At 32.6% G+C, this 237,188-nt stretch overlaps 1 protein-coding gene across 9 annotated transcripts; it reads left to right on the top strand.

Annotated features, from left to right (window-relative positions):
* The first annotated feature begins 6,095 nt into the window (after positions 1 to 6,095).
* LOC127721559 (atrial natriuretic peptide receptor 1-like) lies at positions 6,096 to 233,334 on the top strand. Of its 9 annotated transcripts, none has more exons than XM_052228327.1 (22): positions 6,096 to 6,414; positions 159,450 to 159,561; positions 169,833 to 170,028; positions 174,256 to 174,391; positions 175,343 to 175,434; positions 177,254 to 177,392; positions 180,654 to 180,738; positions 189,131 to 189,257; positions 191,063 to 191,089; positions 204,539 to 204,637; positions 206,118 to 206,195; positions 207,041 to 207,145; positions 210,396 to 210,467; positions 211,329 to 211,494; positions 212,266 to 212,421; positions 216,070 to 216,241; positions 223,083 to 223,232; positions 223,700 to 223,823; positions 225,393 to 225,461; positions 226,578 to 226,851; positions 228,069 to 228,160; positions 229,856 to 233,334. In XM_052228327.1, exons 1-22 carry the CDS (start codon positions 6,168 to 6,170, stop codon positions 229,931 to 229,933), a joined length of 2,796 nt encoding a protein of 931 aa, XP_052084287.1. In that variant the 5' UTR covers positions 6,096 to 6,167; the 3' UTR covers positions 229,934 to 233,334. The 9 variants fall into 9 exon arrangements, with proteins under 9 accessions (XP_052084287.1, XP_052084282.1, XP_052084289.1 ...); XM_052228322.1 differs by lacking the exon at positions 6,096 to 6,414 and adding an exon at positions 14,211 to 14,291; XM_052228321.1 differs by lacking the exon at positions 6,096 to 6,414 and adding an exon at positions 37,646 to 41,141.
* Positions 233,335 to 237,188: the final 3,854 nt, after the last annotated feature.

Genomic DNA, 237,188 nt, shown 5'->3' with positions numbered 1-237,188 from the left:
TGTAATAATAAGGTTCTATTATGTATATACATGTATAACGAATCAAACATACAAAGAAATGCAAAAACCAAAATTTGAAACAGGATGTTATTAATGAAACGAAATTATCGACAGTTACCGGTAACGAAAATGAACAAAATCCGGAAATCGTAAATTTTTCAAAATAAAAAAAATTGGGGCGGAACGATTTCAGAGGGGTGGGCGGGGATGAAAATCTAACAATTAATTTTAATTGGCCTAAATGTGATATAACTGTTTTGATTTTGATAGTTTGCAATTCTTTGTAAATTGGATTTTTATGGGCAGTTTTGATTATATCACCACTGATTACATTAAGGATGTTCGCTCCTCTTGTTTTTGAATTTTTGCCAGATATTCGGAATCCTTTGGTTTTATCCATGTGGTGCCATTACAAAATTTTCCCCGCTAACCCGTACTTTTCTTTTCACAATTTTATTACATATAGTTTAAAAAGCTAGAGAAAATTATTTCCCGCCAAATTTTAAATGGCTTATATCTCGAAAATAAGCACACGGATCCTTCTTTTTTATCTGCCTTTTTAGTTCCTTTATTTATATACTATCAATTTATAAGAGTCTTTTAAAAAGCTTGTTATTTTAAAACAGAGTAGCGAACATCATTAATGCCACGTGCGTACCAAGTTAAAAGTTTGGTATCTTTGATGATGTTTTACAGTTTGTGTTTGATGTTGCCACTATCTGGCCAATTAAAATTAATTGATAGATTTTCATCCCCGCCCGCCCCTCTGAAATCGTTCCGCCCCAATTTTTTTTATTTTGAAAAATTTACGATTTCCGGATTTTGTTCATTTTCGTTACCGGTAACTGTCGATAATTTCGTTTCATTAATAACATCCTGTTTCAAATTTTGGTTTTTGCATTTCTTTGTATGTTTGATTCGTTATACATGTATATACATGATAGAACCTTATTATTACACTTGCATATATGAAGAACACGTCACAAGAGCGTTTCATATCTAATAAAAAATAAAAAATAAAAAATAAAATAATCCCACCCACCCCATTTTTTTCAAAAATTTGGATGACAATCTACTAATTAAATTTACTTGGCCTCTTATAGAATTTTAATTAAAAAAAATCTAAACGAGGTATTTTTGTTTCAAATCTTGCTATTGATTCATATTTGAAAATAAACCTCACTAGTATTTCTGTTGGTTTGCAATGAGATTAAATAGGATGATGAAAGCTAATGAAGATTTAAAGTTATTCTTATTTCTTTTCGATCGATTGAATATATATATATATATATATATATATAAACGCATTTAGTCTTAAACACATCTGAGAAACCTACACTTGACTAATAAAGATATTGCAATTTGACATTACAATCGTAATTTGGAAAGAGTTTGCTGAAATGGTATGGAACCAACATTCAGTTTGTCTGCAACGATGATCTTTCTTTCCCTTTGTAGACTTATCTACAAAATATCTTAAGATATTTAACCGTATTGAAACGATATCTAAACGACATAGAATATCTTTGATGTCGTATTGTTCAGAGACATAACACTGGTGGCAGCTTTTGATTGGGTTTTTATATCTTTATAGGAGAACTTAATGAACTTCATTACTGCCTAATCAATAAAGGCAACCGTAGTATATCAATACTCGTCTTCTGACAGAAAGTTTAGATCTGTATCGTTCTTTATTAGGACCTTTGCATAGTGTGTGTTGTTATAAATGTCATTAAGTGCTAAAATCAGTCACATTTGTCTTGTTTTTCAATCTTAACTTAGGGTCCCTTCTTTATTTGCCACAAGAAGTTCAAGGATATTCCATGATTAGACATTGATCTATTTTTATGATGATATCAGAAGACTTAAGTGAAGAAACCATAAATTATTTTGATTGTATGACATTAAAGATCACATTTGAAAAAATTAAATGCTCCAAAAGGTTCAGTCTTCATCAGTATCTAATGAACTGGCCATTCATCTTATGAGCGTACTGGTTTTATACATAAGTTTTGTCGGCATTTAAACCTTTTATGTGAACTTCAAGGTCATTTACTGGCTTCGTATATGACTGAAATTAAGTTTAATTTTTTAAGTTTTCCAGGTATGGTGAGGATCCTGGCCTGCTTAAGAGATTATATGTTTTTGATATTTCACCTGCGCAGTGATATGTGTTATATTCTTCTATGATGAAGAGAAGTAAACACAAATATTAAAGTCTTCCGTTTGATAGGGAAAGATTTTTTTAAAATCCAGCATCCAACAACAGTGCTATATAGCTACACAGTCAATTTGTTTCTCATGCGCGTTTTAGTTAAACTGAAAATTACCTAGAGATACTAAAATGAAAGCTCACAAAATGATACCCCATCCATTGCAAAGTCCATGCTTTGGGTAAGGGAAACCCCTAAAAATGGAGATATACGCACAATATTTTCTAGAATCTGAGACAATTTCTGCAAATTATGACCAGAGATTAAGGAGGAGAAAATCCCGAAACTGATGATAATGATACAAAGAAATTAGAGGTGTACATTGGCATTATATGGTTTAGATTGTAAGGACGTGTAAATACATTGTAACTAGGGGTTAAGAGAAGTTGTGGATATAAAATTAACATCACCTAAAACAAAACAATGTCAGTGTCCATGCTGTAGTAAGGAAAACCCCTAAAATGGCAGTGATAAAAAAAATGGAGGTGCACAATAACATTATATGGTTAATAAAAGACAGGAATAGTTTCAATAATATAAAGATCAGGAGGACTGAGAGAAACGTCAAAAATGATTCGGACAAAAAAAGCATTATATTGTAAAAACTCTGAGATGCTTTCATAAATTATGATTAAGGGTTGAGAAGCTCATACACATGTGTACTAAAATCAACGCCATCCCAAAATAAACCCAAAGATTACAAAGTAAATAACGCGAGTAAGATTCTGTGAAAATGTCACAATAGTCTGCCTAGCTGTTCGGGAATAGTTGCGGATACAAAAATTGATAGACCACTCACTGTATTCCGCTCGCTTTAGAAAGCGGTGGTATAAAGAGTGAAACGATATTGTGGTCAATGAATAAATGTATATTCGTTCAAGCGGAATATTATTAAAGTTTCAGGTTGTATTATATGAAAGCTTGGATATTGTAGACTTTTCCAATAATCAACAAGACTGTATGAAGCCATCCATCCAATTTTCTAGTTTGTAGTTTAGTTTTCGTAAGAAAAAGCACACAGAAGTCGTATAATTATGAGTCTTTTATTAATACGGTGTATTGTCTAGACACGTGTCATTCAAATTTTAAATCTCGCGAGATTTCGTATAAAGAAGATCATATAAAAAGTTTCATACTTTGACATAATCTTAATTAATTTCATTACCATTCTTGAAGGCTCCTGACTGTTCAAATTCAACCAGTATTTTCCGATTGTCACTTGGGAATCACATCAGAATTCAACTGTGGATTATAACTGAAATTGAAACTATGCTGGAGAAATGAAAACGTTTGGATATTTCTATAACCATGTCAAGCAATTTAAAACCTCCAGACCAAAATATACATGTCCTAGTGTTTTCGGTGCTGTATTATTTTGGCTTTTTGAAATTTGTTTAATTTTTTTAATGAATTTTTATTCTATTAAAGGGCCGAATATTGACAAAAACATGATTTCCGTACTCTAATTTAGGAAAAAAAGTACGAAAGGCAATTAAAAAAAACGTTTAAAAACATAAAATTTTAAAAAAGGGTCTAAAACTCATCAAAGATCTAAATAAAACAACCAAAATCAAACTAACCAAAGATAAACTTTACACGAGGGAGCAGCAACCTTATTTTTAGAACTATTACACAATTTAACAAATTGGAAATTTACACATAAAATGTTTTTTTTTCAATTCTGTCAATACATTTTCATTGACGTATACATATACAATTTGAGTCGGAGTTATCTTCCTTAACCGTCATATTGAAGGACAAACCGGTTTGAATTTTTGGTTTGACTGACTAAATTTTTACATATGTTATAAGGGAGCTACCATTTGATTTTTATGGGAAGGGGGGGGGGGGGGGGGGGGGGGGGGCTAGGATGAGATTTGAAAAAAAAGGCAGGACAGGAGTTTTGAGTAAAAAAAAAGGCAGGATGAGCAACTTGGCAAAAAAAAAGGCAGGATGACAATTTATGTAAAAAAAGTCAGGATAAACTAATAAAAAAAAGGCAGGACCGAATAGAGTGAAAAATAAAAAGGCAGGACAGAGATTACAACTTAAAAAAAATGCAGGACACAATTTTTCATCCTAGCCTCCCCACCCATAAAAATCAAATGGTAGCTCCCTAAGCAAGTCTGATAAAAGGTGCATACATGATGGAAGTGATGAATTAATACAATGCTTAATAAGATGAATGCTGCTTAGAAAAAAAACCTTTGAAAGTCTACCGGTCAATATTACAACTAGACCTTTTTTGATTTATGAAATTATTTGTGCAAGTCACCCTTAAACATAAAGTAAAATGATCTCAATCATAAATTATATATTCAACGTAAAACAATTTGACTCAATGAAACTCGTACAAGCATGTCTCTAAAAGGAATGGGGAGAGTTATGACCGATCTTTAATCAAATATTTGTTTTCATAATAACATGACGGCAAAGGGAAACAACAGTTATAGTAAAATCACTTCAGTAAAAAACTAGAAATACCGACGCACTGTGTACAGGTACCCTCGGGTACGAGGGTACTGAAAGTCATCTTGCAGCGGTACCCACCCAATTTAGGATTTCTAATAAAATCCCGTCAATACACAATTTAGCTATTTTCTTTCCTTGAAATTGAAACTTATAGATATTTCATAAAAAAAATATTCATTACAGCCCAATGCAAATGAATAAAAGTGTAATTGTATTGGTTATAGGCCGGTATTTCCAATTCAAAACGGATATTTCACATGTGAAATATATCCTGTATTTTCTCTCCTCTGACGTCATACAATCATATGTGTTAAGAAGACGTTCTCAACCACGAAGTTGCAGCAAAAGAAATAACTCATTGAAAAAGATACAGTTTCTTGCATTTTTTATTTTATGTACATAAAAGGCCAACGTTAGAAAAAAAATTAAAACCTAGAAAAAAAATGAACGAGTTACTGAACAAGACATTAATTTACGAAAAATTTCCGGTATATACCCTATTAACCAGCACCGATTTCTATTTCATTAGTGGAAAGGGGGCAAAAAAAAACGACTGAACATTACCAGAACTGAATTATATATTTTTATTTATATTCATTGTGTGTCAAGTTTTTTCTAATTAATTATAAGTATTTTGTTTTTATCTAATCATCAGCCCAAATTTACAACGGGGACTTGTGTACTATAAAAGTGTTTTCGGTATAAACAAAGAACATGAAACATCGTGAACGTCCGTAACATCCGGAAAATAGCACTTACGAACACCGGAATATACTAGGTCGTTATACACATCATGTACATTTTGTTACATGTAGTAAGTAAATTTATTTACAAATGGGTGTTTCTGACATGTTGAAGTTACTGGTTTTTAAGTTTCCCTCCCCTGGAAATGAAGATCACGTGATGAAGATGGATTATTTCGGAAGTGGTTGTACGTATATTCGTAGATTGTTGTTTATATAATTGAACCCGTATTTGTTCTATCGAACATAATGACGTTTGGATAAATTTTAATACTGAAAATTGCTGACATACTAAGTAATTCATATCAACATTAACAATCAGCATGTTGCTCGTATTTGTTCCCTTCATTCTGCATATTGTCTGCGTTTTATCTGCCAACGTCAGTATTACTGTGTTTGCTCCTAAGATTCCAACCAAACGTCTCTTTGCACTTGAAAGAGTTCAACCAGCTGTCGAAATAGCTATTGATCACGTGATGACGGATAAACTCAGAGGTCATGCGATAAATGTTGAATACGTCAATTCAAACGCCAGTGACGTTGATTCGCCTGTTGCGGCATTCAAATTTATGAGCAAAGGTGTACATTTATTTATTGGCCCTGTGTACGATTTTGGAGTAGCACCGGTGGCCCGTTACGCACCAAAATGGAACATCCCGGTCCTGGTGCTTTTGCTCATAGTTTGAATCAGAAAAGAAGTTTTCAGACTTTGACGCGAGTTCATACGACGTTTAACAGTATGGCAGAATTCTTCTATAGAATATTAAAACATTTTGGATGGACTAAAATTAAAGCAGTAAGCGACCGTTTCGGTCGGAATGATATATTCATTGACTTCTGTGATTTAGCTATATCATCCATACATCAGATGGTTATTAATAATAAAGATAAAAGATATGTTGATTACGAAAAATACGAAATATTACGTGAACCAAAGGATCGAATGACACGCCATGTGTTGGATAAGATAAACATAAAATTTGCTGGTAAGTTAAACGTATTTTAACCTTTAATGAAATTACAGCATATATTTTAGAGTGTATAGATTCAAGATTCAAGATTCAAAATTTTTATTGACCTACTCTTGACCATCAAGGGCCATATACTCACAATTTGACAGTTTCACAATGATAGCATAACAAATTATAAAAGTTACACTGGTACAAAGAGATCAACAATATATGACATGATATTTATCATGGAATATTACATAGTTAATAGTAGCATTTAAACAAATTCGATTATTTTTAGAGAATTTTTGTATATATTCCATAGTCATTAACCATTTTCGCTCTTTGATATCTTTCGCTACGACAGGACAAGTTAAAAAAGGGATGGACAATGTTTGTTTGTGTAATCAATAAAACAATTATTTGCTGATTATAAAAAAAAATTATAAAAGAAAATGAATTTCATCCTCACTATTATCAGAGAAACATCCGTCACATATTCTTTCTTCATAAGGCACACATGGTTTAGTATATCGCACAGTTTCAACCGTTAACTTATGGTTACTTCAACTCTTTGTAAATATAGCTACTTAACTGCTTCTTTTCTTATTCATCCATGGCTTTCAAATATCTGACTTTGAGCGTTATTGATGAATAATTTAATTTTGGATGTAACGCGTCTTCTGATTGGCTGACGTTGTTTTGTTTATCAGCTCATAGACATAATTTTGTCATATGACCGTGACGTCATCAACATTTTTTCATGGTTTACTCCGGTTTAAAATGGAATTTAGAATTACATTATAAAAAATGACTGTAATATTTTTTCTGTCTATTCGAAATAACATAAAAAATGTGGTGCACACTTTAAAATAAACCGCTACGCGGGTTATTCAGTGTGCACCACATTTTTTATGTTATTTCTTCATAGACAGAAAAAATATTACAGTCATTCCTTAAAGGTAAACCAAGAAACGCTCTTCGTACGCATGACATTTATGAAGTGTTGTTTTTATTTTTTTATTATTTTGTATAGTTTGTTTTCTTTTTTTGAAGTCTTGAAAAAAATAGAAACCAGACATTTCATCCCTTCCAATGAATTTCTAAATTTTGGATATATGTATCATTTTCCATGATTAACTTCCGTCTTGTTTCAGTCCACACGTTTTTCTTAAAATTTTACCAGTATGTTTCTTTGATGAGTTTTGTTTATGTTTACTGTACAATGTGTGGGGCTTCGTTTGATGAGTTTACTGTACAATGTGTGGGGCTTGGTTTGATGAGTTTACTCTACAATGTGTGGGGATAGGTTTGATAAGTTTACTGTACAATGTGTGGGGCTTGGTTGGATGAGTTTACTGTACAATGTGTGGGGCTTGGTTTGATGAGTTTTGTTTATGTTTACTGTACAATGTGTGGGGCTTGGTTTGATGAGTTTTGTTTATATATACTGTACAATGTGTGGGGCTTGGTTTGATGAGTTTTGTTTATGTTTACTGTACAAGGTGTGGGGTTTGGTTGGATGAGTTTACTGAACAATGTGTGGGGCTTGGTTGGATGAGCTTACTGTACAATGTGTGGGGCTTGGTTTGATGAGTTTTGTTTATGTTTACTGTACAATGTGTGGGGTTTGGTTGGATGAGTTTACTGTACAATGTGTGGTATTTGGTTGGATGAGTTTACTGTACAATGTTTGGGGCTTGGTTGGATGGGTTTAGTGTACAATGTGTGGGCTTGGTTTGATGAGTTTCGTTTATGTTTACTGTACAATGTGTGGAGCTGAGTTTGATGAGTTTTGTTTATGTTTACTGTACAATGTGTCGGGCTTAGTTTGATGAGTTTACTGTACAATGTGTGGGGCTTGGTTTGATGAGTTTGGTTTATGTTTACTGTACAATGTGTGGAGCTGGATTTGATGAGTTTTGTTTATGTTTACTGTACAATGTGTGGGGCTTGATCTGATGAGTTTACTGTACAATGTGGGGCTTGGTTTGATGAGTTTACTGTACAATGTGTGGGGTTAGGTTTGATACGTTTACTGTAATATGTGTGGGACTTAGTTGGATGAGTTTACTGTACAATGTGTGGGGCTTGGTTTGATGAGTTTACTGTACAATGTGGGGCTTGGTTTGATGAGTTTACTGTACAATGTGTGGGGTTAGGTTTGATACGTTTACTGTAAAATGTGTGGGGCTTAGTTGGATGAGTTTACTGTACAATGTGTGGGGCTTGGTTTGATGAGTTTACTGTACAATGTGTGGGGCTTGTTTGGATGAGTTTATTGTACAATGTGTGGGGCTTGGTTGGATGAGTTTACTGTACAATATGTGGGGCTAGGTTTGATGAGTTTACTGTACAATGTGTGGTGCTTGGTTGGATGAGTTTACTGTACAATGTGTGGGGCTTGGTTTGATGAGTTTACTGTACAATGTGTGGGGCTTGGTTGGATGAGTTTACTGTACAATGTGTGGGGCTTGGTTGGATGAGTTTACTGTACAATGTGTGGGGCTTGGTTGGATGAGTTTACTGTACAATGTGTGGGGCTTGGTTGGATGAGTTTACTGTACAATGTGTGGGGCTTTGTTGGATGAGTTTACTGTACAATGTGTGGGGCTTGGTTGGATGAGTTTACTGTACAATGTGTGTGGCTAGGTTTGATGAGTTTACTGTACAATGTGTGGGGCTTGGTTTGATGAGTCTAGTGTACAATGTGTTGGGCTAGGTTTGATGAGTTTACTGTACAATGTGTGAGGCTTGGTTTGATGAGTGTACTGTACAATGTGTGGGGCTAGGTTTGATGAGTTTACTGTACAATGTGTGGGGCTTGGTTCGATGAGTTTACTGTACAATGTGTGGGGCTTGGTTTGATGAGTTTACTGTACAATGTGTGGGGCTTGGTTGGATGAGTTTACTGTACAATGTATGGGGCTTGGTTTGATGAGTTTGGTTTATTTTTACTGTACAATGTGTGGAGCTGGGGTTGATGAGTTTTGCTCATGTTTACTGTGTGGGGCTTGCATCTATAAAAATCAAATTTTGAAATACTTTTACAAACTTAAATAAAACAATAAAGTAAGTTTGCGTGTTTGCTAGGTGTATCATGAACTCACTTTTACCTTTTATATTTACCTACTGGTCATTGACTACCAATCGAATAATGGGACACGTAATTAAAGGGTGACTTAAAAACCTGTTTGATCATTTGAAAAAAAACAAATTTTACAACAGCTAAAATATAATTAATGGCCCACATAGCAAACACAAAGATTTCACATTATTGTTTTTTTTATGTAAGTACACGCTTATATATATATTATTTGTTAAATAATGAAAGAAGTTGTAACTTGAATAAAAGTATAATCGAAGAAAAGGTTTTTTTCGCTAGTTCCTGTCACAGTACTCACCACAGTAAGACATGTCGTAAATCTAGTTGAACCAGCCACTATGTTGATTCTAGGAACTCTCTTATTAATGTTTTATGAAAAAGTCGAAATTAAAATGGATGCTTCAATTCTCATTTTAAATAATTCTTCTCTAATCATTTACCAGGCACATGCCTTAAAAATACTTGTTGTGCCTATATCACTTGGATCCCGGGGATATTCAGTGCAGTGTACTTGCCTTTGAATTTTCAATGTTATCATCTTAAATTCAGGCTGAAAATAAATCAGATGTAGGTAGGATGCAAATAACACATAGCTAAGAGAAAGAAGATTGTTACCCTCTCATGAATAACACATAGATTAGAGGATGAGAAAGAAGATTGGTACCCTCTCACAAATAACACATAGCTAAGAGGATGAGAAAGAAGATCGTTACCCTCTCACAAATAACACAGAGCTAAAAGGATGGAGATTGTTACCCTCTCACAAATAACATATAGCTAAGAGGATGAGAAAGAAGATTGTTACCCTCTCACAAATTACACATAGCTAAGAGGATGAGAAAGAAGTTTGTTAACCTCTCACAAATAACACATAGCTAAGAGGATGAGAAAGAAGATTGTACCCTCTCACAAATAATACATAGCTAAGAGGATGAGAGGATGAAGATTGTTACACTCTCATAAATAACACATAGCTAGGAGGATGAGAAAAAAGATTGTTACTCTCTCACATATAACACATAGCTAAGAGGATGAGAAAGAAGATTGTTACCCTCTCACAAATAACACAGAGCTAAGAGGATGAAAAAGAAGATTGTTACCCTCTCACAAATAACACATAGCTTAGAGGGTGGGAAAGAAGATTGTTACCCTCTCATAAATAACACATAGCTAAGAGGATGAGATAGAAGACGATTGTTACCGTCTAATTAATAACACATAGCTAAGAGGATGAGATAGAAGACGATTGTTACCGTCTCATTAATAACACATAGCTAAGAGGATTAGAAAGAAGATTGTTACCCTCTCACAAATAACACATAGCTAAGAGGATGAGAAAGAAAATCGTTACCCTTTCACAAATAACACATAGCTACATTGTAAGAGGATGAGTAAGAAGATTGTTACCCTCTCACAAATAACACATAGCTAAGAGGATGAGAAAGAAGACGATTGTTACCCTCCAATAAATAACGCATAGCTAAGAGAATGAGAAAGAAGATTGTTACCCTCTCACAAATAACACATGGCTAAGAGGATGAGAAAAAAAGATTGTTACCCTCTCACAAATAGCACATAGCTACACTGTAAGAGGATGAGAAAGAAGATTGTAACCCTCTCACAAATAACACATAGCTAAGAGGATGAGAAAGAAGAAGATTGTTACCCTCTCACAAGTAACACATAGCTAAGAGGATGAGAAAGAAGATTGTTACCCTCTCACAAATAACACATAGCTACATTGTAAGAGGATGAGTAAGAGGATTGTTACCCTCTCACAAATAACACATAGCTAAGAGGATGAGAAAGAAGACGATTGTAACCTTCCCATAAATAACACATAGCTAAGAGAATGAAAAAAAGATTGTTACCCTCTCACAAATAGCACATAGCTACACTGTAAGAGGATGAGAAAGAAGATTGTAACCCTCTCACAAATAACACATAGCTAAGAGGATGAGAAAGAAGAAGATTGTTACCCTCTCACAAATAACACATAGCTAAGAGGATGAGAAAGAAGATTGTTACCCTCTCACAAATAACACATAGCTACATTGTAAGAGGATGAGTAAGAGGATTGTTACCCTCTCACAAATAACACATAGCTAAGAGGATGAGAAAGAAGACGATTGTTACCTTCCCATAAATAACACATAGCTAAGAGAATGAAAAGAAGATTGTTACCCTCTCACAAATAACACATAGCTAAGAGGATGAGAAAGAAGATTGTTATCTTTCACAAATAGCACATAGCTACACTGTAAGAGGATAAGAAAGAAGATTGTTACCCTCTCACAAATAACACATAGCTAAGAGGATGAGAAAGAAGAAGATTGTTACCCTCTCACAAATAACACATAGCTGAGAGAATGAGAAAGAAGATTGTTACCCTCTCACAAGTAACACATAGCTAAGAGGATGATAAAGAAGATTGTTACCCTCTCACAAATAGCACATATCTACACTGTAAGAGGATGAGAAAGAAGATTGTTACCCTCTCACAAAGAACATATACTAAGAGAATGAGAAAGAAGATTGTTACCCTCTCACAAATAACACATAGCTAAGAGGATGAGAAAGAAAAAGATTGTTACCCTCTCACAAATAACACATAGCTGAGAGGATGAGAAAGAAGAAGATCGTTACCCTCTCATCCATTTTTTATCTTATTTATTTAAAAAAATGATTTTTGTTCTGCCGTTTTCATTAGTTCATACGAAACATTGATAATAACATTAACAGTACTATTGTTTCTGCACAAGATTCGCATTTCGACAATAGATGTCGCTTCAGTCGTGCCCGATGCCAAAGTATTTGAAATTCCAATGCTTATAAAAAAAAAATGAAGACAACAAATGTCTCTTCAATGATGCTCGAGGTCTTTTTTTTTTTAAATAACTCAAAACTTATTAAAAAATGATATAAGAGAGGATTGTAACCCTCATTATTTATCAATAAAAACTGGCTTTTTGAAATACTGTTATTTATGAATAAAATGTATATTTTTAACATTCAGTATAATATAATTATCTATCTTTTAAAATTGAAACACAGTATTTTTTACAAACATTTACAGTCTCATTTCCAACTCTCTGTCCCCCTCAGCGTCGATACGATAAACCGATTTGTTCTAGAATAGTGATGTATAAAGCGATAATAAATATTCGTTAATACTGAAAAAATCAGTGTAAATATCAGCATGTAATGCCGCATATTATTATTATTATTAATATTTTTCTTTGTTAAAGTGTGTATAACTAGGTCTTTTGTGATTAGGAATTAAAGTTATTTTATTCATTAAGCTTTTATTGAATACACTAGATATAAATGTTTGCCGTAAAATTGCGACATTTACCGACGTCAGGGAGTTAGTAAACTGAGTCCTTTTTAGTGACCACATTGTCAGCTTTTGGGTGCTTTTAATTAACCCGCAATACATTCTACTGTGTAACAGTACTTTGACAAATGATCTTGTACCGGCAAGCCAAAGCTAGTCATGTGTATTTTACTTTTAATGCATATTACCACATTTGTACATTCATAGGATTATTTAGTAACTCTTTCCCAGTTAATGTAGTATTTAAAGGAGGAAGCACTCATTCATTTGATGAGGAAATCTTTAAGATGATATAAGAATATCCATTTCCCTATTTTTTTTAATTTCATATAAGATTTACCACAATTGGTGTGAATAGGTTATATGCTTTTGACACATAAAACTAGAATAAATACAGTTATTCTAAATATAGCTATTATTGAAATAGGAGCTGTCAAAAGCCAGCACATGAGTCGAATCAATTAAATTTTTAAATTCCTACTGATAATCTTAAGTATGCAACTTCCGTAACAATTAAAGATATTACAGATTTGATAAAATAATTCAAGTACTTTTAGTAACATATATAACAGTTGAACAAAGTAATGCCCAATAATGGTTACTCGCCCGTCGTAATGAAAATGGTCTGGGAAATGTTTTAAATTCTGATTTTCATCAATAACATCTGCTTTGAAAATTAGTGACATGGAAGTTATACTTTTTAAAGCAAATTTGATTTGTGAACTTGACATTAAAGCTTGTGTTTTTGTCACCATGTTTTAATTGTGCATCACTTTCCAATGGATATGATATCGAGGAATATTTTCGTGGTTCTAGCAGTTTTTATTTGTGTTCTAAACAACACTGTGTATGCAGATGCAAGAAGTGTAAACATAACTGTGTTTGCCCCTAAGTTTCCAGTTACAAGACTTTTCGCTCTGGAAAAAATCCAAATAGGCATTGAGATTGCACATGAAAAAGTTCAGATGCGCTTTTCGCGCAATCTTGTGCTAAATGTTTCGTTTGTTAATTCTAATGCAAGTGATACCGATGCCCTTGTAGCGGCTATTCGAAGAATGGACAAAGGTTGTCATTTCTTTATAGGACCTGTTTATGACTACGCTGTCAATAATGTCGTCAGATATGCACCTAGATGGAATGTTCCAATTGTCTCCCCTGGTGGATTTAACCATGGCTTAGCTGACAAAAAAAGATATGCACCGACACTTATACGAATTCATGCTACATTCAATTCAATGTCAAAGGTCATTGCGAAATTGTTTGAAAAATATAAATGGAAGAGATTAAAATCTATCAGTGAAAACTTCGGTAAAACTGAAATCTTTTATGGATTTTGTAACCTCGTAATTGATGCAGTTCAAAATGAAGTCGAGTCAAAAGATTTCTGTTTCGATAAGTACGAGATTCGACGAGAAAGGAAAGATAAAATGGTAAAGCACGTGTTAGAAGAAATTAACATCCAGTATGGAGGTATGTTATAGTCTTATTGCAACTACAGTGTAGATATCGTGTGCTTCGATTTTTCTCCCTATAAGAACAAGTATATCTTAATGTTTCAAAACGAAACCCTTGGCTATAAGACAGAAAAGTCTGTTTAAAAAATCTTTGTTGTAAATTCATCAATTTATAAGATGTTACCTACAATAGGATAATTAATAGACGTATATGTATACCACTGAATGTTTAATTATCCATAGGAACGTCAATATGTTGTACTCTTATTCGTGTTCTCTCTCGGTAATATCTATATCTGAAAACATAAATATATGTTTGCTACTCTCCCGTCAGGGAAAATATTCCGGCCATCACTATATAGCTACTGTCAGGGTACCTATTCCAGCCATCACTACTGTCAGGGAACCTATTCCACCAATCACTACTGTCGGGGTAACTATTCCGGCCATCACTACTGTCAGTTAACTATTCCGGCCATCACTACTGTCAGGGTAACTATTCCGGCCATCACTACTGTCAGTTAACTATTCCGGCCATCACTACTGTCAGTTAACTATTCCAGCCATCGCTACTGTCAGGGTAACTATTCCGGCCATCACTACTGTCAGTTAACTATTCCGGCCATTACTACTGTCAGTTAACTATTCCGGCCATCACTACTGTCAGGGTAACTATTCTGCCAATCACTACTGTCAGGGTAACTATTCCGCCCATCATTACTGTCAGGGTAACTATTCCGGCCATCAATACTGTCAGTTAACTATTTCGGCCATCACTACTGTCAGGGTAACTATTCCGGCCATCACTACTGTCAGTTAACTATTCCGGCCATCAATACTGTCAGGGTAACTATTCCGGCCATCACAACTGTCAGTTAACTATTCCGCCCATCACTACTGTCAGTGATACTATTCCGGCCATCACTACTGTCAGTTAACTATTCCGGCCATCACTACTGTCAGTTAACTATTCCGGCCATCACTACTGTCAGGGTAACTATTCCGGCCATCAATACTGTCAGTTAACTATTTCGGCCATCACTACTGTCAGGGTAACTATTCCGGCCATCACTACTGTCAGTTAACTATTCCGGCCATCAATACTGTCAGGGTAACTATTCCGGCCATCACAACTGTCAGTTAACTATTCCGCCCATCACTACTGTCAGTGATACTATTCCGGCCATCACTACTGTCAGTTAACTATTCCGGCCATCACTACTGTCAGTTAACTATTCCGGCCATCACTACTGTCAGGGTAACTATTCCGGCCATCACTACTGTCAGGGTAACTATTCCGCTAATCACTACTGTCGGGGTAAATATTCCGGCCATCACTACTGTCAGGGTAACTATACCGGCCATCAGTACTGTCAGGGTAACTATTACGCCCATCACTACTGTCAGGGTAACTATTCCGGCCATTACTACTGTCAGGGTAACTATTCCGGCCATCACTACTGTCAGGGTAACTATTCCGGCCATCACTACTGTCAGGGTAACTAGTCCGGCATTCACTACTGTCAGGGTAACTATTCCGCCCATCACTACTGTCAGGGTAACTATTCCGGCCATAACTACTGTCATGGTAACTATTCCGCCCATCACTACTGTCAGACTACCTCGTATATTCGTGAAAACGAACAGTTTCAGTTCGTAGTATAACCGTGAGTTCTTTAATCTATTAATGCATATATTAATGGGGCAGCATAATCTTTAACTCAAACTTTTTTTATAAAGAAAATCAATAATATATTTGTATGGAGTCCAAGATTAACTATTCCGCCCATCACTACTGTCAGGGTAACTATTCCGGCCATCACTACTGTCAGGGTAACTATTCCGCCAATCACTACTATCAGGGTAACTATTCCGCCAATCGTTACTGTCACGGTAACTATTCCGGCCATCACTACTGTCAGGGTAACTATTCCGGCCATCACTACTGTCAGGGTAACTATTCCGCCCATCACTACTGTCAGGGTAACTATTCCGCCCATAACTACTGTCAGGGTAACTATTCCGGCCATCACTACTATCAGGGTTACTATTCCGCCAATCACTACTGTCAGGGTAACTATTCCGGCCATCACTACTGTCAGGGTAACTATTCCGCCCATCACTACTGTCATGGTAACTATTCCGGCCATCACTACTGTCAGGGTAACTATTCCGCCCATCACTACTGTCAGGGTAACTATTCCGCCCATCACTACTGTCAGGGTAACTATTCCGGCCATCACTACTGTTATGGTAACTATTCCGCCCATCACTACTGTCAGACTACCTCGTATATTCGTGAAAACGAACAGTTTCAGTTCGTAGTATAACCGTGAGCTCTTTAATCGTTTAATTCATATATTAATGGGGCAGCATAATCTTTAACTCAGACTTTTTTTATAAAGACAATCAATAATATATTTGTATGGAGTCCAAGATTGTCACACAAAAGTATCAAGTTGAAATTCTTTGACGAAAAAATATGAATGCATGCGTTGAAGTGAAAATTTATTAATATGCATCCACCAATTTTCGTATGCGTTAAAATAAGACATATAGAGAACAATGATAAACTTGAAAACATTTGATTAAACAAATTATATCAAACATAAAAATGGAATTGAAGTGGAATTCCAACAATGGTTGTGTGGTATTTCCGGAAATATAGCTTAAACTCATGCAAATACTAATTTCCCAAAAGCAAAGGAATATTACACCTTCTTAAATTGAATTGTCGTTCTGATAATTCTTTACTGAATTTTATCTATGTTAAAAATGCAAGCCAGTTTGCAAAGACATGAATCTGAAGACTACTTATGAGACCGCAAATTTCAACAGCACAACCTTTTACTTAACTTAATTTGCTAACAAAATTACTCCTTGACGTTTAGTATTAGTATATTACTAATGTAACGTCATTCTTATTCTTTAATATGCTCTCGTGAGACTCTTACGTTCATTTGTGTAATCCCGTGAGATTTGATAGACATACCAAGGTGTTTATGAAAACCGTTCTTGTTATGTTACTTATATCTTTGTTAATTTAATGTATTATGTCGTTGCTTTCAGTACTTTAAGGATGATATGTCCGTATCATACGGTCTTAATATTCCGATGTCTTCGATAGCAACATTGAAAATAGGAGAGATCGATTACGGAGAGGGCCTGAATTATTCGGGTAACATTGTATTGTGGTATGCGGAAATTTTATGATGATTATGAGACGTTTTCGTAAATAGAGTTTTCTTTACTACAAAATGTTTTTAAAAAATCAAATTATAGAAAAACAAAGATGGTTAAATGTTGTGCTTTTATGCAATAAGAGAATTAGGAAATTTGAAATTGAGTGCCCAAATGAATACAAAAGTCTCGTGAGAACTCTCGTGAGACTATCTTGAACATCGGTATACTGTCTTTCTTTTTATTTTTCTAAAATTTAGAGAAATATTTCTCAAATCAAAAATTTCAGTATCAAATTTATGACACAAATATGTTTGTTGCTGTAGGCATTTTAATAACAAAATAACTGAAATAGCTAGATATATATTGCAAAGGTGAAAAAGATGTCTCTAATATTTATAGAAGCCGAAAAGGTCAAAATTCTAAATTTATATGCAAGTACATACATGTAATTCTTTTCCGTTAAGCAAACAGTCTCTTTGTCAAATTTACAAGTTATTAAATCAATATTGAACTTTCTGTTTTAATTTCCTTCCCTATCAATCAGCAATCTTGCACGAAAATAACACACTGTTAACATGGATTTATAACCGAGCTCTGATTCATTTCGATAGATCGCGTCCAACTTTCGAGTCTGCTTCTGAAATTGTATATAAAACTATAATAGCAAACGGCTTTGATCATAATAATTAAATAAAAATCAGAGTATTCGTACAGACAAATGAAATAAATGTAGTTTTTAGTAGTAAACAGATATCTTTAGTGCTTTTGAAAATTCGAATTCCATTAAGAGCAGTCGTTTTGGAGTTTACATTATTGACGTTATATTAGATCATTACAAACATTAATACTGGTCAATTTAGCTTTATTAACTCAACAATTATATTAATATTACTAATGTTAAGTAAAAGTACACACTCAATCATTCATGCACGTATTTGATGCTGCAGTCTGTTTTAAAAGAGAGGCAGAATATACAAAAACGGATATTCAAACTCATAAGTCGAGGAAAAGCTGACAAGGCCATGGCAAAAACTGAAAAAAAACGATAAAAAGACGCCAAAAACCGGGGCTGACCTAATGTGCACTAGAAGTATGATTAAACCTGGGGAAGGGGTAAAAAAAATTCTCCTCCCATTCTTAAAAAAAGAAATTGCGAGGGAAATGCTAGATTATATTTATATGTAATCAATTATCCCATCAGATTCACCACTTCGTCAATTGAGTGCGTTGTATGAATTTTTAACTAGACCATGTGCAAAGAGCAGAAGTAACATCCTAAAAACAAATATGGGTAATAATTCTTTAGTGAGTCTTTTGTAGACGAAACTCGCAGCTCGAGTACCAACGTATAAGCGTGGGATCTTTGAAGAGTTTTTTTATAACAGATTAGATTTAAAGACGTCGACCCGCAGCTGGAGTACCTATTAATAAACGTGGGATCTTTGAAGATTTTTTTTTAACAGATTAGCTTTTTAAAAAGACGTCGATCTATGTCATGACGTCATTCAAATTAATGACACTATCATAAATACAAAGCGTTTTCAAGGAAATTTAAAAGAACTGATTGTGTATACGGTATCAGTTTACTTAGGGAGCTACCATTTAATTTTTAAGGGGGGGGGGGGGGGGGCTAGGATCAAATTTGAAAAAAAGGCAGGACAGGAGTTTTGAGTAAAAAAAAAGCAGGATGAGACACTTGCAAAAAAAAGTCAGGATGACAATTTATGTAAAAAATGTCAGGATAAACTTTAAAAAAAAGGCAGGACCGAATAGAGTGAAAAATAAAAAGACAGGACAGAGATTACAATTTAAAAAAAAGGCAGGAGACAAAATTTTTCATCCTAGCCCCTATATGACATACAGCAACAAACGACAGCTACTGAATTACAGGCTCCTGACTTTTGACAGTGGTACAACAGAACAAAACAAGAACAAACTGTACAAAGCAATACACTAAAAACAAATATGATAGACAGTAACCATTGACTACCACTCAATCACATGCTTCTGACTTGAGTCAGGTACATACAGATTAAGGCGGGGTTTAACATGTTTGCGTGCGACTTACCCTTCTATAACCTTGGACAGTGGTGTAACAGCACAACATAAGAACAAACTGTAAAAATCAGTTGAAAAGGCCTTATCTCATCAATGAAAAGCACAAAAACAACTAACAAAAAACTAAAGACACAAAGTATAGATTTGAGAGTAGTCTTAGATACTGAAAGTCAGTTTAAAGCCTATAACAAGTAATACAAAAATCATTAATCTAAGACTATCTCCTTATTTTATATTGACCATCTTACGAACGAAATGGACAATTATTTGGACTTACGATTGCAAGGTTTTCTGTTTCTATTCCTTTAACTTGGATTTATGAATTTTGCGTGTGTAGGAGGTACTTAGAAGAGCAACATATATCCAGGAAGTTAAAACTACCATTCCACCAACAGTGTTCATGCATTGGAGAGTAAATATAATATACACCTTATCGCTATTCCCGGCTGACCCGAGAATCTGTCCCGCTTGAACTTTTGACGTCATACAACAATCACTTTTCCATTGTGGCGTCAGATATTTTGTATTGTGACGTCAAAATTTTACGGGAACCTTTGTGATGTCCAGTAATGGCGGACAAATAGCGATAAGGTGTATTGAGAGAAGTGATTCCAAAAAGTTAAGGCAGACGGATAAACATTATGAAAAGGAATCCTCAATCAGACTCAATGCTTTAATCAAATATCAAATACAGTTCCGGAACATTTGTTTTCGTCCATACATTTTGTGTACTTGCAAAAAATATTTAGGTCGCTCTAGAATATCTGCTCTTTTTTTTTTCTTTTGTTATAATTGCAAGATATATTTTAATGGGGTCGCAATAATCAAATACTACGTAATAATTTAACTGTACTATTACGCATTTTCATTTCTTTTAGTATAACTAGTGGTCCGTTTTTATTCGATTACGTGGCTAAAAAGGACTATTATTTGAATAGATTATGTAACGTGATTGCATTGCATTCTCAAAATAAAACTTATCGATATGTATCTTGTTTTTATGACTGCGATAAAAATTCGAGAATCTCGTGACATGGGACAATTGCTTTCTTTTCATATAGAGTTAACATGTCAGCAACTGCTACAGGTCTTGCTGATAATTAAATTGATTTCTAGACACATGCTTCGATGGTGTATGTCAACAAAACTGAATTACATTCAGTCTGATATGCGGTCATAAAATGAAGTAATATGATCATTTATGTTCACATATCAAAATGCACTTGTAATAAAACTCATTGCAAAATGATGTCGGTTTTTATTTTTTATTGAGGGGCAATTTTTTTTAAAAGTATACTAACCAAGAAAAAGTCCGAGGGAATCGCATCGAATCCTAATTAAGCGAGATCGAATGTGTCGATAGGGTAGACCATTAAAAGTTCATTGCCCGATTAAAGACTAATATAAGCAGACTGCACTCCCTTTATGTGACATTTTGTTGTACCATTAACGTATGCACCACAACTATTTTTATACGTACATGTATCCAGTAGAACCTTGTTTAATCGTTAAGTGCAAATACATGAGCGGACCAAGAAGAGGGGTCTGGGGTGAGAATCTACGTTAAAGCCCCCTAAATATCTACAAGTTAAGCCTGGAGGTCCCCTTTTTCCATCACTTCAATTTTACAATTGATAGTTACTCGTCTGAACAGATTGCTGAGGGTTGAAAATACATGAGCGGACCAAGAAGAGGGGTCTGGGGTGAGAATCTACGTTAAAGCACCCTAAATATCTACCAGTTAAGCCTAGAGGTCCCCTTTTTCCATCACTTCAATTTTACAATTGATAGATACTCGTCTGAACAGATTGCTGAGGGTTGAAAATACATGAGCGGACCAAGAAGAGGGATCTGGGGTGAGAATCTACGTTAAAGCACCCTAAATATCTACCAGTTAAGCCTAGAGGTCCCCTTTTTCCATCACTTCAATTTTACAATTGATACATGCTCGTCTGAAACAGATTGTTGAGGGTTGAAAATACTGATGTTGATCTCTAGTTATGTGATAAACTTTCTTCGTTTGCTTTTTTAAACACGGTGTATCTTCGAATATTTATTTATAGTTTCTTAAACATAGACTATCATTTTCATACGAGATTATTTTTGGTGGTATTTCATATCTTTACAGATGACAGATTCATGTTATAGAAATAAAATAGCTACATGTATTAATCAAAAAATAGAGAAAAGTTGTTTGTTTAATACACTTTGTGATCTGGATCTGGTATTGCAAATTGAGTCCCTGTTTAAAGAGAGCATAAGGGGAAATGGAAATTATCTGAGTAAATATGACGATGATACATAACAAAATTCATTTCTTGGTCGGTTCTTTCTAACGTGTTTATAAAAAAAAATGTCCATATACGGTTAACACACTTGAAACTTGTTTACAAGATATCTCTATGTAAACGATTCCTTAATGACAGGTTTTTAGTTTAGCAGGGGCCAGTCAAAACACAGGAGAAGGTCAACAAAATATATCAAAAGTGACATTTTGAGACGGTCCCTTAGCAAACTTTTGATTGCAATCACAGCTGACGGCAGCTATTAGTGGGGTCATTTATATGTATTGTACATCCGTCAATCTGACAGGTTCTAATTAATAGAAAGATTGTGTTTAACAATACTCTGACCTTAATTATTTCTCGAGGAATATTGTCACAACTATTGAATCAACGACTTTCAAGTTCTGATTAAAAGAAACATTCCGAATGAAGGCTTGACGATTTACTGTCGCTGTGGTTTGGAATGTATAGGGCAAATATATCTGTATGAAAATGTCTACGATCGATTCAATGATCACGATGAATAGGTTATAGTTAAACTTGAATATTGACAATTACACCAGCAATAGCATTTAAATGGAATAGTAAAATTTAACGTCCAAATCAAACACTTGCAAACGATGCCTCAAATCTGCTAGTTGCATTTTATATTATTTGAGCATCACTAATTACGATTGATTGAAATTTGCTCTTATAATTTTGAAAATCATTTCGAAATAAGGAAATTCAATATATCTCCCTCTTGCAAAGCTCTGATTACTTGTCCGGACTTGGTTATACTTTCGGGTACTTTTTGGTTTTTTTGGTTTTATCACCTCTTCAAATGAGAGGCAGAAGATACTTTTTATATAAAGGTTTTTGATTTTCAATATTTTGGCCTCGAGCATCACTGAAAATACATTAATTATCGAAATGTCTATCTAGTGCCAAACAGATTGGTACCGTCAACATTGGTTACTATGCATATTGAAATGCTAACAGATCCAAAGCATATATATGTGCTTATTGTAACGACAGAATATTTTAAATCTCTACGTTTATTCTTGGTGTTTGTTTGCTGTCTCCTCTTTATAAGTTATCATTGGTTGCCAGCGTAACCAATTCGAATATGTAATATTCAAGATGAGGTACAAGTCTATGTAATTAATCAATTCAAACAGAAATTTATACGTCAATGTGCAGTGTATGACAGATAAAATCAAACTTGCTTCAAGTTTAATTTCCACATCAATTCGGATCAATTTAAAACCTTCTTTCAAATACATTGTAAAAGTCAAAATGTATCCCTTTAAAACTGATATCTTTGACCTTAAACGACATTTAGGGTATTAAATGGGCGGCAAGTCTTATCAACTACTTTGCAATATCAATTATCATTTAACACAAATATGAACAAATTAAATGATGGTTTGAGTTTTTAAATTGACAGTTTCAATAGCAACATAAAAGAAGCGATGGTTTATTTGTATTTAATGGTCGGAATTTAATCTTTTTAAAGATATAGACTGAACGGTTAAATATTTTACAACCTGCTATTTAAATCACTTCTTAATATTGTCGTGAATTCAATACATGATTTATTGATTGATGTTTGTTTGCTTAACGTAGCAATTATATTATGGCACTCTCAGGACGAAAAACATAACTATTATATAAAACAATACTGTGGATTCATGATTACTCGTAGAGTACAGGGTGGGTACAGGTGAACCACGAAGTAAGATGTTCGACGAAATACACAATTTCTGTATGCGTGTATGCAGACTTTTATTAAATAACGACATCGAATATTCACGAAAATACAATGTTTCGTTAATCTAAGAAAATCGGTACCCACGCAAAATAAAAAAATCCACAGTATGTAGTTTCTGCAAAGTGGGTCGACTGAGAAAAAGACCAAACAAAGTTGACTGCCGTTGAAAAAAGGGCTATGTTTGACAAGCAGAAATGTTGCATTGCAGCAGATCTCTTACGTACCCTTTAAACAGTTTTTTTACGAATGTTCCTTAGCGTGGGAAGAGCGTTGGACTCTCCCTATACAAGGCGCTGAATTTTAAATGACAATTCTGACTGGACGTGGCTGCGTATTAATACATCCCGAATTCTGACTGAACTTGGTTGTGTAATTATACATCCCGAATTCTGACCGTGCATTGCTGCGTATTTAGACATCCCGAATTCTGACCGGACGTTGCTGCGTATTTAGACATCCCGAACAGTGAAACGAACGCACCTTTTTAGCATTTTGTTCAACTGCTGAATCGCAAAAACCCTAGGTAGAAATATTTTTTTACCAATGTCAACCCTTCGGGGGTTATATAGTTATAGTTTGGAAGAATGAAAACAGGAAAAGTGAGTTTTTTTAAGGGTTATTTTTTTATCACAGGGCATATATTATTGCAAAAAGGTGCGGTGATTACGTAAGTTAAACACCAATCCACCAACAAAAAAAAGACATATAAAGGACAACACAGAGTTGTCAGCAATGGACAGATGTCAAGCTCTTAATGAAGTTTAGGGTGGGGTCCTTCAGTTCTGTATTCCTTAATTTTTTAAGCAAATTTTCCCTATAATTTTTGCACCTTAGTATTCTCTATTCTTTATTTTTGGGCCTATTTTTCTCTAATCTATATTTTCTGGACCACTTTTCTCTATTCTGTAAACCCCATCCAGACCATCCTCAATTGTTCCGAATCTACACAAATTGGGAATACATTTAACAAACATAATCAAAGACAAGTCATCACAGTAGGTTGTCCCCTTAATAGATCGAGTGACTGATAGAACAACATTATATTCCTGGTCAATATTTAGTTTGATTGTTTAGTTTCAATGGTATAATTATGCTGTTTGTACCAATCAAACAAATTCAAAATATAAATCAGTATGGTTAATATTTTCAAAAGTGTATCCCTCCAATACGTTAGACTGACTAACACATTGTGTACTCCTCCAATACGTTAGACTGACTAACACATTGTGTACTCCTCCAATACGTTAGACTGACTAACACATTGTGTACCCCTCCAATACGTTAGACTGACTAACACATTGTGTACCCCTCCAATACGTTAGACTGACTAACACATTGTGTACTCCTCCAATACGTTAGATTGACTTACACATTGTGTACTCCTCCAATACGTTAGGCTGACTAACACATTGTGTACCCCTCCAATACGTTAGACTGACTTACACATTGTGTACTCCTCCAATACGTTAGACTGACTAACACATTGTGTATCCCTCCAATACGTTAGACTGACTAACACATTGTGTCCTCCTCCAATACGTTAGATTGACTAACAAATTGTGTACCCCTCCAATACGTTAGATTGACTAACACATCGTGTACCCCTCCAATACGTTAGATTGACTAACACATTGTGTACTCCTCCAATGCGTTAGATTGACTAACACATTGTGTACTCCTCCAATACGTTAGATTGATTAACACATTGTGTACCCCTCCAATACGTTAGATTGACTAACACATTGTGTACTCCTCCAATACGTTAGATTGACTAACACATTGTGTACCCCTCCAATACGTTAGATTGACTAACACATTGTGTACCCCTCCAATACGTTAGATTAACACATTGTGTACTCCTCCAATACGTTAGATTGACTAACACATTGTGTACTCCTCCAATACGTTAGACTGACTAACACATTGTGTACTCCTCCAATACGTTAGACTGACTAACACATTGTGTACCCCTCCAATACGTTAGACTGACTAACACATTGTGTCCTCCTCCAATACGTTAGATTGACTAACACATTGTGTCCTCCTCCAATACGTTAGATTGACTAACACATTGTGTACCCCTCCAATACGTTAGATTGACTAACACATTGTGTACTCCTCCAATACGTTAGATTGACTAACACATTGTGTACTCCTCCAATACGTTAGATTGACTAACACATTGTGTACCCCTCCAATACGTTAGATTAACACATTGTGTACTCCTCCAATACGTTAGATTGACTAACACATTGTGTACTCCTCCAATACGTTAGACTGACTAACGCATTGTGTACTCCTCCAATACGTTAGACTGACTAACACATTGTGTACCCCTCCAATACGTTAGATTGACTAACACATTGTGTACTCCTCCAATAGTTAGATTGACTAACACATTGTGTACCCCTCCAATACGTTAGATTGACTAACACATTGTGTACTCATCCAATACGTTAGACTGACGAACACATTTTGTACTCCTCCAATACGTTAGATTGACGAACACATTGTGAACTCCTCGAATACGTTATATTGACGAACACATTAACTGCAAATATGTCGATCTTAAATCTAATTGTGAAGTTTCAATCGTATGATTATGCTGCTTGTATTTATGGACACGGGACTTTTTTTTTATATTATTGTACCAAAGTACATTTGTAGTTCTTTATTTTGTAACTTTTTAAGGATGTTATTACTACTCTTGTTTTTTTACTTTTTTACAGATACTCGAAATCCTCTAGTTTTATCCACGTAGTGCCAATTAAAAATACCCACTACTTTTCCTTTTATAATTTTATTACATATAGTTTAAAAGGCCACTTTTGAAAATCTTATAAAATCCTTGTTATTTTTTCATAGTTTTTGAGAGAAAAAAAGATCCAACGTTAAATTAATGAAAAGTCTAGAGAGAATCATTCCCCGCCAAATTTTTAAATGATTATATCTCAAAAACAAGGACACGAACCTATCGTTTTTTTTCAGCTTTTTAAGTACCGGTATTTCTTAACTATCAATTTATAATAGTCTTTTAAAAAGCGTGTTATTTTAAAACAGAGGAGCGAACATCCTTGATATAAATATTGTTATTTTCAAATCGGATAATCTTCAATCGGATTATTAATTTTAATAGTATCATGCTGTTTTTGTTTTTGAAGACTGTGGTTTTTTTTTATTTTAGACTTTATAGTACTTGCGACATATTTTTAATAACTTTATGATAAAAAGGTTGATGACGTTTACCCAGCATGCTCAAGCTGTTTGTAGAAGTCATAACATTACACAACGACAACTGGTACTTCGAGATAAAAAATAAAATTAAATCTTCTTTTGTTCAATTTAAGCCTTCATTAAACAAGCAACAACTGACAATATCTTCCAGTACGTGAAAGACATAAGAGAAGAAAAATCAATCTTTAACATCTGTTTTCATGCATAATCATGCTGTTTGAATGACAATTACTACATAATTACTATTTCTGCGGAGGGTCGCTCGATTATACGTTCCTTAATTCCGCACGTTATCTGTCAACAATAGCTATGATATCATTCTAAGTATTTTGTTCTGAATTACGATGTGATGTTTGTAATTGTGTAATAGCAAATGGGTCAACATCTGGTCTTTCTCGTTGGGTTAAAAGAAATAAATTCAATAACAATAAAACGGATTTTTGCGACCGTCAAATTCAAAGTAATAGTGGCAGTCCTAGAATAAAGTATCGTTATTCATATTGGAATACAATTCTCTTTAAATGTTGAAAACCAAATTGTGACATCTCAAATATCCCGGAAGCATCGACTGCAATTGCGCATTTTTGTTGCCAATGACTCCGACCGTCAGTCTTAGAATTGACGGCAGACGTCATCAAATCAAGAATGCCGTTACATGTCGAATTGTGTCATAATAATAAATAGCTGGAATAAACAAATATTTTTTTGTTTTAAAAAAAAGTAGTTGCCAATAGTTTTCAATCTCATTGCTATATCTTACGTAAATCCTACGCTTTAAAATGTATCAAAAATACACCATTGACACTGTATCTTTTACTGTACAGTCCGGCACTATGCTTAAAAATCAATTCATTGGTCTACATAAAATGGATGAATTTCGTTGGATGATTCAGCCTTAATTTTGATTAATTTGTAAATGATTAAATCATATTCGAAGAAAAGGGGATCAGACCCTTAGAATCCCACACACACTTGGATCCGCAATTAGATGTTGCTACTTCAATCATCAGTGAAACTTCCAATCTATTTTAAATCATCATTCAAATGAGTCAAGCAACATTTTCATTTAAAATCGAAAGTAATAAAGTCACTAGAACATGATAGTTTATCAATGATGTTTCCAATGGGAAAACAAAAACAGTAATGGCATTCACTATAAACTGAAAAAAAGACAACTTTTTATTAAGACCTGGGCCCCGGAAGGGTTTTTATATGGAAGCTATTCACATACAATTACAAAAAAAAAAACACAAGTTTTTACACATTACGTAAAATGATGACTTTAAATGTTGATATGAATTCAAACACGTATAAAATCGACGAGAAACTTTTGGGAATTAATTCATCAACAATACCCCTACTCGTGCCTCACTGCAGATACAGATATTTAATCAACCAATACCTAGACACTTTGATGATGAAATAAATCGCAAGATTCAAATTTTTTTCTAATAATGTTTGACATGTAAATTAAATGGACGATCATTCACTCCTGAACATTCTGCAATATATCATTAAAACCAAGTTTTATCAAAACAAATCTAAATGAGCGATTTACAAAAAAAGCATATTGAATATAAACTATTTTTACGGTCGAATCAGAAAAGATTGTAGCTGTTGTAATTCGTGCACAATTGCATGTAATTAAGGGAGCTACCATTTGATTTTTTATGGGGGGGGGGGGGGGGGGGGGGGGCTAGGATGAAAAATTTGGTCCTGCATTTATTTTAAGTTTAAATCTCTGTCCTGCCTTTTTATTTTTCACTCTATTCGGTCCTGCATTTTATTTTATTAGTTTATCCTGACTTTTTTTACATAAATTGTTATCCTGCCTTTTTTTTTTTTTGCCTTCTTGCTCATCCTGCCTTTTTCTACTCAAAACTCCTGTCCTGCCTATTTTTTTCAAATTTCATCCTTAAATTTTACCGTGATTCGTAAAAATATCCTTACCGTGATTCGTCAAAATATCCTTATTGTGATTCGTCAGAGGTCTAAAATAATTATCGTTACCGTTATTTTTGGAAAAAATTTAACGTGATTCGTCAAAATCAGTGGATTTTTTATCGTCTAAAAAAAGTGTAAATTTTATCGTCATGCACCAAAAATTACCGTTATCGTCATTTGGCATGATTTTTTACCGTTATTCGTCAAGAAGGTACCCCCATTACGACCCTCTTGTACTTGTGGGTATCAACTGCTTTGTTGACTGCTTTTATTTTGTCTTGTTGTTAGGCAAATGAAAAAGAGAAAAAAGGGGTAGTGTCTATTGTTCTCCAGATATCATTTACACATATCGCGTATCTTCTTTTATTCATTACGACCAATGAAGCAATAATTTGGCCCAAGTGTTAAGATTATCTCCCTTGGTGTCTTTTAAATTGTTTTGTACTATCGCTTTCAAATTTATCATCGGAATTCTCTCGGTTTTTGGCGAGGTTGCTGATGCTTAATGTTTCGGGTTTTGTTTCTGTGGACTGTTCTTTTGTTCTTCTGTCTTTTTGTTGTTTTTTTTTTTTTTTCTTTTGGCAAAGGTCATATTTGTCTTTCATTGAATAATGATTGTTTACTGCTGTTCTTGTGTTCTGTCTAGTTGCGTACATTCGAGTTAATTCAAATTTATCATCTAACACAATATTTAAAAAAAAATTAAGCGAACCTTTTTATATAGCTTACCATATTGTCACGACATTTTTTTCTTTCGTGTTTGCCGTTAAGTTGAAGTATACCTTAAATTTCTTTTGTTCCTATTTCACACCTAGCGATGTAGTGCTTAGTGGACACAGATCTTTAAACCGTTGATTTCATTTGTACTGAAAAAAAAATCTGCTCGCTAAATAATTGTTCTGTCAAAAGACCATAAGTGAAAGACGAGACTATTTCACTTATTTGTATGTTATATTGGTCAATATTCATAGATGGGTTTATTAATGACCTCCTCTATCAGAAATTAATATCTTGATTCTCATGGGTCTAATTTTATAATGTTGGTGAATTTATCTAATAGAATCAAAACAGTTTATGGGGCTCCATAATTGATTTGAATGGAAATAAACAATTTTTCTTTCTTCAGAGAATATGTAACGTAGCTTTGTTGAACGCATGCATGACTCAGGGGTCTTTTTCTTGCATTTGTATATTTACGTGTTTGACCAATGTAGATATGCAAATCATGTACATGTATTCCCACATTTCTTTCTTTTATTCAATTTGATTTTTTTGTTCGAATACATAGTTTGAACACTTGTCTATTTCTGAAGACTGATATAAACTATCAGGTGTTTTGTGTTGTTAGGTCGCAGTCCTGGTATCTCGTTATATTTCTGTTTTCGTAGTTTGAAATTTTGCAATCTACACCAAACCTTGGCTGTAAAAACGACGTTTGCGATTTTCAAATTAATAAAGATTCTCTTCTAACTTTTATAATAACAATTGATATATTTCCCATCATTTAATTTAGCACAATCTTTTATTATCGCATTTTTTTATTTGTATACCTTTCCAGGGGACTGAAGTTCATCTGCAGTTGTTTAGGTGGGGCTCATATTCCTGAGTCTTTAGTTTTCCGTGTAGCTTTTGTTGTCATTTTGTTTTGTTTTGATTTGTTTTTTCTTTTTTTTTACATGGTGTCTTCCTCCTACATGTGTTTTTGCTTGTTCATATGATATTTATTTTACTTTTTCACATGTAATTTACTTTCGTTTTACCAGAATATCAGCCATGTAGTATTGTGATACCCCCATCTTGATCCCCTCGAATATGATACTATTTTCTATGCTACAATAGGACCTAATAAGTTGTCACCAGTGATAAGGTTACTCATTGCTGGACCTGTCAGCTCATTTATTGCAATTAAACCCGCCATAAAGATTAATCAATAGATTTTATTACATTGTTTTTAGAGTAATTTAATCAAGCTGTCGATGTTAATTGAATCGACGTGGAAAGGGCGATAGCGAAAAATATTGCAATAGTTGAATCCATGCACTAATCTTCTTCTTCAAACAACCAGCCCTATAGGCATTGGTCATTAATCTATTTACGGAGACAAGTTTTCTTTTTTTTTTAATAAATTGTTTGTTTCAAGATTCTTAAGTGTAATTCAAATGATATTTCTAATCGGAAAATTTAGAGCTTCAAATATTGTATTACAGACTTCTGCATGTTTCTTGTTGGAGACTGAATGTTGCACGGCCTCTAGAATTCTTTGGTTTATAGATAATTGTTGGGTTGTTGTCGCATTAACACAAACTCCACGTGTTCTTTGCATCATATTGCAATTATAACTTTCAACCCAACATGTCCAGGTTTTTAAGTATAAATGTAGTAGTTTTATATCGTCTGCATTATTTCTGAATCATATTATTCAAAAAATTAGTATTTACATTTATTTTAATTCCAAAATAGCAAAATAGCAAAAATTTGATATGATATTTAGAACGTTCCTTTTCGTATTACATGTTCGTTGATCTATATAATTGTAGATTTTAAAAAATAGAATTTATTCTTGGAGTAAATCCCATTGAAGCCTATAAACTGTCTTTGATTGAGTTAACAATTTGTTAAAACCTAGACTGTCTGTGTTCCAGTAACTATTGTTGTATAAATATTTCATCGGTTTTACTGAATTGTGACTCCGACTTTAGTATGCCTCTGATTTGTCTTGAAGGTTCAAGGCACATTCCTAGGGATCACCATTGAGCGAACTTGATGAAGTTATTAACAGTCAAATATCGCCTGCAAGAAACAAAACATTTTTTTTTCTTTTTTTATATTTGTGATTATGCATTTAAGATGAAAAACGGATGCGGGATTTTATCGCTGCATTTAAGACCCATTGACTGTTTTCTGCTCTTTGGTTGGGTTGTTGTCTCATTGACACATTCCCCCGTTTCCATTCTCTATTCTGTTATACGTATCAAGTTCGTTGCGCATGTCACCGGAAGTAATGGCCACCCATGCTTCGAAATTCTGCATGTTTGTTTCAGCTGTAAAAAATCTTATTAATTAATCAATTAATCAGTTAATTGCACTTTCTAAATATGTATGCATGAATTTCGCTTTTGAAAGTTTGTCATCTGTCTTTAAAACCCTTTTTGGTGTTATTGCAGGTCTTGTACGGTTTTCGGATATGATAAGTTATGTGCGTTTTGATATTTTGCTTATTATTGCTCCGCATCATGGTGCGAAGCTATTAGTTTCATACGATATTCACGCCATTTTGGAATTTTTACGTAACAAATATCGGTTCTCATTGGTTGCCTTATGATATTTGAAAGATTCTATTGGCTAGAATGGGATATAGAATTGGGAACAGGTCCCGGACAGGAGAATACGGAAAATTTTCAGTATGAGTATTCAAGCTCCGATCCGATACCGATTTATGAATAATTTTGCCTTTGATGGTTTACCTTGCTATATAATGTCGCGTCAAATTCATATTAATAAATAAGCCTAGGCAGTTAATTTTGATTAATTGGTAATAATTTGATTTTGGATGTAACACGTCTTCTGATTGGCTATAAACGTTTTATCTTTCAGCTCATAGACATGATTTTGTCATGTTACCGTGACGTCATCAACGTTTTATCATGATTTTCTCCTTAAAAATGAAATTTGGAATTAAATTATAAGGAATGACTGTAATTTTTTTTCTCTGTCTATTCGAAATATTCGAAATAACCTCAAGAATGTGGTGCACACTTTTAAAGAACCCGCTACGCGTGTTATTCACTTAGCGCCACATTTATGATGTTATCTCTTCATAGACAAAAACAATATTACAGTCATTCCTTAAATGTTGAAGTGATACGGATAAATGAATGCTCAATTTGTATTTGCTTTGCATCACTGTGTGAAGCTGTAAGTTTTATTCGATATTCACGCCATCTTCAAATTATTACTTAACAAATATAGCCTGCATCATGATTTGGCTAAGGTTCTATTGGCTACATTGAAATATAGAATTGGGAACATTTACCAGACAGGAGGAAATATCAAATACGGCAGATAAAGAATATAATTACAGTATGTTTATTCAAGACCCTGTCAACAATTACTGCTACAGGTTGACGTAATTTAATGATAGTGCGAAGCACTCCATACCTTTTTAGAAAGGTTAAACCTGTTCGATAGCTTAAGGTAGATTCTCGAATGCCATGGAATAAATGAATAAGTTTGCACATTGTAACTCAAGACCGAAAGACTAATCATAAATAAGAAAGAACTAAATTAAATCCAGAACAACAGTTAAAAACACATATAATTGTTACAAATATTAATCTTTCTTTGAAATCTTTAACTAATTAAACTTTTTATATGTTTATTTTTCTAACAAGTAAAATGCCAAAGGAGGAAATGCTAGTTTTAACCGAGTTTGAAAACATATATAATGTCATTTGTTAGCAGTAATTGGCGTTATAGACTCCAACTAAGTAAAGCTTAAAAACAAATTGTCCTTTTATATCTGTAGGCAAATGTTCAAAATCGAATTAATGTTGCTTAAATCTTTGAATGAGACAAGCAAAACAAGATTGTTTTTTTTACTATCATGACCCCATTAGAGAAAATAAAACAAATATAAAACTGTATGATTGGTTACTGTTACTGAAAATAATGAAGTTGTCACTACTTACATTTGTACATCGAGTCTAAATATACCGCTGCAGTCTTTAATATGTCCTTAATGACAATCATGGCTACACGTGCATACAACAAAGGAGTCTATAATATGTCCTGATTGACAATCATGGCTACACGTGCATACAACATAGGATCAAGCATCATGCAGTAGTTGGTTAATTGTTTATTTGGAAAAAATTGAACAATGTTACTTTATCATTACCATACATCATCATGTATCACCATTGCAATGAAGTAATATACATGTATCACCATTGCAATGAAGTAATATACATGTATCACCATTGCTATGAAGTAATATACATGTATCACCATTGCAATGAAGTAATATACACAAAAAACAAACCGTTGAATGACCCCCTGTTCACACGCATGCTAGGTTTAAATCGGATATTATGAAATCCGATGTATATCTGGATTTCTCATATCTGAATCTGAATCCAGTTTGCGATCACGTGATTCTATAATGTATAGTTGTGATTTGAATATTCATGCACGTGAATTTCTAGCGCCAAAAAAAAGTAAACAAGTTAGTATGAGCACTGATATATTCTGTATTATAATATTCATTTGCGTTATCAATATTTATTCTAGACTTAAATAATATGCTATTTGAAATCGGATGTCAAACTACCTACCTCTGGAGGTTTGACTGCGGATTCATAAATACGCATTTAATCTGGAATTTGTGTGAATGCAAACTGGTATGGTTGTCAAATCGATTTTGTTGTGTCGTGTGAATGGAGTATAATTGGTTGCGGGTAGTGCAAGTGGCAATATGATTGTAACTTCATCTTGTATTGAATTTCATATTTACCACTGAAAACTTGTTAATAAATTTAAGTCAATTAAAAGAAATAAAAACGATTGAAAAATGCATCATTGACAGTAACATTACTTTTACTGTGTTGTTCTGGGATACGTTTAATATCTGAAAACGGAACTTTATTTAATTACATTTGTAAACAAGATGAGCTGCGAAACTGTATCAGAAATAAAATCAAATTTGAATACATTTGCTGAATGTAAGGAAATAGTCTATTGCTTTAGTTATACGTTAATTAATTTATTTTGTATATGGAAAAAATACTCATAAAACATGGTCAATAAATTTACAAGCCGTAGCTCAATAAACACTAAACCGCGTTAAAAATATAGAAATTGATATGCTGACTCTACTATTAATTTTTGTCAGTAACGACATGTCATTGTTACTTGAAATGCTACACTAAGTGTCATCTGGTTATGCTGTGTTATACGTGTTTAGTTCCTTCATTGTTCTACTTCCTGTTGTCCGAAGATTTCAAGAACATATATAAATGTTCGACACATTTTCTCAGGAACTACAAGTCATAGCTTCTTGGGACATGTCACGAAACGTCATCTGGTTATGCCTGGTAATAACATTTTCAATTCTTTCGATGTCTTACTTTCTGTTTTATGAAAACTAGCATGGGTATACTAAGTACTTCTGGGGGGGGGGGGGGAGTTAACGACCTTGACTACCCATGAGGGTCTCGCACTGTCGGTACTATAAAAACGGTAAGCAATTAGCAATAATGCATAATACAGCTTCAGGACGGGACAAGAAATTTTAAAAATATTTGCTTAGGTACTAAGTCTTTCTTGAATTATTCCATTGTACTAAAACTAAGATTACAGGCACTGCTTACTGTTCCGGAGCACCTAAGTACACCCAATGTTTTGTTGGAGCCGTACTGCTCAATCTTTAGTGGTCTGTGGACGGTTCACGGTTATGTTTAGATAGTTTTAGGTTGTCCTTGTTCTCAAACGTTTTTTTTTATTGGCTTTCAGTTTTCAGTTCGAGCATGCCTATTCTAGAAACAAATGTCTAGCCAACGAAAATCAGTATATACTTCTAGGTTATTCAATTTTGGTATGAAACATTTAAAATAATTGAAAGATATGAAATCATTCATCTAAAAAAAAAATCTGTTAAAAATATCACGTGACGTAAAAAACCCAGACACTCATAATGAAACCAATACATTTCACAACATATTCTGCCTTCATTGTTTGACATATGAAATGGTTTTTACTCTTCATAAGGAAATTGAAACTATTTCTAAATATGAACAACAGGAAAGTCTCATTTCCCTAGGTAATTGTTCTAATTGAAAATAATAAAAATTAAATGGATATTAGGGCTACATTGATTGAAAAATTGATTCAACTGTTTAAATAAAACCCTAACCGTTTGAACGTAAATAATATTTCTGTTTTCTTAGTCTGTTGAATTGTGGGATCATTTGATTATCATTTATAATAACTATTTGTTTGTTTTTTGGATGATGGGTTTGACATAGAAGTAGAGTAACGATGTAATTTGCGATTAAAATGGAAGGATTTGTTGTAATCCCGCTGAAATATTATCTTTGATGAGACTCAGTGAGATTTAGTCTTCAAAACGAAAGTCCTGTGGTCAGCTTCAACATCACATTTAATAGCATTCGAGAACTTTTGATCTCGACAGTATACATGCTGACATATTCAGATTCGCCAAAAAATTCATTTGTTCATTTAACTGGATGCCTAGTTATCATTTGAGACAAAGTAGGAAACTTAGCAGGTTTGATTTGAATGTCAGCAGAGCTTTTTATTTTGAAGGTGACCTTATATGTCGTAGGATGAATACATAGGGGTCTACCAAAATTTACGTCTTGTATGGTTCCGAGGTTTGCCGAGGAAACCCGATTTTTACAGAAATAGAAAAAATGTTTAATTCTTTAACGACCACGTGATCAATCATGGTGCAGAATCCTTAAAAAACACTGAACGTTTACATTGGCTGTATACAATTTAATTATACTTGTGAGGCAGCACAGGGAATACATCATAAATTGCTATATTCATACATTGTGTAGTTGACAAAAATTAAAACAAATCTTTTAAAAAGAAAAAAAACTTCAATTAGGATAAAAATTGCAAGTTGAATAATTTATCGAGAAATGTTTGAAACTGGATACTTATTGATTAAAAAAAATTATACTTGAGATGACACGTTAAAAAAGTCGGATAAATATGGTGATCCATCCGGCGTTTTCAAAATAGCTTGGAATCTCGGGCAAAGACTGAAAATATATTTGTGAGTAAGACACAGAAATGTAAATTTGATACAACGCAGTTATAGTTATAGTTAATTAATTCAGACGCCGTTTAACCCTAAAAAATTAAGCACTTAAAATTAAAACGATATATGAATTTTTTTACGGAATAATATTGACAACGTTTGTATTTGTGCTACATAGCATCTACTTTCTACAAGAAAAATCTTTATGCCAAATTGAACTACAATATTACTCAAAAGAAATATACTGGAGTTTCATTGTCTCGGAGCCAAGTACTTTATTGCATTATGCTTCAGTGAATTTCCTTTCAATGTACAATGTTTCTTTTACGTGATTGAAACCAGGATGAAGATTGCATTTTAAATTCTAAGACTTTGAAAGTTCTAGACGTCTATATTTACTTTACACAGGAAAATCAAATTTGGAATAATTGAAATTGCAATCGTTGAAAAGGGACGAGTCTTTTTTGTCAATAGGAAGGCGTACTCGATTGCACACATTGGTGATCCAAATACTGGTGCATTCATACATGCTGATAGTTGTCACACCTCTGGAAATTGCAATCATTGCAAAAAAGCTTTTTATCAGTAAAAGTGGGAAACAGTTGACTATGTGCTTATAACAGCGGTGCCAGAATGCAGATAGTTTATGTTTTTGCCTCGCAGCTGTCTCTGAGGAAGATGCTGAACTAAAAAAAGATTCTGACATTTCTTGATCTGTTTTCGTTTCATTTGAGTCAATAGTTGAAGTGTTGTATAACATTCACTTGCATAATTAAGTGTACTCGAATGATTGTTTTGGGAGTACGAATATAAACATTGTTCAATACGAATGAACTATTTTGAATCATTTGCGTCTTTTTTTTCTCCCCCATTTCGTCAGATAATAATACTAGCCAAGAATTTTGTCAACAGTATTAAAATTCACATAGAAACACCTTGCTCGACAATTACCAAACAGAAGTGTTTAAATAAAAAGTAGCCAAGCTCTTTGAAAATCTTAATTTGTTTTTTTTTCATCTGCAGCAATAGTGAAACAAAGAAAAAAATACACGACACAAATATTTATATAAGGTTTGGATAAAAAGTGAAACGTTATTGTTATTTGTCTTTATGGATAAAAAGAAATTGTAATTAATTTTGCAAAGCAACAGTTGGTGATTAACATTTACTGGCAAATTACTGAAATATCTTTTTCAACATCAGTTATAGTGAAATATAGAAAAAGCCTATTTCCGCAATTATCTATAAAATGTGTTTATTTAAAAAACCGAAGTGTTCATATTTATGCCGATGTGGGTAGACAGAAATTATAACCCATCTTGCAAGGCAACAGTTGGACATGGCATATTGAACCAATGTTATATGATAAAAAGTTTTAGTTATTGATAAAAGTATAAACCTAGGATTCAAGTATTTATTAAAGTGACAGGAGTAGATCGTCTTTGACATAAAATCGTGTAAGATAAATAATATCTATTATAGTTATTGCATGTGTCGGGATAAAAGCGTATCGTGTACATTGTATGAAAGAAGATATTTATTGCAACAGTCGGGATTTAATAGTATATTGCATATCAAACCATTTACTTGGCTCGAATTTTGAGGTTTGCATCTTAATTGCTGAATGAATTTCACAAACTACTTTGCATTTACAACCCGAAACCTGTGACAATTTCATACAGGAATAAACGCATCAAAATTGAAGTGGCACGAATTTACAATAAGGAAGAAATTGTGGTCTACAAATGAATTTGATTTTGAAACGTTATAGATAAAGATAGCATCTCACCTTTAAAGTGTTAAAACAAAAAAAATCAATGACATAAAAGAGAGTGGTACCATGTGACGTGATATGAACATTCAGATGTAAAATTTCAAACATGAGCGTGAATATAAGTAAAAAATGCGAACTGTTTATTAGACAGGAAGTAGCTAAGAGTATTTGATATAGGTAATATATAGCTATTAAATACCATCTTAATGTTGATCTTTAGTGGTATATGTTGAATACAAGTACAAGTATTTTCCCCACAATCAATACTTTATAATACTGTATAATGGTAGTTTTCTTACACAAAAAACAAATGTATGCTTACATAACTTAAGCAAACTTAATTTGACACCGAGGGGGTGACGAATTTGTGGTTAATTAAATACTTCGACCGATGATTATTCTATACACGTTTTATTTGTGAAAAACCTATTCATGTATCCTCTGCACTTTTCGTCAACTTAGAAAACAATAGAGATTGATTACCAGTAGTCAATAAAACAAAGTGTACAACAAACGAAACAAGTTAAACGATACATCGATTAATCTTTATAGAGTCAAATGATAGTAACAAATACTCAAACGTGATCCAAGTTTCACCTTTGCAGAAAAATAACACTGTGTAAATATTTTCACCTTTACACAAAAATAGCACCGTGTAAATATTTGACTTTTGCAATCTACTCATTAAAAAATCGTCGTCATTCTTGTGTTTTAATGAATATGATCTTTGCTTGATAAGATAAACACTTACGTTATCCACCAACGTGTAAGTCAGTATAGAAAAGCACCGTTAATCATACGACACAGAAATTGGATTTGCTAAACTCTTAGTTAACTTTGGATCAGTGACTTTCTATTTACTCAGAAAACCATGTGTATACTTTTTATTAACCGACGTACAATATGAACTGTTTGAATATACATTGACAGTAAAACATGGCGAGATTTACAGTGATAATTGTTGACATTTTGTTTAACACCTATCTATAACCGCTACTTGAATTAAAGAAGAATTCTTCATACATAACGACAGGAAAATTTCTGTGATTTTTATATTATAGTGAATGGAATTATTATCAATTTATTAAATTGTACTGATAGGAATGTACTTTCATAGTTTCGTTCAATTCATTTTTTAAGATTCAGTTATTTTATAGTGTATAAATAACAAAATGTGCGATTTTTTTCTGGTAAACTTAATCATTAAAAAAAACATATTCTAAATGCATTCCATAATATGGTTCAATACTATCGCATTCTTGGAATATTCAGTGGCAGGACAAAAACACTATTCCGTTATAGATGCCATTATGTTGTGATATAGTAAACTACAACCAAATTACGATAATTTTGGATTATTATTTCATGAAATGGATAAATATAGTCGCAGTGATGAAATACTCAATGACTGATCAAGTGAATATATTTATCATATTACCGTAACACTGCAGTCCGATTCACATCTGGCAAAACCCAGTCTGTGCATTTATAAATGAATGTAATATTTGTATTTTTCTCAGTTACTTAGATGAACAAAGAGGTGGAGTTTAACGTCTGCACATTAGTAAGCGGACACAACAAACCTAGATATGTAAACAGCAAAATGCTTGAATGTTTCTTTCTAAAATAATTTTCCAGGACTTTGAGTTTCTTTTTGTGTTTGTAAAAGGCTATATTCATTTAAGATTATTGGAATAGAAGAGCGATTAGTTCTTTCTCAGTAAGCATTTAATTGCGAATAATCCATCATTCTTTTACCGAAATTGAGCTGAGTTTAGTTTTCCATTAAGACAACGGTCATTCATAAGCGTTTACTTGTAATAGTTTATGCGCTGATATAAACGTTTTAAGGACGTTGTTTTTGATGGTTTCGTCAAGCATGTAAAATAAGTGGAATGAATAAACGGAGTATAGTCTCGGTGAAGTAAGTTTTAGATATTTAATTGATTGACACGGATACGTCTTCAATATAAAAAATAAAGTTTATGCATTATATTTACAAATTGTCAAGTGCATTTTAAACTATAACAATTGTTCAGTTGTGAAAAGGGGAAAAATACGAGTAGCTATAAAATTGTTTGAAGAGGAAGAAGATAAAATTTCACCGTAACATAAAAAGATCAAGGATCAAATTATTATCATGTGGAGTGCTGTAATAGTGTTGGATTTAATTTGTGTTTGTATTCTTTTTGACGGAGTAATGTCAATAACAACTATAAATTTAACTATAATGGTACCGACTTATCCGGAATCTCGATTATTTTCTAATATAAAAATTAGACCAGCTATTGAAATTGGAATAGAAAAAGTTCAAAGTAAAAATTATTTACCATTTATTGAAATAAACGAAACTTATGTTGATACGGAATGTAACGCGGTGATTGCCCCATTAGAAGCATTTCGAGCGATGAGTACCGGAACTAACGTATTTTTCGGACCCGTTTGCGACTACAGTTTATCGCCGGTTGCACGTTATGCTCCATTTTGGAAAATTCCTATCATAAGTACCGGAGGGTTTGCAGATGATTTCAAGATAAATCGCAGGAATGAATACCCGACTCTTACACGAATTATGCCGGCAAGCTTTGATTCTGTTGCAATTGCAACATTACGATACATAGACAAATTAAAGTGGAGAAAAGTCTTTCTCATCACAGAACGTACTGATGTCGGAATAATGTTAGGGTATTGGTTTTTACTTGGATCTACTATTGTTAGCCGGTTAAGGTTAAAACCCATAAGTAATAACTCAAAGGAGACGTTTACGTATGACAAACATCTATATGATAAGACGGAGTCTAACAGTATAGAACGAGTTCTTCCGGAAAAGATTGGAAATAAATATGCAAGTAAGTGTAACATGTAGAAAAGAACAAGCAAGTGTAACATGTAGAAAAGCACCATCATATTAAAGTCCTAGTCTGTATTAAAACAACCCAAACCCCAAATATCTGGCAAAAAGGGGGAAAGCACTTATGAACCTGGAAGTACTTATACCGACGGTCTTTCAAGATACCATCAGTTAAAACAAAAACATGGACATTCAGCACAAATTATCTATTCGTCATTTTTATTATATTTTTAACATTTTAATACATTTTTTAATTGAAAAAAGTAACCCTCGATGCATTTTCATTAGATACCAATACCCTACAAATTGAATTGAAATATATCTGTCCAATTTTGTTTCATATGAATTATTCTACCACTTGATGGATGTGTTATAGTCCAGAGTAGAATTTCTACTTTTCTCCTACAAAGCTTTCTTTTGACACCTCTGCGATGCCGAGTTTTTAATTAACAGTAGGTTCGTGCTTCATACTAGAATTTAGAAAACTTATTGTTTCCATTTTAAAGGCCAGTTGTCCCCATAAATTTTTTTTACCAAAAACTTTGACCAGGTAAATTTGTCCAAGTCATCACTTGCAACTATTAAGTTTTTTCATCAAAAACTTTGTCAAAGAAAAAAACTGCACTGTGATTGGATAATTCCCGTCAAAGTCCATTCAAGTTTCAAGAAAAGTAGGATGAGATTCTATTCCACCCAAGTACGTCAAAGTTTTTGATCAAAGTTTTCTTTGACGTTTGTCACTATAAAAAATCCACCAAAAACTTTGACCAAGAAAACTTGTACCAGAAAACTTTGATAGTGACAACTGGTCCTAAGAAGCAAATCAAAAGATCATGCAACTCGTTTACAACCGCCTAATGGATTAATATGTAAGAGATGTCTCCCTCTAAATTATTCAATTATTAACAAGGAATGTTTATTTCGTGTCAGAATGGAGATCTTTGTTGTATAGTTTTAAAGTAGTACATTGAATGACAATTTTGTTGTTTTCAAGTAAAATCATGATAAAGCAGGTTCTCTGATCGTATTCTAAACAATTGAATTGAACAAACTGTTTGATTTATATAGAATTAACAACCGTATACCATTAAACATTCGGTTAATGCTGCACTACATACAAGTTTAAATGCAGTGAAAAGTATCGTATTAAGATATAGTCATAAAACATATATAAAAATGAAGATATATTCATCTAATCTCATTCATATAAAGTATTTAAATGCCTGAACTCTTATCTCATGTTCTCCAAGGTCGTAAATATCTCCAGACAAATTAAATATCATTTTATCCCTTAACTCTATTTGTAGTAAAATCTACAAGTATGGTTTCTGACAAAAAATAAATACTAACGATATAAATTACAATTATTTTCGTGACAAAAATTAAAATCAATATAATGGAAACATTCTTGCATAACAAACGTGTTAAAGAATCTGAAATCATATAATAATAATGAAAGGAGTAGGTCCGGTAAGGGCCGATTTTGGCCCCAAATTTCAGGTTCATCTGATGAAAGATTTTGGACACTTTTTAAACAATTAAGTGTCTGCTTTAGTAGATTCAATTAATTTATGTGAAAGATTTGAACTGATTTAGTCATTAAAAACGCTCATATTCAAGCTTAAATATTAAAAATCCATCAAATATGCCAAAATATGTCACTTTTTAGATGTTTTTTGTCAAAAATGAAAGTGGCCGCATCCGTGTTCATCCTCAACCTTTATATATATTATGTATTATCATCAAATACAACTTACATTTAAATATTAAGAATGAACACAAATGCGGCCACATCCATTTAAGACGAAAACCGTCTAAAAATTAACTCAAATGCTAAAATTGTGAAGATTTCAGTAATTTCGCATGACTTAATGATGCTAGTACATGATACATGTGTATTGTATTGTCAAAAACAGCCCATATTTATGTAATAGAAGTATTCTTCTTTCCAATAAATAGCTAAAAGTTTACATTTGAACAATTTTGTAAAACTGCTTTATTTTGGGGCCAAAAAGGGGTCTTACTGAACCTACTCCTTTGCAAAGTACACCCATATGGGTCAAGCAAAACACAAAATGTAACACTCGTTATTGTGTATTTTCGTCATATTTACGACAATTGAAAGTCAAACAAAAGACCCCTCACGTAGATCAATATCGATATAATCACTGATTAAGACAAAATTATTATTCACATATATATGAACGAAAACCATAGTAAATACACGAGGGTTTTGATATGGGTCTTCAATTCAACTTTTGTACAAATAATAGGTATACACAAATTGTCCCCTTTTTTGGGGTGATAGATACTATCATAATTATATTGTTTACATAATTATATTGTATACGTTCCGTTCGGTATCTTCTTCGCGGTTCGCATCTAAGCAAAGCCAATTTCTTTTATCAATTCTCAAAACATTGACTTGTAAATTGTCGGAAAATAGATTGATTGATTGATAGTTGCTTGCTTAACGTCCGGTGGCAAATATTTCATGCATATTCAGGACGATCGGAAAATAGAAAATTTAGTGGAACTCGTTAGTAAAGAAAGAGAAGCTTGACCATTGCAGTATTGCGGTCTCTTCCTATTTTCTAAAGATACAATGTAATATACAAATAAATAACAAAATTTCCTACAATACACGTACGTTGGTTATATATTTATTGATAATGTTGTTATTTTCAAACATAATTATGACAAAAGAAATTGATTTATGTCAGCAAACTAAGAAATAATGAATTTACTCGACAGTCTTTATACCAATTCTGTAATTGAGCCTGTAATTATAGATCCATTTGTACGGGTTGTTTCCCTTAGGAGGCACATATATTTTTAATGACGATTAAGAGCTAGCGGAGGGAGCAAAATTATCTGTGCATAGTAATCTTTAAATAAGATTTCTAATTTTTTAATTACATTTTATCTTTTAATCGTTAAGCTTAAAACATTTGATATGTATCAATAGTTATTTTTCATTAAATATTGTTTAAAACGATTATATATCTCTTTTAAGTTATCATGCTTTCCATGGGCAGCGTCCGTTTTGTCCGGTTAGGAGCGAGTCTACAAGTGACAAAGGGAACTTGACAAATTGTGTTAAAAGTGTGTTATAATAGAATTAAATGGGTAATTGGCAAATAGACTTTTACTTGACTTATTTTTAAAGCTGTCTCTATAGTCGTCGAAAATCATAATTGATTGACTTGACGACATTGCATCAGTTTATATTTTGTATCAGTAGAAATAAAGTACATTTAGTCTTTTATGTAGAAAGATGTTAAAATATTAAAGTTAAAAACATCAATAACTACGGAAGCCGGTTAGTGTCAGGATGGAGTTTTATCTTTAAGTCGTTATAACGACTTTAAAATAAAACTCCACCCTGACACTTATCGGCTTCCGTAAATAACAGAGGTTAAAAATAATAAATGTCGAATTTTGAAAACAGACTGTATTCCAAGATGTCATTAAGTATAATAGTATAGCCTGCATTTAACATGCTTTAACATAAAATAAAATTAATTACTGAATGACCGCTTCCTAAATTAATGATTCAGAAATAACTTATTTTGCATTAATTAATCATAATATCTTAGTGTTGAATATGTTGTTTATTAAGCTTAGAAATGATTATCTAACAGTTCTCAATTATAACCACATAGTTAATACAAGTCTTTTATGACTTAATACAAATAATATATATATCTTAATTTGCTTCTGTAGTTGGCGATGATACCAGATGGTCTCCCCCAATTGTACTATCTTATGGAGCTACCATCCTGACAAGGATGAAAAATTTTGTCCTGCCTTTTTTTTTAGTTGTAATCTCTGTCCTGCCTTTTTATTTTTCACACTATTCGGTCCTGCCTTTTTTTATTAGTTTATCCTGACTTTTTTTAACATAAATTGTCATCCTACCTTTTTTTTTGCAAAGTGTCTCATCCTGCCTTTTGTTTTTACTCAAAACTCCTGTCCTGCCTTTTTTTCAAAATTCATCCTAGCCCCCCATAAAAATCAAATGGTAGCTCCCTTAATATACTTAGCTTTTTAATTTTTTCCACAAACTGCTTTCATAAAAAAAAAAAATTAAACACAATTTTTTACATCTTGTTTATTATAACAATATTATAGGTTATAAGTATTTTGATATGATAACCTCACAGTAGGTTCACATGTTATTATTTTATTTGATTGGATTAGATTGTTGTTTTGCCCTGTAGAAATCTTACATAGATATCTAATATAACATATACTGTACATATATACACAGTTACTTCATGTGGTATTGTTTGAAATGATCTTATACTGAGATTTTATTCTTGGAAGGAACATAACCTTGGTGATGCCAAAATGATAAATTACTGTTGAAAAAGTTGGTAACGGTTCATTAAATGGGTATATATAGATTCTACCACTGCATCGAGTGTGATACGATATTTATCCACTCGAGACAGTTAAATATTTAAAATTCAACTGTCGAGAGTGGATAAATATCGTATTACACGAGCTTTGGTGGTGGAATCTGTTTCTCTAATGATTTTCAAACAATACGCAGGCAAATTTATTCCTTCTTTTCGAATGTGTTCTTTCTTTGTAATGTCATCAGGCATGGTCGCCTTTTTTCATGCCGTCACAATAGGAAATTCAGAGGAAAGCCAGAAAATTTGACGTCATAAACGGATTTTAACCAAATGACTGAAGAACTGAGATCAAACGAACCACATGTTGATTAAATTTGTTTTATACAATGGGTGTAGAAAGGGATAAATTGACGAAGAATTAGAGAAACATGCATATTATCGTATTTTCTAAAATCTACCATCTATCATTTTATTCAGATAGGTAAATGCTGTATCATCAACGTTCTCTTCACGTTGTTAGGTAAGAAGTTGGTTTATCTGAAAAGCCAATCATATTTGTAAGCTTGATTTTTCTAAGATCACTGAAAAATATTGCTTCTTTTCATGTTAATTTTATTTCTAATTTTAATTAAAATTTAAAATGTAATTCCAACTTCATTTTTGAATTATAAACTTTTCCTTCGATGTCCTGAGAATACTAAATGTTCAACAATAAAAAAAAAAACAAACCAAAACCGCGACTGTTTTATGCTATTCGCCCTTTTACTCAAACTGTATACTTTGATGTACGTTGTATTGCAACCTTTTTGCACTATTGTGTCTCTCATGGAAAATAACTATCTCCGGTTAAGTGTTCTGTTGTCCGCTATCGCCCCTACATTTTAATTGACCGAGATATTCCGAGTAGGTCTGATTTGAAATAATTATGATGTAGTGCTATGGTCAATTTTTCTGATGTGGTAATTACTAATCATTTCCTCCAATACTTGTTGTAATTTATCCTGAAGATAAGATAGCTCTAAGACACCGTTTTAATTTACACCTCGTGGAAATATATCATTGAAAGTTCATTATCTGCTTACAGATTCATTTCGACAGACGTACTCTCTTGTGATTGTACTCGAATCTCTGGAAACAGTTGTTTATAACTTTACTTAACGGTGTTGGGGGCATTTCTATTGATCGTAAAACAGAATGTAAAATATCACATCATTGGTCGAACATCTATTGTTTAGGACATATTTAACCAATCATAACATGTTAAATATCACATCATTTGTCGAATATCTATTGTTTATGACATATTTAACAATCATAACACTTTGGTGTACGCTTTTGAAGAAAAGTCCAGATTGCATTAGATTCTGATACAGTGAATTGCTGTACTGAATAGGGGGCGGGGATTAACTGTTTTATGTTTTCTATACATGACAAAATTACCGGAAACCGATACTTTTTTCCTCAAGTTGAACCGATTTTAGGCTTGATTTTACTTCTTTTAGTTGCTATTACATGTACGTGACCGAGTACCTGCATGTCCTACCGCAAAAAAGATATAACGTATCGAAAAAATATCGGTAGTATAAAAATAGTTTATCATGAAAACTGGAAACTCGTTCAATGATTCTGTGAGTTCAAACTGGTTTTATTGGTATTAAGTATGGTGTTGGTGGTGATCTGTTTTTTAAACGCGATGTACTAGACATAGTCTAAGTATTAGTAATTTATCCTTAACGTAAATATACACTTACGACACCGGTACAATTTAATTCAATAGTATTATAAAGCAATTTGCTATAATCAAGCAAAGAGAAAGTACAAACTCACAGAGCAATGAAATTCTACTTCCGTCCATGTAAATTAGTTGCGTAGTCACACCATCCTCTTAAAGTACGTTTGGACCAATCAGAACTTCCAAAAACAGTAACGTGTCCATTATGACTTGATCCTTTATTTTGAATGCAGCATATAATGCAGACATTAAAACCATAAAATTATTTAAGTTTCATCATTCATATGTGCACTTTAAGCTTGTGACAACATAATGTCATAATTCTAATTATTTGATAAAACCTAAAATTTAGCAGATAGTTTTAAACTGGTATTATTTCATTAAAGTAAATTAATATTTCAAACTGAAACCATTGTCTCTCTGAAATGAATACACTAATTCACAAAGCATTCCGTCAAATATGAAAGGTGCATGTTATTAAAGATTTTCCTAACTTAGAGTAGTGCTACCCACGTGGAAGGTGTTATTTATGTTAGAGTAGTGTTTCGTTCTAGTGCTACCCACGTGGAAGGTCACAGTAATGTTTTATTTCCTTTGTGCTTTTGTGATTGTAATGTCGATTTCAACTATAAATATAACAATAATGGTACCAAGTTATCCGGAATCTCGATAATTTTCTAATGTAAAAATTAGACCAGCTATTGAAATTGGGATAGAAAAAGTTTAGAGTAAAAATTATTTACCATTTATGGAAATAAACAAAACTTATGACGATACAAAAAATAGTCATGTGCTTACACCAGTTGAGACATTCCGAGCAATGAATACCGGAAGTCAGGTATTTTTCTGACCCGTTTGCGACTACAGTTTATCGCCGGTTACACGTTATGCTCCATTTTGGAATATTTACTCGGATCTACTATTATTAGTCGGTTAAGGTTAAAACCTAAAAGTAATAACTTAAAGGGGACGTTTACGTATGACACTTACATATATGATAGGAAGGATGCTAACAGCATAGACATGCTTCTTTTTGATAAGATTGGAAATATATATGCAAATAAGGAATTTTTGACCCAGCTATCTCAATGATGATCCACGTTTCATTAGCAGTGCGTTATTATCACTTAGTGATAAAAATTAAATTTCAAGTGAATATAACAACCCCAAAACCCGAATCCTTAGGAAAAAGGGAAAGACGTGTGCTTTATTGATCACCTATTTTATCAATGGAAAATATTTCTTATTTGCATTGATCAAATTCCCATCACTTCCCTTCAGAAAAATTCGGCGATATGTCATACATCCTTTTTGTTTTGTGTCTCATCACCAACCTTTTCGGCGATCCTTTCAGGACTTAAACAATGATAATCATCCAGAAATCATTGATTTGTAACTTATTCAATATTTTTAACAAAAAAAAAAAAACACTTTGTTATAGTTAGAAATATAATTGGTTTCCCTTTTTTTGGCAAATACCGAATTTATACCACCCAAACTTAACTACAGGAGCTCTTAAGTTGTGGCTTATAAGTTTAATTCTACCTTTACAATGTCCCTTCGGTATCGTTCGTTCCCCTTCTACAGTAATGCAATGCAGTTTTTGAAGAAGAAATTATTACCACCGTCAATTTGAGATTTGACATGCAATATTCGTCAATCATTCAAAATGTATCATTTGAAAATACTGCAGACTGCTTTGGCGAAACTTAATGTTATTGGCCGCCAGGAGTGGAATTGACGACATGCTTTATCCAATCAAAACTCGCGTTACGTGTCGTATTGTCTGCATACATCGGAATACATGTTGTAAGATTTTAGTATACTACATGTTGGTGAGATATTTCTGAAAAGAAGACTACAATGACTCAAAATACACAATATTTGTAAAATCATCAAGCACTTGGGTATAATTGATTAAAACTTATATGCAGTCATAGCTATTTTACTGGGAAGCTCGTAAGGCGCCAGTCATGTTAGGAACAGAACTAGTCGTCGGAGATAAATCTAAACTTCAGACGTATATTTGAAAACAAATGCAAACGTGGAATATTTAACCTATAACTGGATATGTTTTTATCCATTACTTGTCAAAAGACATTAAGGAAAATTCTCATTATTAACCAAAAACACTCTTCATACAAAATGCATGTCAATAACCGTTATGCTTTGCCACTATATGAAATAAGTAGGAACAAAGAACAGAGACAGAGAATTGGGTTAACTGCTTTTCCTGACAAAACATTTATTCGCTTTGTCATAAGTTTGCTAAAAAATAACAGCATTGTAAAAAAATCTTAAACTCTATGATGGTTATTTCAATACAACGGCATTTGTTTCTTAGATAACCTTATGACAACATTGAGATAAATTTCATTTATTCGTATGTGTAATACAGTCAATGTTAATCGTGCTGTATCAGCTATCCGTGATGATATCGATATAAGTTTTCTGTGTGACGTCACGTCATCGATATTAATCACGGTTGCAATCGCAGTACGTCACGTGAAAACATCTACTTGAGGTATATAACAAAGTGTATATGATATGGCGTTTTCAGTATCACACACCATATTAACCCACAACCAATAAAATCCCTCGAGTAGAGCTCTTCGGATTTTATTGGTGTCTCTGGTTGATACGGGGTGATATCGATGACGATACAAAATATTTGATTTAGATACCACGTGATGGGTAAAAATGTGTATCACCTTTTTGGATTAGTAATATATAAATCGGAGTCGTGCCTACAGTCAAATAAGAAAAATTACAGGCTACAAATTTACACATATAATAGATGTTCAAAGCTGAATTTGATGTGCATTTTGAAAATACGGAAGTACAAGGATAGTCCGGTTTCGCCGATTTCGATCACATTTTACACAAACCAGTGATTACGCCAGAACGTCGGTTGGAATCAACAACATTTCGTCTGAATGAAATATTTACTTATTGGTAAAATCATCGGATAATAGTTTTTCGGCAGGGTCAGGGGTCAAAATAGTAAATGGTCGAATGTTTAAGAGAAGATATTTTAAAAACATTTCATTATAGCAAGATGCCTAGAAAAATATCACGTGTCATAACCCTCTACGTTCAAACAGCCACTACCGGTATCTCGCAATACCGTACTAACTTCAGTTAAAATTTTAATATAATTCTCATAATAGAAATATGATAAGTTGTAACTGAATCAAACTGTGTGTAAAAAATTCGTACTAACACCAAAATTGGACGCAAAAAAGCAAAACTAAAACATCTTTGAATTTGGAAGATTTTTCCTGATAACTTTAAAGTTAATTTGCCAAATGATAATTTCTTAAATTTCAAACTAGTACAAACATGCCAAAATCCAATAGCTCCTTGGTACATTACGCACGAGCTCGCCTCGATATTAACAGAGACCTTCAGGATCAGGAGAAACAGGACTCTGATAGAAATTTTATGCACTATACGTGCATTTCAAAAAAATGCATTTATATGTCTTGTATGTGATGCTGGAAAATAGAGATACAAAAAATCCTCAAAATTAAAAAAAAAACCCTCATTTTGAAACGTTGCTTTGTTCAATAAGAGAGAACACGATGGCGTCATTAATGTGAACAAGATTTAACACTTATTTTATCCGAATGAACTGACATTTTGTATGTACTAGAGAAACCTTGTGTACAGTGCCATACAGTGGTATTTAATTCTATTTTATTTGTTAAAGGCTATCTGCTGGCTTCTGTTTCTGGATAATTCTTGTAGTAGAAGCCATTTAGATTGATAGAGTAGATTTTTACAAGGTTTATTATTCGGACGCTGAAATAAACAAGATTTGTCATTATTAAGTTAGGTACATCTGTGACTAGGTTATTACTTATTAAGTTTAATACATCTGTGACTAGATTATTACTTGTAAAGTTTGTTTAAACAATATTTATTCAGATAAATCAACATTAAACGATATTATACAAATGAAATAATATTAAGGATTCAGAAACAAGCAATTTGCTTTTACAAATCTGTCTCCTTTTACAAAAATAATACACTTATTGGACAATACATAAATTGTAAAGTTGTATGATAAAGAAAGAATAGACAAAGCAGAAAGAAGAGAAATTTTCTTTAAAAAATACCGAAAATAAACCCTATTATAGAACTTTGAATGCATAAGGTCATCAGACAAATAAAGTGGTTAATGACCCCGCCCCCCCCCCCCCTTATCCACTCCTTGATATCGTCTTATTTTTCCTTCATATATCAAAGGCGGTTTTACGAGGGTCACAGTAAGCGTACATCCCGATGCACCCCTCCTAAACTCGGTAATCTATATTTTTTGGTATGAAAACATAAAAATAACGTTCGCCTCGTTCCGCTTAGCGGCATATTCGGATTGGGCACCTCTAACCTCAAATACTGGATCCGCTATTTTGTTACAAAGCCGTTTCGTGTATTTCAGAAAATATGCGTTGACACAATGAGACTGTTTTGAGACTTTCGGAACTTTAATTTTGTTTTAATATCATGGTTAAAACACAACATAATTAAACAGTTTATTTTTACAGTTGCACTTTAAACAAACAGTGTTTAAAGTAGCTTCAAAGGCGTCATCACATTTAAGAAATTCATTGATAACACTTTGTACCACAAGATAACTATTACGTAACACCTGTTATTGTCTATCTGTATTCTATTTATCAATTAATTTATTTCCTCTTTTATTAAAACTTATTTTATTTCGAACAATTTGCAGCACCTATATATCTCATTATTTTACAATTTAACAGAAGCGTCTTGTCCTAACAACTGAAATCTCTTTTAACTTTTATCTTTTGAATAATTAACACTTTTGATATTGTTGGCGTCAAAATATAAGAAGGCCCAAAAATGTTGATAACATATAAATGATTTGTACAACCCGCTACACTTTGTACCGTCCCGTTTTTTTTTCCATCCTTCCCTTGAAACGGAACTAAAAGCAAAGATGACAAAAGAGGGTAACACTTACCCACTTGTAGAAGAAATTAATTTGTTGGTGGAAACTTTAGATTATTTAAGATTCGTTGTAAATATAATTTAAGCCTTTTACGTCTTACTAAACATTATGTGTTATGTTCATTGTTGTAGATCATACGGTGACCCTGTTCTTGTTCACATTCTTTTCCTGTATTCCTTGGTGGATTGTTGTCATTGACAATCATACCAATTTATCTTTGTTTTATACACTTAAGGGAATATAATTGCTTTTTGTTCTGTTTTATTTAGATGTAACAAAATGGCAAAATAAATCCCTCCTTGAAAATAAATTAATGAAATATAGATTCTACCACGCTACCCTGTTGGTAACGATGCGTAACTGCTCGAGATATTTAAATCTGAACACTAAACCTCGCTTTTAAATTCTAAAATTTAACTGTTGAGAGACCTCGATGATAGCTATTGTAGTCAATAGGATTACTTGTAAGTGGAAGAATCTGCTTCTCTTATGTTTAATCGAAAATGCTGCGTGCAATATTCCAAATGACGTATGGCGGGAAATAATAGTCAACAAATTTAACTGACTAACGTGTGGTGTATCAGTATTTATCAAACTAGTCAGAAACGGTTTGAATGCATCTAGCATAAGAGAAAGGCATTCTAGAATTTATTTGGTAATATATCAAACGCATTAGCCTTTACGAGCAGAATTATCAGTTTTCGACGGTCATTCACAGGTCAAATGTCATTTCTTAATCAAAATGTATCGATGAAAGTCTAGTTCACTGTTGGGAAAAGAAAATATAAGAACGGACATTTGAACATTCTGAATGGTAAAAACATATTTGCTTGATTCACGACAGATGTCATGTCTCGCAGTAATAACTAGACCCCCAAATACAAGATGTATTATAAAATTACAGAAAAGTAATTTGTCCTCTGATTGTTGTTCTACGTTTACACAGAACTATTTGGTTAGCGCTTTAAATAATTGATTTCATAGAATCAAGTGTAAATGCAAATATCGCGTGGCCGATGACATGTCTCAATCCCCGCTCTAATTTGTTTCTTCTGCCATAACGAGGCTCAATTTTGTCAGGTCTAAATTGTTTTGCATCGTTGTTTTATTGCATTATAGATCTAAAACCGTACGGCTGATGATTGAATATAATATTTATTGATAATATTAGATGTATGGTAAATATTAATGACAAAGCAGACTATTAATACAAAAAATAACCTCTAAACCACATAAAGAGACATTTTTTCCAGTGGCGCAGGAGAAGACTGAAATATGTGTGATTAGGGGGGGGGGGGGGGGGGGACTTCCTTCTGAAAGTGACAAGAGAAAAATGCCCTTTTCACCTCCCACCTAGCTTCTACATCCACGATTTTTTCTTCTCATTATTGAAAGCCTCACTGTAACTTTGAGCAGGACAGCACCAAAATCGATGTTCCTTTGCTTTGGTTGTTTCTTGAGCATGCGCACAAGGATTTTATTTCATAAATTGATACACCATTTCATTCTTTTCAATCATGTGCCGCATTAAAAAACATTAACAGTTTCTCATCCGATTTTAGATCTATACATATATATGTTCGGTGTGAGCCAAGGCTCCGTGTTGAAGACCGTACTTTGACCTATAATGGTCTACTTTTATATATTTTGACTTGGATGGAGAGTTGTCTCATTGACACTCATACCACATCTTCTTATATCTATATATAAGTATATATATACTGAACTAATTATTATGCGGTCTCGGAGTAACATAGAACATGTTTTCTGGTCCATATTTGTTCAGCAAGTTTCTATAAGCACTTGAGCTAGATTGAACAGCTGTGATTCAATTGCGTACAATCAATAGAAGCCGTCAGAACTATACATTTGTATATTTAGTGGAAAAATTGTCACTACGTCGGAATTCTGATCTGTTGTAAGATAATGGATTTCAGGTATTTTCAAACGCCCTGTAGTTCTTTAGTTAATACACGCGTGTCTTTCCCGACTTACTTGTGTCGATCGAGTTCAGAAAAGTTTTGAATGATTGAATTAGAACCAAATACTGGTGCTTAAAATCACAAAAACATTGTGGTCATCTCTCTCCATCTCTTTGGACTTGCAACCCGTTTTAGAATGATTCACGCCCACTATAGCCCGGGCCCCCGTCTAAATCCAACCATGATGAAAACCAAAAACGAGACGCCGGGGACAGGCACAATACTACCTGTTTAAAGATACCTTTGAAAGATAATGATCTAAATTCAAGATTAAATCATATAATTTTTAACAAGAAGCAGTAAGAATATAACAGTTGTTTTGAATACTTTGTCTATACATATAGATTTTACCACTGCATCGAGTGTGATACGATATTTATCCACTCGAGACAGTTAAATTTTTAAATTTAAATCGCGAGGCTCGCCGAGCGTTTTAAATATTTAAAATTAAACGGCAAGAGTGGATAAATATCGTATTATACGAGATTTGGTGGTGGAATCTGTTTCTCTAATGATTTTCTAACAATATGCAGGCAAAGTTATTCCTTCTTTTCGAATGATCTGCAAAAAGATGTGTTCTTTCTATGTGACGTCATCAGACATGGTCGCCTTTTTTCATGCCGTCACAATAGGAAATTCAGAGGAAAGCAAGAAAATTCGACGTCATAATCGGATTTCAACCAATGAAGAACTGAGATCAAACGAACGTTGATTAAATTTTTTTTATACAATGGGTGCAGAAAGGGATAAATTGACGAAGAATTAGAGAAAATTGTATCTCTTATAGAGATGAAGAAATATAACACGTAGTTATTTTTTTGATTAATTTGAGTTCTTTGGTTACTGCTTAAATTGACTCCCACATCTTCGTTCAATGTTATTTGCAAACTGTGTGTATTACATGCACGTTCCATCTCGTTTGCTTTCGTGACGAAACAAATCTTTACATTTAGTTTGAAAGATTGCAATTGCCTAATGTGAATTTTTTACCTCTCAAACGTCATTCAAACACTTTCATAACCTTGTCTAAAAGAACATGTCGTGCAAAAATTAATCCCCGTTTCTATTGTTGCCGCGTTTGGAGATTATATAATATAAGTAGGTTTCGGAAAGGCCATGATATCAGATGCGTTTATTTACAAATCGTCAAAGTGGAATTAATTTATCAACTTTTAAGTAAATATCATCTTCACTGTCATATCATACGACAACTCTGTTGAAGGTGTTATCATTGTTTTAACACTTAAATAGATTAAATTCTCTCAAGATGTATGGATCAATCTTAAGATGCACGGTTCAATCTGAAGTTGCACGGATCAATTGTAAGATGCACGGATCAAGTTAAATGTAAATATCAAACAACAAAAATAGGTAAAATCATCAAATTCTAAGGGTTACAGAAGGTAACATACTAATTTCTGGCTTTCTAGCGGGGAAAGCGTTTGGTGAAGGGTAATCTTGAGTGTCGGTGACCTTTTTCCTTTTACTATTTTTTGGTTTTTATTGATAATATTCGTATTATATGACATATTTGCGAACATGAAGCAAAATCTTGTTTAAATGTCAGAAAACGAATCACAAGCCCATTTAATATCTATCGAGAAAATCAAATCGATCACAAATCAGTGAACGAGATTTCATGTGTTTCGCCATTTCGCTTTCTAGTCTTTTTGCTGAATCGTGTGAGAATAATGGTTAACGCGCGATTATCTCTTAAAACCTCTGTATTTCTATATATTTGATTTGTTGTGATGTTTGGTTACTGTCTTACTGAAATTGACCACAGATCGCCTTTTATACATTTGATTATTCTGTACTATAACACATGTTAACAGGTGATGGGTTGGCTGCTTATGAACCTAATTAAACCTCGCCACATGCTCTTGTGCTTATCCTTGATAATATACATAATATATATTTTACATGGACACGTATAAAAATTGCGGTTTTTATCCAACGCAATCATAGGTTTGAACGTTGTTTTCAATTTAGACTTGTATATATATATATAATTATATATATTTATATTAAATTCTCTCAAAAGATTTGTTTTGTCACGAAAGCAGAACGAGATGGAACGTGCATGTAATACACACAGTTTGCAAATAACATTGATTAAGATCCATTTATTACATCTTGTGATCCGTTTATTTGGCAATCGCCAATGGCAGTCAGCAGGGTTTAAGAACATCTGTTGTTCGACCTATTAGTCAAATGCGTTTTGTTAAAATATACTTTTTCACTTTTTTGGTCTTTTGGAAAATGTTGTTTGTGCTGTATTTAGACCCCTCTAACAAGAAATTTGTTTTGCATGCACACGTATAAAAATTGCGGTTTTTATCCAACGCAATCATAGGTTTGAACGTTGTTTTCAATTTAGACTTGTATATATATATATATATACATATATAGTATTAATTATACAGAAGTGATATGTTGTACATGTATGTCAAGGTCTAAAACGTTGAAGACCGAATATTGACTAAATAAATATTTATTTATTTTTTGTTCTGTTGCTGTCTCATTGAGGAGTGCATTTGTACCTCACAACTCCTTTTATTGATGTTAAACTAGTAAACCAGGATATTATATATTTATTTTAGCAGATTAACAACAATATGAAAACAATGATTAGATTCATGCCTCATTACGCAATATTAAAATGATCAAAAATAATGCACTATTATACCCCAATGGGGTTGATGGCATACACGAATTAGTGAATGACACAGTGTAATAATCCATGCAACTATATAGTTCCTACCGAGAAAAATCTAATTACGGAATCAAATAATAGAAAGTTCAAATTTCTACATGAAAATCAATCAGTTTCATAAAAAAAGTATTGGAAAAGAATAAAGATATATTAATTATCCGATCCTGTTGCAATTATCCGGTAGGATCAATTTTAATGTTAACAATATGAGAGATTTAAAGTACTATTTATCAATTTTTCATTGAAAAAGAATAAGTAATTGTTACTCTTCGTGTGATTACTATCCGTTTTCTCTATCGATGATTTCTTTGTATGATCACTTAATCCATTCCTCATTTGCTATTTGTATGACCCGTATTTTATCGTTTCTATTTCCGTAACTCAAAATGTTCATGAATTTGAAAGAACAAGTTATATGTATTTGTACAAAATTCTTGTTAAATCAGTCTAATTTTAAATCCCTTATATTGATTTCAGATACAAGAAGTATAAAAACACCTTTGTAAGTCTCTGTATGAAATATTAAAACAATGGTCGTATGTGATTGTTGTAAGATTTTTTTTTTTTCAGAAATATATGCATTCATTCAACGTCGTTGGGGGACTAAAAAGAACGAAATCGTTACTAAAATTTGATTTTACTGCTCTAAATATATTTATGTGTAACTACCTTCAAAGACGGATTTAAGGGGGAGGGGTTTGAAGAATGTAAGAGGGTCTTAATGGGTTTAATAGAATAAAGAATAATAGAGAAAAACGGGTGCTGAGCAACATTTATGTTTACTCCAGATTTTTTACCTATATCACCCCTAATTTTATCTAGTTTGGGGGCCGCGGCCCCCTTTTTCAGAATCCTGGATCCGCACCTGACCTAAACATTCGATGGGAGGGTAAGAGAGAGAGAAGGCATGCTAGCGAAATATGATATAGTGGCTATAGATAATGATTATATTATTTACAAATATCATTCCGGAGCACGTTTCCAACAACCATGATACAAATCAAGTATGCCCGGGTCTTCCACCATTCAACGTACTTTTGTGACTTAAAACGACGAAATTGTTTCTAAAATTCAATTCTCCTGCTCTAAATATATTTATGTGTGACTACCATGACATGCGATTGGAAAGTGAGAGAGAGAAGGCATGCTAATGACATATGCTACAGAGGATATAGATAAAAATTATACAATTTACAAACATCATCCCGGAGAACCCCTGTGATTCCGGTATGATATGCCGTACTTAACTACGTTTCCAACAACCATGATACAAATCAAGCATATAACATTCCTCTTTGGCTTTTAGACATTTAGCTTGAACCACTTTTGGTTCAGTACTTTCACATTCCATAGGCATAAAAAACAATAATTTCTCCAACATACATGTAGGCTATCTGGGATCATGCTCCTGTCTCGGATCCGGGTCTACTGTCGAGGAGTAAGGAAGGATCAGGCAACACATGGTGTGTCGTATAGTTTAATATCTGAAATTATACTTCAACGGCCATACAGATATTTTAGACACATTACAAATATATCATGTTTTATTGTCAATTGTCGTGATTTCAATTACATCGTCAATACAACAATTTTGCGTGAGACTACAAAACTGTCCAACTTGTAATATAAACATAAGGAAATAATGATATACTGTAAACCAACTAATTTTCGCGAGCGATTTATCTTCGCGAATTTCGCGAGTACAAAAATATCGCGAATATAAATCGTCGCGAAAATTTAAAACTTGGATCTTTTCTAATCCAACCACATCAAGTAAATTTGAAAATCGCGAAATTAAATCGCCGCGAAGTGTGATACAAAGGGCTAAACGCGAAATAAAGTATCCGCGAAAATAAATTGGTTTACAGTATACGTTACGTTAATGACCAAGAGCTAACGGACGGCCTTGACCTCCTTCATGAAGTTAATTTTTTCAGGATTTTAAGATTTCCGTTTTATTTTAATTTTTTTTATTAGTAATCGTTTGTCGTATATATATATATATATATACTAGTATACAATTCGCTCAGCCGGAAACCAGCAGGAACAATGTTCTATAAAACAATCTATGACAGAAATTCCATACAATAAAAACCACGGCGTATCAGCAATTAATATAAAACCACTACACAATCACGGAAGTTCTCAGTAGTATGCAAAAACTATAACAATTAACCTGTGAATGAAAATAGATTTTATATTAAATCAATATTCTGAGTCAAGATATACCATTGATACGACAACGCTAGAGTTACATCCTTGATAATTAAACTGAACAGGTTTTATTAACCGAGAAGGACTAAACTCATTAGTATCCACTGCAAGTTATAACGAGGGCTTTTATCATCTCAAAGTTAATAGAATTGGACAATAGTTTCCTGCATAGACTTGTGCAGCTCTGCAGCAATCTATGTGCCATCAATCACCGAAATAAAACTTTAACACCAAGGGTCAAAACCTGTTTATCTGTTTATTTTCCTGTCGGGTTTTGTTCGCGGTTTGCCTTTAAATTGGACAGTTAAATCTTCGCTGTGTTTATTTTTCAGGTGTCATGGCATTATATACAGTGCATTTAAATGTGCACTCAAATGTTTATTTAAGGTAAATTTCGCTAGGAGAAAATTAGATATAAGAGAAGTTTCCAGGTAACGGTATATTTTGCCATTTGTTTTTATAGATCTGGCAATCATCTATCATCAACGTATATATCCTCTTTTTCATAAACAGTGTAAACGAAATCGCAAGATGGTTTTTGGTTTTTGAATCGTTGGGTTGCTGTCTCATCTACTTTTGAATAAAATTTACTTCGCAATAATAGCAAAGTGAGCATTTAATTTTTATTGGGAAAGAAACCATCTTACTAATCCCCTATTTTTACGAAGAAAAAAAAAACAATTGCAAAAGGGACATAAAGATAACTGTTGCCAAGATTTTCAAATAGCTTCAAATGATACGAAAACTTAATGTACTGTAAAACAATTGTTAAAGTACAGCATCTTATGATCTAAGGAGTTCTTCACATAAATAAACATAATGCGAAATGTCAAAAAGTTTAATTATGGCAAATATTATTACCAATAGAATATCAAAGATTACCAGTCTCTGTTGACAAATTGCCTCGTTTAACGAAGCCGTAATGCCTTTTCTCGCCTTATGGTACACAATGAAGATCAACATATATATATGTTGTTGCACTTTCTAAGTATAGCTGAATCTAAAACCAAGCCTGTTTTGCGGGTTACCATAATTGATATATGGCTGCAAAAATGTCCTGTTGCAAATATATTCATTGCTTCATATTTCACACAGAATCCGCGCAAATGAGGCTATTCTGAGACCATGTAAATATTATGAAAATGGTGCGGGATAACACTCCAAAAGGATCGAGAACTGACTGTTACAGGAAAAATATAAAGACTCCGAAATTTATTCTCATGATCAACCCCGTATGAACGTACTCTGAATGTATGATTATGGAAAGATCTTGTTTGTTCTCGCAGCGTGGGGCTCCATCATCAGTGAATGTCTATTTTATATATCGCCAAATTCCGTGGACGTTACTAGCGGATTACTCCTCATTCGAACAAAAAAATGTATTCAAATGGTTCATATTGTTATATAAATGTTGTTTCAAATCAACAACATCTTACAATATAGTTTATACTAATGTATCAGTTATTTTATGAACAAATCATTACCCCAAAAAAAAAATAATTATACTGACAAAATGTTGCCAAAAACAAAATCTTTTTTTTTTCAAATTGTGCAATTGATTTTGCTACAGATGATAAATTTAAGTACAATTATTTTAGAAACGCAGCGGCATCGACACATTCACGAAACGTTACACGCTGAGCTTGTAATTCCGTAATTTGTTAAAAGCAATGTTTTTGTCTGATAGAATGTCTTTTTTTATTACGTTATCTCGAAATAAACTCTCAAAACAAAATAGAGTTTTCAACTGAATGAAAAAACTTAAAACATAATTCATTTCGCAATTTTGATTTAATTTAGGTCTTTCTTCTGCGGTGCCGATATAATGCAGTGTTACTGGTTTTGTTAATTAAATTCATGTTAAACATAAATAAGAGCCTCTCATTTTAGAAGCTGCCGAGAATGCATTTACAACAACTGAAAAGTGTGAAAGAAGGATAGTTCTTTACAAATAGTAAAATGAAACACCATTGAAATTACAGAAACACATCGTTTTTGAACATTTTTTATATGCCGAGAATGGATTTATAACAACTGAAAGTGCAGAAGTATAAAAGTCCTTTACAAGTAGTACAAAAACGCTAATGAAACACTTTTGATAAGCTGAGAATGCTCTTAAAACAACGGAGAAGTGCAAAAGTAGGAAAGTCCTTTACGAATATTATAAAAACAAAAGAGATTACAGATAAACATATTATGCAAACACATTAAGCGTATGGTTTAATTAAAGATGGGATGAACGTCAATTAGACTCTCGTTTGCTTTAAAAACTTTAAACCATGTAAGTTGCATGTTTGATTTATTTTACAACATTCTTTTCTTTTAATTTTTAATTGTTATCTTTAATTACTTTTTTATTTTTAATTACGTTTAAATAGTCATTGGAAAATTTAGAAACTTAAGTTCCAACTTCCGCAAGAAAATTTGACCCAAGATGGATTCTTTTAAAGTAAAAAAAATCGAGAAAAATGTGGTGTTAAAATATAAATATGAACAAATAGTATATAAAAGGCAAAAATCTAAAGAACAGAGAAAAAATGCCCTAAAAATTAAAGAATCAAAATCTTCTCTGAATACCAATTGTTCATTGAACTGTATCACATTTCTCCTATTACCAGATGTTCATTGAACTGTATCGTACCTCTCTAACTACCAGATGTTCATTGAACTGTATCGAATTATAAATTTTCAATGGTATTTTTAAATTCAGAATACTTTTTTTTTTAAAATTGGCAATTGGAAACGTGCCAATTTACTTTTTAATGTGTAATGCACATCATATGTGTCTGAAGAAACGCGAAAATAACATTTAATTGCAAAATAATAGATGCTAAAATGTTACATAACTTGAAAGTTGGATAAACATAACTTGAAAGTTGAATAAACATAATTTGAAATAATTAGAAAGTTGAATAAACATAATTTGAAAATTAAAAAAACAAAACAAAAACACAAAAACAAAAACACTTCAGGTCAAACAGTAATATTGAAGTTAAAAACCACAGAAGAAAGAGGGATACTTATAAGTGAAACAAGTAAAAATTCGTTTGAATCATCAGTTTCATCATAACTTGACAACAAGCTACATGTATCTGAACGATCAATTTTCGGTATTATCGTTTTATAACGGATTCTTGCTATGTGTTGACCATATGGTCACACAAGAGAATGAAAAGGAAAAATTCGCATTTAACAAATGTATATAATTATCCCAATTTCCAATTCTATTATACTTGTACGTTTAAAAATACCAATAACTCATACATGTACCCAAAATAACCTAATAACTATTTTGAAATAAATGCAAAATTGTCACTCTAGTCTGCATTAACAAAGGAGAATCATATTGATATCATGCTGTGGCTCTTGCGAAAAATAACCCTGTAATTACATATGGTGTAAACGCGTAACATCATCAGCTCAGTAGTCTATTAGTGCTTTTGGTACTGACATGATTTACTTCATAAGAATCTAAAATTCTCCATTGGCAAATTAAGAAAATTGATAAGAAACTATAAGGTTTCAACTTCCGCAGATAAAGTTGACTTTAGATGAATTTGGTAAAAAAAAAAACATGTATGTCCCTGTTAGTCAAGTAGCTCCTAACAATTTCACGTTTTTTTAAACATCCCTGACTTCCAAATATTTTGGTTCGAGCGTTCCTGATGTAGATAAACCCAGAAAAAAAACGATTCGCTCAAGAAACATATGAAACGTTGTTTTCATATAAAAAGCCCGTCTTGTGAAGGAATTCTAAAAAGTGCAGCAAATAAAAATAGAAATAGATGTGTTTATCTAAAAACAACACCAAACCAGCGATTTAAAAACAACGACAAACCAACGATTTAAAAACAACACTAAGCCAACGATTTAAAAACAACACCATGCAAACCAACGATTTAAAAACAACACCAAACCAACGATTTGAAAGCTCAAGATTATTCTACACATATATTATTATGTCAAAGAAATTTTATAAATGCTGCGAATGGGATAAAAGCAGGTTAGGTGCCTAAATACATGCAATTTGATCGAGTTGCGGTATACGCTTCTGCATTTTAACATCTCGTTGAAGTTATGATTACTTAATTTGTTAAAAGCAGTGTTATCACAGGTTTATCTGTTAGTTTTGTTTTGCTCTTCTGTCTTTCAACGTGGGATAACATCTTTTGCAAAAAACAAAAACTAAAAACAAGTGAGAATACTATAGCGTGAATGATAATTATTGTTTGTTTAAAAAGTTCCCCATCTAAAATGTATGTTTTCAAGAGGCTTACAAGAAAAACAAATACATTTGATAGAACTGTTGATGTTTTGCTACGTTAGATGTAAATTAACGCTTTGTATTTCTCTCATCGCCTGTCTACAACAATTTGAAGAGATTCGGAAAATCCTGCAACTTTGAAGTCATTAGAAAATTGGCATCTCTTAGTCTTTAAAGTATTTAACACTCTCCGAATGCATGCAGATTTCAGAATCTTCACGAAAAGGTTTATCTAAATCATTTATATGTTTTATTAATTCATTTTGATTTGTGTACAAGGAACATTGTCGATAATATGATAGTTACACTATACGTGTAGTTTACAAATATGTCTTGAAAATGTAACATGATCTGTATACGGGTATATCGTTTTTTATATAGATTAGACCGTTGGTTTTCCCGTTTGAATGGTTTTACACTAGTATTTTTTGGGGCCCTTCATAGCTTACTGTTCGGTGTGAGCCAAGGCTCCGTGTTGAAGACCGTACTTTGACCTATAATGGTTTACTTTTATAAATTTTGACTTGGATGGAGAGTTGTCTCATTGGCACTCATACCACATCTTCTTATATCTATAATACCCCGTTTTCCAAATGATGATTGGTTCACATGTTGTTAACCTTCGTTCGTCCGTCCGTACAAATGATCTGTACTAATTTCTTTTTAAATTCTATTGCATCTTTAAGCAACTACAAGTCATAGTTTCTTGATTTAGGCGCCAAGCTTCATCTGATTATCTCAAGATCTGTTCCTTCAATGTATACCGGTTTAATGTTTGTCGAAAATTTTTAAATGGTGATGGAGATGTATGAAAGTTTTGTCACATTTTTCTCATCAACTACAAGTCAAACCCTCTGCTATAACTAGCTAGCAATAGTTAACATTACAGATTTTTTATATCAGATTCATTAGCAAGCTCAAAACAGGTTAAAAGGCAGGTTTTGTATGGTTCTAAAAGTGCTTAAATTGACGATGTAGCTATTTCAAAAGCATTTATTGTAATGATAATGATCTTGATTGTATTGTTATATATTTCTATGGGCAAACACACTTATCATTAAACAAGAAATTAATTGCTAATGATTTTGTTAAGTTGGGGTCTTTATTTGAAAATCACATCGTACTTTATTACGACATCCTAATTATTATAAAATTTGATAAACAAAGCCATCAAAACCATCATCATCACAATAAAACAGATCGCTCCGATGGCCCAGATCCAATGTGTAACTTACAGTAGACTTGAGAGTTTTTTTAATACATAATGTTATTTTAAATCAGCATCATTATCTACAAAAGTTCAATATAATGGAAAACATTGCTATCATTAGGAATAATAGTTTATTTATGCTAATGAACAATTTATAAAGAAGCTGAACGCGCTTGAATCTGATTTAAAGCCATATTAAGCTTATGAAACGAGGGAAAAAAAGAATGAAAATTGTAAAAACAGAGAAAGGAAAGAGTATATATTGTAAACACGAGGAAAGGAAAGAGTATAAATTGTAAAAACGAGGAAAAGAAAGAGCATACATTGTAAAATGGTGAAAGAAAAGTCTTTGCGTTGCAAACCACGTTAATGATATTACATGAATCCATCTGATATATACTCTCAGTAATAGTCAGATCATAACAATATAATTTGCCAGTCGAATATAGTTTTATTTGATTACCCATTACGATCTCTCCCTCTCTCTGGGTCGTAGCTGTCTGTTTAGTCTCATTATCATCGTAATATAATATATCCAACAACCAACAAAATCAGGGCAAAAGAGGAAGATACAATAATGAAAATTAGTGAAATAAATATAACTATTATTTGACCAGCAAGCAAATGTAGTAATCAGTAAAACGAACAAAATACAATTAGAAGAAGTAAATAAATAAATATTACAATAATTTAACCAAATAGGTATTGTTTATTTCATAAATGAAAGTTATTAAATCTCCTTTAATGGACGGCCATATTTATGTATTTAATCAATTTTCTCTTGGACAGAAAGAATACTCTGATTAAAACACAGATCATGTGTACAGTTGAAACATATTCTTAGAGAAATCAGTCTCATTCAAAGGGTTGAAATAAGGACAGGTTATTGACATAGTGTTGTTACAATCCGAGGTCACGACATACAAACAGGACGTCGAGATAAAGATTTCATTATGAGTGGCTGATGCTATAATTATCTATATTGCAGAAACACACACAGCTATCACCAAGCAATGTTTTGGTCAATGATTCCATTAGGGTTATCAAGGAGAAGACTTAATGTAGAATAGAATATAAGGAATACAAACCATTGAGTGGTCGCAATGTAATTATTGCGTTCCATCATATTCTTATTTTATTAGCACCACTATCACAAAAAGAACCTCGGATAATTAGGCAAGGACAATATTTGATTTAAATAATAATAAGAAAATAAAATAAAAATAATTAAAGACAAAGATAGGGCCTTCTCTCAGTTAAACGGTCGGTTCCTACTATAGGGTAAATCATATAAGGAAATGTTGCGACCCGGATGAAGAACAGACTTGACTATTGGTTCATGTCAAACAACTGTACGATCGCAAAAATAAAATATTAAATACGCTACTTATCCTGTTCCAGTTGTTTCTATTAGAGTTAAAACTTCAAATCTTTAGTGCAGATCTTGCAAGAGGCATACAAATTGGACTAAAAGGGGAGAATGAAAAGATCATATTGACAGCTTGGTTGTGGAGCTTAATTCCTTATTAAGCAACGAGATATTTAACAAAGACAACATTTCCACTATTCTCAAGAAAAGTCCAATTCCTCTCTCGCCCAGCCGAACTTCGCTGAACTTTTTACAGACCGAGCGTTTAACTTATGATTATACTGCTTTATATTGGACGCAATACCAGTCAATTTTTATATTACAGTTTTTAGATTAACACATCCTACTTGTGTAGAAAAGAAATCTGAAAAATTGAATAGACTTGTCATATTTAGGTAAAACGTGTATTCCATTAAGTTAGGTAAAACGTGTATTCCATTAAGTTAACTTAAAGACATATTATATACTTCCTGAAACAAAACCGTAGCTACATTCCCATCCCTTTGCCTAATAAATAACTTCCTAGACAAAATATAATAGCAGTTTTCCATGAATTCCGCGTTATGTCCACTTAGAATAAGGAACATTTTGCAAATTGCTGTCGATGATATCTGGGCTATAATTGGTTATTTAGTCGTATTGAGAGACAAGCTAATGCAAGGATAATAAATAGTTTGAATGATTGTTGAAATATTTTGTTATAGACAGAAGAGCCATTAACCATTAGAGAACCAATATTGAACACTAGCATTAATACATCTTATTAAGTTTCAACGCTCTTGTAGTAGTCTATAAGGACCGTTGATTTCAAAACGAGGTTTGGAATGGACCTATATAGTGCTTCCTCGTGTACGTTTTGAGAGAGTTGTAATAAAATATGAAGCTATAACCTTCATAAATTTGTCGGGTGCAAAATGAACTTGGTCTGTGAATGTAAAATATTTATTACAATTATTATTAAGTCCAATTGTTGATAACTGTTCATATTAATCAGTTAATCATAGCAATTTGTTGTTGGTTTTCAGACTCATTTAATTTATCCCATTATCTGTTTTAAATTCACACTAAAACATAAAGTTAAAACAAGATTTTCCTTCATTGCTTACTTGCGACTATAAATTCACAGAATCAAAACACACCGCCAAATCATGACAGTTTCCCTCTGATTCTGACCAAAACTAAAACAGAATGATAAAGTTGCATTACTTTGTCTTAAAGAGGCTCATTTGCACAAAGTTTGGTTTTCATCCAAAACTTAAAGCTATAAGTAATCATCTAACTGTCGGTCAAGGTTTGTTATATTCGTTGTCAACGAAATTCTTCTTTTTTCGCATCAGGCATTGAAAGATAAATACAAATGTCCATCACTTATGTAATCTTAAACTTTTCTATTTTTAGGATGAAAGGAAGAGGTTGTAAGGGCGCCGATCTTCTTTCTAAATAATGCATGTAGCTTTAAACATTAAAATCTAATTTTGAGAGAAAAAAGACAAAAAGTGTTCATTGATAACATCTAAAATCCATTACACTTAGCCGTTGTCTGATTCAGACGATCACAACAGCCTTTGCTTAAATTGATCATTATTTTTTATATATTTACCACTTGACAAACCTATAAAAACATTATTAGTATCATTTCTTTATTAATATACAGCTTTACTGCAGTAATATTAATGCGCAGTCGTTAAATCTTAATTTTTATCAAATCAGACGTTTGATAATGAAGTTAAAAAAACATCTTTTGAATTTCGCCATTGATTATAAAAGTATTTGTATATACCGATTTTCTTTGAAGTATGAAAGTAACGTGTTTTTTATACCTATTGTAAACACAGATGGTTACGAAATTATTTCACATCAGCAAGAACAAACAAGAGTCTTCTCTTTTATAGCCATAATCATTTTACAATTAATCTTGTTTTTCGTTTTCCAAAATTTCCGACTCCAGTGCACATGACACGTTATTCCCGAGACCAGATCTGCATTAGGTAAACATGACACGTTATTCCCGAGACAAGATCTGCATTATGTACACATGACACGTTTTCCCCGACACCAGATCTGCATTAGGTACACATGACACGTTATCCCCGAGACCAGATCTGCATTATGTACACATGACACGTTATTCCCGAGACCAGATCTGCATTAGGTACACATGACACGTTTTCCCCGACACCAGATCTGCATTAGGTACACATAACACGTTATTCCCGAGACCAGATCTGCATTAGGTATACACATGGCACGTTATTCCCGACACCAGATCTGCATTAGGTACGCATGACACCAAAATATTGTAAGCAAGACGTACTTCATAAAAGCCCATCTCCTCACTAGCCTACCTATATATATATATATATATAACTCTATAGCAAGCTTGACATTGTAGAGCGATGTTGACTTTTCATCCCTTTTTTTTCTCTTTAGAAAAACACGATCCCTAGACCGTTGGTGGCTATTTTTCTGTCAACTGGGCAGCTATCTATCAAAAACTGACACTGCTCGTGAAAATTACTTGTTAAAATTTACCGTGTAACTACCAATTTAAGACCATTACTGGGAATTGTAAAAATGCATCTGTCGATAGAAAATTATTTAAGTTACATACACTGAAATGCCAAATTAACCTTTGACTATTGATGCATTTCTTTAAAAATAAATTGGATCTGGATTTTGATCACCTCTGAATAAATTGTATTGTTAACTGAACATGAATTAATTTCCTTCGAATGCTGGTTAGCATATTTTGAAGTATAAATCTTTTATCACGTATTGAATGCATACCACTTGCACAACACATTAAGTTGTTATGTTTATTTACCTACAGATCCGTGATTTTATGTAACTGCAAATGCCAATGTTTTTTTCTTCTTCTGTGAATTGTTTTTCTTACACATTATTTAAGTTTTTTTAATCATTTATTCTATCCCAGTTGTCTGAAAATCTTGCGTGTGTACATCTGCAGTATTCGTCACATGGAGTAAACACAAATTTCAATGAGCGGGGTGTTAAGGGGGAAATAGCAGGATTCCTGACGATTTTTTGTCGATGATGGTGATTTTATTCATGGAAGAAAGGGGAGATATGTAAAGAAAACCACGGACCTCCTGTCCCTCTAGAACATTTATTCATAACTTACTATAGGAAATATACTTACTTTCATTTCGACACTTTTGATATGGCGAGTTTATCTTCTGATTGAGATTTTTATATGACGTGTTTATCTTCTGAATGAGATTTTTATATGACGTGTTTATCTTCTGAATGAGATTTTGATATGGCGTGTTTATCTTCTGATTGAGATTTTTATATGGCGTGTTTATCTTCTGATTGAGATTTTGGTGATTAGATTTATCTTTTCATCTGTTTTCGTTTGATTATAGTGTCGTTTTTTTCTCTTTTTGATTGCATCCTTGATATTTTCTTATTTCTGTATTTAAAAGTAAGGCCTCCAAACGTGGAACAAACGTTCAAAACTAACCGCAATTTCAAGACGGCTCCTAACATTGATGATTGATTGTTGGTGTAAAACGTCACTTTCAGCACTATTAGCCAGTTTTTATTCTCGGAGGAAGCCGGAGAGAAAAAATTGTCCTTTAGCAGAAAAGTTGGCAATCATAGTCACTTAAGACTTAAATGAAATTCACTGTGCTGCCACGTGCGGGATTAGAACTGACAACCTCTGTGTTGAATAGACCAGTTGGCCTCGAGGCACCATGGCACCTAACAACGTTTTGAGCTATTCGTCAGTCGACATGTTCGAGGCCTTGGTGTTCTGTATTCTGTCGTATACAATATCTCTTTTCTGTGGCGTGATCATAAAAAAGATGACACGACAATATAATATCTCTTTTCTGTGGCGTGATCATAAACAAAGATGACACGACAATATAATATATCTTTTCTGTGGCGTGATCATAAACAAAGATGACACGACAATGTAATATCTCTTTTTCTGTGGCGTGATCATAAACAAAGATGACACGACAATATAATATCTCTTTTCTGTGGCGTGATCATAAACAAAGATGACATGACAATATAATATCTCTTTTCTGTGGCGTGATCATAAACAAAGATGACATGACAAACCTTGTCAATATTTATATGACCACTAATTGACGATCTCCCGGCACCATCTTAACATGGGAAGTATTATAGCTTTTTCTAACTTTTAATGTCTATATCTGTCCCTTCAAATAGTCAAATGCTATCAATCATGTTGTTGATATTGATTTGAAAAACGTATGCGTATTATTGTTAAATGCAGTTCAAGTTGTAGAGATTTTTTGATTGATGGCCACTTATAACATTTTTAAAATGTCTTAAGCGACTTATTCGATAACCTCAGTCGGGTTATTAACTTGTATTGATGGTAATCTTTTTGATACTTTTACTTCGATGGAAATTTATCCGCCGCGGTGGTCTCGTGGTAACGTGCCCGACTCAGTGCGGGAGGTCGTGGTTCTGATCCGGGTCACACCACAGACTTGAAAGTTGACATTTGCTGCTTATCCGCTAAGCATGCGGTATTAAGGGGGAAAAGCAAATACTTGTCGACTCGAAGTCAGAAATATGTGTCCGAGTAGGATGATATGTCTTCCTTCATCATCTTACCGAACGTTTAAAATCCGGCCCACGATTTATACGCAGATCATATTAACATATTCTCGCACTGAATAGACTATAAATTTGCCACTGGACGTAAATCAGCCATCCATCATCAGCACCGATGTAAATTTATATGTAAGGCTAATTATAGCTCAAATATGACAATTTCTTTCTTACGCTGTTCTATTTCTTATGTTTTCTTGTGCCATTATCATGTCATTTTTGTATTGTTTGCTTTCGTTTGTTTCATTATTATTCGTGTACATATGTCTGTAGGCTACTGGTGTCTCTTTCATTTTGCTTTCGTTCGTTCTTTCTTTCTTTTTGTTTGTACATCAAAGTGACACTGTTCATAGTGACTAGATTATTTTCTGTAAAAACCAACGAATCGGGATACGAATCAGTGTGGGCTGATTGACATAAATAAATAAATTGTCCCCTTTAAATAAAAAAACATCGCTTACACCTATTAGTCATTCTAAGAATTAATAACGGATATATTATGATCGCTTATTTGTTCTCCTCAATTTTGCATATTATCTGTGTTCACAACTAAATGGATTTTTTGTAATGACTTAAATAAATAAATTGTCCCCTTTAAATAAAAAAAACATCGCTTCCACCTACATGTATTAGTCATCCTAAGAATTAATAACGGATAAATTACGATCGCTTATTTGTTCTCCTCAATTTTGCATATTATCTGTGTTCACAACTAAATGGATTTTTTGTAATGACTTAAATTTTTAAATTGTCCCCTTTAAATAAAAAAACATCGCTTCCACCTACATGTATTAGTCATCCTAAGAATTAATAACGGATAAATTACGATCGCTTATTTGTTCTCCTCAATTTTGCATATTATCTGTGTTCACAACTAAATCGATTTTTTGTAATGTCGCAGCTTATTTTCCAAATGGCGAATATTCCCCCATATGAGTGACTATCCCTCAAATGAGGGATACTTTTCTAGAGTTAAAAAAACTGTTTTATTTAATTCACATTTTATGCTTGAAATGGCATATATTAGTCATCCTAAGAATTAATAACGGATATATTACGATCGCTTATTTGTTCTTCTTAATTTTGCATATTATCTGTGTTCACAACTAAATGGTTTTTTTGTAATGACTTAAATACATAAATTGTCCCCTTTAAATAAAAAAACATCGCTTCCACCTACATGTATTAGTCATCCTAAGAATTAATAACGGATATATTACGATCGCTTATTTGTTCTCCTCAATTTTGCATATTATCTGTGTTCACAACTAAATCGATTTTTGTAATGTCGCAGCTTATTTTTCCAAATGGCGAATATTCCCCCATATGAGTGACTATCCCTCAAATGAGGGATACTTTTCTAGAGTTTAAAAAACTGTTTTATTTAATTCACATTTTATGCTTGAAATGGCACATATTAGTCATCCTAAGAATTAATAACGGATATATTACGATCGCTTATTTGTTCTCCTCAATTTTGCATATTATCTGTGTTCACAACTAAATGGATTTTTTGTAATGTCGCAGCTTATTTCCTATTTATCTAAATGCTATTGGGTCTACATTCTTACATTGTATTATGACCTTCAATAGGTTGGAGACAACCCGCCAAATGGCGAATATTCCCCCATATGAGTGACTATCCCTCAAATGAGGGATACTTTTCTAGAGTTAAAAAAACTGTTTTATTTTAATTCACATTTTATACTTGAAATGGCATATATTTAAAAAAAACATAGGAATTTTGTCCAAAATATGAACAGTCCTTAAATGAATTACTAAGAAGCTATAAGCCTATTAAAGCCTTGAAAAACAGACAATTTGCAAGGCTGCTGACTAGTTAAAAACCAAATACAAACATAATTATGGTTCTTTGAGGAAATATTGTTCCATTTTAAGTAAAAAATAGTCAGCTAAGAAAATTATCTTTTAGGACAATCAAGTAATTACTCAATTGAGGGATTTTTAGAGAATAGTCCCTCGTTTGGCGGGTTGTCCACAACCGATTCAAGATTTCAAAATTTGATTTACCTGATGGTATTTCATGACCTTGAAGATTTCAAAATTTACTTTACTCTAGGGTATTTCATGAACGCAGAAATGATTAACAATTAGTATCTACTTCTTTATATGATGTGGACGTTTTATTATTTTTCAACAGTCTTTGAAAAAGAACTAAAAGTTCTATTAATTGGACTTCCATTTACTGTCTTTTATAGCTTTAAAATTTATTACATATCCGTTTTACTTTACGCTTCAGTGTTTTACCGTTTATATTTGGTAGTTGAACTTTTGACCATTTCTACATTTTTGTATCATGATATTATTGTGATTGAAACAGCTATAAAAAGAATATATACTGGTCACTTAACTCTCTAGAGCATTCAAGTTCATCAATTATAGTGTTCTATGGACTGTTTGTTTGGCCGTTTATTTAGTCTCATCGTCTTTTCCCCTAATTTTATATCTTTTCGCTCTCATCATGAGAATGAAGTCAGTAGTCAATTCTCCGGTACAGACATGATACATAAATACTTTTCTAAAATTCCCCTTTTGTTAATTAAGAAATAAGAAACTGAGGCTCCAACTCCCTCAGACAAAGTTGACCTTATAGATGAATTTGTTTATTTGATTTTCAATTCCCTGTATGTAAGATAAGAAGAATTTTATTAATCTAATCAAGAACCCATAAAGGGCATCATTTACAACAATATTAAGCACAATATGATTGGAAAAAAGAAAAACTAGATCCTAATATAATACTATCATATTATGGACAGGATCAGAGCCTAACACATCATGTGTCTTACATAACTATAACAATAATTTCATAATAATTAAATATTATTTTATATATTTTGTATCCACCTTGATCTTATTTCTAAACACTTAATTATATAATTGCCTAGGCACATAAGAGTTGGTAAATGCTCATTTGTGAACAGCCAGAAATATTTTTTATCCTTGGGTAATTCTTTAAAATTATTACAAAAACTGTTTACTTTATCCCATAATAATTTTCTCTGTTCGTTATATAAAGGACAACTTACTGTGAAATGGGTCTCATCTTCAATAGAATTTGATCCATGTGATAGGCAGTGATGACATAGACGCTGAATTCTCTCTATGTATTTTTTACTATATCTATCTTTCTCAATTTTAAGATCATGTGCACTTATTCTCAATTTACATATAGCTCTTCTTATATTAAAATCTTTAATTGATAAATAAGCCTCCTTTACGAAGTCATTATTAACTATATAATTAACTATATTACATATTATTATGTAATATAGCTCCTCGTATATGTACAGTTTTTATGGCCACGAGGTTGAAATAAAGGAAGACAATGTTGACTTTTTCCAGAGTCGTGTCTATTTGTAAATGTCTTAATTTTCAACAAGTAAAGTGAACAAAATTTTAAAAGCATGGGTGTATAACGCACACTCTTAAAGTAGAACAACATCATTTTCACTGAAACTAAATATTTATTGCTGTTTACAATTATCTGTTATTGCTTCGCATTGCAAGCTTTATTACACAAAAAAATCTTCATTCTAACGCATTATCTTTCTCAAAAGTTAATTGGACAGGGCTCTGAATCGGTCAAATTAAAGTCAGCACTCAAGAAATTTTATGGTCGCCATTATGAGCTGATTGGCCATTATGAAGCAGTCCACAGCTTTTTAGAAAGCTCAAACTTGTTTATAATTATTTTCAGATTTGAAGGTAAACTATGAGATCTCACCTACTGAGGATATTAAGTAATAATTTAAAAATGTGTATTTCTAATATCTAATCTTATGTATTAAAAGTTAATTTACTCTTATTTATTTTTTCAGGTAAGTGCTTTTACATAAAAGGGCAAGTTCAGGTAGGAAAGTTCATTTTATTGATTTTGTCATATTTTCAGATGATTTTTTAGGCCGGTTGATTATATTAGTTCTACACTTTCGACAGTTAAATGTCGATCGACATCATCGACGTTGGAGTGGAGAAATGTCGTATCATACAACATGTAGATAAACTCATCATAGATAAAATGTATTATTCCACTGTTTAAACATATTGATAGTGTAATCAATATTTGATTGGTTGAGACTATCCCACGTGTCATTGAACAAATCTTCATATTCCATTCTGAGGATCATATTCCACTCTGAAATGTCGGGATTACTTCGTGCAACGTTACGCGCGGTTAATGTACATAACGTTTTGAACTTCTTATTCTTCTTAAAATAGCGATAGCAAAAATCATTATCATGTTCAAATTTATTTCAGACGATAAAACAAAAAGACTTATAATTAAATTTTGATCCTTACTGTTTATCAATGGGTATGTCGTGTTTAGTTTGACTTACAAAAACAAGCGGATAAGAAAAAAAATGTATGCAAAATAATATTTAATGTATTGATAGTAAACAAAGCATAGGTAGTGGAATAAAACATTCATTTCCCTTTGCCTCGGGAGATATGAAGATTTGCTCACCCTCGAAAAATCACATTTCCCTCGGGCAGAGCCCTCGTGAAATATGAATATTCTTGGGTGAACAAATCTTCATATCTCCCTCCGGCACGGGAAATAAATGTATATTATTCTAAATGTCATTAATGGACAATTACCCCCTTTACCATAAAAAGCAGTTAAAGGAGAAGCCCGACATGACAAGATGCTACGATCCTATTAGTATTCTTAAATAATTTAATTCTGGATGTAACACGTCTTCTGATTGGCTGAAAGTGTTTTGTCTATCAGCTCATAGACACAATTTTGTCATGTGACCGTGACGTCACCAACGTTTTTTTTCAAAATATTCTCCTTAAAAATGGAATTTAGAATTAAATTATAAGTAATGACTGTAATATTTTTCTATCTATTCGAAATAACCTAAAGAATGTGGTGCATACTTTTAAATAACACGCTACGCGGGTTATTCAGTGTGCACCACATTTTTTAGGTTATTTCTTTATAGACAGAAAAAATATTACAGTCATTCCTTAAATAAATATGATGTTATCCAACAAAATGATGTGATAAAACAAACAGATGTGCTCTATGGGTCTCTATGTTTTACAGGACACAAAATATGAAGGCTCTGTGTAAGACTTTGCATTCTTGCAAAGTTTGTTTTGCCCTATCTTGTTTTTGCTTTTATCAATGTTAGTATATCTGAACAATGAATAACAAATTTGAAAAAAAGACTTATTTATCAGTCGGTCATCATGATCCTTACGAAATAGTATTTTTTATCATAACAAATTATTGAAAATTGATTTTTTAAGCAAATCAAACCCATTTTTCTCATTCTGAAAATAAAATCCGTAGCGATGATAAACTGTACATTTGGACAGGATGACAAATGTTTTTTTTAACTAAATAAAAGCAGACAAAAGCACATGGTACCTTTATATTTATTCACTAATCTAATGTAATTTTGCAGACTGCAATGCCTTCTATTCAGTGTCAATAGGTTGATTCTAATCACTGACCAATTTCAAACTTGCATAAAACGTTTTACTGACACAAGACTGTAACAAATGCTTTGGCGCGAGACAAGAATAGATTCATCATATAACACGAGACACTTCTATACATATATAATGAATATAGATGAAAACGAACATGCGATGTGTCAGATACAAGACTTAGAAGTCAAACATTTAATAAATTGGTCATGAATTGTTCGTACAAAATGTTATTTTCTCTAGCGATAGTTTTGACTAGAGTAATGCCATTATTGCTGAAGTCAATCGCAGATATGATCTTGATTCTTAAAATGTTTATCAACGAATTGCTTCAACATTCTGTCAATGTTAAAATAAGAGTGACGTCATGGAAAATATTTGTATCTGATAATAAGTGTGAACAAATGGTCAAGGCATAGCCATAGTGCATGCACGAGATTAAAAAAAAATCAGTTCTGTTATACTAGAGGTTATTGGCAGTTATATTTAAAAGGTTCGTTACGTTTTGCTCCATAAGGGCGGCCCTAGCCCCCTGCCCCCTAAATCCGCCTCTGTTATTTCGGTTAGTGTGGATTGTTTTTTTTTCGCCTTATCTGTTCATTCTTTATTTTTTTGCTTGTTTTGTTTTGTTTTGTTTTGTTGTGTTTTTTTGTTTTTTGAGATTTGTTTTTATTTTGTTCAATTGAATTATTTTTATCATTATTTTTCATGTTTTAGTCTTTTTAGTAATTTTTTTCTGATTTTCTTCTGACCTGTGAGATTTGAAAACTCTCCTTCAAGTTATTAACATGACACCATTGTACAGGTACATGCAGTTGATCGAAATCTTACTTGTACAGTTCACGACAGTACATACTGCACCCTCGAACAATATGCTATACAAGAAGTATAATGGCGTACCGTATAGTTTATCTATGTGATATAATCTATACGCATTGTTTTGAAAAATCACCTGTTAAAACGGCAAATTAGCGTTTTCAATGACCGAATTTTGATAAAAGTTTTTTGTTTGCTTTCCTATTCTGTTCGTCTTGTTTTTTGCATTTGCACTTCCGGTTAGTTAACACATGTTTGATAGTTTAAAGGTTTGTAAATGTTTAGACTTAATCCTTAAGCGTTAAGTAAATACAGCTCTAAAATGTGGACGAAAAGGATTGAAGAGAGAAAGAGGGCATACGTATTTCTTTTTTTAAATACATGTATCTAACAAAAATACATTTCATAAATTAAGATACGTGTGATCCAAAATCAATCGAAAGGTTTGTTAAAATCCCTTGACGATGTAAATTGCATGTGTTGTTTTAGAGCCCGGGATCTATATCATATTAATCGTGACAATGTGATAAATCAATATAATGGTAGCTAAAAATGATTTTTTAAAATCTCTGAGATCACAAATGTAATTTGTCTAGCAGTTAAATATATCTTTTGTCAACTGAAAAAATGAACAAGTAGTATTAATATTTATTTTATAAGATATTTCAAGTTTTAGTGAACGTTACAGAATATGAAACAAATATGATGAAGAAATGTAAAAAATGAAGAAAAAAATCTTTGCATAATTTCAAATTAAATTCGGAACTGAATTCATGCAATTAAAATACTTCAAATCTTCCCTACAAGTAGATGAAATGTTATCTTTCTCCATTTATCGTGGTATCTGAAAAGGAAACGAGCTAGACTAGCGATGATCCGAAACATGTTTGTACTCGTCTCCGTCTCGATATATCTCGTAAAACTTCTGTTTCACCTGTGTGGTACATGTACTGAAATCATTTTCTCTCAAATAGGGTTTTACTCGTCTCCGTTTCACGCGTGTGATACCTAAATTTTCGTCTCCGTCTCGCTACATTTTGTCAAACTTTCATTCAGCCTGTGTGGTACCTAAACAATTCAATTTCGATTCTATCTGGCAACGAAGGAAAGAGCTTCATTCTCCAGATTTGGACATAGCTTAAAAATATTTGTAGGTCTCGCCCAATTTATATTTTTAAGCTTTCGATACATCAATGTGGTATCTAACATTTGTTCTATATTGTGGAGCTTAATCTAGATCTTATAGTTGAAAGAACCTTTTAACTTTTCCTGAAGGCGTGGTTGAACATTTATGAAGAGTTTAAATTTACCATAGCAAGATGTTGCAGTTTGAAAATTTTACAATATCTTTAATAAATAGCTGTAATTTATCGTCATGAGATATTTATCTAGAACGCCCTCATAGGAGATTTATACGCTATGAAAATATTCCTGAAATGTACATGATAATAGTTGCAATCAAGCGCTATGGTTTAGATAAATTGTATGTTTCAACATCACTCGTCGGAAGTGTTATCAAGGTCTCAATGCCAACAATATCTATGAAAGACGTGAAACATTTGTACATATTGTTGTGAAGAAAGGAAAAAACAACAAATTATTTCTGAAAAAAAGATCAAAATCATATTTCATATTGACGCAAGTTTACACATAGTAGATAAAAGAATACATTTGAACAGCTGGGAATGTTGTTTAGTTTATTTATGAAGAAACATTGATTTCTTATCAAGCAATATTGTAATAATCAACTTTCATACAGGGTAAATAAATTGTCCTGTGAGATGTATGTGGCTAGATATCTATATTGATGGAATGTGTGAGGATGACATTGATCTGTTTATAATTTATGTAGAAAGATTATGGGGTATAAAATGTTAAATAAAACATATTTGGAGAAGGGGAGTGGGGGTACGTGGATAGGATGAGAGCGTATCCAACCGAACTGAAGCTGTGATAAAAAAACTGTTGTTATATTGAAACAATCTTTGATTTTAATTTTATCTCTATCTCTACGAATATGTCACATTTCTTTTAAAACAGTAAAAGGCTACTGTTATTTTAGGAGATATATTTATTTCAGTGATTTTGGTTTGCCGTATTAATTTATTGATTATTTTATGTACGTAACTATGATCTACATAATTCGGAAAACTGTCCTGTGGTAAAAATTGGGATAATAGTTATAAGCCAAACATATTAGTTTGTATCGATAAATCATAAATCCGCACGAAACTTATCAAATATCTGACCCATGTGAAGTGAAAAAAAATAATGTGTGAATATTATTACAAATATTCGCCAAGCAATCTTAATTTTAATGTTTACAGCTACATTTTTGGGGATTTTCTACAAATACATTTTGTAGTAACCGTTGAAGGATTTTTCTTGACTATTCTATGGCAAATCTAACGAGCAATTTTTATAAGCAAAATAAGCTAACGTGGTTTCAAACTTGAATTTAAACGAGCAATAAAATGGAAGTAATCAGCTTTGAAATGTTATCTGAAGTTTTTTTTTTTTAAACTACGTTTTGAAGCCTATAAATTTGCCATCAGATGAAATAATTATTTTTTTATCTGGATGGTTTTAGTCTATTGTCTTTGATGTTTTATTTATAATTTATTTCTTTTTAATCGGCCATTTCTCTCATCTTTTTTTCTATTTATAGCTTTTCAATCTAATAATCGTTTCATCTGTTCAATTTAATTTCTTTTGATCAGAACAAATATTTAAACATTATTTCAAGTGTGAAACACATGTTTTCTATTTGTAATGAAGTGCAATGTAAATATATGGTTCTGTTTTTATTAACTCCCTGTCTGAGTGTATATACATGTGTATATACATGTGTATACACGTCTATGGTTCGGGTTTTGTTAACTCCCTGTCTGGCAGTATATACATGTGTATACATGTCCACCCATTGTTGGTTCAGGTTTTATTAAATCTCTTTCTGAGTGTATATACATGTACCCATGAATCGTCTCCTTAATCCGTAGAACCTGAGATTGGGGAGGTCTGATTTTCTCAGTTATTGCCTTGTAGACTCTTGTCTGTATGTTCGTCGTTTGTCATGATACAGTCGTTCTCTCGTCTTATGGGTTGTGATTCTGCCTTTGGTATCGACCATCTCTTTGTTAACCTCATGGGGTCGAAAAGAAACAGTATGAGTATATTTCTAGAATTGAATTGATATCAACACGATCAGATTGTCTTAGGGAGCTACCATTTGATTTTTATGGGGGGCTAGGATGAAAAATTTTGTCCTGCCTTTTTATTTTCCCCTCTTTTCGGTCCTGCCTTTTTATTTTTCACTCTATTCGGTCCTGCCTTTTTTTTTAGCTTATCCTGACTTTTTTTTTACATAAATTGTCATCCTGCCTTTTTTTTGCAAATAATCTCATCCTGCCTTTTTTTTTTACTCAAAACTCCTGTCCTGCCTATTTTTTTCAAATTCCCCCCCCCCCCCCCCCCCCCCCCCGCATAAAGATCAAATGGTAGCTCCCTTACTTTTCTTCTGTGATTTGCTCTTTTTTAGCTCACCTGGCCCGAAGGGCCAAGTGAGCTTTTCTCATCACTTGGCGTCCGTCGTCCGTCGTCCGTCGTCGTCCGGCGTCGTCCGGCGTCGTCCGTCGTCGTCCGTCGTCGGCGTTAACTTTTTACATTTTGAACTTCTTCTAGAGAACCACTGAATGGAATGAAACCAAACATGGCATGAATGTTCCTTATGAGGTGCTGACCAAGTGTTGTTACTTTGTAGCCGATCCATCATCCAAGATGGCCGCCAGCGGGGGACTTAGTTTAACATAGGACCCTATGGGAAATGCATACAAATGACTTCTTTTAGAGAACCACTGAATGGAATGAAACCAAACATGGCATGAATGTTCCTTATGAGGTGCTCACCAAGTGTTGTTACTTTGTAGCCGATCCATCATCCAAGATGGCCGCCAGCGGGGGACTTAGTTTAACATAGGACCCTATGGGAAATACATACAAATGTCTTCTTTTAGAGAACCACTGAATGGAATGGAACCAAACATGGCATGAATGTTCCTTATGAGATGCTGACCAAGTGTTGTTACTTTGCAGTCGGTCCATCATCCAAGATGGCCGCCAGCGGGGGACTTAGTTTAACATAGGACCCTATGGGAAATACATACAAATGTCTTCTTTTAGAGAACCACTGAATGGAATGAAACCAAACATGGCAAGAATGTTCCTTATGAGGTGCTCACCAAGTGTTGTTACTTTGTAGCCGATCCATCATCCAAGATGGCCGCCAGCGGGGGACTTAGTTTAACATAGGACCCTATGGGAAATACATACAAATGTCTTCTTTTAGAGAACCACTGAATGGAATGGAACCAAACATGGCATGAATGTTTCTTATGAGATGCTGACCAAGTGTTGTTACTTTGCAGTCGGTCCATTATCCAAGATGGCTGCCAGCGGGGGACTTAGTCTAACATAGGACCCTATGGGAAATACATACAAATGTCTTCTTTTAGAGAACCACTGAATGGAATGAAACCAAACATGGCATGAATGTTCCTTATGAGGTGCTAACCAAGTGTTGTCACTTTGTAGCCGATCCATCATCCAAGATGGCCACCAGCCGGGGACTTAGTTTAACATAGGACCCTATGGGAAATGCATACAAATGACTTCTTTTAGAGAACCACTGAATGGAATGAAACCAAACATGGCATGAATGTTCCTTATGAGGTGCTGACCAAGTGTTGTCACTTTGTAGCCGATCCATCATCCAAGATGGCCGCCAGCGGGGGACTTAGTTTAACATAGGACCCTATGGGAAATACATAAAAATGTCTTCTTTTAGAGAACCACTGAATGGAATGGAACCAAACTTGGCATGAATGTTCCTTATGAGATGCTGACCAAGTGTTGTTACTTTGCAGTCGGTCCATCATCCAAGATGGCCGCCAGCGGGGGACTTAGTTTAACATAGGACCCTATGGGAAATACATACAAATGTCTTCTTTTAGAGAACCACTGAATGGAATGAAACCAAACATGGCATGAATGTTCCTTATGAGGTGCTGACCAAGTGTTGTTACTTTGTAGCCGATCCATCATCCAAGATGGCCGCCAGCCGGAGACTTAGTTTAACATAGGACCCTATGGGAAATGCATACAAATGACTTCTTTTAGAGAACCACTGAATGGAATGAAACCAAACATGGCATGAATGTTCCTTATGAGGTGCTGACCAAGTGTTGTTACTTTGTAGCCGATCCATCATCCAAGATGGCCGCCAGCGGGGGACTTAGTTTAACATAGGACCCTATGGGAAATACATACAAATGTCTTCTTTTAGAGAACCACTGAATGGAATGAAACCAAACATGGCATGAATGTTCCTTATGAGGTTCTGACCAAGTGTTGTTACTTTGTAGCCGATCCATCATCCAAGATGGCCGCCAGCGGGGGACTTAGTTTAACATAGGACCCTATGGGAAATACATACAAATGTCTTCTTTTAGAGAACCACTGAATGGAATGAAACCAAACATGGCATGAATGTTCCTTATGAGGTGCTGACCAAGTGTTGTTACTTTGCAGTCGGTCCATCATCCAAGATGGCCGACAGCAGGGGACTTAGTTTAACAAAGGACCTATGGGAAATACATACAAATGTCTTCTTTTAGAGAACCACTGAATGGAATGAAACCAAACATGGCATGAATCTTCCTTATGAGATGCTGACCAAGTGTTGTTACTTTGTAGCCGATCCATCATCCAAGATGGCCGCCAACGGGGGGCTTAGTTTAACATAGGACCCTATGGGAAATACATACAAATGTCTTCTTTTAGAGTACCACTGAATGGAATGAAACCAAACATGGCATGAATGTTCCTTATGAAGTGCTGACCAAGTGTTGCTACTTTGTTGCCGATTTACTGTTCAAGATGGCCACCAGGATATTTTATTAAATAACGGGACCAATATTAATCAAAATTTGGCCTCAATCATTATTTGGGTATCTGTTATGATTTTTATCTATCTTTACATGATTTCTAAAACCAAAGTAGAGTCAGGTGAGCGACACAGGCTCTCGAGAGCCTCTAGTTTACAATTTTCAACTCTCAGTTGACTTCGCCGCTACAATTTGATTGTTTGTAGGGATTTTGTAGCATGAATTAAAGAACTATATCCTTTCGTTTCCGTTCGGTTTTTATCTAATCCCCATTCATATACTCATGGATATTCTCCCATCCCCCGGGATAGACGAATACAAGGTGTTGATTGAAACTAAGTTCTCCCTAACCTTTTGTTCTGGAGAGGCTTCCTTAATCTCAATTGTGTGAGGGGTTTGCATTCTTTAAAGCATAATTTATTCTTCTCTATATATATGTTTTAATTTTTTGTGCCCATTATTCTCTATTCTTTATACTTTTTGCCAAGGATTTGTATAGTGTACTATACACTATACAAATCCTTGTTTTTGCCCATTATTCTCTATTCTTTATATTTTAGCACATCATTATTCTATATTCTTTTTATGCACACTATTCTACATTCTGTTAACTCCATCTAAACCCTTACTCTTGTAGCCTGTGTTTAAAGTGTTTAAAAAAAAAGTTGAGATGTGATTCTTCGCAACTACTTGAATGCACCACTTCTTTTTTGTTCTGTCTTCAATGTCATATATGTTTTACCATCACTGGTCTTGAGACTTACAAATATAAGTCGAGTAGTTTTGAGAGCAAATAGATGGATATTAATGTTCATTATGCTGTCATAACAAAACATATTGCAAATGCAGAGAAAATGCTCAAACCTCAAATAATAGCTTCGAAATAGAAATAGAATAATCTCGACTAGCTGCATACATGTACAATAACATGGAAATATTAAGTAAAAACAGTATAAGTGTAGCAGTAAAAGTTAATCATGTCATTCTGTTGTAAGACCAAAAAGATGGAGGTTGAATTTTCTGTGACTTATACTTTCTGTAAAAACGTGTCATGGGCGCTGAAACTGGTATCCTATGGTTGATCATGGTTGTTTTTCCTTCTCATTTTGAGAATGTTTGCCCGCAATTGCTCTTTCAGAATATATAGAACTATTGAAAATTTCATTTTGCGAACCCCAAAATGACTATCACGTTACGTCATTGGTTGAATATCTATTTTTCGTAGAACGTTGTTAGCCAATCAAAACGCTAATGTGTTTTCGTTTGACAATATTACCCAGCATGCATTAGTTTAATTTTCAAATTTTCAAATGGTGAAATGATTGACAGATATTTTACCTACTGCCACAAAAAATAAATCACGTGACTCGATGAAACATAGTCAATGACTAACCCGAATAATTCAGTCCCTCCCCGTAATCGATCTCTCCTACTTGCGAGGAAGTAATCGTAGATCAGCGAAATATAACGACTGAATTATTCGGGTTAATCAATGACAGGTACGTCAGTTAATCTGACAATGTATTTTCAGTGGTATATTCATACAGATAGTAAGAGCAACTAACACTATGTGTGCTTGCGCGTGTTCTTTCATAATATCTTTTAAGATAAATTAGACAAAATCATCTAATAAATATTTAAATTTTTAACGTCTGACCATCGTCCTGAACATACATGAAATATATGCCACTGGATATTAAGCAAGCCACAACCAATCAATCAATTAAACGACTTATCAGATAAAGTGCCATAATTCTATTTATATAGGTCGTTGTATTTGAAAAAAAATAGAAATGAATGAACTCCCAAGTTTTATAGGCAATTAGAAAAGTAAATAACTTATATAAGAACGAGATTAAGCTAAATATTGACAAGACGATTAATGATTACTACCACACTTCTAATTTCTTTTACATACAGTATTGAAAATTACGTTTATAGCTTTCTTAAGTGTAATGTTAATTTTTGTATAATAATTTCCCTGTCAGCTTTTAATAGAGTTTTTGAACGTTTTATACTTTCATGTCAGTGAGTGGGTGTCTCAGTTATTAATGTGTATCATTGAAGTATATATAATACCTCCATGGTTGCACACAGATTTTGACATTTGACCTGAAAACGGAACGTTTCTGAAACGTGACGAATTGGACAATTTCATTATTAGTACATCATGACGTCATTGATTGAACATCATTTTGGGACGTTTTCTTGTCATTTACAGCGTTTTTCTGTATACGCGTGTGTATATATGCTTCACAGTACAATATAAGTCGATCAAATTTTACTCGACTAGCAGGGATGCCTCGGGAGGACAGAACGGCGCATAATATCTTTATCATTTTCTTGTTTTTATTTAATGGTGTCGAACTTCCTTTGAGAAAACATAAATAATCTTCATTTCCGTGCCTTTTGTCAGCTTTTCTTGTGAAACATCTTCAGTGATATTCTGTTTAGCCAGGTATCATTGATTTCTTTTCTAACGGTCCCGTTTTGTAGTAAAATGATTACCTACAAACAAATGTAATGGGCCACATCGTACCCTTCGCGGTTCTCATTTTTTCACTCTATATGTCCTGTTTTGAACTCTTGTAAATTATCTGGATTTACTTTCAATGTATCTTTAAATAGTTTTTGTATTGGTATTTATCTTTAATGGTTCCCAATATGCCAAAAAATATGTACGCTGTGAAAGTAACAATTTTAATCTAAATTGAGTTCATTTGTGGTGATGAATTATCATCTTTTATTCAATTCTAAAATTTAAATGCCTTGTCAAAATAACGATATTAAATTTTGATTCAAATCTGTCAGAAGGTTAAATACTTCATTCATCAAATATTTGTGAATACATCAATGTTTAACAACAAAGACTATTTGTACATTGTATGAAAGTCCTGGGTAACATTTTAAGTGAAATTTAACACTTCAGTAAGGGGCATGTCGGGTGGGATGGAAAAACCACAATTTTTTTGTTGACGAAATAAATACCTATACTTATCAAATAAATGAACAAGATTTGAATAATTTCTTAAATGCTAGTGTTAAATACAAATTTAACTATAGAATAGAATAGAATAGAATATTTTATTTCCCAAATTACAGGGCCCATAAAGGGCATAAAATCAGATACAATTGATTTACATAATTGGTAACAACAACAATAATAGTCACTTGAAAATATATATTTAGTATATTAGCATTGGTCAGAATCAGATATGAGACATAGACAGTTTAAACGGGTGTAGACAAATCAATGTTTGGGTAAAACGGGTGTAGACAAATACATGTTTGTGTACATTTGTAAAACAAATTGTACACTTGTACATTATATAGATTTTTTTTTCTTATTTCAAATCTTTATATATACGTACCCTAGCTTTTTGTACTTTCGCAGAAAATTTCATTATCTAAAGAGCAAAATCTGTTCTAGGGGTATTGTTTCGCGTTTTTTCTAATCCTTGATTCCGTATGAAAGAAAGTGAAATTGAGTGGTTTTCTGTATATTCAAGTAGACCCTCATATTAGAAAAATGAATCATTGCACTCTTTTGTGTTTTTACTAAATTCTTAAATGTATATATTCACAATATCTAAATTTTTAATGAAAGGAAATGGATGTTATTTAACAAATATGCAGCATCGCCATGTAAGTAAACTTTACCAGTCAAATGTACAATTCAAATAGATGAACGTTGATTAAGAAGTTTTTAATATACTTTTTTATAAGGAAGAATACATTTTTATTTTGATGATGAAATATCAACTGTAAATTGGTTCAATGATCTCAATTAAATTTTATATTGTGAGATAACTGTATTAAAGTGTTAGTTAAGGAAAATGGATTCTGGTATCAAAATGTCTGTATTTTAAGTTGAATTGATTTAATAGGAAAATTAAAGTCTTTTACATTTCAATTGTGAATTAAGATACAAAATGTTAAGGGCATTTCTATAAAGAATCGAGAACGAAAAACAAACGTTAAATTAAAACTTTTGAATCCATGTGTGGGAAGCAAGTGGATCATTTTTATGAGTAGCTAGACAAACCATAAGTGATTTTTTCATACAAATAAAATTCTTGGTTAATTTCAAAGTTTATGATGTCATTTAATTATACTTTCCTGCATTGCGTCCGCAGCATATGTTTATATATATATATGTGTAAATTAGCAAACGCATGTACAATGAAAAAAGAGAAACCGGCAACTACAGGGAAATGGATTTATATGAAACCCCTGCTCATGTTTCCTTATTCTAATTTTTTAAATTAATTGTGTACTTCGGGGTTGTTTATACTAGTGATTGCCACTTTTCCTGTCGAAGGTCGGTGTCTAGCTTTATCCTGCCACGATGTAACTATTAGTCATTAAAATGGCGTGAAACTCCAACAATCAATCCTGTTTATACACAATTTATACATGACGAATTATTTGATAAAATATGTCTAATTTTCACCCAGATAGTATGGTTAAACCAAAATAATAGTTTTCAATAATTTAGGAGGGGATCTTTCAGCAATTTGATGAACTATATTTCACGATAAAGCATGATAAATGCAGGATATCCAATTACACTTAATGACATCAGCATGATCAGGGTGTAAGATTACACACAATTATCTCACGTAGTTTTGTTGTCAATTTATAGAAATCAATACGTTCAATGGGATCTATTTCAAGTGTAAATGAAAGTATTTTTATCCTGTGAGGGCGTGACATCTTATTAACAAGGAAAGACAAATAGCTAATCTTATCCGTTGTAATTTCCTGTGGCTTATCACTTACTGAAGGTCATTAGCCGAGAGATTGATGTTCACGATTCTATATAAAGAGAGATAACTCTAATTTGAATCTCTGAATGTTCTTTTGCAGACCGTCGAATTCACCATAAAGCATACGCGTTTGAGACTTACGTTGAGGTGATGTCTTGATTTTTTGAAGACAACTTTTATAGAAATATAATATATACCGTATGAACTAATAATTTTAAGCTTCTTACGTGGTATTAAAAAAAACACAATTATTATGAGTATTCTAGGTTAAAAATATGAAAATGTAAGCTTAATTACTACATGTATGAGCAAAAAGTAAAATCACAAAAATACTGAACTCCGAGGAAAATTCAAAAAGGAAAGTCCTCAATCAAATGGCAAAATCAGAAGTTCAAACACATCAAACGAATGGATAACAACTGTCATATTCCTGACTTGGTACAGGCATTTTCTTATGTAGAAAATGGTGGATTGAACCTGGTTTTATAGCTAGCTAAACCTCTCACTTGTATTCCAGATGTGAGACAGGAACATACTTACCCATTCAAATCAACTTATTTCACCCCTGGTATTTATTGGGGTTCATGTTGATCATTCTATAGTTTTGTTTGTAGTGTTCTGTGGGCAGTTGTTTTCATAATTTTTCTTTAAAGCCATGTCTAACGTGTATTTTTCCGATTTTTTTTAGCTTACCTGGCCCTAAGGGCCAAGTGAGCTTTTCTCATCACTTAGCGTCCGTCGTCGTCCATCGTCCGTCGTCGTCCGTCGTCGTCGTTAACTTTTTACATTTTGGACTTCTTCTAGAGAACCACTGAATGGAATGAAACCAAACATGGCATGAATGTTCCCTATGAGGTGCTGACCAAGTGTTGTTACTTTGTAGCCGATCCATCATCCAAGATGGCCGCCAGCAGGGGACTTAGTTTAACATAGGACCCTATGGGAAATACATACAAATGTCTTCTTTTAGAGAACCAGTGAATGGAATGAAACCAAACATAGCATGAATGTTACTTATGAGGTGCTGACCAAGTGTTGTTACTTTGCAGTCAATCCATCATCCAAGATGTCTGCCAGCGGGGGGGGGGGGGGACTTAGTTTAACATAGGACCCTATGGGAAATACATACAAATGTCTTCTTTTAGAGTACCACTGAATGGAATGTAACCAAACATGGCATGAATGTTCCTTATGAGGTGCTGACCAAGTGTTGTTACTTTGTTGCCGATTTACTGTTCAAGATGACCACCAGGATATTTTATTAAATAACGGGACCAATATTAAACCAAATTTGGCCTCAATCATTATGTGGGTATCTGTTATGATTTTTATGTATCTTTCCATGATTTCTAAAACCAAAGTAGAGTCAGGTGAGCGACACAGGCTCTTGAGAGCCTCTAGTTTAAAAATGTCCCCGGCTTCTTTTAACCCGGTTTTGATTTCCTAGTTAAACAATGGCGTGTTTAATAAAGCGATACCCAAAATTGATTTTTAAACATTGATTTAAATTACGTTTTTAATACTGCATCTGATTGAAACCTTTTGGTAGAAAACCTGTACTTTCTACAGACATAATTGTATTCGTGCCATTATGGCGTGCTTACTAATAAAAATAATTTTCTTTTTTTGCCGCCTCTTTGAGGTCAACAAAGTGGTGCGTGCAATCTCAAATCATGTTCCGCAATATTTTATCTTTACTCAAAGGGAGGATCTAAATCAAATTGTGTTTCAATAGAAAAACATAACGGCTTAATTTATAACAAAACAATTGACGAAAAACAAATATGACAGACATGATCGAAGCCATTTTGGTTTTATATAGTATCATCAATACATTAGTCGGACAAAACGAACCGCCACCTGTGTTTTAGGGGATGGGGATATTTGATTTGATTTTATTATTATCTTGGCAGGAAGAAATTTGGAGTTAGTCTAATAGATGAACTTGCTTTTAAATAAATTTGTAGTGTAAAATGTCCTTTTTTAAAGACCAATGTTACTTCTCATGGAACGTGACTGTAATAATAGATATATTTGGAAATCTTAGCAAACACTCGTTCGATCAATGTTTCTCTAGGGTCCTGTTAAAGTTAAACATTCACATCTATGAACAAATCCTGTCCTGGGAGTTATTTAAATTAATCCCGATCTACCATTTACCAGTACAGGAATCACGACAATAACTTCGGCCAAAAGTTAGGTTTTATTATAATGTCGATGAAATCCTCAAAAGATATCACACTCCTATTAAACAGCAGCAATATTTTTCTTTCATAAATGATTTGTTTAAAGTACCATTTAAGAAAATATTTTCGAAAACTGTGGCAAACATTTAGTTCTTTGCATTTCTGATCAACATGTAATGAACATCTTCGATTTACAAATGGGAGATAATCAATCACTTCCTATAGTTATAAGATAAAGGGAAACAATCCATCCGTTCCTATAATTGCAATCTCAAGGGAAACAATTCATGTATCCTTACGATTAGGCTAACTGTTTGATCGATCGTCCTATTGATTGTATAATGAAATACACCATATGTTACCGATCATTATATCCATTCTACAGTCTTTGTCAACTAATATGCTTGATGTTAGATTCAAACTCGATTTATTATGGTAATAAAAGTTGTGAATGAAATTTATCGATAAGAGAAACTCATATGAATAAAAATTTGATGACTTACTATCAGTTCAAATAAATCGTGCAAAATAAAGTGACAATTCTTTAAGTGGTACCGGTTCCATGAGCAATCTATTGTAGAAGCATTTGCAGTCACTCGTACTTGCAATGCTCGAATAATTAAGAAAATGAATATCGTTTTATTCAACAATGATAACATCTTTTAAGCCGAGTGCCTTCATCTTTCAAAGCATATGTCCATAATAAGATTGCACGATCTATCTTGTCGAATCGTAGAATACGTTGTTACATGGTTTAATCTGAATTCACTTTATTCTAATATTATGAGCCTCAAGCTCTGTTTAGAATAATGAGCCTCAAGCTCTGTTTATGTTTTTTCTTGTTATCAAGGAAATATCAATAGATGAAAAAGATGTTGTGTTACAATTCTTCATCTTTATCGCTGTATGCATATCAGTTTCACAAATTATATGGCTAAAGGGTTGAAATCTTTTACGACCAAAATTTGTATATATGTACATACAGAAATATTTCAACATTTTCAATTATTTAAAATGATAATATATTCATTTGTGTAATATTTTTATATTCAACTTTTCGCCATGATGATGGGAGTTTTTAACGACCTTGACTGGCTATACAGCCCTCGCACGGTCGGCCTTTCGCCATTAAAATCTTACAACCATTTTATAAGGACAAAGGGGGGAGGGGGAGGGAGGTTGACGTAAAACATGTATTTGCCTGTTTCTGCTCTGGATCCCTGTCAGCTGTTGTCTTTTATAATATTGTAATATTTTAATGAGTTTTTTTATTTTCTATATTTAATGAAAATATTTCTAGATTCCAAAAGATTTAAATTTTGTCATTTTGTAGATACACCTGTTTGTACTCGATGACCTTATGATGATATAAAAATATGTTTAAAGTTGTTTGGTTGCTGTCTCATTGATGTATCCATCATCTCTTTACTTGTTAGTTGTAAAATAATCTCATTAAGCTTTTCTCTCAAAAGCCTCGTAGAAAAAATATGCAAGTAGGTAAAACGATTTTTTTTTTTATATATTTTACATATATGTATTGGGAAGAGTTACGGAATTTAACAGTGCTAAAAAAGTTTGGACTTTGACGATGCATAACCAATTAAAAAATGTCCATAAAATGTGTAAGGGTAGGCTGAAAATTAAGGGTAGGTATGGAGGCAGGAAACGCCACCCTTACGAATAATACAATATGTGGTTTAATAAAAACCTAACTCCTTTAAATTGATTTGATTTCTTTAATCTTATATCATACGTTGTGTTTTTAGAAGGCAGATTAGACAAATAACTTACATTCGGTTATTGTTGCATATAAGTATTCCTTATTTTGTCCATCGACGAATGTTGGTAGTGGCGATGTGGGGCAGCCATTAGACGAAGGAAATGGTAACTTGTACGGATTTGACTTTACTTTTGGTCATGTCTGTATTTAACATCTCTTCAACGTTTCATAAAGTTTTGGGTTTTCAAATCTATTGGCATCGAGCATCAGTAGAGATACATTAATGTCGAAATGCGCTGCTGGTGCAGTGAAAATGGTACCGTTAATGTTGTTCCTAATTGTTGCTATGGTGATAATTGTGCCAGATATGAATATTTAGGCGATACCTGCATGCTACTAATGTCGATAAATTCCGTGCTATTGTCATTTTTTGTTTTATAATTTTGAGATATTTTGTATATCCACAAGACATTAGGCAAATCATAAAATAAGTAATTTTTCGATCTAGTGTACGTGTTCATGTTAATTCCAGAATATGTTACAAGCCATCTTAGTGCATGTTCATTTCTAAAACATTATTCTAGGTGCGCTCAAATACGGCTTACAGTTGTGCAATAAATTCCTCAATAAATCTTAAATTTGACAATATTACTTTAAACACTTAATGGATGATCCTATCGCACAGAGAATAAACCGCAGTTACAAATATTTTATGCTATTTTTCAGGTTGAATATGTCAAAAACATAAATAAAACATTTTTTATAAAATTTATTGGATATCCTGGTTCAGAAAGTACGCGTTTTAAATTTTCTCAAGAAGTGGGAGAACGACAATTTATTGTAAGGCACACGCGCACATGTGCATTTTATACAGAACACCCGCCACATTCAGTATGTGCCTGTGCCAAGCCAGACGCCTGTCTGCTTTTCGTTTATTGTTTATTATAGATCAGGATCTTTAGTTTTTTAATTTCGTTTGAATTGTTAGACATTTTGTTTTGTCAGGGCCTTTTAAAGCTTACTAAAGATATGGGATTTACTCATTGTTGACGGCCTTACGTTGACCCCCATTATTGCTTAAATCCATGTAATTTGGACTATTTGGATAATTGTCTCATTTGCAATCATACCTCATTTATAAGAATACTATTTTATTGGATTGGTGCCAATAAAGCTTCAAATTATTCGTTATCAGTGGCAAAATTATGTTTAACACAGTTTCAAGAATTATTCACATCTTTTCAAAAATCGGATGACATACAATTTAATTATTGAAGACTGCATGTTGACCTCTAAATGTCTTTTTTTTGGGAGGGGTTGGGGTGGGGGATGCTGTTTCATAGTCATATCGTATATCTATTTATATCTTCTTTTTTTTGTACTAAAGGATTTCTAATAAAGTTACATCAAACAATGTACGTATGACAAAAGATTAACCTCTTGATGTCTTTTTTTTTGTGTGTCGTTGGATTGCTGTCTGATTTAATTTATATTCATAACCACTGACAATTGTAAGTTACCTTACCTAAAACATGCTAACTAATATCAATTACATCTTTCGCTATGTAGACTAAATGGAGCAGACTTAATTACCCCCTCCCCCATTCATTATCTTGCTCCTTTGGTAATTAGACACTCTGAGTTAACAAAATAACGATATTACGTATTGTCTTTTTTCGTAAGAAATATACTTGGTTATCGCTGAAACATTATCAACTCCATCAATCCTTTGATATCATTTAACAACAAAAGAAAGACACATTTTAAAAATCAATTGGAAGGTTCTTTATGCACCTGTCTAAGGCATTTCTAAAACCTTTTTAATATCTCAAAATCTCATAAAACTGATATCTTTTGTTGAAATTGCTTTGTTGTTCGTAAAATATAATAATAGCACTTTGAACGATGAAAGACTTTCACAATTTTATTATCGAGATTTATTTTAGTCACGTGATTTTAGTGAAGTATGGAAATATACACATTTGTATCAGAACAACAAACATGCAGTTTTAAGCATTTTCTAATAACAAACGTTGTGTGTGGTCAATGAAATTAGGGAGTCGCAATGTTGCACTTGTGTTTACGGAATTTGAATAACTTCAATGAAACAGCCATTTTAAAGGTATTCTATATAATAACGCTTTTTACAAAGATACATCAAAACAACAATGTTTGTATGATACATCATTAAGTATCAAACAAATGTACACACTGCAAAACTGTCCCAATTTGAAACGGCCCCTGATATACCTACGTGAGCAGGTGGACAAGAGAAGTAATGCAGTAACATGCTCTCACAAGTGAACACACGTGTTAAAACAAGATATGAAATAAGATATAAAAATTATAACGGTTCTTTTCATTTGACGAAGATCAGTTGCCGAAATAAATTCATTATTCCAGATAAATGAATTTTTGTAGGCGTTCGATTACTTACGGTTTAATGGGTTTAGTACGATTTGAAGTTTTTGAAGTATACTGAATCGAAGTTAATCATAGCCATCTTCAGGCAAGATTCTTTAAATTGTGAAGAGATCAACCTCGATCCATCGTGCATAACATAAAAATAATAAAATGTTAAATTTAAATAAAAAATCCTTATTATAGATATAAGAAGATGTGGTATGAGTGCCAATGAGACAACTCTCCATCCAAGTCACAATTTGTAAAAGTAAACCATTATAGGTCAAATTACGGTCTTCAACACTTTGAAATTTTAGGTTTTCATGCTTTTTCAATTTCGTTATTTGATTTAGACTTCCTTCTAATTTGATTCGAGCGCAACTGATGAGTGTTATGTAGGCGAAAAGTTTGCTTGATGTACTAAGTTATTAGCCTTTGATGAGTGTTATGTAGGCGAACAGTTCGCCTGGTGTACTAAGTCATTAGCCTTTGATGAGTGTTATGTAGGCGAACAGTTCGCCTGGTGTACTAAGTTATTAGCCTTTGATGAGTGTTATGTAGGCGAACAGTTCGCCTGGTGTACTAAGTTATTAGCCTTTGATGAGTGTTATGTAGGCGAACAGTTCGCTTGGTGTACTAAGTTATTAGCCTTTGATGAGTGTTATGTAGGCGGACAGTTCGCCTGGTGTACTAAGTTATTAGCCTTTGATGAGTGTTATGTAGGCGAACAGTTCGCCTGGTGTACTAAGTTATTACATGTAGCCTTTGATGAGTGTTATGTAGGCGAACAGTTCGCCTGGTGTACTAAGTTATGCCTTTAATGAGTGTTTATATTTTTTGGAAACATGATTTTATAGCAAACTATGTTTCCAGTGGAATTTGAGTGACTTACATTTCATGAAAGTGTCATTCTAATAAACCCAACAGTGACAAATACAGAGAGTTCACGGGAATTCGAATATAGAAAATTTGTTCTTTCTTTTTATATATAAAATTATAGATAACGAAAAAATGACATTTTGATGGAATCCGTTTTGAAAAAAAAAATATTTGTCCTTAGATCGGACGATTTCCAAAATGTCTGGATCTTCAGACAAACAGAGAACTGTTATATAATTATTGTTCCGGGAAATGACCTCGGGTTTGAAATTGCCATCCATTTTCTAAAGGTAAGATGTAATCAGTTTCCATCGTCCGTCATTAATTGGCTAATTTTATATCGAGTTTGGCTCAAAATTGAAACCCTATTTATCAATTACTTACAAATGAAATGTATCGCAATCTTTCCGCGATATCACGTAACTACCTGAATCATCTTCTTTTGTTGGGTAATGAACTTTCAGTGATATACTTCTACTGCTTGTTATACGTAGAACAAACGTGCGTTTTCCGCTTATAGGAATGAAATCCTTGGCTTTGTTTTATCGTGATATGTACTAGGTATAATACTATTGATATTTGATTTATTCACTATGGATATAGTGACAGATACTGACAGAAATAAATGAGTTTTCAGATTTGTCTGACAGACACTGATCCGATATCAAAACATATCATTGCATTTCATGTTAGAATGATTCTTATACAGTACTGATATGAATAAAGGAGATGTGGGGTTAACGCCCTTGAAACAGTAAACCATGGACACAAAAATGTAAAACGAAGCTAGGTCTGTCGACTGGTAGATGACATTTGCTTAAGTTGAAACAAAAAATAGAACTAGCATTTCTCACTAGCGACAGTGGATTATTTAGTAGTAGTTGCAAACTAGATACTACAGAAAGAACATTTGCTACCGTAAGCTAGACCAATAACAGGAGAACACTGCCAGTATTTTTGCAGGCACAGCATATTTGTTGCTAAGCCTATGCTAACCCGTGGCATAGATGTAAAGCTACTACAATTCTAACCACGTGGCATAGATTTAAAGCTACTACAATGCTTACCCTGTGGCATAGATCTAAAACTACTACAATGCTAACCCCGTGGCATAGATCTAAAGCTACTACAATACTAACCACGTGGCATAGATCTTAATCTACTCTACTACAATGATATTCCCGTGGCATAGATCTAAATCATTACAATGCTAACCCCGTGGCATAGATCTAAAGCTACTACAATACTAACCCCGTGGCATAGATCTAAATCTACTCTACTACAATGATATTCCCGTGGCATAGATCTAAATCATTACAATGCTAACCCCGTGGCATAGATCTAAAGCTACTACAATACTAACCCCGTGGCATAGATCTAAATCTACTCTACTACAATGATATTCCCGTGGCATAGATCTAAATCATTACAATGCTAACCCCGTGGCATAGATCTAAAGCTACTACAATACTAACCACGTGGCATAGATCTAAATCTACTCTACTACAATGATATTCCCATGGCATAGATCTAAATCTACTACAATGCTAACCCCGTGGCATAGATCTAAATCTACTCTACTACAATGATATTCCCGTGGCATAGATCTAAATCATTACAATGCTAATCCCGTGGCATAGCTCTAAATCTACTACAATGCTATTCCCGTGGCATAAATCTAAATCTACTACAATGCTAATCCCGTGGCATAGATCTAAATCTACTACAATGCTAATCCCGTGGCACAGATCTAAATCTACTACAATGCTAATTCCGTGGCATAGATCTAAATCTGCTACAATGCTAATCCCATGGCATAGATCTAAATCTACTACAATGCTAATCCCATGGCATAGATCTAAATCTTCTACAATGCTTATCCCGTGGCATAGATCGTGTTGCTCAGTCTTTGGTTTTCTATGTTGTTTTGTGTACTGTTGTTTGTCTTTTCTTTTTAATCATGGCGTTGTCAGTTTATTTTCGACTTATGAGTTTGAATGTTCCTCTGGTATCCTTCGCCTCTCTTTTAGTGGATAGGCAGTCCCATGCAGAGGGTATCATCAGTCAGTAGTCAGTACTACACTACCACCGATATGATTTATAACACACATTTCGAAAATTGTTTTTGATCATTTTAGAAATTACATAGAAAATTAGGTTTCAACTCCTTCAGAACAAGTTGACCGTAGATGGTGTTGGCAATTTTGTTTATATTTCTTTGGGTTATAAAGCTCATTCCTGACGTATTTGTTACAACTTTGGCTTTTAAATATTCTGTTTGAGCCTTCCTTGTAAAGAAAACAAAGCGCATCGCTACCCTCCTTTCGAAATAGCCTAGTCCTACAGACAGATAGATTGGCTATCTGTCGGACTAATCTACTCTTAAAAGAGGGTAGTTTGCCTAACCTAACAATGACTTCACGGTTCAACTAGCAAGCAAGCTAACCAAAGATATTACCTTTGCCTACACACTCATTGAAATCGGCTGTAACCAAATTTATAAAGTGTTGTTGATTTTTCTCATTCTGATTCAAGACAAGACGGTAGTCTAATTTCAGTAATGGTTAAATGTAGTACTACCTAATTAGATTCAATTACAGACAAAAAAGAAAAGAGAAACTTGACATATTGTATAGACACATTTCTATTGTGGGAGACTGTATGTGGACATCTCTTTCTTTTGTCGTTGGTTTGCTGTCTTATTTACATATTCCTCCTTTTATTCGTAAAAAAGTTCTTTTAATTTTGAAAATCATGCAATCATCGATTAACGGTTTTGTCACCTGATCAAAATTACGACTAATTGGAGTATTTGATGGAGTGGTTTGTTGGTATTTAACGCCAATTTCAGCACTATTACATAGAGAACTACCGACATTCGGCAGGAAAATGGTAATCCTTGTCAATTAAGATCGCAGTCGAACACACCTACCACGTGTGGGGTATCGGTTAATTGGTGATACATACAGGAGGGGCCTGATGGGGAGGGGGGGAGAGGGTGTCTCATCACGATTCACGAGTTGATTTTTTTGTCAATCACGATTCACAGAAAATAAATTTCCATGATCACGGATCACGAAAATATAAAAAAAAAATCTGTAGAAAAACGGATCACGATAGCGAAAATGCGCCGATCACGAAGAACGAAAATAACCCATCAGGCCCCTCATACAGTGAATACCACGGTTATGTAATATATTATAACATGATCTATTATTGTGTAGGACGTTATCACGACTGCACTTTGTTCTTCACAAAATCGAGCATTAAAAGTATTACCAATTATTTGAAAAGTACCAATTTCTGCTATATGTATTTAACCTGTAATTGAATTTAAATCAATACCAACCCCATTTGAGGATACGTAACCATTTCCGTAGGATACTGTGATATGTTATTAAAACAAATCGCAAGTAAATTACAAACAATTTAGCATGTTCCTGTCGGCAATATAATTACCATGTTAGAGACAATTGTGTTTCACGCTACGTCGTGTAGACAGGTTATTTGATCATTTGGTTTTTGAACTCAAACGCATATTAAGGAAAGAAATGGGACATATCGGAAAGAAAATAATATTCATTTTGAAATAATTCGATTAACAATTACAAAATAGAGACATAAACAAATCATGCATTTGTTGTATGTTTTGTTTTTGTTTTTGTTTTAATTTGTTTTGTTTGTTTTTTTAGGGGGAGGAAGATGTTCGTTTTTGTTCTACTTTTTTAGTCCCCTACCGACGAAGTCGAAGGGGACTTTAGGTTTGCACTCTGTCTGTCTGTCCGTCTGTCTGTCCATCTGTCAGTCCGGCAAATCAGTTTTCCAGACTTTTTTTCTTCGTGCATGAAAATATTGAATTGATATTTGGTTTATTGATTTATCATGACAAGTTACAGGTCAAGTTCAATTTTCACGATTTTAGCTTTTCTCTTTGTTCAGTTAAAGCCCTTTCCCTAGAATTAAATTTTTGATGAAATACTTATTAATTAATAGATTTCTGTTCAAAGGGAAATAACTCATTTTTAAAAAGACAAAATGACATTTTAGATTTTTTCCTTTTCTTTGGTAAATTGTTTGAATAATTTAGTGGTAAGTTTGTTTGTCATTCTTGAAGATATTGATTTGATAATTAGTATAATAGTTTTATCATGATACGTTAAAGATCAAGTTGGAATTTTGTTCCAGTCTGATAATTTTGTGCAGAGTTATGGTCCTTGGACATAGAAAATTCACTTAAATAATCAGTTTTCAACAGTTTTTTTTTCGTCATGCTTGAAGATTTTGACTTGATATTTTTATGTAGTTTACACCATGACAAGTTATAGATCAAGTTAGAATTTCGTTCCATTACAATGAATTTGTAACCGGTAGGGGACTATGTATTGCCATGCAATACTCATAGAAGCTTGTTAATCTAAGTGATTTATGAAGTCTTAGTTTATGTGAACCTTGTGATTTTTAATCTTGACAGACTACGTTACCAAGACATAAACAAAGAGAAAATCTTACTAGAGTTATTGGACCCGATGGAAATCAAAACCAACAATCTTTGACAAATTAATTCCAGTTTTATTTATTTTTATTTATTTTTTATTGCATCTTGTAACAATTCTTTGTTTCTTATGATACAGTTTAATTTCCCTTTTTACAGTGTTAATATGAAAAAAAACAATATAATAGTTTTGAAAGAAAGATAAATGACAATCACGCAAAAGCTGGCTTTATGTACACGTAGGACTGAAATATGACATCACTTGATGTTTAAAAAGTTGAAATAGAAAAGTTAATGAGTACTTCGTCGTCAAATTCTAATTTTGAACGCATTAAAGAGAGTTTTAAAGAAATACGTGTCGAAGTTGTAGATAATCAGCGTTGTCAATTGCAGTATGTTCTACTTTCATACGGTAAGCCTCAATTTCGTCTGTGTTTCTTGACAATGGTGATACTTATTGTGTCAGTGTTGTCGCTCGAAGAGCAAAAATCCTTTTAATTGTTTAAACATTTTCCCATGATACTTTACAGCCGATTGCATTGAGTGTGTAGGTAAAGCTAATATCTTTGGTTAGCTTGCTTGCTAGCTGAACCGTGGAGTCATTATTAGGTAAGGTATATTACCCTCCTTTCGAAGTAGCCTAGTCCTACAGAAAGATAGATTGGTTATCTGTCGGCCTATTCTACTCTTAAATGAGGGTAGTTTACCTAACCTAATAATGACTTCACGGTTCAGCTAGCAAGCAAGCTAACCAAAGATATTACCTTTACCTACACACTCAATGCAATCGGCTGTAATGGAACGAATTAAGTGAGTCACTTTGAGAAGCGGGAAGTGAAATTTCTTACCATGTCTTTAAAAGCTTAAGAGAGATACATTATAAGTACTATACATTGAGTTGTCTTTTTTAATGTATATGTTAAGCTCCAAAGTTAACCTGGCAGTTAACCACCATTCTGGTTCAGAGCATTGTTTTTTGTACTATTGGTACAATCTAAATCACCCGCATTAGTACGAGCTCAACCCTTCTGCTTTATGCCGGAAGTTAAAAAAAGCGGGCTTTGGTGTAAAAATTGCAATGGCTTCGGCAAAAACATTGTACTGATTACAATGTCACTATTGAATAACAAAAACGTTCTGTTAGCGAAACAGTGCGAAACGTCAACCCAACGACATAAACAAAAGGTCAGAAAAGTACAGTCACCGCAAGGACATTATTAATATTTTAATAACTGTTTTATTAGCGATGAAAATGACCTAGAGCAGACCAATTAAGATTTTAAACACAGTTTAACTTATTTCTCTCCGTAGATATATAGTATGAAGTATGAAGAAAATTACATTTAAGGTGATAACAGAAATACTGCCTATCTCTTAAAAGGTTTATAACAAGGTTTTCCTACATAAGTTGTTCTGTCTGTTTCCTCGGGGAACCTTTAACTTGTTTTGCCATTTGATTAAACTTTGTTAAAATATGAAAAAGAAATTATTACTTCACATAAAATGTGTAACTTGATGCTTTTCCATTAAATTGAAAAGGACTCACAAGAACATAAAAGTCAAATTCGATTGTATTTACATGTAAGTGCAAACAAGGAGTTTGTTCAACCTCCTTGGTACAAACATGTACATGTACGTGCAGTCATCGTAAAAACAAAATAAATCGCAAAAAGGGATCTATAGTTGTTGTCTTTCTAATACGTCTTAACCAATTCGGGTGTCTATGAGGACAATTTGCCACGGGGGTTACTTCCTATTATTGGGTATACGGGGATGTACCAAAAATATGGGTCATAATTTTGCGATATTTTATAGAGAAATGACCCACCTTTTTAATGACATCCTATATTAAAATGCATTTACGTTTGATAACTGTATATTGATTTAATCTACATAATTTTATCATATATCAATATGCTATTGAGAATCTTACATTATTAATGGTCAATTATTGTATTATAGATAAAATCAATTCATAAAAATTGAAAATTCACCTTTCAAATAAGTTCCCGAATGAACCCCGGATGTCAAATTGATATATAAAAACTTAAGGGTAGCTGTATATTTATGAGTTATGAGTGATGATATAGATTTATAGTGCTTATATAAGCATGGGTCATATTTGAATATTGTATATAAGTATAGGCCATTCTTTCTTAGATATTTATATAACTATAGGTACTGAATTTCAGTGAATGTTATATTAAAATGGGTACGTTTTTTGAGGCAAAAATGGCACACCCCTACAAAAAAATATCGAAGTTACCCCTTCACCCCCACCCCACCCCCCCTGCAATTTGCATGCTTTTTCGGGTAATGCACTTTCAATGGTATACTAATACTGCGTGTACAACATGTCTATATGAAGACGTCTCACTTCATGAGTTAATTTGGTCATTAGCGATTAAGTAAACATACAGTACGAGTTACGTTACTTATCTTAAAAGGTACGCTTTAAAAGTTTGTTGAAGATTACATTTTAGTGTATTTCGATCTTGCTTTCAAGCCGAATTTCCGTTTAGCATAATGTCATCTTGATAAATTGTGAATCCATAATAAAAGATAAAATTCCTTCGATATGTCTCTGACAACATCGATTTGGTTATACGTAAAATGCATTATTGTTTAAAATGTCTCGCTTACGACATTAGATCAGAGGTTTTCTACATTTCTCAACCATTAACTGCTATCTGCATTTCTATGCCATTAAATTTCGATGTAAGCTCCCGGAACTGTTTTCAGATTAAATTATCAATATGATGAAAGACAATACTATGCTTTTATACGGCGACTGAAACATGTCCTTTTATCAGACAACGGAGATGGCAAATGCTATCGAGAAATGTTCTTAAATTCCTAGAAAATTAAATGATGTTTGATATTGAACCTATGATGTCGAACACATGTGGTCGAAAATTAAAGCAAGAAAATACATGGAATAGTTATTTCTTTATCATTCAAACATATTTTTAGTTAGTTCTTTGTCATCCAAACGTTTATTTCTTAAGAATCTGACGATGACTGAATACGTTCTTTTGAAGTATCACGTCAACATTTTACAGTTATTGATATTAAAGTTATTTCAAGAGCATTATTTATGATCGCAGTCTTGTAATTTACAGCGTCATAGGCTTTCATGCAAAACAGCTGATCTTTAAAAACTTTTTACTCAAAAATGCTAAACAGACATTTTTTTCTCATCATGTACATACCAATTACCATGCGTTTAGTAATGCCATACAGTGATTTAATGCAAAAAAAAAGAATACCAAGCCACGCAGATTAAAACGTTATTCAACCTCGAAGTCAAAAGTCATCTGGTCGCACCAGTTCTAGTAAGTATGATACCCATCCAACTTCCTGGTTTGGTGTCTGGACAAAAAATGCATGGTTCTTTTACATTTCAAAATATGTTTCAATTGAGCATACTATTTTAATTAAACAGAAAAGATACATTGCCGAAGACAAACCTAAAAAAATCGACTTCTTATTTCCCTCAATGTTTTGACATGCACAGGAAACTGGAGTTGTAATTAAAGACTTGTATCTAATGACGAAGTCGGTTTATTGATGTCAAATCATATATTGCGTTTAAAAATGCCTTTAATAGTTTAATATGAAATAAAGATCATCGTGCATGCTGTACGTTTCGCCATAACGGAGCACACGAGTTCGCGAGCGTTTTTAAGTTGGTTTGGGATTTTCTTATTTTTTGTCTTCTCTTTATGGGTTTGTTTTCGATAGACTTGTTTGAAAACAGCTATATATCCATTAAAATATTTTTGGTCTAAAATTGGAAGGATTGCGAATTTTGATTTTAACTTGTGTATGGTCTGCAATGTTATAATGCAAAACGAAAATTGATATGCATGCAATTTACAGTTGAAAGTTTACTATAATTAATGCATTTAAAATGTTTAAACCCGCTGCATTTGTATGCACCTGTCCTAAGTCAGGAGCCTGTTGTTCAGTGGTTGTCGTTTGTTGGTGTGGTTCATAAGTGTTTCTCGTTTCTTATATAGATTAGACCGTTGGTTTTCCTGTTTGAATTGTTTTACACTAGTCATTTTGTGGCCCTTTATAGCTTGCTATTCGATTTGAGCCAAGGCTCCGTGTTGAAGGCCGTACTTTGACCTATAATTGTTTACTTTTTATACATTATGACTTTAATGGAGAGTTGTCTCATTGGCACTCATACCACATCTCCTTATTTATATGTATAAGATGCATGCCCAATTTTAGGTCCTTTTGATTGGCAAAAGTACTCGTTGCACTTCTTTCGACTTACTTGTGGTCTAAGTATTACACCTAGTGAAACCATACTTTTATCAGTGAAAAAAATAAATAAGAAACGACGTGAATGTGTCCATAAGTAATTAGTTTATTCAGCTGCAATCGTTAAAATTTCTTTCGGGTTACACAATTTCTCACGATTTCCGTAAATCGCTGTTTGAGCTGAAGAAAATAATTAGTCGAAGATCCCTACGAGACTTAACGGAAGTTGTAATAATTAGTTTTTTAATGGATCGAAACAAATCTTATTTCCGGAATTATTTATTGTCTATTCACTTAGTCTTAATCTTAGAAACAGACCAGTAAATAACCGCGAAAACTAATTACTTTTTTCCGAACGCAACTTGACATTCGTGCAACATGAAAGAAGAAATAGGTGTATTATAGTAGTCCTGCTTTCGGATCGAGCGGATACATCTACGTTTTTAATTTGATTTTTATACAGATTTAAAATAGAAACAAGAACATCTTGCAATGCTTTTCTGAACGTCATCTTATTAAATAACTGACCAGGACATTTTTTTATAATGATAACTAGTATTGTTGGCATTTGGATTATGTTTTTCCTTATTCTAACTTTTTCGGACGCTTCCAACAAATTAATATGTGTTAATGATGTTTTTTTTTAAAGTTTATATTTATAAGCAACTAGTACGTATGCAATTTTCTTAGCGAGGTAGAAGGCGGACAAAAAGTTTAGCCCCTGCTTCGGAGAGCCGCATCGGCCTATGAAATTTTCTTAGCGAGGTAGAAGGCGGACAAAAAGTTTAGCCCCTGCTTCGGAGAGCCGCATCGGCCTATGAAATTTTCTTAGCGAGGTAGAAGGCGGGCAAAAAGTTTAGCCCCTGCTTCGGAGAGCCGCATAACAGTTTCACAAGATGTTTGATCAACATCAACAATAACAATCTGCTGACACCATGTAAAAATCGTCTTGCACTTATTGAATAACTTTAGAATCAATATGATTACTATAATTGATAGTCGGTTGGGTTTTTTTCCAGTTTAAGGTTACAGTAAAACAAAGTTCATAGCAATTGTAGAAAAAAATCACGAGAACAATGGTTCATTTGTGCAAATATATATTGAATTTCCCCATATTTACAACAGCGTTGTTGCACGATTGTTTTTTTTTTTCGCTTTGACTTCCGCGTAATTTGTCACGTACGATGTCTGTGATTTTTATTTAGTTGTAGTCTATTGGTACTCATCTAGACTGCACTTTATTTTCGAGGCTTGAGATCTAATTTCGGATGCTCTCCTTTTCTTGTAAAATACACTATAACTTTGACATTCTCTGGGCTTTTCAGTCATAACATGATAATGAGTGGTAAACAAAGCAAACAACATAATTTGTACAAAAGTGCACAAGCTGTTTGAAAAACAACGACCATCTGCTGAAACATTACAGGGATCGTCTCGCTGTTATATTATATAATTGTAAAATTAATACGAGTTTGTTTGATACGCTATTTTTTTTAAATGTTAATTGTAAAAATAATGCAAAACACAATACTAAATGCAAACTAATAATATATTATAGTTAAGTCGGTATAATCAGGAATCTGATGTTCAGTAGTTGTTGTTTGTTGATGTGGTTCATAAGTGTTTCTCGTTTCTCGTTTTTTATATAGATTAGACCGTTGGTTTTCCCGTTTGAATGGTTTTACATTAGTAATTTTTGGGCCCTTTATAGCTTGCTGTTCGGTGTGAGCCAAGGCTCCGTGTTGAAGACCGTATTTTGACCTATAATGGTTTACTTTGATAAATTTTGACTTGGATGGAGAGTTGTCTCATTGGCACTCATACCACATCTTCTTATATCTATAATGTTGAGCTCAATCTTTGATATTCTGTGAATTTTCTGTTTTGTGGTATATGGGTTACGTCCTTTTTTCGACTATTACTGTTTGTCCCATTTATGAACTTTTTTGATATACCGTAATTGGAAAAAAAATCAAATGTTGAAGTTTACTAATACAATAGGGTTTTTGATTTTCATTTTATTCTTCTCTATTCCTTATTTTTTTCTGCCCCATATACTCTATTCTTTAAACTTTTCTGAACATTAGTCTCTACCAGGACGGGCTATAGAAACTCGTTATACTGCGATTGATAGATTGATATCAGTGATTGTTGGTTGCATAACGTCCTGTGGCCTGTAAGATCCCGTGATTACGAGTACAATCTATTATCAGATCAAGTACTTGCAATGGTATATTCATACTGCTTGTACAACACCATGGCATCATACTTTTATGTGTAGGAAAAAGAAATTCTACACACCCCATGCATGTTATATTACATGTACCAGGGAACTATTAACAATTAATGACTAGTTCCTACACTTCTCGCGAGAGTTTAGACAGTTTCATTATGTATCACGTGTTATATTAATGGCAGAATTGTAAATCGGGTGAAATATTGACTAAATGGTTGCCCGAATTTCTTGTTGGTCTTTAATTTCGATAGGTGAATGAACTTTCCTTAAAACAATGTCGATCCCAATTAAACACTTCTCACGTTCTCTTTTCCTTGTTGGCTATCTGATATCAAAACATGATTGCTTTTGGTTTTGGATAGCCTGGCTTCGGAATATTTCAAATTAACGAACGGAAAAGCGGTCAAACAAAATGTTATTATTCATTGGAGATTATGAAAAGTGTTAAGGTGACTAACTTCTGGCCAATGATTTATGTCTTTTATAGTTTTTGTTTGCGTAAGGTTATCTAATTTTGTCATGGTCCTATTTACCATGGGGTTAAATGCCGGATCTGGGTAGTCAGGTTACCATAGTTCTATAGCCCCGGTAACTCTTGGGCTTATCACACATTATAATGCTTTGATATCTCGTTACAATGTTACTGTCACATGTAATTTGTTATAAATTATGGCAAAGGTTGGGCAGTTTCTTTAAGGTTGCATTTCTGTAAATATCAACAATGCAACTTCCCATAGGAACTCCTTTCACGGCTTAAACTGTACCACTTTTACTATGAAGTTTTGAAAAAAAATATATCCTAGAATGGAAAGTTCATATGCACTACTATTTTTTTCAAAGGTCAAAATATATATAGGGCTGTGCGGCATATTTTAAACGTTTATATGCCCTAACTTCTAAGAGTTTAAACTTACATTAAATTTCTATACTACCCCAACCTTGACTTAAGGATTTCCACAGACTTCATGTATATGTATATTTACTGGTAACATTCCCAAGGTATGTCTCTATGAGATGAAACATAGAGATCATATCCGGGAACCAGTACGTAAACAAAATTAATTGGCTATGAATATTTTATATCTCCCCAAAAGAGGCGTGGTTTGAAAAACAGCTGTATTTACAAAGCGCAACCTTAATGTATCATGTACATACATAACATATTAATGTCAGTAATTTTCGGGAAAAATTATGATAAAAAGCATTTAGGGAACAACCATTTGATATTATGAGGGGGATGGGACAAGATGATGTTTTGTGGATTGAATATTCATTTCCATACATATTCTTCACATGCTTATTATAATTTTTTTCTTTCCTTTCACTTCTGTTCACAATTATATCCTGCATTTTATGTTCAAAATATTCATTTTCATCCTGTCTTGGACAAGATTATTTATTTTCATGTCTTTCCAGGTCAGTATATTCATTATTGTAATTCCTTCTACCTGTACCCCGTCCCCAGAAGACAGGTTTATACTCGGAATTTTACTCCTACACTTTGGGACTTTTAGTTTGTTAGTGAGTCAACCGAGTTTACACACCAATCTACTTAACAGTAACTTCATCACTACAACGAACAGAGCTACAATACATGTACATCAAACAAATCAGTAGTGTTTTAGATATAAAACAATAAATTTAAAATGAACAAAAAAAACCTTTACTTAATGCAGTTTCCGTTTAGTTTCTGTGGTTAGGTGTTAGTAATTGAAGCCTTCGCGTGCAGTTTTATAATTGAGCTTTTATAAAACTATTGTAATCTGATTTCCCGGAAAATATCAAATAGTTATGACAAATGCAGGCATATGTTTGTCAGTTGATTGTAGATTAAAAAAAAAGTCCCCGGAAGACAATGTACAAAATCGATTTTAAGACGTCTCGATGACTGTCTGAATTGAGCGAGTCCATCGATTCTAAGACGTCATGCTGACTGTGTGAATTGAGCGAGTCCACTTGTTCATTGTATGAATACAAGGTGGATTGGGTTGTTCATTAGTGAGACTTCATTTCAACGACATGAAAACATGCACATTATAAAACACATCGTATTTTAACAAAGGTCACAATAAATATATATAAATTCTATAAATATATTCTATTTAAAAGAATAAATTATTCCATTACCATTTTTTGTCTAATTGAGCAAGATCTGCTGATCCATCTGATGCACTTCATCCCTGGGACTGCTAACCCTTCTGATGCACTTCATCCCTGGGACTACTTACCCGTCTGAAATAGCGAGTTCACATCCGGTTTTTTGTCGATTTAGTGAACCCAAAATCTGCAGTTTCTGTGTAGTTGTCTGTCTTTTCTTTATAAGCTGTGAGCTTTTGCCATCATTTAGCTTCCGTCGTATGTCGTTGTCCGTCGTCCGTCGTCCGTTAACTTTTACAAAGATCATCTCCTGAAATATACTGGGCCAAATTTAACCAAACTTGGCTACAATCATCAGTGGGGTATTTAGTTTAAAATAATGTGTCAAATGACTCTACCTGCCGACAAACATAGCCGACATGGCTAAAAAAAGAACATAAGGTGAAATGCAGTTTTTTTTCTATTATCTTGAAAATCGCTATAGATAGAGAACATTTGTTTAAAAGGGTGAGATCTACCTAATTTCAATGACATCAACACTGTCATATTACAGTTGTTGTCCATTTGTTTGATGTGTTTTATCATTTGATTTTGCCATTTGATTAGGGACTTTCCGTTTTGAATTTTCCTCGGAGTTCAGTATTTTTGTGATTTTACTTTTTTCAGACTGCTTCTTATAGGAGTCATGGCCCTTAAACGCCGATTTACCATTGTTTTTAATTTTTTCCAATTATCTCGAAAATTATAATAGATTGACAGAATCTTAACATAGGGAAAATGATCAACAAGACAAGTTAATGTAGCCATCGTAGAGCAGTGGAATATAACGACTGAATTATTCGGGTTACCATTGTTGAAGATGCAGGCTCTTTATAGCCTCTAGTTCATATCTCTGTTATCTATCTCAACTATGTGATAGATCAGTAACTTTTTATTTGTGAAAGTTGACTGATCTACTCTCAGTCTGTATCTTAGAGAGATAAAATAACAGAGAAACTGAAGGAGGGCAGTAATTTAAAGTAGGCTCCATTTTAGAAATTCTTCACAAGAAATTCTTTGTTTGTTATGATATTGTTTGTCTTTTATCGACTTTTATTTGTTTTTTTGTTTTGTTTCATCGTTTCTTGTTACCTTTTTCCTTTCACAATTTCGTAAGGTCTTGATGGGGTTTACAGAATAGAGAAAAAAATGATCAAACATGATTAAAAGTAGAGAATGATAAATACTCATTGCCCCTTTATTCACTGGTATATTCCTCGTGATCATGTATATGCAAGGATGGAATTTACAGTTTGCAGAATATTTGACAAAAAATAAATAAAAGATAAACAAACTTGACTAGAAAAATAAAGACTTCCCATCCAGACCCTCGTGATACTTAAACTTAGTACAGAACATTTTGCTTCCATTGATGACCAGCATGTGTGCAATTTTTCTCAAATATTTAACTGTCATAATCCTCCATTCACAGCACGTAACAGTATCATGAAGATTTTCTCAATAGAACTACACTAATACGAATGATCATATATGACTTCAAAATTTTTAATAAAAAACAGAATATTGATCAATTTGTTTCTTTCTTTCGTTTTTAATGATCACATGCTGAGAGAGGCGTGTTTCTTCAAACAAGACTAGAACTTTAAATTATTAACATTTAAATTTTGTGGCAAATATAAAAAGAAAAGTAATGCTTGGATTTCTGTGACTATTTTTATCATTTCAGCTAGTATACAACTTTTTTTAATATATTTTTTAATATTCGTGTCAACGATTTAATATTAAACCTCTAGAGATGAACTCTGAAAATTTAAAGTTAAACGACAGTTTTTCTATAGGTTCTATCATTGTATTCCTTTGATGTGGGTTTTACTCTTTCCAAAAAAGTTATCATTTGAAATTTATCAGATTCCTAATTTCCCTAGTATCAATACTACCTCCTCGGTGGTCTTGTAATGGTGATCTGCATCCAACTGCGTAGTCCGACAACAAAACAGGGCAAACGTTTGTATACCTATAAAGATACTCATGTGAGCATGCTTATGCATGAAACATGTGGTCGTTTGACGTTAAGAACTCGTTAATCAGATATAAGAATTTCAACGATGTCACCTACATTTTATTTTTTCCACAGTATTGATAAGTTTTCCCGATATTGATTGATTTGTTCAAATTATAAAAGTACGCTGATCGTAATTAAATGAATTAGATACATATCCCGATTAAGTCCGGAAAAAGCAACTTTATAACAATGAGCACTTAATATGGCTATATATAAATTATTCTTAATTTAATAAATAGGGACATTAATATCGCACAATAGGAATTAATAACATGTTCATTGTAGACAACATGACAATAACGGAAATGGACAAAACTGAATTCCGGTATCTAAAGGGGTACAGTCTAGTCGTCTGCCATAAAACTCTTTAACTTTGTTAGTAAGTTTTAATGTCAATGCCATTAAACTAAACGATCCGTTGATTTGTGATATAACTCTAAACAATATCAGACTTATCTTTAATGTACAATGTTAATGATTTATCAAACCCCATATATCCCTGATATGCATTTGAGATTGCTTCAGGTTATACTATTTAGGGGGAAATTGAAAAAATAAGACCGCAAAATGGAGCTTATGAATTAAAGGTAGCAATGTCTCCTGCTTTGAAACTTTAAATCTGTGTTATCTCCTCGTAGTGATATGTTTATGTTTTATATAATATTTTAATGTGTTCTTCCCTATTTTGACATACTGTGTATTTAATACTTTTATGGTCAGTCCTTAATAGATCAGATGTTTTTAACCTTTCATAAATGATCGTCTCGAATAAGTCCACACATATGTTTAAGGAAGGCACTTTTGGAGGAATTTCCCAGGCAAAGTATAACATGTTTTTGACAAAGTTCGTATACAAATTTGGCTTCTGATATGTTTCGTCAACTTTTGAGTAAAAAAAGCTTCTCCCGGCTTATAACAATTTAGAAGAAATCTTTACAAGGCATTATAAGATATTGAAATTTAACTGTCAATGTGTAACGCTTTAAGAGTGGATTGTTGCCAGTTTCAATTGGTTCATTTCAATCATTTCATGTCTAGTGCAAACTTCCTTTATCCATTCCATCGTCCAGTGATGGTTTTTACATCGGATGACCGTGAGGGCATTCCGGTGTATTGCTGTCGCCCAGATTTCCATTACGTTACTTTCGTGTTGGGATTGTAACCGATCTATAAACATGATAAATACGCGGATATTATCGAGTGCAAAATAACATTCCCTATCGCTTTTTATACATTCATTTTTTCAATGGATGCTCCTAAAAATATTTTTTTAGAACATAAATTAATGATATGAAAATGTTTTGTCGTTAGAAATATATATATAAGTAAAAAATCTTTAATATCTATGCACACGTTCAGAAAATGTGTGTTAATGCATGCGGAAGAATATCTCAAGAACGTTTGCTATCTCCCATGCAGAGTTATCGGTCCTCGCTCTCTCTCAATGACCGATAACTCTGCATGGGAGATTGAAAGTTTGGCGGGAAAATATGAATGCCTACTCAAATCCAATCTGTTAGAAAAATCGAATTATTACAGAAGAGTGTCAACCATGCACTTGCACTGCACTATTATTAATATAGTAGAATAGAATGATATACAAATGGATGAAAATTATATATACATGTAACTGTAATATACAAATATTAATATAATATATAACAACAAACCAGAGTATACTGATTTGTCTAACTTCAATATCATATTTATTACGGTGAGGTTGAATTCCCTGTCATTTATTTATCATCCACGCACGAACTTGTCTAAGAAAAAAAAATATATATCTGTACATTAACCTCACTTTCATATAGAGATGTGATTTTTTTTCTGAGACATGTACTAGTGACCATCCACAAGAACTTGCAGTCATCCGATGTTCAGTACTTCAGTACTTTGATTATTTGTTACTATGTTTTTATTTGGTATTCTTTTAGGTTTGGTTCATCTCAATATATAACGAGTTTTCTCTCAAAGTTATTATACATTTTAGATCATAGGTATTGTAGTTTGAATAAAATTATATTAAGTCTTGCACCGATTGCAATCAAAATGTATCGAGAAATCAAAATTAGATCTATTTAATGAAATATCTTTAGTCATCAGAGAGCTGATTGCAATGTTTGAAATAGAACATGTTTTATTTTGACCGAAAGCTACCTTTGGGAAGTGAAGATTCTATTATCTTTGAAACGCATTAGTGAGAATGTAATATCATTAACAATAATGTAGAGAAAATTTGTTTCTACGAAAAAAAAAAAGATGACAAACGTCTACAGGCCAAACACGTCGTTAAGTCGTCTAATCTGATCTTAAATAACGTGAAATATCGTATTTTAGATTTAGCAAAAACAAAAAGTTTGAGAGGAATAAAATCATAAATTAGCAGCTTTTAGCACAGCCCTTAAATGAATGCATTTCCAGAGCATTTGAGTCCACTTGATTCACAACTTTGGTGGTACAAAATGTATCAGCTTTTTAGATCATCCTCGTTTTTAATCTTGATTATAGTGGACTAACAATACCGTATAAAATAACCCTTGCAGTTACTGAAAGCATGCTCAATGTAATTTACTTTCTAATATGATCATATCATTCCGTCCTACAAGTCTTAATGAGTCAATATTTTCAACATTCTTAGAGCTTAAACACTATTGCAAGTTTCATATCGATCTAGAAAACAAAATGCAAGTTTTGCCATTAAATCTTCAGGTAACATTGAAGATGTTTCTATTGTCCGCAATTGAAACAAGACGAGACAATATTTTATACAACGTACTAAAAGTATACATAACAAAGACAATAAATATATACGATCCATTAAAAAATAATAAAGAGACTGATGTTCTATCGAGTTCGATTAAGTGTTTATCACCGGTTAGACAATCAAATACGATTGAAAATCGTTACATCGTACCTTAATAAAATACAATTTACTTATGTTGATCTTAAATCGTCAGGTATTGAACTGTACTATATTTATACCGTTTGTAAGGTTTTAGAATACTTGAAAAGAGTTGCATTGAATATGCAAATAATTTTAACGCCGTTCTAAGTATTAAACTTGGATGATATCAGATATTTATTCTACGACAACACCGCCTAGCATTGCGCAGACACCTTATCCCCTCCCGAGTCTAACTATAGCTGATAAATATATATTTGCAAATGGTTTAAAAATTTCTAGATATTCTAAATTGCAAAATTGAATTGAATTATTTTTAGCAGAACATGCTCTTTGAAGCTTTGATTCAATGATTGTACAGTTGAATTTGATTTTAGAAAATGCTTAAAAGTTCTTTGATTTACATCATCTATAATTTGATTAACATCGACGTTTATTTCATTAAATTAAGATGAATTGAACGTTTTGAATGTAGAAAAAATACCAAAATTCATATCATAAAGTTAAAGTTTCTATACAACTAGAGCAATGTTTGTAGTCGAAATAATCTAATAACCAAATAACAAATTTACCGTTACTTCCTACATACAAAGAAATAATTGAACAAGTAAATTCACAAGTGAAAGTACATGTACATCTAGCATTTAAGCATATTATTTTATAATTTAATTAGACTATACTATATATATAAGATGCATTTTCCCACCCGTCTACTTGAAATGGCAGAGTGGGAATACTTTCTTGCCGATTCCATGTGTCTGGTTTTCGGAGTGAACATGCCACTTCATGCATTTCTTACATCCACATTAAAACACAAATGAAAAATAAGTTTTAAAGTTCATGTCATTCCCTGAGTCTTTGTTTTTTTACCTAAACTTGTGTCTTCTAAGGTTTTGTATTCAATATAACTACTAAATCAACATGACAGTTTGGTAGACCTGAGTGGAATTACCATGATAGGAAGATGAAATGACATATTCCTTCTTCGCTGTAGTGTATTATTCATAAAAACATTGGTAGTCTCCTGTAGATACCCATTGTATATGTTGGACATGTCATTTATTTTCTTCCTCTATATCAGTTGAACATGCAATGCCTTATAAAATGAGTTCATTGTTTGTTTTGATTTTTCTGCATTTTAAAGGTAAATTTTAGTTGATCACATTAGCTCTCCAAGGGACAATGTAGGTAGGTGGAAATTCTCCGAAAGTCGAAATGACATTCCCCACCTGAGCTAGCGTTGAAGTGTATTTCGTATCATGGCTTTTACAATGTCCAAAGCTAAAAGACAATATGAGCAAAATAAAACGCACTAAATCAATGGATGATGACACTTCTTCCATTAAGAAGGTCTGAACATTTCCATTATATTGATGTTAAACAATTCTGCGTGTTCCGTGCGAGGAATAATTATTCATATTTAGTATGAAATATAGTTGTATTGCATCACGAACAAGTGCATATTTTTGTTATTGTACCAATAAAGCATTTTTTTAAATAATTTAGTATCAGTATAGCGCGCCGTTTTTAAATAGCTGTTTTGATGGTTAAAACAAATTGTGTTGCTTTATTCAGTGAATCTTCTAAGAAAACATTGTTTACATCAATTTGCATAATTTTTTTCTTTGATTGACAGTTGCCTCATTGTAACCCCTTTCAAATCTCCTTATTTGCACATTTATACAATGTTTATTTCCGTATTTTACGCCATAAGCGACTTTCGGGAAGTGAAAAAAATAACTATTCTTCTTGGACCCCTATGTCACTAACAACTTTAACGAAGTAACTATGTTTTACTAATGGGAAAGAATACAACAAAAGTCTACAGGGTATACGCAACATACAACAGCTAATGGAGTCATTTTCTCGTGGCAAATTAGCGTTAAAAGGTGTAAATTACAATTAGTTCCATATGCATCGTTCCAATCAAAAATATAAAATAAAAATTTACAAAAATCTAACACCGTCGGTTCGTTTGTAATGTATTCACCATTAAAACGTTTAGCTGATGTTGTATTCAGAATCACTGCTCAATTGGAAAAAGTGATTACGGATAAAAACGTGAATATTGAAACATGATTGTATGGCGAGGTGTCGATATTTTAAAATTATTCTTTGTCGAGGAGAGTTACGTTTAATAATAAAAGGAAATTCACGTTATTGCAGCTGTAAGAATATGTATTATTGACTAATAAACTTATCGTGTGCAACATTTATAAAAATACACATTTTCTATTTTCTGGTTGATATTTTGTTGGGAAACAAACCAGTTAACAATGGTCACTCATACTTGAAACTGACAACCCTTTGTTTTCACGGACACATTCCTGATAGAGATTGTGCTTACCACTAGACATCGGAATATTAAGTACTGTCAATGGAAATAAGTGATTCTTTACACTTTGGGAAAGGAGACCCAAAAGGTAGTTTTGGGGAATGCTAATATGTATAAGTTGTTAGCTAAAAACCAGTCAGAAATAAATTCGGTTGACATTTGTTCAGAAGGTTGAAACATGATAATTTGATGAACTTTATGAATCGGGCATATTAACATCGTCATAGATTATCTCGATATTGGAATTGTATGAATGGAAAATTTTCAAATGTATGTACTTGATAGAAATGGATAGTGATAGATATGGAATCTCTCTTAATAAGGTTTTAACCATGTTAATGAAAAAATCTTATACGGTTAGTGAGTTTATACGTTTAACAACTTTGGTTAAATATCCTTTTTATCAATAACAATATTTTTAAGAACTGAAACATTTTTGTTTTTATCAACTATTCGAAATATAAATTACAAATCGTCAAAAACGATGAATGTCAACTTACGAAACATTTTGAACATCTTATATTTAATAACGAAACATAATTTTACAAGATAATGTATTGCTGAAAATCTTTTCAATGTCTGTAATGTTGCGTATAGGGAACATTGATAGAAACATCTTCCTAAAAAATAAAACTAAATAAGATGTGAATGTGTATTTAATTGAAATCCATTTTCACAAATTTTCTTAAGAATTTACGACAGAAATTTTATTCACTGCTTTGAAACTTGTCCTCAGTCATAAATTTTACGTTAAACATGTGTGCAGTTTCAATCGGATTAGTTATTGAACATTCGTCATGTTAATTTCACTGTATATAAATATATATATATATATATATCATCGATGTAAATTCAACAGGTGAATTTGTCTATTTTGTATACTTTTGTATAACAACATACAAGAAAAAAGATCAGATAAACAGTTGTAATTAATACAGTGGCTAATACAATAGCGAAACGATACAAGATAAAGTGTTTTAAAATAGGATACCTAATTGAATTCTCAATTAAAAGAAGAAATCGCGTGAAATTCTCATTTTCTATAAATAGAAAGACAGTTTTAGTTTCAATACTGCTGTCAATTTCATTATGATTTAGTGTTAGAACAACGATAAAAATACTTTGCAGAAAAAAGACCCATTTCCGATATTTATTTTTTAAACGATAATTAAGAAGATATATACAAGTGATTAATAAACACATCTTTCATTTCAAACAACTGACAGATATTATTTATTTAAAGGAATCAAAGACCTGAATTTTTTATTGCTTTTGTCATGTATGGACACAAGGCTGATATCGGAATCAGTTATATTGTTACATTGCAAAGATGAGCACTGGTTCTTTAAATTTCCGAATCCCTTGAAAATTAATGTGAAAGACCTTTCTGAAAAAGTGTCTCCATAGTACTACATTGATTTTTGAAATGTTCCGACCACATTGGATTTATTGAATACATAATTAGGAATAAACAATTACGTTATGAATATTGCAATAGGAAGGGAATCGTTTGACCGCAGAGGCATTAAACTTAATATAAGCAGCCGCATTTTATATTCACTTTTAATTGACTCCACTAATTTTGTTGAAATCTGCATAATAAATAGTATTAAATACGATCTATAGATACTAATGCTAGCGGGGAAAGAGAATCGGAATGGAATTTCATCGCCTTTTAATTCGTATAATTGATAGATCTGTGGATACTACATCAACATTTAGGATTCGTTGAACCACGTTTGAAAATAAAATGCACCCGGGACAAGATGTATTAACAGATGTTATGATATGTGTATCTATTCATATTTTACTTGAAATGAACTTATTGGAATACTGTACCAAATGAAGTAAGAAGCACACAAATAAACCATTTCTATATGCTTTTGGTTGTTGTGTATGAATTTTAAATATGGAAATTCTATAAATTCTGTTGTGTAAACCGCTAATTAAAAGACAATTTTGTAACCGTTGAAGATATATTGAAGCGGGAGAGTTGTACATAAATAATACGACAATTTGATCAATACATAACTCCGTAAATGTTGAAGGATATTTATAAGTCATTATGGTGACGTATATTTTCACGCTTTTACTTATTGTTCGCAATTTTTTCATAATTTTCACACTTGAACCTGTGAAGTTAGGAATATTATTACCTTCGAATAGCAGGTATCCATTTAGTATAGTGAAAGTGGTACCTGCAATTGATCTAGCTCTTGAACATGTGAATAGGAGTGGTCTTTTACCGAACCATGTTCTAATAAAAAACGTCCGAGACTCCAACTGTTCGGAAACTATCGGGCCATTAGAGGCTATAGACCTCTATGTTAAAAGGGAGGTAAATGTATTCATTGGACCAGTCTGTGATTATGCAGTGGCGCCAGTTGCTAGATTCGCACCGTCATGGTCGATACCGGTGATAAGCGCTGGCGCGCCAGTAAAGGCTTTTGACGATAAAAGGGAATATAAAACATTGACTAGAATTCAAGGTTCATATGGAAAAAATGCCGACTTTGTTTGGGAAGTCACAAGAACGTTTAATTGGTCAACAATAGGTTTATTATTCAACGACAACCACAAAGTAGAGATGGGTAAAACTGACCATTTCTTTACAATGGAGCCGATTTACCACATGTTCAAGGATAAAACTGGATACGAACCCTGGTTTAAATCGTTTGATGAGAAATTCCCCCTTACCTATGATATAGAGGACATGCTTTTGAAAACTTCAAAGTCAGCAAGAAGTAAGATTTTCATTTTCTTAATACAAAGTGTTTTTAAAATATCATTGAAAATTTATTAATGAATTAGAGATTACATGTTTGATTGAATTTATCACCATTCATGGTTAAGGTAGAATTATGGGCGATATTGTTTGGGAGTTGTTACGTTGAGCGTAAAATCACGTGACGGGGAAACAGATTACGACATTAGAAATTCGTTAAGGATAAACCCCTAGGTTACGGTACGTTACTAAAAATTCACTGGTGAGTTTGTGTCAACATTGTCCTAATATTATCTAAGCTACTCAGTAACACAAGTTATTATTAGAAAGCCTTAAAACGACTGAGGAAACCACCTTTTGCAAACTCGATACTGATGGAAGAGTTATCTTCCTTTACTGCGGGCTTACCATGAGAATGAATGCCTTGAAGTACACTATACTTACGGTGATATATAGTCAGATAGTAAAATGTCAATGATAAATTTATACTGCATACATTTTGTTAAAATATATTCTGTCGTTTAGAAATTCATTATCCACTCTTTCTTGACAATTTTGTTGATGATTTGCAAAGTAAACACATTTGATATAATTATTTGATTGCGCATAGCCCACAGGTTCTCACTCGTACATATATAACTTGAAGTAAAATGCAAATGAATACAAATAATCGGTTCTAAAAAAACAAATTAGTATATGCAATGTTACACGATAAAGCCAAAGGCAGAAATATTTGTACATTATTTACATAACATTTTTTGCATTCTATCACCTCATTTTTTTCTGCATTTTAAGTAGCTGTAAGATTTATGATATAAACTGTGTAAAAGTCCCAATAATCTGAGGCATCTATATTCAGTATATAAGAAGACATGCTATGAATACTTCATAAACTTTTGTTAATTTAACCCTTTACTGTTAATTCAGAATTTACTACATTCATGCAGATATTGCCAATCTTATAAGTATTACGATTGAGGATTAATACACGTTATTCCTTTACACGCTATTGTAGACTATATCGAACAAAAGTTGTAACGTGATCACTGATATTTTTCGTTATTTAACTTTTTGCTCTTTGCATGAATTCGATGTCTAATTCCGAGAATGAAGGATTCAATAATTAATTCTGAGATTATACAGTTTGCAATGATAGACTAAATATTATTCTGAAATGTATACATTTTTTAAAGACGAATTCGACATCTTATTCTGAAATAAATATATTTTGTAATGACAGATTCAGTATCTAATTTAGAGATGAATACATTTCGAAATAACGGATTCAACATCAAATTTTGAAAAGTATATGCTTCGTAAATCTTTAAATTCTGGAACGTATACATTTCGTAAGGACAGATTCCATACCTAATTCTGAGATGTATACATTTCAAAACAAATTAACGAAAACTCAAATTGGTAAAAAAAAAATCACATCTGAAATATATACTTTTCGAATTCATAGACTCAGTACGAATTGAATATACTAGTATACAATCCTCAAAAGAAATTTTTGATATAGAATTGTTAGATGTGAACACACCAAATTAAATGATTCAATCATAATGTTTACATTACGAAATAATTTGCTTCCATTATCAATTGCAAACGACGATGCTCTACAATAGCGCTTGCACATCCAATGTACATGATTTATATTACAGTGCTTCTTTGTTAACATTATAATCGTTTAATATTTCACGAGATTTATTGTGTTTGTACATGCGATGTACACGTTTGTCTTTATACTTGGTCAATTGATCTCAGAACTTCTGTTTTTTGGTTGTCAGACAAAAGACAAAAGTTTATGACTACTTACTACATAACAATCGCTTGAACTATTGATATGATATTTCTAAAGAAACACAGACAACGCAAATTAGATTAAGTTATATTTATTAAGTAATCTGAAGCTTTTTAATGTTCTCGGGAGTTTTGATTCTTATGTAGTTTGTTTCTTCACCTTTTCTCCCGGGTACAATATTTCCAATGAGCACAGACGGACCAGGCCAGGTTGTAATGTACGAAGAAGTCTGTTTGTCTCGTTTTTCATCGTACCGGGAATGTATTACCCATGATTGCAACAGACTATTCTGGATCTCCTTGTCAATAAGGTAACTTTTCTACTTATGATGCAAACAAATAATGGACAAGAGGGCCATTTTAAGATACAAACTAGTCTGGAAATCCTCCTTGTGACCAAAATAACCTTTCTAAAGAAAATATGTACATGATATAAGTACTCCAAAAAAATGTACCAGTTCTCTCCCATTCAAATCCATTTATCTTTTGAAATAACCGGAGCTCTCTTTGCTTTTCGGTAGTGTTTGTGTTTTTCAGTCGTATAATTTTTCTTGTAGAGGTCTATTGAACTATCATTTTCTAGGTTTCGTTCTTTTTCTTCTTGATGTGGTCTTCTTCTATTACTAATAATCCCTTACGTGTGTTCTTCTTTTATCCTGAGTTATCTTTCTAAATTATGATGAGAAATTATATAAGAGAGCCTGGATGGGGTTAACATAATAGAGAATAATGTTACAGGTTTGGCTAGCCACAAAACCAGGTTCAACCCACCATTTTTTTCTTAAAATGTCCTGTACCAAGCCAGGAAAATGGCCATTGTTATATTATAGTTCGTTTCTGTGTGTGAACTACATTTTAATGTTGTGTTTCTGTTGTGTCGTAGTTCTCCTCTTATATTTGATGTGTTTCCCTCAGTTTTTGTTTTTTAACCCGGATTTGTTTTTTTCCCAATCGATTTATGAATTTCGAACAGCGGTATACTACTGTTGCCTTTATTTACAAAAATATACAGAAAAAGGGAAAATAGGGTGTTCAAATATGAAAAGTACAGAATAACGGACAGACAAAAAGAGCAAAGAGAAATGTAATTAAATAGTAAAGATAACAGAGGCTCAATAAAAACGAATATTGAACATACGTTGAGGAAAGACATGTTCAGACATGTTAATTTGAAAATGCGGTTTGAAGAATTCAATCTGATAATGGTCCATCTCTAAATTGATATACTTCAATTTGACTCTTGTAACCAGACTAATCCTTTCTAATAAAAGTTTTCAACAAATATACAAGTACGTCGGCGTTAAATGCAATACTTAAATTGTATAAAATATATTTTTCCCAAAAAGCAGAATGAAAAATCAATTACTCTGCACAAACATTTCATATTGATCTTTAAACAGTCTATAGTTCATTGATGACTGTCTTTGTTTTTGTTTTTTTCGGGAGAGTCAGTTGTTGATTTTTTGTTTTTTTTTCGGGAGAGTCAGTTGTTGATTTTTTGTAGGATCTGTTGTACTGCCCAAGTTTTTTAATTCCTGTAATATGTTTTATGCATTATACGAATCTGTCATTTCTTTCATTTTTTTTAAAATACAAAATGATGATCAGCTGTAATGCAGATATTTAGAGAAAAGAGTATTGTTTATACAATATGACTCGAATGTTTTACTGTTCTCGCTCCTTCTTGAGTTCATGTGATTCCATCAGTTTTTTTGGTATTTTTTTACCTTGATTAATATTTTTTTTATAAATGCAGTGACTTATGGAAATCGAACATCACATCGGTAAACTACTGTTAGATCATGAATAACAAAAGCTATTATCCTGTTTACAGTAGAACTACAAATGTATTTCTACTAAACATAAGATATACATACTACATATATGGCCAGGTTAGGAGTGGGTGGTGGGTCAGTAGTTTAACCCCAACATTTTGAGCCTACTCCAAATCAGGCCATCTGAAACATCTATAGTACATTGATGACTGTTTTTGTTTTTTTTCGGGAGAGTCAGTTGTTGATTGTTTGTTTTTTCGGGAGAGTCAGTTGTTGATTGTTTGTTTTTTCGGGAGAGTCAGTTGTTCATTGTTTGTTTTTTCGGGAGAGTCAGTTTCAGTTGTTGATTGTTTGTTTTTTTCGGGAGAGTCAGTTGTTGATTGTGTTTTTTTCGGGAAAGTCAGTTGTTGATTGTTTTTTTTTCGGGAGAGTCAGTTGTTGATTGTTTTTTTTTCGGGAGAGTCAGTTGTTGATTGTTTTTTTTTACGGGAGATTCGGTTGTTGATTGTTTGTTTTTCCGGGAGAGTCAGTTGTTGATTGTTTTTTTTTTCGGGAGAGTCAGTTGTTGATTGTTTTTTTTTCGGGAGAGTCAGTTGTTGATTGTTTGTTTTTTCGGGAGAGTCAGTTGTTGATTGTTTTTTTTTCGGGAGAGTCAGTTGTTGATCTGTTGTACTGCCCAAGTTTTTTTAATTCCTGTAATATGTTTTATGCATTATACGAATCTGTCAGTTCTTTCATTTTTTTTAGAGAAAAAAATGATGATCAGCTGTAATGCAGATATTTAGAGAAAAGAGTATTGTTTATACAGTATGACTCGAATGTTTTACTGTGTGATCATATCACTATACTATATTGGGTTTATACTTCGATGCTATAAGCGACATAGATTTTTAGATAAATTGTTTTATTTTAAAATGTTTGAAAAAAAAAAAATTGTCATAGAGAGTTTGTTTTCTAATAATCTCCAAAAAGAATTTTGTCCTTGTATGTTATAACAAATGTATTTTACATATCAAAAACTTGTTTGTCTCCAGAGAGTAAATTTATACCGCCCTCAAACGATGAATGTCTGCCTTCAAAAAATAAACAGTTCCTTAGAGACCTTTCTCATTTAAGTCAGAATTCTTCTGTCAACGATTATAACAAACACTGTAGATTTTTTTAATTCTTCAATAAAAGAATAATGATTTTTCAAAATTCTCTAATCTATGAATTATGGTAGATTTCAAACATATTCATTTCAACTTTCAATAATAGATCGAACATCATTTCGCTCTTTCGATGATTACATCTGGGTTATAGAGTGTCTTTATACATCGCACTATTCGTCATGATTGCTCTTTCTTTTAAGCTACATTTTTTTATGGAGGACATTTTTCAATAACTGTCTTCGAGACAGACTTAAAAAGCATTTGAACAAAATGTTTTCTAAGATTAATTATTCAAAGGTCGATTAACGGAGACATTTACAAAATGTTTTTCACATATAAGAACACGAAATAAAAGTTTCAAATGTAGACAATTATTTAGAAAGCGACCATCCCAGATACCTTGAGTGGCTTACGTCTGCAGTAAATGAGGATCTCGATGGAGTCTTCATATTCTTATATTTTAATTTGTTAGGGAAGGAAAGGCGGAAGATACCAAATGGATATTCAAGTTCATAATTCAAAAACGAACTGACAATGACACATAAAAAAACTGAAAACGACCAAAGGACAAACAACAGTCTACGATACATTAACCTTAGTGGGGTTCGTGTTGCTTAGTCTTTGGTTTTCTATGTTGTGTCATCTGTACTTTTATGTGTCTGTTTGTCTTTTTAATTTTGGCTATGGCGTTGTCAGTTTATTTTCGATCTATGAGTTTGACTGTCCCTCTGGCATCTTTCGTCCCTCTTAGGATGGCACAACACGAACCACACCAATAACCTGGGATGATCTTAGGTGCTTCGGAAGGGTAAGCAGATCCTGTTCCACATGTGGTATTTCCTGTATACTGTTTTTATCCGATGTTTCTTTTATTATTCTTTATATTTTAGCACTCCATTATTCTCTATTCTTAACTTTATGGCTCTTCATATTTTCTATTCTTAACTTTTCCCCGAATTACTAACTAGTTTTTCTCCATAAACCTCTATTCTGTTAACCACATCCAGACCATCCAACAACAATAAAATGCAAGAAACATGGTCATTGGTGAACTTTTGAATACAATTAAACATTTCATAGATGATTTCTCAATATAAATTCGATGGTTTATGTATACATGGTAAATTTATCTTCAGTTTAAAAAAAGTTTCAAAGGAACGGCAGTCAGATTCAATCTTGATTTTGCACTTGAATTTTACTATATGATTAGATATCATATATGCTGTAGTTTTTCTCAAAAGACATGTAATATTAGATGAAATATGCACAGTCTTAATGTTTTTTACTCTGAAAATGTGTCAGTTTATAATGAATTGAGTTTTTTCTATCCATAAACCCCACATCCAACAAACTAGAATTATAATAAAATAAGTATGAAAACATACTCTGAGGTAAATTGCAGAAAACCCAACTTACTATATTTAAGGGGTTTCAAATATGTGTTGTTTTGTGCCTCAATAGATATATTTTTTCATATTAATTTATTCATTTTTAATTTCGTTGAAAGAAACGTAAAATTATATTTGAAAATCTCAAACTTCTGGCTTTTTTCTGACACGCACACATAAACAACATTCAAAACGTTTGCCTGTAATACTATTCAAATTCGCTGCTCATTTGGAAAAGTTGATTATGGATAAAGCTAGAATATTGAACATGATTGTGTTTCGGATGTTTTGGTTTTCTAAAGTTATCAATTACAGGGGGGACAAGTTATATAATGGTGTATTTTACTCACGTTTTACATGTATGTTTGCAAAAACTACTTTCAAATATTGACCTTCTATATACAACATATGAAAACATAATTTTTTCTTTAGTTTAATTTTTGTGATATACAAGCTAGTCTTTTTTTTTTTTATCTTGGAACTAAACTTCTACGTGAAAACAGACATTTCTCTTTTCTCTTCAAAATCAGATGTTATTGTTTTACTATTTCACGTTTGAAATTTACAATCTATGAATGAATATGGTATCTACCATTTTACTTGTTCCGTACGGAATATTGAATTTGTGTACGTCCCGGAACGCACAGAATATTGGCTGATGCTAATATCATTTGTCAAATTTGTTGCAAAGGAACAGAGACACGGCCGATAGTTTTGGAAGAACATTACTACTAAGGTGGATATATAAAGGCAACAGTAGTAAACCGCTGTTCGAAACTCATAAATCGACAGATATGTCATTTCTACTCGTCTACCTTTGAAGAGGACACAGAGTGTGCGAAAACTCTAAATAGTCCCCTGAGATTGTGAGTTTGAATATCCGCTCATTGCAAGGTGCATTCGACTCCGATCTTGATTAACTAGAGTTACCATTTTCCTGTCGACGGTCGATTGCTCTCTCTTGGTACTCTAGCTTCCTCCACCAAGTGACGTTAAACATAACAATTAATCCATCTAAATAGTTCCCTGTGTCCATCATGAAGAGTAGACATGCCATTTTTTTTCCTTCATCCTAATAATTGTAAATGTGATACCTTACAAAATTAGTTAAGCCTATGAATTGCGGTAGTGCATAGGCAGTTAGCTGGACATGGTTGTTTTTATAACACAACAATACTAAAATACGGATATACTTGGACTTGATTTCTGAAATCGTAAATACACGAATACAGAAAATGTAGTCTTTCAGCATTGAAATGTATAAACACGTTTTGGATATGTTGAAAAAAGATTTTTAATTTGGTTTAAACAACGTTAATGGATTGATGTTGTGTACATGTTTCATGGTTAATTAAAGTTATCAGCTTAACAAGGTTAGTAAACCATGATATAACTGTTTGAAAAGAGGGGGGGTGGGGCATTTATCTCTAATTTCAGTTAGCATTAAAATTATGTATAAATCATTGTATGCTTAGTTTAAACAGTATTTATTATCAAAAAAGACATTATAACTATGTAATAGTATGATTATGCGTAGAAGTCAAATAACGGATTTCGAAACAAGTTTTGAAAACGTTTAAAACATCCGTCTCCCGTCTAATCATGCTTACACAAGATGATAATCAACTTAGTTTAGATTCCATATCTTAAATTTAATAACCAAATCCTTTATTACTTTATTAACAAATGCTGTGGGTTTTCAATACTAGAGATGTAAGTAATACGTAATAGTTTGATTATTAAATAATTCTCGCTGTTTTTTTTTAATTTTTTTATTCAGGATGAAATGAAATATATCCCCATTTATAGGTATACATTTATATATGTAATTTATTCAAATTTATGTAAATCCTGTTGATTTATGTACATTCACACAATTTTACTGTAAATAACAAACAAGATAAAAAAAGAGAAGGGAAGAACGACAGAAAAAAGAAATAAAATAATTAAAAATATGTAGTACATGTAGATTTCAGAAGGTGAAAGTGAATAATTTAAATTTGGTTTACGTTTGTAAAAAAGAAAGGAATGCTTACAGTAATATATTTATCAAAATAGAAGAAAATTTTGTTCTTTGAAATAGTATTATTTATTGAATTCTCAATCAAAAATAGAAATTCAGACAAATAAACAACTTTTAGCAGTAAATGTCACCTTAAATTAGAATTCTGTCATTTCACGAACACTTTTGAGCAAAGTAAGATTCAATTATGTTTGATAGTATCAGAATCCATATTTCTTAATATTTCTTTATTTTTGTTGATATTGTTTTATTTGAAATATTGCTGTCTTTTATCTTGTATTTGTATTAACTTTAATATGATATAAAGCGAATAATTGAAACTACGGATCAGAGAGATCTTTTGATCCCAATCAATAGTTGAGACTTCTTCATCAAGTTATTACATTTTGAAATTAATACAACTAAGATTAATTTTGTTACCAGTTCTTCTTGAAATAATTAATAGAGATATATATCATTTCAAAAGCCAGAAGGGGGTTTATTTATTTAAAAGCATCGATTAATTGATCTATGTATAACATGTGGTCTCAACGGGGTCGTAACCCAAGATTTGAATCAATTAGTTAAAACACACATTCTTGAAATTGTAAAGTAAGATGCATTTGAATACGTACCTGTTATTGCGGTTTTATGTTTTGGAATATTGAAGACATTCTGAAGGATAATTTAAATTGAACATCAACCATTAATATTTGAGTTTGGAACTCTGACGTCGCCATTAAAGTTACCAACAACCGCTTTTAATACTCACCTTTAATGGATTTCAGTAATTTTGTTGAAATTGACATAATAAATAATAAATTACTCGCTATTTTAAAACTAATACATTTGAGAAAAAGCTGAATAAACGTATAATTTAATCTCCTTATATAGCTAACAAGCCATGAAACTGACATTTGATTTCCTCGATTCGATGGACAACGTTCGGAAATAACACTCGGGATGAAATATGACTTGAAATGTACAAAAGAATACATAGTAATAAAAGTTCTTCCTACTTTAATATTAAAAGAATTGCTTCGAACTTCGTTGCTACATCAGTGAACAAATTCCAAACATGCTGTACCATAAGCGTAGAGAGGTAGCTATGTATATATGATAATTGTGGGAATTCTATAAATATTGTTGTGGAAATAGCTAATTAAAAGACAATTTGGTTACCAATGAAAATGTGTTGAACCGCGGGATTAGAGTTATGCATAACTAAGACGATGATCGTTTGATCAATATACTATTTGATAAGCAAAGAATATTTATGAATTATTATGGTGGTTCATATTTTGATTTGCTTAGTTGTCAATCTTCAGATTTTTATAGTTTTTACACTTGAACCTGTAAAATTGGGAATTTTATTGCCGTCCGACAACCTCTATCCATTCAGTGTTGTTAAAGTTATGCCTGCAATTGATTTAGCTATTGAAGAAGTAAATAGAACTCACCTTTTACCAAACCACGTTCTAATAAAAAATGTCCGAGACTCGAAGTGTTCGGCAACTATCGGACCATTAGAGGCTATAGACCTCTACGTAAAAGGGGAGGTAAATGTATTCATTGGACCCGTTTGTGATTATGCAGTGGCGCCAGTTGCTAGATTTGCGCCATCATGGTTGATGCCGGTAATAAGCGCTGGTGCACCAGTGAAGGCATTCAATGATAAAAAGGGAGAATATAAAACACTAACTAGAATTCACGGTTCTTACGGAAAAAATGCCGACTTTGTTTGGGCACTTACACAAACATTCAACTGGACGAGAATTGGTATGTTATTTAACGATAACCACAAAGTAGAGATGGGTAAAACGGACCATTTCTTCACAATGGAGCCGATATTTCACATGTTCAAGGATAAGACAGGATATGAGCCGTTTTATGAATCTTTTGATGAAATGTATCCACTCACCTACGATCTAGATGAACTACTTAACAAAGCCTCAAAGTCAGCCAGAAGTAAGCTTTTATTTTATTTATTTTATTTCGGCATTTGGGTTGCTGTCGCATTGACGTACACCGTATGTCTTTTTTCATATTTATTTTAATATTCACTTTTCAATTTGAACCAAAAATTATATAATGTTGAATTTCGCAAATTTTGTCCAAGAGCAATTATTAAGAAACATGTATTGTGTTCTAGGACATCTGGACATAACCAGTGTTTATTGCAATGTTTTTAATCATACTTTGACTAGTAACGGTATGTGCCACTGGACGTAATACAAAACAAAACATTAATCAGTCTATGTTGCTTTGGCTTAATCTACTTTCATAAAACACACCACGTGTGGTCGTAGATTAATGTACAACAGCAAGCAGGTTGAGTTAAGATTGTCTCTTGTTCAAGACTGTCTCAAATGAATAGCGTCAGAGGTAAATATAATTGTAGTTCTTCCGTAGTAATTTGTTTAAAGTTTTCCTTCGCCGCGTCTACACCCACATATCCAATTCCACTTTTTTTTTGTAAAATATTTATTAGAAAAAACTGTGTTAAATATTTCAAATATATCTAATTCTTAAAATATTAAACTCCACAAGCATTTGTTGAATAGATTTAAAGTATTCCCCATCTGTGCATTATATCTGCTATACCTATAAAGTCTACCTGTCTGAATGATTTAACAGGATAATCAAGTATATAAGTTTACCCATGCTTATTTATATACGTCTTAAGTTGGACAGCTTGTTATCAAAACATACTTCTATGTTTAATTAATGATAGTTTAATAGAAATAACACTATTTAGATTTTTTTCTTTTTGATTTTTTGTTCCACTTGGTACTCGGTTTCACATGAGTAATGTTTTAGCTTGTAATTTTGAACACACCTTTACTAATGACCGTACTGTAGAAAGTAGTGCGTTTGTTTTTTCTACATTGGCTAGAGGTATAGAGAGAGGGTTGAGATCTCACAAAACATGTTTAACCCCGCTGCATTTTTGCGCCTGTCCCAAGGAAGGAGCCTCTGGCCTTTGTTAGTCTTGTATCATTTTTAATTTTAGTTCCCTGTGTATAATTTGGAGTTTAGTAAGACGTCCATTATCACTGAACTAGTATACTTATTTGGTTAGGGGCCAGCTGAAGGACGCCTCCGGGTGCGGGAGTTTTTCGCTGCATTGAAGACCCATTAGTGGCCTTCAGCTGTTGTCTGCTCTATGGTCGGGTTGTAAAATGTTGTCTCTTTGACACATTCCCCATTTCCATTCTCAATTTTATTTTATACAGTATACATTAGAACATGGGGAACTCATTTTCATGGATTGCGGTTATATACATTAACCATGAATAAAATGTTAACCGAAAGAGCATAACTTATATAACTAACTAATTTTATTCAGAAAAAAATCCAGTACAAAAAGATCATCGCTGAAATACACGAAAACATAGAAAAACAAAACAAAAATAAAACATAAAGAGACAACAATTGTGACACTTATAACAAACAATAGACAAAACAACCACTTCAATATTATGCAATTATTCCCACTGATGAATTTCTAATCAAAATACATTTTTCTATATATTAAAGAAATCTGTTGAGAACAATAGTCTCCGAACAGTTTATTAAATATCTAAATTTATATATTCTACTAAGTGCCCTTAACAACGACGGGAGGTGTCCGTTGGTGGCCTTAGTTTACTCGTCTAAAATCACACTCGGAATGTTCTTATATCTTGATGAGTTCTTAAAGAGTTCTTATATCTTGATGATTTCTTATATCTTGAGTTCTTAAAGAGTTCTTATATCTTGTTCTTATATCTTGATGAGTTCTTATATCTTGATGAGTTCTTAAAGAGTTCTTATATCTTGATGAGTTCTTATATCTTGATGAGTTCTTATATCTTGATGAGTTCTTAAAGATTTCTTATATCTTGATGAATTCTTATATCTTGATGAGTTCTTATATCTTGATGAGTTCTTATAGAGTTCTTATATCTTGATGAGTTCTTATAGAGTTCTTATATCTTGATGAGTTCTTATATCTTGATGAGTTCTTATATATCTTGATGAGTTCTTATATACGAAATATGCAAAATCTTTAGATGTCGTTATTTTTTTATTGTCTTCCGTTTTATACGTCACGAACAAAATGTTTTAAATGTATTTATGATTTTGTCAGCAAGTAATGGTGATTTTTAAACATTTTTTAGGATACATCAAGAATTGAAAGTTTAGTCCTTATGGCCATTTACATCTTCAAAACATATCATAACGATATAACACCATTGGAAAATTTACAGATGTGTACATATTCAAATATTTCCCAAATGATCAAGCCATCAGTTTAAAACAGATTATAGATTTTCAAGTGACTGCGTTAATTAGTAATGGAATCGTTTCCGTGTAATGGGGGTCACATTTCACATTCTGTTGCGAGTATGGATAATTGGTAAACGATTTGATGCTTTATCAATCACAACCATACCACAACTATTCATCTATATTTATATCCCCGCTTTAAAAAAAGGGGGGTATACTGTTTTACCTCTGTCTGTCCTTCCGTCAGTCCATCCGTCAGTCAATCCGTCAGTCCGTCCGTCCGTTCCATGAATATTTTCGTCGCAGTTTTCGCAGGAACTACTTGACAAGGATTTTTGAAATTTGGTTTCATAGTTTATATAAATAAGTTACACCGTGTGATGCGTTTTCAGATTCATCACTCAACAACTTCCTGTTTACCGAACACTTGTATTATTTTACACATGATAGCCAAGGTTAAAATTTTCGTCACATTTTTCTCAGGAACTACTTGACAAGCATTTCTGAAATTTGGTTTCAGGGTTTATATAAGTAAGTTACACCGTGTGATGTGTTTTCAGATTCATCACTCAACAACTTCCTGTTTACCGAAATATTTCGGCGGGGGTATCATCAGTGAGCAGTAGCTCACAGTTTTGCTTGCTTTTTTTTTGTTAATTTATTTTTAATTTTAGAGTATAATATACTTGTTACAAAGGGAAACAACTCATAAGTAGAACAAAAAGAGTTTCCCTACTTATACATGTAAGATTTTATTTTAGAAAAAAAAAAAAAAAAAAAAACAATTCCCGAATTGTGTATTGTCGCCATGATGTACTGTTAAAATTGATTTAAAATCAAATCGGAACATCTAGCGACAAAGTATAGTGAGAAAACCGATCTTTGTTGTTTCCAATACAGGCTCAGCACATCGGTCATTGTAGATTGTTCTAAGATGAGACTAGAAAAAGAAGCTCACTAGGAGACATTGACATGGTAAAGTAATGGATGATATCTCATATAGGTTTAAAATAAATTCTGAAGAAACCGCATCGGATTTATGCAACTTCCAATACTTCGTAACTGGTCATACCATTAGATCTCTGATGGTCTTTTTAAAACTCACCTATAACTTTTCGAGACTCGCAGCCATATAGAACTTTACATTTTGTTTAGATATTTGTCTGTTGTAGAATTAATTGATTGATTGATTGGCTGGTGTTTAAATCCACTTTCAGCACTATTGTTCTTTTTCGTAGCGGTCAGTTTTTATTGGTGGAGGAAGCCAGAGTGCCCGGAGAGAACCCCCGATCTTTAGTAGGAAAACTGACAATCCTTGTCAATTAGGATTTGAGTCGAGCGCACCTTTCACGTGCGGAATTCGAACTCACAACATCAGTGTTAACAGGCTAGTGATACAGTTGTTCGACTACTTAGACCACTTGACCACCGAGGCCCCTTGTGGCCCCTGTCTTTTGTAGAAAATCGTATCTTAATCTGTAGATATCTTGGTTTTTGTGTATTTGAGTTGCTTTCTCTTCGATGTAAACCGCATAGGTTTATTTAAGGTTCATCATAACAAATGGACAAATATGGCCGTATTTTCACCCTAAAAACTACTCTGTGTACAGACTTACCTGTTTGGTTTGAAAAGTTTTAAGGCCTGGCATCCACTAGATATATAAAAGTTAAATGCATTTTGTGTTTCAGAAAGATAAAATCGTTTTTGGATTTTGATGGACATTTTTTTTCCTTCCTACAGAAGGTGTAAAAATAAACAAACACCTGAATTGCATTTGATACTGTCCACTCAGTTACTACCTTTAACTCATCTATAGATGTGCAAATATCTATTGTCTGTCTATTGTCTATGCCAATCAAGGACAATCAATACAATACAAACCAGTTGTTACCTGAGAGGGAGCATCTCAAAGTTGTATCCCAACTTAGTTTATTTTTACACCTTCTGCAGGAACGAAAAAAAATGCCCATTAAAATCCAAAAAAGATTTTATCTTTCTGATATGCAAAATACATTTAACTTTTATATATCTAGTGGATGCCAGGCCTTAAAACTTTTCAAACCAAACAGGTAAGTCTGTACACAGAGTAGTTTTTGAGGTGAAAATACGGCCATATTTGTCCATTTGTTATGATGAACCTTAAGTGGCTATATTTTCCGTTTTGATTTCGTTTTTAAATTCTCTCATGAAGTTGCAGCTGTGTGGTAATTGACTATTTGTTAATCTTTCTAAATTGCGATCTAGTATTTATTACATAATTATTTCACTATTGAACTTATAAACTAATAAATCGTTTAAATATAGTAAATTTGTATATATGAATATAAGTACTCAGATTCCGTCTGGCGTCTTTCATTAAAGCTTTGTTTTCATTTTATTTTCCGCTACATTTTATTGAAATATATAGATTGGCGTCAAACGAGGCAGCGTTCTATTGCCAGGTTTAAGTGCTAATTTTCCGGTTGATTTGATTCCAATTTATCAAGTAAATAAAAATAGCTCTACAGCATTCTTAACAAAACGACTTTAATGTTATACAACTTTATCTAAACAAAGAATGAAACGTAGATGTTTGTAGGAGGAAATGATAAGAACGGCAAGGTTCCAGTTAAAAGGGGGGAGTGTTGAGATCCTAAAAAATAGTTTAACATTGCTGTATGCCTTTTATTTGTATCGATTTTAGTTTGTTGGTTATTATAAGCCACTAGCCCCGAGGGTATAAATGTGCATTTGAAATGATTAAATTTAAGTGCATGTGCGTTAGCGTGATTTGTTAATCGAAATGTACCACATTCAACTTTGGACCGTTCCAACTAATGTGTTCCGTCAATGTAAGTTTCCACGAATGGATCAACCGTATACTTTCCTATCTTCACAATCCCTTTGATCCCATTTGTTGACAAACTCAATTGTCGCCTGCTGCACCGCTATAATGCCACAGATGTTTATAAGATAAGAATAGTAAATATTTCTACTAGGGAAAACTATAAACAAAATTGGGTTTAGATCTAATAGCATTATATTAAAACCCTGTAGCTAATAGCTTCGAGTTGTATTAAAAATTCGGATACAATGTGATAAATTTGCAATTATTGGACTTGAAATGAAAGCTAAGTGTAATGATCTTCTGATAAATATTGGAGATATTGGTTGGAATGCTCTTGACATGGATTGATCTATACAGGATGTGATAACAACGGATTTATCCCGGATTTAATCACTGTCATATGAAAGCTTTAATGTTCTGAAATGTGGTCGTTCGAATAAACGCCGTCACGCATTGATTATTTGATCTGTTACGAAAAGAGTGCATAAAGTCCAATCGTATACACTATGAAGAAGTTTGAGAATTTGCATATATAAATGGAGAGGATATCTAGGAGGGGCCTGATGGGGGGGGGGGGGGGGGTGTCTCATCACGATTCGCGAGTTGATTTTTTTGTCAATCATGATTCACAGAAAATAAATTTCCATGATCACGGATCACGAAAATATAAAAAAAAAATCTGTAGAAAAACGGATCACGATAGCGAAAATGCGCCGATCACGAAGAACGAAAATAACCCATCAGGCCCCTCATCTAGATGTACGTCAATAAGAAATAAACCCATCGACACAAAACAAAATAAAGACATATAGGGCCAACTCCTGGAATAGTAATAGGAAGGTATCTTACAATACGTCGAGCTTGATATTACTTGTTTTAGTTGCTCTAACTTGACCGAGTACTTGTGTGTCCTACCACATAGTAGATAACCTGTCGAAAGATGATAAACTCAGGAGTAAGAAGCCGGTAATATGAAAATAGTCTATTAGATTGGAATAAGACCATGAACACCACACTCCCTAAATTTCGCAAAAACAAAACGTATTCTAATGTTTCGGATTACATTAAAGAATTGAAAACAATACGTTTAATAATTTCATGCGTCCGAAGCGCATTTCTGGATTTACCTTCATCAGGAACGCTCAAAGCCAAACATTTGAAATCCGAGGGATGTACAAGTACCGAAACAGTTGAAGACAGTTGAAGAGCTATATGACAAAAATACCTAAAACAAATAGCCAAATTCATCTAAGGTCGACTTTGCCTGAGGGAGTTGAATCCTTAAGTTTCTTTATAATTTGAAAATTTATAAACGGACAATTTTAGAAAGGTTTGTTATAAATCATGTCAGTACCGAAGTACTGAATTCTGAGCTGATGATACCCTCGAGGACTGATAGTCCACCAGCAGAGGTATCGACCCAGTTATGTAAAAAATTTTAGCAGTGAAGTACAGAATAAAACATTTTAATATCATAACATTTGCTATGTCAATTTCTCTATTTATAAATTTTATGAAAAATGTTGGAGTCATCTCCATTTCATATTGATTGCCAACACAGGCAATAATAACATACAATTTTTGCAATCTTACAAATGTTTATACTTTTCATTCTTCATCCGTTGTCTACCAAAAATGAAGACAATAACAAATAGTCTACATACATTGAAACTTAAGGTATTTTGGTAAGTGCAAATTAGATTGCAATTTCATTCCACGATGAAAGTTCATTTTCTTAAGAAAAAAACTATCAGTGCATATGATTTGTTTTTGAATGTATTTTTTATGTGAAAGAACATCTTTTAATGGCATCCAGCTCTACAAAACTTCGTTTTTATTACCTTCGGAACAAGAGTCCGGGATCTTTATCATGCAGATGACAACCTTTTAATGATATTTTTTTGATCCGATGTATAGCCTAGCATGACATACATTTGTAATGAAATGTCGCAAACGTACCGAATAACTGTGAAGTCGTAAAAGGACACTTAGTCTAATTGATGATAATGGCAATTTGATTGAAACATAAACATTTGATTAATCCATTTTTAGATTTAAAGAAAAAAGAACCTAGACATCAAATAGGGTTTGATTAAGAGTAATGACGGCACCAATTATTTTATAATGCAACATTTATACTAACTGCGAAGAAGATTTGAAATAAGCGTTATAGAAATGACATTTATCAATAAAATGTCACCAAGCTTGAACTATTATCTATATTCAATTGAAACATCAATATTAGTTGTAAAAAAATCTCTGAATGTTCGGCATAAAACGATTATTTCGTATCAGACGAATTGTTCTGTTTTAAGTTCAAACATATCATAGAAAGAAAAGCTTATTACGGAATCAAGCCATGCAAAAAGATGGCGTCCAATAAAGGACGGATATGTCTCGTGCTGATTACGTATGTCAATATCATATCTAAAACCTTCGGATTATTTCGGCTTTTCCATCAATTCTTATCGGATCTGTCATTTGGAATATTCTTGTAATAGATCTTATCTATATTTCCCTATTACATATTGTTTTTATTATCAACGAATTACAAGTATCACATCAAACGAAATTTGAACCATAAAATCATGATCAAGACGTCAACCTTTTAGTACTTTAGCTATAGCAACATAACCCTTCCTACTTAATCTGTTTTCAGCAGTCCTGGATTTATTCACTTCTGGAATAAAAAAAAATGCGCTTAAACTTAAGTAGTAGGTTCTCCAAGGTAGAGGTCGACCGGGATGAAGGGCTAGAAGTTTTTACTTAAACTTTCGTAGTAGGCTCTTCAAGCAAGAGGTCGACCGGGATGAAGGGCTAGAAGTTTTTACTCAAACTTTCGTAGTTGGCTCTCCAAGGTATAGTTCGACCGGGATGAAGGGCTAGAAGTTTTTACTCAAACTTTCGTAGTAGGCTCTTTAAGGTAGAGGTCGACTGGGATGAAGGGCTAGAAGTTTTTACTCAAACTTTCGTAGTAGGCTCTTCAAGGTAGATTCGACCGGGATGAAGGGCTAGAATTTTTTACTCAAACTTTCGTAGTAGGCTCTCCAAGGTAGAGGTCGACCGGGATGAAGGGCGAGAAGTTTTTTACTATCACTGAAAAATAAGTGTATGTCGAATAGAACATACAATTTGCCTAACAACGAACTACCCACAACCCCATCAGAGAGTTGTAGCGCAAGAGTTCATTAACCTGCAGTGACACTCCTTTAAGCACGGCACCGGGTGAAACGTCTTATTCTGACAGGACATTAATGCCAATTTATACAACCCACACAACCAAACGGACTACCCACTTTGGCAAGGGTTTAACTGTCGGTCGGAAGAAGACCAATGTGACCACATGTCTATACCCCAGTCCCTCTTGGGAATTTAGTGTTTACTGCACAAGTCGTTTAATCTATATGGAATATATAAATAAGAAGTGGTATGATTGCCAATGAGACAATTTTCCACCAGTCAGAGACAAAATGACTTAGAAGTTTGTTAAAGAAAAGCTTTTCTATTTTTTTTAAAGTAAGTCATTTCAATAAAGGAAACAGTTATAGAATTAAAACAGGTATCGATATCTAGGACAAAATCGATCATAATAAAGTTCAAGATTAAAATTCGATTTTAAACAAGCTCAAGATTAGTATTAGATAATAACAAAATTCAAGATTTACATACAAAACTTTACTGTTTAAATAGTTACTGTGTGCTTGGTTTTGTAAAGTATTTTTGTTGCTTGATAAGTCTCATTCACCAATAAAAGAAGAAAGAGTTGAAATCTCCAAAACATTTGATAAAGTTTAACTCAGTCACGTGTTAAGTGTCTTTAGCATAGAACAATAGAATAATTTTATACATCCTCGTCAGTATTATTCCGTTGGGAATTCGATGTTGATAGCAGATCGTTGATAGTGTTCAATACTATACTATTTTACATCGGAACGGGTAGTTGGTTGGAATATTGCAAAGATTCAAAGATTTGTCTGCTGGATATCGAATATCTACCCCATTGGGTTAGAACATCAATGTCTAAGAAGAAGTTTATATATGTCATGGCTTTCGATGGTCGTTTTCAGGTTTGTTTAATTTCTTTTTATTTTTTCTTGAATCCTGTTTTTTTTAGGTATAGCGTTCGCAATTCCAGTCACGTGTACTCTTTAGACTAAACCAGTTATTTACATTGCCCGAAGCATTCTATAAGATCTAAGATCTTAGTCATCAGTAAAACGTCCATACCAAACAATTGAAAAAGAAAAAGAAAAGATGAGATCTTTCTATAAAAAGCGAGATACCATATTGAGTTGAAATCTATTACCGATATAAAAGGTTTTGTACGGACTTGCTATAGTTGTTCTGTTGTTAAGCTTTTAGTTCCTGTCACGTGCAAATATCTTCAGAACGTTAAATTAATGAACGCTAAAGTTGAAGATGAACTTAGTTTTAATGAAGGTATTATTTGCCGAATGAATTCTTATAATGCATTTATCTTTGGATGGCTATTCGGGACACTGTTCCTTAATAAGATTTATCGATCGTCATAGCGAGAACCCAGTCATCAATGCCAGTTGTACATATACCAGTTGGCATTTCCAATGTTACACATTCTCCGAGTGCTTTTATCTTTAGGGATATAATGTAAGGACAATATTTAATCATCTTCCCTCTCGAATTAGAATTATTTGCAATAATATAAAGTATATTCCTACAGTTGTATTAATTAATTTTATTAATGGTATGCGGGTCTTCCTTAATGTCCGCTGTCCTTGTCAATTTTGTGTTTTATTGGTTTCACAGTCTGGTCACTAATTGAGTTCACTTGTGTCAGAACAGGGTTATACTATAATATGATATGATTGGATTTACTAAATAATCCTATATATTTGTAGATACTTCTATTTATCAATTAGAACGGATTTCTAAGCAGAGATTCTTTTAGTGAAGCGAGTTGTAAAATATAAATGCAAAGACAAAGACTGTCTGCCTACTAAGGATTACATTTATATTTATGTATTCTTTTTGTGGCTAAGGTCGTATTATATTTTAATTGATTTCAATTATTTCATATCGCTTCTCTTATTAGATAACAAAGGGCCACATGACATTCTTTATTCTTCAGTAATAATTTCTATCGGTCTTTAACAAAAAAAAAAAACGGACCGGAAAACTGGTCGTTAACAGACTTTTACATGTTAATGACCGGTGGGGCGTGGTTTCTCTGTTTAGAGAGATGTCCTTTTAATAAAATATATTTCTGTTTTCAATTTTAAATTCAAGTTGTTGAATTGTTTACCATATGTTTTCGTTAATTATAAAATCATAGAAAACTTTATTTTGTTTTCATGTACTTATATGTTATCACTCTGACTGGTCTTCACTCTTTCCTATAGAAATCGTACAATAACTCGAGTTTGATTTGAACAACTTGAATTTATGAGAATTTTTAAAAAACATGGTTCCTCAATGAAATAAACATGATAGTTATTGAAGAACTGGTCGTTATCGATATACATGGACTACCCGTAGGACAGTGGTATTGACTGAGACAGCGATAAAAACCTCGCCTACGGCTCAGTCATTATCGCTTTCTTAGTCAATACCACTGTCCTTTGGGCAGTCCATATATCACGATAATGACCAGTTTTTCAATAACTATTATGTAAATAGAAACAAATCGGAAATAAATCCTGCGACTGTGTCATTTTGAGCTACACTGGGTTTATTGACATATCTCTAATTCTAAGCCTATTTATAATTTCCTTGACCGGTTGATTATTTTATGTAATTTTGATCTCAGTTCTTCTTTTGTCAAAATTCAATTCTTTTCCTCTGAATTTGACGTCACAAAAATGGAGGCCATATCTGTTGACGTCCAAATAAAATAACACAGTTGTTTGCAGATTATTGGAAAAATATGAATTAACTTAATACAATCCACTAGTGTCGGTCATTATTCGGACGGTAACTTCCAATGGTATTTTTAAACGAGCTGTAATATATGTTCTTTACTAACAATAGATTATTACTACAGTTTCTGTACTTAAACTAAAATTTGAATATGATACCGTAACAAACATATGTAATAGGCTTAAGTTATCATATATATATATATACGCGATTAAATTAGATTGAATTTCAAGTCCAAATATTAAAGTACACGAGTTTAACTATCGTATTTTCCATTCTAGTTGCATGGAATAATCTTAACTTTCCAAAATTATCTTATGAGTAATAATCATAGATTAAAAAGAAAAACGATATTATTCAGAAGCTCTCAGAAAGGCGTTAGACCAAAATAAATGCCTTAGCGTCTTACTGCAACCTTTTGTTTTATTGCACTATATGGGTAGTCTGTATACCATCAATGACATCTAATCTGTGAAATGTCAGCTTACGTTTGCTGCTAATCTTGTAATAATGCATTTTATTTAATACAAATTCTCTGTAATACAATTTATGGCTGCTTACCCTTCGTTATAATTTCAGAAAACTAAATCTAACATTTTAATATAATAGTACAAAGAAACGGCAAAGTGTAATATCTTGATTGGACTGGACTGGAGTGGACTGGACTGGACAAGACTAACCCATGTTATTGTTTAATTTTTTTTGAATAAAGAAGAAGATAACAAATAAAGAAATAAAAAAACAAGTGCATATTATTAAAAAGAGAGACCAGTCCAGTCCAGTCCAGTCCACGTATACAAACGATGGAAGATAATTTTTATCGTGACTAAAAGAACAAAGACAAAAAAACAAAGAACAGTCGACAAACACCTCACAGTAAACTGAAAATTGATTAACAAGTTAAAGTTCAAATTCTTTATTTAACCTCAGACACATTGAGTGTACAAGAGGACAATAAACTAACATTATATACATAAATGACGGCAGGCGAGACTGACAAAATACAGAGAAAATACAGTAAAATCGAACATACGAAACATGCTTCAACAAGATACTGAAGTTCTACCAAAACACAATCTAATACATGGTTTTTCTAAAAATACTTCGAGATCTTTTTTCAGGAACAAAGACAGGTTTTTGTAAAGTTGTACATGACATAATGACAACACATTATTCATTTTTATAACACGAATACACAAATAGAAACCGGAACTGAATCAAGGTGCTCCGGAACGAGTATCAGTTTCTGCTGCATTGGTGACACCCGTCCATTATAAAGTACATTGCAATAATGAGAAGAGCGCGAAAACGGCGTGCTTACTCTGCACTGCTATGGTCTACCACGTTAATGATAGATTGAAAATATGGATGGACTGAAATGTTCCAGAATTGTCTCATTTTCTCGTAGCTATACTAATTGACAATACAACGCGTTTAAAAATACCATTGATAATTCATTATTCAATAAGAGATCATCACTTGCGGCTGTGTCCATTTTACAACTCCTATTGTTCATGAAGCAAAAATGTATGAAAAACTACAAAAAAATTTTTTTTCATTTGCATTAGAAAACATCATCCACATTCCTACATGGATCAACACAATTCACTTCTAACTAATTTTGATAATAATATATAGAAACCCGTTCAGTATTACTCGAACTTCTAGCAATATTGATCCTTTTTCGAATAATATAATTTCAATTGTATCTTTAAACGCAATGTATGTCAATAACACAAAACAGTACGGAGGCGAAATATAAAAAGCAATGTTCCAATTATATTTGTATGGATGCGCGGTATTTTGGTAAATTGTCTATATGCAATCATTGCTTAACAATGAGAAACATGTCAGATACAGTAATCCATCGTGACATCAAACAAATAGAAAAACGCAAGCTTTAATAATTTCATTTCTAGGCATGTCACGAATAATTATCTTGAATATTTATAAATCATTTTTCACTTTTTTGCGTTTTGTCCTTTATAAATTAAGGTTGATATTTCTTTACTTTTTTAATTGAATAAAACGACTGCACGCTATTTTTTAAGATGAGGATAATTTTATCCAGTTAAAATTATTAAAGTTTCTGTGAACTTTTATGCTAAATTAGAAACAACCGGAAGTTAGCGTCGATGATTGTGTAACATTACGAAGCTAGCTATTGTAACCGCTGTTAATTGTCCCAAAGCCAGTGCTCGACATTCTGCCTTAACTTCGGTATTTAGTTATATATGTTATTATACTCGATAATAACTGGTTAATTTCATATTTCATATATTTTTTTTCTCATTTAGTACGTTTATATTTTAAGTTATATAACTCTCTGTACTTTTCGGTTTCTAAGGGTACAAAATGGCGGCTGTTAGTTCACAGAATCGATTTGCTTTTAACAATGTTCATATTTTTAACATCAAATATTCAATTTGTATCAAATGGTAGACTTCTTGTGTAGTTTACATCTGGTTTAGTTAAATGATTTGTCAAGGGTAAACAGCTAGGTGGTACATTGTAATACATTCCAACTTGCACGGTGCTATTTAGGTTTTAAGATCAAGCAGGTCAGCAAAATCATACCCCGCGTTGAAAAATACCAATGAAAGTTCATTATTGAATTAACCACATCACGTGTAGATGTTTATATATCCACACAAAGTATGTTTGACCTTTCAACTGTTTCTTCCGGGATTAGTTCCCACTTTCAATTTTGTTTCTTCTAATTGTATAATAAAATACATATGCAGGAAAAGCTATACGAAATATGAAGTTTACCAAAATTTTGCTCGCTAATTAGGGATCAGTCATCGGTAGCCTGATGTAAAAATTCGCAAGAGTTCCGCGGAACCCAGTGTCTCGCCTACTTTTGCTGTTAGTCGCAGGCTCAACAAAAATGGGGAAATAATTATTAGAAAATTTCATCTAGATACTATCTTTTGATTGTAAGAAGCTTCTGTTCAAGTTTGGTAAGAACCCCGGATGGTTTATGAATCTAATAAATGTTTTAAAAACTTTAACTGCAGAATGTATGTAATGTTAACTGGAAGAAAAACTAAGTTCATTTATAAGAAATATACCGAAAAACAGGAAAGTTTTTTTTTTTAAATTTCCTTCTACATACTAGCTTTTGATTATAAACAAGCTTCTGTCCAAGTTTGGTAGAAATCCAGGTTAGTTTAAGAAAGTTGTTAAAATTTGAAAAACTTTAACCACAGAGTGAATGTTATGTTAACTGGCAGAAAAACTAAGTCCATTTATGAGTAAAATACAGATAAACAGGATTTTTTTTTACAAAATTTACTTCTGGATACTATCTTATGATCATAAACAAGCTTCTGTCCAAGTTTGGTAGAAATCCAGGATAGTTTAAGAAAGTTATTAAAATTTCAAAAACTTTGACCACAGAGTGAATAATTGTGGACGCCGCCAACGACGCTGGACGAAGACGACGACGCCGACGACGGACTATAGGATCGCTATGTCTCGCTTTTGTGACAAAAGTCGCAGGCTCGACAAGAATGGTTCGTTCAATTTTCTGGTATTCACGAGGCGTCGTCTAATGTATACAAGCAACATCATTATATGATTTAAAACAAATTGAATTTAAGAATACAGAGAATAATACTTAACTTGTTTTTAGTGATTGAAATTCATAGTGAAAGGATACTGTAGTTTGATCCTCCAAGACTTTTAATCAAATGTTGACCTTCAATGGTGTTTTTATACTGCTTATAGATATAAGAAGATGTGGTATGAGTGCCAATGAGACAACCCTCCATCCAAGTCAAAATTTATAAAAGTAAACCATTATAGGTCAAAGTACGGTCTTCAACACGGAGCCTTGGCTCACACCGAACATCAAGCTATTAAGGGCCTCAAAAATTACTAGTGTAAAACCATTCAAACGGGAAAACAAACGGTCTAATCTATATAAAAAACAAGAAACGAGAAACACTTATGAACCACATCAACAAACGACAACTACTGAACATCAGATTCCTTGCTTGTATACTTATCTTTAGTTAAGATTTCCCTTGGTATTTTAGAGAATTCTTATAAGAAACTGTCTTGAAAGCTGATCTTTTCTAGTCCTTGACATTTTCACTTGTCGTCTTCACAACAATAAGCGCACCTTGTAATCAATTCATATTTCCAAGTCAAAAGGATCTACGACATATTAATCTCAAGTCAATCTAAAGAGAAGAAACATTAATATCTCAGCTCTTATATTAAAAATTCTCGATTCCGTTTTTAATAATCTTGAAAGATGTATACATTGTATGGTAACGTTATGGGAGGATTGTTAACCTTTTCCCAAATGTATTTGCATCTCTATGCCTTCTTTTTGACGAGGTCATACTGGATTTACACAGTCAGGAATTAAATACATGTATGTATCTTACTTGCTATCAATGATGTGTAAATACTTGACTGTTTGACAAAGATGAAGTCTAAGTAATTATTTACCAAGAAACACGTTTAATTTTAACTTGGAAGTCACAAGTCTGCATGATAACCGATTTTGTTGTACAATTCCAACCAAACAATCTTTAACGAAGGTTTTTACCCCTGTTCAGACCAAATTCCCTGCCTCCCTCTCCGGCATCTTTATCCTTGTTCTCTTTCTCTCCAACAGCTTTTTACTTTATTTCTTCTTTTTTTTCCAGCAAGTTCACTCTTCCTCTCCATCATCTTTAGCTTTTTGCCAGCTCTCTCTCTCACTCTGTCTGTCTGTCTGTCTCTCTCTCTCTCTCTCTCTCTCTCTCTCTCTCTCTCTCTCTCTCTCTCTCATCTTTTTTATCTTTTCACAACACATGCCAATCACTTAATGTATGCTTTGTAGACCGTAGAAATCTTGCCAATTTTGTTATTTAATTGAACATACGGAGACTCATTATACTCTCATATTCCGTTTTATATTCCCACTGGTCACATCATGGATGTGTTATCATCCTAACACAGAGGAAAAAACACATTATTGTGATCATCGATCCGTTCTATGGCAGTAGATATCTTGTACGGAAAGGTATAAAACGCCTTCAAGCAAAACGTTTTGATGATTTGATGATCGAGATCAGAGTCGTCAGTTGTTGATTGTGGAAACGCAGGAATACATACGATATCTGCCATGTTTCTGGACAACCACCATGTAATAATTCATTTATAATATTTTTACATTGTAATCATTTTTTATGTATTCTCACATGGGACAGTAAAACAGACATTGCTATAAATATTCATTAGTTCATCAACTTTGTTAATAAAAACCATCTTGAAACAGTGTCCAAGATCATTCTAATCTATGTTTAAGTATTGCAATTGTTGACAAAAATTTCTTATTCTTCAACATCGTTGATAAGTAATGGGCTGATACTTGTACGTATAGATAAACAGTCAGAAAAGCGTCTAAGAATGCAATTAAGGAAAAAAAGGCAGAAGCTGAAACTTAGCAAGATTTAATAATTGATAACATTATACCTTTTAATTAGAAACCATATTTAATTACTAACGTGAAGAACGAATGACGCTTATGTTGCTCTTTGTGAAGGGTAAGGATAAAGAAGAAACAATTTTATATAGGAACTATTTCAATTTATACGTCAATTGACATGGTGCATGTTCTCTACAGTTTTTTTTTAGATTAGAAATAACGCAATTATCCTTTACTACTACTGTTGATGCTAGATTCGGCAAAGTTGCTTTAAGACGGTTTGTTCTATTTAAGACGGTTTGTTCTATATAAGACTGTTTGTTCTATTTAAGACGGTTTGTTCTATTTCAAGACGGTTTGTTCTGTTTAAGACGGTTTGTTCTATTTAAGACGGTTTGTTCTGTTTAAGACGGTTTATTCTATTTAAGACGGTTTGTTCTATTTAAGACGGTTTGTTCTATTTAAGACGGTTTGTTCTGTTTAAGACAGTTTGTTTTATTTAAGACGGTTTGTTCTATTTAAGACGGTTTGCTTTATTTAAGACGGTTTGTTCTATTTAAGACGGTTTGTTCTGTTTAAGACGGTTTGTTCTATTGAAGACGGTTTGTTCTATTTAAGGCATTTTTGTTGTGATGCTCGCATATTCGTTTTTTTTTTAATCACTTAAAACATTCGGTCAGAATCTATCGTGCATGTAGCACAGATACGTTTATTGTGCACTTATATAGATACATGTATTACTAGTATACTTAATGTAAAGACCTGAAACAAAAGCAAACCGAAAACGCCTTTATGTTTTATTTATTCTATCAAAGCTAGACACAAACGCACGAACCAGTTATTGTTTTTTCCCCTTTAAATTAGCATGTTTAATCGAGCAAGCTTTCAAAGTAATTTTAATTGATTTAGAGTCTAAATAAAACTCAAGTTTACGAAATTACCAATGGAAATGCGTGTACTTCATGATTTATGAATAGTGTTTAATATTGTTTCAATTTTCAGTAATAGCTGTTTTGTTTCATGTAAAACTAGACTGCGCATGAACAGAAACGGTTTAGGTTAGAACAAAAAAGGGCGGAACATATTAAAGGGTCCTGAGTCACGAGTCGCAGAGAAACCGACGACAAAAAAAAACAGACTGCACGCGTACGCATGAAAAGAAACGGTTTAATTCGAAAATGATCTGTACTTGGAAACGTGATGACTATCAAAACAAATTCTAATAGTCACATGCCATATCCCGTTTGCATGGCCTGCAGGTGACCTTTTCAGATGACTTGATTTTTTGTATTCAAATTTATTTCATTTTATATTATAAATGTATTCTGCCTTTAAACTTTGATTTCACACACTAAACATTATTACCATCTCAGGGAAATAATACCATTTCTTATAAAAGGAAACGACTTTGTTGTATAAATGAAAAAGACTTTCTCTTCATAAATACATACGAACCTACACAAGCATACAAGTTGCAAATAAATTTAACGACTTTTCAATGACAACGCATGCGCACATAAGACAACAATGAAACGGATTTGTAATGTAAATTTCCTTAGCAACCATGTTACCTACAATCAGTTCGAATACAGCGCTGAAGGTTGTCGTCATATTAAAGATACAATGTAGCAAGAGTATGAAGCATATCTTTATTTGCACATGCTTTTTTATTGTCCGTTATTAGTTGACAAACGTTCTTTCGAGTCACGTGACATATTGTTTACCGGACACAACAGGGAGTGTCATTTGGAACATAGAAACTCGTTCATTTTAATCGTAGGTACGACTGGCGAAATTTATTGTTCTCATCTGTTATTTGTTAGTGATGGACTATCAATGGTATATTTATACCATCTGTACGTGTATACAGTCTTTCTACAGGTGCTTGAGTAAAAAAGAAAGAAAAGACGCGACTAATGGCTGGTAAAAATTTTGACGTCAGTTTACTTCTCTTGTCCTAAATATGTGTAATACCACTAGCTCTTAATTATATTAGGTAGTAACTTAGTCGTCACGACAAAACGGAAATGTAAAATGCTTTATAAATGACATTTTTCTTCATCAGTTGTTTTTAACAATCTTGATGTATTGGTATTTAAACGTATTTATAACCAAAATAGAATTAAGACTACATTAGATTTTAGCATAAAACCTTTTATATTTTGCGTGACTGTTAAATTTACACGTTTTTTCTTCTTTTATGTTTTAAATCCATCGCTATATACGAGTTATCATTATAACCACGAAAGTAAATCTTCTCTAATTGTAGTTTTCTTATGAACGCAAGCATGACATGACAGTTACGATTTTGTAGCGACGCTTATTTTGTCATGTTGACACGTTTTCTCTCTATATGCCTAGACTTGTTGATTTCAACAGAAAAAAACCCTAATTTCGATGACCCCTCATATTTTCATACCATTAAAACAGAAACGATAACTTACTGTCTTTAAACAAAGTTAAGTGTACGGGATTTTTATTTTAGAATCGTCTTTATTTTTTTAATCGACATTGCTTCAAAGCTGACCACGAAGAGGACAAAACAAAAGTGTGACTTAAAACGTTATTATTATATTACGCTTCAAACAAAAAATAAATCAGGGTACCAGAAAACAACATTTGTAAGCTTTACGAAAACAAACCCAACACAACTTATTTGCAATCCTCTTCATTTTACAGAATGGCTGATAAAATGTGTTCTATGAAAGCCCCTCGATTATTAACTTGCTTCTTATCACTTAATATGAACTGTAATATTTTATTTGTTTGTCTCACGACTTTTCACCATCTCATTAGACTTTGAAGTCAATTTTGTATAATGTTGCTACTTATCAACGTTAATTTGGTTGTGTAAACTGTTTAATCTACTAGCAGACATTTGTGTAAACAGATTTACTCTTAAGTGCAAACCAATAATCATATCGTTCTTTTGAGGCTTTAGCTGGGAGGTTTATTTCATTATTTTTTTATTTGTTGCACTTGAGAGGAACTTTTTTAGTAGGAACTGATTGGTTTTTCGATATCTTTACTCTATTAAATGGAAATGCACATTTAACTCTCAATCAAAATTCGTATTAAGTTAAAGAAGTCTTGCTATCTTTTCGAAAAATTACAGTTTTAACCTTTAGATATCTTTCTTTCTTCCTTATGAAATATTTTTAAGAAAATAAGTGAATTTTGTTGTTGTATATAAGCAAGCGACGTAGGACTGTGATCTGTTGGGGAAATTACGTACTTTTACTTTAACTATTGTACAAACCTATAGGTTATGTTAAATTCCTTATTGGTAGTTAGGGTTTGAAAATATCGCTAATTTCCAGGAATTATTTCGAGCATGTACCTCTTGTGCATTTTTTATTTAATGTGCACAAGGTTCCATGAAATTGATATCGGAGAAAAAAATAAAATAATCTTTTTCCAAAGTCTTTAAAATTTCTTACAAATTACAGTTATAACATGTAATACAAAGTACGTATAATATATATGTACCTTTGAAGAAATTTTGAATACACATCAGGAATAACTTTGCCATGCAGAATACCAATATCAAACGTCTAAATGAATATGATTCTTGATTGCTGTGATACTTTTGACCTGTATGATAGGAAATAGATACTTCTCTTTGAAAAGTTAAGACGTGCTCTGGAGTACTCGCTCATATCCCCAGCAATATGTATACACTTAAATAATATCAATCTGGTATATCTGAAAACCATTAACAACATTAAGCTAATTAAAAAGGGTGCGTTTTATTTCACTTTGTTTCTTTGAAGTGTGTTTGTTTTTTTATTTAATGATAGAATATTTGGAAATGATGTAAAACAGATAAACATGTTACTTGTTACGTATAATTTAAAATATCACGCGTCACTACGCCGTTATTTTGAGTTACGATAAACATTTCTTTCCGTGGAAAAACATAAACATTGAATATGATGAATTACGAGAGAGTTGAATGAATGCGCATGCTCTCTTATTTTCACGTTATTTAGTGTCACCATTTAGCCTTAGCTCAACAATAAGTTTTATTTACGGTTGGTGCAAGTTTCTTTATGTTTTCAAATGCTTTCAAATGTCGCGGATTTGATTACGAATCTTGCAAGTAATGAGTAAAGAAGAGACGAGAAGGTACCGATAGGTAAATGAGGGAGTCGATTGGGTAGTGGGTCAACACCTAATCACATCGTAATTTCTGTATAGTTATATAATCTTTCTATTTAGACTCGGGACGATTTAGGGTTTTACATATTGTGTAGACTGTTGTTGGAGATTTGATGTTGATATCTGGAATAAAATTGAGAATGGAAATGGGGAATGTGTCAAAGAGACAACAATCCGACCATAGAGCAGACAACAGCCGAAGGCCACCAATGGGTCTTCAATGCAGCGAGAAACTCCCGCACCCGGAGGCGTCCTTCAGCTGGCCCCTAAACAAATAATTTTTTTTTCAATATTTTTATTTGTGGGTTGCCTTTCATTGACATATATCCCACATCTGTTTTAGTCATATTCACAATGATCTGCGTTCGAGCTTGCCTCGTTAAGTTGACATTTTTAAATGATGCTTCAATTGCTATTAAAATGCCAAATTATATCTTATTTAAATATTTAACCAAATAACCCAGACTGTTTTAAAGTATCTGAATCGTTTTAGAAATGTTCTTTATGGCTAATTGTCTATGTTTCTGCATTACAATGGAGTTGGCATAATTAATATTTTATGGAATGAATGTCAAATGCAATGTCATAAAATACTTTGTGTTGCAGCATGTCGTACTTTTCGTGTCGTAAATTGTGACTTCCTGTCTGTTTGATCAAAACGCTTTGTGATCTATGTTATTGAATTTATTTCCATTTTTATCCAATTAGAGCGTTGTGAGAAAACAAGGGGTCTGTTCAATTAATTCTACATCGCGTTCACTGCCTCTGAGGAGATGTAATCGAGCGAACAATTACATGTAATTATTGGTTTCTTGTCTTCAAGCGAAAGCAATGTTCAATAGTAAACCAACAAAAATGAGAGTATAGCGTGTTTCATATGTATTCTGTACATATATGACCTTATGTTAGATAAATAGATTATTACGTATCAATTTATTTTGAAATAAATTGAATCGCAAAATGGATGTTTTTTGGGTTTTTTTTTTTTTAACAGATTTTATTTTGACACAGAAACCAATATTTAAAGTCAAATTTCAATCTAAAAGACTTGATAAATTCCTATTTTTTATTTAACAAAATGTAGCATGTAACGCTATACATTTGTACATAACATTTATTTTTTACTTGAAATAAATTATAGTGAGGTTGATTGATGACTCGTTGATGGTAGTTATTAAAAACATTTTCTTTAAGAAGAAAAGATGATTAGAAATATGGCATCTACAAAAGTATATTTGTCAAACAGTATGGTGTAAATCTGTAAGAAGCCTTAAAGTCCAATTGAGTTAATTACTGTTTTACGAGGCACCTGCAAATTCTTAAGCGAGAACCGAAAAATTATAATAATTTATCGACACATATGCACAATTATCTCCGTTTGGACTTTTCTCGTTAATCTTATGAATTGTATTATACAGTTTGTTCTTATTCTGTGCTGTTACACTGCTGCCAAAGGAGAGGAGAGTTAAGTGCACATAAACATGTTTACCCCCGCCAAGATCCGTAAATACCTGTCCGAAGTCAGGAGCCCGTAGTTCAACAGTTGCCGTTGGTTGCAGACTGTCATATTGTTTTTTCGTTCATTATTTTGTCATAACTCAGGCCTTTAGTTTTTTCGTTTGAATTGTTTAATATTTGTCTTGTCGGGGCCTTTTATATCTGACTGTACGGTAATAGTTATGTTTGGTCATTGTTGAAGTCCGCACTGTGAACTATCGTTACTGACATCCAAATAGTTTTTGGTGGATAGTTGTCTCAATGGCAATCATACCACATATTTATGAAGTATCCAAGCTACAAGAATGTGAGCTGGCACAAAATCGTCTTTATTCAAATGTCAAGATTTTTAACAAGAAACTTGATTCATCCTAAACTTAATTTTATAACTTTAAGAGTGTACTCGCCATAAAACTGGAGAAAAGCTCGGCGAGCCTCACTTTTCGACCTGTTGTAATTCTTATACATGCAGACTTGATATATTCCTACAAGTTCGTATATTGTATGTTATTTAAACCTTCAAATGCTAAGTCTCTTTCTAATTCACAGTTATGAAAGTAGATCACCAACATGACTGGTAAAGTTCGAACGTAACCATTTTATATATAGAGTTAAGTAATTTTTAATGTTATGGTACTTTGGACCTTTTATAAGGTTCTCTGTATTGAAGCTCAATGTCGACGTGCTCTATATTTAGATCTTATTGATTTTTAATGTACTTTGGACCGTTTATAAGGTTCTCTGTATTGAAGCTCAATGTCGACGTGCACTATATTTGAATGTGATTGATTTTTAATGTACTTTGGATCTTTTATAAGGTTCTCTGTATTGTAGCTCAATGTCGACGTGCACTATATTTAAATCGAAACCCTATGAGAAAGAACCTTTACACTCGAACAGCCAACCATACTAATATTTAAACTTGGTAAGGAAACACGTTATAATTAAAGTGGCGTAACACAAAAGTTTAGATTTTTAATGAGAATATAAAGCTTATAGCTGACTTAAATTAAAAAAAAAATATATTGATATAAATATTAAAGTAGCTTTCAAAAAATAATTAACCAAATCAAATGTTGAACTTTCTTTATGTATTGCAGTTTGAAAACAGCCATGTTTAATATCGGATTTCTAAGTCTCGGTGACGTTTTACAAAGTATCGTTATTTGCATTCCTTGTGGGTCAATAAACATGACTATGATTATAGGCAGTTGTTGACAGGTGCCTTGTGGGTCAATAAACATGATTATGATAATAGGCAGTTGTTCACAGGTGCCTTGTGGGTCAATAAACATGACTATGATTAAAGGCAGTTGTTGACAGGTGCCTGTATATGTATACTTCATATAAAAATAATACTCTATGTAAGGATAATCATAAGCGGTCGATATAGAGAAAACACTTGTTCTGCTTAAGGAAGTATCTGTATCATTATTGTCATGTGTAAAACATCGAGTTTATCGAAGAAAACAAAAAATCAAATATATTTTGTCGCTAGTTTTCATATTTGTTTTTTGACGATTTTTTTTGTTAATTTGTTTTTTGATTTGCTGTTTTGTTTACTTTCTAGTTTGGCATCTTTGGGTTGTTGTCTTGTTGCATTTAACCCAAATAGCTCTTGTCATTCATACATAAAAACAAGATTGGGAAATTATTATGTCTTTTGATTTTCCAATTGACATTCTTGTGGGTAATACAACTTATAAATGTTTCTTTTTTTTTAATTTGCCGTTTAATTGCGGTTAAATTTTTTTTACATGCTAAGCTAACATTCCTTTTTACGAAAAATACCTTTATTATTTAATTATTTGGAATGAAACTCAAATATAATCTAAAGTGACTAAATGATAAAATCGTCAGCCAATACACTAAGTACCATAATCACACTTTTATTTTTATGTTTCCGTTTCTATCAGCAGAGCAATTTGACCGGAATAACATTCCGTTTTAGAGCAAACATAAACTAAACCATTTCCGGTTGTATAATCTTATTATGGCCTGTTGATGAGTTCAAAAGGGAAACAGTCATTTTGCAGGAATTAAATGGAGCTATTTAAGTATTTGTATTGAGACTGACGGCGCTGACTTTGTCGATTTATTAAAAGTTGGCTGAAATATTGACTTCCGGTGTTTCATTCCAACTTCCTGTTATCGAACAAGGGCCTATCAAGATTGAGTTTGGTATATTTGTTTTTAGTTTACACTAACTTTTGATTTCATCAGTTTGAGTTTTTAATTGTATTCCGGCAAGTTATAATTACATGACTCAGGCGTGCATGCATAACTATATAATTATGATAGTGGTTTAATTTTATTATATGGTAATTTTTTCAAGGTCATAAAATTTAGAAACTCTAAAAGTTATAAAGCTTTTAAGCATCCATGTGAAGCAATATATAAAAAAAAAAGACGGACAAAAACGAAAAAAAAAACCAGAAATTTTTAAGAGTTATGGCCCCACAAATCTCTGCTGTTGTTTTCAGGGTAAAATCACATCATATTTAAATAATTTAAGATGCATAAATCATATTTTAGGTGCATAATTTAGCTTTAATGAGTTCTTCCAGTGTGGTTGTTTTCAGAATAAAGACACAATTCTTAAGATTTTGCGTCGATGAATTCAGTTATTCACTCAAGGTTCAAACCTCCATAGGCAATGCTGATAAAGGTTTATTATTTTCAAAATATTGAATTGAATACTGATACGGTTCTCTGCAAAGTAGAACTAAGAATCGTTTCAATTTCGTTAATTCCAAGAAAAGGAAAATATAATTTACACATTACACTGGTCGTCTTTCATCAATGCATTAATTATTCAACTTACTTCCTGGTGTAAATTGTCAATGTGGTATCTCTGTTTACAAATGATTAGAATTTCATCTTTATTATTTACATAACGTCTTCGAATAAACAAGGAAATTTTGTTAAAACCCACTGTCAAAATGAATTGATGTTCAAATTTTCCTATTTAGAAACTGGAGAAGAATTTCGAAGAAGTAATATCTCTTTTTCAGTAACTGTTTTAGGCTTAGATAACTTTCCATTTCAATTTGTTAACTGAGAGGACATATTTTACACTCCAAGCGCTATTATACAATTTTATTAGATTATTTTAGATTAACCGTAAAACGTAAAAGTGAATTATACTTCAGCTCTTATGGATGAATGGACAGATATCTAAATGTAAAACGAATGGACGCAAATATACGGACCGTTTGGTGTATGGTTGTCAAATTGTATAAGGGGCATTGTTCGGCATTCAACGATGACCAAAACCCTATACCGTGTAGTAATCTATAAAAGGCCTCGACATGACAAAATATTAAGAATAAACTATGCAAAAGATTAAAGGCCTAATTTATTCAGACATATGTTTGATTTGACCAAACCGGGGATAGAACTCACACACTCGATGCAACTCGATTCTTTCTACATGTATATACATTTATTGGCAATACTAAATATAAAAACTTTGTTCTGAAATTATGACAAAATGAACTCATTCATGCTAATTAATCATAGAATAACTCGCATTATTTTAAGGTTTGCCTGAATTTGAAAAAAGGGGGGGGGGGGATACCAAGGGGTGCCAATCAAAACTACAGAATTTGGAAGGTAAAAATACCAAAAACCTTTAAAGCACAAAACAATAATTTACAGCTTGTATTGTTTTTAAGGTTTGGTGTTTTACATTTAGTGGCTATATATTCCTTTCTGTGACATATAAATACCACGTGTTTTCAATCAGATACAAATGGAACGTCTTTGAATAACAAATGGAACGTCTTTGAATAACAAATGGAACGTCTTTGAATAACAAATGCACTTTACAGAAGATCCACACAGCAGAATGATTAATCACCATCATCAATCATCGAATTGGGTAATCGGATTAAGTCGATAAAATATATTTGATTTTTATTAAATAATTGATCGATTATCGCCCTCCCTTCACTCCTAATTTGTCAGTAACCAGATACGACAAATGACATTTAAATACAAGCAGTGGGAAGCGGATGCAGATTTAAATGGTAGTGCAATTCCATGGGAAAGAGTACTGTTTACAATATCAGTTTAATTGCTTACAATTGTATTTGAAATTTAATGTAATGATAGAGAGGGAATGGTTTAGATAATTTAAAAAACATTTTTTTCCCGCCTATATTTACATTTACTTTAAATTCTTACATGCACAGTTTGGTATTTTTTCATGATTAGACAATTTGATTAGAATACACTGTACAGATCATGTGTCAATAATTAAGCAAACAAGGACCTACCAAGGATCTGATCTAGTTTCTACTCCGAAAATACGCCAATTAAATGAAAAACAAATGAGAGGTTTAGCTAGCTATAAACCAGGTTTAATCAACCGTTTTATACATAAGGAAATGCCAGTACTAAGTCAGGAATATGACAGTTGTTTCCCATTCGTTTGATGTATTTGAGGTTTTTTTTGGCATTTGATAAGGTACTTTCCGTTTTGAACTTTCCTTGGAGTTCGGTATTTTTGTTCTTTTACTTGTAATGTCTCCAAATCTTTAACCGTCAGTGACACACAGCCCGATGATCACAAAACGGTCTTCGCGAAAGGAAGTGAATCAGAGCGTTATCAGATCCTTGTTACCGAAGCGAAAACCACGGACTAGTATTATAATCAGGTTGCATGTTAAACGTATTTTTCTACGTAGGATTTATTTACTACATAATGTACAAAGCTGGCACTCTTTTGATACAAAATCCATCCACGATTAAAATTTTGTAATAAGTCCAGTATATGAGTCTGTTTGCTCGATCAAAACTGTATAAAAAGATGTCAAGAACTTAAGGTTTGGAAAAGTAGTTCATACACCTCATTTTCATTGTAATAGAGTATTTAAATCGGTCAAATTATAAAAGAAGTGTCAGCAAAATATTGCTTAAGAAGATAACGAAAGATTATCATATATCTGGATTAGGCATTCAAGAAACTGTCCGACTATATTGAAAGGATCTCGATCTGTCGTCAACTTCTTTGTTGAATTGAATATTAGTCGATGCTGCATTTCATAGCATTTATTTGTTAGTAATTGCATCGAAATTTTTGTTTAGTTCTCCAAGATGTCACTTTCACACTAGCTTCGTAGTCAACCTCGTATTGGTTTTTCATTTTATAAGCCCCGAAAGCATTGCCGTGATAAACACGTATCGATTCCGACATAGAAATGTTTTTGCCAGCTAATTAGCCTTACCGCCTAATTATCTACGCCATTTATTAAGTCAATTTCAGATGTGTCAAATAGACAAAGTTAGATTGTAACGTAATATCTAATTTGTCATTTGAAAAAGGAAGATTTCGTTCCACTATGTAATTTTTCATCGTCAGCTGTTATTCGTAATTCATGATTTTCTGACATTTCAAAGGTCACATATCTGCAATGCTTTGTATCATTTGTCATTCATTTGGTTATAATAAACATTGGAATTGTACAATAGAACATCTTAATGAATTTGTTTTATTGATTGCAGAACATTTAACGTCATAGAATAATAATTTTTAATATATCATACTTCATATTAAAATGCCAGTAGAATACAATTTACCCTACTGTAACAATGACTCAGCGGGTAACAATCATGGTTCAGCGGGTAACATTGTTTCGAATGTTTCCCTCTCATGCGATTTTTTCATTTTATGTCAAAACAAAAATCAACAATATAAAAATAGAAAGTTATAACATATATCTTGCCAATCCTAGCTAACGTATTCCATGTCAACGTGTTCTCGTCCTGGTCGTGCATGAAATATATTAACAAACACGTTAAGCAAAATTAAATAGCCATAACTCATATATAAACAATGTACATGTAGGTACTACTTGATAAAGGGCAAATAAAACTATGTCGATACTCAATTCGAGATGTGTGTCTCCACACTAAAAGGGGAGATCACTTTAAAAAATCTTTGACAAGAAAAGACCATACATAACAGAAGGGGAAAGCATTTTCCTTGATTTATTTTTTCTATCATTTGTAAACCAAAACGTTTGTTAAATTGGTTTACTAATGAATTCCCATCTGTAGCGGATATTAATCGGAAAACTGAGTTTTCTTATGGGATTATTTTAGTTTCCAACGATGGACAAATTATTTCCGGAGAGAGAAAATCAGCTTAATTTTCGAGAAAGTATATGTATAATTGAGTAGTATGTATAGCTGAAATAAAACAAAAACCTTAATTGTAAATGATATGTCTTTGATGTGGATTGAGGTCAAGACAAATAAAATAGATTTTAACTATTGAGCAATAACGAGACTAACGCCTACTGGTCTATTGATATTTAACGCAAGTTTGCTATTATTTATAACTGAAATGAAAAGGGGTTCAGAAGTGTGAATTTTACTGATTGTTTCTTTCTATATAGCTTCAGATAAACCATAAAAACTACCTTCATCCAGCCATAATATTTTGTATGGCCTTCTGGCTACACAAAAAAAAACTTCAATTCATCGATGAAGATCTTTGTTAATAACACTTTTATCAACTAAACACAATTTTAAAATCAACTTTTTCATAACGAATATGGCATCGTCGATTCTGACCACCAGTTGATTCAGTTGAACTGAAATATACTATGTTTAAGTAAGTCCAACAAAACATAACGAGTAAATACCGCAAATATTAACAAACGGATTCATATTCACTTAAAAGGGTACTACATTTTGAGAACGCCCCTAACTGTCACCCTCTTTCTGCCATTTCATATATGCGAAGAGTATAAACTTGAGTGTCTCCATGACTAAAAGTACAGTAAAAGTTAAATCAATTTTTAAGAAAATCAATTGAAGCCTGCTAGCTAGCGATGCTAATTGTTATAAAATGGGGAAAATATCTAGAAAAGATCGTTGATGTCCACCAACAGCCGAGTTTTGTCAGTTTATAACAGATTGTCGTTATTACCTTTTTTGTATCTGTATTAAATACTCCCTTTTTGTATCTGTATTAAATACTCCCTTTTTGTATCTGTATTAAATACTCCCTTTTTAGCTTACCGGAGCCCGAAGGGCCCCATGTGAGCTTATGTCATCACTTGGCGTCCGTCGTCGTCCATCGTCTGTCGTCGTCTGTCGTCGTCTGGCGTCGTCTGTCGTCGTTGTCTGTCGTCGTCTGTCGTCGTAAACTATTTCAAAAATCTTCTCCTCTGAAACTGCTAGGCCAAATACCTTCAAACTTTAACTAAATGTTCCTTAGGGTATCTAGTTTATAAATTGTATCCGAAGTTTTGATCCATCGACAAACATGGCCGCCATGGCTAAAAATAGAACATAGGGGTCAAATGCAGTTTTTTGCTTATATCTCAAAAATTAAAGCTTTTAGAGCAAATCTAAAACGGGGGTAAAATTGTTCAATTGGTCAAGATCTATCAGCCCTGAAATTTTCAGACGAATAAAACAACTCAGTGTTGGGTTGCTGCCACTAAATTGGTAGTTTTAAGGACATTTTGCAGTTTCTTGTTATTATTTTGAATATTATTATAGATAGATATAAACTGTAAACAGCAATAATGTTCAGCAAAGTAAGATCTACAAAAAAGTTTTATGACCAAAATTGTCAATTGACCCCTTAAGGAGTTATTGCCCTTTAAAGACAATTTTACACAATTTGTTCATCAAGTTTGCTAACATTTAAAAATCTTCTCCTCTGAAACTACGTGGCCAAATACCTTCAAACTTCATCTAAATGTTCCTTAGGATATTTAGTTTATAAATTGTATCCGAAGTTTTAATCCATTGACAAACATGGCCGCCATGGCTAAAAATAGAACATAGGGGTCAAATGCAGTTTTTGGCTTATATCTCCAAAACTAAAGCTTTTAGAGAAAATCTGACATGGGGTAAAATTGTTCAATTGGTCAAGATCTATCAGCCCTGAAATTTTCAGACAAATCGAACAATCCATTGTTGGGTTGCTGCCACTAAATTGGTAGTTTTGAGGAAATTTTGCAGTTTTTTGTTATTATCTTGAATATTATTATAGATAGATATAAACTGTAAACAGCAATAATGTTCAGCAAAGTAAGATCTACAGAAAAGTTAAATGACCAAATTTGTCAATTGACCCCTTAAGGAGTTATTGCCCTTTAAAGACAATTTTACGCAATGTGTTCATCAAGTTTTCTAACATTTAAAAATCTTCTCTTCTGAAACTATTGTGCCTTATAATTCTTAACTTTCACAAATTGAATGAATGTTCTTTTAGGAATCTAGTTTATGAATTGTATCCGAAATTTTGATCCATCAACAAACATGGCCGCCATGGCTAAAAATAGAACATAGGGGTGAAATGCAGTTTTTGGCTTATATCTCAGAAACTAAAGCTTTTAGAGCAAATCTGACAGGGATAAAAATGTTCAAAAGGTCAAGATCTATCAGCCCTGAAATTTTCAGACACACCGAACAACACATTGTTGGGTTGCTGCCACTAAATTGGTTGTTTTAAGGAAATTTTGCAGTTTTTGGTTATTATCTTGAATATTATTATAGATAAAGATAAACTGTAAACAGCAAAAATGTTCAGCAAAGTAAGAGTTTATATGACAAAAATTGTCAATTGACCCCTTAAGGAGTTATTGCCCTTTAAGGACAATTTCACACAAGTTGTTTTATGTTTTTTAACTTTAAAAATCTTCTCAAATGAATCTAGTATAAATTTTGTATTTCATTTCCTTGTACGTCAAGAAACATAGACACTAGGGCTAAAATGGAACATATGGGTAAAAAGCAAAATTAATCATTGATGAAAGATTTAAGCAAAAAAAATAACAGGTGAGCGATTCAGGCTCTTGAGAGCCTCTTGTTGTATCTGTATTAAATACTCCATCCTTTTTGTATCTGTATTAAATACGCCCTTTTTGTATCTGTATTAAATACTCCGTATGAAACAAAACATATTGTAAAAAGGATTATCTGATAAAATATCGGTTTGTGTGGTCATAACTTTCGCCATTCATTTTAGAGACATGATTGGATGAGTTGCATTGAGTCGAATTGTTTGGCACGTTTGTATGTTCTTGCTTTGATTATATAATTTTCGATTTACATAGTTTTAGTTAAAGTTATTTCCTTATGTCGTTATGTTAAGAAAATAAGAAAATCAACTAGTTTGCCTTCCATCATGGCGGCCATAGGAAATAACCCCTATTCAAATTCCGTCAATTGAAACTCATCTTTTACGACCATAAGAAACGTGTTACATCGAAACACCAGACCAATTGGCGAGCTGTAAAATCAAAGTGGTCTTTTAACGGAATTTTATGCTGCCTTTTACGTACCATGCTTCTGTTTTACTAAATGCTTTCTTTTTTCGTTTCAGTTGTGGTGCTGTGTGCATCTGCTGATTCTGTCAGGGATATATTGATTAAAGCTCATGAATTAAATTTTGACAACGGAGAATATGTTTTCCTAAACATCGATTTGTTCAGCAGGTAAGAAACTCTAAAGTCATGTAAACTACGGCTCAGGCGAATTGTGCACTTTCGGCCCTCTACAGCGGGAGTCAGCACATGGAGCCTATCAACTCTGCGCCAATCATATAGGGAAGGTATGTCGTGGCTTTGGGTTTATATAAAGAATTACATGTTAAAATCCTTGTTATAGAAGATAAGCATTGTCATTTTCAATAGTTCAACAAAATAATAGATATAAACTTGAATGGCAATAGGTGTCATTGTGAATGCCCATTGTGAACAAGTGAAAATAGCAAAGTCCTCACAAGCTGTATATAAGAAAACCAAACAGTCATTATGGAATCATTTTCATTTCCTCTTACTTTTCTATAAGAAATGAAGAAAAAGATAAAAACAATATTTTAATGCAGATATGTATATTTAATGAATATGCTGTTTCAAAGGCTTTTAGATAGTAATATACAAATAAGATGTGGTAACATTTACCATGAAACAACTATCAGATAGACACCAAATGACGTAAATGTTGACCATAAGTCACCGTACTGCCTTCAACAATGAGCAAATCCCTTACAATATTGTAATCTATAAAATGACATGACAAAATGTAAAATAATTCAAACGAGAAAACCAAGGGTCTAATATGAGAAAACCAAGGGTCTATTACGAGAAAACCATGGGTCTAATACGAGAAAACCAAGGGTCTAATACGAGAAAAACATGGGTCTAATACGAGAAAACCATGGATCTAATACGAGAAAACCATGAGTCTAATACGAGAAAACCAAGGGTCTAATACGAGAAAACCAAGGGTCTAATACGACAAAAACCAAGGGTCTAATACGAGAAAACCATGGGTGTAATACGAGAAAACCAAGGGTCTAATACGAGAAAACCAAGGGTCTTATACGAGAAAACCAAGGGTCTGATACGACAAAAACCAAGGGTCTAATACGAGAAAACCAAGGGTCTAATACGAGAAAACCAAGGGTATAATATATCTACAAAGCAAATACAAATGTATGATAGACAGCAAGCAACGACAACCACTGAATTACAGGCTACTGACTTAGGAGGACAGGCATCTATACAATTTAGCAGATAAACATGTTTACGAGCGCTCAACCCTCCCCTTACCTGGGACAGGGGTGTTACAACACACCATGAGAGCAAACTGTTCGGAAAGGCTGGACTCGGTTTGTGTTTGGTATTTAGTGTCTTCGTGATACTATTGATACACATGACTGTATACAGATCATTCTTGGTAAACGTTTCACAGAACTGGCAAAAAAAAGACAAATTGAGAATCTATATCTATTTCTCTCTAACATAAATTGAGCTATATTTTTATTTGTTAGCAAGCGAGATAAAAGGGGGAAAATCCTTTCGTTTGTTCTTGGACTACACAACAACGAGGCCTCACACGGTTTATGCCAGCCGAGTGTTTAACTTTCACAAATGCCGAACTGTAGAAACTAAAAGTACATCTTTAAACGAATGCAAAATCTAATAATGATCTGATTTCTATGCATGGAATTACCGTATATTTGAAATAAAACAGAAAAACTAAATCTTCTAAATTGAATAATTTCTACGAAATGATTCAAGAATGTGAGTAGACTGGAATTTGTTGTCATCCCGCCTTTACGAAGTAGGATTAATAACAACTGCAATTACTGAAATTAAGGTCGCTTATAGTCATCTAAAATTCCCTTGTGTTTAAATAGTGACAGAAATGATCCAAAGTCACGAAAAGAGTTCATCAATTAATTATTCATTCTTGTGATTTTCAACAAAAACAATGAATTTCTTTGTTTTTATTAATTTGTTGTCACGGAAAAGAGATATTTATTATGTCTGTAAGAAACCATACAAGAGAACATAATTTGGGCACGCTAAAATTAGTAATGTCAATTCTCGTTTGAAACGAGATCTCAGCTTCCCGAACTTCAGTAAATATCATGATTTAAAAACAGAAGCGGCAACCTTATATAAATGCAATAAAAATGTGTCGGCTAAATTGAAACAATAGATAAACAAGATCTCCGTAAAAAATCATAGTGATCGAGGTGATCCGGAAGTGTTAGGAATAGGGAAATAGTTCTGTCGTGCTTGACTTCCCAAGGCCGGGCGCTAATAGTACAATTTACTTATGTTACGTTTTAATGGGATAATGAACTTCTAATGGCGTATTTATGCTGCTTCTTATATGTTCGGTTTAAACTCTGATAATTAAATTATTACCAACACATGCTTTTAATGCAAATTGGATCATCCGACAACATCTGACTCTTATACGGCTTTAAATTCATCATTTCAGACTAAAACGCATTTAAGATGGTCCACTCTATTGGCTTCTTAAGATAACTTCGTTATAGTTTCTTTTTAGTGTCATGTTTAACTGTCACATTGTAATGATAGCGTTGTAGTTTGTTGCGAATTTACAAAAATCATGATTTAATGTAGACGTCTCGAATTGAAAAAAAAATCCTATTTCAAATTGCTTCATTGTGTAAAGTCAAGAATATTGTCACGTGATGTCATTGCCCTTTTATATTATTTTTCTATTCAGGAATTTTTTGTTAAGCAGGTTCGCTACTCAGTTTCAAAATAACAAGCTTTTTATAACACTAGTATATATTGATAGGTGATTAATAAAGGAACCAAAAAAGCAAGAAAAATATATAGGTCAATGTGCTTGTTTTCGAGATATTAGCCATTGAAATTTTGGCTGGAAAATGTTCTGTCTTGATTTTTCATAGCTTTATCATTGACAAGTTTAAGTTCCTAAAAACCATTAAAAAATAACAAAGATTTTTATAAGACTTTTACAGATGGCTCATAATTATACATGTAAAAGATTTATAAAAAGAAAGATGGGGATCAATGGGCAAAAATTATCAAGGCATTCAAATGGATAAAACCAAACTAAAATTTTTTTAGGTAAAATTATCGAAACATTTTTTAATTAAGCTCAGGACAACCCATGATTTGCAAATTTTAGGGGGTGGTTGCTCGCCCGCCACGCCACCGCCTGAATCCGTCCCTGATGTCTCACTGAATGTCCTCTTATTTCCTTAAAAAATCTTTTGTATTTATTAGGAATACAAACAGCTATTTTATATATAGTGTCAACACAGTCGGTAAGCAGTTCAATATAACAAAAGAATATAATTTAAATTAATTGTTTTGAGAACAAAAACAATATGTAATTTCAATTCACAATCACGTTAAAATCAGACATACATATTTAATGGAACTCAAGCAAATGAGATTTTTATATGTCTTTGTGTCGTTATGGACAAAAACAATTAGAAAAAAAACTCATTAGTTTTCTTTTGAGATAGCTACAATTCGTAGCAGAAACTAAAATTAACAATTTTATGAGAAAACAAATAAAGTCGATAACCTTTACCCATTTCTATCGATAGACGAATGATGAATATACATGTATTTATTTTGAATTTGCATTGTATCATAGATCAAATTTATTTGTTCAGTGTATGTTCACTGGTGTTAATATGTCTTTTGATTGAGTTAAGCCATTTCAATTGATATTTTATAGTGTGTTTTTCTATGTTGTGATGTTACACTATTGTTTCAGATAAGGGTAAAGGTTTGGTACCATTTTAAAAAACGTTTAAACCCGCTGCAATTGTTTGCACCTGTCCTAAGTCAGGAATCTGATGTTCATTAGTTGTCGTTTGTTTATGTGGTTCATAAGTGTTTCTCGTTTCTCGTTTTTTATATAGATTAGACCGTTGGTTTTCCCGTTTGAATGGTTTTACGCTAGTAATTTTTGGGGCCCTTTATAGCTTGCTGTTCGGTGTGAGCCAAGGCTCCGTGTTGAAGACCGTACTTTGACCTATAATGGTTTACTTTTATAAATTTTGACTTGGATTGAGAGTTGTCTCATTGGCACTCATACCACATCTTCTTATATCTATGTATGTTAATTTTTAAAGAAGCGTCTCAGTCTGCACTAAGCGCTTCGGACGCCATGCTTTTATAAAGTGTTACTTTCATTTTCTAAAACTTGGTCTACTTCTGCTGGAAGGCAGTCACTACTAGTTCACGAAGATATGATGATAAGATATCATTCCGACGAAGTCGAAGGGGACTTTAGGTTTGCACTGCGTCCGTCTGTCCGTCCGTCCGTCCGTCCGTCCGTCCGTCCGTCTGTCTGTCTGTCTGTCTGTCTGTCTGTCTGTCTGTCTGTCTGTCTGTCTGTCTGTCTGTCTGTCTGTCTGTCTGTCTGTCTGTCTGTCTGTCTGTCTGTCTGTCTGTCTGTCTGTCTGTCTGTCTGTCTGTCTGTCTGTCTGTCTGTCTGTCTGTCTGTCTGTCCGTCCGTCCGTCCGTCCGTCCGTCCGTCCGTCCGTCCGTCCGTCGGTCCGTCCGTCCGTCCGTCCGTCCGTCTGTCTGTCTGTCTGTCTGTCTGTCTGTCTGTTTGTCTGTCTCTGTCTGTCTCTGTCTGTCTCTGTCTGTCAAATCAGTTTTCCACATTTTTTTCTTCATGCTTGAAGATATTGATTTGATATTTGGTGTATTGTTGTTTTATCATGACAAGTTACAGATCAAGTTCGAATTTTTTTCCGGTCTGATGATTTTTTGCAGAGTTATGGTCCTTGGACTTAGAAAATTCACTTAAATAATCAGTTTTCAACACTTTTTTTCGTCATACTTGAAGATATTGACCTGATATTTGTTAAATAGTTTACACCAGGACAAGTTATCGATCAAGTTAGAATTTTGTTCCAATACAATGAAATTTTAACCGGTAGGGGACTATGTATTGCCATGCAATACTCACAGAAAGCTTGTTCTACATGGCGTTGTCATTTTATTTTCGACTTATGAGTTTGAATGTCCCTTTGGTATCTGTCACTTTTAAAGACAGCAAGCGGTTTCATTAATTATTTGTAACGTAATATTTAGCAGATGTCAATAAAAAATGGAACCTCGTCAGGGGTTGTCTTTTGTCATTTGGGGACTATGTGTTAATGGCATATATTTTTTTGTATCTTTGATAGCTTCTGTAAAACGTATTGTCAACATTTGTAGATTCGGGACGATCTACCGCTTGACAAATAGAAAAGATTCGTACGCATGTTTGTCAATAATGAATTTTGTTGAAATTACAAAAACTAGTATCCAATACCAAATTATAATTATGGCCACATTTTTTTTCAACGATAATATTATTTCAAATGTCATACATGTATAACCATTACAAAGAATCTCTGTTTTGTGCGCTTTTCAATGACAGATGGCTCATGTTTTTGTTTAATGCGCCTTTTAAGGACGGATATCACTTTTGTTTGTTGTGAGCGCTTTTTACAGACAGACTTTTCTGGGGGGTTTTTTTTGGGGGGGAGGGGGTGCTATTACAGACGGGTGTTTCCTCTGTCTGTTCTGCTTGTTTTTAGAGACGGCTGTTACCTCTATCTGTTCTGGGTGCTTTTCAAGACGGGTGTTACCTCTATCTGTTCTGGGTGCTTTTAAAGACGGGTGTTACCTCTATCTGTCTGGGTGCTTTTAAAGACGGTGTTACATCTATCTGTTCTGTGTGCTTTTCAAGACGGGTGTTACCTCTATCTGTTCTGGGTGCTTTTAAAGACGGGTGTTACCTCTATCTGTTCTGGGTGCTTTTAAAGACGGGTGTTACCTCTATCTGTCTGGGTGCTTTTAAAGACGGTGTTACATCTATCTGGTCTGTGTTCTTTTCAAGACGGGTGTTACCTCTATCTGTTCTGGGTGCTTTTAAAGACGGGTGTTACCTCTATCTGTTCTGGGTGCTTTTAAAGACGGGTGTTACCTCTATCTGTCTGGGTGCTTTTAAAGACGGTGTTACCTCTATCTGTTCTGTGTGCTTTTCAAGACGGGTGTTACCTCTATCTGTTCTGGGTGCTTTTAAAGACGGGTGTTACCTCTGTCTATCTGGGTGCTTTTAAAGACGGTGTTACATCTATCTGTTCTGTGTGCTTTTCAAGACGGGTGTTACCTCTATCTGTTCTGGGTGCTTTTAAAGACGGGTGTTACCTCTATCTGTTCTGGGTGCTTTTCAAGACGGGTGTTACCTCTATCTGTCTGGGTGCTTTTAAAGACGGTGTTACATCTATCTGTTCTGTGTGCTTTTCAAGACGGGTGTTACCTCTATCTGTCCTGGGTGCTTTTAAAGACGGTGTTACATCTATCTGTTCTGTGTGCTTTTCAAGACGGGTGTTACCTCTATCTGTTCTGGGTGCTTTTAAAGACGGGTGTTACCTCTATCTGTTCTGGTTGCTTTTAAAGACGGTGTTACATCTATCTGTTCTGTGTGCTTTTCAAGACGGGTGTTACCTCTATCTGTTCTGGGTGCTCTTAAAGACGGTGTTACATCTATCTGTTCTGGGTGCTTTTAAAGACTGTGTTACCTCTATCTGTTCTGGGTGCTTTTACAGACGGATGGTACCGCAGTTTGTTTTTATGATTTCTTTACGTATTTCGTTTGATTGAAGCTTACTTAAATTACACCTTGCATCTCATTTTATTCATTTTTTGACATAATGAATTGGTACATTCTCATTAAACCGATTTAAACATTAGAGGGCAGTTAACACGCCTTTCCTGAATAATTTTGTCATTTTGTCGATCGGTAGTGATATTTAATCCGTCTGAACTGTTGCTTGTAAAATAGATAATTTACTGATAATACTTTTATTCCACTAGCAGTCAGTGCTTCGATACTGATATGACAAGTTTTATCGTTTTACCCAGTTCAGATTATGTTATTTTATTCCGAGTTTAAATTAAGTAGAGTAAACGTCTAAACCCGGAGCGAAACCTGACTGACATTACTCATTTATATTAGGGGGTAATAATGATGTTAAATGAAGTAACTTTGTGGAGAAGGTGTATGAATATATATACGTAGTGTTATTTTCTCATTAAAACAATTTTCTTAAAGACAAAAAGCGCGAAATGTTTTGTTTGCGATTTTTACTTAATTCAAAAATCTTTTTTTTCACGAAAAAAAACAACCTCAAAACAACGTTATTTGAACTTGAAACTTAAACCTCGAAACATTCCCAATCTCTAAATCGGAGCCGGTCTTCGACACTTTTTTACTGTTCGGTCTTAATTATATTCACTCACATTGCAAAGTAATATTTTTCTTATATATCATATTGTGTGACAAACTCCAGTTCCAACTTGTGCATCATAACTTTTGTTTATTTGTAAATTAAAACAATAAGAATGCATTCTCTACAATCTGATTACAAAACAGATCCTGTGTCCATGCTTCGCTTAGGGAGCTACCATTTGATTTTTAGGGGGGGGGGGGGGGGGGGGGGGTGGGGGGGGGGCTAGGATGAAATTTGAAAAAAATAGGCAGGACAGGAGTTTTGAGTAAAAAAAGGCAGGATGAGCAACTTGGTAAAAAAAAAAATGGCAGGATGACAATTTGTGTAAAAAAATTCAGGATAAACTAATAAAAAAAAAGGCAGGACCGAATAGAGTGAAAAATAAAAAGGCAGGACAGAGATTACAACTAAAAAAATATGCAGGACAAAATTTTTCATCCTAAAGCCCCCCCCCCCCCCCCCCCCCATAAAAATCAAATGGTTGCTCCCTTATAAGGATCTGACATCACCCCGTTCTACTATGTGTATTAACAACCTTTCGAGGCTTTCGGGTTTTGTCGAAATGATAAGCACTAATAAAAATTTGGAGATAGAAATTTCCTTGGTTGGTTTACTAAAAAAAGAAGAATGGCGCTTTGTCAAATTTTGATAAGCGAAACGTTGACACATGATGTTTATCTTCAACAGATTACATTCTCTGCAGCCTCGATCGCCATGTTATTGAATTCAATAGGATTATATTTTTTAAGCCAATTCACATTTTAACCTATTTGAACTTAGTTTGTGGTGATTTTCCACCTCATTTCAAATATGGTATTATAAAACCTGCAGTCTAGTGAATAGATTAATAGACATCCATTGAATTATTACACATGACTACAAAATATATATATTATCATTGTTAAAAAAGGGAATTTAATTTGATTTCAAATGTCAGCAGGTTTTCCAAGTGAAAATTATTATAGTTTTCACATATTAAGGCCAGAAATAGTTGCTTAATTAGTCCTACTAGTGTGGGATGCTATTAAAAAGCTACATGTATCTTTGTCAAATGAAGCGTTGGTCTAAAATGTGATTGTCTGTGCCGATTGCATCCTATATCGTGTTCGGAATCGATCGGTCTGATATTCCCGTACAGTGTTTATCCTTTAGGTCTGCTGTAAGAGTGTTAATAGGTTCATCTATTTATTTTAACACGAACCTTTTTTTTTTTATTATAGATATAGTCCGTTAACGTAAAATGAATATGTTTCCATTTTTTTGTATGGCATATTCAATGATAATCTGGATATAAGTAAATACGTACTGTACAAATTTAATCTTAGAGTACAGTAACATTTCCTCAGTATTAATTATAAACCGAACAATTATAAGTTTGTTTTTTTTCGAATGAAGCAACAGGAGTTCGAAATAATATAACTATATTCATTGATACAGCTGCTTAATATAAATTTGAATGACAAAATTGCTCACTGCAAAAGAACAAAAAAAGACAATCTGTTAAATGTTTCCCAATATGGAATGACAATGATAGATTCGTTAAAAACTTTACGGCTTTTGTGATGAACTTGTACTTTGAAAATATGTAATTGTAACAAATTGCAAATAACTAGAGAAGTACCGAAAGGTCTTATTTATTATTCGGAAATTCTAAATTTGAAGGCTGACATGTTAGTCGTATTATTGCCAATGTAATTGCCGTTGTCTAGATTTCAATATTCTTTGATGTTTAAAATAATTCACGATTACAAGCGAAATTGAAACTTTTATCCTCCCAATTACTGAAGGAAATGATGTAACCAACATTAAAATAATGGCCAATTACAAAGTCATTTGTCACAGTTTTACTAGTACGATTTGAATCTGCGTCAGCTAAAAGTTTGATCTGCATCAGCTTAAAGTTTGATATAAATTTGATTTATTTCTTTTCGATGAAATTTTCTATCTTGTAGCATTTATTATAATCATTTTCAGCTATTGATCTCAAAATACACTACAATGTACATTATGTAAATCAATAAAATGCGTTTCTGGTTTATATTCTGACAGGTATAATTGTTATCCTTGTACATGTTAAGGCCAAAAAGGGGGGGGGAGAAAGATGATATTGTTTTTGTTACCTCTTGTATTTTCTTAAAACTATTTAGAAAGACATCTATACGTGGGCATTGATAACTTTCATTGTTGCCGAATGTTCCTGCAAGGAGAATTAATGGTTACATGGTTGCATATACACGAATTATTGATGAATATTTCTTTGATCGTTTATGTCAATTCTTAAATAAATGGATTGCACCCGAAATCTATTGTCCTTACAGTAGGTGTAAACGTACACGATATGAAAAAAAAAAGATTTGAACTTTGGTGGATAGTTGTCTCATTGGCAATCATACCACATCTCCTTATATTTAGATGGGATATTATACATCAACAAGACAGCGACACAATGATCAAAATACCAGTTGACAAACCTGAGCAGATTTCGGTGCATTTCATCAAGATTGTATAATCTACCGGAGTGTGCGGAATGTCAAAACACATGTTCGTGATTATTAACAGATCTGATGTTTCACGTGAACCCGGACTTTTGTACAATATCAAATAAACAGTTATAGAAACTCTGATCTAAGCTCCAAAATAGATTGATTTCATTGATGTTAGCCAAAAGTCCAGTGGCGTATATCTCATTCATTTTCTTGACGATAATATATGAAACAATATAAATTTGATAGGTAGATTCTGCAAAGATTGTCGACTAGGATGAAGGGCGAAATATTTACATTGACACAAAAGAACAAGGCAATGTCGGATAGGGGCTGATATCTTGCATTGCATGTTAACGTTCAGAAAGCCACTCTCGAATATATCTTTCCTATCCCTACCGGAAGTTCGTTCTTATGTACACATTCTGCACAGCCAAACGGGCATCATGGTAGGTCATACAACTGGACAGGTCAATATAACAATATTCCTATACCCAGTCATCCTTTGTAATATATTTAGAATTAACATCTAATTGATTGATTGTTGGTTGCTTAACGTCCAGTGGCAAATATTTCATGCATATTCAGGACGATCTAATTGTACAAGCATAGTTTATATGCTAATCTCTGATTCAACTACAGACGGTTATTGTAATCTCGATGTATTTTTTTCGGTTTGTAGCAAGAATGACAGTGAGAAGCCATGGTATCGAGCCGGCGACACGGATGAAAGAAATAAAAAAGCTATGAAGGCGTACGAAGCCCTGATGACAGTTACCTTACGAAAACCAACTAGTAAAGAATATAAAAACTTTTCCATGGAAGTTAAGAGGAGAGCTAAGGAGAAAAATGTCAATTTTACTTATGGAGAAGAAGAGGTAGGGAAATTTTTTTTTTTTTGTTTTGCGTAGATTTCAGGAATTGTTAGCATGAATCATTGCGTTCTTTTTCTTAAGCAAAACAGTAAAACGTAATACTACTTAAATGGGTTGGCCGAGGTTATCGGAAATCATTGGAATGTTTGTTTCGATCAATTTCAAAAATAAAATGAAAGCTTCTACATGATACAGATTAATTCATTTATGCTTCACATGGATGCTTTAAACAGTATTGATGAATCTGTATATTACAAACATAATACTGATTTATTAAAATATCTCTCTCAACCTAGCGCTTTAAATGGACATTTGTCTTTACGGATGAAATTGTTGGTCTGAAAGCTAATTTATAAAATGCGACATTCACGTGGCAAATCACGGTGTCTATAATATTGCTTTATCGTCTTTAATTGGTTTTTGATCGTTTAAGATCAAATTCCCTAATCCAAGATTCGTGTTATTTTCTCTTTCTGTCTAGAACCTTTAATACTTATATCAACTTTAGAACGATATTGTTACACGACAAATATCCTATGAGGAAAAACGATTAAGTCAAATTAGAGTCAAGTATTTACACTAAGTCTAGATTTACCGTTGAAAATATTTGTAAGGAGCTCAACTATACATAAATTTTAAACCATATCGAAAGGAAATTACAACTGTATTATTATAATATCGACTGTAACTCCTTAATTTTCGGTAGGTTTGTAAGGCTTGGATTCTTTCTTCATAGGTGTATTCCCCACATTCTTTTTATTTATTTCATTTTTTAACAAAATTCACGGAACAGAAATAACAATTACATCTCGTTTTAAAAGGATAATTACAATCAAAATAATAATAATTTATGGGAATAAACTTGATTCGTTAAAGTTTAGAAATAACTGATTTGGCTACTTTTAAAGTAACTTGATTGATGTACATTGCATTAATTTACACGGTAAATTTGGGCCAACTGTAAGTCACTTGCATTTCTTCAGGAATTGAAAATAAATAATGACTTTTGAGAATTGTGTGCAGAACTCGTCAGTAGCAAAGAGCAACGTTGTTCAATTTGTCATCACCAAGTAGAATTGTCTGTCACGTGAGATTAATTGCAGAATCTCGCGGCGACCAGCGCGTGCTCAAAAGTCCCTGAAATCATTTGTCATGTTAATTATACAATGACATTGTGTGCTTTTGGTACGACTTCAGGGATATCAATGTCATCACTCAAAAAATCTAATTACACGAGTTCAATATTGATATTTAATACACTTACAGAATATATGTCGATCTGATGGTGTGATGTGTGTCAAAAACAGGCGGTTAAGGTTTTACTATGATTGATACGTTTATTTTATGTTCTCATATTTTTTTTTATTGAAGCTGTTGTTTCTGTTTGTACTGAGACACAGATTGCGATATTATTTATAAGCCAACAACTTGATATCCGTAGTAATTTCAAACATCTTATTGTTCGCATTGTCAGAGTATTATACTTAACAGATTTGTCCGGGTTTGGCTATATTTTTTGTTCTGTTTGGTTATGTATCAGCTGTTCAAAGTTTTTAACATTTTTTTTTTAAATTTTCAAAAATCATCGATCAACACTGCACTTTACTCAACCCTTACAACAACTCTTTGAGGGTTCTGTTGAGAACTGTTTCCCCTGTCAGTTGAAAGTCTCGTTGTAAATCCCGGTTTGAGGGTTCTGTTGAGATCTATTTCCCGTGTCAGTTGAAAGTCCCGTTGTAAATCCCGGTTTGAGGGTTCTGTTTAGAAGTGTGTCCCGTGTCAATTGTAAGTCCCGGTTTGAGGGTTCTGTTTAGAACTGTTTCCCGTGTCAGTTGATAGTCCCGTTGTAAATCCCGGTTTGAGGTTTCTGTTGAGAACTGTTTCCCGTGTCAGTTGAAAGTCCCGTTGTAAGTCCCGGTTTGAGAGTTCTGTTGAGAACTATTTCCCGTGTCAGTAGATAGTCCCGTTGTAAATCCCGGTTTGAGGGTTCTGTTGAAAACTGTTTCATGTGTCAGTCCCGTTGTAAATCCCGTTTTGAGGGTTCTGTTGAGAACTGTTTCCCGTGTCAGTCCCGTTGTAAATCCCGGTTTGAGGGTTCTGTTGAGAACTGTTTCCCGTGTCAGTTGAAAGTCCCGTTGTAAATCAAGGTCGTCATATTTTTTTTTTTGCTGTCGTTCTTGATAATGACGAAATATTTGCCACTGAACGCCAATAAAACAATAGTCAATTCTTACTTTGTTTTTAAGGAACATTTACTGTAATTGTACTGTGCAAAATCTAAAATTTATTGTTTCAGAAATAATGACTGATCTCAAGTTAACTAGACATATTTTTTATCAAAAGACCTGACAGGATTAGATATATTTTTTTTATCAAAGGCCCTGACAAGATTAGGGATTAGAATGTGAAATTTCCTTCTTTTCCACTAAGCAATATAACCTTTCGTTTGTAATACCGCTCTATCAAACTGAACAATGGTTTTACAATTATTTTTTTATATTTTTATAGTTATTTTTCGTTTGATCTATACGCTTTCCCTCCAGCTATAACAGACAATTCCGATAAGCTAAATTCTTTGAAATTGTTAAATCGATAGTGTTTGTTCGGTATATGTGAAATATGACAAATTGAGACACAAAACGCTAATTTTTTCGGATTGTGACAGCCTTGTTCTCATTACTTGTCTGGCATTTGTTTTATTACTTAAACGGTCAGCAATCAAGCAATCAAACGACAACTTCCAGGACTCCGTCAAATACTGAAATTGGCACTGATTAGTCGAGTAATTTGACGCTAATTTTTACATTTCAAATAAATTTGTCTTTTTAAATGACGCATGGAATAAATTGGTTTGTTTTTGTCAAGTCACATCTTGCAAGCATCATAAAACTGGCGTTTTTCATGGTAAAATATATATTTATGGACTCGCTCTTTCTGTTTTCATATACCATTAATATATTAACTAACTATTAATCATAAATAAAAAGATACATTTTATACAAGGTTTAAATATACCATTGATAACTTATTACATGTACATGATTTTAGTTCTTCTTATTTTTTTCTAGTCGGTTACTAGTTTTGGTTACATGGAACGATTTTCCATCATTCAAACTTAATCACCTAATATAACAAACCTTTCTAAAATTGTCCGCTTATAAATTTTGAAATTATAAAGAAAGTAAGGTTTCAACTCCCTCAGGCAAAGTTGACCTTAGATAGATTTGTCTATTTTTTATGTATTTTTTTTGGTCATATAGCTCTTCAACTGTTTTGGTTCCTATTCATACTCGGCTTTCAAATATTCAGCTTTGAGCGTTCCTGATGAAGGTAAATCCAGAAAAGCGCTTCGGAAGCATGAAATTATTAAACGTGTTGTTTTCATTTTTTAAATATCTAATTACGCACTAATCGTTATTCTGTAAAATGAATGTTCAATGTTTAATATACTACGTAAATAAGAAAACTATGTCGTAAGTACGAAAAAGAAAAATGACATGCGGGATACATTGTATAAGAAACATTCTTAAAACCCGATTAGATTTAATTAACATCGACTGTTTTAAAAACAAACTGATAAAGTTCTAGAAATATTAAGATTGAAAGCACCATTCATCAGTTTTATTGATGTACAAACTGGAGCAATTTACTCACAAACTTGATATTGAAGTCTTTCGGACTGCGGACTTTAAGTTTTTTATGAGTAAATATGTAATATACGTACACTGTAGGAAAATGTAAAATGTATTTGTTCGAGCTTTATAAACAATAGAAAATTGAGTAGAAATAAAATATTACGTTTCCTTTACTGGTAGATACTTCCTTACTGTTAGATACATAGTTTTTAGCTCACTTTTACAATTCAACGTTTTGATTTATCATTCTAAAATGTTTTCTTTGTGATTTTACAAATGGACATGGATTGACCCGGGATGACCGAAAATGAACCGTGATTTTAACAATAATTTTGATATTACCGCTCGCTTAAGATAAACGCAGAATACTCACAAACTTCATTTGTATGCCTTTGTATGAACGATTGGTGCCTACATTTGTCAAGTTTATATATTAAAAAACTCAGAAAAACTGTCGTTCTAAAGTATAGAAATGGCGCTTTGAAAATTACATAATTAATGACTTTTCAATGGTTTTCCATTTTTTTTCATTCATTAAAACGTCAATATGCTAATAAATTCAGAGTACAATGTCAATCACATTTTCCTATTTCAGGTCAACAGCTTTGTTGGTGCCTTTCATGATGCTGTTATTTTGTATGCTCTTGCATTAAACGAGACCTTAGCTGCCAATAAATCAATCACAGATGGCGCTGAGATAACAAACCGGATGTGGAATAGAACCTTTGAGGGTATTTATCGTAAATATATTGAAGCTTATGAAGACATTAAGTTACTTTTCTAAAGTACAATAAACACAATAAAATTTCCTATTTGTCATTTAAAAATGTTCAATGCCAGTGTATAATTTTTCATTTACTCTAACAGGGCACACAATATATACCCGTTTTCAAATTGACACTTGAAGCAAATTCACACACCAACTAACAGAGTGGTTGTATTCTCTTGTTCTCTTGTCATTAGCCCGTTCATGGATCTTCTGTTTCATATTACTCAGATTATGAACTAAAGAATGGTTTAGTGTTTGGACTAGAACTTTATGAAGTTTAGTTGAAACGTGAACGCGATTTTTTTAATTGTCGGGCTGTCACTTTCTGTTTGCGCTCAGATTATTGTGCATTTTAAATTACAGAAAAACATCTTTAGTTCTTATTTTCAGGTTTGTATACATTTATGAATGAAATAAAGTTTGCACTGAGTAAGAGACAGAAAGAGAGAGAGATATGATTTTATATTGTTACATGGTACAGTCACTCTGTCGAATACGTTGAACATTCACTCTGTCGAATAGTTTGAACAGTCACTCTGTCGAATAATTTGAACAGTCACTCTGTTGAATAAGTTGAACATTCACTCTGTCGAATAAGTTGAACAGTCACTCTGTCGAATAAATTGAACATTCACTCTGTCGAATAATTTGAACAGTCACTATGTCGAATAATTTGAACAGTCACTCTGTCGAATAAGTTGAACATTAACTCTGTCGAAAAATTGAACAGTCACTCTGTCGAATAAGTTGAACAGTCACTCTGTTGAATAAGTTGAACTGTCACTCTGTCGAATACGTTCGACATTCTCTTTGTATTTTCGTGTTTATACTTACATTATTAATAGCAAATCTTAATTAATTGGATTCTCTTTTTTTATGTAAATTTCATAAATTATGTAATTTTTGTCTGCAGGAATCACTGGCACTGTCAGCATTGACAAGAATGGTGATAGGAATGCAGATTATTCTTTATTGGATATGAATCCTCATACTCATAAATTTGAGGTAAGTACATGTACATGGACCGACATCTTTCATTGTTGTTAACTACAGTACGTGTTTGTCGAATGTTCAATGGTCCGCGGTACGAAGATATTTCGAAACTCGGTTTCAAGAGTATGTTACATGCTAGCAAGGGAGGACACAAACATTAAATTATAACCAATTTCGCGATTTCGAACTTAATGTTCTGTTTTGCTAACTAGAACATAAATTAATTTTAGGCTTTTACTTGGTTTGTTTTACGCCAGTTGTTATTTAACATTCGCTACTGTCTTGAAAGGATCATGGATAATAGTGACTTTTTTGTTATTATTTTTCACGTTTGAACAGAAGCATCAGCTCAGTAGTCAATTCGTCTGTACTCACAGGATTTAACATACAGTACATTTATTAAATTTTCTGTTGTTAACTTCAGAAATTATTTAGATAGAAACTAAGGTTCCAACTTCCTCAGGCAAAGTTGACCTTAGATACATTTGGCTATTGGTTCTAGGTCCCATTTGGTTATACAACCCTTGTATACTTATTCAGTTATATACGGTATTTTCAAAAAGATCGATTGCAAAAAATATCCGTGACTTGATTCAGCGAATGATCCTTCTCACCATGCAGTAGTAGTAATTCTACACAGTATTGAATTGAAGCCTAAAGTACAAGTTACACTAGTTCTGCCTGATTAAGAAAGAAAAAACATATTAATATGAAATTAACGAGATCAAGCCTTTCCACATCACCGTATAACATCGCTGGCTTTAGGCTATCTGAGAATTGGAAATCCAAGATATTTGTTTTAATAAATCAGCCAAAATGAGGTTAAATATTTCACGTTCTGTCAGCTAATATTTTTTTTAACAAATTTGCCTAAACAGCAACTATTATCTTATCAGCCAGAAATCTGCACGGTTAGAAAATAACGTGCTACACTTTCCGTTAAACCTTTCCTTTGTGAAATGTTAGCTGCAGTTTTGTAAAGTCTTTTGTATTTTAACAAACTGGATGTCTATTATATATATGTATATGCCTATTGTTTTTATTTTTTGTCGTTGGATTTCTGTCTCATTTACATGTAGATATACATGTAACCCAAATCTTCATGGCAATGCATAGTACGTAATTTGGTAATATTATATATGTATACGTTAAGGATCAAAACTGAAACAACCACTGCTTCAAATAATGTAGATAGTTAAAAGAGTTTTATCTTTTTCTTTTGGTTGAAATTATTCAATTGTTGCTCATGAAAACTATTATGACATTAGTTTTACCAAGTCTTTCCGTGTCATCATATAACCTCATTGGCTATAAGTTATCTGAAAATTGAAATTTGAAAAAAAAATCAATCGCCACAAAATCGGCTAGAAAGAACTAAACTAAATAAGAATAACAGTTTGTTAAGACTTCGGTACTGGCATGATTTATAACAAACCTTTCTTAATTTGTCCGTTTATAAATTTAGAAACTAGTAAGAAACTAAGGTTTCAACTCCCTCAGGCAAAGTTGACCTTAGATGGATTTGGCTATTATTTTATGTATCTTTTTGCTCATATACAATGTAGCTCTTCAACAGTTTCGGTTCTTATACATCCTCGGCTTTGAGCGTTACCGATGAAGTAAACCAAAAAAAAAAACGCTTCGGACGCATGACATTTATAAAGTGATGTTTTCATTTGTTTAGAGTATCTTACACATGTATGTTATGTGTATGTTACGTGTATATGTATGTTATATGTATGTTACATGTATGTTACATGTACATGTATGTTATATGTATGTTATATATATGTTACATGTATGTTATATGTATGTTAACATTTTATTTCAGGTTGTTGCTAACTACTTTGGTAAAGATCAGGAATACAAAGAAGTTGAGGGTAAACATATCCACTGGGCGGGTGGACGAACGTCTGCTCCACCCGATACACCAAAATGTGGATTCGATGGTTCAAAATGTCCTCCAGATAGTAAGTATGATAATTTATGACAAATGTCGCCATTGCCTTTCGATACTCTTTTTGTTTTTAGAAGAATATCTCCGTTTCCATCATTATTCATGCTTTTGTTAATCCGTTTGCTTTCAGAAGAGAATCTTCGTTGCATTTAATATTCACGAATTCGTTACGATACGACGTTTTTTTCTTATTGCTTATCGAACATGTGATTTCCAAATGTGTATCTCTTCTTTTTTTTTCAGCTGTGTCTTCATTTGAAAAACAATCTTAAAAACATAGTGTTTGTTAAAGGGGAACTACATTTCTCCACCTGTTCCCGGATAATTATAAGGAAATATCATTAGTGAAATGAATATGTATGTCTGAATTGAAATGACGAAGATAAAAGCAATTATAAGTCAACATACGGCCTTGAACAACGAGAAAAGACGTTACCGTATAGTCGACTATATTGGTCTTTTTTAGAGCTACAGTTATATTTCAAATATTTTCCTGGTGCTTTAGACTTTCCCTCACAGTCAACCCTGTACTGTTTAGTAACTTTAAAAAAAAAATCAGTTTTGTTCTTGGTATTTTACAGTTTCGATTATTTTTCAACCAATCGAAACTTTTATTGTTTTGTTCAAGTATTTTACAGTTACTGGACGTTGTTGAAATGGACGATTTATTTTATACTAGCGAGAAAGGTGTGTTTCATATTTTTTTCCTGAAAATTCGACAGTTTCTCAAATCTAAAAACAAACTGTCAATCATTTTAAAGGACTATTTTTCGTAAGTAGGAAATGTAACGAATAGTTACTTGTTTTTCTGTAATGATGACTTTGTTTTTTAAAAGTGTACTCGGTGGTCTTCATTAGCTACACGCTTTTTGTCAAGATATCACAATTACATTTTCTCATTTAGATGTAGGGACATTGTCCAAGGGTTCAATTGGTTTGCAACAAATTTGATTTAGTTCGTTTAGTTCAACGTATCGGGAAGTCATTTGTACTCTGGTGGACAGTTGATTCATCGGCTATGAAACCACATCTTCTTGTGTTTATATAGATTTATTTTATAACCAAAATATATGTGGAAGTGTTTCTGAAGTCCGCGGTTTTACTACCGAGGTCTCATATTTAAACCACTGATATAGCGAATATTTCAAATTCAAGTATTCTTCATATTTGTTGAGGTCCAAATGTGTTGTCCGAGCTACCCTTAAACTTCCTAGAGTTACTATACATAAAATGCATGTCAGCAAAATTTATGGTTTAAAATACTATTTTAAATTTCTTGATTATTGGTAAAATAAATGCAAAGTGATTATGATTTTATGAAAAACGTTTTCGAAAGATGGTACGATCAATAAGACAAAAGAAACAGATTCTTATAATATTCATCTCTTCTCATCCACAACTTTTTTATAACAGGAACTGCTGAGCCAGCCTTATTTGGTGGTGGTGGTGGTGTTCTTGGGGGGGGGGGGTACTGACTGTTGTTTGTGTTCTTTCTTAAGACCACAGCGTTGTCTATTGTTCCTTGGCCTACGATTTTGTTATCCCCCTTTTGTATCTTTGATAAAATTCTCAGATATTAACACGATTATAATCGTTAAATTTTTTGTTGTTGAACTTTTTCTTTTATCAATCACAGTTCGTCTCATATAAAATACCTAATCATAACATAAATGCTGTAAAACTTAATATGTATCGATTAAACATGGCTTAACGCATTAAAACAACGTTGACGGACATACTGACATTATATGGACTCCATTAATACAAGTCCTGTATCATAGGAAATCATTTACAATCATATATCTGTAAAGATATGGTTTCAGATGTCTAGATTTTAATATCAGGAAAACAAAGAAGTTCTTAGATCTCACGATTTTCCTACTTTGTACTTTAGTGCATACGAGACATCGACAACCTTCCCAAGATGCACCATTGAAAATACGTTTTGTCACATGTAAGGATCGGCTTTATAAGCTAGGGCGTCACTGTAGCCCTGTTGAGATGATAAACGCAATAACATCCAAACATGTAAGAGGTTCTGGTATGGGTTTTCAGAAAAGAGAATAGGCAAACATTAAAAGAATAGAGAATGATAGGGGTGCTTACTAAATATAAAAGAATATTATACAATGGGAGAAAAAAAATGAGAAAAATGGCATAACAAATTAAAATAACATAGATATGAAGACCTCCCACCATCCAGACCTCAGATAATACAAATGCATAGAATGATGCTAAAAGTTTTTTTTACAGTCCGTCATGGGGGACTAATAGACTGAAGGCACGTTTGATAAATCACAACTTTTATTTCACTGTAAAAACATAATGTATCAGGCAGACGACAGTAACTTTGTGCTGCCAAAAACATAAAATATAGTATACAGTTCCGTTATTTATCACAAATAAGCTAAATTAGGTTCTACATTTACCGTAACCAGATATAGTTCAAGTAGAGGTAAACAACAAGTGTAACTATTCATTTCATTTTTATGCCCCCGCCGTAGCGGAGGGGGCATTAAGTTTTACCCTTGTCCGTCCGTCTGTACGTACGTACGTCCGTCCGTCCGAACGTCCCAAAATTGATTTCCGTTCTCTAACTTTAGTTTGCCTTAACTGGCCAAATGTTGTTAAACTTATACACAATACTTATTACTACAAAACACAGATCAAGTTTGAATTTTTTACTAATACTTCAAAGGTACTTATTTACCTTAAGTTTTTATTGAAAATCAAGTTTTACCACAATTACGCGACTAGACATTTAACAGCACATAACAATTATTTTTTAACAGGTTTCATAAAAGAAATCGACATGAAACATACATTTTGGTAATACGGAGACTAGAGTTTCTGAAAATACATCTATCATTTTGACAGCTTTATACAACCTAATCTTATTGACTGGATATATACTGAAATAGATCTGTTTATTTACTTGATTCAATTTCAGATAAGTCTGCAGAATTGCACAGCGATAATTTTATTGGTTTGACCTCATCAGAGAAGGTCGAATATGATAAATTATTTCTTTCGCGTTCGACAATTTTAATGTATATATAATAAATTAAATGTGTTTGTTTTATGTCATTAAAATGGTTTCTAAAATAATGCAACAATACACTTTGATTGATTAATCGTTGTTTGATTAGCGTCCGGAAGCAAATATTTCTGACATATTCAGGGCGAGAGAAAAAAATTATACAGTTATAAAACTAATAAAAAAAAACATAGCCAGACTAAAATGTATTAATGGCGGCATTTTTTTAAATTTCAGAACCATTTCCGGAGTACGGTATTGTTATCATTGTACTAGGCTCACTGTTAGTTATTGTTCTTGTAGCAGCTTTCTTTATATACAGGTGAGTCTTGAATTAATAGTTATGTAATGGGAGATAACTCTAAAAATCAGTTTTGCGTTTGTAATACACATTTGTCATATTGAGATCGAGAGTCATATAAACAATAACTAAAAAAAATAAACTCTATAAAAAACACATTAGTGACGATCGAATCAAAAAAGTTTAAAAAGGCCAAGTAAAGTACGAAGTTGAACAGCATTGATGACTTCAAATTCCAAAAGATTCTGCCAAATACAGCTAAGGTAATCTATTCTTGCGGTAGAAAATCCTTTATATTTAGAAAAATACCAATTAATAGATGATACTAGTGCAAATACGACTTTTCTTGACGTGTCATACATTTAACCGCAGGCTATTTTAAACAAGAGTGGGTGATCCATGATTCTTTTGATGTTGCGTGAGAGTTTAGAACTCGAGCAAATGTGGATATTGAAAAAAACAATAAATAGCTTTTTCAAAATTAATATAATTGTTCTGTCTTTAGGCTTATTGAAACTACGTGGTACTTGAGAATACACAGCTTGATGATTTAGCAATACAAAAATTACAATGCAAATCATACATATCTATCGGTTTTTGTTAACCTTAGTCAATAAATGGTACCGAAAATAGAAAAATGTAGATGGTTAAATAAGATGATACCCACATAAGATGGCAGATAAACATAAATCGAAGGAGATTAGTCAACACCAATTTAAATTTAAAAGTAACACGACGATTCAATTATCAAAAATAAAAACAAATCAAAGAAATTGGTCTATGTGGATACTTGCTTTTTTTTACAATTTGAAATTAAGTATCGACAAACAATAGTTCACAGAACCTCGAACAAAAACCTCAATATTGACCCAACACAATACCACACGAAAAAGAGCTGCTAATACTAGATACTTCAGAATAATCAGTGGTTCCTATTCTTCTAATGACATCAATTGTAATATAAAGAACTTCCGGTTCTCGTCAAGTACTGATTTACTATTTATGGGCCGACACTAAATCGGTCCATCATATGATATGGGTTTGAGATTGTTACATGATTATCTGCGGATCTATATTACTTTCTGTATATGCAAAATTAAAGATTTTAGGTACTAATTGAAATAAATATATTTTTATTAATTTTTATAAAAGAAGAAGATGCCAAAAAAAAACTTAAATATATTTATAACAATGAATGTTCATTGTTTTTTTATGCACAGAATGCGTGACTCATATTTGACCTGGTTATTTTTAGAAATGTAAAAAGGGTACCATGTTCTTACAACAACTCGTCGTCGGAACATGGGAAATGATTTATAGTTTGCGTTTTCAATTCTCAAAATAGTTATTTCTTATTCTATTTTGATTATTATATATACAGTTTTCATCACTAAGAAAAACAATTATAATACAGATATCTTTACTTTCAACGTAAAGGGTCTCACTACTTAGCGTCAAGTAGCGACAAGAAGCGTCAAGAAGCGACAAGAAGCGTCAAGAAGCGACAAGAAGAAACAAATTAGCGACAAGAAGAATAATTTAGTGACAAGCAAACAAATTAAGCGTAAAAAATCTCAATATCAATTATTCTGAATAAATAAATTTTGAAATATACATTAAATTGTCTTTTTTTTAATATGCGAGAAACAAGAGAATAAACTTTTTTTTTTTTTTTATTAATTTATCAAGGATATGTTTAAGATAATATATACCTGCAGTTTACAGCATAGAATGAATCAATGTTTATGTAGAGTCGGCATGGTTGGTGTATCAAAGTTAAGATTCAAACCAAATTATAAATAAGATAATATAATAATAATGTTGATTTATTTCAGACTCAAAAGGGAAATACATATATATATAAATACATGACACAATTTTTTCTGTCTTAACTGGATAAAAGGTTCAAATATTTTATTTACATTATTAATAAAAAAAAACCAAACAAAAGGTATGTACATGAATGTTTGGGTAAAAAAGGGGGTCACTTCTTAAACTTTTAAAATTTTTAATTGCCATTTTTCTCTATTTTTCATGTATCCTTAGTATAATCAGAAATAAAAACATTTTGTCAGGGATTTCTCAGCTGTTACGAAGAGAACAATTTGCTATACTGTCTGAAGCTTTCTGATTTTGAGTTGTAGTATGTAAGCAGTGTTTTAGTCTGTCGTATACCCAATGAAAATATGAAGGGATATAAAGTAAATGTACATGAGACAATATTAATATCAATACATGGTATAACCACAAAATGGAACATTTTTATTGTTGTCCTTCATCTTCAAGTCACCATAAGGCATTCAACAATGAGCAATATTCCTCATAACTGGTAGTAAGTTCAAGTTGACCCCTCGCATCGGTTTGAGCAGAATTCATTGTTAAATATCATACAAAGCTACATCCATTTTTTTATGTCTGTTTGTTGATACTTTAAAAGTTCACCAAAACCGAATAGAAATGAAAACATTTTGAAGAGGGTTTCTCAACCTTTACTGAGAGGAATAATTTGACATTTGTTTGGTTTAAGATTTTTATATCTTTTGTTAAACGAAGTTGGGTAAGGGATATAGTGTTTCATATGTCCGTCACAAAGTTAAAGTCCATCTATCTGTGGACGTATAAGTCATAGTTCATGAGAGTTCGTTCATAGATGCGTCTTGAAGAACCCAAGGGTCCTGATAAAAAAATAAGGTCATCTTTACCTACATTTCATTTTGAGTTTCAAAATCAAGACTTGAAAATGAATTAAATGATACTCCATTTCATCAACTGCACTTAAATGATATTCGATTTCATCAACTGTACAATTTAGTAATATTTTATAGCATTATCATAACTAATTGGATTGGAACAGTTCTGGCAAATGAGGATTCAAGTCAACTCAATATACAGATTGTTTATGTAATAGATATCAGAAGATGTGGTATGAGTGCCAATGAGACAACTCTCCATCCAAGTCACAATTTGTAAAAGAAAAAGCATTTTGCACTTTTTTACACCAAAAACCTCCATACTTCCGGCCCAAAAATTTGATGCGTGTGCCAATTAACTCTCTTGTTGATATTTTACTAGGTAAAGTGCATGTTACAATGTACCCAAAGACACTGACTAAAGGCATTAATATCAAATTATAGTTTCTTCTGTAATGTGGTATTCTAATTATTGAAAATTACTTCTATAAATACAAGTGTGAAATGTGGAAAGTTTATCGTACATGCAGTAATATTCGTTGTTTGTTGCTAAAAAAAAATTGACCTAGTATCGAAATCACTAAGCTTGCAACTATGTTAAGAATAAAAGATGTCGGGAATGCGTCAATGATTTGATTTGATTTTTGGTGTTTTAACGCCACTTTAAGCACCGGTTTTGGGCTATTTCGTGGCGGCCAGTTTTTATTGGTGGAGGAAGCCGGAGTGCCCGGAGAAAACCACCGACCTTCGATAGGAAAACTGACAATCCTAGTCAATTAAGATTGGAGTCGGGTGCACCCGCACGAGCGGGGTTCGAACTCACAACCTCAGTGTTGACTGGCTAGTGATTACAGTAGTAACTACTTAGACCACTCGGCCACCGAGAATGCGCCAATGAGGGGCAGCCTGAACTACAAAATACCATAAATACATATAGAGGGCAAAATACAATATAATTATTGACAGATGACGATACTTATATATAACAAGCTATACATCGTCTGAATAAGTCTCTAATAGTTGTGAACATATTAATCAGAAAAGATCTGCCGTCAACATAATCATGATAATGTTCATCAAATAACAAATGCATTTACGATTTGACACAAGACAACATCCGAAGAGGTTCCTTTCTCTTTCTGAGGGCTGAAAGGAGTCTATACAAGAGAGAATAACTGGCCAAAAAATATAAAGAATATAAAAATGGACACAGAAAAGAATAAAAGGGTTCTAAGAAAAAATAGAGAAATGTGAAAAATGGCATGAAAATTCAAGAATATAGAAATGAAACCCCATTCAGATGATATTTAAGACACGCGATAACTTAATTCAACAATCAAATGTTCAAGCGTCAGGAATAGATTTTACTGTCATTGTCAGAAAATATATAATGTATTAGTACTCGCTAAGTTACAGCAGAAAAGCTCGACTATATATCATTTCAACTGCGAACGTTTTCTTTTATTTTGATAGAAAAGGCAGTGCAACATTTTTGTCATAATTCAGTCAACAGTGTCCCTTGAGCTTTTCTGTCATGGAAGTGTAAAAAGTTTAACAAGTATTGGCACATTTTAATTTTGATAAATTTATCATTCAAGTCAGCTCAAATTCAGTTTCATTCAATTAACATGAAATGATTTGAAGAACGAAAATTATTTCTTAAAATTAAAAAAATTGACAGTTTTAATCACAGTGACTGATTCCTAGTAATTTAGCAAATAAATGAATTGTTTTAGTTAGACGTGGGAGTGTTGGTAGATAATTGATGGGTGTCAATCTGTCAATTACTTCACAATATTCTAACTATTGACACATTTAGTTTAAAATGAGAATTACGAAAAATAATTCAAAACGACATTCGTATTAAGTAAAAGCTTTTTAGATAGAAAAGTTGTGAGTTCTATAAATAACTCATCATAGATACCAGGATTACAAAATATTTCGCCAGACGCGCGTTTCGTCTTCGTGATTCTCTCCGGGCACTCCAACTTCTTCCAAAAGTAAAATCTGACCGTCACGAAATAACCAATAGTGATGAAAGTGGCGTCCAAATATAAAAAAATCAATAATCAATGAATCATAAACGCATATCCTTTTCTGCTGATGAAAAATTCCTTTGTAGTTTATTAAAGGAAGTTAGCCAGCTCCAAACAGCCTCCATTACTGTTGTAAATAGCCTATGCAATACGTAATTCAAAGCTTGATATTGACACTTTATTAAATTATCTTTTGAATATTAATTAGGCAATAATGAACTGTATAATTGAATGAAATTTTGAATTATCGCTCGAGGTATGAATTATGATCATCGCTGTGGGAATTCTTATAATGATGTGTGAAGTATTACTAATTATAGTACATCTTCTTTTTTATATTTCTATTTCAATGGATTTTTGTTTCAATTTATAAAAAGAATAAAAAAATGGAAACAAATATTTAATGGTTTTCATGCAAGAAATTGAAGAATTTATTTGTATCGCCCACGTAAAGATTGCCCTAGCACGATTTTGCACACCTGTTTTGCACTTTGGGTTTCATTGCTCTCCAAATACGTTATTTATATGACTTTTATTCTCTTTGATTCGAACATCATTGATCGTTCACATGGAGACGTAACGTGTTTCTAGCGTGATAAATTATAATCCTTGTATCTTTATTATGAATTTTACTACTGGTCACAATCATAAGACGAACGCGTTTAAATGTGGGAGAAGATACCAAGGGCTAATCAGACACCGTAAGTAACAAGAACAACAAGGCCGAGAGAAAACAATAAACGAGGAACATACACACAATAAATCTATAGAAACCTGACACCCACCAACATCCTAGGTACATGAAGGAGCTTAGCTACAAAAACCTCTTTAACGTATATACAGTAAGATGTTGGAGGATGAAGGAACCATAACCTTGTCTACACTGTTCCCTTAGGTTTGGGGAGGTTTATTTTCAGTTTAATGTGGTTATCCCCGATCATGCCTTCTTGTTTATGTGAATATACATCTATTTATTTTAGTTATTTAAATAATTTTTGTTAACTTGGATATTTTTCCTGAGAAAAAAACATTTTATTAATTCAATATGACTTTGTGTATGACGCGAGTAAACCAATTTCTTGTTGATTTTCATGTAAATAATGAATTTTAAGACCTAGCTACAAAACTAATATTTGACAAACCTTTACTGACTGACATTTCAATATTTCATAGAAGGTTGCTTTTATCGCCAGACTAATCAAAAACAGCTTAAAGCTACCTAAAATGATGAAATATAATTTAGTTTTTTATATTTCTTAAAAGATTTTTGATATTGAATTGTGAACAATTTGATTATGACATTTTATTTCAGAATATTAGTTTTAAAATGTCTGTCTTGAAAATAGTCTAAAATGGTAGGAAATATCCAATTTACAATGTACTATACCAAATGGCAACACTTGGAAATCAAAATGTACTTAAAAATCAGAACAATCGTACTGCGTTTAGAAAAAACCATTAAAAGTATGTTATTAAAAAAAGAGCAATACGTGTCAAAATTCGATGAGAAATCGCATTCGAGAATGTAGTTTCCGATCAAACGAATACGGAATTGTGACATCGACAAAATGAATAAAGACAGGATCATGTGATAACAATATATGAAAAATCTTTATGGCGTCCGTAAACTTTTCGGGCAATTGACTTCAATTTCACCGTTAAAAACCCTTTGTTCAATAGCTTCAGTGAAAACAACACCTGTTTATCAAGGAAATCCTAATAGGAAGCACAAACAGGGAATGTTTTCTCATTGTTAAAGTATTGCTTAATAACTCACCAGTAGTTTACCGATGATAAATGAGAAGTAAAATCACAAAAACCGATTAAGGATGTTTGCTACTCTTGTTTTTGACTTTTTGTCAGATATTCGGAATCCTCTAGTTTTATCCATGTAGTGCCATTAAAAATTTTTGCCCGCAAATCCCTACTTTTCTTTTCAAAATTTAATTACATATAGTTCATAGTGTCATCTTTGAAAATCTTATAAAATCCTTGTTATTTTTTCATGGTTTATGAAAGAAAAAAGGTGCCAATGTTAAATGTATGAAAAATCTAGAGAGAATTATTTCCCGCCAATGGCTTATATCTCGAAAACAAGCACACGGACCCTTCATTTTTTTCTGCTTTTTTAGTTTCTTTATTTATATACTATCAATTTATAACAGTCTTTGAAAAAGCTTGTTATTTTGAAACAGAGTAGCGAACATCCTTAAGAAGAAAAATCAAGGTAACAAACAAAAAATGAGAGAATAATTTAATTTCCAAAAGGAGCGAAACCTGTTGCGTCGACAGGTAAAGCGTCTCCTGCTATGTATGCATAACCCGAAACGTGAATCCACATTCAGTTTAGATATCACACAATGGGGTTTTGGATAAAATCGCTAAAATAAGGGATTAGTCGCAAGTGAGTTGAGACACAGACATATCGTATCGGTCAACCAATTTGTGATGGTGATCGACAAACCTATCAGTGCGGATTTCAGATGTCTTCCTTATTGTTTTGTTAGAGCAGTTTTTTTTGTGTAAAAACGGAATTTGCATAATAATAAAAAAACAAACATGAAATGAAAAGCAATTGTTTTTGTAAAGTTTGGTTTTAAAACTGTTACACTTCAGTTTTTTGCAGCTATTTAATTTGATGATGTACCATTTTATTTGTCTTCAATTTACGAGAAGTTGGGCACCGATCAAATTGAAGAGATGTTTGTTATCTACTAGGAATGGATAAACTGCATTTCGGAAAATAGCTACAATTGGAACCAAGGATGAAAATTGTGCACCAGTTAGATTAAACTGGTTAACACGTGACCATTACAATGTTTGAACCCAAATTTCTTAACATTCTCTGTATGATTTCATAAGTGAGGGTCTCCTTTTGGGTCTTCTTTCCTGTAATCCTGAATATTGTAGACCATTTTTCTCTATTCTTTACCTTTCAGCACTTCGTTATTTTCTATTCTTTTTTGGGTTGGCCCAAATTTCTCTATTTTACATATTTTGGCCCATTATTCGCTTTGTCTTAACCCCACCCAGCACCTCATTAGTGTCGTTGTACTATAGTGTTAAAATGTTACATTTATGACAATCTTGTGTAGACGAAACGCGCGTCTGGCGTATTAAATTATAATCCTGGTACCTTTGATAACTATTTACACCACTGGGTCGATGCCACTGCTGGTGGACGTTTCGTCCCCGAGGGTATCACCAGCCCAGTAGTCAGCACTTCGGTGTTGACATGAATATCAATTATATGGTCATTTTAATAAAATTCCTGTTGACAAAACTTTAAATTTTTCGAAAAAAAACTAAGGATTTTCTTATCCCTGGAATTGATTACCTTAGCCGTATTTGGCACAATTTTTTTGGAATTTTGGGTCCTCAATGCTCTTCAACTTTGTACTTGTTTGGCTTTATAACTATTTTGATCTGAGCGTCACTGATGAGTCTTGTGTAGACGAAACGCGCGTCTGGCGTATTAAATTATAATCCTGGTACCTTTGATAACTATTAATACTCCATGCGAAATTTTGATCAATTCAGTAGCATATTGTTGTAGGTTTTTTAGATTTGCCCCTAAGGACTTGGTAGCTACTTTTCGAATTCTCTTTTGCTTTAACTTTCATTTTATCATTACATCCTTTCTTTTTTTCTCATGAATATTGACCCTTTATTTCCATTTAATTTCAGACATATCAAATTAGAAGCAGAGTTGGCTGAAATGAATTGGAGAGTCAAATGGGAAGATATAATGTTTGGCACGATGGAAAACGACAAAAAACTCCGTCGTCAAGGAAGTACGCTCAGTCTTACCAGGGTGAGTAACTCCATCTGTTGAGGAAATTACGTATTAAAAGAAATCACGAGATCAATCCGAATTAAAAACTTGTACTTTATCTAAGCGTCTAAGGCGTTATGTTGGGTTAACCTTAAACTGACGTTGTATATCTAATCATTTTCCAGTTTCATATCTCGAGGCCATCTCTAGATTTCTGTTTTAGTTAAAGACCTTAATCGAAAATGCACTTTCTCCTTTAAAAGGTTGATGGTATACATAATTGAAGAGACTTTGAACCTAAACGGTAATACAGTGAATATAAGTAACGTAACACCTATCAACAAGACTTCAAAATATAATGAAATAAATAAACTTAAAAAGTCCTTAACTACAGCTGTTCGGTGAATCACAGAGGGTGAGGTCCTCCTGGCTGATAATTCTTATTAAATAATCATGATGTACTAGTATTACAAACATTTTGCCCCCGAAAAAGTCAGAGCGTATGTGGTCTGTTTTACTCTACCCAATTCCCTTTTCCTTTAAGCAACTTTTACCATAGAGAGCTTTGCCCATTCCTTTTGGAAATTGTAACTGTTGAAGACTTTGCAAATTCCTTTAAGTAATGGTAAGTGTTGAAGACTTTGCTCATTCCTTTACGTACTTTTTACCACAGAGGACTTTGTCCTTTCCCTTTTGACAATTCTTAGTTATAATGCTCCAAAAGTATTTGTACACGTTTGGCGCTGTAATCCTGATCAAAGAAAACGAACCAAGCGCTGCAAGAACAGTCGTTGACTTCGTCATTCTCTGAATGGATTGGTATAATTCATAAAACTTTCTTTATATCAAACCAAAAAAAATCATAAATAATTATTATAAGCAGTGTCAACCATACAGAACTTTCACTGAGGCGTTGTCCATTCCTTTTAGGAAGCTTTAGATATATTGTTTAGCAATGAATTCTCCTATTTCAGGACGTTTAATTAAATGTCTTTTTCGTCTTGGTCTGTCATAAAATGTCTATAAATTGGCTTGCTTAATTATGAAAACAATATAACAGATAACATGCTTTTACATTAGTCATTTTGGGGCCCTTTATAGATGGTGTTCGGTGTGAGCCAAGGCTCCGTGTTGAAGGCCGTACTTTGACCTATAATGGTTTACTTTTACAAATTGTGACTTGGATGGAGAGTTGTCTCATTGGCACTCATACCACACCTTCTTATATCTATTTGTCTTTCATATTAATGATAATGAAATTTCTTATAATACTAATAACTTAATCTTTGTCATTATCATTTTTCTCGAAGAAATTGTGTAAAATATCTCTACCTAAAACATGTACTTACACCTTGTAATTTTTTTTATACAATACGAATCATGTGGATTCTGTCATTTCATCTTACCAACCATAGACAGTCCAATTTTTGTCAAATTAAATTTTGTAGATATTTTGACTTAAATACTCATAGCTTATCTACTTAGATCTTATGATGAAGGAATAGCAATATGATGTTTTAAACCAATTTCTACGTTTTTTGTGTACTCTTTTGTAAATATAACCCATAATGCATTAGATTCTGAAAAGGCAAATTAAGAGCCTATTCACACCTGAACGATTTGAAATGACAGAATCCACATGAGATGTGGAATATAAACTATTTTGATCAGATTTTCATCAATTAAAATTTGATAGCTTTTTTGAAGAAATTAAGCAAAGTTGATTTTTTAAAATCATGCTAGTAAGATGAAATTTCATAAAAGATAAATTATGTTCAAACATACAATTTAAACGTCACTGTTGCATATATGTGTAAAACTTTTAACATTTTGTTTTGACATAGGATACTCATAAACGCTCATCAACTGAGGTAATTGTATTGAGCTGCTCTTATTCAAGTTATATGTTACTCTCTTCTTTTTGCACTTTGTGTATTTCCGAATTTATAAAACACCCATCAATACTGATCCTCAATACAGTCCCTCCAAAATAGATTATAACCAATAACAGAGTTTTCCCTCCTAAATAAGTACACCCTCTTACCATTTCAAATTTTAACTGATTCTTTGTATTAGGTTGCATATAGAGAAATAAAGGAATACCTTTATTATCTAACAGTCTTGTAGAAATTTGAAAAAGGTACATGGAATATAGTTACCATTGAAAATTTCATCGTCTGATTAAAGGTCAACATAAGACATATTGTACTCATATTCACTCTTTCTCATGGCAAGATTAAAATACTTTCCATTGTTTGGTTTTACTGGTTTCAACGCTTACCTTTAGAATAAATTACAAAAATCATAACGAGGTGTGTTGATCTTTAATTCAGTATAAATTTTCAATGGCATTTATATACGTGGTGTCGCACGAGGAAGTAAATACCTCATTATCATTGTTTTATACGTAGGTGACAATAGTTTGAACTTTAAACATACTAACACCCAACTAACAACTAAAGGAAATTAAAAACCGTACTAACACTACTCCTTGTTAGGTTGATGGTTCAGTATAGCAATTTATAGTTTATTATAAGGTTTTCTTACAGATTAGTTAATTATGCAACCTATCTGCATGTCTGAAGTTATGTCGAAATACCTAATTGAAACAAACGCATGGTAATCAATTTCCCCATCGTGAAAAAAAAATTGAATTTATCTAAATGGCTTCTTTGTATCATGAACTTTCACTAAAATACGACGGAGGAAATCTTTACTCCACAGACCAATGGTGAGGCATGCGCAGAAGGACGTGTTCTGATTGAGAGGTCGGATACGGTTGACCAATCATGGTGCAAGTGTGGCCAGTGTGAGGAAAGCGACAGACGTCGTAGGGTCTGCTGTCGACAATTGGAACTTTTTGGCATATTTGATGATGGAACCAATTGTATTACAACAACCGATGATTTCCGAAATGTTGTACTTAACAAAGAAGTTCTATTGGCAGTTTTCATTCACGTGATGCTAGTTCGTAGACAAAGAGGAGGAGCGCCACTAGATCTCAGCGCTTGGTGAGTATATGGAATTTATATATCATATCAACTGCTCTATTGCAAATAGGGACACATAACACAATTTGGTACTATAAAAACTAGGTTTCCCGAAATATCAATAGGTACAGATGTGATTTGTTGACGATATGAATAAATTGACCGAGAGAAACACACAACCATTGATATTCTAACACTTTTCTTCGGTTTCATAGATGCTACTTTATGCGTAGAGTCATCTGTTAAGCCTATGATGTAAATCTTTAAAAGAAAAAAATTGGGGAAATGAGTCTATACTGAAACAATAAATAACCTTTGGATATAAAAATTAAAATAACAAAAATAACGAACTCCGAGGAAAATTCTAAACGGAAAGTCCATAAGCAAATGGCAAAATCAAAAGATCAAACACATCAAACGAATTGATAACAACTGTCATATTCCTGACATAGTACAGACATTTTCTTGTGTAGAAAATGGTGGATTAAACCTGGTTTTATAGCTAGCTAAACCTATCACTCGCATAAACGATTTTGCGGACTTTTGACTTCTCCTTTTACTGAAATTGAATTTTAAAGAAATGATGCACTTACAAATAGTTTAGATTTTAGGTAGAAAAAATATATGTTTTTTGGTCAATTATGGTGTGAATATGTAACACTACATTTAAAACATGATTCAATGAATTAAATCGAGATTGAAAGAGCATTTCTGAATCAATTTCAAAAAACGTGTTCAGTCTTACTGGTGACTAGAAAAATATTAAGATAATGCAGCTTTCGATTATTTTTACTTTATGATTGATATAAAAGTTATATGTCTGGTGTTTGCAAATATTTTAGTAAAAAACACTCTATAATTGTGTGTTTTGTTCATTTGTAAAACAAAACAAAACAAATAAAAGGTTCTTTTTTAAATTACATACTACGCAATTCAATACAAATGTGCTAAAGATATTTTTAGATCTTGTATATTTGTATTTCTGATTTTATTTGTATCCATTTCTGTCAGATGATTCTTAAACAGAAATGTGTAAGCACGTGTTAAACGAGACAGATGTAACACATAAAGCATTATATATACACATATATATATATATTATATATGCAGGCGGTGTTGTCTCGATATCTTAATAGCATGAGTTCGAATCCCGGCGATCGAAGAACAAAAATTTGCTTCCGCAAATTTGCAGATTTAACATTATTGTGCTGATATTTAGAGTAATTTATATAGAGTAATATCTCAAGTCATATGTAGACAATTTAACTTTTAAAACTTTATTGAACAAAAAGAACTGAATTGCATTAGAAACACAAAAATATGACAATAACAGTACTAGTAATACAATAACAGTACTAGTAATACAAATTCAACCTTTGACAAAAGAAATAAATCCTTCTATTTGAAATTAACCATCTGACAGAAATGGATGAAAAATAAGTTATTATCAAAATTGCATAATACAAAAAAAATGGAGATTATGGATTAAATGAATTAAGTCATATGAAAGCATAATAGTGAAATGACAAACATTATGTGTTGTGGTTATGGGGATTTCCTATTTGTTATGTAATAAAGTCGGCATTATAGAGCTTAATACCTTTTGCTTTCACATCATTTGTTTAAAAACCTCTGTTGTTCATATACATATAAACAATACAAATATGAAAACATGGCTTCTTTTATTGTCCTTCAATAGCTAAATGTTAACAGACTGAAATCCAGTGTCATTTATTGGAAGTATATTTTGCTATCTGTTTCATTTGTGTACACATCTTTCGCCATTGCTGTTGATATCCTGTCTTTACTGTGTATCGACAGTTTGCTTCAAGTCACCATTAAATGAATTTGAGTCTGAAACGGCCACTTGATTTGACATTTTGTTAAACGGGAACCTAAACATCTTAAATCTGTTTAGATTGATTTGTAAGTGTTATTCAGGTATATGCCTGACAGCAAGTTCAGTTGTATTCAGACATTTTCAGTCAATCTAGTTTTGTTTAATAATTTATCAGGCAAGTCAGTTTTTACTATTAAAATGAAAAATCACAAAAATACCGAACTTCGAGGAAAATTCAAAACGGAAAGTCCCTAATCAAATGGCAAAATCAAAAGCTCAAACACATCAAACGAATGTATAACAACAGTCATATTAAGTAAAGGTAAAACAAATTGGAACTGTAAATTCTGAAAATAACCTTAATAGCCTGATCTAAAGCACCACAAGCACTATATCTGAACAGGAATGAATTATCCACAATAGATGTTCCTCAAATTTGTTCATGAGATTGAATATTATTTATTATTTATTGCTATTTATTGTCTTTAAGGATGTACTTAGGTGATCTAAGATAAAATTAAATAAATCAAGAATTCAAAATTGATACTTTAAGCTGGAAGAGTATTAGTTAAGGATAAAAATAAGCTAAAAATATTGATAGGTCATGGAGCTCCTTTTCGAGATATTTGATTTATAAAATATGGCGGTAAAAGACTGACTCGTACTTTTACCTTATATTTGCATTGGTATTATTTTGGTCTCAAATCAAAAGAAAGAAAATCAAGAATCTGCTTAAATTTTGTCAAATGACCATTTATGAGCTATTAAGTCTTATGTTAAAAGATAAATAGGTGTTGTGGGGCAAAATATTTTACCTTGTATCGTATGGAAAAACACTGAGGAGTCCGAACATTTGACACTTATTCCATAACCTCACCTAAGTACATCCTTAAAGACCGATCAAATAAATGGCCTTAGGACTATTAAGCATACCGATTTTGTTTTCCATTAATTTCAGACACAAATAGTTTCGGTTGCTATTTGTTGATCTATAATCAGATAAGCCAGGTTCATTGATATAAAGGTTTGTTGAATGTTTAGGGTAGTTATTGGATTTTGTCATTGTCTTGCTAAAAAAAAGTAGTAAAGGTACTTATTCCTCTTCATAGATGTTACTTTGTGTGTAGGCAGTTGGTCGAATCTCCCAAAATATATGTTGGTAGTGTAATTTGTGTATTTATTAGCATCTTTATCAGTTGTCCCAACTGTAAGTAAACACAGATTTCAATCAAATGGAAGGACGTTGTCAATATATTGTTCATGTATCATGACACGTCTTCTTTCAGAATTATTTCAGATAAAAAAAAATCGTGAAGATTATGGTTAGCCGTTTATAACGTCAAGTGACGTTTTTTTATTCCTCTTTCGGTTACTTCTCATTACCGATACTATTGTAAAGTAGTCAGCAAACAGGAAGGTTATCTATTGTCAATTAATCAGTGTTAAATAGGAAGACTTACCATAAGGCGATAACATAATGCCATTTATCTTGGACAATTAAATGGTCTCTGTGGAAACTGCAGAACTTTTCTTCTCGTTCAGATTCAAATGAATGGAATCAAAGAAGAGGAAAAAAACAAGACAGAAGATTTAGGTTATATTGTTTGGAAAAGTGGCACGGCGTAGAGCTTGGATAGTATATCTTTGATTGCTTCTGTTTAATTTCTACCGAACCTTAATAGATTCTGGACAATATATAGCTTGTTATTTATTGAAAAGAATATATATTGCCTTCTTATTGTTAAATGTTGTTTGCTGTCTCAATAATGTGAACCATTGATTTTAAATGTTTATTTGAATTTTTATTATACTTCAATGAGACAGCAACTCAGCAACAAAATAAATCAAAAAACCTCAGGGGGTTAATATATTGTCTTCAATAACAGACAGTGTCAAACTTAATATCGTCTTTTAAATTGTGAATAAGACTTTTTAGTGTAAAGAAATTATCAATGATCCAAAGATCTGCAATCAACACCATACTCTTTAAATTATAACAAAAATGAAAGTTTGACGTAGGAAAACCAGTAACCAGTTCCTGCGTCTTGTTAGATGTCAACCCTTCCCATTTTATTCTCAATCTTTCTCCTTCAACTCTGACAGCTTTCAATCTCTAGTATACGTTTTCCTCAATGATTAATTGGAGTCTGTGGTGTAAAAGGAGGAAAGCTTCATTTCTGTATTCTTCATTTTTAGGCAATTTTGTTCTATCTTTTTGTCTATCGTCTCTTTCGAAAAGGACATTGAAATACTTTTCATATTGGATGCACTATGCTGGCCAACAACGGAGCCATTGCTTCAACAAATAATGTTTTCTTTTTGACAGCATCAGATTTTAATTCTGGTACCTGGTACATATTTTTCAATCTTGTTATCTGGATTGTTGCTTGTTGTTTCGTCTTTTTTCTTTATGCAGCTATACGTCTAATAATGATTTTTGATTTTTTCATTGATATCATCTGAATTCCGTTCTATTTATTACTGCTGCAGTTTTTCGGTGGGATTCTTGTTGTTTAGTCTAGTCTTTTATGCTGTGTTTTGTAGACTTTGTTTTTCGACATTGTGTTGTCAGTTTGTCTTCGACGAACGAGTTCCCTTTGGTATCATTCACCTCTCTTAATCAATCTCATGTTTTATTAAAATATCGTTTTCTCTACTAGTGTTTTGACAATTTGCGTTTTTATTGTAAACGAAAAACAAGTTGTATTGTTAGAATTGAAGTAAAAATTATATGCTTCATTGGTGTTTTGAGAGAGAGGCGAAAGTTACCAAAGGGATATTCAAAGTCATAAGTCGAAAATAAACTGACAACGCCATGGCAAAAAAAAAAATAAAATACGAAGAAACAAACAATAGTACACAAAACACAACATACAAAATTAATGACTGATCAACACGAACCCATTCAAAAGCTGTAAAAATTAAATTTGTCGAAGTGCATTATCATATTGAAAAATTCATCATGATCATCCTTTTTTTTATTACTGTCCATAAATGGCTCAAATAAACTTAAATTTTAGCACATTTACCAATTGCATAGTATATCTATTTTTTGTTTATCATATTGTAAACACCAGACATTGCTTCTATAAGAGTGATTCATTGGCATTATATATATCTTTCACCTTCCTTTTGATTACAGACCTTAACTCTTGTTCAACAGATTTTTAAGATATCTTTAATACTCATCTATTTTCGTGATATTCAACAATTCGGCGTTTCAAATCAAAAGGACAATGGGTAATTTTATATTTCGTACCCAAAAAGAAAATAACGTCATGAAATTGGTAAATTTATGAAAGTTTAGAACATTTGATGTACGCCTTTTGAAATATTGCCTAACTGACAACTTACTATCGATTTGGGAACAGCAAATTAAATATGTGTTGTTTATTTAAAATGCGCCTTTAGTTTTTTCAGCTCGGTTATATATTCTTTCCAGCAAACTTCGATTGATGGCGACTAGACAGTTCCTTTGCTGGATGCATAGAGGTCAAAAGTTGAAGAAAGAAAGTAGGATGTCGATACCGTCTTGTGTGTCACGTGCCATTCATATGAAGTTTCCGGATGAGGTCATAGAAGTATCATCAACTTCAAGAGGAAGTTGTACAACAACCACTCTAGCAGAGATGATGCCGCTGGAAATCCAGACATAAAAAACGACTTCAGACAGATGAATGATTTCAGAAAAAACAAACAAAGGAATTCCTTTTTATATTGTGTCATTATTGATTAATAAGATATTGAGTTGATATAGACCTAGATTAAGGGACATAACTCTAATCACTAGTACGTGTGTTTCAACCATTTTCACTCTAATATTTTTTTGCTTTTAAAAGAAACGCAGATCATTTTACTTGTATTTCACATGAATGCTTTAAACGCAAAAACACCTATTGACGAATATGACTTTTGCATACGCATTGCTAATTTATGTCATGTTTTCTTTAATATAGGTCAACCCTTTAAGTGAACACTTACATATTCATTTCTCCTGCAATCAGCTAACTATTGTACAAGTAAAAGGTACACAAATAAGTTTGTGCTTTATTTGCACTTGTACTTGTACAAATAAAGTCTCCTGTTTCCTGCTTCCTTATTGAGCAAACCGTATTGTGATTATTTCTTTTTGCGTAGAGTTCGTCTAGGTTCCCTCAACGATCCGCGTTTAAACTATGCCGATTTAAAAAAAAAAAATCAAAGACACCTATTTGGATTTAAACTAAATTGCAAATAAAATTATATTTTCCGACAATGTACATATATTGTGTATATATATTTATTTTTAAATATTTTATATAAATTTATACGCTGTTAAAATAGAAATTGAATCTGATAATTTAGAAATCAATTAAATGGTTTATTTAATATTAGTTGGGAAGTAAAAAATGGGTAGGCACCCAGACCATCACGGAAAGGTGCATTGTAAAAAGGAATATGCTTAAAACTCAAATTTCATTTCGATACTACCGCATCCCATATTTTCGCTACGCATACACGTTAGATAGATTTTTATTCAATACTTGTGACAAGTAAACATATATAGTGAAATATACATGTATATCGTTATTGTTAACTTGTTGCTTTTTTTTATTAATATCAACCATAATAATGATATATATATATTATTTATTTTAGTCATTTGAAGATTTGCATCAGCCATATTTACATTATATTCAATATGTTTGCGTGGGGATTTGTTTTTGGTTTTTAGGGTTATTTTTGCTCATAAACATTTGGCAGCATATCCATGTTCATTTAGGGTGTTTATCGCTTATGTTGTAAATGTATGTACATATTTAATACAAACATCAATTGATAGACATGCTATGTGTATGTTAGAATGGATAAGCTGCGTATGTTGTTCATTTTTAGCCAACTGTCATTGTAAACAAACGGAAATATCAAATCTACCAGCAATGCAATTTAAAACATAAAAACTGAAAAATGGATGACAATAAGTTGTTGATTTTAATTTGTTACTCATGACAAGATCTGAAAGGTATTTTATGTATTGGGGTTTTGTTACCGACGGATTTAGGATTTCGGAAGTTGTCTATTACCAAAATCAATGAAATTGAGTATTGCAATACAATTGTATAGCAAATAACAGTTTACAAATTTAGATGTTTTCAATAAACTAAGGTAGTTAATATACTTTTTGGTCGAAATAACAATGTGTTTATTGTATACTTCGTGAAAGTTACGAATATATTGGTGAATGAATGTTTCGTAAAATGCCGCATGAGCGCTCAACTTCCGAGAATTATTTTTGATTGGCAGAAAATTGAAGCAATTTGTTTAGGTTGATGAGCTGCTTAGTAAAATTCTATCATTTGAAGGATAATTCCCGCAAAATTTAACCATTTGATATTTTGTGTGTCGTTTGTTATATTTCGAATTATAAATAAGTGGGCTAAAATTTTACTATGTAGACGTGTTGAGCCGTTAAATTCTTCTTGCTCAAACATTTTTGGGCAACACGTTCATTTTTAATTCCTACTATGTACAATGTACTTTCACTGTGAATTTTCACTGTTATTTAGGGCATTGGTTCGTTTTCTTCATCCCTCACAAACGATAAAACAAATCACCGAATTTGTTGGGTAAATCAATTGTTTAAGGACCAGGATTGCATATACTATAAAATATCATAAATAATTAATGTTTCATAAAGAGACAATCCATGTAAACATTCCAAGTGCAGTTAGTGTTTTTGTTTGAATATTCAAAGCTTTTGTTATAGCATTTTGATCTTCGGAAGGGTTATATGATCTACACGTGACACTCGTTGTATTACTCCTGTTCAATACATTGATATGTGTTGCATTGTATAATGTTAAGTTTACTTGAAACAGCTTCGACGACAATGTTCACATTGGAAAAAGTTTCAATAAGGAACAGAATAGCATTTTATTTTTTTTTTGGTTTTCCCTTATATATAATGTTCATATTTTCATTAGTTCCTTTAACTTGTAAGTTTGTGTTCAAGAAATTCTTCTCTGACACTTTATTCACAGAAAAAATCTCTCAGGAAAATAGGTTTATAACTTTTTGAGACTCAACAATGAACCTTATATTCAATTGATGTTTTCAAATCAGAGCATTGTTTTTACTTTTACCTGAAATAGACTCATTAACATCCCAATTGATGTTCGCGATGTTCGCTCCTGTTGTTTCTGAATTTTTGTCAGATATTCAAACCTCGGGTTTTATCCATGTAGTGCCAATAAAAAAATTTGCTCGCTAACCTCTACTTTTTTTGATAATTTTATTAAATATAGTTTTAAAATGTTATAGCTTCCAGATTTTTTCATATTTTTTTGACACGAAAAAAGGTGACATGCTAAATGTATGAAAAATCTAGAAAGAATCATTTCCCGCCAATTTTCAATGACTTATATCTAGAAAACAAGGACATGGACCCTTCATTTTTTTCTCCTTTTTTAGTTCCGCTTTTTATACTATCAATTTGTAAGTCTTTTTAAAACCTTGTTATTTTGAAACAGAGTATCGAACATCCTTAAGTACCTATTACTGTATACAATCAATGTTTCTATGTTTAGATACTTTTAAATGTTATTTTTCTTTTATTTTGTAGTCATTATCTTTTTATGTTCATCAACAGTTTATTTGAAGAAAAAAAACATTTTTGAATCAATTTTAAACTTCACGGTACAGGTATTAGATTTTGATACAATGTATTAGTAGCTTAATGCTGGTGTAATCATATATATACATACATTTTGTTAGTTTCGGTAAAGTTTGGAAATCTAAAGCATAAATATTTCATAGTTAAAAATGTAATACACTAGATGTACATTCAAAAATTAGTTAAATAAGTTATGTACTTAAGATGGAGTGATTTTCCATCCATTTACCAATCAAAGAAAAATCAGGTTGCATATTATAGTTAAATATGTATTTATGTCAGTTACTCAACAATATATTATAAAACATTTTTTTTTTATGTTTTATTATGCTTTTATATGAGCATACGTTTCTTGGTTTTTTAAAACGTTGAAAATCATTGCACAGCTAAAAACATACAAAGCTTTATTTCAATTGGTTGAAATTGAATAAATAATGTAATTGATATTACTTACAATTTTGAGAAATTGCCATTTTTTGCCACTGCCTTTATCGCCGTGATTTTGATTTTGCAAAAATTTTACTATTGATTTCCCGGCGTTATGTTTTCGCCATTTTCTTAGGTTTTCGGGTAATCATATAAGACAATTTTTCGAGTATTCATATAAGAGAAGATCTAAGTTTAACATTTTCGATACGATTTATATTCGTGTAATGTTTCTAATCGCGAAAGATGCAAAATATAAATTGGCCTCAAGGTTGGTTAGTTTACAGCATATGCTATAAGGTAACTTAGCTATAATGATATCTGAATCACTGTTTTGAATTTAATTCATCTGTGGTAAAAATTCGTATGTCACATATAACTGCCATGAAATACATTAAATAAACTGCTCATGTAAATCAAATTTTATCTGTTTTAATTTAAACAATATTTTCAGTATTATACCTTTCAAGGCGGGTATTTAATGTTTTATCATATCATATATATACTGGTCAGTAATTATTTTTCTGTTATATTTTGTTATTGTTTTAAGTGTATTTTTATGTAATTTCATATAATTTAAATTGGTGTTTTTGAAATATATTCTGTACATATCTCTTCCCATTTTTTATGGAAAGATGAACAACTCTTACATTTAATATGACAACATTCAGGTTGGAAATCAAAGTCTTTTTGTCTTGTTTATCAAACTGAAATTGATTTGCTATTTAGAATAAAAACTAGATAAACAGAGATAATAGTTATTTACGAATACTTATAATATTTACCATTATAATTACAATACAACTCACTAAGTATTTAAACTATTGCGAGAAGTGCTTTGATCAGGAATTATTTAAACTATTTCGCTTCTCAACAAAAGTCACAAAGTGGCTAAAATGTGTGATTCCATTCGCTCTTACAGAGATAATGTCTTGTTTGGAAACATTTAACCTTCCAGTAACGCCATATGTTTTCTTCAAAATTCAATTTTGTTTAATGAAAAATAGTATATGACGAGTTAAAACAACATAAATGAGATATAACATGCAAAAAGAAAACAAGAAACGTTTATATTACGTTTCAGTTAAGGTTTGGTTACTCATGTTTAATACCACATATCTTCTCTCTTACTCAATAATTTATATTATACATATTTATTTATCCAATGTAATTGTAAATTGTAAATTGTTCATTTAAGAAAAGTTTACTTGCTATTTACCTTTAGATATTTAAACACTGTGGGTACTAAATTCTTGTTTCTTATTTTTGCAAAACCGTCATTGTTGAAACAGCTTAGTAACAAATATAGGTAGTTATTTGGAAACGCGAACAAATTTGGCATCCTACACAACATTTTTAAGATCTTGTGTTTGCTACTTGAAATAAAGTTTACATTTATTTGTTTTTGAATTTTTATAAACTGGTAGTTATACAGCAGAAATAGTTTTTGATAGTATAATTGAGCACACTTGACTTCTTGGTTAGTGTTAACTAAACCATTGATAAATTATACGTTCTTTATAGATTATACCCGATCCGGTAAAATTATAGAAGTAATATTTGCAAATAAATGTTATAACTGTAAGAAAATATTCAAATGTGTAGCATTATATTCAAACATTATCATGTTATACAAATTTTTCAAATCTATTTATTGATGCTATATTTTATTTTCTGTCCACGCTTAAGTCATTTTTCAATTATAAACATTATCTTTATGTAACTTAGATCTGCACATCTGTTTAATTTTATGCATATATATATATATATATATATATATATATATATATTCATTTAGGCATTATTTATTTATTCTCATTTCTTTCACTGTTACTGTTTTAATAAAATATTATACCTGCAATAGTTTATGTATTTGACTTTAAGATGAACCAAATATGGTGATGTTATGCACTATACACAATGATTTGCATTGTGTGTTTGCCGTAAATTCGTTTTATGTTGATGTCAAATATTTTTCAGTAAACTATCACTCCATATCTAAATGGGAGTGATGATGAAGCTTATTTTTGATCTCATTTACAACTAATCTAAACAAGGGTTGACTAGAACTAGACTTTGTATGGCCTCTTGTAACCGCTGTATGTTCAGTTATTGGTGTCTTTCGTTTGTTTTTCTGTATTTAAGTGTCAGTCATAAAACAAAACAAATTTCCTTTCACAAACAGTATAAAAATTCCGTTGAACATCGAGATATGACAAACAATTACAAACAACAAAACGTATTTGATTACCTTAAGGAATGTTCAACCACAGGAGCTGATGTCTTATTTAATAATAAAAGTCTAATGGTACTTTTTTATCCTGGTATGTTGTACATTTCAAAACATGAGTGTTCTACGTTACATTTTAAGCGCAAGATTGGTTGACATGTGACCTAGAATATCATTTAAAGTTTAATTCTTATTTATTCGCTTTTATTTCAGCATCATTATCTTTTCATTAAGATTGCAAAATACTTTTCTTTGGTTATCATATTTTTATATATAACGCTTTAAATGGTCTTCATGGTATCCTCAGGTACATTCCTCTTTTGAAACTCTCTTTTCTTGTTTTCAATCGATGTGGTTTTTTGTTTTATTAAAACGTCTTTCAAAATTTTTATGTATGGCTTTCACATATCTTGCCAATGTATTTCATGTGTACTTTGTGTCAATTGAATGTTTTCTATTTTTTTCTCATTAGTATATTTCGTCTATTCATAAAATATTTATTTAGATTTAACATAACTTGATTCTTGATATTTCGAAATAGCTTCTTGAATATCGATTGACATTCTCATTATATCGATTGACATTCTCATTATATCGATTGACATTCTCATTATATCGATTGACATTCTCATTATAAACATTCTCATGATGGGCATTATGCGGTTTCAGAATTTATTGGACTATTTTCTTTACTCTTTTCGCGTATCCTAAAGCGGATGTAACGTCAAGTCATTAGTGATCATTGGTTAGATTTCAATTGAATAATTTTGTTAGCAAATCAAAACGTATTGTTGATCGCTTTAAAAAATGTTACCCATAATGCATTAGATTCAAAACCTGCGAATTCCAATCCAATATTGAATGAAATAATGCTCGATGATCTTTCAAAAGTTTTTATCACTAGTAACTATTTTAGTTCCGAAAGCTTATTATTTCGCTTTTGACTATAAAGCTTCCATATGTTTTATTTTGTGACGCGATGTTTTAACTTCCTGGATGGCATATCAATAGTTTAAACTAACACATACAAAGAAAAAGAATCTTCATCAAGATTCAAATAATATTTATTAGAAGGGTCACTTATTAAATTTATCTACTTAAAGACATTTGTCATATTCAATTACCGAAATTTGTTCATTTTATATATAATCATTAAACCAGTGTATATATTTTATATTTCAGAAACTGTCAATTGCAAGTTCCGTTTCAAGAGATACAATTGCAGTTCACTTAAGTGATGTTGGCCAGCGACAGCTGTTTACAAAGACAGGGTATTATAGAGTCAGTATATTTTTTACCAAAAAACTTGTGAAATTTCAATGCTTTAAATTGATAGTTGTCTAATTGGTACCTATACCACAGCTCATCATTATATTGTTCCAATCCCTGTCCTTTACTCTGCGATGGATGGTTGTGTTACTGAAGATGTTACAAATTCAATTTACTTTAATATTACTTTGATATTGCAAAATTAATGTTAGTTTTAACACCACAAATATATATATTGCGTTGGATAAAAACCTCAATTTTTGTACGTTTGCATGCAAAACAAATTTCTTGTTAGAGGGGTCTAAATACAGCACAAACAACATTCTCCAAAAGACCAAAAAAGTGAAAAAGTATATTTTAACAAAACGCATTTGACTAACAGGTCGAACAACAAATGTTCTTAAACCCTGCTGACTGCCATTGGCGATTGCCAAATAAACGGATCACCGATGTAATAAATGGATCTTTATTATAAATTTAATACTAAACGGAAAACAATAAACTTGTGGAAAAGATGATATACCGCAAACAAAAGGTGCCAAGCTTTTTGTACAAAATATCCTGATTTCGACAAATAATGTCTCTTCAGTGATGTTAGGAATCGAAACAGTATTTGGAAAGCCATACAATTTACCTCAATTTAGGATAGACTCTTGAATTTTGAGGGGTCAAAATAGGATGAACGGATCATATAAACCCGAAGGCAAATATAATAAAAGCCCAAACGAAAAAATATAAACAAGTCTAAATTGAAAACAACGTTCAAACCTATGATTGCGTTGGATAAAAACCGCAATTTTTATACGTGTGCATGCGAAACAAATTTCTTGTTAGAGGGGTCTAAATACAGCACTAACAACATTTTCCAAAAGACCAAAAAAGTGAAAAAGTATATTTTAATAAAACACATTTATATATATATATATATAGAAGTAAAGTAGAAGCAGAGAAACAGACATGATTTTATATCAGATTCTTTTATAGCTTACTATTCAGTTATTATTAAGCTCATTATTGAAAGCCGTACGCTAATCTATAGTTGCTTACATTTTACATCCACGTGAGTTGGACTTTGGTTGGTAATTGTCTCATAAACATCTCATTATTTTAAAGTCTTAGTATAACACGCTCCTGATTGGAATTTATTGTAATAGAAAAAAAATCAACTTTTGTAAGACTGTGTATATTGAACCCAGCTGTAAGCTCGTCTTCACGCACACTCTATATTGACATTTTTTCACAGACGACGCATGTCTAACAAAATTAATCTGAACGCCTTTATAACGCTTAGATAGATTAATTGTTTGTTGTTTGCTTAAGGTCAAGTGACAATAAACGTTAACAATACCAATTATACGCCACTAAACTCACACTTCGGCAATTAATGTCTCTTCAGTGATGCTCGTAGTCAAAAGAATTTAAAAGTCCAACATTTATACGTTTATACTTCTGATATAGTATTAATTTCTTATTTGTCATTTGTCATTTTCAGGGTGCCATAGTAGCTATTAAAAGTATAGATAAATCAAATATCACAATAAACAAGCCATTGCTTTTAGAAATTAAAAAGGTGAGTGCTATAGTAATGTTTTCATTGAAAATATTAAATTTAGAAATACCTTAGCTTTAACATTATCGTGCACAAAATTAACCAGACAATTATTAAAAGTTTTGAGTTTAGAAGGGTGACGGGGTATCTGTTGTAGGGTTGTCTCATTGGCAATCATATCACATCTTCTATTTTTTTTATGACAAATCTACATAAGCTAAAGAGGAGGATTATTTAGTTCATGCCACATATGTTTAGATTGTATCTGTATTAAATATAGAAATTTGTCCCAAATGCTGGGAGTTTTAACATAAAATATTGTTGTTGTAATTGTTAACGTTATAACGAGATATTACAGAATAATTATTTTTCTGTTATAGTTTGGCAGTATTTTAACTATTTTTAGAAGCTGAAAACGTATAATGGTGAAAACAATTAATCGAGGGTCAAAATATTTTAAAATCCTGATTGTAATCAAATAGTTTAATTGCAAATATGCATATACAGAGTACACTGTTCACAAAAATATCGATTCGAGTAGCAACCTGATCAAGCCATTTTGAATGTGTGATATCTAGAAATAAACAAGTCTAGGTTCTTACAAATAATGAAACTGTAAAGACTAGTTTGGCTGTTCTATATAGTCCTGTTTTGGGTTTATGCATTAGACCATTTATTTTGTTGGCTTTTGTTACTTTCTGTCTAGATTGACATGCTTACAAAAATGAAAACAGCACTTTATATACTTCCATTTGTCCGATGCGCTTTTCTAGATTTACCTTCACCATCTTCTAAAATGTTATGCCAGGAACGCGTGTTGTGAGCATGGAAGTATTTGTACATTTTTTTTTTGCTTTATATAACAGATAAAAGATCTTCAGAATGACCATATTGTACGTTTTCTCGGTGCCTGCATCGACCCTCCAAACATGTGTATTATAACAGAGTACTGTCAGAAGGGGAGCTTACAGGTATGTACAATAGACCCTCCAAACATGTGTATTATAACAGAGTATTGTCTGACGGGTAGCTTACAAATAAAATATTTACAAAAGACCTTACAATCATGTGTATTATAACAGAGTACTGTCAGAAGGGTAGCTTACAGGTAAAATATTTACAATAGACCCTCCAAACATGTGTATTATTACAGAGTACTGTCAGAAGGGCAACTTACAGGTAAAATATTTACAAAAGACCCTCCAAACATGTGTATTATTACAGAGTACTGTCAGAAGGGCAACTTACAGGTAAAATATTTACAAAAGACCCTCCCAACATGTGTATTATTACAGAGTACTGTCAGAAGGGCAGCTTACAGGTATGTAAAATAGACCCTCCAAACATGTGTATTATAACAAAGTACTGTCAGAAGAGTAGCTAACAGGTATGTACAATAGACCCTCCAAACGTGTATAATAACAGAGTACTGTCAGAAGGGCAGCTTACAGGTAAAATATTTACAATAGACCCTACAATCATGTGTATTATTACAGAGTACTGTCAGAGGGGCAGCTTACAGGTAAAATATTAACAAAAGACCCTCCAATCATGTGTATTATTACAGAGTACTGTCAGAAGGGCAGCTAACAGGTATGTAAAAAAGACCCTCCAAAAATGTGTTTTATAACAGAGTACTGCAAGAAGAGGATCTTACAGGTATTTACAATAGACCCTCCAAACATGTGTATTATAACAGAGTACTGCCAGAAGGATAGCTTACAGGTATGTACAATATACTCTACAATCATGTGTATTATAACAGAGTACTGTCAGAGGGGCAGCTTACAGGTAAAATATTTACAAAAGACCCTCCAAACATGTGTATTATTACAGAGTACTGTCAGAAGGGTAGCTTACAAGTATGTACAATAGACCCTCCAAACATGTGTATTATAACAGAGTACTGCCAGAAGAGTAGCTTACAGGTATGTACAATAGACCCTCCAAACATGTGTATTATTACAGAGTACTGTTAGAAGGGCAGCTTACAGGTATGTACAATAGACCCCCCAAAACATGTGTATTATAACAGAGTACTGTCAGAAGGGCAGCTTACATGTATGTACAATAGACCCTCCAAATATGTGTATTATAACAGAGTACTGTCAGAAGGGCACCTTACAGGTATGTACAATAGACCCCCCAAAACATGTGTATTATAACAGAGTACTGTCAGACGGGCAGCTTACATATATGTACAATAGACCCTCCAAATATGTGTATTATAACGGAGTACTGTTAGAAGGGCAGCTTACAGGTGTGTACAATAGACCCCCCAAAACATGTGTATTATAACAGAGTACTGTCAGAAGGGCAGCTTACATATATGTACAATAGACCCTCCAAATATGTGTATTATAACAGAGTACTGTCAGAAGGGCAGCTTACAGGTATGTACAATAGACCCCCTAAAACATATGTATTATAACAGAGTACTGTCAGAAGGGCAGCTTACATGTATGTACAATAGACCCTCCAAACATATGTATTATTACAGAGTACTGTCAGAAGGGCAGCTTACAGGTATGTACAATAGACTCTCCAAACGTGTATTATTACAGAGTACTGTCAGAAGGGCAGCTTACAGGTATGTACAATAGACCCTCCAAACATGTGTATTATTACAGAGTACTGTCAGAAGGGCAGCTTACATGTATGTACAATAGACCCTCCAAATATGTGTATTATAACAGAGTACTGTCAGAAGGGTAGCTTACAGGTATGTACAATAGACCCTCCAAATATGTGTATTATAACAGAGTACTGTCAGAAGGGGAGCTTACAGGTATGTACAATAGACCCTCCAAACATGAGTGTTATAACAGAGTACTGTCAGAAGGGTAGCTTACAGGTATGTACAATAGACCCTCCAAATATGTGTATTATAACAGAGTACTGTCAGAAGGGGAGCTTACAGGTATGTACAATAGACCCTCCAAACATGAGTATTATAACAGAGTACTGTCAGAAGGGTAGCTTACAGGTATGTACAATAGACCCCCCAAACATGTGTATTATAACAGAGTACTGCCAGAAGGGGAGCTTACAGGTATGTACAATAGACCCTCCAAACATGAGTATTATAACAGAGTACTGTCAGAAGGGTAGCTTACAGGTATGTACAATAGACCCCCCAAACATGTGTACTATAACAGAGTACTGCCAGAAGGGTAGCTTACAGGTATGTACAATAGACCCCCCAAACATGTGAATTATAACAGAGTACTGCCAGAAGGTCAGCTTACAGGTATGTACAATAGACCCTTCAAACATGTGTATTATAACAGAGTACTGCCAGAAGGACAGCTTACATTATCCACTTCACTTTAGACTAAATGTACTTGACGTATAAAGCAGACTTACAATTCATTTAAATTGGCAATAGTATATGAATCAAATTGGGTTATCTTCCGTTTACCAGGGAAAACATATTTAAAATAACAACTGTATGATACCTGCCCTCGCCCTTTACGTTATTTTTAACGTATATACTAACGGTTAAAGTGGCGTCAGCTGTATATAAAACACAAGTATGAACTTAAAACTCACTAAAGATATCAGGCCTTTTATTTGTAACACCGATTACGCGTTTCGTATACATTCGACTCGATCAGTGGCGCTCGAGACCTGAAACTTATCAAAGAGGATTTAATGAGTTTGAATTACATTAGGTATATCATTTAGTCCATCAATAATATATTTTACATTTATTTCGATAATAAATAAAGGCAACAGTAGTATACCGGTGTTCAAAAGTCATAAATCGATTGAGAGAAAACAAATCCGGGAAAACAAAGGAACAACAGGACCACCGAAGTGCAACAAAACACACATAGAAACGAACTATTTGATAACAACTGCCATATTCCTGACTTGGTACAGGACATTTTAAGAAAAAATTGTGGATTGAACCTGGTTTCATGGCATGCAAAACCTTCCGCTTTATGACAGAAATACAACACAAACACACGCGAGAACATTCATAACAGAGAAACGCACAAACAAATAATATAATAGTCGACACAACATGCAAACCACATAACAACAACGAACATATTCCATCAACGAAAAACACTACAGGATATCAAAAACAGTGACGCGCTTACGTAACTAGTATAAGTTATGGATTAGAACGTTAGACCCCCGTTCTTATTAACAGACTTGTTGTCATACAATTACAAGAACCAAATCATAGTTAATTCCTGATTTCTTTTGTAGGATGTTTTGGAAAATGAACAGATAAAGCTAGACTGGATGTTTAGATATTCCCTGATGCAGGATATACTTAGAGTAAGTGATTACAAATGACATTGTTCCAAATGACAATCGAAAATTCAGAAACACGACAGGATTCGCGTACTCTTCCGGTGCACCTGTGTTCACCCAGGTGTTTAGTGGGGGTATTTGTCGCTCAGTATTGTTTTGTATGGAGTGTTATGGAGACTGGAGTTTGTCATTTCGTCGTTTATATTTTGTGCCATGGCGCTCTCAGTTTTTCTTCGAAATATGAAATTCAATTTCCCTTTTGTATCTTTGGCTCCTTTTTTAACAACTATTGAAAACCACTGCCTTATAATGAATGAGACTCATGAAAGGACAGTAATAGTTGTCGTGCAGAAAATACACGTTATTATCAATCCAATTCTTAATTCGTCTACATCAATCAGTTTATTTCAACTATGACCAATGCATTATTTGTTTTACCTCTCCTGACCGAAATGGTTAAGTAAGCTGTTGTCGTCACTTGACGTCAGTCGTCGTCATCGTCTCTCGTCGTCCATTAACTTTTACAAAAATCTTCTCCTCTGAAACAACTTGGCCAATTAGAACCAAATTTGGCAACCATCCTAATTTGAGGAATCTTGTTTAAACAATGTGTCCCATGATCCCACCTGCAATCCGACATGGCTAACATGGCTAACATGGCTAAAGGTCATTATTTGTTATTTATTTTGTAGGGTTTTTGTGCAAAACTTTAGTAGATAGAGAGAAAATATTCAGATCAACACAAAGAGATTTGATAATTAATTCTTTTCTAATCAACAATGTTCGTAAGTTGCCAGTATTAAAGATGCACATAGATCCAGGTGAAGGACTCTGGGTTTTTAAATTTTCCTTCCAGATGATATTTGTATCTATTTTTCGTTTCAGGGCCTTTCATACTTACACAGCAGTGATATACGTAGTCATGGGAACCTGAAAAGTACAAACTGTGTGGTCGATGGAAGATTTGTATTAAAGATAACAGATTTTGGACTTCATGCCTTCCGATCGAAGGATGAAGACACAGATAAAGAGTCATATGCTTATTATCAAAGTAAGTCAAACCACTGTGATTTTATTACAGTTATGGTTGATTTGGTTATTTGCACCCGTTCATGGTAATACTTAACACAGAATATGCACAACTTTAAGGTAGTTTTCTGTGCATAGAATGAGCATGCGAATATTTATTTATTCATTTTCATTTCATAAGAATTGTTGATGCAAAAATCTTGTACAACTAGGTAAGGATTTAAATCTATAACGTACATAATCTAACAATTTACTGTTAGTAAGTTATTGGATCTAGAAGGACATTTGTAAAGGTAAAAAGCTGTAGTGTACTATGAATATTCCTAATATCAAAACTTTTCAAAGATACCAGGCCAAAAGTATAGTAACCAAGACGCGTGTTTCGTCAATACAAAACTCATCAGTGGCGCTCGAATTAAGACAGTTAAACTAGATCAACAACGATGTTGGATTGTTAAAAAAGATATGCAAATCCGAATTCAAAAAGGTACTGATAGACGTAAGGATAGTCAAAAGCTAGTAAGCGTAAATATGGAAAAAAAGGAACAGTAGAATGAATTCTAAAAAAAACATTTGGACAGGATAATGTCGTTTTGAAGATTTACTATTTTGTTTCACTCATGCACATTCCAGGAAATAAAGATGCTACAAATATTGTTCATAGTTAAAAACTACAAACCGAAGAAAATAATATTAAAAAATGGGTACGCCCATGCATTTTGTTTTGATTTATTAAGTAATGAATCAAATACATATAAGATAATTGTCTTTAAAGTGTATCATTGTCTTGTAGGTCTTTTATGGACTGCTCCAGAGTTGTTACGAATGCATAATAGACCACCAGAAGGAACTTCGAGATGTGATGTCTATAGTTTTGCTATAATATGTCAGGAAATAGTATACAGAAATGGAGTATTCTATCTTGCTAACTTAGATTTAAGTCCTGAAGGTAAGCAAGCAGATCAAATTCTTATTTGTAAAATTGATGCAGAGATAACAAAGACATATTCAAACTCATAAGTCGAAAACAAACTGACAATGTCATGGCGAAAAAATGAAAAAGGACGAAAAGACAAACAACAGAACACAAAACATAACATAGAAAATTAAAGACTGAGCAACACGAACCACACCAAACACCGGGGGTGATCTCAGGTGCTTCGCAATGATAAGCAGATCCTGCTCCAGATATGGCACCCGTCGTGTAGCTCATGTAAGTACAAACCCGGTGATAAGTCTTTTTCGGTAGGTCACATTTTAGGAACAGAGGACAGGATTGTGATGACAATTGGAACATAGCATTCACTAATGTTTATGTTATGCTGTAGAAACTAGTAAATCAGATCATATATAATGGTCAGATGATACTACAGACAAAATTGATATATTACTTTTTTAATGAAAAAATAGTTGTGACAGTTTTCAGTTATACATCAAAAACAGTATGGGCGAATAGCAACCGTTGGTAATTGACAATTTTATGCATATCATAGTTGACGAGTCATCTTTATTAAATTTGCCTAACAGTATAATACTCTTCAAAGACACCAGATTTATAATCTAAAACACATAAAACATGTAAAACTTGCATGACATACTTATTAATCTGATGTTATATCTTGTTTAGATTCAATTTGTAAAATTGACGCCTCTTCCAAGTAGATTTATTCAAATTTACAATTATGTGACTGAACCAACCAAGGAGCATTGACAGTGGCTGTCTTTAAACCAAGTCTTTTTTAAGTTGTACTTTTTATTAATTTTGCTTTTGATTGGTCGAATTATTACAACTTTAGTTATACTACAGGTCAGGCCGATTATGTCATTTTCAGCCGTTCATCATTGGAATAGTCATACAGGGCAAAATTTCTAGATGGTCCCTTTTATATCATCTAAAGTATAGTTTGAGTGGGCAGAACAAAATAGACTGCACATGGCCGGCATTGAAATAACAGAATCCACAGTAACTGTTGTGTCTGTAAAGTAATGTTCATTTCATATTCAGTCATTCGACTAGAATTATTTTACCCAAGGGAACTATGTAAAGGCTTCATCATGGATAAAGATCTTTTGGAATTTTGGTCTTTAATGCTGGTCATTGGCTAGAGGTATAGGGGGAGGGTTGAGATCTCATAAACATGTTTAACCCCGCCGCATTTTTGCGCCTGTCCCAAGTCAGGAGCCTCTAGCCTTTGTCAGTCTTGTATTATTTTTAATTTTAGTTTCTTGTGTACAATTTGGAGTTTATTATGGCGTTCATTATCACTGAACTAGTATATATATTTGTTTAGGGGCCAGCTGAAGGACGCCTCCGGGTGCGGGAATTTCTCGCTGCATTGAAGACCTGTTGGTGACCTTCTGCTGTTGTCTGTTCTATGGTCGGGTTGTTGTCTCTTTGACACATTCCCCATTTCCATTCTCAATTTTAACTTTGAATACTCACTTTGCCTTTACAAAATACTTGGATATAGACGATACGCATGTTTGGCATAATTGACTATATGCCTGGTATTTCAACATCGTGTTTAAAGGTTATTTTATGGTGTGAACTCTTACTCGTATGAATAATCAATGTCTTCTTATAGATTAACGCATATAGAATTTGGCGATAGATTAACGCATATAGAATTTGGCGTACGTGATCTTGATGTTCGTATCTTTGGACCATTTAAACCATCTCATTATCTTTTACAATCATACTTTTCATTACAAATCACTCAGTACTAAACAATGAACATTCGCCGTAATAGATGGGGAAAATAAAAATGTTCAACTCACAAATTAACTTATTAACTGAAATTATATATAACTTCGTTACAACACGTAATTATCAGATGCATACAATATTGGACATTTAAAAATAGAAGTCTAAGAAAATCTATTGATTAATTGATTAGATGCCTGAGGATGTGAGAATTACCAATAAATCTCTACGTTGTTATTTCTTTATTTAGTAATATCCTGCTGTAAATAATACCGGCGTTGATTCTGAAATTATTATCTTAAGAATAGACTACTAAGTAATGTACAATATGGTCATTACGACACACTGTATGGGGTTCAGTAAAGGAGATTACAAAACGATTAGTAAAATTTCTTTAACGTTTCGTGTCAAAGTAAGAAGTAAACTATAAGTAATAGTTTAATCAAATATTTTTTTAATAAGCTATTATTTGGATATCAACCAAGAAATGTCTTGATTCGTTCCTGTCCATTATCTTTTCTCATATTTGTGTTATTAAAATGAAAAAAAAGTTCCACACAAAGACGGTCATTATCTAATAAAAATTTAGCCTCTACGTTCCACATAATAACGACAACAGCAGATGGCGAGGTTTTTAAGGTGGTACCTAACACTACAGGGAGATAACTCTGTAAAAATCAGCTAAACGTTTTAATTACGTTGTATTGTTAAGGAAATATTAAGCTTCTCAATGATCAAAATTAGTGTTTGTCAAACTGCTTTATAACCAATGAAATTTTTCTGATAAAGTGGTTGGTTCAAATTTTTTGAAATTTTTATATTTTTGTCAAAGGGTCAAAGTAAACATTTTGTCAAAATTTTATGAAAATTAAACGAGCCAAATTAATATTAGTCAAGGTGTCATAAAAAATATAAAACCTATGATCTGTATCCCAATGTTTGTTAGATTTTTCTATCAAACATGTATGAATTCGAGGCAATAGTAGTATTCCGCGTCTGCCATACCTCATTATAAGCCTTTTGGTAAGTTTTAACAAGTTTTCAGATATCATATATCCATACGAGATACAAATTAAGGTAAAAAAGGAAGAGAATTGCTTGAACTCCAAAAGGACGCATCATATTGCGTCGATATGGTAGGCATTATATGCCATGCGAATCCACACTCAGTCTAAATATCACAATTTGGAAAAAGGACACAATCTCTCAATTTACAAATCAGACCACTATTCTAATATCTGAATTTCTAAGATCTTAAAAACTATCTATAATTTATGTAATAAATATTTACGGATTAAAACTGAGCTTATGGCATAGGAATTGATAATTTTTGGGATTATAATAATCAAACCCTTCAATGTTGCCTTGATTTAAAGAAATTTGTTTAATTTCCTAGAGTGCATTAAATCACTTTAATTATTCAAATTGCCTATTTTCGAAACTGAATTTACGACTGGATTCTTTCCCTTTGGTGAAATAAATTGTCTTTATATACCAATCAACAAGATAGAAGGAAATCAAAGACAAGTTCTAATAGGAGTGAACACATTCCATAGAAACAATCAATATGCCCAAGTAAAAATAACTCTCTCGGATTTCTAACTGTTCTTAAATGTCCCAAAGGTTTTAATGCGTAGAAACGAAAACCATATTGCAAGTATTGACCTTCGATGTGGAAGCTTTGTAACTTATTGACAAAAACCGAGAGATATCTTGATATATCCTTATCTGTCAAGTGGTAAGAGATGACAGCTACTGAAACTTGGAAACAGCGCTGATTGTTGGATGAGAAAGATATGTTTTCTCTGAATGCGCAATATTTGTATGTAACTGGTTAAGAACAATACATTGACAATATGATAACATCCTTACTCATCTATTTTCATGTGACAGAAATTTACAAGAAAGTGAAAAATGGACTGAGACCGTATTTCCGCCCGACATTAGATGAATGTGATTGCCCATGTGATGAACTAGCAGATGTCATTAGACAGTGCTGGAAAGAAGATCCCATGGAAAGACCAGATTTTCCAACACTTAAATCCATCATTAGAAAACTTAACAAGTAAGTATCTATATAAGATATAAAACTTAAATTGGAAAATATTGTTAGGAATGTCCAATGGATCTTTCACCACTCCAGTCCATCATCAGAAAACTGTTCATGTCAAGTAAGTTCTAAAACAAGAACAAGTAAATGATGCTATCGTGGACATAAAATAACTTCAAAGAAGTCATTAAGCGTGGATACACACGTCATTTTGTGCACACAGTTCTTAAATCTTATTCGTAATTTTTTGTTTTTTTTAATATCGGTTACGTTATCAAGTTTCTGATATTATTTTGGTAGCATATATTTATATGCCGGATTTTAGCCTGGTAAACTCGGAATTTGTTCAGTAAGAAGATTTTGAGAATTATTCTGAAAGCTGCAATTGATTTAGTCGATGCGGAGGGGGGATTGTAGTATATTAATTGATAGATAAAATCGTACATATTGATAAGAAATATACCACTGAAAGTTCATCATATGAATACATATTTTTGGATGATGTTAATTTTCCGCCACAATTTCCTCTTTGGGCATTGATCTACTGTAAATACTGTGATAAACGCTTGCACCAACTGCTCGTACAAAAATGATTTATTTTGAAGATCTTGAAAACAAGCATATATCTGTAGTATAACCGAGAAAAACATGGGAAAGAGATAGCTGTCTGTTTTAATCGTTTCAATCCTATTGTTCGCGAAGCATACTTATTCTTAATCATAATTTATTTATGAAGTCGACACTTTTGATGAATAATCGCCATCAAGATTTAGAAGAAATCATAAGTTCATCAGTAAAATGAAGACGTTTCTATAATTATAGCCACTGGTATCAATAATATAATGAATAATTTACAAGCAGTATATCAAGTATTTTTAGATTTATTAAATTCATTAAAAATTTAAGAAAAATAGTAATAATATATTTTCCCACTGAGAAACATCGATCAGGAGCTGATGGATTAGTGTATCATAATGTGATGAAAATATGTACTGATATTATATTGCAAGACGTTTAACATGTTTAAGATATTTGGTTTTATATTGCAAGACGTTTAAGATATTTGATTTTCGTGACTTAAAGAAATACAATTAAGGAATGACTGTAATATTTTTTTCTGTCAATGAAGAAATAACATCAAATATGTGGTGCATACTGAATAACCCGCGTAATTCTAAATAAATTCCATTTTTAAGGAGTAAATCATGGAAAACTGTTGATGATTCACGATCACATGACAAAATTATGTCTAAGACTTGAAAGACAAAAAATTTTCAGCCAATCAGAATACGTGTAACATCCAAAATTAAATTATACTTATATTAAAAAATAAGAAGATGTGGTTTGATTGCCAATGAGATAACTCTCCACAAGATACCAAATGACACAAAAATTAACAACTATAGGTCACCGTACGGCCTTCAACAATGAGTAAAACCCATACCACATAGTCAGCTATATAAGGCCCGGAAATGACAAATGTAAAACAATTCAAACGAGAAAAAAAAAAGTTTAATGTACAAAATAATAAACGAAAAACAAACATGATATACAGCAACAAACAACAACCACTGAATTACAGGCTCCTTACTTGGGACAGGCAATATGTCTTTTAGACTACACAAAACATACCTATCCTGTTTGATTACTGATTTTCAACTATAGTTATATTGTATTCCTCAATACAAATCATGAATGGAATCGACATATAGACAGCACCTTTCAATGCACAGTTGCACACATTGCTGCATGTTCAATTTTCTGCATGTCACTTTAATATCATGACGGACAGTTTCGTTTCGGGGGACGCTTGGGTTTTCGAACGGAATCGATGACTATCAGAATAATCCGAAAATCTTTATAGAATACACCTGCAAGTTGGGCATGCAATTTTATGATGAAAAAGTACAAATATAGGGGATCGAACTGAAGTATGGATTATCTAATTACTTAATGTCATTTTTGGTTTCAATTAATGCTTATGCATTTGAGTTACTTAATTAAGGGTATAGGGCGATATTGTATGTTTGTTTGAAGGTTACATGTATTCAAGGAACACGTGTCAAGCACACTGAATTCGGTATCATACGTTTCTATACAAGAGATGATTGAGGGCTAAACAGATTTGTTCAATATTGAAGGCTGCCATGGCTTTGTTTGATTAATTCCGTATAAGTTCTGTTGTGTGATTTGTTTCCTATGTCATGTATCCCGTATTTTGTTTATCGTATTAAACAAATTAAGCTGAAACACTCACAGCGGCTCTACAGATGAGCCGGGTTTTGTCACTTTAACTGCTCCACGGTTGGTGTGTGCACACAAAGTTGGACAACCCTCATGGTGGTCACCTGTTCCCTCCCTTTTGAGTGGACATAGGAATAAAAGGAGATGTTTGATTAACGTAAAACGACAACCAAAGGGCACAATACAATCTTCAATTGAAAGTGTCTATGCAATATTTCAAACACTAAATCGTCCAAGATGTATATATTTTGTGAATAAATCTAATATGATACAATCAAAGAATTTTCATGATTATCCAATTCTTCAATTTAAGAAAAGCATTAACATATAACTTACGACAACTATTGACGAAGTTGCTTAGAACAGACTCATGAAAATGTGCCGGAGTTTTTCAAAGTTTTGTTTCTTTTCTTTCATCATAACACTTGCACGCAAAATGCAATTGAAAAAATTGAGTTGACTTTTGCTGTCAGTATGTTTACAAAATCTAATGTTAAATTTGAGTGGGCAGTAATCAACTGTCAATAGTGGGTCGATTTAAATGACAAAATGTCATCGGAGCTGTAATGATGTCAATGTTAAACTTGTTTCTCGGAATAAATCTATAAATATATATAATAGTATGTTATAAAAATTATACCTCATTTTCTAATAGTAAGAATTGGATGGTTTAGAGAATTTCCTTTTGCGACCCATATCTGATGACTTTTTACATGCCTGATGTATAATACCTGTAAATTGTTTGAAAAAACTCAAAATATGTTATTTAATATTTCCTAACATCCGAGTACTTATCGTTTCATTAATATGAAAGTAAGTTTGATTATTGATTTTAATTTAAATAATGAAAACATTAAATGTAAGGATATTTTCACAATAATTGAATTACATATTGTGTCGATCAGTTACAGTTCCGATCTCTTGACTATTATTGACAACTTAATTACAACTAGTAAACTCCCAAAATCGATTTGTTTAATTCACTAATTAGCATATCAACGTTAAAAATTCTTCGAAATAACTCGTATTTTAAGTTTCTTTACTGAACAAATCACTTTGGCCTCGAGCATCACTGATAAGACATTCATTTTCGAAATGCGCATCTGATGCATCAAAATTTGTTACGTATATTGGGATTACTACCTCAGGGTCGAAACCTTTGAAGATGGACAGAGCCAAGTAGCTTAATACTTCGATAATGGCATTTAAATACGGATACGTTTTTTTTTTATTTTGCTGTCGTTAAACTTCGGAGATATTGTGAAATTAAGGAATGTTTCTTTCTCTTACTCTGATTCTTTGTCCAGGTTTGACAATATTTTTGGTCCTTTTCGATTAAATCAGTTCTCAAATGTTTCTTTTAGGTTTTATTGTAATTTAGAAAAGATTCTCCCTTATGGATAGGTTTACTAATAGTTTGGGGTCGACCATCACTGAAGAGATATTAATTGTTGAGTAGTCTAGCTGCTGCAGTTAAATTGGTTCAGTTGAATGTGATTCTTCGGACTAAATCCTGCAATCGTACATCTATACTCGTATATGAAAACAATCTCTTGACATCCTACTTATTTGAACGAGTCGGAATTTAAAAATTTCTGTTACTTTTGTACTTCGATACTAATTCTTTTGGCGACTTTGCTGTTAGTCTTTCAGCAAAATTGATTTCTTTAGAAATAAAAAGACATCGTTGATTACTGTCCGTTTATCTTATTTTCGTTTGTTGTTTTAAGCAGAAATAATCCGATGGTTTTCTCATTTGAATTGAATAACATACATGTAATGTCATGCCGGGCCTTTTCAGGCATGTTATACTACAAAGTATGAGTGTTGCTGATTGTTGAAGGCCGTACTGTGCCGTTTTTGTCGAGCCTGCGACTTTTGTCGCAGAAAGCTCGACATAGGGATAGTGATCCGGCGGCGGCGGCGGCGGCGTTAGCTAACTTCTTAAAAGCTTTATATTTTAGAAGGTGGAAGACCTGGATGCTTCATACTTTGTATATGGATGCCTCATGTTACGAAGTTTCTGTCAGTCACATGTCCAATGTCCTTGACCTCATTTTCATGGTTCAGTGACTACTTGAAAAAAAAGTTAAGATTTTTTGTAATGTTAAATTCTCTCTTATTATAAGTAATAGGATAACTATATTTGGTATGTGCGTACCTTGCAAGGTCCTCATGCCCGTTAGACAGTTTTCACTTGACCGCGACCTCATTTCATGGATCAGTGAACAAGGTTAAGTTTTGGTGGTCAAGTCCATATCTCAGATACTATAAGCAATAGGTCTAGTATATTCGGTGTATGGAAGGACTGTAAGGTGTACATGTCCAACTGGCAGGTGTCATCTGACCTTGACCTCATTTCATGGTTCAGTGGTTAAAGTTAAGTTTTTGTGTTTTGGTCTGTTTTTCTTATACTGTATGCAATAGGTCTACTATATTTGGTGTATGGAACGATTGTAAGGTGTACATGTCTAGCGGGCAGGTGTCATCTGACCTTGACCTCATTTTCATGGTTCAGTGGTCAAAGTTAATTTTTTGAGTTTTGGTCTTTTTTTCTAATACTATATGCAATAGTTCAACTATATTTGGTGTATGGAAATATTTTTTGATCTATATGTCAATCACGCAGGTTTTATTTGACCTTGACATCATTTTCAAGGTTCATTGCTCAGTGTTAAGTTTTTGTGTTTTGGTCTGTTTTTCTTAAACTATAAGCAATAGGTCAACTATATTAGTTGTATGGAAGAATTGTTAGCTGTACATGCCTGCCTAGCATGGTTCATCTGACCTTGACCTCATTTTCATGGTTCATTGGTCAATGTTTAGTTTACTTGGTTAATGTTAAATTTATGCGACAGTTGTAATAAAGCTTTATATTTAGGACTATCAACATAATATCAATGATTAGTAAAGAAGGCGAGACATTTCAGCGTGTGCACTCTTGTGTTGTTTACATCCTCGTCCTTGGTCTCAGAGGGGATATATGTTTCAATGTCAATCATTCCACATCTCATTGGTTTTGTTTTCAACTGAATCATGCATAGTTGACCTTATTCATGCAGTATTTGACATTTTTGTAGGCCATTTGAAAGATTTGATAAACAGTTTAAATTTTTCGCCTTTAATATCAATTGTGATCATAAATTTAATGTATGTATGTTTACATAAAAGTTAATAAGTGGGACTAGTAATGGTAGAACGAAAGACATCAATATTTTATTTCGTGTGTAAGACAATAATAATTAGAGAAAATACGGAAAATAATCATTGTGTATGCTAATATTTAAATGGATTATCAAATCTTTTGCCGAATAATTGAATCTTCGTGTGTTGCAAAATAGGAAATAATTTCTTCAGTTATTTACATTTTTCATACATTAGGCAATTAAAATTAAATCATATTTGATTAACAGCAGAATACTGTCTAATGCTTCAATGTCCAACGAGTATTATATAAAATATATGAAATCGTTTTTTTTTTTTTTTTTCAGGACAAATAATAAGGGAAAACAACAGGTCAGATTCATTTCGCCATTGCTACCTTCCAACCTTACCATCAATGGAAGCTAACTTTTGTTCTATCAAATATTGTCATTTCAATTTGCCCACCGTAGGTAGTCCGCTATTATCCAATTAAATTTTTATCATTTTCATCTGCCCACCGAGGAAAGTCGTTTTGTTCAATCAAACAACTTAAAAATATATAAAAACATTGAATGCAAAAGCATAATACTATTCAAATAGTGTTTATTTATTGATAAATGTATAAAAAAAAAAAGGGTTTGCGCATAATTGAAACTGTGTTAAACTTTGTCTTTAAATGTATGAGTATCTACATAAGGGTTATAGAATTTAAAATATCGGGCAGAAACTAAAAGTAAGAGAAAAAATAAGAAAAAGCAAAGAATAATGAAATACAGACTATTCTTTCGAAGTCTTCGTGTATATGAATAATATGAGATGTAAGGTTCAAGTCAATAAGACAATACTCTACCGATGCCAATCATTCAAGGGCATCAACAAGAAATGACAAAAAAAATAATGTATGACATAGGACAAGCACTGACTTTGGACAGGCATCACTAATGCTCTCCCATATCATGCTTAGCCTTTATGGGGTAGTATTATCAATTTAAAAACATCTTTAAACCAACTAGTACTAGTAAACAAATTTTGATCTAAAACGACTATTTTAATCTGAACAGCTCTGAAAAGCTTTATCAATAAATAATTAAGGATATTTTCAGTCTTATATTAATTTTATGTAAATTCAGAACTGTCATGACTCTCCATACAATTAAATAGCAGTCAATAAAGATTTGTTCAGTGTATGTGAAGACTGTTCGGTATCTGTTATTTACATGTACCTGTACCAAAAATAATATACTGAATTTTCTGAAAGCTACTGAACAGTGCCAAAAGTCTGAATAGTACTGAATGTATAACAAAAAATAACTAAAAAAAGTGTTCACTCTAAACGTTTTTAGGGGGGTTCAGACTTTTAAATGGAAGTTGATATCAAAATGATCATCTAAAACTAAAATTTATTTAGTAGTGCATGATTAGTTGTAAATGACCGAGTTAAACCTGTTTTTCTAAAACTTACTTCTAGGGATGGAGATAAGGGAAACATATTAGATAATTTACTCTCAAGAATGGAACAGTATGCAAACAACTTAGAAGCACTAGTCGAGGAACGGACAGCAGATTATCTGGAGCAAAAGAAAAAGGCAGAAGATTTATTATATATGATGTTACCAAAGTAAGTTTTGATTCATGATGCGTTTTTGATAGAGGACATCCATTTCATGAGTTCTTTTTTCAACATTTATGTGAAAAAGAATTACAATAGTAGACACATGGTTTTAAAAAGTTGGATTCCTTATCTTCTTTTGAAGTTTATCAGTCAGGCAAATATACAGGCAATTTTCAGATAGTTTACCCTGTTGTTCACGAATTCCAGGTACTTAATCGAACAAGTACCCAGTCGATCAAAGGTTGTCAAAACGTGATGACGATTAAAAACTATCGAATGAGAAATGAAACATCTATATTTATTCACTTTTTGGTAGTTCTTTTTTTTCTTTTTCAAATATAAATATGAATGTTCAATCATTGCAAAACGAAAACATTTTACAGAAATGCGATTTTGTTTGTTTATTAGAATTAATTCGTTGCCTTTGTGTTTACCAATCCAAAGCTTTTAATCATTCATTTATATATTTGTAGATCAATAGCAAATTCGTTAATTCGAGGTGAATCTGTGCCTGCAGAAAACTTTGAAAGCGTGACTATTTATTTTAGTGATATTTGTGGATTCACAGCCTTGTCGTCTGAATCCACTCCATTCCAGGTGAGATATCACTATGTTTGTAATAAAAATGCACGTTTGAATAAACATCACTCAAGGGCAGATAACTATAAACTAAACAGTCAAAAGTATATTTAGATCCAGATGTATCTCGATTTTAGTTTTGTTTAAATAATTGACCTTGCACTTATAGGTAGGAGAAGAATAGAAAATAACAACTCCAATGAAAACTTTAAAGATAAAAGAATTATTTTAGTCAACATAAACAATCAGAAATTGAGTAACAGGAATTAAAACAAAAACTAGGATTGATTAGTTGCTAAGGAAGGATGAGCGAAATCTTCCTCACTAATGATGGTGAATGAAACATATCAGATACCGTTCCAATTATATGGAAAGGGAAATAAGAATATTGAAGTAGTAAGACCATAGATGAACGAAACATTAAGATGTGTACTAACAGTAAGCACAAAAACTAAAAGTCAATGGCAAACGTTTTGCAAAAAAAAGCAAACCTTAATCACATAAAGAACAAAAGTTCTTAATATTTCTTTCAAGATATATTTATTCGCGTCAAAGTATTGTTATTTTATCTGAAATGAGACATCGTTAAATTTTGATGGAAAATGTTAGGCATACGTCTAGAATTTGTGGTATCATAAAGGATATTATTGCAGCAGTTACTGTCTAACATTTTGAAACATCTTAGTTCCTCCTAAAAGTGTTGTTGACTTTATCTCATTCTGTGTGTCGGAGCACCTGAGATCACCCCCAGTTTTTGGTGGGGTTCGTGTTGCTTAGTCTATGGTTTTCTATGTTGTGTCATCTGTACTATTATTTGTATGTTTGTCTTTTTATTTTTGGCCATGGCGTTGTCAGTTTGTTTTCGATCTATGAGTTTGACTGTCCCTCTGGTATTTTTCGTACCTCTTTTATTTGATTATCTGTTTGATGTTGTATGATTTTTTTTCTCCCTGGTACCTTCATACTATTTCTTTAAAAATTAAAACAAGACGTTATAAATTGTATGCTTCTGAAGTGCTTTCCTATATTTACCTTCATCAGGAACGCTTAAAGCCGAATATTTGAAACACAAAAATGTATAAGAACCGAAATAGTTGAAGAGCTATATTACAAAAAATCCTAAAAGTAATCAACTTTGCCTGAGGGAGTTGAAACCTTAGTTTCTTTATAATTTCAAAAGATATAAATGGATAATTTTAAAAAATGTTTATTATAAATCATGTACCGAAGTACTGATTCATTAAGCCTAGAACAAAATAAGCCTAATACAGAAATATGACAAAATATATTCTGATGTTTTGTCATTAAAACAGCAATAAGACATGAATTGACCTTTCAAAACATATTTGATACATGTGCACAGACATAACTGATTTGCATGGGATGTACAAGTACAAACCTTTCTAAATATTAGCTCATGTTGGACATGATGTTTACTATTATTATAAATCACATGTTCATGTTTTACATATTGTTAATACGGTAAATAAAGGCAACTGTAGTATACCGATGTTCGAAATCCATAAATCGATTGAGATAAAACCAAATCCGGGTTACAAACTAAAACTGTCTTGTTTCTTATTTCAGGTGGTAGATCTTTTAAATGATTTATACACTACATTTGATACCATTTTAGAAAAATTTGATGTATATAAGGTAAGTAGAACAAGAATTTTATGTTGTCTCCTTTCTAAGAAATTCCACACCGGTATATCATGTGGGACAACATTTCACGAATATAAATTCTAAATCAAGAGTAAACGTATACTTCTCTTAGATGGATTTTGTTAATTCCAACTATCCATGCTGAGAATCGATAAAAAGTTTGTGACATTTCAAAAAAAAAAAAAAAATACCTAGAAGCCGAAAGTAAGGCATGGAATTTCTAATTATTTATTTTTTACTTTATCGAGAAAGTGTATAAAAAACGGTATGTACCATTAACGACGTTTTTTTTTGTGACCTCATTGTATAATTTACGTCACTGATGGGTCTTGTACAGACGGAACGCACTCCTTGCGTACAAAATTTTGGTCTTGGAATCTATGATCAGTTATTACTATTTACTACACCTTTTTTGTTGGCGTCTTTGTTAGATTAATTTGTCACATTAACCTATTATGTCTGTTTGGTTGCTTACCCAATTTTGTCAATATAACGGAACTATACACAACGGTCATATAAGTGGGAGGTTTACTTAACTATAACCAGATAACCAATTTTCTCTGAAAAATGCCTTTACTAAGTCAGGAGTATGGCAGTTGTTTTTGACTTGTTCCGTTGATTGATAGCGTTTGATTTTGTCAGTTTTTTGGACATCCCCTATTTTAGTTTGCCTTGGAGTTCAGTGTTTTTGTTATACTTTTTTATAAGAGATGGAGACTTAAGTGCAGGTTCGACTTAGTGAGTTAAGCCAAACTTCTTTGTCAAATTTACAAAAGTCATATTACCTGTAATGTTGTCAATTTAACATGTATTAAATCAAGGGACATTTATCCTACATTTGAATTATTTTCTTAGTAATTTTAATCATCAAAGTTGGATATTTTGCTTTAATAATAAAGTAAAAACACGTCTTTATCATTTATAGTTCTAATACAATACACTCAACATTATGTCTTAATAAATAAAACATCATCAACAATTATAGAATTAGTTCGCCTGTGTAGTAATTCATACTCGTGGCGTCATGAAACTAGTTCATTCGTGTATCAATAAAGATTTTATTTAACGTAACTATTTTTTTATTTATCAAATTTTGGTTTATTACAGGTTGAAACAATAGGTGACGCTTACATGGTTGTATCTGGACTACCCAGTAGAAATGGGAACTTACACGCTCGGGAAGTTGCCCGGATGTCATTAACATTATTGAATGCAGTGTTGTCTTTCAAAATACGTCATAGACCTACTGAACAATTAAAATTACGTATAGGAATACATTCCGGTTCTGTTTGTGCTGGTGTTGTGGGACTTAAAATGCCTCGGTATTGTTTATTCGGTGATACAGTAAATACCGCATCAAGGATGGAATCGAATGGATTGCGTAAGTTTCATCCCTTAACGTAGTATATTTAAGGTTAAGATTCATTTCAGTAAAAATGTAAAAAAAAGTTTCTTATAGGATATTTGCGACAGTCGCAAAATTCGAGAATTGATAGTTTACATAAATAATATAAAGGTGGATGTGTTTTTTCTACGTTTACATTATCACAAAGCAAAAATGCATGCACTTAGTTTGAGTATGTTTGACTTATTCAAGGTTAGATATTGACCATGCCCTTACACTTCATTTATCGTCTGTTAGTTGTTGAAGCGCATTATTTCTAGAAATGAGGTTTGGTAATAAACTTTAATGTATCGGCGATCTCAAATCAATATATACAATTTTTTTCTAAATTTATTTTGATGTAGTCTTTCATATTTAGTTTGGACATAATAGTAAGGTTCCTGTTACATTTTGGATTATGCCATCGTAACTTTTGATATAGCTCACAACCTCGTCTAGACGTTCACAACTAGATAGTAAATATATATACATATTGCCTAGTTCGGTATGTTTAAGACTTTTTTTTTACGTTTGTGAAATGATACATTATATTATGGACAGTTTTACTTTAAAGAGGTTATTGCCTGAGTATTGGTGAATATTATCCCTCATAGAACAACTATTTCACATGCGAGCTTTTGCGATATAAAAACTTATTACATTGGTTGCAATGAATTACATTGATTTTTCAGTGAAATAAAAATCGATAATTTCACATGTGAAATAAACGTTATTTCACTCCTCTGGCGTCATACAACAATAGGCGTTGTAAAGAGACGTCGATAACGTCGGATCAAAACAAATTGTGAATGCGTAGAAAAAGATATAGTTCCTTACATTTTCTACTTTGATTTCATAAAAAAAGCCATTTGCCAATGTAATAAAAAGAATAACTAATCAAAGAATTCAAATATCGAAAAATATTCAACTCGTGACCGAACAACACTGATAATTAACTCATGAGCTACGCGCATTCGTGAATTAATGTGTTGTTCGGTCACTCGTTAAATATTTTTCTCTATTTGAATTCTTCGATTAGTTATTCTATAATTACTTGGAACAGTATTTACCAACAGCAATACAATAACTCTATATTCTTACTAGCATTGACTTGATTTAAACAGATCAACTTTATTCTAAGAGTATGAAATGCTTTAATTATGTTCATTGATCTGAAAAGTCATCAAATTTATCTATCTGAATTATTTTTTCAGCTTTACGAATACATGTTAGTCCATTTACAAAAGAGATATTAGATAAATTTGCAACATTTGAATTAGAATTACGAGGCTCAGTCGAAATGAAGGTAAGTGTTGGAATCTACTCCGTTGTCTTTCCCTATACTGAACATCATTTCGTTTGTTCCATAAATAGTAGACTTGTTCCTTTACTGTTATGAATCATAGTTTATGGCCAAACTCAGTAAAGAACCGTCGAAACTCAATTTAATTGATAAATTCAACAACACTTACCGTTATCTTGATGATATTTTTTCGTTAAATAATCAAGAATTCTTTAAATATACAGCAATTATAGGCTTTGATTTAGCTGTCAGTAACTGCGAGTATTCACAGATCTGTTCCTAGTGCCTTTTTGTTGTGGGGATGTTTATGTTCCCGTCCACGTCCACTCTGTGTTTTTGTTAGATGCATTTCCATCTGTATCTATCTGATGAGTTAAGCCTTTTTCAACTGATTTTTATAGTTTGTTCTTATGTTGTACTGTTACACCACTGTCCCAGGTTAGGGGAGGGTTGAACGCTCACAACCATGTTTAACCCCGCCACATTCTTTATGTTCCTGTCCCAAGTCAAGAGCCTGTAGTTCAGTGGTTGTCGTTGGTTCAAGTCTGTCATATTTGTTTTTTGGTAAATTGTTTTGTTATTAAATCAGGCCGTTAGTTTTCTCAATTGAATTGTTTTATATTTTTCATGTCGGGACCTTTTATAGCCGACCATACGGTATGGATTTTTCTCATTGTTGAAGTCCGTACGGTTGCCTATAATTGCTGACATCCACTTCATTTTAACTTTGGTGGATAGTTGTCTGATTGGCAATCATACCACATCTCCTAATTTTTATATCAGTAACTATTTCATACCTTATTGTTGATATATATTTTTAAAGATTTATACATGGTGTTGGCATACACATGTCTCAGTGTACTTGAATAACTGATAATTAAATGCTTACACGCTTAAACTTAATGTACATTTTGTAATTAACAGTGTAACTATGTATTTGTATGTGTGTTCTCATAAGAAGCACGCATTAATCCACTGTAATTCTACTTTTTTTAAAACAGTTGTAAATATATGAATTATACCTTGAACATGAAATGTGGATAGAGTTTGTATAGGCTGTACTTATATTTTTAAAATCAAACCAATACATAAGACGTCCTGTCCGGTCCTGTCCGATACCGGTCCGGTCCAATACCAAAAAACCAATCAAAACTCAAAAGTGGAAGAATAACCGACAAATACCAAGGCAAAAAAAAAACAAAAAACGACACAGTGCACATACACTGCATAGAAGACTATGCAACCTATAACCCGATGTGATCTTAGATGCTCCGGAAGGGTATGCAGATCCAGTTTCACATGTAGCATGTTTATCAATAATTGATCGCTAAAATGCGTACACTATTGTCTGATCAAAATGAATCAAAGTTAAGTGAGTTGATCTGATTGTGTACACTTACTATACTATAGAAATTATACGATTTTTTAAAAATTTTGTCCCTTTAAACATGATCAGGAATAAGGAATAGTACTTTGAAATATTTACTCTTTATGAAATTTCTGAAAACCCAATGCACTTGTAAGTTTCTTACAATTTCAAAAGAATATACTTTTTGCAACCAAAAAGGAAAGAATATCATTATTATTTTGTCAAAACGATCACCTGATATCTGAACCACACAAAAAACGTTACCTATATTTAAGCATGTTATATCTAACACTACTTATAAGTAAGTTTGTATTTTCATATCTTTTTAGGGAAAAGGTAAAGTAACAACTTACTGGTTAACAGGTGAGAGAGCTGCTCCGAATCCAGATCGTGAGAGTGATTGCTAACAATTATAGATTAATATTAGGATAAGGCTTTTGCGTGACAATGATTAATCAAGATCATGATAATGTTTCACAATTACATGAACCTGGTCACTTGTACTGCTGAATAATCACGTGACTTACTACCAGAATTATCATGTGACTTACAACCTGAACTATTATGTGACTTACAACCAATTCTGTTAGTTTTCTAATTGTTTAAATTTAGTTGAAATATATTGTACAGTTGAAGGAAGATAAAAACCATTTTTCTTTAATTTTTGAAATGTTTGCTGATTTGATGTACCGATGTTTTGACAAAAAACCACCAGATATTGTAAGGCGATCTCCATGCAACAATGTTTATCATGAAGCTTATGACACATGGCAGGGAATAAATATCAATTATAATGTTTTAGGGTAAGATTTTGAAATCCAATTATTAATCAGTTGTCATACTATTTTACATAAAAGTTACTTCAGTTCATTTGAAAAGGTGAACCACTCATATGTAGTTTTTTTGTGTTCCCTGTCCGTACTACAAGTTGAACAAGCATAATGTTATTTCCAAAATCTGAGTTTGTTTATCTCACTATTGTTTTAAAAAGATCATTGCAAAGCAGATAGTGACACATTGAAAACTATTAACAACTTTCTTTCACCGGAAAAAAGTCCTTTGAAAAGGTTTGCAATGATAGAGAACACAGCCTGTTTTTCTTAAGAAGGTATCCCTGTGCCAAACATTCGCACACTATAAGCAAAGTCTGTTATTAGAAAATGAAATATTATCAATCTTTCAAATTAGCTAGATAAAGAGGGGAGTTATAGTATCATTCAGAGCGGGTGTAGTTGAAAAAACATACTTTGAAAAAAAAACAATCGGGACATGTAGCTAATGAAGACTAATAGTTGCGATGCAATTATTATATATTGTACAATGTTTTCTAAATTCAAAATCCTTCACAGAAAAGAGATTTCTCTATTCACATTGAATTTATTCATGTAAAAATTTGCATGCAAATTGGTTTTTAAAATAAAAAAGATTTTTAAATGTGCGCAAGTTCAAGATCATTAATTTTTCTTGCTTGGTTTTGTCATGGAGATATTAATAATTACTAACAATTGACATTATTTTATTTGGAATTACAAATGTAAAACTTTTATTTGACTAAAATTGTCCCCCTTTACATATCGAATGGTCTTTCTACTTAAACATATTGCACGTTTTAACAAATATTGAGCACGTGACATGATCACAGTCCAATGAAAAGTGTGTCACATTTTATGTTTGTCTCAAAAAAGGGCGAAGAATATTTCGTTCAGTCATTTGTTGTAAACTTTTCATTTTATTGAGTCATCAGCTTACCTTATTCTTATTTATAATAAATTTTATAAATTGACAATGTGCTTGAAAGAAATGTAATTGTTTTATAATTGAAGCAATGAAGCAATTCGCCATTTCAAAATCTAAAGGACTATTGGTAGTTGCATCGTTCGTATCCAAAAAGTAAAATATCGTCATCGTATTGGTTGATAATTAAATGTTTATATCGTTCTGGGCCAATCTTGTAATCGTACTACAATAACAGTAGCATCGCCGACACAAGCTTAATCTGATGCATGTTTTTATATAAAAAATAGAATTGTTAAAAGATCTGGTCTAGATATAGCCCAATACATGTATGCATACGGTCAATCGGTAGTCTCACTGTAACAAAAATGTGAGAGTGTTAATATGTCTTAACTAAAATTAAAATGTTTTCTACTTTATTGTTACAAACAGCTTATTAGAGAAATTAGAAGAAGAAATTTGAATGAACTCTTACATGTCTACTTTTTTCTCCTAAATAGATAATAGTTTATACGTTTAGCAACATCCGCAATCGGATCAAAGTTCCAATTACATGTATGTTTAGTATTTGGCTTTTCACTTCGCACATTTGGTATTTACTGAAATGTTTAGGTATTTCTCACTCTGCACATTTGGTAATTACTGAAATGTTTGGGTATTTCTCACTCAGCACATTTGGTAATTGCTGAAATGTTTGGGTATTTCTCACTCAGCACATTTGGTAATTGCTGAAATGTTTTGGTATTTCTCACTCAGCACATTTGGTAATTGCTGAAATGTTTGGGTATTTCTCACTCAGCACATTTGGTAATTGCTGAAATGTTTGGGTATTTCTCACTCAGCACATTTGGTAATTGCTGAAATGTTTGGGTATTTTTTGTTTGCACTGTCGTATCATTGCCTTTTTACATATATTGTTCCATGACGATACGATACCATTTGTTGAACTTAAAAATTAATTGCATTGTTCTTTTTTTTTTGTTGTTGTTTAAAATAGAAAACTTTTCCATTAAAGTTTAAATGTGGATTTGAAATACTTTTCGGTTATCTGCTTTTGGCTTGAAAATTTGTGTTTGTTATTGTGAAAAAACATTGCGAGACTATATGTAATGTTTTTAATTTAACAATGTCAATTAAAATAAGACTATCGAATTATATCCCAAAATATATAGCGGCTACGTGATTATTATGTAAAACTTATCATTTTACAAATATTTAAATTGTTTATACACATTATTTACATGAGAAGAAATTTATTGTTGTGTTGTTCCCAAATCCGCTCATGGTGAGCCTCATTTCTCTCTGAATATACAACAGAAACTACTATTTCTGAGGTTTTAAATTAAAGCTGTCTGAATATGTAAGAGATGTACATTATGAAAGACCACATTAACAGAACACGAGTAAAATTGATATTTCTTGTAAATAAGAATTTTTAAATGAAGAGATGGCTTCATGCTTCATATCAACAGTGATTGATGCACATTTCTTACAGTTTTACTTCTCAGTCTGTTTATGTTGATGTTACTGTCTCATATAACTAGAGATACATATTCCTCTAGTTTCATATTTTAGGGAATTTAGAATTAACTTATTTTTTGTTGTGTTTACCTGCTATTTTGTTAGGACATATATGTATGAAAAGGTGTGAATATTGATATAAAAATAACAAATGTTTATTGCACAGTTCTTTAAATTACTAAAAATTGTAATGATTCCTGTGGGAATGTGTACATTTGGTATGATTCCCGCGGGAAATTGCACGTTTACTAGTAATGAATCACATGGTAAAATGTAAATTTGTAATAATTTTCCAGTCAAGTGCATATTGTAACATTTGTGTATTAGAGTACACATTTGTAATGATTTTTGCAGTATAATACACAAAACCATATATACAATGCAATTGTTTATTTATTTTTATAAATTAGTATTTTCTTTTGATTTTTATCTACGTTTAATTGATGATTTGATTTTAGCTTAAATTTATCTATATACACATATTGATCAAAATTGTATATTTTGACTGTTATTGTAAAATACTGTTCTATAATAAATTAGTTTCTTTACCATTTATCTTTTTTTTATTTGGCTGGAACAGCATAGTTAGTTTTCCCTTAACGTTACGAAAGTAGAGTTGTTACCCCTTGGCCGCCACGTTGGATGACGACGTGCGGAAATTTCTTCATAAACCGCTAAATTTTGATTTGTTTAAGCCTTGCATAATTTATCACTACAATTTTGGAAGAATCTTTGGCTGTATAACAAATTTAGCCAAATACGAAAATCAAAGAGTGTGTCTTCAAACATGCGGTCTAGGGTTCAACTTCAGCTTAAAGTACGTCTATTGAAATATGTCTATACGCTAATACTCCATTCGTTTGATATGTTTGAGCTTTTGATTTTCTTATTTAATAAGGGACTTTCCGGTTTGAATTTTCCTTGGAGTTCGGTATTTTTGTAGTTTTACTTTTTTCCGGAGTACTTGATTTCAATCTATGTATATGAATATGTGAACGTTATATAATAATTCATCACAGATACAGTACCATAACTTAGTACGATAGACGCTCTTTTCAGTTGCACTCAAAGCAGCAGTGTTAAGTCAAATCAGTTACGAATTTGAAGAGCTACTCGCCAAAGTTCTAGAAAGATGGCTTAAACTATCTTTTTCTGTGGGTATAAAACCTGGGTGTTTAACATGTTTTAATAGTACATTTACAAGCAATTGTCGCTTTAATGATATCTTATTTTAGCACAGAAGTATCATGTTATAACTCAAACTGTAAAACAGAAAATATCCATGTAGAATTATTTATGAGGAAACACTTGATCTGCTTATCTTCAAATCGTTTATAATGTATAAAGTGTTATTTCCATATTGTGTTTTATATATAACCAAGATAATGGAAGTTATATAAAAATAAAAAGATGTGGTAAGATTGCCAATGAGACAACTCTCCACGAGAGACCAAATGACACAGAAACTAACAAATATAGGTCACCGTACAGTCTTCAGCAATGAGCAAATCCCATGCCGCATAGTCAGCTATAAAAGGCCCGATTTATGTACAAAAAAATTAACGCAAAATAAATATGACATACATCAACAAACGAATTACAGGCTCCTGACTTGGGACAGGCACATACAGAATTTAGCGGGGTTATTCTATTTTGCTGACGTTAAACCTTCCCCCTAACCTGGGACAGTGGTGTAACAGTACAATATAAGAACAAACTATAAAAATCAGTTGGAAAGGACTTAACTCATCAGATCGATACAAAGCAGAAAAACATCTAACAAAAACACAGACCGGACGTGGCAGGGTACTTATACATCCCCTCAACAAAAAAGACACTAAGTGCAGACCTGAGAGTACTCCAGATACTGGCAGCTAGTTCAAAGCCAATAACAACTAATGAATAAATCATGCATCTAAAACTAAAATGTCAATCAGTACACATCCAACATCCAATAGAATTAGTGAAAAGACGTCGTTAACAGTCAAAGAAAATATGACCTTGTTCAATGCCAAGATACAGGTCTCGACAGATTGTAGAGCCATGAATGTGCATATGTATAAAACAATTATATTTAGTTTGATTTTAATTTACTGATAACAAAATCAATATTTATACCAATAAAAACAATATTCGAAGATCTAATTTCAGTGTTGAATTGGTAACCTTTTAGACATGTTAGAATACACATTTTAAGTTTATTTAAAGGATCGATAAGTTTACCCGGATATTATTTAAATTTCCAGGCTCGGCAAACTACGTACAGATATCCACATTGAAAATGTTTTCTACAGATACAGCCAAACTTCCAAACCAAATCTTTATATCTATGGAAGAATTATTTTAAAAAAAACAGAGGTTTTAAGTAATTTGTGGTAACGAAATCCCTGACTTAATAATTTTATCAGTAATACATAGATTACGCTCCGTGAAATCAAAAACGGCACTACAGACACGGGCATAGCGAACGAGTTAGGATATATAAACACCGTAAGATGGTGCCAAAGGAACATCACCGTCCAACAAAGGAAAATTAACGATAAGGAACGAAAAATCGTCCCGTTTGTCGTAAATTTTTATGTAGAGTTTCCCGTGTAAAATTGAAATATCCAAATATAAGAAAGGACAGTTATTACCGTTTATATTTGACTTATTCAAAGGAAGTTCCTTTGGGTAAATTTCGCCAGTATATTTAGAAAATTCATGATTATTTAACGAAAAAATATCATCAAGATAACGTTATGTGTTATTGAATTTATAAATCAAATGCATTAATCTAGACGAGTCTTCACTTAGTTTGGCTATAAACTGTTATTCATAACAGTACAAGAACAAGTCTGTTATTAAAGGGGCGCAATTGGTGCCCATATGAACACCTACAACTATAGTTGTTAATTTCTGTGTTATTTGGCTCTTGTGGAGAGTTGTCTCGTTGGCAATTATACCACATCTTCTTATTTTATTATGTATTGCCAAAACGTACATAAATGTTATCAAGGCGAAAATTAAGAGCTTCAATCATCTTATCACACCTCTAGTAAGTATACTTAGCATAATTACCTTTTTCATTTGAGAAGAAGGCTATAAAAAATTAGTTGCAGCAAATATATTTGCAATCAGATTATCAAACAATTATATAATTAAATAGGAACAATTTTGTTTGATAAGATTGTGTGGAAGTGTAGTGTAAAAAGTTGAAAAGTCAAAACTGTCAACAGAATCAAAAGGACCTGCAAAAGCATGTAATTTATCTAAAACATCCAAAGAATTTTCTACACTCAAAAGAAAAGTTAATTCAACGATTTTCATATTTTTTATAAGACGGGTTTAGGACGGACACTCGAGCTACTCAGTGAGATGATCACTTATCAAAATGCATCAATGTTTAGGAGACGATCATTTGCTACCCAGTGAGATAATCACTTATCAAAATGCATCGATGTTTAGGAGACGATCATTTAAGTTTCTGGGGGAGGAGGAATTCGAAAATAAATTACTTGTCTGGTTAAAACTGAAAGAAAACAACTTTGCACAAGACAGACTGAACATGAATATTCTGCATCGCAAAATGCAGAATAGATCAGGACCTAGATACAAATGAATGTAAAAGTGAAAATAAATTTCTTGGCGTCGAAGCAACAGAATAAAAATAAGCACGCGTAGCAATAGATGAAAATAAATATTCAGTCCGGAAAAATCCTTCCACGTAATGTTTTTCTTTTTGCGTTTATTTACAAATGCATTCTGTATGCATTTTGAAGTTTCGTGGAACATTCTAGAATTTGACGTCAAAAATATTCATACTAAGCACTTAGAAGCAAAAATAAAACCAAATATGTTGGATCGCTTTGTAATCTGTAAATATTCAACTACCCTGACCTTTTTGTATTCGTGTAAATGTGGATGCTTCATATGTAATTAGATTGTCTCTCTTTACACAGTGTGAGATTTTGACCGACAGAAACAGTTTTAACATAGATCGTTCTGTAATATTTGTTTAATGAATTCCTTCTTTTCAACATAGGACTACCTTTCAATCAAATGTCCTCAAGTTATAGGGTTCAATTACTAAGTTCGTTATCAAAATATTGAATAGATAATAACATAAAAAAATTAAGACTACACGATAACAAAACATCTATTTGGATTTTGTATCTACGAAATTGGACATATGTTGTTTTGTCAAAAACAATAAAACAAACATGCGATGAAATTGTCAGATTTTTCTTATTGATTTTATGTTTTTGTATCAGATTTTAAAATGGAGAGGGGATCACTTTGCACATTAACGAGTTTTCTACAAATCTATCTATAAAAGCCTCTTTCCAACATTATTTTAATGAAAATTTATAAAATATATCAGAAGTAAAGTTGGCAATCAAATTTTACTTAATTTAAAAATTTAAG

The sequence above is a fragment of the Mytilus californianus genome, unplaced genomic scaffold, assembly GCF_021869535.1.
Source record: "Mytilus californianus isolate M0D057914Y unplaced genomic scaffold, xbMytCali1.0.p SCAF_12, whole genome shotgun sequence".
In the NCBI taxonomy this organism is placed as follows: domain Eukaryota; kingdom Metazoa; phylum Mollusca; class Bivalvia; order Mytilida; family Mytilidae; genus Mytilus; species Mytilus californianus.
This window is presented reverse-complemented; position numbering and strand designations above follow the sequence as displayed.

What these genes read in the sequence shown, in the direction of transcription:
- LOC127721559 (XM_052228321.1), top strand. Translation starts at nt 40,433, where the DNA reads ATGTGGAGTGCTGTAATAGTGTTGGATTTAATTTGTGTTTGTATTCTT. An exon ending in GTGGAATAGAACCTTTGAGG is followed by an intron (nt 174,392 to 175,342) that starts GTATTTATCGTA and finishes TTTTGTCTGCAG; the next exon opens with GAATCACTGGCACTGTCAGC. An exon ending in GCAGCTTTCTTTATATACAG is followed by an intron (nt 180,739 to 189,130) that starts GTGAGTCTTGAA and finishes ATTTAATTTCAG; the next exon opens with ACATATCAAATTAGAAGCAG.